This window comes from Lytechinus variegatus, chromosome 19 (genome assembly GCF_018143015.1).
Source record: "Lytechinus variegatus isolate NC3 chromosome 19, Lvar_3.0, whole genome shotgun sequence".
Taxonomy (NCBI): domain Eukaryota; kingdom Metazoa; phylum Echinodermata; class Echinoidea; order Temnopleuroida; family Toxopneustidae; genus Lytechinus; species Lytechinus variegatus.
The window spans coordinates 21,819,833-22,072,500 of NC_054758.1; the positions used below are offsets into that span (position 1 = coordinate 21,819,833).

Consider the following 252,668-nt stretch of genomic DNA (forward strand, 5'->3'; position numbering starts at 1 on the left):
GTTGCTGACGACGGTGTCGGGAAGGTTCATCTTGGCCAAGCCTCGAATAAAATGTTCACTGCCACTCGGTGTGTAACCACGACGTTCTCTGAACAAGTCATAGACCAGGTCGCATATGTTTGTACCCGCCACGCGTTGATCGTTTAGAGTGAGTTCACCGTGTTCTGTCCATCCTATTTCGTTATGCTGTTTCATTTTTTCTAAGAGTTGTTTCGCTCTTTTCACGTAAAGTTTCGGCACATGGTGTAATATGTCACGCTCTATGGCATTCTCCTCTTTCAACGCAGGTAACGTATTCTGTGTTGGACTGGACGGTGACTGATGAATGTCTTTTAGTTCTATGGAGAGGGGTTGTTTGAGAGAGTCTGTGGCGTGAAGATATTGACGTAGGTATTGGGAATAAAGTTGAGCTTTACCGTAAATATCAAGATCGTCTCGGTCAAGAACCGTTCTTATTTGTTCATCTAAGGCGTTGACTTGACTCTCTTTCGCGGTTGGTTGTGGAGTTTGCAAATTTCGTAAAGTTTCTTGGGGCACCAACACCATTTTTCGAGTGTTTTCCATGCGTATTTGATGTTATTTTCCACGTGGGGTAACAATGTTCGCAAGAGCTCCCAAAACAGGACCAACTAATCGAGAAAGAAGAGGTATAAAGAAACCTCCCCGTTGTGTGATGATTTTTTTTCTTTCCTTCAGAGATGTTTTTCGATCTGCTAACTTTCGTAGATGATGTTTATGTTTGGACAGTGTTCGTTTATGGTTGGCGGAGAGTTTTAAGTTCCCACGAAGCACGTTAAATACACATTCACAGATGGCGTCGATGAGCCCGTTGTCCGCAGTTTTCAAAAGTTGACGTCGCTGTTTCGCTGAACAATGTGCCAATGTCTTTAGGAGAACCGCGTGGGTCCGAACACGTCGAGACATCGTTATCGAACTAAATCATGCAGACAGTTTGTAGCTTTTTTATACTTTTGGAACGTAGGCAAATTGGGTCTCTCCTGGAAAAATGTTCGTGCGAAGGCGAAATTCCTCGGGTGTGTCTGGTTTGAGGTCTACAAACAAATAGCCCCATTTTCCTTTTGTCGCATCGTTATATGCTTCTTGAAAAAATTTAGTACGTCTTGGATACATTTGTTTTCCTAGACACGTTATTTGTAATTTGTCCCTACAATTTTTAAAAAGACAATAGTATTGCGTATTCAGTGATATTGTCCTCGACTCTTTACCACGGTGAAATAAATTCTGGGTTACTGTAAAAGCTGTTATTTTCGCGTACAGAATTTTTCGCGAATCCCGGGGTCCCGACATTTTCGCGGGTTGTTAAATTCGCGATCGGAAGATAGTCAGGTCCAGATTTTAAAAAATGTGCTCAGAAAAAGTGCTTTAGGCATTTTGTGTTAATGCTGATTTATCAATTGTTTTAAGGTAATTCAGGGGTGCTGAACCCAAAAATGCTGTTTGCCAAACTTGATTCCGACGTTTTCACCCTCAAATCGGCAAAAAACAAAATGGCGGCATTTTTAATGCAGTTTCCCATATTAAACGATTTTTATGGGTGATTGTATTTAAAAATTTGGGATCTATGCGTTATTTTTGATACCCAGGGTTGCAAACACAATGTGTCCGATTGATTCGTCAGCCATCTTTAATTCCAAGATGGCTGCCATGATTCACTGCTGCTGACTTGATAAATAATATGGCAAAATGTTTGATAATTTGGGGGCAATGCTGGCATATTCACATTGGATATCTTTAACGTGCCCGCCATTTTTTCCTCGCCTGCATAGCAGAAGCAAGACATGGACGTCGCTTTTCCGACGGCGGCGGCGAAGTCAACAACAAATCTTAACCGCGGTTAAGTTTTTGAAATTTCATAATTTTTAGGGTTTAGATGTCTATTTCATGAAACTTAGGCATGTTAGGATTAAACAAAGTCTATTGACACAGGTTATAGTTACAAAACTTTGTCAAGGTTACCGGGAAATTCAACATAGCGTCCACAACGGCAGTCGTTGTACTATCAACTCCAAAAATAAAGTAAATCCTCAAAATCAAAATCATCAAAAAGCTTTCAAGGCAAATAATGAATCAGGGCATGTTTACAAGATAGTGAGTGTGTCAGAGAATTCAAGATTACCTTCCAAAATGGCGTCTATAATGGACGTTGTAACTTTGAAATGGTCCAAATTCATATAATATCCACCTGATAGAAATAACTTTGGGGTCTACCGAGAATAAAACAAAAATCATGATTCCAAAGGGAAAAATTACATTGGAAAAATTTCAAGGTTTATCAGTGGTGCAGTTTTGCCCCCCCCCAAAAAAAAAAAAATAACAAAAAAAATAATAATGATGGCTTAAAAATAGTTGCTATTTCTTAAAAATCTGGCTGCAAAGTTCATATAATATCTACCTACAATGTAAGAACATTTTTGTGCCTTTCTCATGATTTCAAGGGTCATATGATATAGGTGAAGACAGATTACAGGGAAACACTATTGTCCATTTTGTCAAAAAATTAGAACGCTCCCAACATTACGTTCAAATTGGCCACCATTGTTACAAAAATGACAATGCTTTATATCTCATCTAGTGCCACTATTTTGGTGTCTCGGTTTCTAAGATTCATGAAATTATGTTTGACAAGAATTAGTGACATAATTAGGTGGTGGTGCAACAATAAGTAAACATCCGAAAACAAACTTTAAGAAATAAGGTACACTTTCACCAAAAAATTTCCATAATTCACTGATAAGTATTTCAAGAACACGTCATTTTTGTGCTCAGGACTATCCTATGGTTTTATGATTAGGGGATTGCAGTCATTTTCACGCAATTTTAGAAGTCGCTTTGGACTTTTTACGACGAAAAGGAAACTGACCATCTTTTTTATTTGTTCCGATTTATTATTTCAGCCTTCAAACCACAATACATGTAGTGAAGATTTTGTTCACCTAATTATGACTATGTTTAGCTGATGGAGTTTTTCGGTGAGAACGGCCTATATAGACTCCATTTTTGGAAGCCATTATGGATTTTTGGAAATAATGGAACCACTAACTGTCCTTGTAACTTGTCCCAATCTAATACTTGACCCTTTAAACCATGTGTTATACTAAAAAATCATATTCTCCAGGCGGTTATTAAACAAACTGTGTCGGTTTGTAATTAACGACAGACATTTTATACTCCATTTTTGCAAACCATCCTGGATTTTGGACATGGAGGACCATAGACTGTTTTTTTTTTACTTGTCCCAACGTATTACTTGACCATTTAAACCAAGGGTTAGACAAGATAATCATATACCCCAGGCGGATATTAAACAAACTATGACAGTTTTTAGTTAACAATAGCCATTTTAGACTCCAATTTTGGAAGCCTTTTTGGATTCTTGGACATGCTGGACCTCTGACTGTCCTTGTAACTTGTCCTTATTTATTACTTGACCCTTTAAACCATGGGTTAAACACCAAAATCATATACCCCGGGCTGATACTAAACAAACTATGTGAGTTTTTCGGTGAGAACGGCCTATATAGACTCCATTTTTGGAAGCCATTATGGATTTTTGGACATAATGGAACCACTACCTGTCCTTGTAACTTGTCCCAATCTAATACTTGACCCTTTAAACCATGTGTTATACTAAAAAATCATATTCTCCAGGCGGTTATTAAACAAACTGTGTCGGTTTGTAATTAACGACAGACATTTTATACTCCATTTTTGCAAACCATCCTGGATTTTGGACAGGGAGGACCATGTTTTTTTTTACTTGTCCCAACGTATTTCTTGACCCATTAAACCATGGGTTAGACACCAACATCATTTGCCCAAGGCAGGTATTAAACAAACTATGTCGGGTTTGGTGGTATTTAGATAACAACAGCTATTTTAGACTCCAATTTTGAAAGCCATCTTGGATTTTTGGACATAGTGGACTGTTGACTGTCCTTGTAACTTGTCCCGGTTTACTTCTTGACCCTTGAAATCACCAATGAATACAACCCAAATAAAAGACACTAAAATACGTAAAAGATGAATATTTTTTATTATGAATTTTTAGGCCATGGCAGCCATTTTTACGCAATCTTGGATTTTCAGGTACCCTGGAGTGCTTATGTTCACTCTTTCCTTTTTCGCCCTCCACCATTGAATACATATATGCACCGAAAAGGGTGTCTAGGGTAGATAAAGTGCCGGTTATTTTAATTTTCAGTTAATGGCGGCCATCTTAGATGCCATCTTGAAAATAACCACTTTCCCGGATAAGAATTTTGGTGGATTTTAAGTATGTTATTTTTTAGATCAAATAGTACCAAAAACCGTTGACAAACATTTTCGTTACAAGTTTTGGGGGTCAGAATAGAGTAAAAATGGGTGTAGAGTGGCGGCCATTTTGTTTTTGCCAATTTGAGGATTTTAACATCAAAATCAAGGTTGGCAAACAGCAAATTTGGACTCAGCGCCCTCAAATTATGTTAAAGCACTTCTCAATTCAGCATTAACACGATTTGCCTAAGGCAGTCTACTTTTCTCAAATCTGGACCTGACTAAGATGTACCATACATTTCCACAGAATTTCAAAGAAGCAAAACTAGTGCAATTCATGTGCAAATCTACACTCCTCAAAGTTACCATGCTGATATGTCTTTTATACATAAATATGTTCCTGTAAAAACAGTTACAAATTGTGGAAAAAGTGGCTTAAATTTCATTTTTTAACCTTTAGATCTAAAAATTCATCATGCCACAGGATCTATAGGGTTAAGCAATCTTTGGAATTTGTGTTTGGTTCGATTCTTTTTTCAAAAAGTTGGTAAAAAGTGCAAAATTGTGGAATTTTGTGAACAGAATGTTCACCTTCAAAATTCTGGTCATGTGACTTATGAATATTAATGAGGATGCAAATAGCTACCATACGTGTGTATAGAGTCAATCAGATGACAATAAAATCAAATTGTTTCATGGAAAATACATTTTAATATTACAGTGAGTGTAAAAATATTGATAAAATAATGTTAGAAAATAGTTTAGGCCCTGATTTTGTTTGAGAAATAAAAAAAAGTGAAATTCTAGCTAACTTTTTGAATCACTAACTGTACTTTCTAAGCCTATTTTCTGTACATATAGAGGTGCATATCTCCATTTTCTGACTATGCAGGATGCTTTCAATAGCAAAGCTTTGCTGCTGGGGGCATTGGCACTGACTTAGAAATGTGTCAATATTTTCGCGTGTTGTTAAATTCGCGGCCGATCGGCAATTCGCGAAATCCGCGAAAATAAAACCCCCGCGAAAATAACAGCTCCTACAGTATGTAAATGACACTAACGTTTCTATGGTGACAACCCTTTGTAAACAATGCAGCTACTCTCTTGTCGTCGGCGGCAGTATCCATCAAGTCATCTATGACAAATAAGGTCGACCTTTCGGTCGAAGTAAAATCATTGAAATCATTCGGTAAATTTTCATAAAACTCTATGTTTGGAATGGACGCACGCATTTGCGAATAACAGGCTTGGTATTCGCCATAAAACCACATTATTTTTTTCGGTGGTGGATAGATCATTTTGGAGGCATTTTCAAGAAGTTTTTTCACAAATTGTGTTTTGCCAGAAAAGCTTGGTCCCACCACCATACAAGAAAAACTGTGTTTTAGACGTGCGTCCATTATATATATTATATGAGTTAAAACAATATAAAAATGTAAATCTTAACTTCCGTAAGTGAGCGTGAATTGAGAGATGTGGGTAACATATACTCTACACAAAATGAAATAACATCATACCGTGTATAAGGAGATACTGGTATCGCTAAAAAAACATTTCATAACGTAAATAAAATTACATAGATTGATATATATGACGATCATACGTCTTCAAAATTCTGTGACAGAACTGAGATACTCAGTAGGATTCGTTCTATTTAAATAGTTTGAAGACCCTGCCATGTCACCGGTTTCCTCGAACACCATCGATTCGAGGAAGCATGATACAATAATAGTACATATAAATAGAATAAAGACCAATACTTGCGATGTAGAATTAATTCGCATTCTTTTAAACATTTTTTGTATGTTTGAAGAAATGTTATCGTCCCCCATAATGATAAAAATCGTTATCTCAGGTAATGTTATCGAGACGAAGGTTGACAACTATACTGGCTTTCCATGTGAAAATACACAGTATTTATAAGGGATGTTCCGCTGATGGAATATCTTTGTGACCATAGGGTAATGTGTTTTCATCTTGCAGACGGACCCTTTTCGTGAACACAACTCTGTAATCCTTTTTTGAGTCAACAGTGTGAATCGTTTTGGATTTCCCATCCCTTATAATTCTTTTTTCTTTGATAGTGATTGATTCACCAGGCTCACCTTGAATCAATTCTTTTAGGCTATCATGGTTGATTACCATGGAGTTTGCGGCATTTAAGGTAAAACCCCGCACTTTGCACACGGTTTTACCTTTATTGGTCCTATAACTATAGTTTTTCGGACCACCGCAAAGCCATGTTTGAATGTATTCAAGATGAGTGGGATCAATTTCATCGGTGAGATCGCCAAGATAGTCCCCGGTTTTGGGATCATTGTGTTCATGAGAAGGATCCGTCCTGAAGACGGCACTATCGGTATCCATGTATAATACCCTATCACCTAATTGTTCTAATACAGAATACAGTTTAAGTCGCGCTAGTGCAGTCGTGAAACTGGCTATCACGATGTTGGTATTTAAGTTCTGCGTAACGAATCCCGTTGCTTGTGTGTAATGCAGCTCGATGGAGTCTTCGTTATGAACGATCAAATCTTTAACTTCTACACCATCATCTCTAAAGTATTTCAACAATTCATCCGTAGTTTTCACAAACACCGTTTTCTTCATGTTCTCCCTTTCTGCAAATTTACCCCAAAGGACATTCAGATTGTTTTTCGCTATAGCCCTCAAACCAGGATTTTTGGTTATCTTAGCGGGATCGAGTAGAATACCTTCGTGAGTGAAATAATCTTTGACATAGTTTTCACGATCTTCAGGGGTTTTCACGTGGGCGGGATAACCCGAAGACTCTTGTTTGATACGCATGAATGCATCGATGTATGAAGAAAAAAGTCCTCCAGTCCGTGTGGTCTTATCATAGACAGTAAACCGATCGTAATGCCAAACTTCAATCATCTTTAAATTGGTATAACCCATCTCTACAGCCTTTTTTAGCTCTTCACTAACCCAGACGCCTTCCAACTCTCTTTCCCTATCTGAATGGTTACACTTTTGTTGATTCAATGAATCGGCGCACGATCGACAGAGGGGAAATGTAAGCTTACCACCAGACCTGTATGGTAGCACGGGGTGGTAGAGATCGTTCGGGGGTGTTATTTTGCATTTTACCAAACCGTAAATACGGTCGAGGGATGGAAAGTTAGACAAAATAATCCTTGGATGACCTAGAGGGTATTTTGAGAATTTATTTATGTATGGATATAAACTAGTGAAGTCATAATAGAGAATTCTTTCTCCAGGTTTGGCTTCGTAAAACAACGAACAGCCATCAGTGCGCCCCCCATAAAATGACTCTCGGGGATTGAGGGGGTGTTGGAACTTGTCTTTAAGATGTTTGACTATTTCTATTACTTCGGGGTTTTCCCTTTCTAGTTTCCATTCATGACCCCACGTATGATGGACGATGTATCCAGCACTTCGCAGGAGGTCCATTCTACGCATGGTTTCCTTGTACAAATCCCTCATTGTCTTTCCTACCATCAAATTCATTTGTTCATCGTTTACGAAACATTTTGGACACCCATGATAAAAGCATCCTAAAAATTCCCACACGTGTTTTTCTCCCCCCATTTCACAGTATCCGTCCACATATCTCCCGTGCACCATACGTTCTCCCCCATTGAAAGCATGTTGTATGTCTATGCCTTTGGTTATGGTTTCGTGGTGGAGCCATTCCCCCGCACTGATCGATTGTTTTTTCGCACTGGTGTAACCATCCTGTGGAATTAAACCAATTTTACCTGGTTGTAGGTAATTGGTTCTATAGAGTAGGTTGCAAGCGCTGGGTAGTGTAAGAGATTTCAGAAAAGGGTCAATGCCTTTGGGATTAGTCGGAGTAGTCGTGAGTGCTTTAAAGTGACCGCGGAACACTTTGCAACTTTGATGTAATATCTGCACGTCACTAATGCAATACTCGCGTAATTCCTTCTTCATATCAAATACATAGCCCTCTTCGTTCAGTTCACGGTACCATGCGGAGAAGACTTCCTGATCCCTTTTCATCATACTGTCAAACCCATAGTACATTTTGTCGGGCAGGGGACCAATGTAGTTGGCATTATCACGCTTGTTAAAAAAATGGGGGAAGTACCCCTTCTTCAACTCTTTCAGTCCAAAAGTTTTCGGCAATTTACCAAGCGCCATCTGAAAAAAATTCAATGAATCTTTGATCACGATAGTAGGGTCTGATGTTTTGAGTTGAATGATTTTACCACCGTTCAAAATGACCTGAGGTGTAATGCCTTTGGAAACCAAATGGTTGAGCAAGAAATATGTATCGTAAGCTTTGGCATTGTGAGCGATGGCGATTGAATGATTGTTATCTTCGCTAAATAACCATGAAGAAAAGTCACTTAATGTATCATTGCCTTCGAATGTAATTTGTCTGTTTTCAGGTGGACCACAACGCGGACAGTTGGGGTTGGGACTGTCGTCATCCATACATCGAGTACACTCCCATGACGCATGCACAAAATTTGGTACGTGTAACCCTGTTTCCTGGGTACACTCGAAGTCAAAAAAGATGTATTTCTTTACAGGAGGCTCTTTCTCTTTCTTATCTGTTTTTGGTGATTGGGAATTGTCCTCTTCGGATGTTTGATTCTTTTTTGATTTTTTGTTCACGTAATAGGGACTCTCTTTGGTCACCTTCATGTAACACTTATGAACCCTACCATCTACATACTCTTTACAAGTTTTACAGTAAATATCTGAACAGTTATGATTTTTGGGGTCCCCATCGAGAGCATCCAAATCAAAGACTCTTTCACAGTCGCGGCATTTGAATTTACGTTGACAAGCCGTTTGACCTTCAAATAGAGTAACACTATGAAGTTCGAAACAACGTTCTGTAATGAATGTGATTCCACATTTTTTACACACTATGGGAGATGGCAGGCCGTCATGACACTTATTACCGCGATCGCAAGTTGTCGATTGACAATCGATACACATACGACAACACTCGTGAAAGCGTGGATCGCGGTAAGTTTCATGACACTCGTTACAGAAGTGGAAAGCACACAAAAACGCCTCGGGATTCGTTACGACATTGTAGTGTTTATTTGTAAGATAGAGGTAAATGGGTGTTCCCTTTGTTGGACCCGCATATACCAACGCCTCACTTCGTCTACCCCTATAGATCATCAATCGGTATTTTGGAGACAACACTTTCTGGAAAGCGTCAAATTGTGTTGAATCCACAATACCTGGTTCTATGCCAGCTTTCATATGCAGTTCTTTTGCCATTTTGAGCAATTGTTTGCTGGGAGGTCGTTGCTTGTTTCTAGTCCATGTACGGTATCTCTCATCTCTTTCCGCATGCAATTGAGCGATAACCACTGCTTTCGCAAAACACATGTTATCAGTGGCAGGCGGTATCGTTATAATTGAACGCTTTTTCAATGCAGCCATTTTGCATTCGATACCGTCGAACTTTCTAGCACGACCTCCCGCAGGGTTTACTACATGGTGTACACGGATCGTAAATCCACACTCTAAGAAGAAGTGCTGATTACTATTCAACACCTCTTCGATACGTGCAAGGATAAGTTCAATATCGAAATCCCTCACCAAGGCCCAGGGAAATGCTATAGGTATAGTCAATTGTTCAGAGACAAGAACGAGACGAATGTAATCCCTTGGTTCGGTATCTTTCAGTATGGTACGTTTGAGTTTTTCGAGAGAAGACCTGATATTATCCAAGACTTTTTCAATTGAGACGTTCTTTTCTATTTTGCTTTTATAATCGTACCATACCTCCCGAACACCAAATCGTTTGGAGATCCTTTGATCTACATATTCCCATTCGGGGGTGGAAGATAGTTCAGGTGGAGTAGAAAAGGGTTCGCCAAAAGATTCATCCTCAAGCTCGTTTTCCGAGTCTGACATGACTTGACTTTCATTGTGACGATTGGTTTTGGTTTTTCTTTTACCTCCCTGTTTTTCAACACTAGTTTTACTGTTGGTAACCTCTTCTTGTTTCTTGTTTTTTCTAGCGATACTTTCCATCTCGTTCTCATCTCTATGTTTTCTCTTCTGCCCACCCACCTGATATATCGAGCACGTGTCCATGTCCTCCTCGTCTGAGGATGCATAGTAATTAACATGCGGTGGGGGTGGAGAATTTGATTCGTAGCTAGTCCCTTGACCCTGGTGATGGGATGGCCCTGAAACATCTTGTACGTTTACATTACCCACATCTCTCGATTTATCCCTAACAGTACAATCAGAATTGACTTCACGCTCACTTACCTCGTTTCGATTGACGTTGCTATTCGGAGATGATGATGGTACTGCTCGACGAAAAAGTTCTTGCACATTGTTCACCGTCTTCTCTACCGTAGCTTGCAGTTGAGAAGAAGTCATTGGATAAAGGGTTGTCAGTAAATTTTGGAGACTATGACGAAAGTTCCTAGAGCGTTGGGATTCAGAATTAGAGTCTTGCGAAGACATGTTAGGAAATATAGTTATAAAAATAGGACAGCGTGGATATCGGGTTACAAGCAACACAGACACGAAACCTCGGTAAATGACCAGTGGTGTGATATGTCTTGCCTTTATAACACCAAACGAAGCCTTTGCAAACAAGTCCGCACCCGAGTCAGAGAATAAACTCCCTATTGTTTCATATTTTACCGTTTTAACCGTAATGGCTTACCAATATTTGCATCCCATTGACTCAGTTGCATAGATTTCTCGTCTCGGCCCTCCCTTCTCAAACACAAGCACACAATCTTGCGTGGATCCACTTCTCTTTCTGTTTTGTTTGAAAGTTAAAATCCCTGATGAAAAGAAAAATTCTGTATGGAAGTTTGCCCATCCATTGAAACGCTTAGTCCTCTCGTCTCGGTCCCTCCCTTCTTAAACACAAGCATATGTAATTACGGTTATGCAATGGCAGTTGTTTTAGACTTACTGGTTGAAAGAAACAAAGCTATCCATTCAGAAAAAAAGTAAACACGCGATGAATATTATTCCCCTCACTGGCGCTTTTTAATACGCTGATGGGCTTGGTAGATACCTGCGTTTACCTTCTTTGTTACGCTAAGAAGTGATTTGAAATTGTTAACCGTTAACGTTATCCCTTTCTTTGTTGGAAACTGAAGACCATCTGAACCATAAAACTCACGAATGTCGACATATACTTTTCCCTGAAAATGCCTGACTGTCACGTATTTTGGCTTCTTGTCATCTCCTATATTGAATTTACATATATTCCCGCCATCCATATTTTTGGTTTCGCCGAGCTTGCCTGTGGGATTGTCTCCTGATGTCAACTTTTCCTCGGTTTTCTCTTGAACAACAGCATCACTGCCTTTATCTGTTTCAAATGAGGTTGTGTCTTTTACAGGTTCCGAATATGAAAATAAATCCATGTTTAAATCGTTTCCACAATCGTTGTCGCTAGTTGATGCTGTATGGTACGATCTTGCAGGGTTGAAGTAGCTGTACATGGTTGAGGGCTCGTCACCATTCCGATGAAAAACAGGTATCCGTTACCCCCTTTTATACGTTTTCTGACCCCACTATAAAGCTGTAAGTTACTATATTTAGTTCTATCTTGACATGGTCCAGACTTGTTTGGATGTGTCTTTTACTTTCTTCTTGTTTTAATGGTTATTTATAGATATGATTTCATCGGTGTTGTGCAATTCTCTATGACGTCATTGGTATTGCACGTTCATTTCGCCATTCTATGGCGTCACACTTGTCAGGACTTGTTGAATTCTATTTCTTTACTTATTTCTTGTTCTGCCTGATGATATGACGTCATTTGTTTTTCATGCTTCGTCACTCTATGACGTCATTTGTCTTACGTCACAAGTGTGACGTCATTTGTTTTTCATGTTTCGTCACTCTATGACGTCATTTGTCTTACATCACACTGGTGACGTCATTTGTTTTCGAGGCGTCTCAAATCTATGACGTCACTCAATAATTATTCCATATTCTTATTGTTTTAACTTTTTAATCCATATTCTTATTGTTTTAACGTTTTAAACCATACCGCTATTGTTTTAATTCATATCGCTATTGTTTTTAGGTTTTAATTCATATCGCTATTGTTTTTAGGTTTTAATCCATATCGCTATTGTTTTAAGGTATAATCCATATTGATCCATATTTCCATAATTATCGATCCATATTTCCATACTTTATAATCCATAATTTATAATCCTATTGTTTTAATTTTAATCCATATTTCCATAATTCATAATCATATTTCATATTTTCATAATTCATAATCATATTTCATATTTCCATAACTTTATTAATATTTCATATTCTATTGTTTACAACAATAGAATATTCATAATTCATATTTCTATTGTTTAGAACAATAGGGATTAGTTATGTGACTATACGTACACCTTTACTACTCACATGCATGCATGTAGGATTACACAGTGCAGTAGCTAATTACCAAGAGGGTGCTGCTTATGGTGTACAAAATACCCAACAGCACTTCCGCGTTATGACCATCAAGCCGTCTATATCATATTGGATGCAATAGTAAAGAAGGTTCAGGGTCTTCTTTTATGCAAAGAATCTGAACCAGACGGTACCCCTCGATCGACCCCAAATTGGTTTACCAGTCAAGATTATTATTGATTTTCATAAACCTGGGAATGCATGCTTATTGTCATTCAAATATTTAACAAGAATAGTACAGATGACATTACAAACTAGGTCATAATATTCAACCACAGGGGCGTAGATAGCAGGGGGGGATGGGGGGATGCATCCCCCCAGAATTTTAGGTGGGGGGATGGTGTGTACAATCATCCCCCCAGGTTTCTGTGGGGGAAGAAGCAAAACTATACAGTAATAAAGCAATGAATGCTAGTTAAAATCAATCAATAATAATAGCAGTAATAATCATAACGTACAGCAATGACAAACATGATCAAAATTTGACTTTTATTCAGAGTCAATCATCTTATATGCATTTACAACTTGCAAGTTTTAAGTAATAACAACTGTCTTGCGTCGTCATATACATTTAAGGATCGTTATTCAGAGTTTCACCAAGTACATTTCCTTATAATAATTATGCATTTGCAAAGGAGATAAGTTAAAAATATTTCATTACAGATTTAAGAAAGTGTCGCTTAATCACTCCCTTTCAGAGCAATTGCTTTCACAACACATTAACACTGTTCAAACGAATTAATAAGAAATTACCTATACACATACACTGACCCTTTTCCCTGCTGGCCATGTCCTCAACCCCTACTTTGCAAAGGAAAGGTGAAAATTTTCAGTCTCTAAGGAGCGAATTAGTAAATGAATGATTTTGGAATGAAAGTGCAAATTTTGGATGGCCTCAGTGATATCCGAGGTTTTTTTACTCAATATTCACTCTTTCATATATTCACTCCTTAAAGAGTGAACTATTTCACTAATTTTTTCAGAGTACTTTGCGCTTTTCAAAGAAGGTAGAATCATCCAATATATAGACATGCCTTAATTCACGAAGGCAGATTGAATCAATCCATGGATAAGATTAATTTATGGTCTAAGATCACAGAACAAGCCTAACTCGACCCTCAGCGTGTTCATTGTCGGACCTTTGACAAAAAACATAATCATCTCGCGCATTTACGCGATAAAAATTATCTATACAGTTTACTTCCGAAAACCCGGAGAGGTTTATTTCATTTCCATACTTAATTCAATCAAGCCTTTGTAATCATGGTAATTTTAAACAGAGTGTGCTTATTTTAGTGTCCGCATATCTGCACGTGGATAAAAAATATAATGTTGAGCTTTTTTTATTTTACCCCTATTACTATAATTGTAATTTATATTTTTTTAGTTATTTGGCTGTTTATTTGTTTATTTCTTTAGTTGTTGATTCATTCGTTTGATCATTAACAATATCGCTACTTTTAAAAGAGTATACTACTATACTAGTAAAATAAGGAATACTGGTTATTCTAGATCATGTTTAGCAGGACTGTCATGACCAAGATGATAACTAGACATCCGACAAATGACATTTCTCTTATGATCATCTTTACTCATTGTCATTAATCAAACAAAAGATTATTGCCATGAAAAATGTGCAAGGAAGTTTGTTTATTACTGGATGCCCTGTTTATTGCTGAAAGCAAAGTGATTAAAAGACACACGAGATAATCCATGAGGCAGATCGTGTTATTTTGTTATCTTTAACTCGTCTGCTTTGGCCCATGATATTTTGTTTTTATCGAGTACGTTATCTCCTTCATTATTTATATTTATATATTAATTATATATATATATATATATGACCCAGCTAGGGATCATCCCCCCCCCCCCCAGGTCTAAGGACCTGTCTACGCCACTGTTCAACCTCAATCATTCGTGACAATTTCAAGGTCTAAGCTTTTCCTGCTATGTTATTTTCCACCCCTAACCCTTTCTGTCTCTCCACCTCTCTTATGTCTACTCTTCCTCCTTTTTGTAACGGTAAACCTGGCAAAACTTTAGACATAAAAAAAACAGCTAGACAAAAAGTAATTTTATAAAATGATGAATGAGAATAGTGCAGTTTCATTTTGCTCCTGAAGAATTGAATGAAAAAATATTTGTCGTTTGATTTCTTTTTAAAAAGCCTTCACGATACACCTCCAACGAATTCGTAAATAGCATTGTTAGGCCGATAAAGACATGATGATATGATGAAATGCCTAACCGTGACATGCACTTCTAATTTAATCTATGTACATGCGGGGGCTTTTTGACAATTCATTGCATCAGGGTTTGAGGCTGGCCATATTTTACCTACAGCTGTCATTTTTACCTCTCCCATTATGACCTCTGCCATTTTACCTCTGCCATTATTACCTCTGCCATTTTTACCTCTGCCATTATTACCTCTGCCATTTTTATCTCTGCCATTTTTACCTCTGCCATTATTACCTCTGCCATTTTTACCTCTGACATTATTACCTCTGCCATTTTTACACCGGGCCGGCCAGATGGTGATGTATGAGTAATATATCGTCTGAAAACATGATTTATAACAAAATATATATTATCTTATGTAATTTAGGTGATAAATACTGTATTTCAACATTCAAAATGGCGACCAGTGGCATAAAGAGTATTATGTACAAGGGCAATGGCCGGGGAAAAAGTGACAAGAGTGAGCACCAAAATGCATATAGTTAAGATAAACTAGTGGAATACTGACTAAAAACATCATTGTTAATATGCCATTTATGTGATAAATGCTGTATTTTGACATTCAAAATGGCCGCCATAATCCCTATATTTATTATGTACAATGCGAATGGCGAAACTAATTTTCACAAGAGTGAGAATCATAAAATGCATATGACTGTGAAATACGAGTAGAAATATTGTCTTAAACATGATTTCTAACTAAATTCATCACATATTGGTTGTGGAGGTAATAAATGCTGTACTTTGAAATCCAAAATGGCTGCCACAGGTCCTAAAAGTATTATGTACATTGTAACATTGGACATTTGACTCTAAATATTGCCTATAATTGTGAATTCTGATGCAAGGGTGAAATGTTGTCTAAAACCATGGTTTCTAACAATATATATCATAATGTCGTGTATTTAAGGTGATAAACACTGCATTTTTAAATTGAAAATGGCCACCATAAGCCCTTATCGTATAATATACAATTTGAGTGTAGACAAATAATGTTCACAAAAAGGGCATATGGCAGCCATTTTGAATGTTGAAATACAGTATTTACCACCTAAATTACATAAGAGATGATATATTTTGTTATAAATCGTGTTTTCAGACGATATTTCACTCATACATCACCATTTGGCCAAGCAAAACCAAATTCTGTTGAAATAATTTGTTCCCATTCACATTGTGCATAATATCATAAGGACCTGTATCGGCCATTTTGACTTTCCAATAACAGTATTCATCACCTAACTGGCAGAATGAATGATATCTCTTAATATAAATTATGCTTTCGGACAATATTCTACTCATAGATCACTAATACTTGCATTTATGGTGCTCATATTGGTTTCCCCACTTTGCATTGTGCATGATACTCTTAATGTCTATGGCGGCCATTTTGAAAGTAAAACTACAGCTTTTAACACAAACTTTAAACCTTGATGATATATTTCGTTAGAAAATATGTTTTTAAACAGTATCCCATTAATTTATCACATATATATGCATTTTAGTGATCACTCTTGTGATTTCTTTGCCCCTCTTTCTCATTGTGCATAGTACTTTTAGGGCCTTTGGCAGCCATTTTAATAATCAAAATACAACATTCATCACATACATGGCATATTAATGATATATTTCGTTAACAGTTATGTTTTATAATAGTCAGTATTCCACTCGTGTAATCCTAATAATATGCATGTTAGTGATCACTCTTGTGAATTTTTTGGCCCCCATTGCCATTGTACGCAATACTGTTTGGGCCAGTGGCGGCCATTTTAGATATCAAAATACAGAAATCTTCCCATTTATGATATAATGAATGATATATCTCGTTAGTAATATTGATTTGCATATATCACTTCGTTCATACATCGCGATTTTTTTGCAGTTTAGTGCTCAATTTTGCGAAAGCTAGTTTTCCCTCTTTATATTGCACATAATAGAGTATACAATGGACTTTGGCGGCCATTTTGAATATGAGGAAAATAAATATTTTGTCAAAAATTAATTTTTCAGAGAGTATATCTCACTCCTGCCACACAATTTCATGCATTTCGTTGCAAATGTGCGGACAATTTTAGGATTTTTATGGGTAATTTGCATATTTTGGCGGCCATATTGGATTTTGCCGATTTGCGGAAAATGCTCAAGGTTACACCAGTGGCATCATTCAGATTCGTAATCAGCACCCTCGAATTGACAAGAAACCATTAAAAAATATTGTATATGTAAAAAAACAAGGTTACGCCTCTTCTATCCTGGACTACTTGTTTAGGGGTCACATTCTGGCGACAACTTGTTTATGGGCCAAAATGTGTAAATAAAGCCCGCAAAATACGTGTTAAGGGGGTTATTTTACACACAGCGAAAAACTCGTTTAGAGGTGTTTGGAAATAATTTGGTCACGCAAGTGTACAGCAATACACTATACCCAAGAGGCGATGAAGAATAGCAAGACAGAGTAGCTACAGGTGAAAAAAAATAATTAACAGACACACAAAGAAAGCTAAAAGAATGGCAACATTTTTGCAGTGCAAGTTTACTATTTTATTAAAGCTCGCTCAGAATATTTCTGACTATTATACAAAATATATTAACACATAGAGGGCAGCAACAACTGAGAGGTCAAGTCCAACCCTGAAAAATGTGGATTTGAATCAATTACAGAAAAATCAAACTAGCCTAACGCTAAAAAAAATCAACAAAATCGGATGTAAAATAAGAAAGTTATGCTATTTTAAAACTCACTTATTTTCACAAAACAGGCACAAGTAGTTGATAATTATGCAAATGAGAGATTCGAAGATGATGTCCCTCACTATTTCTTTTGCCTTTTATTGTGTGAATATAACAAAATTTCCTTCTTTACAAATTTGACCATGACGACCAACTTGACTGAACCATACAATGTTAAAATAAATGCAATTCCAAATGTGGAGGGAGGAATAACACTCTCTTTCATATGATAATGAGAAGAAAATACGAATATTTCATACAATAAAATCCAAAAGAAATATTGAGAGTGACGTCATCACTCCCCTCATTTGTATACCAACCAGGACGTGCACACAACTGTTTTGTGTCATTAATCAAAATAACTTTATTTTACATTTGATTTTGATGAATTTTCAGTGTTTTGCTTGTTGGATTTTCTCTTTTTATTCAAATAAACTCTATGTTGGGGGTGGACTTGTCCTTTAACACTGCAAAGTGTTGCTGCCCTCTATGTTCGTTGGTAAATATCTCAATCGTTGTAGTAAATAGAATGTTCTGTAATTAGTAGAATGATGGGAGGACGGTGGCATGTTACATAAAGTTTGCATTCAACATCAGATCAATAAAAAAAGAAGAAAAAAATTATCACACTACCGGTATATAAAATAACTTGCAATGATAATTATCTTCCTTCATTAAAATGCACTGATTAGAATGTTGTTTTCTTAATTTACAACCATTGGCAAGATTTTGATATTGTGAAAAATCAAACAGAACAAAAAAAAATAGATGAGAGAGACTATCAATTCACGCATTATAAAAATACAAAACATCAAATAATACATATATAAATTTTTCCTACATCTAATCACTGTATTTTTTTCGTTGGGCTTACACCTTGACACGTATATTTCAGAATTTGCATGATTATATCAATATAAGAATGCTGGATAATAAAAAAATATTAGTTGCAAGCAAACAGCGATTATCAACATAAAAAAACTGATGGTTACATGTACACATGTAGATGTATGATACAGAATATATGATTATAATTATGATCACTGCAAACATTATGATCGTCATGATCATCACTACCATCATCATATTAACCATTATTATAATTTCTGATCATTATTTCAAACATCATACCTAGAAAATACAAGTTCAAACCTTCATGGCTTCATCCCTGAATCAAACATGTTAATAAAATTTTAAGTTTTTACAATACGCATACATTCGTAATTCCGAAGCTTCGTGATTCCGAAGGTTCGTCAGTCCGAAAAAGTAATGATTAACAAACCTCATTTCATTTTCAGACTAACGAACCTTCGAACAACGGACCTTATTTCATTTTCGGACTAATGAACCTTCGGAACATCGAACCTTATTTCGTTTTCAGATTATAGAACCTTCGGAATAACGCCACAAATGTTCGGATTAACAAACCCTTTTACGTTTTCGGATTAACGAACATCGAGGTATAGGCAATTTACGTGTTTCGGAATTACGAACCTTCGGAATATAGAATCTTCGGAATTACGAAGTGTAACCAAAAATTTAAAGTAAAAGAAAGTAATTGCAGCAAACAATTATTTCACTTTGAGAAAGTCTTCAAAACCATATTATCGTAGATCTAGATCTGGTACATTTCAATAAACTTATCTTTATGAAATCGTGAAATTTTTAGCTTAAGGCCGATAATTCTGATGATCTCTAATACAAAAATGCATGAGGGACAGCATATCAATACTGTTTTGAAAAATACCAGAAATATTATGAAGTTCAGTGCTTATTTAAATTCTCAGTAATTACACATTTTTTCCCAGGGCCATTTGCCAAATATTGTTTATTTATACTATACAAACAGTTGGGTGGTCATTCAATTGGATTCTGATCGAACTCATTTGAGTCCATGTCCCAAAATGGTATTTATCTTTAAGGTTTGAATTTGATGGTTACAGCGCCGACACCACCACATTTCAAAAATGAAAATAACAAAAATATAAAACATAAATAAAAAAAACTAATACATTATATAGCAACAAAATATTTGAATTTCTCAAAGTGGAAAAAAACATGAAATTATACAAATATAATAGAACAAACAGGTTGGCATAAGTTATAGTACTTTCAACCAAGCTAAGAGTTACAATGTTTACTAGCTTAAAAATGGAAAAAATGTAATCTTTGGCAGTATTTTGCAGAAAAGTTTGAATATAGAATGTTATATTACAATGACAATCTCAGCTAAATATGTTTTGTAAAAATAAATTTTGGCATTGCTCCGATGTGTTTAGGATGGCATGCTTGATCTGTAATGATTCAAATTTTTTCTGAATTATGATTTTCATTACAGATCGAGCATGCGATCTTAAACACATAGGAGTAATGCCAGAATTTTGTTTGCAAATTATAATTTCTCCCATTAAAGCCTCTTTATTTACTATCTATTGTCCACAGAGGACTGCATTTGCATATCAATGAGTCAGAAAGAAGAGGATTGAGGGTATTTGAATTCCAGTTCATCGTGATTTAGTCGTGAACCAGAATAGCCTGGTGGTTAAGTCGCTGCCCGGAAAGCAGTAGATGACAGGTTCAAATCCCAATGGTTCTAATTTTTTTCTGACTTACAATTTTCATTTCAGATCGAGCATGCCATGTTAAACACATAGGAGTAATACAAAATAAAATTGTGTACAAATCATAATTTCTCCTATCAAAGCCTCTTAATCTACTCGGCTAAATGACAAAAATATATCAAAAATGTTGGTTATTAATCAGGAGAATAATTTCAGGAATTGTATTTACAAGCACAATATTGTATTCAATGATTGGTGGGTAAATGATGTGGCGGGTATAGATGAGTATGTAATGGGAAATAGAAACACATGTATAAGTATATAGATAAATAGTACACAAAGAGGTATTACAGATGGAGTATTTTGACCAGTGATCCGTGACACACAAGCTGGCCTCAGACCTTTCCCAGGCAGATAACATAGCCTTTTTTAGATTTAAATTCAAGAATGACAATAATAACACAAATAATATCTCATCAAGTAATAACTTTTTAAAAATCTATAAGTATAAGTGTACAAGTATATCACCTCGATAACAGGCAGACACCCAAAAAAATGAATCTGAAATTTATAAATTCAAATTTTGGATATATGAATTCAATATTGGAATTAGAAATACATGTTGACTCTGTGCTATGTACTTTGGTTGGAATCTCTTCAGACTTCTTTTACAGCAGCTATCCAGCATTCCTCATGATTTTTTTTTCAATGGTGAAATTTGGAAAGGCGCTTGTAGATTCATGCTTACGGTGCAGTCACATTTCCCCTACGGCGGCTGTACAGTGAGGCGAAAACAGCCGTTTTAACATATAATAGCTACACATTGGTGGTTTGAATAGAAATGTTCTCAGCTCACTGTAAGGCAACCGGAGGGGAAATGAGATGGCAGATGATGTGGCAATGTCTTCTGTACAGGTGTCTATTGTTTCAATAAATAAGTCACTTTTCGTTACATGATTAGTAGAGACATAAGGCTCCCCTTTTTCATATAATTATTAATTTATCATACTTTTGTTTACTTATCTTGTTCGCTATTTCACCTTTAAAGTATTATGTGCAGTTGAGAATATACATATAATATAGCAATATAAATGTACAATATATGATTTTATTACTGGCAGGCAATTTATCTAAAATAATGCTATATACATGAACAATGTATGTCCATATATCTACACATTTAAATGATCTTTAGAATCTTATTGTATTTCAAGAAATATGACAAATCATAATGCTGTAATGAAGAATGCTGAATTAATAAAAGGCTTATTATAATTCAAGTATAAATGCAATGATGTTCTAAAAATATAAAATCAACTCTGGTTTGTCCAAGTATATTTTGAGCAGAAAAAACATACACGCAGAGATAAAAACATACAGAATTTCATTATTAGCATAATTAATCAATCAAAAAATATAAAAAGTTAGTTTTTTGAAAACTTAATTCTAGAGTATCGAAGTAATGACATCACAAAACACTTTTTCGGCATCTCAGCATTTTTGATACCATATTCTGGTAGAGCATGATGAAAAACCCCCACTTCCAAAATTTGGTGAAATTTGGTTAACTTGTGTCCACTAAACTATTTTTATGATGGCAGTGAGAACAGTGCCTATGTACTTGATTTTGAATCGATTAAACCCCGACACAGTATACACTTGTTATTCTTTCAGTAAGCAGCGAGTTTAGTAACACCCGAATAGGTGGCAGCAAACCTCATATCAAGGTACTTCAAGCCTGTGGTCGGTGGGTACTTGTTGGAATTGTCGATGCACTCGATGACGGCATCGTTGTCAGGGTGGCCGAAGAACGCCATCGACTGACGAACCTGCCGTCTCTTGATCTGATCAAGAGGAATCATGACTCGATGTTTCTGATGTTTCAATGGAAAGAAGGAATGCATATCATATTATATGTCACATAAATTGGAAACATGTTGGAATTTGGGAGATATGTTTGAATAATACATCAATTCATATTTGGAGGGGGGGGCGGAAATTCCGCATTCAACTGGCAATATGAAGCAGCTCCATGGAATGAGTTTCTTACAATTTAAGTGAGGGAAATGGGCCATTGTTTGATGTGGAAATGTATAGTTACATGTTTTTGAAATGTCTATATTTCATAAATTAGAAGATATATGTGACTCTAGTTCCTTTATTAACATCATGAAGAACATACAGAAAATATCCCATATCAAGAAGCAAGTCAATTGCGAACTTAGAATACAATCAGTAAGTTGTGTTGCTTCATAAAGTGGACGGCAGAATACCAGGTTTGATTTGAGCCATCTCTCAATCAGAGAGTTGGGGTTCCAATCCCATCCCAGTCCCAAAATGTCAAGAACAGCAAATTTTTAGATTAATATTTGCAACTATTGTCTATACTGACTGTTTTAGTGATGAAGCAAAAACACAGAGTTTCTTTCAATGCCCCATTATGCTTACCGGTAATTTAAAATTGAACATAAATTTCAATCAATGCCCCATAAAAATCAAACTCTTCATCAGTTTCAATGTATATTCCCTTGAATTAATGTTGTATACATGTAGGTGCATCACATTGTTATCCTATTCAAATTCTCTTTATATAAGCTCTGCTTTGTTGAGGTCACCAACTATCCTTGCGTTTTATTGTTGTTCAAATATTATAAACATTGTATGTTGCACGTCTGTAAATCATGTGTACTTACATGGTTGTACATTGATTGTTGACTTTATTTTATTTCAACTGGGTAGCCTCTTCAGACAATAATCTGATATCAATGAGGACCTTCATCATGTGCTCCTGTGACAGTTGCTCCACTCTAAATTTCACACACTATTCAAACGACCAACTTCAACCCTGGGTTTAAAGGTATTGTTTAACTTTGTGAGCAGCCGATTTAAAAAATTCTCAAACCAAGATGAAACATGTGTACAAGTCCATGTCATAGAACTAGTAAACCCTGAAAACAACCATTATTGAGAATGAAAAGCTAAAACTACAAGGCAAACCCTGATTTTGTAAATAGGTGTCTTATAGACGCCTTAATAGTACACATAAGTGTAAGGGATGAAATTAAGATGGTGTTTCCGGTCACTTTATATTTCAATTTTTGAAGCACTAAATAATTATTTTTGAACACAATTTTTTTCTGGGCTTCATTTTTGTAACATATCACAGACACAGGTGACAAGTGTGACCTTCTAGCTCAAATTTTATAAAAGTCAAACCAATGTTAACCAATCACTTTAACACTATACCCTACTCTGAACCTAACATAAAACCCAATTGCAAGCCTAACCCTAACTCTACATCTCAGACGAAATTAAGCCCGGAGCAATTGTCGCAGGAGATAATGTCGTGTCACCCATTTTATGTACCCCTATAAGTAAAAGTGGTTTATATTCAAATTGAACTTACCGAAGCAATTAGTTTGTCAGAAGTCCATCTTTGCATGAGATCACCGATGTTAACAACGACCGTACCTTCAATGGGTTTGGCAGGGATCCATTTATCCTCAAGGTTTCTTACCTTAAAAAAAGAAGAAAATGTAGATAATGGCATACTATAGATTTTAAAGTTTGTTTTGAAAATATGGGGTTTTCCCCAACAAATAATACAAGAATTGTACTACATATGAAAACAAGATCAGCCATGTTTAATACAGGGATGCCAATATAGAACTGATAAAAAGTATGAAAATAATCTTGAATGAGTTATGTCATAAAAAACTGATTTCTATTGCTGAAAATGGAAGATAATTTTCACAGTAGTTCGTCGCAATTTGCTCTAAATTTTTCAAACGAAGCTACACAAAATTCTTTTATATTATTTCCATAGGAATGCACACAGCTTTAATAGTTGAAATTTTTTCTAATAACCAAAATGCTAATCAAATTTGGTATGCAAAATTATTCTATGGCTGAAATAAATTCTATAAGTCCGAGTTCAGGAATTACCCTGAAAAGTGGAATCCCTGTTACAGCAAAAAAAATTATTTCTTACATTAGTTGTCGTTATTTTTTCAATAGCAAGAAAATAATTCTATTCCTATTTGTCCACATTCTCCGTCTTCATCACCCCCCCCCCCCTCCCTCTTTATAAATTAATCATAATATGGCATCCAAGTATCTCCTAGACCTAGCCTCCTTTTGTTCCTCCTCGTGAGTTAGAACCCTCCTCTCTTCTTTTTCATCTAATTTAAAGACAGCCCTCGCACAAAGACGAGATACTGTGATCGTGCATTTTCTGTTATTCCCCCTGCTCTGTGGAACAAGCTCCCAACCCATATTCAAAATGCTCCCTCTGTTGAGATTTTCAAATCCTCAATCAAAGTAAAAACTCACCTTTTTTCAATACTAGCATAGATGTTTTTATGGATTCATTGTATACTTTAGTCAACCCACCTGTGCACTTTGAAGCACCCGAAAAGCACCCCGTAAATGTTATCATTATTATCATATGCATTATCATTTATCTTTGGTCCTTGTCTTGCTATACCTCATTTGTTTAGTGCTGCTGTTCATCCCATCCCTTACTTAACCAAAAATTGTAGCTCTACTTTATGCTACTAGCCCAACAAACAATTGCTCTGTGACATAAAGCAGAATATTGCAACTTATGTCGCAAAAGATTATATTTGGGGAAATTCCACTCCCAGAAAATATTTAGATGAACCAATGTCAGGAAAGAAATTTATACAATTGTAATGTTTCAATTGAGTTCAAACATGTGCTTAGCATTTATTGTTTATGTTTCAATTGATGTTTAAATGTACATATGTTTTGGATGTTTCAAAGGCAAGCGTTGGAAACGTTTGATACCCCCCCCTATAGTACAAAATCAGGTGGATGCCATATTTTGTTCAAGTGTTAAAAATATTTTGTACTAGCTAAGCATCTTCATACAGGTGTCTTAAATAGTTAATACTGTGCTTTAGCATGGATGAATATAGGTATACAAATGCACAGGAAGTCCCTTGTTATTAAAAATGTGTTGCTTTATGTACTCATCTGTCATTGGAATTCTTTGAATTACTTAATAGAAATTTCACAGTTAGTCCTAGTAACGGTAGGGTATATTAGGAGGTTAATTTTAGTAATTCGAAGAGAACCACCTAAGCCAGAATAGACTACATATGTTCGTGTAGGCAGTTTTAAGTTATAACTGAGGGACTACGTCGGTGACGAGATAACGACCCCAGCTGCCGCCGGTTCTCCACCGACATGATTGGTCAAAATTCATGTCATCATTGGGGGCTCGATCTCGTCCACTAATTCGTTGAAGCCACATCTCTCTTATCTGGGGGCTACTCATCGAGGGGTAACACAGTCTGCGGAGGCCGAGGCCGAGTGGAAGAGACATCGCAACCTGCGGAGGCCAGGAACTGGACCGACCACCAGGGCCGAGTGGGGCATGTCAGACCAGATGTGATGATGGGGGCTCACATTAACGATTACCGTTAAAGTTAAGTTATATTTTGTTATCCATAATCCATATCCATGTATATTTTCATGTAAATCATTGTAAAAGAAATCAAAGGAAACCACAGAATGATTTATGAGCTTTGATTAAATCTTTCATAACTGTAATCCTCGTTTTTTTACGTATTCCTTATTTGGTGTCAAGCAGCAGTAGTTAAATAATTTTAAAAAAAGTCACTTCCCACGTGACAATTTGGAGGTCCCACCGAGATACTGCTGCTTGAAATAATTCAAAATTATTTAGGAAAGAAATTAATCTGTGGTCATCTTTCTAAATGGATACTTTATTGATGGTCTATTGGTAATAGCTCTTAAAGTATTTCTCCCCAAGGTGTGCATTGAAGCCTTGGTACTAATCATACTTGCTATGCTTAAGTTTACATTTGGATAGTACGGTGAATTATTGTGGGAAAATTTTCAGTAGGAAAATATATTTCATACCTTTTTTCGGCCGGGTAAATAGCATTTAGGGAAAGCAGACCCTGTTTTGATGCTATGGTATATAGTGGGCTGTTGGTCGTTAGGATAAAGGATATGTCGGGAAGAACTGTTTGTTCTTAATTCACATAATTACTGGCTATTCTTACGGGTAACTCGTTTGGCATGGTAGCAAGTATTGAATATCACAGACTGTGTGAATTTGTATGTGTGAAGTGGGCCGTGTTGTTCGCATGGTTGAATAATTGTATGCTCGTGGAGATACGATTTCTAGTGCGGTGCTTGTACTAGGGTTCGGCATTTGGTTGCCAGGTTAAAGCTATTGTTGCTTTGTTTTGCGGACGCCTTTCACAATTCAAGTCTGGTTGCTAGCATAGAGAAAATGAAGGAGTTTTCTACTTTAGGTAGAGAGATGGGACTTAGTGGTGGCGAATTGAGTAGTTTTGTCACAGATTCGATGGAACGTGAACGAGAACGTGAAAAGGAAGTTCATGAGTTACGCTTAGCCCAAATCAAAATAGAACAGGCAAAATTAGAGGACCGCCCTCTTGAGTTCAGTGGGATTAAGTTGAAGGTAGGAAAGTTTGATGAATCAACTGACAGTTTTGATTCTTACATAACAAATTTGAATTGTTAATGGATAGTCAGAACATACCAAAACAAGTTAGGTGCTTGCATTTAATTTCAAATCTGACTGGAAAATCACTGGATGTAGTGAATAGAATGAATAGCACTGATCGCACTGATTATGATAGGGTAAAGCGTGAGCTAATGGAATACTTCCATCTTACTGAAGATGGTTATAGGAAGAAATTCAGGTCTGTGAGACCAAATAGGGATGAGCGCCCAAAACAGTTCGCTGTTAGGATGAAAGGATACTTTGATAAGTGGTTGGATTTGTCTGGTGTTAGTGATTACGATTCCCTGGTCGATTTGGTTGTTAGGGAGCAATTTTTGGATTGTTGTCCCAGAGAGATACTTTCAAAAGAGTTTTACTTTCAAATACAAATGTCATATTAGGTTTTTTTTATTTGTTAAATCATGTTCCTTAAGTCTAAGATTATGTTATATATATCTATTATGTTTTGCAGTATTTTCGACCTTATCATGTTATATTTATCATTCTTATGTTGTGAAACGGAAATCAATAAAATCAAATCAAATCAAATCAGAGATAGTTGGATTCTTGAAGGAGAGGAATTGTGGGAAGTTGCATGAGATGGTTGAATGTGCCGAGATATATGTGCATGCACATGGATTGCATACTTTCATTGGTCATAGGAATGATAGGTTCAATCCTAAGAATCAGAACCAAAGACACAATCAAAATCCGAAACAGAAATTAAGTCAGATCCATAACACTAAATCAGTATTAGGTCCACAGGCAGATAGGAAGCCTAAGTATGCTAGTTCAACAAAAAATAGCATAAAACCTAGCTATGGTAATAGCGGTACAAAGAATGGGTGTTATACGTGTGGTAGTCCGAGTCATTTGAAATGGAATTGTCCAATGAAGCCTAAAGTTCATTCAACTCAGGCTATGACTGTGGAGGACACTCCCCTGGATAGTGTTAGGTCAAAAAATTCGAGTTTACATTCGAATAAAAATGAGGATTTTATGTCAATAGGAACTTTGCGTTCGGACGATAGGGCAGGTAGTCAGTCGAAATCCACTGGATTTGTTGAAAGTTCAGCTGGGTGTGTTCTAAGAGGCAATCCAATGATTACAGTTCTGTCAGAAAGTGCGAGTGTTGAAACGCTTGGTATGGCATACGATGAGGTTGGTGCAATGATTGATGATATGCCAGTTGTATCGGGTAGGTTGTTACCCATGAACAAGCCTATTTCCATGCTGAAGGATTCTGGGAGTAGTACGAGTGTTGTGAGGACGAGTCTGGGGTCAGACGATCAGTTCACGGGAGTGATTCAGTTAGTTAGGCTGATAGATGGTACTCTGAGGCGTTTTCCTAGGGCAAATATCATGCTGGATAGTCCATATTTTATTGGAGAAATCAATGCCTTGTGTATGCCCAATTGTTTGTGTGACGTCATTATTGGTAATGATGTGAAGGGGGCACGTGAGCCCAAGGATCCTGACCTGCAATGGGTGCCTAGTATAGTTCAAAAGGCGAATAGTTCCGATGTTGATCATCGGGTATCGAAGTTGATATGCAAAGTTCGGAAGTTGTGTCGAGTTCGGAAGATAATGTTCGGGTTTCCGAAGTGAGTGAGTCCGTTCCGAAAGTTGAGGCTTTGGATGATGCGTCTTCATGTGTGGATGAAGCGATGGCTGTTGAAACTAGAGCACAAAAGAAAAGTCAATCTAAACCTAAACAAGATTTGAGAGTGAAAGACTCGGGAGTAAAAGTGAAGTCGGAGGACTTTTTGCGAGAGCAAAAGGATGATTTGTCACTTAAGCCGTTGTGGAATAAGGTGAATGATAACGAGTCTAGATCGAGATTCTTGTTCATGTCAGAGAATAATTGTCTTTATCGACAAGAAAGGGATATGAGAAATCCAAGTGTTGGTGTTGGTCCCAAGTTAGTGGTTGTTCCAAAGTCACACAGGTCTGAGATAATGCGAATTGCCCATGATTCGTTGTTTGGTGGACATCTCGGCATTAACAATACTTTGTCGAAAGTCAAAGCCCAGTTTTATTGGCCAAGCATGTATGAGGATGTTGCCAACTTCTGCCGATCATGTGACGTGTGTCAGAAGACTATTAGTAAGGGGAGAGTCCCCAAAACGACTCTCGGTAAGTTGCCGATAGTTGGCGTCCCATTTCAGCGTATTGCGATAGATTTAATGGGTCCATTCATTCCATCTGCAAGAGGACATACTCACATCCTAACGATAGTTGACTATGCCACTAGATATGTAGAAGCTATACCATTGAAATCAATATCGACTGTAGATGTAGCTGAGGCTTTAGTCACTGTGTATAGTAGGGTAGGTGTTCCTTGTGAAGTGATGTCAGACTTAGGTACACAATTTGTATCTGATTTGATGAGGAAGGTGTCACAGTTGTTGTCAGTCAAACAAATAACAAGCTCTAGATATCATCCGATGTGTAATGGCCTTGTAGAAAGATACAATGGAGTAATTAAGACAGCTTTGAGGCGTCTTTGTTCTGAGGAGCCACGTCAGTGGGACAGGTACTTACCTGCTTTGTTGTTTGCTCTGCGAGAATCGCCCAGTTCGAGCCTGGGGTTTTCTCCATTTGAATTACTCTATGGTAGACATGTGAGAGGTCCAATGGATATTTTGAGAGAATTATGGACGAATAAGAATATTGACGCAGAGTTAGGTAACGAGTATGAATACGTAATTGACTTGAGGAAGCGGTTAGTCGAGTCTTGGCAATTGGCGCAAGACACTTTGAAATCCTCCGCAAAGAGATACAAAGGTTATTATGATCGAAATGCGAAGAAAAGGAAGTTGAATGTTGGTGATGAGGTCTTGATACTTTTACCCACTGTTCATAACAAGTTACTAGTGGAATGGCAAGGATCATTTAAGGTTGTTGGTACCAAGTTTGACTATGATTATGTTGTCGACGTCAATGGTGTGAAGAAGACATATCATATCAATCTTCTCAGGCGATATGTTCGGAGGGAAGAAGAGGTGGCTGCTAGCTGTTTTGATGTTGGTACTTTCAATGATAAGGATGAAGAGGAGGGAGAGATGATAGATGAGTGTATTGGAGATGCGCCTGATATGCCATGCTCATTACAAAAGGAGTTTGTGAGTCATGTTCATGTTAATGAAAGACTAGATAAGGATTGTAGGGATTAGGTTCGAGGTTTGTTGTGTGAATACAAGGATGTATTCACGGATGTTCCTAAGAAAACTTCAGTGCCTGAATGTAAAATTCATTTGACAAGTAATGAACCTGTTCGTTCTCCCCCTTATAGGGTACCCCAGGCTGTGGAGGGTGAAATAAGGAATGAGGTTGAGTCGATGTTGAAGTTAGGGGTTATTGAGCCGTCGGATTCGCCTTATGCGCATCCGATTGTGATGGTGAGGAAACCGGATGGTTCAAATCGGTTTTGCATAGATTTCCGGCGTCTTAATAAGATAACCGTGTTCGATCCCGAACCGATGCCTAATCAGCAAGGTCTATTCGCTTCTCTTGCGAAGAGCAAATATTTCAGTAAAATTGATCTTACTAAGGGGTATTGGCAGATTCCCATGAAAGAGTCGGATAAGGCTAAAACTGCATTTCTCACCCCCATAGGTCAATATCAGTTTAAATACATGCCTTTCGGGTTAGTCACTGCTGGAGCTCAGTTCACTAGAATGATGAGGATAGTTCTGAAAGACATTCCCAATGTAGTTAACTACATAGATGACATATTAGTGTACACAGAGACCTGGGAAGAGCATGTCCAGATAGTAGAGAAAGTCTTGTGTAGGCTAAGAGAAGCCAATCTGGCTGCACGTCCCTCTAAGTGTTTTATAGGGTTTAGTTCGATAGACTTCCTAGGACACGAGTTAGGAGATGGGGCGATTCATACTAGTAGTAGGCTTACACAGAAAGTGATTGAAACCCCAAGACCAGAAACTAAGAAACAAGTCCGTTCGTTTCTTGGTCTGACCGGATACTATAGGGATTATATTCCCGGGTATGCCGATTTAGCATTGCCTCTTACTAACCTAACACGTAAGGGTAGCCCAGGGAAGGTTAAGTGGGGTATGGAAGAGGAAGGAGCTTTCCATAAGCTTAAGGATTGTCTAACAAAACCTCCTGTATTGAAAATCCCGGACTTTGACAAGATGTTTATCTTAAAGGTAGACGCGTCAGACACAGGGTTAGGGGCGGTGCTCATGCAGGAAAGTGACGGAGAAGAATTCCCCATTGCTTATGGTAGTAAGAAATTATTGCCAAGGGAAACAAGGTACTCCACGATAGAAAAAGAGTGCTTGGCCATTGTGTGGGCCATTCGTAAATTCGAATATTTCTTGTATGGTAGGGAATTCGAAGTTCATACAGATCACAAACCTTTGCTTTACATCCAAAGTAACAAAATGGCAAATAAACGCATAATGAGATGGAGCTTATTACTCCAAGAGCACAGGTTTCGGCTGGTCTCTGTTAAGGGAAAGGAAAACCAAGCAGCTGATCTTATGAGCAGACTTGTGTAAACAAAGTCATTGATTATGGCTTATGTTTGATATTAATTCTAGAAATATGGTTCAGAATTTACTTAATTGTATATACTCACATAAATATTATATTTACATACACTGTATGTTTATATACACTAAATAATATTTAAGAAAATGAGAAATTCATTAATCATTATGCATGAATGTTTATATATATTTCTGTCATGTAAAAGAAGCCATAAGGCCAATTTTTTATATATACAATGCTATGTTTGATGCATAAGTATTTTGCAGATATTCATGATCTTTTTATCATTTATTCCAGGTATCCTTGGATCTTCGAAGCTAATCACAATCGCAACTCGATTACACTTCGCGATTAGAAATTAGAATAGGGATTTACGTTAGTAGGGCTTACCTGTAAATTTAGTTAGAATAGGGAAAACTTATAGGTCATTTAGTTTAGGAAATAAGATTGTAAAATTATATTTTTTTTTTGTACTTTATATGAAATCTGTATGCAATGAAGACAAAACGGAAAGAATCGTCTTGTTCGTGAGAAGTCTCAGATTTATCGGTATTTTATAACAGGCACTGTCATTATACAAAATATGTGTTAGAAAATGCTATATTTGTACAAGCGCTATTTAAGGCGTTTGATGAATATTACAATTTAGTAACTGTTTAGGATGTAAAACATTACTATTAAAAAAGAAATTTCAATCAAGAACATAACGTTGAATTTAAATATAATATACATGAAACGGTTAAAGCTTCGTTATTATTAAAGTTTCTCAAACATTTTTTTTGGTGGAATTTATGTATACAAAAAAAATACGATCTTTAAAAAAAAAAGAAAATGAATGGCATGGCATGTAATTTTAATTTACTTGAATGTAAAGGCTGATTTTGAGAAGAATACTGATTTTACATACATGAAGCGATGTTCAAGGATTATACTTTCATTTATTGAAATATAGAATACTATTAAAACTATGAAAGTGGTAACAAACACTGCACTTTGTTTTAAAAGAAAATGTATTCAGAAAGATTACTGAACTTAAAACAGTTATTTGACAAAACAAGGAAGGATTGTAAATTTTAATGTGCTTTGCAGAAACTTAAATTGAAAAAAAAGGGATATTTTGAAACTGAAAAGTGAACTTGATCTTTTACAAAACCAAAGAAAAGCTTAGATGATTTGATATGAAATGGTTTTGTATAATGCATTTGGCATATATGTTATATAGGTATAGAAATCGATATTACTTTTGTTTCTGGAAAGGGCGTTATAATAGTTTGGTCAATACTTTGATAAATAAATTTCTTTAATAGATATAATTAAGGTTCCCTTAATTTCATCTTAAGATGGGGGATATTGTCAGGAAAGAAATTTATACAATTGTAATGTTTCAATTGAGTTCAAACATGTGCTTAGCATTTATTGTTTATGTTTCAATTGATGTTTAAATGTACATATGTTTTGGATGTTTCAAAGGCAAGCGTTGGAAACGTTTGATACCCCCCCCTATAGTACAAAATCAGGTGGATGCCATATTTTGTTCAAGTGTTAAAAATATTTCGTACTGCTAAGCATCTTCATACAGGTGTCTTAAATAGTTAATACTGTGCTTTAGCATCGATGAATATAGGTATACAAATGCACAGGAAGTCCCTTGTTATTAAAAATGTGTTGCTTTATGTACTCATCTGTCATTGGAATTCTTTGAATTACTTAATAGAAATTTCACAGTTAGTCCTAGTAACGGTAGGGTATATTAGGAGGTTAATTTTAGTAATTCGAAGAGAACCACCTAAGCCAGAATAGACTACATATGTTCGTGTAGGCAGTTTTAAGTTATAACTGAGGGACTACGTCGGTGACGAGATAACGACCCCAGCTGCCGCCGGTTCTCCACCGACATGATTGGTCAAAATTCATGTCATCATTGGGGGCTCGATCTCGTCCACTAATTCGTTGAAGCCACATCTCTCTTATCTGGGGGCTACTCATCGAGGGGTAACACAGTCTGCGGAGGCAGAGGCCGAGTGGAAGAGACATCGCAACCTGCGGAGGCCAGGAACTGGACCGACCACCAGGGCCAAGTGGGGCATGTCAGACCAGATGTGATGATGGGGGCTCACATTAACGATTACCGTTTAAGTTAAGTTATATTTTGTTATCCATAATCCATATCCATGTATATTTTCATGTAAATCATTGTAAAAGAAATCAAAGGAAACCACAGAATGATTTATGAGCTTTGATTAAATCTTTCATAACTGTAATCCTCGTTTTTTTACGTATTCCTTATTTGGTGTCAAGCAGCAGTAGTTAAATAATTAAAAAAAAGTCACTTCCCACGTGACAACCAACTATAATAATAATAATAGTGTATATTTGTAGAGCGCACACACCGTAAGTAGACGCTCATGGCGCTAGCCGAGCAACAGTTCTCTTTTACAATGTAAAAATGAGATTTTATAGAAATTTATATAAATACTACACAAGAACCATGAACAAGTGCAATGTAAGAATGATAATTTCACATCTGCTTCATTCACCCCAACCCATCCATCAGCCCATCATCATGCGGAACCCAGTGCCCTCTAGCTGCCCCGTTCACTGACAAATCAAGGGGTAAACCCAGTCAGTACATAACTCACAATGAGAGTTCATTGTCATATAAGAAACTGGAAGGCAGTTGCATGTGGTATATTTGAAGTCTATATGAAAATCAAAGATTCAAATGGCATAATTGTGATCCTTTAAACAAGTCAGACAGAAATGGCAGGATATTTTACAATCCAGTGACCTTGGGTTTGATAATCAACAGGATAAAGAGCCGATAAGAGATTCATGTCTTCAATCCTTGACAAAGATTTTTCTCTACACTAGATTGCTGTGCACACCCTACACTTGAGGAAAGTGGCCTCAATAAGAAGCCAAACGGCCCTATCATTGACTTGTGTACAGAAGGTCCCCTGAAATTAAATCAGCAAGTCATATTAATTAGTCTTGTGTGAAGACTCACTTGTTGATAAACCTTTCAATCGGGGTCTGTTCCTGCAATCTCCTGTAAGACCAAGCCGAAATCCTGGAAAAACAAGGTTATTTTTTTGTCTCCATAACCTGACTGGCCCCCACACAAAACTTGGTCCTCTTCAATAATAGCAAGCACTTATACATGTATTTAATATTAGACCAAGACCTAACTCTAGACCAGACTGGGGGTCTTGGTAGGCCTAAATCCTGGAAGAGCAGGGTTATCCCATAATATCTAATAATCTAATAATCTGTATGTTCCCCACACTGGACCTGGTCCTCTTTCCCCACAACATAATCAAGCATTTATCTTTAATCCTAGACCATATAATTCACCTGAAAAAAAAAATTGTAATCCTAGACCAAAGACCTGCCTCTAGGCCAGGCCGGGGGTCCTGGAACAGCATGGTTATCCCACCATAATCTGAATGTTCCCCACATCGGACCTGGTCCTCTTTCCCTACTACATTATATATATAATGTAATAATATACTACTACTATATAATTCACCTAAATATTAAAGAATTTGTAATCCTAGACCAAGACCTACCTCTAGGCCAGGCTGGGGGTCCTGGAACAGCAGGGTTATCCCACCATAATCTGAATGTTCCCCACATCGGACCTGGTCCTCTTTCACATCTACATTATCCAGCGATGGGTAGTACAGCGTACGGAGTGTAGAATTGCTCTTCAAGGTTCCAATGAACTTGTGTCTTTCAACAAAGTACTGAGGATCCTGCATTAGAAATAAATCCATGTAACACCAAGAAATACAAAAATTTGATTGCACAATGAAGTACATCATGGGCGGAAATCTCAGGAGGGACAGGGATGACGCATCCCCCCTACACAAAATAGTAGGGGAACACAATATGAAATGTCCCCCCTACTATTTTTGGTCTTTTATGATGGAAAGAAATACATCATTCAAAATCAAAATAAACATGTATTTTGGACGAGATGACCTCACTTTTTGGGGTGATAACCTTTCTTTTTTCATTTTGTTTTTGCTTGTCAAATTTTCCAGCCCTTGGTCCCCTTACCTTTGGGGAGATATTTCCTATTTCTGCCCCTGAAATACATTGCAAAGTAATTTTGATATTGCAGCATTCTAATATTATATTTTTTTAGAAGGCACCAATACATGTGCATGTGTCTATTTAATATAACTCTTTCTCTCTCTCTTATTTTTCAAGCAGATATTCTGATTCCATGTTATTTACCGGTAAACACAAATTTAGCAGTTTAATTCTCTATTTTTACCTCCAATTGGAGTCCTCTAGCCATGACTTCTAAGATCCTGTTATGGAGAGGGACCAAAACTTCAAACAGACCAGACAGTGATGTTCGGAATTCAGGCAACTCCTCATCTGGGTAAGGCTTGAAAAAAAATAAAGAAAAAAGGATTGATTGATTGCATTTATTCTTTTTTTTTCATTCCAAAATTTAACAAAAGTTACAATGTAAAGCATAACAAAAAAAATCATATACAGAAATGAAAAAAGGGAACCCACTGGAAAGCAAAGCTTGTTAGTATGGGTTCCCTGCAATAAATAGTTAAAGTATATCTTTGATCAATGAAATTCAATTTGTAAATTAAAAAGGTTTGTACAATGAAAAAGAATACCAGTGGGGTCAAGCTTTTTATGTTTACTCACTAAGTTACAATTAACAGAAAAAATTTTATATCATGCCCCTGCTGTATATAAAAACCCCCTGAATTCCAGAGTGTGTGAACAGACAATCACTTGGTCAAGAGAGGACGGATATAATTTAATTTTTTCGTATTTCACATTGGTATGCATACACATACTGTATTTGGGGATATTTCATAAAGATGTGACAAACAACTTTAGATGCCACTGAAACACAGGTGGTGAGACAATAATATATCCGGATCATTTACCACAAGAAATAATCACCAGTCATTCGTCAGGGTATAATTTTGCTTTACAAATTTGAATAGCATTTTTGGTCATAAGAGAAAAACTCTCAGCTATAAAGTAATGTACAGTCCTATGTAAAAATACGCTACAGAAAAGACTTATGCATAGCAGTCTTTCAAAAATGTGGAGCAAATTGCGATGAGATACCAGGAAAATTATTCTCTGTTCGTACATGTGAAGTGTCTCGCAACTTAAAAACAGCTTTATGAAACACCCACCAGGAGATTGTTTTATCAATATTTTTTTGTTGTCTAAAAAAACAAAGGAGAGTGTTTCATCAATATTCTTTTGTTGTCTGACAAAACTAACTTGTCACCTCAGTCAACGATCCTCAAACACTGAACAAAAGAATGTCAGTGAGATTTTCTCGACGTTTTTCTTATCTCTTGCCATTTTCTATCTTGTAACTTTGTGCTCCCCCCTGTTTTTCTATCTATCTTTTTGTCTATCTATCTATCTATATTTTTTATATGAACCTACTTTTTTTTCAACATATCCATATTTTTCTGTAAATAGTTTTTAACCACATATGTATCCCTGTATAACCTTAGTACAACCTATTTTTTCAGTATTATCAACCAGTTTAGTTAGAATCAAGTTTTGCTTTAAACAAACAAATAATGTATTGTTTCAATACTGAGGGACCGTATAACAAGCCTGGCTTCCAAAGGTCTCCTCGTCTTCCTCGTCTTTATATTACTTTCCTTTAATTATCAATGTTTGTTGTTTTTTAACGTTTTCGACATATGCATTAGCATAATTGTACATGTACATGTATCTTGTTAAACATGTATGTTACTTTTTCGAGGAGGATCAATAAAGTTCATTCACATTCACATGTAAAAGCGGTGCTAGAAAGTTAGTGAATGCCATCAGAAAATGAGCTTATTTCAAGTGTTCAAGATCTGTCATGTTTTAGATCTATATAAATGTGAAGTCAAGTAATAAAATATATTCACTTCAGTCTCATTTTCTGGTCTCACCAAACATTGTAGTATTGTTGTCTACATTCAACACTCAGCATGAAGGAGTGAATTTTATGGTGGGGTTCACTAATACCCCTTTCATAAACCCAATTATGCGGCTAATAGCAGCATAATATGGTCGTAAAATCGGAGGAGGACCAGAGTTATCCGCATTATTTTGATGCTGCTATTATCGGCATAATAGCAGCATCGGGAACAGATTTTGACTTTACGAACGCATTTCCAAATAATGCGGATAATTGCCATGGTGCGGTCACAAGGTCACCCTTTTCCAACACCACCGCATCGGAGGGGGCGTGTCCAGTTGTCATGACGATTATCCACCTTTTTCAGTAAAAATAATGCGGATTATTTTCAGAGTTTATGAACGCAATTTCTATTGAATTATCCGCATTGCTCTTAAGTGGCCAATTGGAGGATGGGTTTATGAAAAGGGTATTACTTTTTAGCACTTCTACCAGTACTTACATGTAAGCCTTGACTGAAAATTGGCATTTATAATAGTTGATTTTTTTTTAAATCTACACTTCCAATTTTGCTATTAAAACAAACTACAACATACATCAGAGGTGGTTCCATAATGTACACCACATTGCATGATATGACTGTAGTTATTGATTTCCCAGGTGAAGTAGGGTTGCTAAAACCTGTATAATAAGGAAGGGGGGAATAAACTGATAAAATTGAAATTGGTTTTATTGTTGGTACAAGCATGTACTTTGGGAGATCATGCTTTTGCCTGCCGGCTCTAAAGTTATGTAATGGTTTGCCATATGTACATGTGTTAATTAAATCTTCTTCATCAGTAGCAATGTTCAAACTTCGACTACAAACCCATCTTTTCAATTCATTCCCATACATTCTTTTTCCCCTTTTCTAATTCTTTTTAAAGCATTTCATAAGCTCTTAACAGTGCAGTAGAATATGCACATAAACTCCTCAAAAAAGTTTGGATAAGCCCTCCTTGGTTTTAGAGAATGTGATTGATACCTATGACAGGGCTCGACACTAGCGGCGGTCCGACGGTCCCAGACCGGTAAAAATCGCTGTTGGGCCAGTAGATTTTCAGAAATTGGAAGATTTACTGGTCCGACATGACCAGTAAAAAATATCATTGTCGGGCCAGTAATTTTTCCCAAAATAGCAAGATTTAAGGGTCCGACATGACCAGTAATAAAAACCATTGTTGGGCCAATAACTTTTCCAGAAATGGTCAAATTCACAGCAAACCATTTCCCCCCGTTAAATTCTGCAATTCACACACAGAATACACACAGAATGAATCGCACGTGTTACTATACTATACAGCATGCATACAGTGTACATGTAGTCAGCCACACAATCCACATGGTGAATTCTCCACTGGCCGCACGAACGAAGCCTGGCTAAACTCTGGCAGAAATCTCTCACAGAACTGTCAAAATTCACGGTTCATACTCATGAAAGGCTCTTATAATGTCCATATTTCCTAAAAATTGGAGTAACTCTGTCATCTGTAAGCAGTAAAAGGGTAAATTTTCACTTCTGTTTGGTTCAAACAGATCGGGTCTCGGGTGGTATCGTCTGAATACATATTAGCCCCACATATGCATTTATGTGTGTGTTGATACACTTGGTTTCTGACTTTCTTTCGTAGCTATTTTAATTGAGCCAAAAAAGAAACAAATTATTTATGATAATAGTTTGAGCTTTCTTCCTCTGTTTTCTTCCTGTTTTCTTTCCTTCTTTCTTTTCAATCTTTCTTTTAATTTTTTTTTCTCTATTTCTTTCCTTCCTTCCTTCTTTCCTTCCTTCCTTCTTTCCTTCCTTCCTTCTTTCCTTCCTTCCTTCTTTCCTTCCTTCCTTCCTCCTTTCCTCCCTTCTTTCCTTCCTTCTTTCATTCCTTCTTTCCTTACATCCTTTCTTTCTTTCTTACTTTCCTTCCTTCTTTCCTTCCTTCTTTCCTCCCTTTTTTTTCCCTTCCTTCCATCCTTTCTTTCTTTCTCACTTTCCTTCCTTCCTTCTTTCCTTCCTTCCTTCCTTCTTTCCTTCCTTCTTTCCTTCCTTCTTTCCTTCCTTCTTTCCTTCCTTCTTTCCTTCCTTCCTTCCTTCCTTCTTTCCTTCCTTCTTTCCTTCCTTCTTTCCTTCCTTCCTTCCTTCCTCCTTTCCTCCCTTCTTTCCTTCCTTCTTTCCTTCCTTCCATCCTTTCTTTCTTACTTTCCTTCCTTCTTTCCTCCCTCCTTCCTTCCTTCCTCCTTTCCTCCCTTCTTTCCTTCCTTCTTTCCTTCCTTCCATCCTTTCTTTCTTTCTTACTTTCCTTCCTTCTTTCCTTCCTCCCTCCCTTCCTTCCATCCTTTCTTTCTTTCTTACTTTCCTTCCTTCCTTCTTTCCTTACTTCTTTCCTTCCTTCCATCCTTTCTTCCTTCTTTTCTTCCTTCCTTCCATCCTTTCTTTCTGACTTTCCTTCCTTCTTTCTTTCCTTCCTTCTTTCTTTCCTTCCTTCCTTCCTTCCTTCCTTCTTTCCTTCTTTCCTTCCTCCTTTCCTTCCTCCTTTCCTTCCTTCTTTCCTTCCATCCTTTCTTACTTTCCTTCCTTCCTTCTTTCCTTCCTTCTTTCCTCCCTTCTTTCCTCCCTTCCTTCCTCCCTCCTTCCTTCCTTCCATCCTTTCTTTCTTACTTTCCTTCCTTCCATCCTTTCTTTCTTTCTTACTTTCCTTCCTTCCTTCTTTCCTTCCTCCTTTCCTTCCTTCCATCCTTTCTTACTTTCCTTCCTTCTTTCCTTCCTTCTTTCCTCCCTTCTTTCCTCCCTTCCTTCCTCCTTCCTTCCTCCCTCCTTCCTTCCTTCCATCCTTTCTTTCTTACTTTCCTTCCTTCCATCCTTTCTTTCTTTCTTACTTTCCTTCCTTCCTTCTTTTCTTACTTCTTTCCTTCCTTCCTGCTTTCCTTCCATCCTTTCTTTCTTTCTGACTTTCCTTCCTTCCTTCTTTCTTTCTGTCTTACTCTCTTCGTTTCTGTCTTGCTTTCTTTTTGTCCTTCATTCCTTCGTTTTACGGGGGGGTCACGAAAGGCTAGAAAAATAAACTTGCGCCTTTTTTTTAATGTTTTCTTTACTTTTTGGGACCAGTAGATTTTAGGTTCGGACCAGTAAAAATTTGAAAAACTGGGTATCTACTGGTCCGACATGAATAGGTTGGACCAGTAGAAAAAATGGGTTAGTGTGGAGCCCTGCCAATGAATAGATGATTTAATTTCCTTTAAAATGATTAATCCTACATTATAGGATTATGGTTTACATGGATGTGCAGTGCCTTGAAATGTGGGGCAAGGTCAAATGCAAAAGTTGCATATTAACACAATTATTGTAAGTCACTGTTCTATTTTTTTCTGTGGTGCATTAGTGAGTTTCTCGGCAGTTTCTTTTGGTTTCATGCACCTTAACTTAAACATGGAATCAAACACACCTCTCCACAAGCAAAAATAATAACTAGACAATCAAACTTGCATGGGTATTTCAAACCACTACTCAAACCATGTTATCTCACAGAACAATCACTACATAAACCACAACAAAACATCAAAAATTAAGAAGCAGGGGCTTGATTTGAATGAATTTTCATCGCTTTTGACACAGACAAAAGACTCATGTTCTATGTTGACCTTCATGACTATTTCTGCTCGTTTCGCAGCTTTTCAATTCTGACCTCATCCAACACTTTTTATAAACCCTGCTCTTTCTGTGATTTGCATGATCAAAACAAGCATTGTATCATTTTAAAGAGAATTAAATGATCTTTTAAATGATATCAAATATGCATTGTGTAAAATTGGGAGTTGGGAGAAATTAATGGCAATACTCAGATTTCCAAACTTTTTTTTTTGAGGGGTTTACTTTTCGTGCTGTACAAATCAGTGTACATGCAACTTGAGTCTATCTGTTCAGGCCTCTCTCCTGAATCTGCTATTTCTAAAATTCAACGTACAATTTCTACTGCAAAGGGCACACATGTACCTGAATGGTATTTGAGGCCATCTAGGGAATAATATTCCTAAACATAATCCAAGTTCAGATCCAACCAGGTCAAAAGGCTCTAACCTGTCACAATATTTTCAGGAAACTCTGTCAAAATCTGACAAGTTAAGCACATTCTAAAAACAGGAAAACATGTCGGGTGTCATAGTATAAATCATGTAACATGAGCTAACACTGGGTTGATTGTATTCAAATGTGATGTCAGAAAAAGTTAGATGTATTGCACTTGCCTTGAAGTATGTACTTTACAAGTAGCTTGTAATTGCACTTGCCTTTGTATTAATACATGACTCTGCATAGTGTATCAGGGATAAAAATTGCACATCTGGGGGGTGTTTCATCAATATTTTTGTCCGACAAGTTGTCAGATCTGACAACTTTCCTGGATTCTGATTGGTTGAGGAGCAGTGTTACTATAGCATCTGTCGAATAAAATAGGACTTGTCGGATAAAACATCCGACAAGTCCTTTCATGAAACGCTCCCCAGGGCCCTGTCATTCAAAGAGTTACGATTGATCCAACAATTGCTGCATACTATTTTTCTTTCTGAAATTTGTTTTCTTGTCCTTTGGAAACAAAAAGGAAGCATACTGAATTGTCAAGAAAACAGAAAATGTTTGGATATACATCATTTCTAGTAATTATTTTGAACAAAAATGTATTTTAGATGTTGGAGTTACTTGCTTTCCATAGTTGCGATCGATCAGATCAATTGCAACTCCTTGTAAGACTTGTTCTATGTCCCTCTAGTTGATGAAAGTTTCAATATTAAAGGGTCTGTATCTTCAGACAAGTTCAAGTGTGGGAGGATTGGAATATCATGCCTGATTGAAATACCAATCAACATGGATCTAAAAATGATCAAAATCTTCAAATTCAAGTGACCTTGAACTATATTGTGGGAAAATACATATTTCTCCAAGAAAATTGACCACAATAATATTTGTGTCCTAGAAGTAGACTCTTTCTGCTTACATCACCTTTTAAAGTTTGGGTGTATGTACCCCCATATTAGTCTGCAGGCACAGACCCTGATTGAAACTTTGATCAACAAGTGGGTCTCCAAGCAAAGACTAGCACAATACAAAACTTGCTGTTTAAATTCGGTGGATTCACAATACGTTGCGCAATCTGCCTGTGGCAGCGGACGGGCCAATTTTTTATTTCGGGGTCAACATAGCGCACAGGAGCTGGTAGGGCACAGTGCTTGTTTTCTGTTATATGTGACTGTGATGTTTATGGCCAAAGCAGAGAAAGAAATCACAAATAAATGAATAATGGTCTAAATTTCCAAAATATATGTGCAACAAATTCCTCTCCCACCTCCTGGACCCTAGTAAACAGCATAATTTCATGCAAGCCTGCCAAACGTCGTCAACCAGTAAAGCCGAATCGCATGCACGTGTGCCACAGATGTCCACATTTTCCCATATGGCATTGCAGATTTCGGCTTGTCCGATGCAAATAATACCGGGTAGGTGGTGCATTGTAGTGTAAATGCACCAAATTCTTGAGCGAGGGCCTTCAGACAAGGCTGCACGTCTTCAGACCCTTTATCTTAACTCTAGAGAAGGGTTTGTACAGCAGACTACTTCTATATTACCATGTCACTAGTATATATGTACATGTATGAGCATGAAAGAGGAGGAAGGGGGGTACACATACTCCTCGGAGTGTAAACAGAGAAATAATGCGTTCAACCGGGCCATTCCCCCCCCCCCCACCCTGAAATAGCTTCCAGGGAAGGCCACATGTACATGTACATGTACATGTACATGTACTGTGGTAATAAAGTCAACAGAAAGTATGATAAATATTTCAGAAAAACAAGGAATGCCTTTTACTTTTTTTTATAGAAATATAGACCTGTACATGTTAAGGGCATTCATTAGATTTCTGAGAAAACCAGGTGAATATCATTTCATAAATATGTCAGACCTAATAGTGCATGTCAATCTGAAAAGTAGGGGAAATTTCTGGGGTTTTTTTAATGTCAGGCATGAAAGGGTTTTCATTGTTAAAAGTACGTGTTTATCAGAAAACCAGGGGAATTTATGGTTATAGAAATACATTTTGGTGTTTTTATGATAGTAGATGATTGAGAAAAGAGTTTTCTTTTTTGTGTTTGAAAAACGGCAGAGCTCTTTTAGGGCTTTCAATGTAATCAATGACCTCTATTATAACCTCACGTAGATCCCATTCATTAGCTTTGAAAATCCCGGAATGTAAAGAGAATCATACTGTGTCAACATCCATCCACTCAATGCTAATATGCCATCCACAAATAACTGTTCGGCATTTTCAATATTTTTTCTTTGAACATGCAATAATAGTAATAGGTTCTGCACCATTGCCCCTCTCTTGCACAAAAGCACAGCTGCAATCCTGAACAAGAACAAGGACAACACACAAAACTAAGAAATCGTTATATTGCATGTCCAGAACGTTATTATGTATTTTTCTCATTTGTTCAGTACCACATACTGAAAATCAGTATTGAAAAAGTGAGGGAAGGAGAAGAACAGGCACAGATTATATTTAAAAAAAAATGAATATAAAGTTGTTTATATATATCTATCTTGAAAAAATAAGTGCCTGGATAAAAACCTTGAAAGTTTTGTTATACAGGGATATTTAAATATTTTTAAATTGAAGCACAGTGATTTAGCACACCCCAATTTTTAAGCCAAAATTTTGATTAATCCTCTTGATAGTACAGATTATCACTACTCAAATTCTTTACTTCAAGATTTTCTCAATGTAAACATTATGCACTGGGGCAGATCGAGGATTTTCCAAAGGGGGGGGGCACACATTTTCCTGAAGAAAATTTGACAAGCCCCCCTCGCCCCCCCCCCCTTCCCCCCAAAAAAAGGTTTTCACCCTCATATTAAGGTCATTTTTTCCACACACACAAAATGACAAGAAAAAAAAGTCCTTGAATTAACAAAGGGGGGAACACTTTTGTTATAACGGCATATTTGCATTACAAATGTTAATTGTGCCTCTAGTGGGGGGGGGGCATGGGCTGGCTGCCCCATCCCCCTGGATCGGCCAGTGTGTATGCCCATTAAGTGTTGTGATGTGGAGAATAAAGTACGTGTAATATGTGTCCTATTGGATGAATTAAATAGCGACAGATCTGACATGAATATTTAAATATTGGGTTCAAAATCAATGTCAAAATATCTTGAAATTTTTCTTAAATATGTAGATTTCCTAAAGAATTTCAAGACATAGTATGTAATCTTTGGCTATCACTATATGCAGTAAAACTTGCTCTAAAAAAAGTGTCCTGTTTAAATGCAAAATAATAACATCAGAAGCTATAGACAAATGTATTTAAATTATACAAAACCTACAAATAAAATGTTCACATTGAATCAACAGATGAAAACAAAATTCAACTAGGTCATGACTCTTGTTCAGAGACGATACTCAAATAGATTAAATTCATACTATTGACCCTGTACAAGAGATTGAGAATTTCTTCAATTGGCATATACAGTGTACTTACCCTATGTTCTGATGCTGTAGTGCAGTTGAATGCTTCCTTTAAATCATTGAATGGTCTGTCTGGATTCAACCTAATGGTAGACACAGAAAATAGGCTGGTAGTTAGGTATTCATGTATTGTGAATTTAATACATCACATACACTGAAATGTTCTTATCCCCCTGTTTCATTCATTTATTTTTTTTACCCTAATAAATTTGGTCATTAAATAGAAAATGCAGTGTTAACCTGGGGGTAGGCTTTGGTTTAAAGTGTGAGGATTTATATCTTTAATCATACAATGTCAAAAGTATCATATATTCTCTGTCTCATAAATCTGGTTTTTGACATTGGATGTAGGCCTACTTCTCAGCTACAACTAAAATGGAATGTTAAAAAAGTGGTTTTCATACCATTATAAAACAGAAAGGCAATAAAAAAGAATAAAAAATCAGTACGATATGCCAGCATTCCCAGCAAATTCAATTACTTTACAGTCCCAAATTGCAAAAGCTATTATGATCATTTGAATACCGTATCAATAAAATATTCTCAGTTTTTTTCTGTATAAAACAAAAATGATCGAGTACAAAGTATTATCCTTTAATGGACATAATAAACGAATGGAAATGTGTCTTGTCCAAAAATGACATTGAACCTTGACCTAGTGATTGCAACTCGACTCTTATGATAGCTGCATGAGGAGTAAAATACTCAAAATACCCTTTTTAGACAGGCTAAAATTTCCTTAACCCCGTACTATTGGTGGGGCTAAATGGCAATTTAGCCCCACCTATAGTACGGGGTTAAGCTTAGCCCACTTTCGCTTTACACAGCGTTTTTGCAAAGTGGGCTAACCCCACCTATAGTACGGGATTATTTGGCCCTGCAAAAAAGCAGGGTTATCCCACCAATTGCGGTGCTAAGAGCAATAGTACGGGGTTAAGATCGCATGTGTAAAACGAAAGTGGGCTAAGCTTAACCCCGTACTATAGGTGGGGCTAAATGGCAATTTGGCCCCACCTATAGTACGGGGTTAAGGAAATTGTAGCGTGTGTAAAAAGTGTAAGAGTGAAGCACTTGTACTACGAATGATCGACAAAAACCACTAGTCCGGGGTTAGCAAGTTTCGTGTGTAAAAAGCAAGCATTCCTTATCCGGGGTTAGCAATAACAATTTGGCATGTGTGAAAAGGAAAAAAAATAGTACGGGGTTAAGGATAGTATGGGGTTAGCGATAGTCCGGGGTTAAGAAAATCCTGTGTAAAAAGGGCAAATATTAAAAAATGATGGACAATAAAGTGTGGAATTTGGGTATTTTCAAAATGTATGCTCACGATGTTCTGATAGTACAGGGCCCCCGTCTTACAAAGAGTTGCGATTGATCCGATCAATCGCAACTATGGATGGCAGGCACGTCAACATGTTTGTTCAAAATATTTTCTAGCTATGATGTATATTTATGTATTGTTTTCTTACAAATTCACTGTGCTTCTCTGTTTACAAAGGACATTTTGTATATTTCTTGTAGAAAAATTTAAGAAACTGATGGATTTCCATAGAGTTACGATTGATTGGATCAATCTTAACTCTTTTTAAGATGGGCCCCAGGTCTGCATGACTGCATGTATTCTTTAATTTATTATGACTTACCCTTCTCGTTCCAATTGAATGTATCCATGGTTTGTATTCTGTGGCCGAACATATTTCATTTTTGTCTCCGTAGGCAGTAAAAAGAACTTCTTTGAGTAGTAAAATGCATCTTCGATCTATATGACAAAAATAAAATTAAGTTCACCTTGCAGTCTTTCATCTTACATATTATAATCATCATTTTCTTCATCATCTTGATCCTTAATACCAGTTTATACACTAGTATATTATAACCGTCAACAACATACAATCAAGACTATTATTAATATCTTCATCATCAACACCATCATCCTCATAGACACCATTACCATCGTCATCATCGTCTTCCCGTTTATGAGCATCATAATATATCGATGGTTACATGTTTCTTTATTACATTTCAATTGTTAAAACTGTATTTATGATGGATTTTGTCTACTGTTTTGTTGGAAATGAGAAAAAATAAAACTGAAACTGAATGGTTCTCACAATAGAAATTGGGCTGATTTGAATATCACTCCACAAATGTCTTAAAGTATTTTCAAAGAATAACTTGATTGCCACCATTGTACAGACTTGTACAGTCATACATTGTACATGTTCATGTATTATTCCCTAAAATTAGAATAAATAATACAAAGAAACACGTACAGGCCTTGAACAATTTATCTTCCTGATACAACTTTGATTCTATATTGCTGAGATGTAGGCGGTAGATTTCCCAGTACTTTTTCAGTTCTCATTCAATACTTGTTCATACAAAATTCAATGGACATGGAGAGTTGAAAAGAATTCTTAAAATATTGATTCAATTATAAATTTAACTCTATTTCATCATTCTCTGAATGTTTTGGGTAAGAAAAAAAGGAATATGTGTCATCTGAAAGAATGCATACTGCTTTATCTCATGTAGGGCTTATCCTAGTCTGCTGTGCAAACCTTCACTCGAGTTAAGGGTCTGAATTGCAGCCTACTCATGCCTTGTGTACTGAAGGCCTGAATTGGAACAGCAAGTTTTTTAGGTGCTTGTCTTTGCATGGAGACACACTTGTTGATCCAAGTTTCAATTAGGGTCTGTGCCTGCAGACTAGGTTATCCAGGGCCATTCAAGGGATCGAGGCTCTTCATATTGATTGGCCTTTGAAATGCCCTTGTAAACTTCCTTCCATTTGCACTGGTTTTGTGGAAAGCAGTGCAGACCTAAAAGTGGCCTTGCCCTTGTCAAGCAAGCTAGGATTTACCGTTTGAGCTGGAATCCCACAGTTCTTCAGATACATGAAACCGATGGTCGTAAGGGCATCGTGAACATCGTCTATAAGCTTCTGAAATTCTTCTGGGACAGGATTCTCGCGATCCAAGCTGTATGCCGAAAAATCAATGACTGGCACACGGTCCACCATTGTTGGTTTGTTGATTGGCTGCGATTAAAAAAAAAGCAAAGTGAAATAAAAAAGGAAGTCATTTTTATTCAACTCATTTAGGGAACAGGAATAATCAATCTAATTTGTAAAACCTTGGTTGGTGTTGATTTCTTCAAATATTCTGAAATGTTGTCAGTCATGGGCCAAACAATGTGAGATACATCAAAAAGCCAAGTCCCCAAATGGGAAGTTTAGAAATCTTATATTTTTCTGTAATAATACAATATTTTTTTAAATTCTCATGGATTAATTAGGCCTACATTGTAGGTCTAGAGATATTTATTTACAAGTTCAGACTTTTCTTAATTGCAATGAACGTTCACAAGCACCTTTGCGAGCAAAGTTTTTCTCACATGAACTGTTTAGAACCTAGGTTCTGAAAAAAAAACATCAGGGAAACAATTTAGTGCAGGCCTGCTATAAAGTTTGTTTGAATCAAAGTATTATTATTGATCTCTTGTGTAGACTGTAAAAATCTAGGCCCAGATCTACTTTTTTACTCGGGGGAGGGGGGGGGGGCAGGGTGACCAGACGTCCCGTATTTCCCGGGATTGTCCCGTATTTTGCTCCTGTGTCCCGGCGTCCCGACAAACCCTTCCCGGGACGCCTATTTGTCCCGTGTTTCAGAATATTGAACAAAATGTAGTATGTAATACATTTACAAGTGACGAATTTTCATTAGATAACCAACAGCTGACGAAGCAGGGACAATTAAATCGATAACTGTAAACTTTTGCAAGTTCTGCGGTTATTTCTTGCTAACCAATTGCAAACGAACTGGCCTCCTGCCTGTGTGTGGCAGGCTACTAGCTAGGCATGTAGGATCGAAGCAAATTCTCAAAGGTGAAAACAATCTCACATGATAAACAGTTTTTCCACCAAAATAATCACAAAATCGGCGGAAATTTTTATAATTATACTATGGATTCTCAGATTAATGATTCGGAGATGTAATCGGAGGAACAAGTTATTGACTTTTTATAGATCTAGTTGTTTCAGCTTTCGTTTTGAGTCTTGGTGTGCACGATGCCGCGATGTTTCATCTAATTTTTAAGTTTGACAATATGTTTCACTTCGAAATTTTATTCATTTCTAAAACATTTTATTTTTTAATTTTAAAAATACATTTAAAAAAACACCAAATAAAATTAGGATTTTTTGTTTACTTGAAGTTTGAACTTTTCCCTTGTCTTTCTTTTATATATACCCTATCCTTTCTGCATGCCCTTTTTTGTTCCATCTATCTTTATTTATATCAAATATCCTTTTTTATTTCCTTCATTCTTTCTTTCCATATAATTACCTTGGCATCCTTCTTTCTTCGTCTCCTTTTTCTTTTGGTTCTTTCTCTCCTTCCATTATTTTCTCTTTTTTGTTTTTTCCTCCCTTCATTCTTCCCTTCCACTCTTTCTTCCTTTCTTTATATTTTCCCTTCTTATTCTTTCTTTCGTTCCCTTCCTTCCATTTTTCTTCTTTCTTTCAAAGAATGAAGGAAACATGTTTAATTCCTTCATTATTTCTTTCCTCCTTCTTTTTCTTACCTTCCCTCTTTAATTCTCTCATTTATTTTGTCTTTCAGACATTTATTCATCTTCCCTTCCTTTCTTTTTTTTCTTTCTTTATTTCTTTCTATATTCATTTCAATGAATGACAGAAACCCTTTTTTTATCTCTTTTATTATTTCTTTCATCCTTCTTTTATTCTAACTTTCTGTTATTTTTTCTGCTTTCCTTTATTTTCTTTCCTTCTCAATCATCACTTTTCTTTCTCTCCTTCATTCTTTCGTTCACCTTCCCTTCCAATTCTTTTTATTTTTTTCACAAGTCTAACACTTTTTTTTAACACTTTATGTGGGCTTCTTTGTTGATCTTCGTTTGTCAATTGTCCCGTATTTCATTTTGTGAAATCTGGTCACCCTGGGGGGGGGGTCTGCAGTATGTGGCCAAAATAGATCTAGATTTGAATACAAAAAGAAGTAGGCGACCTAGCCTAGGCTATATAGGCTTTCATAATGAATATAAATGAGCTTCTATGACTATGAATAAACATTACTTTTACTAAAGGTTAAACCATTCAGAGTAAATCAACTGAATCATACTAGAATGAACATGAAGAAAAGAACATTGCAAAGGTATTGTACAGTATACGGTATGCAAAGCAGGAGATGAAAGGATGGCATTGGCAATGTCAACTGTTACTGTTAAAACTGTGTTAGGCCATGTAGGCCCCTAGATGCTAGACATGCTAGATCTATTTATAATTTAAGATGAAGGAGTCTTTGTAGAAGTGGGGAGATCAAAGGAAAGTTAACATCAAAGGAAATATAATCATTTAATACATTGTGTTTAAAATAAACTCCTACACTAGGCTTGGACAGTTGGAGTTTGGCCTAGATTTGAAATTCTAGAGTCTAGAGAGAGGAGCGCGAATCCTAGCGGACCTCTGTGTTGGAGCACCCGGGGAGAGACGGCAGAGCTCCATGCAAGAGTCGCGGTCGAAAGTTGATCTAATTACGATAGTTTACCTTAATAATAGCTTGTGCCGTTTCTTGTTTATAAAAGTCTATACGGTAAATAAATGTTGGATTCCTTAGACCCAGGAGTGAGAAGTCAGGACCGTCCAGGACGTCAATTTGGCAACCCGGGCAGAGTCTTTCTCTTTACTGGCTCCGTCGTCGCACTGACTGGGTATCCAATCATGCCAATGTTTACCCGTTTGCGAATTGCAGCAAAAATTCCGCCAGCTGCCTTGCGCTAGCGCTAGCTAGCATAAATACCGTATGCACGGAGCGGCCGCCGGGCTCAGTCTGTCTTGCGCCCTAGCCGGCCTCGAGCATGGCCTCGACGCGACCTCGGACGCCGCTGATAAAATTTTATCACTGCCATGGCACTACATATATGCACTCAGCTCCTAGGGGATCGAGGGGTGACAATTAGCCTACGCTGTGAAAACTGTGGTGTTAAAACTGACACCAATTGGTGTTAATAGAGGACCACACCCTGAGGTGTTAGAATTAAACCCAAAGATTGAACATAACACCAAAGAGTGTAAATGTCACAACCAAAGGTGTAAAACTAACACCACCAATTTAACACCGGTGTGAAATAACTGGTTTGGTCCTCTATGTACACCGGTTAACACCACAGTTTTTGCTGTGTGGCTAGAAAGAAAGGGGGGGGGGCAACCCCGGGGGGCAACATGAATGTATTTGAAATGTATATACCGGTATACGGTATAGGCCCACATTACTGCCAATTAACTAATAGACGCTAATAAAATGCCTCATCATTGTTAGTTTCATATTATTGATACAATTCTTAAAATTGAGGCGCAGCATTCTTGTTTCATGCCCGGATTTCATGTCGATGCGGTTAACCTCATTCATTTTCCTTCACTTCTTTACCTTACTATGAGATAAGTCTTGCTATTTTTTTTCTGATGTTTCACTTTTAGCATTATTAGTAGTTTTGCTGTATAATATTACATGTATTCCTAATTATTTGTAATCTTTCCTTTTAATATGTCTATTTCTTATATGCAGGACCATTATGTGAAACAACCTGTGAGCTTATTAATGTTTTATCTTGGTGAAAGATGTTTTGATAAATGAAATAAAAATCATGCAAAAATTGATTTCGGATAAAATCTTTCAGCTTATAATTCCTTGTCACCATGAACCCCCCCAAAAAAATAATAATAATAATAATAAAATAAAATAATAAAAATAATAATAAAAATTAACGAACTAATGATCACTTGTTCTCTGCGATCATAAAATAATATATTTTAAAAATCGCTGGTGACCACAGCGAGCGAGCGAAATACATGCTAACAATGAAAAATTTTGTGAAAAAAATGCCTTAACATCATTCAACCCTTTCCGTCTTTTTCTTTTCCATTTCCTTTCCTTTTGATGTGAAGCTTCAAGATCATGGGGCTGCGGGGGTTGGTGCGCCCTTATACACCAGTGTCTTCTTCTAATGATGGACAATGATCAATGGTCAAGTCCAACCCAGGAAATGCTGTCTTGAATATCGAGAAAAATCAAACTAGCATTTAGTGCTGAAAATTTCATCAAAATCGGACGTAAAATAAGAAAGATATGACATTTCGCTTATAAATTGGTCACAAAACAGTGATATATGCACAACTAGGTGAGTCGATAGATGATGCCCATCACTCAATATTTCTTTTGTTTTTTATTGTTGGAATTATACAGTATATTTTTTTATAGATTTTACAATAAGGACCAACTTAATTGAACCATATATTAAACAATGCCAATTCCACTTGTTCATGGAGGAATTAATCGTTGTATCACTTGACAATGAGGAGAAAATTAGAATATTTCATATTTCATATAATAAAATACGAAGTTAATAGTTGACGTCATAGTCTCCTCATTTGCATACCATGTGCATATAACTGTTTTGAGAAATTAAGCGAAAAATGCCATATCTTTATAATTTGACCGATATCCAAGTTTGATGAAATTTTCCGCAATGTTATGCTTGTTAGATTTTCTCTTTTTATTCAAATCAACATTTTGTTGGCAGTGGTGAGGGTGGGCTTATCTTTTAATGTCGGTTTTGCACCTTTTATTAATTATGGTGCAGAATTACACCCGAAGGTTTGCAAAGTGTTTCATTTACGGTCAAAAAAAAAATCTTAGTGCATGTGTATGCAATTATGCTCAAGTTTCAATAGCGTATACGTACGGGGCAGGGGCAGACTGCACCACCCCCCCCCTGACGAGTCACAACCCATGCAAAGGACGTATCCCTGCCCCCTCCACTGAAGAGCTTGAAAACCTTTTTCTGCCCCCCCCCCTCCCTGACGAGCTTGAATACCTATTTTGCCCCCCCCCCCCATGACGAGCTTGAAGAACTTTTTTTCTTTTTTTTTTGCTTGTCAAATTTTTAGGCGGACGGTTTTACCCCCCCCCCCCTGTGGAAAATCCTAGGTACGCTACTGCTAAGTTTATTGTCACCCCCGTCGTGCCCGTCGTTACCCTGAACTAAAAAATAAAGATAAGGACAATTTGGGCTAAAGACAAGCGTCGAACTTTGGTAAACGGTCATCGTCCAATCCAGCGATCATAAATTACTCAATGAAACTCCACCAACTGGTCGATTGTAATGACTATTTAGGTGAGGAAAATACGTGTTCTCTTTGACAGTTATTGAATTAAATGGAAGTGCAAAAAAATAATAAATAAAATTGTTTTATCTTTCATTCATTATTATGCAATCTTAATTGTTTAACCACACAAAAAACAGATTTATTGCAAGATTTCCGGGCGAGGGGTCTTTGTTCTTTTTTAAAAGGAAAATCATCAACAGAACTAGATGCCCAAAGACTTTACATGCAAATGTCAGATGTATAAGTATTACAATATTATTGTAACGTATCTACACAAGTGCTCATGTCATACAATTTTTTATCATCATATTCCAGATTCCATATTTGACGGGTTATAATATTTACCGCCCTCTCTTTTTTATTGCATTTATTATCATTATTGTATATGCGCCCAAAAAACAACAGAAAAACATTAAGTTATGGCTTTGTCTTTCAGGATGCGCAATTAAACTTTTTGAATAAAAAAGGGGAAAAGTGCAACCTGTAATACTGCATTGCTTTGTTGTAAATCATTCAGTGGACCATTCAACCGTGTAATGTCAAAGAGGAAGAGAAGAGACGACGCATCGAATGCCAGCCTGCAGGAGGTTTTACCGATGTGTAATGTATTCGGGGGTAATCATGTTGCATTCACATAAACGAAAGAGAACAAAAGTGAGTAAGTGATTGAACTGACGCGAAATATACCAAATATCTCCCTGCAAATGACCGGCGGTGACAATTTGGGGGGGGGGGTGGAGCGGATCCAGGATTTTCCGAAGGGGGGGGGCAAATTTTTCGGAGGAAATTAAGGATACCAATAGCCAAAAGAAAAAAAAAAGGTCTTCAACCACAATAAAGGATCTTTCGTACCCGAAAAAATATTAAATATTAAAGAAGGGGCACTCCTATGTTTTCATGGCATTTTTACATTACAATTTTTTATTTTGCTTATCAAAGGAGGGGGACATGCCCCCTGAGCCCCCCCCCCCCTGGATTCGCGCCTGGTGGTGGGGTAAGCTGACCATCATATATCCTTTTTTCCCCAAATGAAATAACAGAGAAAATATATTTGCAAGTTTCAAGTTTATTTCATAGATTTCAAATGAAAAAAATAAAAGAATTAAAATCAATTAAAATAAACGATTTTTTTACAAAATTAATTATCAAACAAAAAAAAATTGATAAACTAACATTTCTAACAATGAACAGGGTCACATATTAAAGCAAACGAAAAGCGTAACAAAGCAAAACAAAAATAGAAAAAAAGCAATATGCTGTCAGAAACTGTTTGACTCGACTATCATTCTGCCGGACAACTAGCCCTCGGACAATTATCCCTGAGGACAACTACCCCCGAGGACAATTACCCCCGGACAACTAACCCCGGACAATTACCCCGAGGTCATTTGCCCCCACACTCTTAAAAATGATTGGTCAAAATGACCAATCTGTTGGTTAATATGTGTCCAACCAATAAAATTGGTCAATATCAACCAAAATTTTGGTCGATTTGAACCAGTAATTTGGTTGCTTTTGACCAATTTTATCGGTCTGACACATATTAACCAATAGATTGGTCATTTTGACCAATCCTTTTTTAGAGTGCAAGGAAAATTACCCCCGATAAAAATCACACCCGGACAATAACCCTCCGAAAAAAATAATTCCGTACAACTAGCCCCAACCATCCCCAAGGATTATAATTATTATTTTGAACAAAACAAAACACGATTGCAGTAATAGGTGAGGTGAATAGGTACCCGGCAGGTTTAATTCCTTGCATGCACTGAGCGCTGACGATGGTAGCTCGAGCTAAAGCCGGGGTTATAATAGCAGTGCTTTGTATCCTCAGGCAAAAGGCGCTTTATAAATAGGGCCTACAACTATTATTATCATTATTAATAATAATAACAAATTATTAAAAGTAATTGTCATTCTCAAGAGAGAGCATGCAGACAAACAAGTCAGCTTTATGTTCTTTATTGGAGCCTACATCGATTATCATGTATTTTATGGGAGCAGGGGTGGGGTGTGCGGTACAACATCACTGTTTTTTTTCTCTCTCTCTCTTTATGTTTCTAGAAAAGCTTAATTGTCAGTATTATTTTCCATTATCTTTGAAGTTTGATGTATATTATATTGGATATGGATTTATTGTATAATTTCTCATTATTTTTCAAATAATTTTTCCACTTGTTGATGAAATGTGTATTTTGATTTGAGAGAATACAATAAAAAAAATCCTAAGGGGAAAAAAATGCATGAAGAGCAACGTTTGCCATTGACGTTTGCGAAAGACTGCCCTCTAGTGACGCAGTCCCAACAGCGTAACTAACTTCAAACCCCGCTTATACATGTATATGGCAATGAAAAATACGTTTATAGTTTGATCGGTCTATAACGTGGTGTAACGGGACATAACCAAACTCCCACGCATCCCCTCATAGAGTTAATGATTATTTACGCACATACCTTGATCAAAATATGTCCAACAATACGCACACAGTGTGTGGTATACACAGTTTTAAATCATCCCCACGTACACTATGAAATTTGAACGTTACGAGTACATCTTATGTGAACACACTATGAACACTCATCCTGTCGAGTTGTCCACAGTCTGTATTTAACAGCGTGAATCATAATCTTCACATATAGACTACTATACACTGTATACACTCACACAGTAAAGGTGTCCACAGTATGTATTTGGACAGTGTGAATCATATCTTCACATAGACTACCATGTGTACACACTGTAGACACTCGCACATTAAAAGTGTCCACAATATAGAATATATCCACAGTGTTCAATTGGAACATTTTGACAGTGCGAACCACACGTCCACACAGTCTACTCGGTGAGCACACTGTGAAAATTCACACTGCACGGGTGTTAACATTTGAATTTGAGCATTATGTTAAAAGTGTGAACCATATCTACACAATCACAAATTCCACTGTGTTGACAAATTTTGAACACACTATTGCATCCAAAACGCACTATCCTGCACTCTGACATCATACCAAAAGTACTATCCTGCACTGACGTCAGAGTGCAGGATAGTGCAAGGTCTGAAATCATCTAGAATTATCTAGAATTTAGATGAAATATAGCATTTGGGGCAACTCAGTAACATAGGGGGTTGTATAAAACAAATAATGCACGCATTCTTGTGCATAGAGGACCTAAATAATGAACTCTGTGCTCGACTCGCCAAATGGATATACCGCACTCGGTCCTGCGGACCTCGGTGCGGTAAATCCATATTGGCTCTTCTCGCACATCGTTCATTATTTGGCCCTGCATGCACGCGCTTACGTGCATTATTTTGTATACGATACCACATCGATAGTACTTACCGTACCACATGCTCTGGAAATGGAGGTACAAATCGCCATTTTGTCATATGTCTTCCAAAGATTTCCCCTGTTGAATAGTTTAGCACTAACCATTTTTGTCGACGGTGGAATATGATTTGGAAGAATTTTATAGGCTATCAGGACAGATACGTCATAAAAGAAATATCGTCATGCAGGGAAGCTATGGAAGCTTAAAAGTGCCACCGAGATGTTGAGATAATTATCTCGGGAAGTCGACATCTTGATAGCAAAAGATAAGATGACGAGATCCCAGATCTCATCATGTCGACATCTTTTAGAAGAGATGATGAGATGACAAGATCCCGGATCTCATCATGTTGACATCTTGTAGAAGAGATGATGAGATGACAAGATCCCGGATCTCATCATGTCAACATCTTTAAGAAGAGATGATAAGATGACAAGATCCTGGATCTCATCATGTTGACATCTTGTAGAAGAGATGATGAGATGACAAGATCCCGGATCTCATCATGTTGACATCTTGTAGAAGAGATGATGAGATGACAAGATCTTGGATCTCGTCATGTCTACATCTTTAAGAAGAGATGATTAGATGACATGATCATGGATCGAAGATCTTGTCATCTGATCATCTCTTCTACAAGATGTTGACATGATGAGATCCTGGATCTTGTCATGTCATCATCTCTTCTACACGATGTTGACATGATGAGATCCTGGATCTTGTCATCTCATCATCTCTTCTAAAAGATGACGACATGACGAGATCCGGGATCTTGTCATCTCATCATCTCTTCTAAAAGATGTTGACATGATGAGATCCGGGATCTTGTCATCTCAACATCTCTTCTAAAAGATGTTGACATGATGAGATCCGGGATCTTGTCATCTCAACATCTCTTCTAAAAGATGTCGACATGATGAGATCTGGGATCTCGTCATCTTATCTTTTGCTATCAAGATGTCGACTTCCCGAGATAATTATCTCAACATCTCGGTGGCACTTTTAAGCTTCCATAGGAAGCTGTCTCGAATAGTTTAGATTGAATTATCACAATATCAGTTTGTTTTACTCTCCATTTAGCACGTTCAATTAATGCAAATCAGAAGTACTGACTACACCTTTACATTGACACAACTTTTATTGTGCTCTTCAAAATGTGAATCTATAGACATGATAGAGATAACGAGCTTTCAAGCACATCTTAGTACCTTTGACATCCTTTATTAAAATAAATTGTAACTGAAAAGCAAAACTACTATCAAACATTAAAAGAGTAAAACCTGCAAGTTGTCACATTTAAATTCGCTGTCCGGAAAATTGAAAGATTTAAAACGATTTTACTGACGGATCGTGGGGAGGGGGGATACACTCCAACACACACACACGCACACACAATTTTAGTACAAGTAGATAACATTGAAATACATCAAAATGTAATTTGACAGCTGAATAGGCGGCAATAAGAAAGTAAAAACTATATAGAATTTGAAAATATTGATTAATTCTCATGGCCCGGAAAATGTCAAAGGTCCGCTTCATCCCAACAAAAAGTTGATTTAGATTTAAAACATAGAAAAATCAAATGATTATAATACTGGAATTATTGTCAAAATCGGATGTATGAAAGAAATGTCATTTCAAAATTGCACTTATTCTTCGCTGAAAAAGTTATATGCATAGAAATGCATTGAGATAGTCGGTGATGTCACTCACTACAACTTTTTGTTTGTTTCATTATTTCATTTAAAAAAATGAATGACGTCATGTTCTTCATTTACATTTCGAGCAGAAAGTCAGTGATGTCACTCACGATAACTTTTTTTTGGTATTTCATTTTGTGCCGAATTGACAACAATACTCTTCGCCAAGACAAATCAAAATATGCCTGAAAAATTGCAATTCATGATATTCAGGGAGGAATCAAACGTTATTCAAAATAATAATGAAGAGAAGACAAAATGATTCATTTTTTTTTTGATAATGAACCCCCCCCCCCAAAAAAAAAGAAGAGTGATGTCATGTTCTTCATTTGCATTTCGAGCAGAATATGCATATATTGTTATGTGAGAATAAGCGAAGGTACTTGATATCCGATTTTTATGAATTTTGTAGCGTTATGTATGTTTGTTTTCCTCCTTATTCGAACCTACTTTGAGTTTAGGACTCGAGCCTTAGAATGAAACGATACTGAACGGCTTTTTGTATATCATGAATAGATTTGGGACTCGTAGGGAACCGAGCTCAACCATTTTGTTCCCTTTGTGTTGGATTTTAAGCCAAATTTAGCATAACATATTCTATAGTGATATATGAAATAATACATGTTGTTGTTGTTGTTATTTTGAATAGGCAAACTAGTCAGTTTTGACTATTGTTGCCTTATAAATATGCTTTTCTTTTTTTCCAAAATATGATAATTTCTTTGTTCAAATTATGTCAGTTTGAAAAGTAAATGGAAGAAAGGAAAGAAAAGTTCCCAGGAAATTGTGCAAGACCACCTCTCCTGCCCTGTATTAGTACGTTATCCTGACAAGCCCGCTCGAGGTGCATTTCGAGGGCGTCTCAGGAGTACAAAAAAAAATTGTATTCCCTATGTCTCTCAAACGTAAGCAGGGGGCGCTCTATCCAATACCTCGTAGAACTTGATTTAAATTCCGCAGGTGCAAATTTATGTCAAATCGATCGGAACCATATCAACATTATCATTTTTTTTAAAGCGAAAACATTTATAGTAGAATAAATACTGACATTCAAGGGCCATGTGATAAAGTGAAAGTGACAATAAAGGTGCACACATAGATTAATTCGGTGAAAACATCATAAAGAATTACCCCCGAAAATATGAATAATTATATACACTTTGCTCAGCAAGGTATTATGGTCACGAAAGTAATAATTTGCTAAAGTTTAGTTCTCTTTACTCTTGACTACACCCTGTTAAGATGGTTGCCATCCGGGCAGCCAATTTGAAATCTATGAGTCCTTTTGAAATATCTGATTAGAGCACTTTGTGTCTTAAGTGTGAGATTCTCCACTTTACGTTCCGCATCAGGGATATTGTTAACATTTAATTCCGCAAGTAATAGGGCTCGTTGAATAATAAATTTAGGGCAAACATATAAGAAATGGTATATCGTTTCTCTTTCATTACAAAATTCACACAATCCAGTCGTGTGTCTTCCCTTCTTAAAAAGGAAGTCATTTAAACCCAAACCTCCCAAACGTAATCTGTGGATCATTTTTTCACCTCTTTTATCTATACAGAGATAATCAAAGGGAGTTTTTTCGGAGACAGCTTTCTGGTATTTTTTTAATTCTGGAGTTGACTTGTCCCATCTCTTCTGCCATTCCTTTCTTGCAAGAACTCTTACAATCTTTTTTTTTCTTGGATATGAATCCGCAACAATAGTTATCAACTGGAAAAACATATCAATAGAAATTGTTATAGATTTAAACGCAACCCCCTAAATCGTAGCAACTTAGTTTGCAATCCAATAAAAATTACGCACTTGAGACTTGCAATTTACTCTCTCTGCGACGACCACTAGAATAAAAAAAAACTGCGAAATCTGTTGCATTAGGTTAAAATGTTTTTGTTTTTATTAAAACATATCAAAAATATGAATAGATTTGAATGATAAAATAGAAATAGTAATGAAGAAAATATTGCAATATGGTAAACTTTTCTTTCTAAAATAAAAACATATAGATATATATCTGCAATATAACTATCACATCACAATGTAATAAGTAAACTTTAGAGGTAATATTTCAATCAAGTTGGCAATAAGAGTTAATATTAGATAGCCAAGACAGATAGCCGAGCGCGATTGGTCCATTACGCGTCACGTGATATGATCAAAATCAATGTATTTTCCCAGCCGGTCCACCTTCGATGAATATATTGACCAACCGGTCCATGAATATATTTTTCTACGTGTATGGCGCCCTCTTGTGGATTAGATGTTACCATGCATTATCGGCCTGCCTTGGGTCCTGGGCTCGAACTTGGATTTAAATCTAGGGCTAGGCCTAAAACAAAGTTGATTTGAATAGAAAAGGGTTAGACTAACGTTATTTATAGATATCTATAGATCAAGATCTAACGTTAGATCTATACCAGTTCAATCAATCACTGTGAATATCATATACATGCTGCATGCATCGTTAGGCCTAACTTTAATTAGAGGCTATCTAATATAACAGATATTGACTGATGGGATGTGTAAAAAAAACATTCTTTGGACCACCTAAAGGATTAATATTTTCCCTCGTGATCATATTTTCCCTCAGCGCTGCGCGCTTCGGGAAAATATAACCCCTCTGGAAAATACAAATCCGGCGGTCCAAAGAATGTTTATATTACACACCCAATTAGTCAATATCTGTATAATATCTGCAATATAACTATCCCATCACAATGTAATAAGTAAACTTTGGAGGTAATATTTCAATCAAGTTGGCAATAATTATATAATATTGGATGGCCTTGAGGTTAATACAAGGAAATATTGGACGAGCTTTGCATCAATATTTTGCAAAGCGAGTCCTATATTTCCTTGTATTGACCGAAAAATTGGACATCCAGTATTATGATTATTATTCATACAGAGAATTTTAGCAAATGATTTTTAACTTACCCTCCCGCCCCGAGACTCTGACTCTGCTTCGGGGATTCCCCTTCTAGTCGTCCAATATTTTCAATATTGTGTCACCTCGGAAAAAAATATTAGGCGAGTTCAACAAACGTTTTAAGTGGGTCGAGTGCATCAACAAAATAACACTTGTATTTGGGCTCTAAAATTGTCTGTATGAATAATAATAACATATAATCCTATGCAGGGCCCGCTGGAAGAGCAGCTGACTAAATAAGTTATTATTATTCATCTCAGTCGCCGAGTCTCTGTTGGGATCCGCGATGCCTTTAATCTGTTTACTATCAAACACTCGTTACTCGATCACAAACAATCGTTTGACTTAACGGTAGGTTACCATTTTTACAATCAAATGACTGCTTTTGAGACACCGAGCATTTTTTCCTTGCCTCCTTCTTTTTCCGATAGAGTTCGTAAGTCACAAATCGGTCTGGGGCGAAGAAACGTTGGTACACAGGAGACATTAAAACACAAAGACCAGATACAAGGTGCATTCCAATGAAAGACCAAATTGCACTCGTGTAAGATCCGGTTTTGTCGATACTCTCACCTGAAAAAGCAAAGTAGAAAAAAAAATCTTTCACCATCATTATCTTAATCGTCATGATTAAAATTAAGGATCCCATCTACATCATCATCATTGATGATGATGATGATGATGACGATCCCATCACTTGTATCACTTATACCACCACCGCCTTCCTCGTCCTGCTTATGAAAATATGGATATTCATATGTACCATCGTCATTGTCACCATCACCTCCTCGTCCTCATAATCTTCATTATTCTAATCATCTTCCCCAGCACCATAACCATCAATATCATCATCATCTTCATCAAAACATCATCATGATCATCGACCCCATCGCTATTATCACCACCAATCCCACGTCCTCCTCATCATCATCACCATCGTCAAAAACACCAACCTCAACAACATGATCATCGATCCAATCACTTCGTATCACTTCTACCATCATCATCATCATCATTGACATCTTCAGCATCACCATCACCTGATCATCCTTATCAGCACCACCACCACTAGCATTATGGAACGGTCATTTACCGACAAGAGATCCGAGAACAAATCCAGATCCATAGGTGCATAAAATAATACCCGAGGTCTCTAGCGCCCTCCGCGGCCCAAAGAATTCGTTTGAAAGGCTATAACTGATTGTGTTGGTCGTCGACATCGTTACTCCGCCGACAACTAGAGGGGAAAAAAGCAAATAAAAATCATCTAATGACCATTATTCGGTATTCACATTTTCTTTGAAATGCCACAAGTTAAGTTGTGAAGTCTTCCATGAAAACTTGAGGAGAGGCAAAAATCAACAAATCAAGTGTGTATTGTCAATGCATTGGATGATAAATCCACTCATCAGGATTTCACCATGCCAATGCGATTTTGGATTAAAGGTAGTCATTCCCAGGATCAAGAGAGTGCTGTTGGATATACGTCCTTGCTGCGGACGGTGCCAGCGGCCTGTAACCGACACCAACGTTATACAACGCTTATTCAAACGAGTGCTGAATGCCTGAAATGTGATGATTCTCAGTTTTCGTATGCTTCGGCTGCTGTTAGAAGATCCTGACCGGTTTGCTCCGCCTCCTTCTGCTGAGTGAAGTGACATCAGCAGCTTTGGGCCAGCGCCGATGTGTGTGAACATTTGCTATGCGACTGGCTGATTGATTGGCAGCTGCATTCAAATTACCTTGATGATCTTTGAAATGCCGGCGTGTACAGCAGTAATATAATTAAAACCGCCTAACAGCATCCACTTGAATCACGGTAACGACATCCTTTAAAAACTGTAGTGAATTCTGAAAGCCCAAGTCCCCCCCCCCCCCCATCACATGCCCCCTGATAGAAACCAATTCCATACCCGAAGTAATTATAAACTAGGTATATCACATTAACCTCGATAGTTGTAGGCCTGAATAATGCCACAATCTAGTTAGTACGACCATGGACCTAGGTCCTTCTGGTACGACCGTACATTTTCTGAACCTACCCACAGCAATGCCATACATGACGACCTCACTCCTAGTGAACAAGACGAGGAGCATGATCACGATGCTGATTCCACTGGCAATGACGAGAAGGAAAATCCGTGGAAATGGAATATAGTCTCCTATTGCACTGATGACGATCTTTCCCACGAGGTTTGCGAACCCGATCACGGACACGACCCGCACTCCTGTCATTTCTGTGAACCCCACTGACATCATGTACTTTATCTGTAAGAGAAAGAGATGACAGTCACACCAACGAAATTGATTCTAAACCGACTACTGGTCCGTCATTGGGATTAACGTTACAAATAGATTTGATCGGTCTGGAGTCGGTCTTACCGGTGTAACAATGTCTGGAAAAGGCCCGGGAAAAGGGTATGCTCGTGACGTCAGAACCTGTTGCATAAATTGATAAATAATGTATAATATATATACCTCCTTCCACCTGTCGTGTGATCCGTTACGAACCTCACGATTGGTCTTTCGTAACTGATCGCAAAAATTGTTGAACCATTCAAGTTTTTTTCTACGATCAATACGATTGCCTCGACTGATCTCGCTAATAAATATACCATTTTCCACAAGAAAGGATCACCAATCGTTCTTAAAGTCGCTCTTAACTTACGAACAGCTTTATGAAACGGCCCCCGGGTAAGATATTATACGTTCTTATCATTACGATCACTCCACGATTAAGACCGCGTTTTAATCGTGGCTCGAATGATAAACAGTGGGAATTGGGCAGATAGCATTTATGAGGCGCCCATTATGTAGTTGAATATTCAATGGCGCACTATTACCCAGGCCGTAGCTCCAGCTTCCGAAGGCGCTGGGTGCATTCAAGGAATTAATCATGCCGTGTACCCATTCACCTCACCTGGGTGGAGTGTAAAACAATGTGGATAAATTTCTGTTACTTCAGATTGGATTGGCAAGCCATTTTGACATACAGAACATTTAGCATCTAATAGTGGAAAGTGCTTGGTGTAATGAATAATAATTTCCAGCGATCAACATTCCTTGGAGAGTTACGGAAAGGTACAAAATATGCTCTCCGGATCAATTGACACTTGCATTTGATTTGTAAGCCTCTGATTATCGTGATTTTTCTTCAGCGTTATACTTATTCTCTAAGTAATCAAATCAACTTTTTATTGGGGTGGACTTGGCGCTTAATAATGAAACTGTTTTATCCATGCATAGGACATGTACACTGTAAAAAATATTGGGCAAAATTTTAACCAGCACGAGGGTAATTATGTATCCAACCAATTTGGGGCAGTATTTTACCCAATGCGGGAAGCATATTGTCCAGTAAGGTTAAAATATAAGTAGAAATTACTTTTGAATGAGCAAAATTTCCATCACACTGGATAAATAAAAATGCCTAAAAGAAATGCCCAATGTTGGTTGGATACATAATTACCCTCATGGAAAATTTTTACCCAATATTTTTAAGAGTGTAGGATGCATCATAATATTTTGCAGGTCATTTAGTCAATATAGAAACGTGCAATATTTGGAGAGAGTCTCCCCCAAAAAAATGAAAGCAGTGACGTCACGGAGGAGGGTTCGTCTCTTATTATCGTTAATTATTATTATTTTTTGTTTGGCGTCACCTGTGCCTGGGGGCGAAAAGCGAACTGAATCACTATGACCCACAGGTCTCTCCCCCGATATATCTTATCATGAGATGATCATGATCCATTTTGTAAACAATTAATGTAAGAACCCGGTGATCTCCCCTCCACCTCCACTCCTTTTGTAAAAAGCGCTTAGAGACATGCAACTTTGCTTTTGTATTTTGCGCTATACAAAAACGTTTCATTATTATTATTAATAAACATATCTAATACGTTTTCAGTAACTCATGATTTTGGGGTCTGCACCAGGTGTTTCGTAAAGCTGTTCGTAAAGTTACGCACGACCGGAACATGTTCTTTGGTTACAACTCAATTACATATAGATATCACATGGCATAAGAAAGGATCACCAGTCGTGTGTAAAGTCATACGTATCTTACGAACAGCTTTATGAAACACTCACCAGGCTCGCTCTGAAATACTTCGCACCACAAGCGTTCAGTAACTACAGTAACAGATACAAGCGTTCAGTAACTACAGTAACAGATACTCGGGCACATAGTGGATGGTGCTTATCTGGTGCTGTCAATAACAGCACCAGATCAGCACCGGTCTGGCACGGGCTATTCGTGCACGCGGCATTCATGAACTCAAAATTTTACGACTTAGCCCAGAGCTGGTCTGGACCAGCGAGTTACTGAAAGTGGTATAAAAGTGCTTGTTCGGTCCCTATAATCACACAGACTAGTGATTTTTGGGAGGAAAGTATCTTTGCAGCACGGAGAGAACGCTACATCTCCTTTTGAAGCAATATGTACCGTGCATATTTTGGACATTCACTCCATAAGCAGCTAAAATTCACTCTCAAAATATGCAAATCTTATTTCAAAAGGACTAATCTACAAGCATGACAAGAGGAGCGTGACTGGGGACCAAAATAATCATTTTTCAATTAGAGACTCACTGACGTAAGTCCAGACCGACGGGTTCCATACTCACCCAATTGACTAAGTAAAAGCAGTCTCCGATGCCATTAAGTATCATTGATATTGATATCAACCAAAGTTCTGGAAGAGTCAGTGCAACTAGGATTCTCCTCGTCATGTTTGGATTCGATAAAGTTCCTACAACATCAGCGTTACCCGTCTCTCCATTCGCACACGGTACAGTCCATTCATCGGGTTCATACAAAGCGCGCCCTCTAGAAGCCATCGTGTCCATATCTTTTATTCTTTGGTATCTCGCCTCAGTCACCTTTACAGGTAAGCTTTCAACATGAGTTTCCTTTCCTGGCGGGAAGTAATCAGATTGTTCTGTTGAAGATACTGTTTGTTTGGATGTATCTTGGATTCTATAGTCCCCCTTCAACGGTTCGAATTCGTTGGTATCCTGCTGCTGGGGATTGCTTTCCGGTTTGTCAACGCTGGCACTGTTATCTGAAGGGTGGGGTGGGGGTACACAAAATGAGCAGACACATGGGAATCCAACCATGAAGAGAAATGGACCAAGTATCCGAAGAAGGATTCTCCAACCATACAATGAAATGATGAAAGACATTAGGGGTGTAAATGAAAGCAGACCTGTATAGGGAACAAAAATTTGATAAAATTTAAAGATATAATGTATGAGAAAGAGTATCGTAAATTCTAATTGGCTTAAAAAGTGTAAAGGACCGTTTTATTTCAATGTATAAATTCCAAAAAAAACCTTAGCCGAATACCCACTTGGACAATGTGGTCCCTGTAGAAAGGTTATGGGAAATGCAGAGTTCAGCAGTAGACGGGTTAACTCCTAAAAAAAATAAACACGAATTTGATGACAAGCATGCAATACCATTTCAAGGTGGTATGTTACCCTATGGATGAACTCTAGATATCTTTTGTGTACACGTTGATGTCAAAGTACGGCATGGCTGCAAATGTCGATTGAGGCGCTTTAACTGTGGACAGACGACATGATTACATTTTAGGGACGAAACCGCTGTTTTGATAACCAATTTTCGACACAAACTCATTCCTTTATCATGAAGGGCATCTGACAATACAATTTCTATGTTCTTGAATCTGTCGTGCGTCGTGGAGTGAAAACTTCTTAGTACCTCCGTACACAGCAAAAACTGTGGTGTTAACCGGTGTACATAGAGGACCACACCAGTTATTTTACACCGGTGTTAAATTGGTGGTGTTACTTTTACACCTATAGGTGTCATTACAACACCTATGGTTGTTATATTTACAATCTTTGGTGTTATGTTCAATTTCTATATTTTAACACCTCAGGATGTGGTCCTCTATTAACACCAATTGGTGTCAGTTTTAACACCACAGTTTTTACAGTGTGTTCAGAAATCCTTTGGTCTACCCTTTTCCCTTATGCCACCCACTTCCAGTTGCAGTAAGAGTTGCGTTTAAACGCAAGTCAAAATATCAAGCGCAAGTCCCGAGTACGGGTGCTTCATTGGTTGGAAATCAAGTTGAGCAAGATATTTTGAGTTGCGTTTGATCGCAATACTTTGTGTAACGAGCCCAAGATCACACTATTTTTATATAAATTAATCGTATAATTATCACTGTGAATTATTTTAATACTAACCAAAGCTTGTTCCACTGAGAAGCAAACCCATAGCCCTCAAGTTATTTTCTTCGGGGAAGTACAAAAGAACTGCGTCATAACAGCTAACACACAGTATACCGCCACCTCCGCCGAACACTAGTCCATACACGAAAAACACCGCCAAAATGTCCGTAAGAAATGACGTCACAATGAGAGCACCAACCATAACTAAGAGGCCTAATATAGCGACACGTCGGCAACCGAATCGCGCGGTGAGAATGTTGACCAGTGGGGCGACCATCAGAGTTAGGCCTATTGACACCGATCCGATCCAACCTGCAATAATAAAAAACAGTGGGGCAAATAAGTTGTTTTTCACTCTTGCTTTGTGGTGTGTTCAATGTCGAGTTTCAAATTTACACACCTGATGGGTGTTTCATAAAGCTGTTCGTAAGTTAAGGTTAAGAGCGACTTTAAGAACGACTGGTGGTCCTTTCTTACGCACTTAACTATCGCCAATGAACGATGAATATGCAATTTGGCACAAGAAAGGATCACCAGTCGTTCTTAAAGTCGCTCTTAACTTACGAACAGCTTTATGTAACACACATCAGTAGTTATTACGAAATTACAAAACGTAGATATGAGGCACTAAGAGATGATCAATGTCCTCCATTTCCGGTCATAAAAGCAAGCGAGATTTAGATCTCGATTCAGAAGAAAATTCAAACGCCGGAGGGTGTTTTGAAAATCATTCAGCATTTTGAATGCAACGAAATATGAATGTTGTCTCGTCATTGGACAATACTTTTTATGTGGGGGTCTTTATGTTATTCGCAATGCTATCACCATAATCTTAAAAAGTCTTGGGTTGTGTTTAAAAAAAAAGTGTTTGTAAGTTAGGCACGATCGACCGGAACATTTTCTTGAAGCTTATTCAGCTATGTGGAAAGATATACTTAAGTAAAACAAAGGGTAACCTGTCGCTTGTAAAGTCATGGTAAGTTACACACAGCTTTATAACAGTTCATCTGGGCCCGGTTACACAAAGACTGGCGATGAAAAGCAAATATGAAAGAACATTTGTAATTGGTTCCTGGTCAGTATTTTATACTAGATGCACTTATAGACAACACTGATCTCGATTGGTTAATCCATTTAGCAATTTACGTTAATGGTAATCTATGTGTCAAAAGAGCCCTGGGCCCCGTCTTACAAAGAATTACGATTGATCCAATCAATCGTAACTCTATGGAAATCCGTCAGTGCCATAATCGATTTCTACAGGAAAATTGCAAAATGTCCTTTGTAAACAAAGGAGAACACACCAAATTGTCAAGAAATCAATGGATTCATGGATATACATTCATATCTAGAAAATCTTTTGAACAAAGTAACATGCATTTTATTAGTTGACTTTGCTGGCTTTCCATAGTTGCGATTGATCGGATCAATTGCAACTCTTTGTAACACGGGCTCCTGACGTCATCTCGAGTAAAGTTTTAAAGTGCCGTCGACTTATAGAGGTGGTGACATACGTTATAACGCCAAGACGACATACAAAACGTTTTGTGTCAACAGGGCGAGATATCTTAATTGTCTCTCCAACATGTCCAAGTCGATATTTGAAAAGTTGTATGTCAACATCGCGAGATACGTTATCTCGCGAAGTCGCCTTATGAAATGTATTTGTTTCGCTAAGTCGACTTACCAAAAGTTGTTTGTCAAAATGTCTTTTCGCCATCTTTAAAGGGATGGTCCAGGCAGGAAATATTCGTATCTCAATAAAAATTGAGTAAAATTCACAAAACAAAATGCTGAAAAATTGATCAAAATAACAAATAACAAAAAGTTATCGAATTTTTAAGATTTGTATTATTCTGGTGAAACAATTTGAGGCATGTCTTTTTGAATATTCATTAGGTGGGCTAATGATGTCATATCTTACTTGTTCTTTTGTATTTTATTGTATGAAATTAGGTTCACTCAAAACTTTCACCCAAGAACTAAAACAATTGGACTGAAAACTGATTAAGTGCATTAGTTATTTATGCCGCAACTTATTCCATTATAATGGAGACACATCATTTACACATGTATGAAAGAATGAAACATTTATGATTTCATGTAATAACCTAAGAAAAGGGTAAGTGGGAATGTGACATCATCGGCCAACCTAATGAATATTCATGACGATGTGCATATAACTGTTTTCACAAAAAGAAGAGAGAGTTTAGATAAAAGTATTTGGTCATTGACTAAGTCAAACGCTTTTTGTAAATCTAAAAAAAAAAAAAACGGCTCCCGTATAATCCCCATTATCCATGGCAAAAAGCCATTCATCTGTAGGTCTCACAGGCCTAATTCATTCCCCATAGACTCATGTGTTAAATGGGCACTTTAAAAAACTCATAAAAAATAAGGATGAAATTCGGGGGTCGAATGTTTACTACCAGTGGATAGGATTTATATCTGGCAATCCATATCTGACCAGAAAAGGGTCCCTCGACCGGCTCATTTTAAAAATAAATTGGCGTGTTTGAAGACACCGTCGGGGGGAGCAGATTCATCAACTCAAACAGCAAAATAGCCGTAATCCTTCCGCCAGTCAAAATATAGTCCAAAATTGGTGATATTTCTTCCCAATTAGGGAAAAGGAAGTTCAGTAATTACCAAAAATAGAATCAGTGTTAGATGGACAATCATATGCATACACTTTGTCAATCAGCCATATCAAAATAAAAAAAATAGCAATGGGTTGGCTCGAATGAATATCTAGGGCCTGCCACTAGTGATTAGGCCCGTGAGACCTGTAACCTGTGATAGGGCTGTCGTCGTTGAGTGTTTAGGTCTAAACACATGGGAGTAATGAAACTGGTCTGAAATTATCAGGCTTCGATTTATCCCCCTCTTTGTGTAAAGGGTGGCAAAGTTGAAACTAAATATTTAAATGTACCTGTTCTATTTCAATACGCTAAAAATATGAAAGAAATGCATGAGTGATGTACCAAATGGTCAGCTGTTTTAAGCCTTTTTTCATGGACACAGAGTGAAAATGAGCATTTCTGCGCAAACAGATTTCTGCGAGCTTTACAAAAATGGGCAGTGTTCAGAAAAAGAAAAGAAAAGAGGTAGAAAAAAAATCAACAGAAAATAAAACAAAAGGAGAAACAAATGGAATGCCTCTGTCCGTCTTACCTGCATCACGCGATTCAACATAGCAGCATTGCTGACTTTGAAAACTACTATAACTCGCACAAGATGTTCAGTGATACTTGGTTAAACTCATTTCCACGTTTTATGAACTAGACCAATACACTTGCACAGATAGGATGATAATTCAACAAATTCCTCCAATGTGGCCAAAACTCATTGACGTAACATGATCTTTGACCTTGATCATGTGACCTGAAACTTGCACAGGATCTTCAGTGATTGATTACTCTTACGTCCAAGTTTCAAAAGTCATATCAATAAACTTGCAAAGTTATGATGGTAATTCAACAGACCCATTTAGCCAAAGTTCATTGACCTTTGACCTTGGTCATGTGACCTAAAATGTGCACAGGATGTTCAGTGATACTTGATTACTCTTATGTCCAAGATTTATGAACTAGACCAACATACTTTCAAAGTTATGATGGTAATTCAACAAATACCCCCAATTCGGCCAAAGTTCATTGACCCTAAATGACCTTTGACCTTGATCATGTGACCTGAAACTTGCACAGGATGGTCAGTGATACTTAATTATTATTATGTCTAAGTTTCATGAATCAGATCAAAAAACTTTTAAAGTTTTGATTGTAATTCAACAGATGCCCACAAATCGGCCAAAGTTCATTGACCCAAAATGACCTTTGACCTTGGTCATGTGACATGAAACTCATGCAGGATGTTTGGTGATACATGATTGACCTTATGTCCAAGTTTAATGAACTAGGTTCATATATTTTCTAAGTTATGATGACATTTCAAAAACTTAACCTCAGGTTAAGATTTCGATGTTGATTCCCCCAACATGGTCTAAGTTCATTGACCCTAAATGACCTTTGACCTTGGTCATGTGACATGAAACTCTAATAGGATGTTTAGTAATACTTGATTAACCTTATGGCAAAGTTTTATTAACTAGGTCTATATACTTTCTAAGTTATAACGTCATTTCAAAAACTTAACCTCAGGTTAAGATTTGATGTTGACGCCGCCGCCGCCGCCGTCGGAAAAGCGGCGCCTATAGTCTCACTCTGCTTCGCAGGTGAGACAAAAAATGGGAAAAATGAGAAGGAAAAAAAGAAAGTAAAAAAAAAGGATGAAGGGAAAGAAGCTTTTCATCCCCTCGAAGAAAGGCTACAAATCAAAGCAGTGCCAAAAATAGTAATAGTAGAAGAAGGTTTCGATGAGGGTCGATGAGGGTCTGTCACTGCCAGGCGCGGATTCGGGGGGGGCACGTGCCCCCCCCCCCCCCCCCCCGAGAAGCAAAATAAAAAATTTGTCTTCAGCAGCTTCCTTTGCCATTAAAAATTGTAATGTAATGTAAAAATGCCATCAAAACAGAGATGTGTCCCCTCTTTTGAACTTGAAGACCTTTCTTTTCTTTTTTTTTTCTTTTTCCCCCTTTTTTTCTGGTACGAAAAACCCATAAGTTTCATAATTTTTTTAATGAAAACCTTTTTTGGGCTTTTTTTTTGCGGTACGACATATCCTTTATTTGAGGTTGAAGACCATTGTTTGTTTGTTTTTTGCTTGTCAATTTTTTTCGAGGACGAAATATCCTCCGAAAAATTTGCCCCCCGCCCCTTGTACAATCCTGGACCAGCCCTATAGTCACTGCAGACCCGATTTGACCTACCTACTTTCATGTTCTTATAATAATAATAATCCACATTTATATAGCGCTTAATACATCGGAACGACGTCTCTAAGCGCTTTACAGTCATCGGATCCTTGCATGCCCGCATACAGTGTATGCACCTTCTCCACTCCCTGGGGAGCATTCCAACAAGAGTTCCAAGACTCAATTGCTAAGCATACTACATAGAGGCTTTCACATCCTACCGGGTACCCATTTAACACCTGGGTTGAAAGAGGCAAAGTGTGGATTTACGCCTTGCCAAAGCCTTGCCCTTGTGCATTTTCAATTACCTGTTACATGTACAGGTACTTACATTGATATTTATTCGCGATCGTTTCATTCTTACAAATAAAACAGTGAGAAAAATATAATCATTTTCCGAAAACCTAAAAAGACATCTGAAATTTTCTGCCGAATGACTATTTAATGTTGCTTCTTCTTTGATTCAACAAAAGAATAAAATAGTTAGCACACCCTTATCCGAAAAAATACAAACTCAAATAGATATGACAGTTGTTTAAAAAACCAAAACATTTACTTGCTCTAACATGTCTACCAGCTTGGCGTTTACCAGCAAAAAATGCTGTCCTGCCGAGTTCCTACAGGAGTTATCACAAACACAAACAGAATATTCGTGCATTATTTAAATAAGGCGTTAATTGAAAAATATAAGTACATTCAACAATAATTTATAAGTAATATTCATCTTTGCCTAATTGAGTTAGATTTACTAAATCAAAGCAAGCCAGCAACATGCATTTTCTTAAATAAATAAATTAAAGACAAGTTAGAACTACTTAAAAAAATAAAAATAATTACAAATTATATATTCTACTTATATTCATCAAGCATTAACTACTGATTCATATTTCTTTTTACTTTGTAGCGTCGTCTGCTACGTAAACTAAATGAGCGAATATGACCAGAACTAACCATTATGTTTATGCAAATTAGAACACTTTCCTTTATTCGGATTTTCTGGGACTTTTCGTGTGGTCTTCTATGGACCTCAAAGAAATGTTCTGAATTGGAATAGATTCTGTTGCAATTTGTTCCAAGTGAAAAGTTAAAATGACTGGACTATTACAGGCGCTCTCCCTATAACGCCCATGCAAGCATACACAAAAGAAAAAAAAATCAATTCTTGTCTCATACATGAGAAAGGAGTCTGCAGGATTTTTATCTTTAAAATCAATAATAGTATATTACGATGTTTGTGTCTCGAAATAACAAACTCTCTGAACTGAGACTGTTCTATGATAGGCATCCGAAAATCAGTTGAAATCCTACCTCTGACTTTAACAAAATCTACATTGTAAGATCGTATTAAAATCACCACCGAAAAGTCCCCACAAAATCTTTAAAAAGGACAAATGAGATCATTTTCAACGAATTCAAAACGAGACTTGCTTGGAAGAATTAATTCCTTCTTGTTGTCAAAAAGAGAGGTTCCTTGATGCGGCCCATAGACTGAGGAATCTTATTCGTTCGAAACGTCTCCGCCACTATAATCAATACAATAGTATCTGACAGTGCCGTCTCCTGCATTGTTTTCTATTATTAGGTTTGGTATACTTTGATGTTGTTTCTATTCGTATTTTTGCACTATATTATTGTCGTGTTGACAAAACTTTTTTTATATAGGGAAGGCGGGGTAAGTTGAGCATCTAGGGGCAAATGACCAGCCCCAGGCCAATAATGAATGAGTCAGGCATTGTAGTGGTGCCATATACTGCTGACCCATTGCATAACCCATAACCCTGCATGCCACATTGTTTTCAACTTTGAAACAAAAGGTACTTCTTAGAGGGAAAAATACAAATTTCAGCAAAAAAAGTATTAAAAAAAGGTGTGAAATAGATAGGTGCTTCATCTTTACACATCATAAAGACATAAGAACAACATTGTTAGTCCAGTTATGGATCTTCAGTCTTGTCAGTCTTTTACATGATGGATCCATAAGAAATGTGTGGATGCGAATTTATCGGACTGGGACTGAGGTAAGTTGAGCCAGCCAACATGGGGCAAGTTGAGCCATGGTAATTCTTATGGTAATGTATATAAAAAAACATGTTTCAAAAAACCCTTAATAAGCCATCGATATGCTGGCAGAAAGGAGCAAATTTACATGACTGTATTTATTGAGAATTAGCAAATGAAAAGACTTAAGATAAAAAAATCGATATGCTGGTTCTTCCCGCATATACATTTTGTACATTGTTTTGTGGCTCAACTTACCCCAGACGGTGGCTCAACTTACTCCCACAGATGGGGCAAGTTGAGCAATTTGACATCTCTTTTTTCAAAGGTGACACTGACATTCAGTGTGGGGTAGGAATTTATACATAGATAAAAAAAAGTATTTCATCAGAATTAAATTTTAAGGCAAGGTATATTATTTCTACAAGATTATTAGTCATATAAATTCTAACATGCAAAAAGCAAAAAGTGTTACAACTTACCTCGATCGCCTTCCCCTACGGAATAGTATCCCGTGTAGAGTAGCATTTATTTTCCGCATATAAAAACACAACAGAAATACTGCACGGATATGCTATGTATATATATATTGTTTGAAATAGAAATCTGAGAATAGAAATATTCCGAAAATTCATTTTGCCTAATTGATCGTGGGCCCGGCAGCTACTGTGCAGCGCCACTGAGATCGACGAGGCTGTATCCCCAAAACGCCACACAGGTTAGCAACAACTCCCATATAAAATACATAAAAATGTATAAATATAAAACAATATAATGATATAATGATTGCACAAACATAGCTGACGTAGATCACAATAAAACAAAAGTGCACGATAACCAAAACATAGCTGTTGCATTAATGCAAAAGGGCATGTTTTATGCCAAACACCAATGCTGCCTATAAGTATAAGCAAAGTTTGGTAGAAGTCACGACACATAGGATGGGCCGGGGTTTGGGTGTCCGGACACGTAACAAAAATGAAGCCTTCTTTTTTGTTAAACAAAAACTGTGCATTGAATCATCATCATTATTTGTTCTCTATAATATTAATAATAATAATAATAAAGGTATATTTACCCAGGGTAGCCACTTCAGTTCCGAAAACTGTTCTCCCAGCGGGCCCTGCTATTATTACCCGGCTAAGCTAGGCTACCTTCTCGGTGCACACAGCTTTTTGAGGAATTACTTCCTGCCGGTACCCATTTACCTCACCTGGGTCGAGTGCAGCACAATGTGGATAAATTTCTTGCTGAAGGAAATTACGCCATGGCTGGGATTCGAACCCACGACCCTCTGTTTCAAAGTCCGAAGACTAATCCACTGGGCCACAACGCTCCACATATTGTCAAACATTTTCTGCTAAAACGTTTAAGAGATTTGAATTGTGAACGTTTTCATTTGGCTGTTTAAAATCGACTGTCCGGATACACAACCTGTCCGGAAACCCAACAACTGAGTATACATGTTTTTATGTGTTTACCTGTAACTGTAACACTACTGTTGAATTCTTCTTTAAAAGCAATAAACATAACATTGTAGCTGTATGTTATACCGAACTGCACGGTATAGACAAGGAACGATGCTGCGACTACTACCCATCTCCTAGGGGGGATCAGCCGATGGCATGCTGGAGGAACAGCGGGAGAAGTCATCTTCATCAAATTATTCCACCTTGTGGCCTCCGATCGGCGATCAACGATAAGCAATAATGGTTTCTAAATTAGCGAGACTGGGGATACAGTACAGCCATACAGATAAAAACGGTTGCGAAAATTCACCACCATATTTATGTGGAATGACAATTCTAAGAGTGATGTCTAACAGTATATAATACATCGCTTGTAGATATCATATAGCAGAATCACAATTGTGATATAATTAGACCAGTTGTTGATTTAACACAAGATGTACGTGTGTCGGTACGAGCCTCCTCTTGAACTTTGATCTTTATTGAATAAATACCTTTTGGCCCCGATTGGGGCAAATAAAGGCTCAAACATTTGAACAAAAGTAACAATATTTACAAATTGGTAATATACATACTACATGGTGAGCGACGGAATTTAACGTACATACATTGTGAGACAACTTATACTAGGACTATTGTGTTTATAAGTCCACGCGTGGGGAACATATTGCGCGCATCCGAGCGTATCATCAGTGTCGGCAAAGGCCAGTATACAATTAATATAATGCACATTTATGAGTGTGGTTATGACGATGCAGCACACTGCACTCGAGGGTATTTACAATTATGCGAAAGCAAGAGGCGCTTGCGAATATTGTGAATGCCCGAGAGTTGCTCGCATCGTCACTAACATCACGAATCTTAAAATGTGCATTAATTGTTTTATAAAACGGGTCGGCAAAATGATTTTTTGATGGAAATCTTGTTCAAATCCCTGATCCAACTTGTGTACGATCGCACAGACGAAGAGATCACAAGACTGTCAATTATGACATCACAGGCGTATCTACTATGCGCGCCTAAGCTAGTAAGCGCATCAAAATCCTAGCCAGCGAACGCGTATCAGTTTTTACGTGCTATTATTGGAACCAACGAACGTAGAGGGCAGCAACACACAAGCGTGTTGCTCTAAGGAAGGTCAACTCCGCTCGAATTTTGTGACCACTCTAAAAAATAAGGGGGACTTTTCGGAAATTTGTCGAGTTGATTTTTTTTCATTTGTTAATTTTTAATATTTTTAATGAACAATTATTAGGTCGGTTATTCTAGGTAGAAATATTACAAATATTACTTTTATTTTTAAAGAAATTATTTAGCTTAAATAATCATGATTTTGACATTTTTTCTCATTTTGGAATATTAAGTCTATGACGAGGATACCTCTTATCTCTTATTTTCCTCTGCTGAATTTCGCTGCACCACTAATAAATGCATAGACAACTACCGTAATAATCGAGGTCAATTTTCTGGCCTGGGTGCGCCGAGTCTGGGCCGGTCGCGTAGCTACTAGTAACGTTGATGATGCGCTGGGGCTTCAGTCGACTCGTCTTAGATCTTCTAGCAACATACACAATGACGTCTAATTTGCCTGGTCTGATTTGAAGTGCAATTGCTTCAGGGCTGATGTTTATCAACGATGATTGTTCAAGGTCAGATTTCAAATTTTAAAATGCATTTTACTTTTAAGTCTATAAATCTTCATACAAGGCGCCGAATCCCGAAATCCGGGTCTAAATTTCAACTTCGAGTCCGAGACTATGGACGGCGAAAAAAAACTCATGCATCGGATGCATTGCATTGGCTGCGCGCTGCGCTGCAGCTGAGCTGCACAGCCAGGCGCTGGCGTCGCGTCGAAGGTCGATAATCATTGAGCAACCAAACTTCCAAAGCCAACTTAAAGCTTGAATAAACGGCCACCTATTCACATTTTCCCTGGTTTTCTTCAATAATTTCTAAGAAAAATCAGCCAATTCTGGGAAATTGATTGCAATGTTACATCGTTTGCAGAGTGCCATCATCGTTTTGCGTTAGACCTTAGTTATACTTAGATCTAGGCCTAGACTAGAAGAAATGGGAGCTAGATAGATTATACCGGTACACCATCTTAATTTATGATTAGGGCAGAAAGTAGATTTGATTGACAGCATCCATATCTTAATTTGACCATTGATTCTGTGCAATCAAAGACTTTTACATAATTTGTTTGCCATATTGCAAGAATTGGTAAATTTTCCTGGGCCTGCATGGCCTGGGCTTGGCTGGCAGAACACGTACTTTTTTGGAGAAATTTCGAAAGTGAAAGAGCAAAGTGACTGAGCTCGTCGTGATTTTATTTTTATGCATTTTCTAACTGAATTTTAAAGATTTCATGCCTAACGGTAAGGCCTAACGGTAACTTTTCAACCATTAAATCTTCTAGTTCTAGATCTAGACTTTACCCTGTAGGCATTTAACGGACTAAAAAAAATCATAACTAGCGGCTAGCCCATGCAGGCTGGCCTTAATTGAACCAAACTTAGCTTGCATGGACCAACCCTCAAATGGTCTAGATTTAGGCGTCCTATACTATAAAGACAATGTGGAATTCATCTGTTTTGAGTTTATTATTATTTTAGTATTTTTTATTGTTGCATAGACTATCTCATACCAACAAGTCGTGCTAGATCTATATATATTCTAGATCTACTTAGATATCCAGTGTGGAACAACATCTTCAACAAACAGATCGAGACTGGTCAGAGCATTTGTCTAGTTAGACAAATAAAGTTAGATCTTTAGACTTGGGTCTATCGATCAACTAGACAGGAATAACCGTCGTTTCTGGGGATTTATTCAACAATTTCTGACATTTTACTATAATCTCCATCGGTGAGTGAGCCAGCGCAGTTCAGCAGAGCAACCAAAATACAGAGACTGAAGCTTTTGGTTTATCGATCAACATGATCAAGATCTAGGTTAGATGTAGACTTCACTTATTACTGATTGGAATGTATTTCTAAATTTATAAGTTTTGGGGAAAATGGTGAAAAGAAATGATAACATACTACTGATAGATACGTGAATTATTTTTTTAATACCCATTGGCATTGCTGCCCGGCTGCTCTAATAAATAAATAAATGAGTCACGGCCTATATGGACTGCAGATAAATGCTGATCGACGCCTAGCAGACGACGGAGCATAATGTAGCTTATGCATAGAATGATGATGGGTTCAGCGAAGAGCCCAGAGAAAATAAGGGGGACATATTCAATCCCGAAATGCTTTGCGAGTGGTCACAAAATCGTCTCGGCGCAAATCACCTAATTCAGCCGTCTGGTGAAATCGCTGATAACAACAATCACCGATTTGGTAATGATTTTAGTTTCCTGAAACTTGCATTTGTAAAGTTTTAAATATCAGAGTATGTTTTCATATTTATGTATATCCCTCAACATATTTTTTAATGTTATCTTTGATATCGTTGTAGTCATATTCTTTCATATTCGTTTCTTGATCACTACTAATTTGTTGTTGTATTTGATCGGCATTTGATTTCGTTGTCATGAACAATAAAATATGCGCGCAGCTCAGTTGCATGCGCGTATCGAGTTGACCTTCCTTAGAGCAACACGCTTGTGTGTTGCTGCCCTCTACGTTCGTTGATTGGAACTAATGCTGCACAAAAATTGCACAGTGCTGCACAAAAAATGCAGAGTGCTGCACGAAAAATGCACGACTGGAAAGTTGCGCATAATTATAGCATGAACACGTGACTTGAATACGCACTCACCATTGGCTACATCCTTGAACCCGTTTTATAACATGTTTTAATACACCCTGTGCCCCGTTGCAGAAAGAGTTGCAATCAAATGCAACTCTAAAAATCATGCGTAACTTGATTTTCAACCAATCAACGGCGCGTATTTTGGACTTGCGATTGATTTTTGACTTGCGTTTAAACGCAACTCTTTCTGCAACGGACCCGACTTGCATACTGCAAGTTCATGAACGTTATGTTTGTACGCACAGCACATTCGTTGGTGCCAACGAACGTAGAGGGCAGCAACACACAAGCGTCAAGGCCTAAGGAAGGTCAACTCCGCTCGAATTTTGTGACCACTCTAAAAAATAAGGGGGACTTTTCGGAATTTTGTCGAGTTGATTTTTTTTCATTTGTTAATTTTAGATATTTTTAATGAACAATTATTAGGTCGGTTATTCTAAGTAGAAATATTAAAAATATTAGTTTTATTTTTAAAGAAATTGTTTAGCTTAAATAATCATGATTTTGACATTTTTTCTCATTTTGGAATATTAAGTCTATGACGAGGATACCTCTTATCTCTTATTTTCCTCTGCTGAATTTCGCTGCACCACTAATAAATGCATAGACAACCACCGTAATAATCGAGGTCATTTTTCTGGCCTGGGTGCGCCGAGTCTGGACCGGTCGCGTAGCTACTAGTATGATGATGCGCTGGGGCTTCAGTCGACTCGTCATAGATCTTCTAGCAACATACACAATGACGTCTAATTTGCCTGGTCTGATTTGAAGTGCAATTGCTTCAGGGCTGATGTTTATCAACGATGATTGTTCAAGGTCAGATTTCAAATTTTAAATTGCATTTGACTTTTAAGTTTATAAATCTTAATACAAGTCGCCGAATCCCCGAAATCTGGGTCTAAATTTCAACTTCGAGTCCGAGACTATGGACGGCGAAAAAAAACCCATGCATCGGATGCATTGCATTGGCTGCGCGCTGCGCTGCAGCTGAGCTGCACAGCCAGGCGCTGCGTCGCGTCGAAGGTCGATAATCATTTAGCAACCAAACTTCCAAAGCCAAATTAAAGCTTGAATAAACGGCCACCTATTCACATTTTCCCTGGTTTTCTTCAATAATTTCTAAGAAAAATCAGCCAATTCTGGGAAATTGATTGCAATGTTACATCGTTTGCAGAGTGCCATCATCGTTTTGCGTTAGACTTAACCTTACTTAGATCTAGGCCTAGACTAGAAGAAATGGGAGCTAGATAGATTTTACACCATCTTAATTTATGATTTTGGGCAGAAAGTAGATTTGATAGACAGCATCCATATCTTAATTTGACCATTGATTCTGTGCAATCAAAGACTTTTACATAATTTGTTTGCCATATTGCAAGAATTGGTAAATTTTCCTGGGCCTGCATGGCCTTGGCTTGGCTGGCAGAACGCGTATTTTTTTGGAGAAATTTCGAAAGTGAAAGAGCAAAGTGACTGAGCTCGTCGTGATTTTATTTTTATGCATTTTCTAACTGAATTTTAAAGATTTCATGCCTAACGGTAAGGCCTAACGGTAACTTGTCAACCATTAAATCTTCTAGTTCTAGATCTAGACTTTACCCTGTAGGCATTTAACGGACTAAAAAAAAAAACATAACCTCCTAGCGGCTAGCCCATGCCGGCTGGCCTTAATTGAACCAAACTTAGCTTGCATGGACCAACCCTCAAATGGTCTGGATTTAGGCGTCCTATACTATAAAGACAATGTGGAATTCATCTGTTTTGAGTTTATTATTATTTTAGTATTTTTTATTGTTGCATAGACTATCTTATACCAACAAGTAGTGCTAGATCTATAAATATTCTAGATCTACTTAGATATCCAGTGTGGAACAACATCTTCAACAAACAGATCGAGACTGGTCAGAGCATTTGTCTAGTTAGACAAATAAAGTTAGATCTTTAGACTTGGGTCTATCGATCAACTAAACAGGAATAACCGTCGTTTCTGGGGATTTATTCAACAATTTCTGACATTTTACTATAATCTCCATCGGTGAGTGAGCCAGCGCAGTTCAGCAGAGCAACCAAAATACAGAGACTGAAGCTTTTGGTCTATCGATCAACATGATCAAGATCTAGGTTAGATGTAGACTTCACTTATTACTGATTGGAAAGTATTTCTAAATTTATAAGTTTTGGGGAAAATGGTGAAAAGAAATGAAAACATACTACTGATAGATACGTGAATTATTTTTTTAATACCCATTGGCATTGCTGCCTGCTCTAATAAATAAATAAATGAGTCACGGCCTATATGGACTGCAGATAAAAGCTGATCGACGCCTAGCTAGCAGAACAAGTACCAGTGCTAGACTAGGGGGTTGAAATCTAAGCAGACGACGGAGCATAATGTAGCTTAAGCATAGAATGATGATGGGTTCAGCGAAGAGCCCAGAGAAAATAAGGGGGACATATTCAATCCCGAAATGCTTTGCGAGTGGTCACAAAATCGTCTCGGCGCAAATCACCTAATTCAACCGTCTGGTGAAATCGCTGATAACAACAATCACCGATTTGGTAATGATTTTAGTTTCCTATAACTTGCATTTGTAAAGTTTTAAATATCAAAGTATGTTTTCATATTTATGTATATCCCTCAACATATTTTTTAATGTTATCTTTGATATCGTTGTAGTCATATTCTTTCATATTCGTTTCTTGATCACTACTAATTTGTTGTTGTATTTGATCGGCATTTGATTTCGTTGTCATGAACAATAAAATATGCGCGCAGCTCAGTTGCATGCGAGTATCGAGTTGACCTTCCTTAGAGCAACACGCTTGTGTGTTGCTGCCCTCTACGTTCGTTGGTTGGTGCCATTAATGTTATACCGTGTGTACATATCATTATGCGTGTATATATAGGTCTACGGTCACGACGCGTCGCGACGCCGGTTCTTGATGCAACATGATCCGGCCAGTTCGAGTAGATTTTAACTAGTCGGAATTACGGAAAATTTAAACCTCTATACTCCCTAAACATGCAACTATATGCAACCATATCAATTTGTTTGCGCTCCTTTTTTGCAGTGCGTAGCGTGTTAAATTATTTACCTATGGAGAATAATAGAAAATACGCCGTTTTTGAGGGATTTGCTAAGATATCTCCCAAACGCGTCAACAAGGTGATCTATCAAAACAGAATAGAATAGAGCAGATTCTCACCTTGAACATGATATGATTTTTATTTAATTTTAGTCAAATTAAGTTCTGTCACTTTTGAGGTTTTTGGAACCTTTCTTGATGATTTTGGAAATCCATTTGTACATGAGCCAATGGGCAAGTGCGGGAAACGAAACGTTTGGTGCGACTTCACATTGTTGTAAAAAAAATATATACGTCACAATAGACCCTATCAAAAAAAGACATTTTGCAGAAAATGCTGTAGATTGCGAATACCTAAGAATGATTTTGATTGGATAAAAAAACTCTGTCACTTTTCACATTTGCAAAAGCTTTTGCAATAATTGGTCACTATAGTTTGGCGGGTTCAGCCGATGGCATTGTGTGTACACAGTATAGGACACAGTACACACGCATAGCTAGGCAACGCAGCGCGTGAAGAATTTTGCACGTTTTCATTATTCGTACAGCGACGACTTGAGTGTATGTTGGATAGGACCGTACCATTTTTGACAGGGGGGTGTGGCAATGAATGCAAGTGATCAAGAAAAGTTACAAAACTGAAGGGATTGAGAAAACAAGGAGAGTGAGAGGGAAATTTATGAAAACAAGTAATGCGAGGAAAAATGACAAGAAATGGAGAGAAAGAAGAAGTGAAAACACGCAGCTGAGTGCGCTCACGATATGTAAGTTGAACACCCCTGCACCTCAATGTAGCAGCCCGCCACTATACATGAAGACTGAGCTGCCTGCACGATGCGAAGACAGCTGCGCGTATTAGTGACTGTGCGTTAAACGTCCCATTTCTATGCCTTATAAGAGGAGCGTTTTTTGTACACAACAAATTGATATGATGATCATACCGGCTCATGGAGGTGCATTCTGTCCTAAATATTTGACAAGCCCCCCGGCCCCTCCCCATAAGAGGGCCGTCAAACCCTGCAAGGCATTTTTTGCACACCCCCCCCCCCCCCGTCCATCGGCGCCTGCCATCATTATGTGCCATATAGCTATTACGGCCCGCCGTATTGGCTAAATTGCATGTAATTATTAAGGTCGGCTAATTGCCAGAGCCTCATGCTTAACTGGCTATATATGGGAGCAAATTTGTAAACACATTGTCGTTTCGTCTCTTATGGCACTCTGGAAAGCCTTAAAGGGACGGCTCCGAGCTGAAAATTCGAGTCCTCAAGAGCGCCGGAAGCGGGGGGGGGGGGGCAGGGGGGGGCACTTGCCCCCCCAAAGAAAATTTTTGGGGGGCAAAACGAGATTTTGCCCCCCCCCCCCCCAATGTGCCCCCCTAAAAGTAGAAAAATGATATTATTTAAGGACAAAAGGAACGATGAAGGCACTTTTCTGCCTAAGAATTGTCATTTCTTTTGTCAAAAATGAAAAAATTTCGCCCCTGACGGGGCAATTACACAAGCCTTGCGTCTTTTGACGAACATATCCCTCTGTGAAACATACCTTTGATAAGCCCCTTTCTATCTTATTACAGTGTGATAACGTTTCACCTTTTAAACCCCCATTCCACAGAGAACAAGACCGCTGGAAGACCTTTGAAAGACCATGAATTTTGGTTGATCTTTCAGAGGTCTCTCAAAGAACCTTCAATGGTCTTTGAGGTCTATTTCCTCCTTTCAATTTCACTTCCTCTATCCACTTTTTTTTCGAAAACTCCACATGGTGTACCGTCAACCACATCCGCTCTTGGAATGTAATTGTTTTCTTCTAAATAATGTTACATAATGTACATTATGAACTGCCGTAGTTTGTTAGTTCATGATTATTTACAAATGAATATTTCCTGGAATTTGATATTCATCATTTCCTAGTTATGGTCACATTTTCCCCAGAAAATATGTAAAGGAAAAAGAAGATTTTGAAGGGGTCATACAAAACATGCCAAAGGAAACAAATAAATCGAGAAAAGTTTAAATTTTCAGAAAAGTTTTAAATTGTTAGACAATAATTAAGCAGTTCATATTTCTTTTTCCTCCAGTTACAAATTATGAAACGTTTTGCCTATGCATGGATAATCAGGGACTCTCTCCAATGCTGAGGTCAGAAATGATTTAAATAGAATGGGGATTTAAGCGCTTATCGTCGTCTGCCACGTCAGAACAGTATGACATTTTGAATTTTAAAAGACATTCATTAGAATGTATTTTGTTTCTGTTGTTACGCTTCTTCTGCTTAATACACTCCTTGAAACTTGTGATAATTGTTCTCTCTCGTGTCGTCCGTGTATGTGAATGTACATAAATAAATATTTCTGAGAGGATATTGTATGAAAAATGTAATTTCTGTTATTTTGAGTCAATATCAGCGTATAACGTAATTTACGTAATCAGACACGAAAACCACATTCCGAATTAAGCGATCGTTTTGCGCGTAGATTTCATAGGTTCTCATAAACACTGAGTATAGTCTTTAGTAGTGAATTCTATGTTTAATTTTCAAGAAATTTATTTTTGAATTCTCTTAGAAACGTAACTTTTCAACTCCATTTTTACACAAAGTCCTTACCGTGTGGGTGGTTCCCACGCCCTCTCCCGCTCGATCGCTTCGGTATCTCACGCTGTCAAAAATATTGTGCCTCCTTCGGGATTTTGCCCCCCCCCCCAAAAAAAACTGAAAGTGTTCCGGCGCGCCTGCGAGTCCTATAGGCTCAACGTGACATGTAGGTCTTAGAAGTCTTTTTTTTAATTTTCCAAGGGAGTGGAGAAAGCTCATACTTTGTGTTCGGGCATTTCAGGATCTGGTGACCGGGCAAATTATATACATCTAATGCGCTTAGAGACAATGATTATAATAACGCTATTTAATCATTATTTTTATTATTAGGTCGCCTTACAGGCTGACACATAAGAATTTTTGCTCTCCAGGTTACATTGTTTAATTCATACTGTTTGTGGTGTTTCACTTTAAAGATATTGGCCCGTATTCTGAAGTCGGGTTTAACTTAAACTCAAGTTTAAAGTTGTGGTTTAAGTATGGACAGCCAAGAGTATCAATTTTTTTATTAAGTTGTATGTTTCTTATGTTTACTGTGCTCTTTCCTGATTATCGATGGTGAAGACAATCATCTATTTATAATTCCTACACAATTATGAATGATTTGAGAGCCAAATGAGTTCAAAAATGATATCTCTACTGTTAGTGATTTATGTAGCAATTGGCTGTCCATACTTAAACCACAACTTTAAACCTGAGTCTAAGTTAAACCCGACTTCAGAATATGGGCCATTGTATTAGGTTTATTTCCTTTGTCTGTAGATCCTAGCCGTTAGACAACTTTTGTGGAATTTGATGCAAAGGATTGTGAAATAGTGCTTCTAATTTATGTAAGTTTTGGATTCAATGTTACTTAGCCATTTCACACTGTACAAGACTCTGTATGTATAAACCCTATTGCTATCGATGATCAGTCAGCAATGTAACTGATCCTATTGTATTTAGAAAGTGAATAGCATTTGGGTGATCTAGTACAATGTACTTACTTAGGTTGTGTTTTGGGTAGGGGAAGGCGGGGTAAGTTGTGACACTTTTTGCATTTTGCATATTAGAACTGATATGACTATTAATATTTAAGTATTAAGTACATTCTCTTTAGATTTGATTCTTGGGACACATTTTTCACCTATATATAACTTTCTACCCCCACACTGAAAGTCATTGTCACCTTTGAAAAAACGATGTCAAATGGCTGAACTTTCCCCAGGCTGTGGGGTAAGTTGTGCCACCTTCTGGGGCCAGTTGAGCCACAAAAACTATGTACAAAACGTATGCGGGAAGAACCAGCATGCCATTTCTTTATACAAAGTCTTTTCACTTGCAAATTTTCTATAAATACTAACATCCTCTAAAAGTAAATGAAATGTCATGTGAATTTGCTTCTCTCTGCCTGCATATCAATCGCTTTTTAAGGTTTGTTTGTTTTTTTATTATAAATTACTATAAGAATTACCATGGCTCAACTTGCCCTATGCTGGCAGGCTCAAATTACCCCAGTCCGAACTTAATGCGATAATTTCACATCCACACATTTCTTATGCATCCATCATGTAAAAGACTATGACAAGATTGAGAATCCATACCTGGACTAACAATATTGTTCTTATTTCTTTATTATATGAAAAGCACTGATCTATTTCACACCTTTTTTTTTACTTTTTTGGCTGATTTGGCTGAAATTTGTATTTTTCCTCTAAAAAAGTACTTTTTGTTTCAAAATTGGAAACAATGTAGCGGGGTTAATGGTTATGTAATGAGTCATCAATGCATGACACCACATCAATGTCGACTCATTCATTATTGACCCGGGGGTGGTGGCTCAACTTGCCCCTATGCTCAACTTACCCCGCCTTCCCCTATTGTTTTTATCTTTTGTAAGCAACAACCCTTTGAATCAAAGTAATTCTGGTATTCAACCAGAACTAGTCTTTGGCCCACAAATTGGCCTTCTAGTAATTTCACCTTATGTATCATGTACAAAATCTTATAGAGCATATGCAAAATCTAGGGTAGCAAATCATTGTAATTCTAGTGCCACTTTTCAATGTAGATTGTTATTCTCGAGTGACACTAATCCTAACCCTGGACCATCGGTTCATCATAAAGATGACAGTGGAGATGGACGCTTAGTGTACGATCGTTCTTCTTTGCTACTCTGTAATCCTGTTTGGAGTCATTTATCTCTTGAAGCCATTGAATCTGGCTTGGACACCCTTCGAGACAAGTTAGGAAAAAGTAATAGAGGAATAATTCTAGAGACAGAATGGAGAACTCTTTTCGATCTCGACATCATTCAGGGCACATGCACCAACGGGGAAAGAGATGCGGTCAGAGGAAGCAGAGGAATATCAGAGTCGTTACCACCAACCGCCTTAACGGAGGTAGGATTTATTCAGTGCAGACCAGAACCAATCTGATGAATCTTCGTTGCTTGACTTTGGCAGATCCCACTACTTCAACCTCCCGCACGTCACTTCATTTCTGGAATGCTAGGTCAGAGCGCAACAAGACAGTTGAAATTTATGATTATTATATTGAAAATGATGTTGATTTATATGCCATAACAGAGACTTGGTTGTTGAAGGATGATCCTATACTTTCATCTAAGAACTTAAACCTCCAGGTTATATCTTCTTCAACCTCGCTCGTCATGGGGATCCACATGGCGGAATTGGGATTCTCTATAAAGAAACAATGGACCTCAAACTTCAAAGGAACTCAAATGTTTCCTCAACAACATTTAAATTTGCGTGTTTAGTGCAAGTAAATGTCTTCATATTATAGCTGTCTACAGGCCACCGCCATCTACACCTAATGCTTTCACGATGAATGCATTCCTGACTGAGATTGATGAGGTTTTGGACAGCTCTCCTTACTGAATGGACATGTGATTGTTCTCGGTGATTTCAACATGCACATCGATCAGCCTACCCTACCTGCATGTCGACAGTTCCTGAGTTCTATGGAGGCTTCAGGATTTCAGCAGCATGTCACTTCGGCGACACACAACCGAGGACATACATTGAACTAAGTAAACTTAAAAACATCTGATGATGTTTTTAAACAATTGACCGTTGTTGACAAAGGCATGTCGGATCACTATGTTGTTAAGTGTAATCTCAGCTTTGCAAAGAATAAATCACAAAAGATACTCATCAAGTCCAGGAACTATAGTCAAATAGAAGAAGATACATTTACCTCAGAGCTTGAAATGGCATTACAAGGTCCATGTATCCCTGGGGACGATAGTGTAGACGATCAGGTGAAACATTACAATCAGCATGACCATTCTGTTAATAATGTCTTGGATCAGCATTGCCCTGTTTTAGTATTAGGAAAATGAGACCATGTGGTCCTTGGTATAATGATCACATCCTTTCACTAAGGAGGGAACGAAGGAGATTAGAAACAAAATGGATGAAGTCCAAATCTGAAAGTGATCATGAAGATTATCTAAAACAGAAGAACATATGTAACGTAACATTGTTACGAGCAAAGAATAGGCATTTCAATGATCAGTTGTCAGAGGCTGACTCAAAATCTATGTATGCTACTATTCATTCTTTACTTGGAAACTCACAGAAGAATCTTCCAACCATAAACAGCTTGCAAATTTAGTTTTGTACAGTTTTTCAGTGAAAATGTATCCAAAATTCGTTGTGCTCTTGATGAGCAAGCTATGAACATGATGGATCGCTCGCATGTTACATTACTAAACCACAATACTCAAAATGGTCATTTTTCAGAATTTACTGATGTGAGTGAAGCAGAAAAAGATGGTTTCCAATTTAGCTAATAAGTCATGTTCACTTGACCCGATGCCAACCTGGCTTGTCAAACTTAATCTTGATGTTCTTCTGCCTTCTGTCACGAAAATGATTAATTGCTGATTGCAGTCTGGCCAGTTTCCTTCAGAATTTAAGGAAGCTATAATTGCCCCTCTTTTGAAAAAAAAACGTACCCAAGATGCCGCTGAATTTAGTAATTACAGACCTGTCTCTAACCTTGCATATGTCTCTAAACTTATTGAGACAGTTGTTTCAAACCAATTAGTCTCGTATATGTATGATTTCCAAGAGACGTACGTTTCAGTCTGCATATAGGTGTAATCATAGTACTAAAACTGCTTTTTTGCGCATTAAGTATGACTTCCATAGGGCATTTTAAAGTTAACATGGTGTTGTACTTGTCCTGTTGGATCTAAAGTCCGCGTTTGATACAGTTGATCACAACATTCTGTTGGATAGATTGTGCTCCGATTTTTCTGACACTGGGACGGCGCTGCAATGGTTTCGGTCGTACCTAACCGATCGACAGTTCAGTGTTTGTGTTGGGAATGAAAAGTCGGATAAGTATCCATTGGAATTCGGCGTACCACAAGGGTCCGTTCTCGCACCCCTGCTTTTCACTCTATATGTGAAACCACTTGGAAATATCATCAGGAATCGCGATATTCAATTTCATGTTTATGCTGATTATATTCAGATGTATCATAGTTTTGATCCTAGGAATATATAGAGATAGTTTGCTCTATGCAATATCAAAAATTGAAAACTGCATTCATGATGTGAATCAGTGGATGGTGATGAACAAGTTGCAGTTAAATGAATAAAAAACAAAGTCACTTTTACTTGTTGCTCCTAAACTTCTAATCTTCCACACTCGTTTACCAATTCACCTTCGATCGTGTACTTCTGTCGAATCGTTTAAAAGACAATTGAAAACATACTTATTTTTTGTTGTAATGTAATAGTAATATTGGAGAGCAATTTGTATATTAAGCGCATAGAGCAATTTTAATTGATTATGCGTTATATAAGTACCAATTTATTATTTTTTATTATTATTATCATCATTATTATTATTATCATCATTATTATTATCATTATTATCATCATCATCATCATCATTAGTAGTAGTAGTAAGAGTAGTAGTATAGTAGTAGTAGTAGTAGTAGTAGTAGTAGTAGTAGTAGTAGTAGTAGTAGGAGTAGTAGGAGGAGTAGTAGGAGTAGTAGGAGTAGTAGTAGTAGTAGTAGTAGTAGTAGTAGTAGTAGTAGTAGTAGTAGTAGGAGTAGTAGTAGTAGTAGTAGGAGTAGTAGTAGTAGTAGTAGTAGGAGTAGTAGTAGTAGTAGTAGTAGTAGTAGTATTAGTAGTAGGAGTAGTAGTAGTAGTAGTAGTAGTAGTAGTAGTAGTAGTAGTAGTAGTAGTAGTAGTAGTAGTAGTCAAGGGCGCCGGAAGCGGGGGGCAGGGGGGGGCACTTGCCCCCCCCCCCCAAATAAAATTTTGGGGGGCAAAACGAGATTTTGCCCCCCAACGTGCCCCCTGAAAGATGAAAAATGATAAATTTTTTAAGGACAAAAGTAAATGAAGGCACTTTTCTGCCTGAAAATTGTAATTTCTATTGTCAAAAATGAAAAAATTTTGCCCCTGACGGGGCAAATAAATTATCATAGTAAGCCTCCCCCCCGGGTATGGTCCACCAATGATTAGGTTTATAATTCTATGATGCTGGCTGTGTCGTCTAACAAACGCGCGGTCGCCCAGAAACGCTCAGACCGGACCTGGGGAGCGTTTCATCAACATTTTTGTCCGACAAGTTGTCAGACCTGACAACTTTTCTTAATTTTGATTGGTTGAGTAGCATCGTCACTATGGTAACTGTCGGATGAAACAGGACTTGTCGGAAAAAACGTCCGACAAGTCCTTTCATGAAACGCTCCCCCGATATCACTAACGCGCGTGAACACTAGTTACTCGAGCAAGATATGGAATCTATGTCATAGCTGTCAAGCCCATGCAGAAACCATAACATCTCGAGAAACTTGTTTCAGTTATTTAATTTTCAACTAAATATAAATTGAGTTAATACAGTGATAACAAGAGAGCGGTGTTGGCTCAGTCGGTAACGCGTCTGCCCGTCGAAGTCGAACCAAAGATCGTAGGTTCGAGTCCACCCTGGGCGGATGACTGAAGTCAGTGCGTTGTGTGTAAACGTCTCTCCCATGTTTCATAGATGCAGGCTATGTTACAATGGAAAACACTCCGTCCCTCGGATAGGACGTTAAATGGAGGCCCCTTGTAGAGGAGAGTCACCACCTTTGCACGTTAAGAACCCACTGCACTATTCGTATAAGAGTAGGGGGAAACCCCGGTGTCGAGGTCCACCTGCATCCCCCCCCAACAGTTATATCGGGAGGAGAGACCTGTGGATCATAGTGATTCAGTTCTCTTTTCGCCTCCCAGGCACAGGTGACGCCAAACAAATAATAATAACAATTCAGTGCCCTAAAGAAAATACCAAGGTCATTTCAACTCAATATAGACATGTTATCAGAAAATTACACTCAGAATAATCATGTATAGAGGATTATAATTTATAATTTGTAAAAATGGTGAATCCCACTCGAAAGCAACTTAGAGATAATGTTTAGACATGAAAAAAATAAAATCATCTGTGAAAGTGTCTTCCTGACCGGACTCAAATTATCCGAGATATGAATAAAAATGTAAAGAATATAAAAGAAAAAAATAAGCGTTACAGTACTGCTCTACTATAAAAAAAAAATCTTAAGATATTTTCACAGCCCCGTATTTTCCTCTATTCCTTTTCATTGGCATGATTGGAAGGCGTTTTGTCTGATACTATTTCAGCTCATATGTATTTTAGATTCCAAAGCTTCTTCCCATTACCTGATACTAATCAGATCGAGATGGCAGCTATGTTCTCTGGTTCATCCCAGCTTTTGTTATTCATGGACGTTTGCAAAAAAAAAACAACAACCCGGGAGTGGGTGGGGCTGCAAGACCTAAATTTTCTAAGAAACGTAAGAGCGAGGGGATTTGTGATGGGGGAGCTTTTGCATTTTCTAGAATGAAATTGAAGGATTTCGTGCACACTTTTGGTGAATTTTGTGAATTTTGCCCTCTCGATCGGCGGCCTCCGGCTGCGTACGGTCATGTTTGTCATCTTAAAGTCTTTAAAAGGCCTATATTACATTGGTTTTAAACAATTTCGTTTGCAATAAGGCTCGTAATTTGCTGGAACTGCGACCCTGGTCATGAAGAAACACCAGGCTGGGTCAGAAGGGAGGAAACAGAAGGAGCAAAAAGAACTCCAAGACTGTTTAATTCTCAAGAAATTTCATTTTTGAATGCACTTAGAAACGCAACTTTTATACTCCGTTTTTACAAAAAACCTTACCGTGGGGGGGTGGGGGTCCCATAGCCTCTCCCGCTCGATCGCTTCGGTATCTCACGCTGTCAAAAATATTGTGCCCCCTTCGGGATTTTGCCCCCCAAAACTGAAAGTGTTCCGCGCTCCTGGTAGTAGTAGTAGTAGTAGTAGTAATAGTAGTAGTAGTAGTAGTAGTAGTAGTAGTAGTAGTAGTAGTAGTAGTAGTAGTAGTAGTAGTAGTAGTAGTAGTAGTAGTAGTAGTAGTAGTAGTAAGAGTAGTAGTATGATCAGCTACTCTATCTGATCTTTCTTGCATCGGACTAAATCAGTTCCCATTGAGTGTTGGATTACGACATGAACACAAGGTACGTGAACAAAATTAAGGAACCTGCTTAAAAAGCAAGGCTTGTAATGTTGATCGAAATGCACCGAATTAAATGGGATGAGATAAGATCAACGATCTATTTGTACGACAGATTATATTGTTGAATTATCTGTTACGGCCTTCGACATTGGAACCATTGTTTGGTAGATTATTTTATTTTGATGATCGTAGAAACCGTCGAATGAATTGAATAAATCTTTAAAGGGGAAGTTCACCCTGAAGAAAACTTTGTTTTAAAAATAGCAGAAAAAATAGAAAAAAATATTGGTGAAGGTTTGAGGAAAATCCGGTAAAGAGTAAGAAAGTTATTAGAGTTCAAAGTTTTGGATTTGTGACGTCATAAACGAGCAGCTGCCTCATGTGTTATGTAATATAAAATGCATAAATTTCAAATTTTGTATGGTTCCTGATGACTTAATTTTGTTTTCTATTCATGATCGGGTGTGAAATGATTTGTCTATTGATATACAAAAGGTACAGTGAAAACTATTTTCAATTTTCTGAGAAAATGACATTTCTTTGATTTTTTACCATTCGCTATGTAGGAATGCTGCTCGCATATGACGTCACAAATCAAATAATTGAAATTCTAACAACTTTTTGATTATTTGATGAATTTTTCTCAAACCTTCGGCAAACTTTTTTATTATTTTTTTGCTATTTTTACAATAAACTTTTTGTCAGGGTGAACTTCCCCTTTAAAGGTGGAGTCGTTCGTGTAGTCTGTCCTATTCCCCTATAGGGCAGTCCATCCTAACCAAACGATGACGTATAAAAAAATAATAATTAAAGAGAGAAATCGATAAAGTTAGCAATGAAAATTTCACAGATATCAGAAGTAAAATAAATTCGGACACTAATGACATTTTAAGTTTTCGCTTATTTCAAAAAACATATATACACAGGCACGAGAAGGGCGGCTTCAGCATCATTTTGACAGAGAGGGTGCAGGAGCGACAAACCCCATAATAATGATAATAATAATATAGGGTATATTGCGCACATATCCACCTTGTTAGGTGCTCAAGGCGCTCCTATGTTACCCGGCTAAGCTAGGCGTTCATAGCGCACACAGTTTCTTGCTGAATGAAATTACGCCATAAAATGGTGCGGTGTCATTTCTAAATTTAGATATACGGTTACTAAGGTGCTAAACGGTCGAGACCTTGCTTTCCATTTTATCCCTCTCCTTTTTTTTTGTTAATTTCATGTGAAAAATCATATAGGCAAGCTGGCGCCCATACATGCCCCTGCACTCGGGCTGCACATTATTACAAATTAATTTCATAAGTCATGACCCCCTTATTCTAAGGAAGATATTTATCAAACTCCCATTGATATGTTCCTTTATTATACACTGTTAGAAAATTTATCCTTAAAATAAAAGAAGTTCCTGGAGCAGAGTCTCGAGAACATCTGTAATCTTACCAGATTGCGTAGTCTTACAGAAAAATTGGTATTCGGTGTATGGAACCTTACAAATTTCCTTTAATAAAACGTTTTTTCCCCTTTTTAAACAGACCTGTTCTGTTAAATTGCAGAAAAAAATTTGTTTTATAAATTTACAGAATGATCCTGTTATTTCTTTCTGGGTTCCAAGCGACGGAGATTGTTCTGGGGACACATTCGATTTTTTAACAAAGTGAAATTGAAGAATTTTTGTGCACACGTTTGGTGAATTTTGTGAAAATTTTCGGTAAAAAAGGTAAATTTTCAAAGTTTGTAGGGCAACTACCCCTGCCCCCTACCCCAATAAAGACAGCTGAAGCCGCCCCTGCAAAGATTAAGGGTTTACTTTCAATTCGTCTAATGCCAATGCGTCCAATCGCCAACTCGTATACTATCATTAGGTCTACCATCAGTTCTTCCAATTTTTACACGTTCTAATTTGCCATTTCGTCCACTCACCATTTTGTCTAATAACCAGTTGGTCCAATAGCCATGTAGTCCATATACCATTTGGTCTAATTGGACTAAGTGTTAATTGTGCAAAATGAATGAAAATGAAATGGATATCATACCAACTGGTTTTGAGACGAAATGGTCAGACGAAATGGTGATTAGACAAAGTGATGATTGGACCAATGGTTATTGGACGAAATGGTTGTTAAACGAAATTTTGATGGACGTAATGGCATTATATTAAATGAAAGCAAACAATTCGGTGAGTGGACGAGTTGAAAGTAGACGGTTTGGCAGTTCCCCGATTTAAAGGTCAAGTCCACCTCCGAAAAATATTGATTTGAATCAATAGAGAAAAATCAGACATACACAATGCTGAAAATTTCATCAAAATCGGATGTAAAATAAGAAAGTTATGACATTTCCAAATTTCGCTTATTTTCCATGAAATATAATATATGAACGAGCCAGTTACATTCAAATGAGAGAGTCGATGATGTCACTCACTCACTATTTCTTTTGTTTTTTATTGTTTGAATTATACAATATTTCAACTTTTACGAATTTGACAATTAGGACCTCCTTGCCTGAACCATAAAATGTTAAAATAGTGGAATTCCACATGTTCAGGGAGAAATGAAACTTCATTTCACATGACAATGACGAGGAAATAAAAATATTTCATATAATAAAATACAAAAGAAATAGTGAGTGAGTGATGTTATCAGTTCCCTCATTTACATACTGGCCGAGATGTGCATATAACTATTTTGTGAAATGAAGTGAAACTTTAAAAGTCATAACTTTCTTATTTTACATCCGATTTTGGTGAATTTTTCAATGTTATGCTTGTTGAATTTTCTCTTTTTATTCAAATCAAGTTTTTTTGGGGTGGACTTGCTCTTTAAGGACGGTATACAATTGAGAATTAAGGGTTTAATACACGAGAAAGAACTCATATCTGTCTATGCACAATGTAGACTCTCTTTACAAGCGTGTCGACTCTCACATTGCATGTCGGAAGTCACAAAATCATGCTTATCCTAGTTCAAAACGTCTAGTACCGAGACAGATAAAACAATGTCATCACCTAGTCTGCAGGCACAGACCCTGATAGAAACTTTGACCAGTAAGTGTGTCTCCACCCAAAGACTAGCACATACAAAACTTCCTGTTCAATTCAGGCGAGACTGGAGGGCCTTCAGTATATAAGGCATGAGTAGGCTGCACATTCAGACCCTTAACTCGAGTGAAGGGTTTGCATAGCAGACTAGGCTTCGCGGGGGGGGGGCTAATTTTAGGAGGGAAGTAATGGAAAATCACAGCTCTAGTATGGAATATGGGATGTCCTAAACATGTCCTTCGGTGAAGTCTCGATCTTTCCGGCCCGGAGACAAGCACTTGGAGAGACAATTAGCCCTTGCAGTGCTGAGTTTGAGATTTGATTTAAAAAACAAATTTATGAAAATAGAAATTTATGACATTAGTAGGCTATATATTTCATCATTTATTGGAATTCAAGGTTTAAAAGGCAAATTAATCTGAAGGCTATACATGTACATGTAATCATTTGGGGGTGAGGGGGGGGGGGTTGGGTCCCGCTTAGTATTTGCATATTACGTGTAAATACACATAGTCACGTACAACCACATACATGTGTGTATTATTTAATCATGATCATTCCCTTTTCTTTCACTTTTATTTTCATCACTAGAAAAATCATAAGGCCTACGGTTGGGGGTGCCCTGCTTAAAGAACGCAGTGAACACGTAGCGCGGTGACAACTGGATTGTTACCAACACATTGAGTATAGTAACTGGTCACGCCGCTAGACCTGTGCTGGAGCGGTCCTTGAACGGTAAGGAGAGGGGGTTGAATTTTGACAACGCTCGTCAGCGCGCGCAAAATGGAAAAAAAAACACGGGCGTTGCCTTAGCGGTGCACCGCTGAAGCCGGTGCGCCGCGGCGTCGCTCTAGCGTTGGATTTGCTGTGACACCTCCATACTAACGCCAAACCAAAGGTCATTACCGCAATGGATCGCTGCTTCAACGTCCGACACCGTTCCAGCAATCCCCTGTACGCTCGAGAAACGCATACAACCGCTCTACCAAAGTTTGTGCAACGTTCAATCACCGCAGCGGTGGTCCAGGTTTCGAGATTTCTGGGTTGGCCGAGCGGACCCAAGCGTCCGCGAACTTGCATCTAGCGGTGCCAAACTTTGACTGGGCGTTGGTGGAGCGGGGGTGAACTTTGCGGGAGCGGAAAATTTCCCGCTCCTTACCGCTCGCAATAATTTGTGCAGCTCAAAACTGTCGCAGCGGTAGGAGTGTGGCAGAGCGTATACGGCGTTGCCTTAACGATAAACGTTAAACGGTGGTGAACAGTAACGAGCGGTGATGATTTTTTTTTCACCGCTCCAGCAAAGTTCTGGCGGTGTGACCACTACTTTATTCACTTAACCTTTTGAATAGTGGCTAGTGCGCCGTGTTCTATCGGTGGAAGACGAAAAATTGGGTTTAATTTGTTAGTCCCACACGAACACATGGTTTAAGGCCTGGTCACACCGCCCGATCGTTGTTTGAGCGGTCGTGGAGCGGAGAGAAAAAAAAATCATCACCGCTCGCTACCGTTCACCATTTTCGGTTTCGATTTTTTTTTCCAAATTTTGTGAGCGAAATTCGACCCTCTCTCCCTACCGGTCAACGACCGCTCTAACAACGCTTGGGCGGTGTGACCAGGCCTTTACACTCTAGTTCAATATATCAAACTGTGATGTGTGCCATTCTGTGTTCGGAATGCCAACTGTGTGGGTAAATCGTGTGGTTATACTGTGACAACAGTGTTACCACATACACTGTTTAAAAAACGTGATTTTACAGAAAACAATCACAGAATCATAAAACAGGAATTTTCTGCAATTTAACAGAACAGATCTGTTTAAAAGGGGGAAAGGGTGTTTTATTTAAGGAAATTTGTAAGATTCCATCCGGGGATTCCATACACCAAATACCAATTTCCTGTAAGATTACGAAAATCTGGTTAGATTACAGGTGTTCTCGAGACTCTGCTGCAGGAACTTCTTTTATTTTAAGGATAAATGTTCTTGTGCATGTAACACACAGCTTACACACAGTCAACTATGTGAACACACTGTGGCAGCATTGTGTTTGTTCTATAAGGGCATGCGCTAACTGTTCGAATATATAGGCCTACCTTATTTGGTTTGTAAGAAAAGATCGAGGTAAGATTCAAGGTTTCATAATCCAGCAGAGTATTTAGAAGCCGATCGGAGATTTGAATGAGAATCAGTTCACTCGACCCGCCCCATTAAGTTGGATCCACCCTCATGACCCTAGCTGTTATAACAATATATAGCCTAGGTGTTGTAGTGGTTCTGACTCTCGCCTTGTGTTCGAATCCCACCGCGGTCTAGCGTCCTTTGGCAAGGAGTTAATCCACACTTTGCCACTCTCGACCCAGGTGCTAAATGGGTACCCGGTACGATGCGAAAGATATATGTTTGATTTTGCCAGCGCCATAATAAGGCTGCGACGAATGCAAGGAATGCTCCCCAGGGAGTGGAAATTGTGCACTTTTCGTGCTTGATTTAAATGAATCCAATGACCGGCCTGCTGTAACGCGCTTTGGGCCATTCTGGGAAAGCGCTTTATAAAAATTGGCTATTATTTCAATTCAATTCAATTTGTTGTTTAACCATCAAATGCAAAAAAAATACAAACTAATTGACAACAATGAAGGGAAATTACAATGATGGTAGGGTGACCCCGGAGAAGCAAGGCTTATAAAAGGGGCCACCAGATGACCTATATATCATCAATTATCAAAAACACAAACATAATAACACACTCATGCAGCCCCCCCCCCAAAAAAAAAAAGAACATTGAAAGTACATTGGGAATTTCAGAAGGTTAACAGGATAACATTGTTGTTTAACCATCAAATACAAAAACAATACAAACTAATTGACAACAATGAAGGGAAATTACAATGATGGTAGGGTGACCCCGGAGAAGCAAGGCTTATAAAAGGGGCCACCAGATGACCTATATATCATCAATTATCAAAAACACAAACATAATAACACACTCATGCAGCCCCCCCCCCCCAAAAAAAAAAGAACATTGAAAGTACATTGGTAATTTCAAAAGGTTAAGAGGATAACATTGCCCTTCATAACTTTTTGAATCTAGTAATAGTGGAAGTGGGAAGTTTATTCCATAATTTATAAAAAAAAATATGTATATAATATTATTATAGGTGAAATATCAAGCACCCGTAAACTGGGGTGGCTTTTTAACTATTTATATCAATATATTCATTATGTACAGAAGAATTCTAAGGATAATGTGCGGTTAGCATGCAAGTACCAATAAAGAGGTCATGATATAGACTTCCCTGCAGTTTATTTTATTTCACGAATGTGTTTTTTTTGGGGGGGGGTCAAAGTTTGTCCCAAGTGACCCTGAAGTTTAGGGTGACTTTGGACAACCATTAAATCATGTCCCATTGCATAATCGCCTGTATAGCTAATATTGTCTATAGTAAACCTCCTATGGGGAACGTCGGACTACGATACATTTCTTCTTAAGTTGAACAACTCCAACCCATTCACCTTTTGTCAACAACCACCAAATAATGACTTACAAGTACAAATTTTACATATGTTTTTGTATTGGCATTTCATCTACAAAATTTTGCTAACACTAAACATGTACACAAATTTATTTAAAGGGACATTAACAGACACTTGGATGAAGATTTTGATTTTTTTATTAGCCTACATATTCAAAATAGTAAATTAACAAATTTGAAAAAGTGTAAAAACCATGTAAGGCAGTGCACTATACAAGAACACAATTTTCACTTCCTGGTTTATAAACTACTGTCTTATAATTTATGGTCTTTATGGTAATGAATGATTGGGTGTTGCTTCCTTGATTATGTAGTGTCACATTTCTATATCCGTTTATGATCAAACCAGGTCAAACATATATGTTTCATCATACACTCTAGTATACAAGGGATTGTATCAGTTTCCTCGTTCAATATTATACAAATAATGAATGTTTATGCGTACAATAAACAGAATAATACTCCATGAGATGATAGATGATTGGATCATTCATTTCTCATTTTACCGAATCCATTGCACGAATGGAAAGAACATTTATTATTTGCTTTATATGACACATAAATAGATTTAAAATTGCACGGTTGATGACGCCATTCTAAATGGACTTAACGATCGATATCAAATAACCAATCAAATGACAAGGATCTATCTAGTCATATTTACACATTGCCCTATAAGACAACATACAGAAAAAAAAATCTGGCAAAATCCAATATGACCGCCAAAATATGCAAATTACCCATGTAAATGAAACGATACTTTTTTCTATTTTGTTCAAAGTCAGCCCAGTTTAAGGGTAGCTGGAAAGCTAACGAGGTGTTGTGTCCCCCCCCCCCCCCCCAGCTCATGGTATATGTGTATAGTCAATGTATGTGCAATTTTGTGATTTCCATAGGTAATTTGCATATCTTGGCGGTCACATTGGATTTTGCCGATTAACGGTAAATGTTCAAGGTTTATGCGCGAGTGATCGATTTGGAATCCATGTTTGGATTGAATCAGCGTCTTCGAATCTAACCCAGATAAGAACTTGTTTTTGCCCCCCCCCCCCTCCTGAAAAAGAAAATTTCGGTGGAAAAAAGGGTCCTATTTCAAAATTAGATACCAATTTCTAAATAAAACATAATAGGCCTACTTTTTGGGTATAAAATCACAAAATTGTTGGCTCACGCTTTGCACTCGCATCAGTTTTAATTAGTAAGGTATTCATTCTGTTCTTAGTTACGAAAATGCTTAGAATAGTATTTAGTTAGATCCACATCAATTTCATGGTAACAAAAACTGCTCGGAATGTTGAATTTTTCATATAATCATGAAATGTCAAAAAGTTTGAGCTCGCGCTTCACGCTCGCAACATCTCACAAGGATGCCCTTTTAACAGTAATTAGCGCATACATTCGTAATTCCGAAGCTTCGTTATTCCGAAGGTTCGGATATTTTCATTTCATTTCATTTATTTTCACAAAATTAAAATATGTACAAAGCAATATACAAATACATTTTAAAATAGTGGTGGACCAAATGAAAGCTCATCAGGCTTGTTTGGATGACCCAATATAACATCATAAGTACACATAGTACGTAATACATAAGACATAAAACATAATACATACATAATCATAAAAATACATCCATATAGCATAAGACAGGACAGGAAAGAAGGAGGAAAGAAACAGAGAGGGAGAGGCTATGATTATATGTCAAGAGAAAGGGGTTGCTCAGTGTAAAGTAAGTGTCGTTTGTAATTAAAGTTGAAAAGTTTACATGTCTTTGCTGTCTGAAGTTTAACAGGTAGATTGTTCCACAGTATAGGGCCCTGATAAAAAATGGTTGATTTGGCTAGCTCAGTTCGACACAGAGGAGGATGAAATTTGCATCTATTTCGTGTATTATGAGAATGAATGGATCGATTCAATATAAAATAATTTAAAAGGGATGGTGGCATACTGCCATGATAACAGTTATTCATGAAAGAACCAGTTTGTAAAGAAATAATACTATGGATTGAAAGAATATTCATTTTGGAAAATAGAGGGGAAGAAGGATGTAAATGATGAGAATGAGTTATAACTCTTAGTGCCCTTTTCTGTAGACGAAATATACGATTGAGATTATATTTTGATGAGAAGCCCCACACTGTGGAACAATAACTTAAATGAGAAGATATTAAAGAATGATACAATAATTTGAGAATATTTCTGGGCAAAAATGACAATTTCCTAAGAATTCCGATATTTCTAGATATGGTACCACATAGATGACTTATATGATTATTCCAAGACAACTTATCATCAATAATAACACCTAAGAACTTAGTACTTGACACTCTATCAATAATACGATGATTATAATGTATATTTGGGATATTATTACTAATTTTACGTGTACCAAATATTACATAGTTAGTTTTATCTACATTTAAAATCAGTTTATTGGCACACATCCATTGATGTAATTTTATTAATTGGGTGTTCATGGTATTGATAAGTTGAGTTGGATCAGGATTAGAAAGAAAAATACTGGTGTCGTCTGCAAATAATATGTAATTTAATAAGGTTGAACATTTTGGCAAGTCGTTTATATAAATAAAAAACAGAAGGGACCAAGTATAGAGCCCTGGGGCACTCCACATCTTACTGTATTATATTTTGATTCCATACCATCTATAACTGTATATTGTTGTCGTTCATTCAAATAACTTCGAAACCAGTTTAAAACAATACCTCTGATCCCATAGTAATGCAATTTATGAAATAAAATTGAGTGATCTATAATGTCAAAAGCTTTCGACAAATCAATAAAAACTGTTAATGTATATTCTTTCCTTTCTATTGCTTGCGTAATTTTATGAATCAATTCCAATATTGCAGAAGATGTGGAGTGCCCACATCTAAAACCAAACTGAGTACAGAAAAGAACTTGGAGTTTATCAAAAAAAGAAACAACTCTATTATACATACATCTTTCTAGTATTTTAGCAAATATTGAGAGTACAGAGATTGGTCTATAATTATTAAGTTCACTCGTATCACCTTTTTTGTAAATTGGTGTTACTCTGGCTATTTTCATTAAGTCAGGATATTTGCCAGTAGATATACTACAGTTAAAAATATGACTAAGATTTTCACAAATGACTGGTAAACGAATTATTTTCTTGACAACTTTGATACCTATAGAATCATGACCAGAACTTGTATTGCTTTTCATTTTTAAAACTATATCAATTATTTCACTTGGTTTTATTGGTTTGAGATATAACGATTCCAAATTGGGGTCATCTAGATAAGAAGCAAAATTAGTATTAGAATTGTTAATGTGTTGATAAGACAATTTAGTACCAATTGTAGCAAAAAAGTCATTAAAGGCATTTGCAATTGTTTTTTATTAGTTACAATTTCACCATTCAGTTTTACAGAATTAATACTTGAAGATGAGCTTTTGTTTTTTCCCAAAATTGTATCAATACATTGCCAAGTCTTTCTTGTGTTGTCTTTGAAATAATTGAATTTCTTGACATAAAAATTACTCTTAGCTTGTCTAAGCTTTAAGGTTACATATATTCTGAATCTTTTATATGCTTTCTCACAATACTGTGTGGGATATTGTAAAAACTTTTTATAAAGTTCTGATTTTTTCTGGCAGAGCTTTTTTAAATCGTGCGTCATCCATACTTTTTTATTACATATCTTTTTCTGTTGATGTTCTTTTTTCATAAAGCATTTATTATATAAATTGGTAAAATTTGTGAGAAATGAATTGTACGAACTATTTACATCATCAGTTAAACTAAATGACAGATTTTGAACTTCACTATAAAACATATTAATTGTGTCATCATTGATACAGCGTACAGTATAAATAGAATCATGTGGCACACTTAATAGCGAACCAGTAATTGCAAAAACAGGTAAATGGTCGCTTATGTCAGATATGAGAATACCAGCATTGATAAATAAATCTGAGTTAACAAAAATATTATCCAACAAAGTGGCAGATGAAGTTGTAACACGAGTTGGTGCACCAATAAGCGGCTGAAAAGAATAACTAAGCATCAAATCGAAAAAAGCATCGATTTTAATATTTTGTGAAAACTTTTAACATATCTAAGTTGAAATCACCCATAATGTAGCATTCATAATTATTCATCATATTGTTTTGAAAAACATTTGTGAAATCTTCTAAAAAACCATCAACAGATTTGTCAGGGGGACGATAAATGACACCAATCAATTTGTTTTTACCCTTTGTGGAATTTCAATGAATAACGATAGAAAGTACTGTATTGTGTAGCTAAGTCATTAATTTTGTAATGCACCGACTTATTGATATACATTCCAATTCCACCACCTTTTTTGCTAACTCGGTGTTTATGTTCAAATAAATAATCTTCTAATTGAAACATTGATAAAGGAGATGAATCATTTAACCAAGTCTCTGATATTCCTATAATATCAAAGTGATGTTCAATTTCATTTAAAAATATGTCTAAATTTTCAAAATTTTTATTAAGACTTCTGCAATTGAGATGTATGATAGAAAATGTTTTACCCAATGATCTGTTATTTTCATTAAATTTTTTACAGTAAAATACTGGTCTGACAAATTAATGGGATCAAAAGGCTCATCATTATTCAAGGATAACTTTGGTGTGCCATTATTAATCATGTCATGTAGGAATGAATCTGAAAACGTATTTCCACGGTCATTAAAAGACATATGACAAGTATCATAGAATTGTTCATCATTAATATTATTAAAAGGAAAAATTTTACTTAAGCACATATTACATAAAAAGTTATTGTTTGTTACATCATGTATGAAGCTAAGCAAATCCTGTTTCAAATTATAAATGTTTTCTATAATGCTACAAATTGAACATTTTACCCAATGATTATCAAGATTCACTGGAGAGGAATCACAGTTAATTACTGACAGAGACATGTACGAGTAAAGTTTTTAAACAAGCCAAGTATTAGGAGAGAGGAAAGACAGAAAAGAACTTGAGAAAAGAGAGGAAATGAAGAAAGATACAACATTATAAAAATCATATCACAACAAATAAAATCCATCTTTGTTAAAAATACATGGAAGTGTGAAAAAAGTTCAGAGTCTGTTCAATAGCAGTCGACATATAGGAGTTCACCAGGGTACAAACAAATAATGCATTTCCCATGTGTATGATTCAGTTGGAAGTATATGATTCATGCATGTATTTCCTTTTCATTTGTTTACATTCAGTTTGATATGTTTATAGTTTATTCAAGTCTTCTTCGCAGGTAATCAGCTTCGTCATGGTCTTCCCTCCTTGGGCTGGTAGCAGGGCGATGATACGGCCATCTGATGACCAACACTGTACAACTTTTCTGTGTTCACGCGTTTTCTTCAACAATTTTTGATTTCTTGCAGTAAGATCTTCTACGATGATGACTCCCGATCCCTTCAAGAGTTTTCTTTTTTGCAGAATTTCTTTCCTTTTCCTATAGGAAGTCAATTTGACGATAATTGGGCGTGGTGGCAATGGATTGTCTGAGGACTGGGACCGAAGGTTCGCATCTCCTATTTGGACTCAATCTAGTGAAGGTTCGTATTTCCGAAGGTTCGTAATTCCGAAGGTTCGTTAGTCCGAAAACGAAATGAGGTTCGTAATTCCGAAGGTTCATTAGTCCGAAAACGAAGTGAGGTTCGTAATTCCGAAGGTTCGTTAATCCGAAAACGAAGTGAGGTTCGTAATTCCGGTTAGTTCGAAAACTAAATGATTAACGAACCTTATTTCGTTTTCGGATTAACGAACCTTCAGAACATCAAACCTTATTTCGTTCTTCGGATTATCGAACCTTCGGAAAAACGAATCTTCGGAATAACGCCACAAATGTTCGGATTAACGAACCCTTTTACGTTTTCGGATTAACGAACATCGAGGTATAGGCAATTTACGTGTTTCGTAATTACGAACCTTCGGAATTACGAAGTGTAACCGTAATTAGCCCCACAATTGATCAAAAAGTGAGTTTCACAACTTCAGGTTTAAAAAAAAATTTCAAACCATAAAAGATAATTAAGCCTATATCTTATCAATCAAACATCACTTCCAAAAGGCTTTGCTAAACTTAATTGCTACAAAACACTTAGCGCAGATGCTAATCTCATGGTGAAAATATCCGTTTGCAACAATATGTGCATTGACATATAGGCAGGCGCGGATGTTAAGGCCCTAAACCGCAAATTGCACCTAAACCGCAAATTGCCGCCTAAGCATGTAGAATATTAACAAGGACCGTGCGCGCGTAAGAGGCGTGAACACAGAGGGCGGCAAACATAAATCGCAGAAGGATAGAGGTTGAAGAGTGAGGAATTAGAACTAGGGCGCTGATCTCATTTTTATGAGAAATGTTGTTGTTGATACACGTATTTATTTATTTATTTATTTTAATATTTTACCAGGGTGCTCATTCAACATAAAGTTGGTCTCCCATGGGGCCCTAAAAGGCTATCATTATTGTTCTTCTTGTTTGTTGGTTTTCGACTTTTGGTTATGGCGGCAATTGGGCAACTTGGGCTGTACATAGTGCCGTTTTTTGTGTTTTTTTTTGTGTATCCCTAATTCTCCCCTAGTATAATCTAACGCCTGTAGGTTTGAGCAAAGGAAAAGAAAAAGGGAAGAAATGAAAGGGGGAAAATATAGAAAGAATCGCTATAAATAATCTTTTAAATATTTATCATAATCTTTTTAAAACTTTAATACAAAATGATACGAGGGTAATGAAGCCATGTACTCATATTATTATAGTCATAATCAGTACGAAATAGTAGTAGTAGTAGTCAGGCGCGTACGCAGGATTTTTGAAAGGGGGGGTGTTTTCGAGCTGATTTTTTTTTTAAATCTCCCGCCCAGTCTCTAAAAAGTGATGAGCGGGGGGGGAGGTGATGATTTTTTTTCTTTTTTTTCAGCGCTGCAAATAAGACAAGAACATTTAAGTGGGGATGGGGTATGTAACAGTGCGGTCATGACCCGCGAGCGAGCAGAAATGTTCTCGTTTTTGCGTTGAAAACATAACCTTTTTGTTTGTTGGTATCATAATCGATGCTACATGTCCTTCTATTCGTAACACTCATAATACGGCCTTGAACAGGAGACTATAAAAGATACTTATGGAATTTCATAAATTATTACGAGCGAGCGGAGCGAGCTAACCGACATTTTAGCGTTTTCCGTCATTTTGGTTTTCATATTGGTGAAACATATTTTGTAAGAAAACGTATGTCTTTGTCTTGGTTCACTTGTATTCATAAGTATACATCATGATAATCATGTATGGCCTTGTTAATGGCGATACCGTGATCATGTCGGCGACATGCGGAAATAAAAGATATAATAAAATGGAGCGAGCGAAGCGAGTGGAAATTTTTTTTTTTCTGTGTTTTTCGTCGGAAACATGAGATTCTGTTCATTATTGCTGTCATATACATTATTGGGTAGGGGAACTGTCCGTAACCAGACCAAGGAGTTATCAGGCGCTTGCCCGATAACTCCATGACCAGACCGACCTCCGGTGAGACAAGCAAAAAAAAAAAAAAACGAAAGGGGGGGTTGAACCCCCTAAACCCCCCTTGCGTACGCGCCTGGTAGTAGTAGTAGTAGTAGGAGTAGCAGTAGTAGCAGTAGTAGTAGCAGTAAGAGTAGTAGTAGTAGTAGTAGTAGTAGTTTTAGTAGTAGTAGTAGTAGTAGTAGTATAGGAGTAGTAGTAGGAGTAGTAGTAGTAGTAGTAGTAGTAGTAGGAGTAGTAGTAGGAGTAGGAGTAGTAGTAGGAGTAGTAGTAGTAGTGGTAGTAGTAGTGGTAGTAGTAGTAGTAATAGTAGCTTATTTTATGAAAACCCCGATTCTGCCCCACCAGTCCGTGTCCTTCCTGCTTCTCTCCATCCCCGCTTGGCCCTGGGCCTGGAGAAGTTGGATGACTCTCGGCCGGCCGAATCAACACCAAACACCAAAATAACAAAGTTATGATTTTCCAATTCATTATGAAAATTTGATGAAGGTTCTCGCGAAATTTTAGGCCAGCAGACTTAGCAGAATCAAACAACTTTCGCGAATTGCATGAAGTGTTTACGTACATGTATACATGTATGCACAGCTAGCTGGCTCAATTTCTCGCTCGAACATGTGCACGCACAAAGAGTGCATTGCTATTGAGTAAACAAGACTAAACTTTTTTCAACAAGCTTAGGCGGCGATTTGCGGTTTAGGTGCAATTTGCGGTTTAGGGCCTTAACACGCGGATCCATGGGGGCTGAAGGCATTGGCGGCGGAAGCCCAAAATTTTAGGAGGGGACAACCAAAAAAAATTTGACAAGCAAAAAAAAAAAAAAAGGCTCTCAACCCAAACATTTTAGGGGGGACGTAGGAAAATAAATTGACAAGCAAAAAAAAAAAAAAAAAAGAAAAAAAAGGGTCATCAACAACAAATTTAGGGGGGGGACCGTCCCCCCCTCCTCAAATTTAGGGGGACACGTCCCCCCCGCTTCCGCCGCCTATGGCTGAAGGGCCTTGCTCCTCCCCCCCCCCCCGCTCAAAAAAAGGAAGAAAAGGGGAAGGAAGAGGGGGGAAAGAGAGAGGGGAAGAGAGGAAAGAAAAGGAGTGGGGGAAATAACTAAAAAGCGCCCATTTTTTCGAACTACATAGGGGGATGTCAAATTGATGTTCGAACTAGGGGACACCGGATTGATGTTCGAGCTAGGAGGGTGCCGAATTGAAGTTCGATTTATGGGGGCGTCAATTGATGTTCCAACTAGGGGACGCCAACTTGATGTTAACGCCGAATCAATGTTCAAACTAGGGGGGCGCCGAATTGATGTTCGGAAAGGGGGCGCCGAATTGATGTTTGAACTATAGGGGGCGCCAAATTGATTTCAAACTAGGGGCGCCAAATTGATGTTTTAGCTATAGGGGTGGCCGCCGAATTGATGTTCGAACTAGGTGGGCACATAATTGATGTTTGAACTAAGGGGAGGGGTGCCGACTTGATTTTCGAACTTTGGGCGCCAAAGTGATGTTTGAACTAGGGGGGGGGGCGCCAAATTGATGTTCGAATAAGGGGGCGCCAAATGGATCGATATAGGGAAGCATCAATTTGATGTTTGATCAGAGGCGACAATTCATTGTTTTTTAAGAGGGGGAGGGCAAAGCCATATTTCACAAGGGGGCTCCAAATTCATGTTCAACCATTCATGAAATCGCTGCTGCTATCATGGCTATATACTTATTTTAGTTAGCATGTTTTTGCTCAGCTGTTTCTTAAATGCAGCTAGATCACCTGCATTTTAGTAGTGGGAGAAAGTGAATTCCACTCTACAATTGTACGAGGGTAGAGGGAATATTTGTAGCAATCCTTATTTGCTCTGATTATATTGAAGTTTAAAGGAGAATGTAACTTTTGGAACAAGGTAGCTTGTGTGAAAACAGAAAAATCAAAGAAACAGATCAACAAATGTTTGAGAAAAATCGGACAAACAATGAGAAAGTTATGAACATTTGAATATGATTGCAATCACTAACGCTATGGAAATCCTCCCATTGGCAATGCGACAAAGATGTGTGATGTCACTTGTGAGCAACCCTCTCCATATATTTCACTTAAACTGCCTCTTTTATCACATCTATCAGTAGATCATGTGTTCTTTCTATATGTAATGCAGATTTTAAAAATACATTATGGATAAAGAGTTTGTATCACCTTAAGAAAAAGCAAAAAGAGACATTTTTGGGGTATTTTAGAGTCCATCAAAGGGAAAGTTGTTCACATGTGACATCACACATCCTTGTCACATTGCCAATGGGAGGATCTCCATAGCATTAGTGATTGCAATATCCAAATGCTCATAACTTTCTCATATATTTGTCCGGTTTTTCTCAAACTTTCTTTGTTCTTATTCTTTGATTTTTCTGTTTCGACACAAGCCTATTTGTTCCAAAGGTTTCATCCCCCTTTAAGTCATGAGACTGTCTGGTTATTCTGGTTGTTGGCCTGGAGGATGCTTTGGAAGTGATTTAATTAATATTACGTTACATGGAGTTATATTGTGTATTTCTTTGAACAAAAATATAAGCCGGCTACTTGTTCTCCTGTCTTGGAGAGGGCCCGGCTCCCCCCCCCCCCCCTATTGGCGGAGCAAAGAAAAAAGGGGAAAAGAAAGGAAAAGAGAGGAGAAAAGAAGGAAGGCAAGCATAAGAGGAGGAAGATGAGTGAATAAAATAAGATAAGGGGAAGACTTGGAAAATGAAGTTCTCAAAATATCCCTATTAAGGTCAGATTGTCAAAACGTATCAGCTAGCGCTGCACACTTGCATTTTGATTAGTGAGTTATGTATATCTCAATATTAATTCTAAAACAAACTACTTAAATTACCATTTGATGACAATAACTAATCATAAATTTCTGCTCGCGATTTGCGCTCGCATTGATAGATATTTAACTCATGCATCTTATGCATAATTACAAAAGTGCTTTAAATGTCCAGTTTTCAGGCCATAATATTAATAGATTTCGCGCTCTCATGCTTAGAAAGATAAATAGGAAGATAGTCATCATTTTGTTATGATGACATAATGTCCTTATAGAATATCCCGGTCCTATGTCAAAGCTCAAAGTAACAATAATGAAAAATATCAGCTCTGTTTTAACTGTGAACCTTTTTCACCTCACAATTTTTCCACAAAGTGCGTGCAATACAGAGCTTAAAGTGACCCCTTTTCAGATCGGAATATCATATATTTTTAGCTCGCTTTGCGCTCGCTTTATTGATTTTCATGGTAAAAAAAAAAGATATTTAGAATACCCAAATTCTAGGTTGCTATCTGAAACACACGTCTATTCAGATACGCGGCTTGTTTTCCATTAATTAGCCAGTTTCAGATCACAATATAAAAAAATTTTCTGCTCGCGCTTTGCGCTCGCATTATTAATGTATGAAAATTTCCAATAGCTTAACCTTTCCATGATTAACAAAACATGAATAGAGTGTCCAGAATTTTTCCGCTCGCTCTTCGTGCTCGCATCAATAATGTTAAGTTTTTGTCTTATCCTTTCCACGATTACAAAAAGTACTTAAAATTTCCATTATTCAGGTAGAAATGTCAAAAATTTTCAGCTCGCGCTTCACGCTCGCAATACTTGAATGTTGAAATATGTAACGTCTTCATGGCTAAGTTCAAGCAGTCCATAACAGATACGTTTTCGATCAGCTCAAAACGTATATAAAAAATTTCCGCTCGCGCTCTGCGCTCGCCATGTAAGGAAGATCCCCACTTCCTCATCCTTTTCATGATTTACAAAACTTGAATAGAGTGTCTCGTTCAATAGGTCTACTAAATCTCGAAAAATGTTGCTCATGCTTCGCGCTCGCACCAATCGTTTAGTTATATACCTATTCTGTTAAGTTACAAAAAGTGCTTAGAATTTCCATTCCGTAAAAATGTCAAAAAATTTCAGCTCGCGCTTCGCGCTCGCATTGTTTGATTTTTAAAAATATGTAACGTCTTCATCGCTAACTGCAAGCAAGTCCTTAACAGTACCTTTTCCATCATTTCATTTCTGCTCGCGCTTCACGTTCGTAATAATTATTCACTTGCATACACATCTTTTTTCAGGATTGCCCAGAATGTTCAAAACTTTTAGAAAAAAGTACATAAAATTGCCCCCCAAAAATAGCTCGTGCTTCGCGCTCGCATTATATAAATAAGGATTATGGTATTATATATTTATGTTTATTCATAAGAATAAAGCTAAGAATTGACTAATAGGACTACCCCTTTAGAAGAAACCAAAAATCCCAGCTAATATCATATTCAAGTGGCCGATCGGGGAAAATATGGCTGAAAAAAAAAATTCGGCCCCCCCCCCCCTATTGGCGAAGGCTGGATCCGCCCCTGGGATAGGTTTGGTTGTAAGATAGAGTTGTAAAGAACAACTTGACCTAGAAACCAAATGATGTTTTAAAAAACATTTTGAAAATATTCACTTTAAACATCAGTAAGAAACCATATTGGGGACATTTTGTTAACATTATTAAAATAACATTTTTAGAACAGTTAAACGTATACAACACTATAATGTTTTTTTTTTAAATTGTTTAAATAATTATAAATAAATAATAATTATATAAATGCATGGTTTCAGGAATGATTAAAAAAGTTTTCAGTACATTATAACTTAACATCAGAAAGATATCGATCATTGCAACATTTACATTGGGAAAATGTGTTTAAATGTATTTTTGATGTTGCAGCTAAATGTTAGAAAAATGTTTCATAGCAATGAGAAAAGCATACATTTTCATATAATTTTAATTAACATGTCCCTAAAACATTTTCATGATGTTTGACCAAACATTTTTATATTTGGCAATGTTTTTGTGTTAGCTGGGTTGCTAACGGCATAAAACGGATCCTTCTCAGGTGACAGGGGCGCAAATGATGTGTTCGTGAATTGAGGGCACTTTTCTTGGGTAAAAAGGGGCACTGATACGAGAAAGTGCACCTATAAAATGTCCAAATGGTATTGCTCAGACATAATTAAAACGGGTCCTTCAGGTCAAAGGGCCCCCTCACAGAACAAGATCGTGAGGGCCGGGGAATTTTTCATTGGGTAATATTTATTGTTGAGATTGCTAACACATAAAATGGGCCGGAAAACGGGTCCTTCTCAGGTTAAAAGGGCACAGAACACGTCCATGATTGAGGGGGCATTTTTTAGCCTTTTGGGGGGGGAACTTGGCAATTATACGAGACGGGGCACAATTCACCTAAAATAGGTCCTACGTTTAAAACCGGACACAGCACTGACACACTCGTGAAGGGGCATTTTTCTTGTGTAAAAAGGGACACCTTTTCAGTAACAAAGCTACCAACCGTACATTTCGGTAATTATACCTAAATGTGGCGTATTACGTATGGCACATATAGGCCTATAATAGGGGCCGCGTAACGGTTTTCAATGTGGGGGGGGGCTGAGCTTGCACAAAAATCACAATCATATGGCCATTTCTACGTTTTTGAACACGATTTTGGTAAAAAAGCGGGGGCTAAAAAGGAATGAAAACGAAGAAAAAATACTATGCAAATCATCTTCCCTGGGGAGGGTGCACTTTGACCCCCCCCCCCTCCCCCCGTTCCGCCGCAATAATTGTCCACACACACGTCCACTGATCTCTCCCTCCCCTAGGGGAGAAATCATTGTCCACACGTACGTCCAATTACTTTGTCGACCCTACTGTACTATGAAGCGCCAAATAAGAGGTAGAAATACAAGTACTGTACTCTGCCTACAAATTTAACAAGTAGAATATATATCTATATAGATGTTTTCAGTAATCAAAGATAAATAATAGAAAAACTATTTAATTGACATATCTTATTATGAAATAAAATTTTCGCATCTCAAGCTACGGGTCAGGCTGATGAAATTATATTTATAAATTTTATATAGTAAGTTTGCCATAATCCTCCCCTACTATCTATCCTCGATTTTCTGCACGGAACCAAGAAGAAAAACTTCATATAGGGCAGCGAGATAATGACTTCTCCAGATCAAAATGAATTAGGTGCAATGGAAACATATCTAGAAGCTATACAACACAATAAAGGTATGTTTTTTTGTTATCCAAATTCGGTATTTTATCGCATGGGTTCTCGTGTTATTTCATCACGCGGTCGACGTGACGATGCGACCATCCAATGCACCTGCAGCTGCACCACTCGGCGCGGCGCGGCCGGCAGAACGGGCATAGCCATAGCCAGGACTCGCCGCTGGCCCTGGGAGCCACTCACACATTGTACGAGGTTAGTATGTACTAACCTCGTACAATAGACCGTGTTTGACCCTGGATTTCGAAGTAGTCGGCAAACATCGCTTCATTGCTGAAGTAATATTTGCCGAAGCTCCTCGCTACGCACTGGGGCTCTTGCCGGTAAGCACTCTAGGCGACACCGCAATACTTACCCGTGTTAAGAAACTGGGACTCCAGTCACGCGCATTTGGGCAGCCCTAGCTTAGAACTAAGCTTTCTTTCCGTAAAAAATCTTTATTCTTATGATTCAATAAACGTTAATGAATATATAATTACTCTTAAATCGGTACTCACCGGTTCTTTTCTTGAATTTTCTGCCAAATTCCCACGCTTCTGGCAACAATTCTGCCTACGATTCTGTCGCCATAGACAGCTGTTCATGCAACTCTATTTATAAATGGAGCGCCCCTTACGAGAGTTGTTAATGCCGCGGAGAAATCGTTAGGCATTTTGGCCTGTGATCAAGGCTTAGCTGTTCTATTTTTTTTCATATGTGTGAGATCAAAATCACAGAGAGTAAACACTCTTCCATATGGAAGAGTGTATACTCGCTGTGATATGATCCCGATAGGGAGGCGCAACACCCCCACCCACATGGGCGCAAATCCCAGGGCCGGGGGACATGTACCCCTCACCCAAAATAGTAGGGGGCACATTATGAAATATCCCCCTACTATTTTTGGTCATTTCATTCAAAATCGAAATAAAACATTTGGAAGAGACGATCTTACTTTTGGGATGCCCCCCTTTTTTTGCTTGTTTGCTTGTCAAATTTCTTTTGGTTAAGATGACCTTCTTTAGGGGGTGATAAACCTTCTTTTGTTTGTTTGTTTGTTTGTTTGTCAAATTTCCAGCCCCTGGTCCCCCTACCTTTGGGGAGAGATTTCCGCCCTTGCAAGTAGACATACTCTTGATATTGTTTGCGAATCTGCACGGGCGTCGGAGGCTGGGGGATGAGGAAAAGCGGTGAGACGAGAACAAAAATAGAAGCGGAAAAGAGGACAGAAAAAAGTGAAAGAAAGAAAAATTAATGGAAAATAAAAGGGAAGAGAAAATAGGGAGAAATGTGATGGGTAAAAAAAATTGGGGAAAGAAGACAGAAAAAAGTGAACGAAAGAAAAATTAATGGAAAATAAAAGGGAGGAGAAAATAGGGAGAAATGTGATGGGTTACGTCGAGATTTATGTGCCCGTGCAAAAAGAAATGAGCAGAGGTTGAGATGTTGTCCGTTTGGGCAAATGCCTGTCTGTTTCTCGGACTGGCGCCCGTGTTGCAAAAATTATTACCGTAAGCTGATGGAATCACTGCTTCATACCGACAGTGACAGGATTTAGCGGTTGTAGGTATAAATCGCGCTCTAACACTCTAAAACTGTGTTCTTTATCAAAAAGCTGTCCTTCATATTCATTTTCGCAAAAGAATATAAAGTTAATTTAAATCATTGTCTATAGTTATCCTGTTTATGTTTAAAATACTTAGAAATTGGGTTAGGTTATAAGGTTACCAAATTATCAGGGCAGAAAATATATATTTTTTCTGATTTTGCGCGTCGAGCTGGCATTATTTGATCTGTGAGATTATGTTTTTGATGACATTCATTGTGTTCACAGCAATAATTATTAAACATTGCGCACGCGCCGTGCGCCGCATGAATTATGTAGATCAGTGAATAACTTACCGCTACACACGAGCAGTTGCATAATATATACAGAGCAACTGCCCATGTTTAATGGTCCATAATATACTGACTTTTTTCTTTTTTGGAAAGAGTATGAAGTTATCTACTGATATACTGAATGTACAATAAAAGTCATTATCATGTATTTCTTGACATTTCATTTACTTTTTTTCCCATCCCATAGCTGCTCGCATAGACCTACGCCGTCACAAATAACAAAACAAAATCTCACTTTTTTCTTTTTTGGTGGGGGATGGATTTTCCACTGGATACGCAACGGTACAATTTTTCAAATTATTTTTTTCTGCTATTTTCATAATAAACTTTAAATGATTTCGCCTGTGCACTATTATTTTTTTTAAGACAACTTAACAAAATTACATCTCGTCATCATCATCATAGCATCGTCACCAACTTCATTCTCATCTTCATCACCACTACCACCATGACCTGCCACCATCATTACCATTATCATCATCATCACCGCCACCATCACCACCACTATCATCTTCACCAAGATAATTTTCATCATCATCATCATTGCCATCATCGTCTTTCTTTTTTTCTTATTTTTTCCCCTTCCCTTCTTTTTTTCCTTTCTATTTTCCTCCTTTTTTAGAGGGGCATACCACCACGCCCCCTCACTGGATATCGGCCTCTAAATATGTTTGTTGTTGTATATAAGTTGGCGGATGCCTCATGAAATGAAATAAGAGAAAATAAGGAAAAGGAAACTAAGAAGAAAAAAAAACAAGAAATGAGGAGAAGAAAAAAGAAAGCCAAACAAACAAGAAAAAACAATATCAAAATTTTGTTGTAAAGTCTTCTACGTCAGTTTAATAATTATGTTTTCAGTGAAATGAGAACATAAAAGAATTGAAACAAGTAAGAAGGGTTATACATTGTAGCAAAGAAATAGAGGGAAGCTCCGAGACAATAAAAAGGGTGAGAAAAAGAAGACTTAATTTGAAAACCTCACAACATGTACGAGCATAATAAAAAAAAAACTGGAATAAGCGAGGACAAGTAGCTGAGGGACCCTCCCCCTCTCTCTCTATTTATTTATCTATCAAACTCGCATATACAAGAACTTCTTACTAATCAAAATATTGCGAGCAAAAAGCACGAGCTGACATTTTTTTTTAAATATTCAAAACTTATAGAGAGACGCATTTTAAACATTCATGAAACTTATTAATCATTCATTTCCAATCATTCGATTGCGACAAATGATCTGAGAATTTAGTGTTTTTAGGAATTCATTAAAAGCATAAAGTTGTATCTCAACATTAAAATATTGCAGGCGCAACGCATGAGCTAAAGCTTTATACAAAGATTTTAAAAAATGACATTTTAAGTATTTTTGGTAATCACGAAAAAGATTGATATTTCATGAAAGAAAGCTCAAATCCCGAGGAGGAATATTTTTATGAATTGACTTTAAAAGCCGGGGCCACTTCCATTCACGAGTGGATACCATGCGCGATCATGGGGTCTCAAAAAGCACCCTAAACACGTAATTTCCTGATTCTGAAAATGCACCCCTTAACAAGTATTGACGTGTACCGTACCCTTGACAAGAATTGGAAACAAAACGATACTCTTTAAATATTCCCTGAAATGCACAAGTACAGGAATGTTTATTGTTACGGGTCCTTCGGTCGTCGGCTTTACCTTTATTTGGTTTAGTACGACCCCACCTTCTACACCTCGCGCAAATCGGACTCTAAACACGAAGTTTTGGGGCAAAAAGGACATCCTTTATAAAACATTTTAATTTTGTTTTATCATCCCCGCAAATTCGACCCTAAACACGTAATTTTCCTCGCGAAATAGATACCCTTTTCCCATTATTTTTGTGTTTTTGACACCCTTATCACGTTACGTACGTAACGTGCCCTATCATGAAAAAGACATCCTTTTTACGTGTTTTTTTGGTCGCGCATGGTATCCACTCGTCAATGTAAGTGGCCCCCCCGGGAGTCGTTGAAGTGGTAGGGACACCCCCCCCCCCCCCGTTGTTATGCATTACGCCAATATGGGACCAAATGATCCTTCATGTCCGGCGCGAAACTTATGCAATAAATTAAACTTTATTTTTTTGAAAAATTTAAAGCTTGCGCTGTTAACTCCAATCGCTTTCACCTGAATTTGCGATGAATGCTAGCGTTATGAAATATATCATTATCAACGTCTGGCGAAAAGAATAACCAACCGATCACCTGACGAGAAAGCGTATCACGTGATCTGCATAACAGCTTCGATCGCGAGTCAGAAGTGAAGAGCAACTGCCAAGAAAATCAGGAAAAAGTCGTCAAAATGTAAGTTTCCCTTAATATCTTTCATTTTATTTTTGTTGCTTACAATGAATTTACGATCCTTAATTATAATATTGGCCAAAAAAAGAAATAGAGAGCGTACTTGTGAAATAATTTCGAAATATCCTGTACTGAAAGATTTCTAACCCCGCAATTCCACTGATGTCGCCTATGAGGTCCATACATGTAATGTTTGGACCTCATTGGTACTAGGAGTGCCGGTAAGTAGCAAGAGTTTGTGGAATATAAAAATAATAAAATAATAATCCGATAAAAAAAGCACATTTTGCTTACCTCGGCCTCGAAAGTGACTTCGCTTGTCTCTTCCACGGAAATACAAGGAAGCCCGTTGGTGGCGCTAATAATTTCACAACCTTGATTCAGCTCCTCGGTAATTTTATAACTGTATCTAAATTCTTTGAATGCGCAATCCTCATGATTAATTTACTAATTATGGGCACCAATTCATGAAATGCCTTCAAAAAACATAATTAATGATTATTATTGGTGATGATAATACTCATTTGCATTAATTTAAAAAGATGACTGATAAAAAAAAAATGAAAATAATATACGTGCCTGGAAAGAAACCAGCAGTACAAGCTTTGACGAACGTCAATAATACGTATACGGTATACCAAAGTCTATACAATGAAAAGATTGGACACTTCACGGACTTTGCGTAATGCCTTGCGTCGATATGCGTGTAAAATAGTGTAGGTGCCTATTCTTTCCCTTGTGTCTTTGATATGAATATAAATCGCGCGCCCTCTTCAGGAGAAAATTGATATCAACGCTGACTGATTTCTATCTCCGTAAAATCTTCACTAAAGATCAAGAAAATATACATATTTTTAGAAAGAAACTTCAAGAAGTCACGGAAGGATCTAAATGATTCGGTAAGTGTCATAGCAGGATGTGGAATATTTATTTATACATAATATTTTATGTGGGCAAAAGCCCACTGTATTTTTCGAAGTGTAGTGGTGTGTCGCGTGCGTATGACTGATAATCCTTCACTCGCGAGACGATATGAACCCATGGCTCCCTGGGAGCAAGCTACCCGTTCCGCTGAACTCTTGTTGGTTCCACTCACCAATTACAGAGTCAGAGACCAGGGTGACCGGATTGAAATATGAAACAATCGAAAAAGCATGGTGCATGAGCGGATTGACCCGCGAGTATAAACCAGGCCAGGTCTAAATTAGTCTAGGCTACTACTCTCTAGGCCTAACTTGTAATGTTAATTTTAATTTAAAAAATCAACAAAGTCAAAAAACTCAATATGTGAATGACAGAATGAAGGAGAGAAAGAAAAGAGGAAAGAAAATAGATGGATTGACTGAGAGGAAAGAAAGAAAAAATAAAGGGAAAAATGTAGGAAAAAGAAAGAAAAATCTAAAAGTAAGAAACTATGTTAGAAAATTAAAAGAAGGAATTGAAGAAAGCATAAAAAAGGTTTCTGTCATTCTTTAAAAAGAAAGGAAGGGAAGATGAATGAATGTGTAACGTTAAAAGAAAAAATAAAGGAGAGAAAGGAAAAAGAAAGTAAGAAAAAAGTAGAAAGAAAGAATGAAGGAAAAAATGTTTACTTCATTCTTGGAAAGAAACAAAGAAAGAAGAAAAACAGGAAGGGAAAGAAAGGATAAGGGAAAAGAAAATGAAGGGAGGATAGAAAAAAATAGTGGAAGGAGAGAAAGAACAAAAAGGGAGAAGGAAGCTTAGAAACATTTAGGGAAAGAAAGATAATTTAAAAGGGAATTAAATAAAAAAATAAGAGAAAGAAGGAAAGAAAGAAAAATGAACAGAGATAGAAAGGATCAGGAAAGAAAGCTAGGAAAGATTGGAAATAAAGATAGATGAAACAAAAAAGGCAAGCAGGAAGGATAGAAGGATGAAGAAAGGAGGACAGACAAGAAAAAGTTCACACTTCAAGCAAACAAAAAAATCCAATCTAACAAAAATCTTGAATTTAAAAAATTTTTTAGAAAAGTGAAATGTTTTATGAATAAATTTCAAAGTGAAACATTATCAAAAGGTTGGATTTCAAAGCTAAATTTGGTATAAGTATCCAGCCCGTTACGATGCCGCCGTACATGTATACATTGTACAATCACAGATGGGAAAATGGAGTATTCTTCTGCACTGACAGAAACTTTAACGTCAGCAATATGCCACGATATCGGCATCAACGCATTGACAAGCGAACCGACTTTCATACATACAAAGTTTGTGCCCATCCGCGAGTGTGCGTTTACTGCCTGTGGCCGTGCCTAGTAAAGAGTAACCCAGACGCCCAGAACCTAACCCTTCTCCACCAGGATTTTCTCAAGGAAGAGGTAACAAAAACACCCCCAAATTAATGAGAAAAAAAAAAATTCATGCACCCACCTCAATTCTATTGATGCCTGTCTATTAGGTTCTAGGCTCCCATGGTGGATGCAGTAGCTCGCCCCTGAACAAAAAAAATCACCTTTTATTATTTGAATAGAATAGTAAAGAAATTCTATGTCGATTTTGGTACGAGCCTCGTACCGTACTACGAGGTGATTGAGAATTGCACACTTGTTTTGATGCCATGTTGTGCTGGGCACTGGGAGGCTTGCAATGCGCATGCTTCCTATATTTTCATTCATGAATTTGTGGAAAGTGGAATTTTTTACCCCACTCTCCCCTACATCTCTAACTTTTTATCCCTACATTTTTAGATTTTCATAGTCAGTGCCAGCCCACTCCAAAATGCCCACTTTTGAAAACTATTTAGCTAATTTTTCATCCATTTTATCATAATTTGTTGTTTTTTAATTTTACCATACTGTACATTATGCACGTGTATTTCCAATTTATGATTCATCCATGGGTTTGCTGAAAAAAGAATCCATGTTGTGTCAAGTTGAGCTTTGCTTCATGTTATATTCCAGATTCAAATTTGGCTGTACGAAAAGTTGACAATTGTACCCCATGGACAGAAATGGAGGAGGAAAAGTTGGTTGTTAAAAAAATGAAATAATAGCTGACAAGTATCATACTTGCATCTGAATTTTCATGTTTTTTAAATGCTACAATGTAACATGATTCATGACTTGAGTGGAAGATTGAATCTCACTGTAATGCAGTCAAAGCTTTTCATCAGATTAATGAGAAACATTGAAGCAAACCAACTTTTTCTCTGATATTTCTGTCCTGTTTCAGTGTCAGATGAATTAGACGTTGAATTTCCTCCACCATTTGGCTATGTACGTGATATTGAGAGTGCAGAGACTCTTCGCAGACGATTCGAGCAAAAGTTTGGTGTGCGATTTTCAACATACAGACAAAGCAAAGACTACGGAAAAGAAGGTAAGAAAGGATTCTAAAACATGTAGTTTACTATCACTTGAATTGACATTCATGTACATGTATTCAGAGGTTTTGAGGTTGTGTTTTACAAAGCGTGAATTTAGGTATTGAATAAAATCCTTGAATTCTAAGTTGCATGAACAGATTATATTCACTTTGTGTAAATGAGAAGTTAGTCTACCTGCCCTTTCACACGGTAGAAAATCGTAGTTTGAATGATGTTTCCAGTGAAAAAGTACATGTAAGCTAATGACAAATTTTTAGCATGTAAGAAACCAAACTAGAATCACGAACGCTAATTACAATCACAAATTTAAATACTACTGCGGAGGTGTTCGCTCAAATTACGTTACAAATTTTCCATGTGAAAGGTCTGATGATTCTAAAGGCGAATTGCAATTGTAGGGATTGATTTTGTACTTTTATTTCTTTCCAATCTTATTCATGAATCATCCCCTTTTTCTAATAGAACACCCCTCATTTATATTCACCCTTTTCATCCTAACTTTCTATTCTTTATGTACAGCTCTCTATACACTATCTGCTGTACACTCCTCACACAAGGTTCTTTTGTATTTATTCACTCCACCATCCTTCATACAGCTTTCTTCACTCCTCTCTCTCTCACTCTCCCTCTCCTTTCACCTCTCCCTTTCTCTGATTGGTTGTAATGTTAAGTTGATGCACTCAAGCTTAGATAATAATTTGCATATAGTTTGAATATCTTTTGTTTGTATATTTGAATATTCAGTTATACTTTGTTCCATTGATTTACATTTATATAGGAATATTGATTTGCCTTAAATAATTTGCATGGAATGTTTCCAAGAATGCGACAAGGTTTTAACTCTTTAAAAACTGGGAGTTGGCCAGGAAGTTCTCAACATGATAGCATGTCTGTTGGGCTGTCTCTGTAAAGAGTACTTGGAATGAGATTTTGTAAGAATCCCGTACTACACAATCATCATTACAATGGTGATGGTTCAAGATTCACGTGTGAAAAGGCCCTACATTTCATGAAGTCTAAACATGGGGTAAACCCATTTGGTCTACTTTCAGTCTTGGTCTATATTTGCCATGTGCATTTTGTCTAGTATGCACACCACTTAGTCTAATTCTCATTGCACAGTTGGTCTAATTTCACTTCGTCTATTTATTCAATTGAAAATTTGATGACAGTAAATGTATTTTATGTGTAGGTAAATACTGAATACAAGAAAGCACTTTAGGATTTATAGTCAGCCTGATTTTCCTTTTATACCTCAGGCACTGCCTTGTTTAAAGAAGTCCATTGTATAGCATGTTCCATGCATTTCTCCTTTACACTGTAGATATCATAGATATCTATTAAAAGATACATAGATATATATCTTTAGATGATGGATACTATTTCATATTTGTTCTTCTAAAAATAATAAATAAGTATATAATACCTGCACATACATGTATTGCTTTTTCAGATATCAAAATTGATCATCACAAGGTATGCTGGGAAGATGGCTCCAGACTTCGTCAAGGTCACCTTGTATTTGATCACATACCATACATTGTGATTGGTATAAAGACATTAGATTGTCAGTATGGGAGGGACAGGCATGTTGCTAGAAAGAAAAGATCTCTTGCACAGGTTAGTTTTTTTTTATATTCAAACCAGTGAGGGGGACATGAAGTTCTGAATGTGATTAACATTAATTGAATAAAATTTATCAAAATTTATATTGATAATGAATGGGCTGATGACATGAGGCCCCACTTCCCTTTTTTATGTTATTACTTAAAATCATATTTCATATTTTGATACTATGTGTGTATAGTCAACAGCTGTGTGATGAAAAAAAATGGTGTCTCCCTTGTACCACTCAAAATAGGTTGCAGCAATGATTATCTTACAGGTACACCTGACATCAGGAGTCAATTCAGATTTATTGTTTTATTCCTTTATTATAAATTTGAATTTATTATTTATTAGAATGTAAAAGAAAAAGTGGGGATAAAACATTAGTTGCTCATTTGCATGTTTATGAAGTCATGGGTAAAGAATAATGCTAAGCTTTAAAATGTAATTTGTTATTCCTTGTCTGATATGAAATTTTCTGTGTTTTGTCTTTTTCTGACATCTCTTTCAATCATTTACATGTGCACGTAGATTGGATTAGAATTGTTGACCTGTATAAGTGCTGTAATGAGAGGTTCCACTGTATATTTGCTCAGACTGTGACAATTGGTCCTGCTGACAATGCACACATTAAGCCAAATATAAACCTAAACTTCAAACCTTGCCTTATACCCGTCTCACACCATGCGATCCAGTGCGATGCGATTTTTCAAGAAATCACATTTTGCATTAAATATAAAAGTTCCAAGAAGTAAAATGATCTCATTTAAAGTTCGGCATGTTGGTAGGAAAACTGAAATCATATTTTTACTTGGCGCAAGCCCTACGGTCTGAGTAAAAACCAAACCAGCTTCAAGTCGCAGCCGATGATGACGTCATTACAATTCGGAATATAATTTGTTTTTGTTCATTCAGGGACACTCTATTAACTGGACTGAATTTCGATTTCACTAGCCCTACCACTTTTCAGAACTCCATATTATTTTATTAGTTGGAGTATCCATATAAAATTTTATCACAATAAATTTGAAATTCAGATCGCAACGAATTGCATAGTTACAACTCAATGGGGCAACGGACTGAATAGTAGCGTGAGCCTGACTCACTGCAGTCATTCTGTTTTATAAGAGCACACTTGTGTTCCCTCATTCTAAGTTGCATGCTTTTATGGGTGCATTGTGGTACAGTCGTTCGGACTATCTTCTTATCAGAAGATCATGGGTTCAAACTCCGCCAGGGCTTCACATCCTTTGGATAGACATCAATCTACACTTTACCACTTTCCACATACCTGGTATGATGTGAAATACATGTACATGCCTAGCGCTTAAGAAAATTTTTATTATAATAATATATTCAATATAAATTCTACAAGTGGTGTATTGATTTTAAATGGGGTTTTTTTTCTTCAATTTTCTAGGAAGATGATCAAAAAAGGAGAAAACGGTTATCTGGCAAGAAGGTGGACTGTCCAGCACAAATATCTTTTAGAGATATCTTGAAGTTCCCAGATTATAAAGTGAGTTCTGTTTGGGTCTTCACACAAGCCAGAAGAATATGTTTTGTCATCATCAAAGTTATTTTCTGCTTTTATAACCTAATCTTTTTTAATTTAAACCTTGAATTTGGTTTTAAAAATGCGCTGAAGGTGCATACATGTAATTGAGGTCAAATTGGTACCAAGAAATTTTGAGAAAAAAACATGGTTTCACTACAAAATGAAGGTCATTTTCATTACATTTTTCAAATTTTTACACATTTTCCAGAATAGCTGGGGGTGCTACTTAAGGAGAACAATACACGCAGCACCCCAAGGAACGTTTCGGGGGCGCTTCAGTCTGTATATCCTTTATATCATAACCATTTTAGGGACACAAATTTGATATCATTCAAATTAATTCGAACACTGAATTGCATATATTGCTTCATTTCTTTCTTTGTTGTGTTTAGATCGAGAGCAATACAGTATGGAGAAGAAAAGCTATGTCAGAAAAGCTCAGGAAATCCCTCTCTACAGGATCAGATGTTAAAATAGAGAGACGAATATATGTCAAATTTCCAGAAGCAAGTGATCACAAATGTGTGAGTGTAATAATAATAATAATGATTAACGTCATATTTTACCCAGGGAAGCCACCTCCGTTCTGAAAACAGTTCTACAAGCTGGCCTTGCTTAACATGGTATTACCCTGCTTTAGCACGGCTACCTTGATCTGGCGCTCAAGCATTTGAGGAATTTCTTTCTACTGGATACTCGTTCACCTCACCTGGGTCGAGTGCAGCACAATGTGGATAAATTTCTTGCTGAAGAAAATCACGCCATAGCTAGGATTTGAAACCGTGACCCTCTTTTTGAAAGGAAAGAGTCAGAGCCACTAGACCATGATGCGTCCAGAGTGTACAAGAATTAATTTGTTTGAAACCAGCTACACAAAGGAGCTAGGCCTATTGCATGTTCAGTTGCGGACTGGATGCAGCTTATTTCTGTTCATGAAAGTTTGAAGACTAGAAGAATACAGGGGAGCATTTCATGAAAGTTGTCAGCACTGACAAGTTGACTTTCTCTGACAGTTACCATAGTAACAGTCAGAGGCAAGTGCCTCACAGCCAATCAAAACCAAGGATTTCACTGAAGTTGTCAACACCGACAATTTAGTCAGTGTGGACAACTTTCATGAACCCCCCCCCCCCCCCAGATTGACAAAAAGTTAAACTTTTGATCACAACACACAAAGAAATCTTGAATAGTTCCCTTGAAATGTTTGGCTATTGCCTTCTTCAGCAATGTGACTCGATTTGACTTAAGTGATTTAGTGATTGATGATCGCATCAGATTACCTTGGCTCCTTGTCCAAACCTTGTTGATATCCATGCGATGTTCAGATTGTCTATGATCCTATCATTGATCACTATATCATTAAGGTCAAATTACATGACATTGCTGAGGAAGGCTGCAGTCAATAGCCAACAGTTTTGAGGTAACTACTTCAAAATTTCTTTTTCTGTTGTGGTCAAAACTTAAGCTTTTTATTTTCAATTTAGACAGATAGACTTTCATGATCGTAAGAATACAAATTATTTGAGTTAACTTGTATTAGGAGGACTCCGGCTGCACTTAATGAACCATGAGTTATGAACGGGATAATTGAATAATGTAGATTTTTTAATGAATTCATGAATGTAATTATTGCGGGGTATGCGCTATTCTGATTTGAATTTATGAAAGGGTTATAAAATTCTAAAAAAGAATTTAAGAAGAAGATAGATATTCAGTTCTTATTTAATTTTCATACATCATCAATCTACAGCCTCTGAGCCAGAAGATTTCCAATTTATTTTTAAAGAGCCTGCAAACTACCTGATTGGTGATTTGTTATATGCAAGGGATTCTTTTTGACTGGTTTCCTTTTGTTCCTGCTAGATTTGGAGCATGTTTATTTGGATTCTCAATTCATAGTTTTACAACTAGTACTAGTAGGAATAATTATCAGATCTGCTTTATAAACCCCCTCCGCCACACTATGTTCTCTTTAGGTGTATGTGGTAGTTGGAGTGAAAGGGCTATTTCTTGTAAAAGGACTTATTTGTGTATATGTACAGGCAGTTACAAAATACTATGTACCTGAGAGACATATCCTTAAGCCCTAGGTTAGAAATTAGCCTAACAGGGTCCTGTTACACAAAGGTTAACGATTTTTCGTACACTTGATTTTTACAATTGATTGTACATTGTAGTCTATGCAATCAATCGTAGAAAAATGTGTTACAGGCCCCAGATCTTATTTGTGAACTCTTCCTCCCCCCCACACACACGCACAAGCTGTTCTTAAACTGTGTGTTTGGGAGGTGGTAGCAGGTTATTTCTTATACAAGGAGTCAAGGACGTAATTAACTTATCCAATTCTTTTTGTACATGTTCTTGCAGGCTGTTGCAGAAGACTATGTGCCTGATAGATCTGTCCTTGGACACCAGGTCTTACAAAGCAGTTCTTGTGTGAGTGGAGGAGGTTCTGATGGATCAGGGATTCAAAGTGAAGTACAGACACAGGTTCTGACTATGGAGCTTGCTGTGGAAGATGTAATGCATCAGATGAGCTCTGAGACTACAGGAGTACACTATAGGTATGGACACCTTATATTAAAAGCCAGGGGCTTGATTCTTTAAATCTTTACATAGGGATGACATTGAGTCGAATGCACCAGGTGCATTAGTGAAATGAGCCCATGGCCTTGAATTATTATATTTCTTCTTTTTTTGCTTTAATTTTATGTTTTTTTTAAAAGAATCTAACGTAAGGGCGAACTTCCTCTTGAATTTCATATGGTGCTTTTCAAGTTACCAAACTTTTTTCATTACATTTCAGGGAACCAGACAGAACATCTATTCATATTCAGCAGTCCCCTCCGTCTACCGAGGCCAGCAATACCTCGACCACAGCTGCTGAGTGCAGCCAAGAGGTGATAGTTTCTGACCCATCAAATACAGCTGTTGATGGTACAAATGCAGCTAGTCACCAGAGGAAAAAGATGGAAACCTTGCAGCAACTGACTCATTCTACTGATCCTATGATCCAAGTCGACCAGTGCAGAAGACAGCTGGACGATTCCCTTCTTTTGATGCATCCTAGTGTGATAAATCAACAAGAGAGTCAGGTAGATTCACTTCAGTTGGCCGAGGATATCAATACTACAAACTTAGCCATTCAATCTAGGAGTAAGGAAATAGAACCATTTCATTTATCTGAGGATGGTGCAGATCAAGGAAGCGATTGTAGAAGACAGATGGTACATGTAGATGTACTTAGATTGAGTGACAGTAGCAATGATGCAAACCAATGTGGTCGTCAGCTAGATGCTGTTCAATCGTCTAGGCAAAGTGATGGCTCAAACCAAGCTAGTCAGATGGGTTCATGTCAATCGACCAAGGATAGCGATGGTTCAAACCGAGCAAGCCAATGCAGAAGACTTCTTGAGGAACTAACTGAAGAGACTTATACCATACAAGATATATCTATCCTAGATGCTCTACAGGAACAACTCAGAAACACCCTTAGGGACCTACAGAAAGCAAAACAAGAACGGGTTTTGATTCCATCAGGACAGACAAGTACAGATATACTTGATTCACATACACAATTAGGAAAATCCTCCAATAGATATAATAGCAACAAGCCTAGTGGTAAAATTCATCCGAACACTACTGGGAAGAGTTGTACGTGCAAGAATAGAAGTTGCAGAATTTGTTCTGCAGACGAGAGGGTTGAGTTTGGTGAGGTCATGCGTGAAGAACTGTGTTCAAACCAGTCGGTGAGTAGCAGGATCATTAGGGAAGCACAGGCACTGATCCTAGAAATGTTCCCTCTTATGCATGGGTTTGAGGAAACCACTCTAGGTAACCATCTTCTCTTCTCGGCAGCCCAAGGAGAGTTCGGCCAGCTGATGAACGACGGGAAGGACCACTGGATTTTTGTCACGTCCATTTCTTGCGCTCCAGGAACGGTCAAGTACTATGACAGTATGGGTGCTCGGACGATTCCAGACATCATACGCAAGCAGATAGCATGTATCGTGTGTTCTCAGGACACCCAGATCTCTGTGGAAATCCAACCGGTTCAGTTGTCCAAGGACTTCACCGATTGTGGTCTTTTCGCGATAGCTTTTGCTGTGAGTGTCCTGTATTCTGAAGATCCGGCATTGGTTTGTTATGACATCACCTCCATGAGAGACCATCTCTACCATTGCTTCCAGAAACGTAGTCTCATACCATTCCCAAAGATTGATAAGTCCATGGAGCGAACCGTAAAGAGGACAATAAGTGTAGACGTGTTTTGCCTCTGCAGGATGCCCTGGTATGCTATCGCAAAGGAATCAAAGATGAAGATGGCCCACTGCAGCATGTGTGGCGAGTGGTGGCACTCGAACTGCTGTGGCATTCCTGATCCGGGTCAAAGAAGCAGCTGGAAGTGTCCTAGATGTGAAGATGTCCAGTCGGCAGTATCTGCTCTCAATTCTCTTCAGTCAGTAGTCTATCCAAATGAAAGCCCAGGACACAGCTGACAAGTGCACTGCCCCCCCCCCCCCTCCATCACCTATGGAAAGTAGAAGTTAACTTTATTTCCTCTATTAGCAGATATGATGGAAATTAAGTTGTGGGGCTAAGATCTTTGCTATTCTATGTTCTATCAAACTTACTGAATATGCTTCCAACTGCTGTGGGTAGCTGCAAGAGGCTTTTGCCTGAATTCACAAAGAAGGTTTTGAATCTGTTGGCTAGACCATAGTGTTTGTCAATACATGTACATGTATGATGAAATCATTATGCATAATTCAGTGCATACCCATTTAAAGAGAGTCCATTGATTTTCATTCTCTAAGAGATTGTGAATTCAGATATGCAGCTCCTAAACTGTGGAACCAATGTCCAATAGCATTAAGAAAGTAAAGTATTCGATGTGTGCATATCGAACTGGGTAGATTCAAAGGTCACATTGGTCATTACTGAAATAAGTAAAGTAACGTCTTGCAATGGTGGAGGCATTAATTATCAAAGCAATATTTGTCTCCCCTGCTTAGCAGACCGTGACTATAGGCTCTGCTTTTCAGATGGCGGCAGCGACGGCTTCAACATGGAAATCTTAACCAATGTTAAGTTTTTAAAATGTCATCATAACTTAAAAGAGTAATGGGCCTACTTAATGAAACTAAGACATAATGGTTATTACGTATTACTGAACATCCTTGAGTTTCAGGTCAAAGGTCATATAGGGTCAATTAACTTTCGCCCTGTTGGGGGTATTTGTTGATTTCCATCATAACTTTTAAAGTTTATTGATCTGGTTCATGAAACTTGGACATCAGAGTAATCAAGTATCACTGAACATCCTGCATGAGTTTCAAGTCACATGACCAAGGTAAATGAATTTTGGCTGTGATTGGGAGTATTTGTTGAATTGCCATCATAACTTTGGGAGTTTATGGATCAAATAATCAAGTATTACTGATCGTCTTGCAGAAGTCTTCAGTCACACAATCAAGGTCAAATATTTAGGGTCAATGAACTAGTATTAAATCATATCGTGAATGGTGTTTTTTTGTGAATGATTATTCGAGATAGCCGTTTTCAAAGTCAGCACTGCCGGCATATTGAATTGTGTAATGCGGGCGAGACTGCCCGAGGTGCTCCACTTGTTTATCCATGTTATACATGTACCTCCCGTACGTAAAACTTCTTCCGAGTCAAACAGATTTATATGGTTCCAAAGTTTTGACTGTAATAGATTGGATGAATTTGTGCAGAATTTTCCAAATAAACACAGGTATTCCAATAAATAGTGCCAATCAGTCCAACTCTTCTTTAATTTCTGTATTCATTAGCGTCAGTCTGTGTAATTTGTGTCTGATGATAGCGTATGATTCATTTTGAGAAATTAATGCAAGTGGAACACCCATTCCATGACAATTGTCTGATGTTTGGAAATAAGTTATCTTCTTTATTAGCAGATAAAGGTCAACAGGATGTAGTTGAACATAGTTTTGCATGTTTGCCCCAAAAATATTCAAACCCTTAAAAAATTATGTCTTGCAGTCATGCATAGAGCCTACATTGATTTAATTCATACATTCAATGTGGTATCATGGAAATCTTTTTATGAGTGTTAGCAATGTTTTACTCATGAGAGTGTATGTCACTTATGATGATGATCTTTGGTAGTTTGAAACCCAATGATGAATTCACTTGTTTAATGAATACCCTCCCCCATTAAGTGCACGTTGAGTTAAAGGGAAGAGTAAAGAGAGAGAGAGAGGGTCATGATTTATGACCAAATGCCAAAACAGACCACAAAATTGTACTTACATCTCTTTTATGTTTTTTTTTCTTGGTCAAAGTTGTGAGACTTGCCTAGATATGTTACAAGATAGAGTGAAAGAGAGGTGGTTTTCACTGGATGCTTGATACAAAGCTACTGAAAGCCTTTCATCTGATTGGTTGAAAGCAAAATACACAATCGACTCTTGTTTCATGAAATGCCGACTTGGCCGTGTAACATGAAGCTTAGCAATTGATCTTTGGGCCTGATTTTTACAAACGATCCTACTCAACAATCAATGCAATTGATTGTAGACATCAGCCCAGCAATCAATCACTAAGTGTGATGTTACAGGGCTTACATGTATGGTGTGAAAGTGAGACTTCCCTTGGTATGTGTTTAGTGTTGGTTCCTGTCACACAAAGAGATGTGATTGATTGCAAAATTTGGAACAATTATTCAAATTTAGTAACATCCCATACATGTGAGTGCATTTCTCATTGATACTGATTGGCCTTTGTCAATTGATTTTAAGTTGTCAATTTATTTTAAGAAAGGTTAGGGTTAGGAAATTTGAAATTTAAAAAGAAAAACCAAACAAAACAGAAAGAGAATACAATTTATTACAAATCTTGAGTTAAAACCAAAGGAGTCTGATTTGTGATAGTTAGATTATTTTGTCTGGAAAGTGTTGAAGTTATCATACTATCACAGGGCCAAAACCGACTCCTGATTGACCATTGACAGACCTTTGGTCAATATGGAGACTGATGGATCTGTGAGATCATGGCTACATCTGGACTTACTGGAAGACTTGACTGAATCTTGTTATCTCTTGTTCATTATTTAGCATCACTTGTCCACCCCTCATCTGGGATTGTATTCTGAAAACGTTCTTATCTCAAATTTGTTCTTAGCAACATCATGATCTCAAATACATTGTAGATATTCTAAAAACGTTCTTATCTTTCCCTTTTTTTTTCTCTCTCTGTACTACATGTACATGTTTTCCATGCATGTTAATTTATAACTTGCCCATAATACCTACGCGCCCTAGAAAGACGAGAACATAACATGCGTTATTGTGAACTATGTAATTACACCAGTATACACGTAGTGTGCGTAATATTCTCTTGATATAAGGAATGGTTCTATTGGTTAAACTGCCAATATATAAGTGTATCTAAACAAAATGGGCATGTTGAAGATGAGAAGGGGGCAGTCCTTACAGAGACAAGAATGCTTTAAGATTGTCAGAATACCGATTTGCAATGATTTTAGCGTCTTCCCTATCTTGGTGAGATATTAAGATAAGAAAAGAAATACAAATTAACGTTTTCAGAATACCTGTACCACCCCTTGGGAGTTGGTATGGTGGTGACTCCTGATTTTTACCTGATTGCTACGATAGCAAGCAGGCCGAGGACCTAACGCTTTTTACATAAGATCCTCTTTAAGGGTAAATTGCCAATTCGTCTTCTGCCAATCCGTCCACTCACCACATGGTCTACTTTTATTTAGTCTAATGCCATTCCGTCCATCAACATTTCATCTAACAACCATTTGGTCCATTAACCATTTGGTCCAACAATCACTTTGTCTAATCACTATTTCATCAATGACTATTTCGTCTCAAAACCAGTTGGTCTAATATCCATTTTATTTTCATTCATTTTGCCCAATTAACACTCAGTCCAATTAGACCAAATGGTATATGGAATAAATGGCTTTTGGACCAACTGGTTATTAGACAAAATGGTGAGTGGACGAATTGGCAATTAGACCATGTGGATAGTGGACGAACTGATGGTAAACCAAATGATAGTAGACAAGTTTGAAATTAGAGGAACTGGCATTAGACAAATTGGAAATAAACCGTCTGGTAGTGAAGATGAATGCCTTACTATTAGGGCACTGAGTGAGAATCAAACCCGGGTCACCGTACTGTGAAAGCTGTACCAACCAAACTATCACGCCTCCTCCAATGCTGCCTTGAAATTTTCATTAATGAAGGGAATTAACTTTCTCTTTTTCTCAGATGGGTCTGTGATCTTGGCTGCCTCTGGATTGACTGGAAGACTTTGGACCGGATCCCTGTGGTACTTTGAGGACCCATCCAGTGCTCCGGATGTCAACAGAAGCAGTGCAGGAGTACGGACTGAGGCAGGAATAACAGACTTAGAATGGATTGATGAAAACAGACTAGCTGTTGCATCAGATACAGGTAGGGTTCTTCTCTGCATAACTCAACCTTTATAAGTATATAAACTAATATATGAACTTAAAAAGCATTATTTCAGACCAGATTTAAAATGTTTTTTTACATCAAAGTCAAATTTTGCCACTTTGAAATCAAACAAATTGTTTTGGTGAGAAGTATTCTGCCTGTATCTGACACCTCCTTCCCTCAATATTTTGTTTTGAGACAAAATAAACCATTGTTCAAGTTCGGGACATGTTTTACAATATTGAAGGTTGAAGATAAATGCCAGTTGTGGTAAAGATTTCAAAATGAGTTCATAAAGAATCCAATGAAATGACCACGATCAATTGGGCAAAACAAATTTTCAGAGTATTTCATTTCTGGTGTCTATTTGGAACAATAAAATATGGATAATATAATATCTAATCATCTGTCCTCATTACAGGTGCAATCGAGATTTGGCAACTTGAGAGCAACGCATTCCGTAATTTATTTTATTTATATGAGCATGATAGTACAGTGAACTCCGTCAGCGTCAACTCAAATAAGACCCGTGTCATCAGCGGCTCGTCAGACAGACTGTAAGTATATAAACACCAGATATATAAATGGTGACAAGCTGTGGTTGGCTATCAAGATAAACAAATTAGGCTTTTTTTAATACTAAATAGCCTTCAATTAATTTTTTTTTCTGTTCTGTTTCTGTTTATGGTAACTCCCGTAGGAACTCGGCAGGACAGCATTTTGCTGGTAAACGCCAAGCTGGTATATAACACCGGGAAACATTTTACATCTACAGTGTAGGTTTAATCAGTCAATAGTGGCTGATGTTATAGATGACAGGTATCACTCTTGGGTCCTTTTATCAAAGTGAAGACAGTGGCAGAGTTGGGATTTGAACTCACAACCTTGCGATTATTAGTCCAATGCTCTAACCACTGGACCACATGACCTTGACAGCCAATCACAGCTTGTCGTTTAGCGTCTATTACCTTGTTTGGTTCTGTTATATATTGTTTCATTCTGTTCATTTACTCCGATGAGTGCATATCAAAAAGCTTAAGTAGTTAGGATTATTATTGTTTACATGTATTTTGTTTTTGTTTACAGGATTAAGATCTGGGATCTTGCTACACAGCGTTCTATTCGTACACTCAACGTCCACACAGGAAAGATTGAACAGCTAGCATGCAGTCCAAATGAATTAGATGTCTTTGTATCGTGTTCACAGGTATATCATTTATATTCCTTTTCTTTATTGTGCACAGTGTCCCCGTTTACAATAACTATAACCCTAGAACAATGAGTTTAAGGCGTTTTGATATGTTTGCAAAAATTATACTTCTTTCAATGTCCAAGTTAAAGGTATTGTTTAACTTTGTGAGCAGCCGATTTAAAAAATTCTCAAACCAAGATGAAACATGTGTACAAGTGCATGTATTAGAACTAATAAACCCTGAAAACAACCATTATTGAAAATGAAAAGCTAAAACTACAAGGCAAACCCCGATTTTGTAAATAGGCGTCTTATAGACACCTAAATAGTACACATAAGTGTATGGGATGAAATTAAGATGGTGTTTCCGGTCACTTTATATTTTAATTTTTGAAGCACTAAATAATTATTTTTGAAGGCAATTTTTTCTGGGCTTCATTTTTGTAACACATCACAGACACAGGTGACAAGTGTGACCTTCTAGCTCAGATTTTTTAAAAGTCAAACCAATGTTAACCAATCACTTTAAGCTTTGAAGAAAACTCCCGCGAAAATTTGAATCTGTTTAATAAAGTTCTACCTCTATGATGATCGGAGAATCATAGAAATGATCCAGAATAATCTCAAATATCATAAACCTAGATCTGGTCATGGGCTATCTTGTGCTAATCTTGATTTTATTATTATTATTATTGTTATTATTATTATTATTATTTGTTTGGCGTCACCTGTGCCTGGGAGGCAAAAAGCGAACTGAATCACTATGACCCGCAGGTCTCTCCTCCCGATATAACTGATTGGGGGGAATGCAGGATTTGGGCTCTTAATCGGTCACTCTATGCATTTTCTGTTATCACACCTGCCCTGTAAAAAATTTTCAAATCTTCTCTTAAAACTCGTCTTGTTCCAACACTAGCATACATGTAGTTAATGATTCATTAATAGTCAGCCCATCTTTGCGCTTTGAAACACCCGTATAAAGACCCCCACATGTATAAAGGTTATTATTATTTATCATTTATAATGAATTTAATGAAATACCCTTTTCCCTGAGAAAATTAACTTTAATGAAGGCAGCATCACCAAGAAAGCAATTATGATATAAAACCACAAGGTCTGGGGTTCAAATCCCACCACAGCACTAGCATCCTTTGGCAAGGCGTTTATCTACATTTGCCACTCTCGACCCAGGTGTAGTAAATGGGTACCAGGTAGGAAGGAATTCCTTGAATGCTCGATGCGCCCGATCAGGGTAGCCTTGCTAAAGCCGGGGTAATAGTATACAGCGCTTAGAAACATTTCTATTATGCGCTATATGTTGCATATTATTATTATTTTTTGCAGGATGGATTTGTACTATTATGGGATATGCGGAAAGCTAAGCCAGCTCAACGACTACCATGTCCGGCTGGTGTACCTACAAGTGTCGTGTGGAAGCCAGGAGAGTCCTATGTTATAGCAGTTGGTAAGCTCTCATAACATGTCTTCTTCTAACTACTGGTCCAACAAAACATTGTAAACTGTATCGTGCAACAGGAGAATTAGAAAGAAAAAAAATGTTATGTAAATAATGAATGTTTATGAGTGCAATGGACAGAATATTTCATCTTTCACCGAATGAAGTAGTCTGTACATTTGATGAATGGAAAAATAAAATCATTATTTGTTATATATGACACCTAATAAAAATGCAAAAGTGCATGTAGTTCAGTGGTTTCACATGTAGTGATGGTGGTCTCAGCGAGCGTGCAATGCAATGGTAAAATTTGTATGAAATGAAAATTGCATGATGAGTTGATGAAATGTGCTGTAGGATGGTGTCCTTGTAAAATGGGCTGAATGATTGATATCATACAACCAATCAAGTGACAAGATGAAAAGGATATATTATTGTAACTTTGCTATCCAGTGGTAACTACCATGGTAACATTGATCATCAGCCAATCAAAATCAAGGATCCAATGCAAGTTACTATTAGATGGCAAAGTTACCATAATTGTAACTTGTATGCAGCGGCCCCTTGTGTCATTTAATTGGTTATTATCACCCAGTATCCAATTGGAGAGTTTTCCCTCTGGCATGGTCCAAGATAAACCAGCAATAACCATTTTTATCAGAGTAATATTACAAGTCTAACTGAGATGATAAAATCCCACTTAATATACTTGTCAATGAAATACCTGATTATTTGGTTTCATATTCCTTCTTTAAGTTTGAACTATGTATTTCGGTAATATCATTGTGATCGATGCATGCCCTATTCTTGACCAAACCACTACATGGCAGAATCCGATTAATGTCTGTGCTTTTACTCTACTCGATTTAATACCAAGTAGAGCCAAGTGGTTTATCATATGTGTCCGAGACCTTCATGAAGCTTTCACAGTTCTTCCCAGCGAAAAATAAGTAAAAAATTATATTTTCACATGAGCACTATTTAAGCAATCAGTTGTTTGGAATACTTGAGAATATTTATATAAAGAATATTATTTAACAAATTGTTCTCCACAGGTGATGAGAGTGGTAGTATCTCCCTCCTTGATGCTCGCAATCTTCAAAATGCAGCTATTGTTACATCAGCTCACAGCAGAGCTGTACATAGGCTGGCTTTTTCAACCAAATCGTAAGTTTATTTTCTTCTTTCTATATGATTTGTTTCTCCCCCATTACATATTTCAGGGGGCTGTTTCATGAAGCTGTTCTTAATTTCAGAGTGAAGAATGACGGGTGATCCTTTCTTGTGGTAAGTGATATTCACCATTAAATGTTCATTGGTGATTAGTTCGTGTGTAAGAAAGGATCACTAGTTGTTTTTAAAGTTGCTCTGAACTTATGAACAGCTTTATGAAACACCAACTGGGGTTTGAATTAAATCAAGGCCATGTTATCTTCTGTGCCTGTTGGAATTCTTCTCATTAATGCTATGATAGATGTAGCCTTTAAACAAGGCCTTGTGTCTGTTATGATATTTATATAAAATGCCTACCGATGGGAAAAAAAGACTATTCGCAAAAGGCTGATTGAATGTGAGGTAATAGTAATTGCAGAAATGCATGTACTCACCCCGGATAATCCCATGTGTTTTTGTGTTGTGCAGATTTCAGCATACCATTTATTCAGCTTGGTTTCACCGCTAATCAGCTTGTTTTTAACACTTTGATATATTTGTTTTCGTTTTAGTCCCCTATTACTTGCATCTGTATCAGATGATTGCACAGCAGCCGTTACAGAGCTACAACCAGAGCTTAAACAAATGTAAGTCTCTTTGACCTCCCACAATTTCCCTTACTCAGCCTCTTCCTTCCTCTTTTTAAAGCTTGTGTATAGTTTTGGTAAATCCACCAAAATGCACCTATCACTGTTCCAATTCATTGCTAGCTAAAAATATGAATGGATATGCCCTATAACAGTTATGATGTGGAGGATATGAAATGAAAATGTGTTTTACAGGATAAATTTTGCGATTTGACATGGAAATTTAACTTGATCGGGTCACCCGATCAAATTAAAATATCTGTGTGTTTTTGTCTTTTAATCAAATCCTATTCCAAATCATGGAATGGGCTGAAACTTTCAAGATATGTTCTTTGTCTGTAACTTTTGGATATCTAATCACTAAATTTATAAGATAAGTGCTTGAATGCCCATTTTTAAAATTTAAATCAAGCATCGCCGAGAGAGGGCGCTATATATCCAAGATTTGAATATTTGAAATTTTCTCAGAGAAGTGCAGTTGGAAAAATATCTAACGGTCTCTACACTTCAGTAAGACTGTCATATTAGATGATATTCGATTATCAATCATATTATTGACCCTTTACCAAAGCTATACACAGGCTTTAAAGTCCAACGCACATTATACAAGCCGATACCACACGATTTTTTAATCTATTGCATTTTGCATTTAATGTTAAATTTCCAAGATGTAGAATTATTTTATTTGAAGTTCGGCAAATGTTAGGAATAATAACAATCATAATTTTGCCTTGCAGCAAGCCCTGTGGTTGGAGTAAAGTCTGGATTGGCTTCAAGTCGCAGCCAATGATGACGTCATTGCGATGTGAAATTGAAATTGCTTTCATTTAATTCCTACGGAGAGGCTCGAACGAATTGTATAGTGTGCACTTAACTTCCCCCCCCTCCCCATCTATTTTCATTGCCCCTTCCTCTGATTTGAAGTCAAATATCAGTAAAGCAAGTTCTGACTTTTGAATATTGTGCTTAATTTCTCAAAAAAGTCATTTTTCACATCATGAGGTCAATGTGAATGAGGGTTGCAGTGATATCACATACTCTTTCTCTTGTAGTTCATTATGTGAAATTAATGTTTATTCCTTCTGTAGTATAAAATCTTGTTTGACTCCATACACTTCAAATTTTTCATGTTTTTTATTATGCTTTTAGGGGAAAAAAGCCTACAGTATGTTCTTTATTAGTTTTTCTTTGCTTGGCCATAGACTGGAAAAGTATGTAATCATAATAATTTTCTTCTTTTTCTCTTTTCTTTTTTATTCTTTTATTTTGCAGATACCGTAGCTATGCTCACAATGACTTTGTGCATGGTTTATCATGGGACAGTCAGAGTAATAAGCTACTAACATGTGGATGGGATCGCCAGGTTATTTCTCATGATATTAACATTGCAACATCTATGGCCCTATGAGATAGATCCTAGATGACAGTCCTCCCATTGCAACCACTGAAGTTATGCACGCTTCCTACTATCTGTGGCATACTAATGATACCCAACATGACTTTACATTTGCCAAATGATCAACTTAGCTTATTTTTCTTTTCTGGGTTAGCAAGCCATGGCCAGAATTCACTTAAGAGGTTTGGAATCCATAGTTTCAAAATATTTGTTTGTGCAGATTTCATTAAGCATTGATTATGATTTATTCAGTGCGTATGTTAAAAGGCATCCAATAGTGAATGCACACTTTCGCCGCAGGGCGCTAACTTCATGCCTGTCAGTAAAGCGTGGTTTCACAAACAGCTTTGCCCACAAACTCTTTGTTAAGTTTTTCTAAAGGATGTTAAATGTAAAAAAAAAAATTGGCAAAGTCCGACATTCACATGTTATGCAGTAAAAATGTGCCATATTTTCACTGAAAGTGATTGTTTCATTTTGTTGTGATGCTAAAAATTCTCATTTTGGTTTTTGGAAAGGGGCTAAACTTAAGTCTTTAGTGTGAAAATACGAGTCCAAAGTTTCCAAGTATCATATCTACAGAAAAGATGAAGCTACATGAAATCAGGGCAAATTTGTGAACCAGAGATTTTACACAGAGCTTAATCTCCAGTAACCATGCATAAGGCTATCAAGATTTGTCATTATGCCATATGATTCATGAATATGCTGAAGTGGGGGAAAAAAAGATGCATCTCACTTTAATATTCTATGTATGGCATTATTAATGCTGGTAATGTGCTCGTCATGGTAATACTTGATCCATAACAGTTACTATTTGTGTATTTTCTGCATAATTTATTGGAAGTACAGTGTTGATAATTGTGAAAGGGTTGATGTACATGTAAGTCCTACAAAGTGCTTCAAAATGTTTCAATATTTTATTTGACCAATGCTTTAATGATGTCCAAATATGTTGTAAAATACATGTTTTAGTTTTTTGTAACCTTTTTTTTATACCAATACTTACAGTAGACTCTGCTTAAGCCTAAATTGCCAGATGGGAGATTTGCCTCTCCCTCTGTTTTTTTTTTATATATAAATCTGTCATACAAGAAGTGACTGCCATGATGTTCCATTACTCTTTTTTCCTTTAAAGTCTTAAGCCATTAATGAGACCAAATTTGCGACCCCTGAGTATGCGGTTCTGAAAATATACAACTTTCCGTAAGTGTATGTCAGACGCCAAATTGATAAGAATTGTGAATTCATGTAGGCCTACAAATCCAATGCATATTGTGCGTGTACATGAGCCAAAATTCATATATGTATCATTCTTTATAATTTTACTGATTAAAGTCCATTAATTTTGTCTTCTTTATGATCAGAATAAAGTAGGCAATGATTTCCACCGAAAAAAATTTAACATATAATGTTGAAAAACAAAAATGCACAAGAAATTTTAAAACTAGAATACATATGAAAAAATTGCAATACCGAATTTCTTTAATTGCAATTTGATCAGAATCCAACAAAGAATCTGTGAACAGAAATTAATTAGAGCACATTTTTACTCAACACAAATCTTACTATTTGAGAAAAGTGAACCATTGAGTCTGGTAGATTGCATTGCACACCATGAATCTACTGGGTTTTTTGCAGCTTTTTTTTTGGCTGCAGGGATGGAATCCCCCCCCCCCTGTGAGATGGGTTCATATCTCCTGGCTATATTAGGGCTAATTAACCTCCGTGAGTTGATAATCGCCAAATTAGAAGCAATTTTTCAGACCAGAATAAGTAAATATGTGTTATTTTGATATCTTCTAAGTCAATTCCCAAAAGATTTGACTTGGATACTAGATTTACATAACTATATTTTATTATTTTTTATTCTTTTTACTTCATGAAGGAAGAGCCATGCATATTGTAAACCCTTGTAATGCTTTCTTGGTCAAATTTAGCAACATGTGACACATTGTATATGAAAATGTTCATGTATCTTTGCGCATTGACTGTTGGACAAAAATTGATAAAAATAATGTTCATATAGTCTAAGAAGTGTGTGTATGTGTTATTAATTTCAAGCTTTATTCAATGTGTATGAAGCACAGCTGGATTAGATTTTTAGCATTTAGTACTAAAAGTGATGATAATAATGGCTTCCTACGTAATACTGATTTCCAAAGTTCCAATTTAAAGAGGAAGTTCACCCTGACACAAAGTTTGTTGTTAAAATAGCAGAGAAAATATTGCCGAAGGTTTGAGAAAAATTCATCAAAGAATTAAAAAGTTATTAGAATTTCAATTACTTGATTTGTGACGTCATATGCGAGCAGCATTCCTACATAGCGAATGGTAAAATATCAATGAAATGTCATTTTCTCAGAAAATTGAAAATGGTTCTTACTGTAACTTTTGTATATCAATAGACAAATCATTTCACACCCGATCGTGAATAGAAAACAAAATTAAGTCATCGGGAACCATACAAAATTTGAAATTCATGCATTTTATATTACATAACATATGGGGCAGCTGCTCGTTTAAGACATCACAAATCCAAAACTTTGAATTCTAATAACTCTCTTTATCTTGAATGGATTTTCCTCAAACCTTTGGCAAAATTTTTTATTATTTTTTCTGCTATTTTTACAACAAACTTTTTCAGGGTGAACTTCCCCTTTGACGAGTTCATGATGAAAACCTGAAACCCCTATTTGCTTTCCATCGCTACTGGACAACTGAGGTTGTAAAGCAAAGGCTTCCCTCCTCAAGATCAGACTTTGACAGGGAGAGAGAGAGAGATACACATGATAGAAGAGGAATGGACTGCATGTACCCAGTGCATTGTGAGGCTCACCAGGTCAATTTTTTAAATTATTTATATTGCCAATTCTAGATCATTTTGCTTTGTTCAAACCTTCATTGGTTTCAGGGATGGAATCCACCCCCCCCCCCCCTCCCGGGCTGTGAGAGGGGTCCAAATTACCTGGCTTTATTAATAGGGAGACCACCAGATTTTTCTATCTCATCACCCACTTCATTAAACTCTGATTTTTTTTCATATCTTGATGAAAATAGTGCAAAATAAAAATCTACCAAAATCCATGAATTGGTTTTTGAGTAATAATCAAATGGATTTTGAATGAAATTCATCTAAATAATGAGTGACTTTTGGACATGAAATTATCTTGGAAGTAAAATATATGTGTCCTACTACTCCTTTCCTATCAGGCAGAGCCCCAGTAAGAGTTTGCACAGAGACTATTATGTATAAAGATAATGAAAAGTACAATTGCAATCCAATACCATTATCTCTTATGGGCCGCTGTCGGGTGCAGACCACTCTTTTTAAGAGGAATGGGAAAATGAGGTACCAATGCCCCACCTGAAATACATAGATTCCTGTGTCATAACGATGGTGTATTTAACGATGGATAAATGTAAGGTGTCCTCCGATATTCCTTTTGAAAATAATGATTTCCTCATCAAAATACTGAAATGTTCTTCAAGTTGTTCAGGGCTCCGTATCACAAAGGGTTTTGATGAATGCAAATATGAAAGAACTGCACTGATTGGCTCCCAGTCAGTATTATAAACAGAGTGCGGGTGCAACGGTGATCTTGATTGGTCATTGGTATTCAGTGATTGATTGCAAACTTTTGTGTTACGGAGCCCTGTTAGCAGCTCTCATCAAAGTGTGACATGAATTTTCTTGTGTAAGGGTGTGCATTTCTGCTTTTTCATGACCCTCCCTCCCCCCCCCCCAAATTTGACAAGAATTCAATTGGTCCATGGTTGACAAATGAAGACTAAATAGACCCTGTATTCACCTGAAGGGTGCTTCATACAGCTGTTAGCAAGTTATGAGCAACAGTACGAATGACTGGTGATCCTTTCTTAGGAACTAAATCAACACCAATGATAATCTGTTGTGCATCGTACCACAATAAAGGATCACCTGTCATTATAAACAGCTTTATGAAACACCTTCCTGGTGGGTGTTTCATAAAGCTGTTCGTAAGTTAAGAGCGACTTTAAGAACGACTGGTGATCCTTTCTTGTGGTAAATATGCACCATTCAATGTTCATTTGTGGTAGCTTAGCGCGTAAGAAAGGTTCACCAGTCGTTCTTAAAGTCGCTCTTAACTTACGAACAGCTTTATGAAACACCTTCCTGGTTTATTACTGTTTGGACTTGAGCCAATTTACACCAATCTCAATGGGAAGGTATTCATACAGCAAACTCTTGGGCTCAATACTGGCCATTATTACCCGTATCAGACATTTACATTGGTCATTATTTGGTCAATTGCCCTAGATTTTCTGAATATCAGGAAGGGATAGGTCCATTGTTTGTATTTTCGTCTTAAAATTAATAGGCCTATCACCATTATCATGATCTTTGCTCCAGATATCTGATTTGGATGATTAAATTGATTGGCTCTTCTTTCCGGAACATCATATATATTGCCCTTAAAAGAGCCACATTGCCCTCGTCTAAAGACTCTGCCAATATGATTCTTTTGCTGGCATTATATTCGATGTTCCCCTCAAGGCCAGTCAATATTACATAAATATTTTTCATTGTGCCCTTCCGAGGTAGGGTATCTGAAAACACTGAAATGCAAAAAAAAGTGATATCATTGCTTTGGTACTGGAATGCACCAAAGCAATGTACTTGGAAAGATTATTCAAACTGTTTCCTGCATCATGCAAATTTTCATTTATCAAAGAATGCAAATTTAGAGGGGCAAGGCGACATTGTTGAGGGACACTTTGTCAAACAAGCAAATTATATAATTAAAGGGGAAGTTCACCCTGAAGAAAAGTTTGTTGTAAAAATAGCAGAAAAAATAATTAAAAATATTGCAGGTTTGAGGAAAATCTGTTAAAGATTAAGAAAGTTAATATAATTCAAAGTTTTGGATTTGTGACGTCATCGATGAGTAGATGCCCCATTTGTTATGTAATATAACATGCATGAACTTCAAATTTTGTATGGTTCCTGACGACTTAATTTTGTATCTATTCATGATCGGGTGTGAAATGATTTGTATATTGATATATGAAAGGTACAGTAAAAACCATTTTCAATTTTCTGAGAAAATGAGATTTCATGCATTTTTTACCATCGGCTATGTGGGAATGCTGCTCGCATATAACGTCACAAATCAAACAATTAAAATTCTAATAACTTTTTAATTCTTTGATGAATTTTTCTCAAACCTTCAGAAATATATTTTTTTTCTGCTATTTTAACGACAAACTTGTTGTCAGGGTGAACTTACCCTTTAATGACTGGTAGAACCTGTCATAAATGTTATATCTTCTGTGATGGGATTGTGTGTTTGTGAATCCACAATTTTTCTTGTGCGCACTCTAGAGAAAAGACAACATTGATGACAAAATTATGACATCCACCAGAATATGAAAAAAGATAAAACATTGAGAAAACGCAATGTACGGAACACTGCCCCTGGCCCTGAATTCTATAGACAATAGATTAAGAACTCAACTGAACACATGAATTTGTTCTCTGAAAAGTTTAATCCTACTCAATTGCTGGACTAAAAATAAATGTAATAGAATCTCATAAAAGATAATGACATTTTAGAATGGAACCTCAATGATGGTCACCAATCAAACAATTGATTGGTTATAAGTGCATAGCACATTCGATAGAAATTTATAGCCGTGAAGAATAACCCTTGAGTTGTGTTACATATACTGAGAGTTTCTTTGCAAGAAAGAGATAGCTGCCAGACATAAAACATGAAGGGCTTCAATGCATGCATCATAATAATGTAAAATATTGTTAATTTATAAACCAACCAGCATGATTTTGCACAAGGCAGTAGTTATTTTACTATTGGCATGCTCTGAGTTTTCAATATTTAAAACAAATATTGACTTCTCCTTCATTGACGAGCAGTCAATAGCTAGAATTGATTGCATTTGCAGTTGTTCGTATCTCACATTTGTTTTAAAGGTCCTCAGATTAAGATGACCATAGCATTGAACTAACAACACATTTCTTTGAATGTCAAAGCATAAACGAAACCAACTACAAACATGTCCTTTGTGTTCCTATTCAAGTTCAAAATCAAATACACATATTTGTATTGCAAAAAGGAAAATCTGAATATCTCTATTCAAAATGTCAATTTGAAATTAAAATCATGATTGGTTTCTTCTCGACATAGTAGTAATATGATTTATTCAATGCAAGAAAATAAGAATATGAAAGAAATTTCATGAAACAAATGGTGATATTCAATGTTATACTTGTTATAAGCTACTGAAGTCCATGCTTCTGATAGGCTAATTTGTCAGTGAAAATCACGGATGCTGCTTCATGAAACTCCCACAGACAGTAATGAAATTGAGTTTTAAAAAGAAGAGAGAAAAATAGTAAATGATACATAATTTCTACTCAGAATTAAAAAATTATACCCTTTCCACTTACAGTGCAAAAAGGGAAGGAAAATTAATTTTTAAAATTTGTCTTTATATCACCTCAAATGACCGTGGTACACTAAAATAAAACGGGGGAAGGGGGAACGAAAGAGAAATAAGAATACTGAAAAGTGTTTCCCAAAATACCACTTTAAAGAAATTTACGTAATATATTTATACCTAACACATAACAATTTCCTGACACCTTGAATCTACTCTACGACTAAACACATTCATTTTATTCCTTCTCCTGAAAGATACATGTCTACATACTACAAATACACATGAAATCAATACATTTCTTTCTCAATTCAAAATTAGATTTACGAAATACATTTACATTTCAAATTTGTTAATACATCTTCTTGGAAGCATCATAACAATAAAAGTATTTCTTGGTTAAATGTGTCTAAGGTTTTCGTTCAATTGGTTAGAGTGATACTATCATTATCTTGAGCATGCTAGTTTATTTCAGTCTTCAAATAGAGATAAAACATACACGGACATGATTGTGGCAACATAAACATTCTATCTCAATGAATTACGATGGTTGCCTTGAGTTTGAAGTCACCCTGGTAAGGTGATAGTTTTCCCCCTGAGGATCAACACATTGAATACACTGGAAACAAACCTCTGGTATCTGGCACTCTTGTACCTCAAATGAATAACTTATAATTTACGTAATTTCCCACATGAAAATACAATCAGAATAATCATTAAAAAATGAATTACAATAATAAAGATGTTTAATCACCATTCTTTTACATTGTAGACCTTTTTATAAAGCACTTGTTGCAGTATTGATTTGTAATATTTCATTTGAATTGTTAATCATGTCAGGGACATTTTATGTTCGACTTGAAGACTGAAGACGAGATCAGAGCCTGACCTTTCACCCAGAAAAGCCAAATTCCTTTGCGTCGTCTTCGGTGATGTCACCATATCGCCACAGATTTTTCTGGAGACAAAGAGAGAGAAAGAGAATATTAATTCAAATCCGATTTGTTTACCCTAATGCAGATTAATATTCCTAAAGCAGCATAATCAAGACATGGGCCTGGCAGCAGCTAATCCTCCATCCCTTGGATCGTTGAACACAGGGTAGCTGCTACTCGCATCTTTTAACGTCTGTTTGGTCAAACGCTGCCAGGACTTGAACTTCCTGACCACCGGGTTGTGAGATAGATGCTCTACCAACAACACACCCTTTATTGGCAGGAATATTTCAATGGATCAAAATGGACGCTGGGAGGGGGTGGGGATGGGCTCAGGATCTCATCGTTTCTGATCAGGGAAAGGATTCATTTTATCAAGTATCAAGACTGCAACTCAGACTAACGAGATATATTTATAATCACAATGTTATCATTCTTAAGTTGAATGGAATGATTAATTGTCATCACTGTTGCATAGTCATTACCATCCCCAGGGGCCAGTAACACAAAGCTTAGCAATGATCGTAGAACATTTTTCTACGATTGATTCCATTGACTACAATTTACAATTGTAAAAATCAAGCGTACGATCAATCGTTAACCTTTGTGTTACAGGACCCTGGGCTCCGTAACACAAAGGTTTGCGATGGATTGCAAATGTGTAAGAACCACATTGATTAGTCCCTGGTCAGTATTTTAAACCACATGCGCGTGTCACATTGATATTGATTGGTCAGTTCATTTAGCGATTAATCGCTTATCTTTGTGTTACGGAACCCTGGTCTCTACTAGAGAAGGAATCTCTACACATGAATAACAAGAAACCTATAATCAACATCCTACTGACCCTATAATTACCCCATCCATCCAGATAAGTACCGCCTTGGTGTTCACTTTCAAATCATCACAGTTACATTCAAATTGAATAGGTGAATTTAGCAAATTTCGCCCAAATTTGGATTAGAGATTCGATCCATAAGCCTTCTCTTTCTTCCCCAATTTTTAACTGTAATCTTCTAATTATATATATCATCTTTATTCGCACATTAAAAATGGCATGTTCACGTACATCTAAATAGAGGGGAAAAAATACACAACATATCATACAAGTGCAAATAGGTTGTGGTCCCACTACCTGATGAAAGCTGTGAGGTAGTAAAAGAAAAGTCATGATAAGTACCATTCACAATTCCTCAAAAAACACTTACATGGGCTTTCTTGGCTACTTCTTGAGCTTTGGCGTATTCTGAGACAAGCTTGGCTAATCGTTTCTCTCGTCTCATCTCAGCTAGGATGAGGCCTTCTTTGAGTAAGCCTTCCGCCACATCTTCCTTCTTCTCTGGTGTGAGTAGAGTGACATACTCTAATGTTCCGTTCTTGTACTCCACATTGGCCAGGTAGGTGTTGTTCAATATGGTGGACTGTACTGCGTCTATAGCATCTAGACAATTCTCTTCCTACAAAGCAAAAACATCAAATATAAAAAAAATACTTATATATATATAGTGCATGCGAAAGTATGATTTTGCATGCTAATTACGCATTAATTAGCATAATTAATCAATAGTAATTTTCGTAAAATAAATAACTGCAATTTCAAAGGCTATGTCCCAAGCAACATGCATGCCTATTTTTGGCACAATCGTGCGGTCAATGGCCATATGATCTATCTGGCCTACTAGGGATTAAATCTAAATTTAAAATATGCTTCTTCAGTATACAGAAAGCTTTAATGATCTAATTGAAAGAACTCCTAGCACAGTTGAATATAACCATATAAAAGACGAGCTATATATTTACATAATTCTAATATTATTTTAAAAGCAGAATATTATCATATTGTCATAATGTGAGGGCGTAGTGGTCTAGTGGTTACAAATCTTGTCTTTCAATCAGAGGGACGTGGGTTCGAATCCCAGCCATGGTGTGTTTTCCTTCAGCAAGAAATTTATCCACACTGTGCTGCACTCGACCCAGGTAAGGTGAATGGGTACCCAGAAGGATTTATTCCTTGAATGTTTTAGCACCAATACGGCAGTTAAACTACAGCCAAGATAATATGATACCAAGTATCAAGCGCAGTAGGGCATATGCAATTACAGAAGCTGCGCTATACCAATGGAACATAATATTATTTAATACTTACATCTTTTGGTAATTGTACACATGCTAGATGGTATTTCTGTGCCTGAGGAGCTTGCGTATGATAACCAGGGGGTAGACTCGCTAGACTCGAGGATGAAACCAATTCTCGCTGTAAAAAGAATAATGTAAGACAATCAGTTATATGTCAACCTTCTATGACTCTAATTGACTATATAAAATCAATTACACAATCAGATATATCTCAACCTTTTAAGACTACATCAAAGCAATTTTGCAGATTAGACCATGCAAAGTATGTGATATCTGCATCTTCGAAGTTGAATTATGCCAAGGTCTGAAATATGTCTGCGATCCCATGATATTTGATTCAATCAGAAATAATTTGTCATTACAATTCAGAATCGGAGTAGATCGTCACCCTATAATTCTGCATGTTTTTTAATACATCAATAGACAGTGGAGTATTCATTGATATTGGAGGTTCAGGGCTGACACACTTTGATGTCTCCCTGTTTTTACAGCTTGATTTCTGTTCTCTAAAATTTAGATAACCAAAGTGAGTTCAGTGCTTCTCAACTGGTGGGCCGAGAAGCTCTCTCATGTGGGCTGTGAGAAGTTCCGGATGGAGAAAAAAAATAGAAGAAAAACTATAGTATATTTCACCAACCTGTCCAAACATGTTATGTCCGATTGTTCTATGAGGGTTAACTATTAGGCCCCCCCCCCTAAGATCTCGGCCGTTTATCGACCGATCCCGACCAAATTTGGTGTGTGGGTGTCTCATTATGTAATTTTACAAGAATGTGTTGTCAAATTTGTGATATTTATTATCATTTTTTATTCATATAATTAATTATGCAAATATTCAAATTTTTTCAAGGAATTTTCATTTTTTTGTAGTTTTCCCCCCATTTTTTGAAAAAATGCAATGGAATCAAGCGTGTTAGTAGCTAGTCATGTAATCTAAAAGACAGCTCACTCAACTGTATTGAAATTGTATAATTATTAGATTATAAAAGTAATTAGTTATGCGCATATGCTAATTTTTCTCGATAATATTCTTGTTTCCTTCTGTGTTTCCAAATTCTTATGTATTTCTTTGTGTTTAATTTATTATGTATTTCTTTGTTTTGAAATCTCTATTTTTTATTGTTTTTTAAATCTAGAATAGTTGGTGATAGCCCAAAAGAAATTAATGTGAGGAAAAACAGAAAAAAAACATTCATCTGACAACACTTCTTGTAAAACCCATACATTGTACACACAAAAGTCGATGGAAATTGCCATTTTCGGTGACATTGGTCACGAATATGTGCTATATCTCCGCAAGTGTACCCCCGATTTTCGCAAACAGGGTCTCAAAATGTGCGGGAGATGTGAAAGAAAAAAGTCTTGAAATTTCAGCGTATTATTTTTTTGCATTTAGAAATTATCGCGAAAAATGTCGAGGGGGGCCCCAGGCTATATAGGGTTAAGTATCATGTATATATTGCAAGCATGCACACTATGATGGTTTTGATCTTATTTTGATGAAAACCTCATGAGCATGCATAATTGTGTATGCAGTTAATTGTCGCCCACTTAACAGACCTTTGCGAATGCAGATTAGTTCTCAAACTGTTTGTTTTGAATGTGCTTCACAGCTTTGTGTTCAAATGTCACAAAATATTTTTAATCAACTACAGGCTTAAATGCCTACTTTAAAGCTACTCACATTTCCGAAGTCAATGAAGAGTACAGTGACCTTGTCCCTTGATGATACTCTCTCAACCTTAGCTCTGTACCATTGACCATCTAGAGCAAACTTGGCAGCACAGAGCTGACCAACCTGAGGTGTATAGGCTCCTTGGAGAGGAGGAGAAGCTTCTAACTCGGCCCGTAGCTGAGTCATCAACTGTTCAAACTTGGGACCTGAACAAAGATTTAGGGGTTTTGGGAAAATGTAATAAAATTATTCTATGCTTCTAACTCGGCCCGTAGCTGAGTCATCAACTGCTCAAACTTGAGACCTGATTAAGCGGCAGTTTGAAAAAATGCACTGAAATTATTCTAACTGAACACATAGGTCATAGCCGATTTATCAAATGTTCAAACTTGGAAACCGAATAAAGATTAAGAAAGGATTTAGTAAGAAAATGATAAAGATATGATTCTCTTAAAAGCCATGAAGATTATCACTCTGATAGCATGATCAAGGCACTCTTAGATTTCTGGCTGGAGGGACGAAAGACGGGGAGGAAAGAGGAGGCGGCCCTCATGATCTTTGCATTTTTAAGGCTTAAAGTATCACAATTGCAACTCAGACTAACGAGATATATTTATAATCACAATGTTATAATTCTAAAGTTGAATGGAATGATTTATTGTCATCACTGTTGCATACATGTAGGTGATCCACAAGGAAACTCCGGGCAGATTCCTATAATCCTTATACAACAGCCTTTGGGTATATGAAATGCCAGTAGCTTGTTGGTAACTCATGATAGATGATTTATGAATTTCCCCTTTTCTTGATCTACTACCAAGGCATATCTGATCATTGAAAAAGGAACATTTTGCCTAGGTTTGAGTTTTGTTGGCTAATGTCCTGTAGCAGAATGTGCCTTTCAATCAACATGCTTCTGCTTCAGATTTGGAGCAGCAAAATTGAGAAACAGACAATGATTGTGATATAGAACATGTTCTTCTATTTGATCAAATAACTTCCGCAAAAAACTGTACATTGATTTTCCACGATATAAGTTATTTATCATCTTGCGTGCATACAGTTTGTGCAATATCAATGTAAAATCATGACCTGCTTCTTTCAACCCATAACCTAATCCATAATGACCATCATAGGGTCAAATATGAAGAGAATATTACAATGACAGTCACATGTAAGGGAATCTATTAGCTAATCAATTAAAGGTCAAGTCCACCTCAGAAAATGTTGATTTGAATCAATAGAGAAAAATCAGACAAGCACAATGCTGAAGATTTCATCAAAATCGGATGTAAAATAAGAAAGTTATGACATTTCAAAGTTTCGCTTATTTTTAACAAAATAGTTATATGAACGAGCCAGTTACATCCAAATGAGAGGTCGATGATGTCACTCACTCACTATTTCTTTTGTTTTTTATTGTTTGAATTATACAATATTTCAATTTTTATGAATTTGATGATTAGGACCTCCTTGCCTGAAGCACAAAATGTTAAAATAATGGAATTCCACGTGTTCAGGGAGAAATGAAACTTCATTTCACATGACAATGACGAGAAAATCAAAATATTTCATATTTCAAACAATAAAAAACAAAAGAAATAGTGAGTGAGTGACATCATCGACATTCTCATTTGGATGTAACTGGCTCGTTCATATAATTGTTTTGTGAAATGAAGCGAAACTTTAAAATGTCATAACTTTCTTATTTTACATCCGATTTTGATGAAATTTTCAGTGTTATGCTTGTTGAATTTTTCTCTTTTTATTCAAATCAAGTTTTTGTTGGGGTGGACTTGTCCTTAATATCTCTCTCTGTTGGTCCATGATCAAACCCATCTACTCACCTGACTCAACATACTGCGCAAAGAAGTCCAGCTCCTTCCCAACCTCCGTTACCAAGATCTTGACATATTTAGGTTTCCGTTCCGTCTCTTCAACCTGCACTGTTTCAACCTGCTCCACGTAGCCTTCCCAAACCTAGGATTTCAAGAACAATGCCATCATTATTGTAAATTTCATTCTGGATTGAAGGAATCCAAAAAGACTAATTGGGCATTGCAAGGTATGTAATGGGCCACAGCAAGAAGTTGAGTTGTAATCAAATGCAAATCAATAACTAATTTCCATTTAATCAAAGAACTCATGCATGCATTTGGCGCTTACAACAGATTTGGAAATGAATCTTTCCTATGGTAACTGCCACATAAAAAATCCTAGAGATTTTTTTTTATTGTAGTACTTACTATACAAGAACCGGGAAGCGTTTCATGAAAGTTGTCAGCACTGACAAGCTGGCTTTCTCCGACAGTTACCATAGTAACAGTCAGAGGCCAGTGCCTTACAGCCAATCAAAACCAAGGATTTCACTGATATTGTCAGCACCGCCAGGTTAGTCAGAGCTGACAACTTTCATGAAACACCCCCCTTGCATTTGGGGCTTACAATAGATTTGGAGTTGAATCCTTCTTATGGTACATGTAACTGCCACATAAAAAATCTGAGAGTTTTTTTGTATTGTAATATATACTATACAAGAACTGTCTATCATTACTATGATTATCATTACCTTTAATTTGCTGGACTTTGCTTTATTTTCTGCATCTGAGATCTGTCTGGAATAGTTGCTTCTCTCTGCAGTGAAGTGCATCTTAGAGAGTCCTTGTTCCACCAGTGACACAGAGAGATTAACACCATCAACAAACAACCAACCAATCAAATTACCACCCTTATCCATGTTCTCAACTTCTACCTCCACCTACAAAAAAAAAGTAAAGAAAAAAATATGAAAATTAATCAATGTTGTTTGTCTTGAAGCATGTGTGTCTTCTATCTCATCTCAGTTTCATGAAATGTTTTTTATCTTAGTGGGTGACACATTAGCATGACACTGATAAATACATGTATATTAATTTTGACAGGTTATTCTCACTGCTTTATTTCAACCTTTCAATGTTGGTGTCGGTGACAATATGTCATATGTCACACCTTGCTAATTCTGGTTCATAGCTTTGAATAGAGACACAGAGAGATTATAAATGCCATCAACAAACCAATCAAGTTACCACCTTCATCAATGTTCTCTAGTTAGACCTTCACCAAAAAAGATAAATTAAAGAACAATGAAAAAGCATTTTTGTGATAAATATGTGATAACGACAGTTAACTGTTAAAAGTCAACTTCTCAATTTTGAGTATGTTCCTTGTTTTAATTACGTATTTGAGACACCTCTTTCCTCTTTTCAACTTGAGAATTCTGAGATGATAGACAACGACTGTTATCAAAGATTTGGTACCTTTGCTTGAAAGGCATTCATGAGAAAACCTGCTTGTAAGAATATTCTAATACTTTTGTTTATTAATTACTATCACTGGCAAGAGCTATTGGTGTGTTAGTTAAGTTGGTAGCAAGTCCGTCTCACAACTCTGGAGGTCAAGAGTTCAAACCCCGGCCCCGTCAGACCAAAAGACGTTAAAAGATAGGAGTTACTGCTACAATGATGCAAGAGATAGATCTACATCAATCTGGTACTGCACAATGGTTGCTAGACCCACGATCAATTGGGCAAAAAGAACTTAAGGGTTTTTTTTAGATTTAATTTCAAACAAGATATGGATTTTTTTCTGAATTTTTTCATCTATCTTACCTCTCTTTGTAGACATGTTTCTTTGGTGAATTGAAGAGCTTCTTCACCGAATGGTTCTCCCTGAGTAGGACCTCCTGGACCAGTCCTTGCCATACGTGGGCAGCTTATCCCTGTAATGACAAAATATAACACGAGTAATGAATCAAGTAAAGACTTCAAATGGAAGGAAGGAAGGAAGGAAGGAAGGATGGAAGGATGGATGGAAGGATTGATGGATAGATGGAAGGGATGGAGGGAGGGGTGGGTGGATGGATGAAAGTATGGATGGATGGATGGACTGATGGATTGATAGACGGACTACAGGAAGGATGGACGATTTGATTGCTTGATTGATTGATGAATGAACAAACGAACGAATGAGTGAGTGAATGAATGAATGAATGAACAAATGAATGAACGAACAAACGAACAAATGGAATTATATGAACAAAGGAATGGAAATATCCATGATAGTTGTCAACAAGGAGTGCCAACCTCTTCAAACGAATTACAGTATTTTGAGAGATGAAAAAAAAAAGTTTTGGGTATATAAAGAGTATTTAAATTTTTAGCATCTCTGAGTTAAGATAATAGCAAGCCCTTCATGAAATGAGGTCCAGGGCTCCGTAACACAAAGATTAGCGATCAATCGCTAAATTAAACTGACCAATCAACATCAATGTTTCACGCGCATTTGGTTTAAAATACTGACCAGGGACCAATCAGTGTGGTTCTTACACATTTGCAATCCATCGCAAATCTTTGTGTTACGGAGCCCTGGTCATGAAATATTTCTGAGTATTGTACCAACCTGCAAGTAGGAATGTCATAAGGCATGTCTCTTTGGGTAAGAAGAGTCTTAGTCGAGATCCACTAGCGACAAACTCTACTACAGCTTCAGTTCGACCAGCTCGTTGAAGGAACGGTAAAAACTGCTTCGCCTTGGCAGAATCCTGTCAAAACAAAACATTGTTCATTCTGCATTTGGATTTGTAACAGTGATGGGAGGGGGGGGGGGTTAAATAATCTTAGGCAGGCAGATTTTAAGTTCAAGCAACTAGAGACAAACTTTTCAATAAGGCTGCTCTTGACAACGAATGCTCTATGTTTTGAAAACATTTTTGCAAAATTCAATTGTTTTCATGGCAAGCTAATTTTCAGACCTTACACAATCACAATTAATTATCAGCTTAGAAAATCAATACTTGCCACTCTTTACCCAGGTGTAGGTACCAGGTAGGAAGAGATTACTTAAATTTTTAAACCTGATCCGAGTAGTTGTACTAAAGCCAAGGATAGTATTTATTTGCCAAGCTTAGGAACATTGTACTAAGGACCACCTGTCTATTAATGTTGCATATTATTATCATTATTGGAATGTATTAATGAAATAGCCTTTATACCAGGTAAAACAAAAATTGCTTTTATCTTCAGGGGCTATTTATCACAACTTACTCCCTAAATCTGCAATATCAGATAGGCTTTAATATTGCAATGGATGGGGATTTACTAGGGATCCTTTTTTCAGTTTCCAGAGCTCTTTTTAGCATTTCTGGGGCAAAATTGCACAAAACCCCAATGTATTTTTTTCCTCATACATACCCCTGATAGATCAGCGACTCTGTGAAGGGGTTGTTCCTTTTTACTATGTAAGCCTTTGACATTCTTGATGGCTCGTGTCTCTGCGGCTAATAGTTCATCATAGTGAGCCGACCGTTGATCATCGTCTTGTCTGTGACGTAGCGCTGTACATAGTCCCTTGCTCACCAATGCTTCAGCCACATTGCTGTATGACCAAAGGAAATAAACCTTGAGAATTACTGGTGTTTGCAAAGACACAGCTTATAACACAGTCCATTAAATGTCACAAGTTTTCTGCGATACCTTCTTGTAAATGCTGGTAAGTACTTAAAGCACAAGTCCACCCCAACAAAAACTTGATTTGAATAAAAAGAGAAAAATTCAACAAGCATAACACTGAAAATTTCATCAAAATCGGATGTAAAATAAGAAAGTTATGACATTTTAAAGTTTCACAAAACAGTTATATGCACATCTCGGTCGGTATGCAAATGAGGGAACTGATGACATCACTCACTCACTATTTCTTTTGTATTTTATTATATGAAATATGAAATATTTTGATTTTCTCGCCATTGTCATGTGAAATGAAGTTTCATTCCTCCCTGAACATGTGGAATTCCATTATTTTAACATTTTGTGCTTCAGGCAAGGAGGTCCTAATCGTCAAATTCGTAAAAATTGAAATATTGTATAATTCAAACAATAAAAAACAAAAGAAATAGTGAGTGACATCATCGACTCTCTCATTTGGATGTAACTGGCTCGTTCATATAACTATTTTGTTAAAAATAAGCAAAACTTTGAAATGTCATAACTTTCTTATTTTACATCCGATTTTGATGAAATTTTCAGCATTGTGCTTGTCTGATTTTTCTCTATTGATTCAAATTAACATTTTTCTGAGGTGGACTTGACCTTTAATATGCACAGGAAGGTATAGGAAAATGATCAAGAAGTATATCTTATATTATTTACTTGCATTTCCAGCTATTTCCCATTTCCTCAAACATTATCCAGGCAGTATTTCTCACCTTGACCAACCCTGGTATCAGGGCTTTGTGATTTTCTAATAAGAGGTTATTCGCCAGGGCATTTGTCAAAATATAACAGATAGCAGATTGTTTATGTCCCAATTAAAGAAAAATACAATTTTGAAACTTGAAAATACAGTATGACATTTCCGCCATTTTGTATATTGGAGCAAATGGAAGAGTAATCCTTGCCCTATATCACAATGACAATCACCAATGAGGTCAATTTAGAGCAGTCATAGGTGTAGTGATAAAAAAAAATTATAACTTAATTATCATTAGTACTATATTGTTAAACTTTCACCTTTCTGTTTATTTGACTTTTCTTTTTCTTCAAGTACAACTTTCCTTTTTGGGTTGGATTCCCCTTTTATTGATGGAAATGTCAAGTTACAATTACCAGCATTTGGCAAGGTGCAATGTGACTGGTTGTAAGCATATGTTCAAAAGAATTGTAATTGATAGCAAAGCATAGCCCTTGGTCAGCTATATGAACATGTCACAGCTGATGCAAATTTATTGCCCCAGAGACAGAGAAGACAGATGGGGGTCTGCAACTCAGACTAACGAGATCATATATATAATCACAATGTGATATCATTCTTATAGTGAATGGAATGATTTGTGTGTCATCATTGTTGCTAAAATAAAATTGAAATTAATCCTTAAATTCTTCATTGTAATAAGTAAGGATATTTCCATAAAATATGAATGCCCGAGCCGGTCTATGTGAAGATGGGCTGGGACAGATTACTCTCTTATCTTTATTCGAAGGAAAGTGCTCTCAATATTTCATGGGTTGAGCTGTTTATGGGGGGGGGGGGGGTCCCTAACCCAATTATCTGAAATGGTTGCTTGTGCTTGTTTGTTGTGAAAGAAAAGGACAACATTCTTTTGTGATCATCAACATCATCATTACTATTAATCTTTCAGTTTAATCTTCACTAATTCTTTTATCTTAAATGCTGGTTTGTTCTGTTGTTGTTTTATGTTTCTTTTATCCAATAATTCTCAATACCCTGTCAATACTCTGATTGTGTGAGATTGGAATGTCAATTAATATGTCTAATTGAAAAAAAAACAAAGGGATTTCTAAGAAAATCTATAAAATAGAATCTATATACAGAGGGGCTCCAAAGTTTGTGAACCCTACAAGAAAATGAACATATTTAAAGTGTCCAAGTTCTGCCATCTTTTAGATATTTTATTGTGAAGTCGGGTGATGGAATATTACATTCAATAAAGTTTGTTTCTCTGGGTTCGTTGAACATTGTAGTGTTGTTGTCTACAATCAACACTCAGTGTGAAGGAGTGCATCTTGTGGTGGAATTCACTAACTTTTGAGCACATATCTGTAGAATGTCATTTCAGAAGGCCGTTTCATAAGGCTGTTAAGAGCGACTTTAAGAACGACTGGTCGTCCTTTCTTACGCACTAAACCGTCACCAATGTATATACCATTTACCACAAGGATCACCAGTCATTCTTAAAGTGCTCCTAACTTACAAACAGCTTTATGCAACACCCACCAGGTGGCTTTTTCATAAAGCTGTTCGTAAGAATGACTTTATGCACGAATGGTGATTCTTTCTTGTGCTATGTGATATCCGTATGTAATTGAGTTATGACCTAAGAAGATGTTCCAGTCGTACGTAAAGTCGTTCGGAACTTTACGAACAGCTTTATGAAACACCTACCAGGTGATTGAAAAGTCAATAAATGAAATTGGAGAAAAAGATTCATGATATTGATGGAGTAGCTTACACTTGTCCAATGGTGACAAGGGAGAGTTGACGGACTGACACCGAGCGCGATTCCATAATACGTCCCATCTAGGACGGGCATATAAGAAGTCGGTAAGAGGATAATTGAGAAAATATATTTTTCTAAAACTAATGCAACTGATGGAGTAGCTTACGCTTGTCCAATGTTGACAACAGAGAGTTAACGGACGGACACCGAGCATGATACCATAATACGTCCTATCTAGGACGGGCATATAAGAGGTCAGTGAGAGGATAATTGAGAAAAAGATATATTTCTAAAACTAATGCAATTGATGGAGTAGCTTACACTTGTCCAATGGTGACAGTTGCACATGTTTTCTCAGGATAGCCATCAGAAGCAGGTTTGATGTAATCAACAGACACATTGATCCTCTTACCAATTAACTTCTTCCTCAGATATTCTCTTGCTTCAAACATGTATGGAATGTCATACAACGGTCGTACCCGTCGATCCTGTATAGATAAAGATTTTAAAATCAGAATGTAAATTTCAGAGGCCTTTCATAAACAATAAGGTTGTGTTACATGAATATCATACAATGATATTGACAGATACATCAACGGCGTTCATCCGAAAAATTAAATTTGAGATTTTTGCAGAAAATGAAGGTATGGGTCCTATTCTATTCATAACTGAACTAGGCAGCAATTTATACATATTATTAATAAAATGCGCATATCCCATTGGAAACGTGTACTGAAGCAGAGCGATACGATGTTTTGACTGACAGTGATTTCAATTTTCAATTTGCAACATCGTATGTGGATACGACGGTTCGGATGACCGCTGACAACATGTGAGACCATGAGGTCTATATGTTACCTTAGGAGCTTCTTCTGTGGTAGCAGGAAGTCTTGGAGGTCGTATACTGGATAAAGTGATCTTCTTAAAGGTTCCGTTATCAAGCTTGACAACCAACGCATCCGCATTGACAACTTCCATAACCTATTTCAAATAAAACCAAACAAAGTTATCTATTATGAGAAGTGAATGTTCAACCAATATCTGCAATGGAAAAAATAACATACAAATATTGCATTTATGAGTGCGTTGTGGTGATGGACTACATTCAAGGATATTACAATTTGCATCAAGTACAAGGCGCTGTGTGCATTTGTATAATACCGTGAATACTTGAGATGGTTGCATTGTCAATAACATCACAAATTTTAAAATGTGCATTAATAAAACAGGCCGGCCAAATAAAATTTGTACAGGAAAGTTTGTTCAAATGCCTCCATATTTTTCTTTAATTTTAGGCAATCGAATGCCATGTCCTTGAATGCCCCTTTCATTGTCATAAATGCCGCTTTCATTGGGCTTGGATAGTTATGTAACCTTCTTAACGTTTCCATTTTGTGCTACTATAAGAAAAAGTGGCATTGCCACTGGAATATTGAAATATAAGGCCTGCCATTAGATGAAAAGAATTGGGTATAAATAAGTAATGATGCTAGAGGTTAGTATATACATGTACATATATAGTGATTGTGCATGGACTTCAATAATAACTAGAGGATTCTCACATAGTTTGAAATAATGACCACTGTGACATTTAACCTTGTGACCCCAAAATTTCATCTGAAAAAGTTACAAGTTGATCTGTGAAGCAGTTCCTTAGTTATCGCATGAATGAAAACGGGATGGATGGACGACCCCAAAACAAAATAAAAGATGCAACTTTTAAAGTACTGGTATCCAAATGAATTCAATGAATTGAATGCAAACCTTTCCACTGAAGTACTTCTCTCCAATATCGACAGTCTTAGTGGGTGGGGTGTAATCTTTCCAGAGCCTAAGACGCTTTTCCTTGGCTACCCTATGGATGAACACAAAGTGATACAAAGTGATTGAAAAAAAATATACTCCAAATAATACAAATCTTGTACCCCAATCTTATTTTTTTTTTATTTTTTTTTTTTATTTCCAGGCAAAAGACATCAAGAATAAGTACAAGAAGGAGAAATTACCACCGACTAGTGCCTGAGGATGACTAAAAGAAAAACTAGTTTCTGTTATGAAGCTCTCCTCACTAATCGGGGTTTACAAAATTAAATATACAAATTATAATATACCTATTGAGATAACTATTACCAAAAATATAGTGAATAAATTAGCTTCCAATTTTATTTGTGTAGAGAAACTGAACTGTTTTTGAGAGTAAAAGTATGTTTTGCTACTTGGTAGCATAATTTTTGTGGAATGAATATACCAGGTACTATCATTTAAGTGTTGTCACTCCATTGGGCTTACTTTAATACAAGACTTCTCTGCTCAGTATGTTGCATTATGGGTAAGAAACTTGGCCAGATTTGAGAAGTTGAGGATTTTAGGCTGCTGGTTTGTATTGCCTTTATTGATAAAAGATAGTATTGTTTATTAACCTTCCGGGATAGGTTTTTTTTCAACTGATCTTTCAATTAACTGCTTTTGTTCAAAACAGTCAGTGTATCTTATCAGATAAAAACCTACAAAATATAAAAGTATGTTACACTATGTACCAACCCAAGGAAATGTGCATTGCACCACATATTACCTTCAAATTTTGATGACCTGTTTACTATAAGGACATGAGCACATATCAATTTTCGTTTTCATGAATTTTGCTATTCAGACCTTGGCTTTTATTAAGAAAAATCTCCTTCACTTCCTCAATTGAAAAAAATATCATATGTGGAATACACACCAAAGTATCACCTTGTTGAAGTAAATAAGAAATACTTTCCATTCCTCTGCACCATCACCACCCTTACTACTACAACTACTAACTACCAAATAATACTTCAAAAAATCATTTTCCTTCCATTTATTAGTGTAAAAATAACTCACTTTTCTGCCGCCCTGAGTTTGTCCGCTCCAGACGAGACTAATCCCATGCTCCAATCTACGCAGCGAGCAAAACCATCACGAAGCAAGCACTCTGCAATGTTCATATTCTAGGGGGGGAACAAGAAATTAGCTTAGTACATTCCATTTGCAATAGGAGGTTTCCAGGCAGGTGTTTTTATACAATGTATCTCAGATCACTTGAATTTCTTAGTTTGCATAAAATAAAGATTGAAGAAGTAAGATGAAACCTTGCATTCCGGAGAAGTGTGGACTGAATATCTTGTTCAGCCTTGGGTTAAACCTAAGTTTGGACTTAAGTTTTAATTATCAGAATACAATCCTGTGAGTTAAGCTTTACATAGGTGACCTAGGTCCATGATACTTACGTTAACAGGATGCAAGACGGTTCCAAGGAAATTCTGATTCGATACCCCCTCCAAAATTATCTTGACTTCTCTTTGGAGTAACCTGCTTTCGGTGAAGAATTTAGCCTGATCTGCAAACGGTTCTCCAACTTCTTTTTCCCCTTCTCTTTTGAACATGGGACACTAAAGTTTAGTAAACAAGGAATAATAGTAAATATGCAAGGAATACTATCAAAATGAAATATATCTAAATTTCTATACAGTAAACCTCTGACACACATGCTAAGTCGGAGTTGGGTAGAGGAAATTTTTTGTGATTTGAGCCATACCTCAAAGCTACAAATTTCAATACAATAATAGTTCAAACTTCACATTTTGTAGAATTCTTTCTCAAGTACATTTTCATATTACATGGATGCTCAAAGAAATGAAAGGTACTGTAGTGACAATAAAAGCAATAACTCAGTCATCAAAATCTTTATATGAAAAGACCAAAATCCAATATGCACAGTGGCACAATTTCTTTGCACCTCCCCTACATACGTATATATTCTGATATGCGTTCCTCATTCGGTGGAGAAAGCAATATATACCTAGCAGTCAGAATGGAAACACACAAGTCACTCTCAGATGGCCCCTGTGCACTTGATGTATCAATCACATGATACAGCCACATGACATGATCACATGACAAACATCTGAGGGAATTCATGCTGCCGTAAACCTTGACGGTATGCAATGAAATCCCCAAGGCGCAACTCATCATAGAGCCTTAGTCATTTGCTGTGTGTCTGACTCATTGCCTGTTACATTAAATTATATCATGACAATATTGATCTTTATATGAATGCTCAGCATTTTTATAGCAGTAATGGAATACATCATATTAAAATGTACCACTTACAAATGGAAGCACATGCATGCTGGGTGAATGATCATGATCTTTAATGATAGTCAATTCAGGCAAGCAAAGACTTGATCCAATGAAGGAAATTGACCTGGGCTTCGTAACACAAAGGTTTGCGATGAATTGCAAATATGAAAGAACTGCATTGATTGGCTCCCAGTCAGTATTTTAAGCAGAGTGCCTATGCAACAATGATCTTGATTGGTCATTGGTATTCAACGATTGATGGCAAACCTTTGTGTTACTGAGCCCTGGTAAGACTTACTATACAACCATACATGTAACTAGTAAAAAGCACCAATGATGGGATGTCTTTATGAAATATTTTATTTTGAGACTATACAATTATATGTATTCAACAAGGCTATTCCAGAGCGGAAATAGGTTTGTAATAGATCTACTACATTACAACAAAGGGAAAGAGAGCGCAAGAGAAATAAGGGGTGCACATGTGTGTGAGAGAGAAAGAAAGTGTGAGAATGAGAGAGAGAAGAAAAAAAGGAGACAGGGAGAGAGGAGAAAGAGGGATAACTGGGAGTTTACCTTGATTCCAGAGAGCATAACAGTGACATACTGGAAGGAAGGTTTCAAGAAGGCACGTAAAGTACACCCATCCCGGACATGCTCCACAACGGCTATTGAAGGCAAGGTAGAAAATGAAAGGAAAAGGTAAATGACATCAATGATAATAATGATAACGCAGTTCTTGTTTAGCGCATATCACATTCTGTCATATGCGCTTCCAAAGGACTTGGATATTATTACCCTGGCTTTAGCCCCTCAGCCTTTTACAGTGCAGTGGCGTTTCAAGGAATAAATTCCTGCCAGGTAACCATTCACCTCACCTCAATGATACATCAATGTACATCAATGATAATGTACGTTACATCCTTCAATGTTCTAAAGTTCAAATAACTACACTATATCTATACTTGAAATTTAAGGGGATGTTTTAAATGTGGGGGGGGGTCCACGTTAAAAGCACAAAACGTTGTGTTGACTTTGAAGTTATAAGGCAAAATGATTCATTTGAATTCATTAATTCGCAGATAACCCATTCATTTACTGTAATGCCCAACTTCTCAGTTATATCGCATGCAAAATCAAACGGCGATTGTCAAGTTGTGGCATGCTTCAATAAGTGGCAGTTGTAATTAATTGAAAGTTTTAAGTACTACAATGCATGATGTCCAAAGAATAACCCATCTTCATTTTTCAAACATTAACAAGTATTAACCCTAGTACTCCCATGTGTATTATCCCTCAATATCTTATGTGAACTTACACACATCTCTACTTCTATACATCTATACCCCAATTAAAGCTTAAGTTGCAGTTTCAAGCATTGTGCATTCAAGGAATTAATCTTGACTTTTCACCTCTTCTGTGTGGAGTGCAGCACAATTTCTTACAGAAGGAAAACAAGCCATTGCTTGGATGCAAACCCACAACTCTCTCACTGAAAGACAAATGTCAGAACCACTAGACCAAGTACCCCCATGAATGAATTGGGATCTTATCTTCTAAACTCACCATCAACTGGTTTCTGATGGAGCGAGTCCACCAAATGACGAGGGTTTTCAATGGTCCAACTTATATCACGAATAGCATCGGGAGACTGCTCCTTTGCCCACTTCCCCTTCCCAGCAGCCTTTGCTGCATCCTCTAAGTCACACAACCGAGTCTGATCACTGCAAATATTAACAAGGATGGAAGATAAATGCTAACAGAGCTGCCAACCTGAACACGAACATTTCCGTATTTTGGTGAGGAAATCAGTATTTTCAAAGAAATACCCTTGCACAATATAAGACTGAAACTTCAGAAATCATTATTTTGCACGAATCCATCAGTATTCTTCTCATTTTCAGTACTAAATACTGAAAATCAGTACTGGTTGGCAGCTCTGTAAAATGCTTTCAAACAATACGCTACAATAAAAAATAAAGAGGAAAACTTAAGACAAAGTGTAATGAAATTGTACATTTCAATTAGTAAGGATTTTCCAATTCAGTGAAACTGCATAAAGAAATATTGAATTTGAAATCCCTGCAAAACTGTGAAAAAAATTGAGATAATCAAGACATCAAGGGTATTGATGAACATAAATTCAATTCAATTAGAGCAAACTTCAGATTTCATGCATTGATTAATATAATTTATTCATAATCAGATTTTTTAAGCTTACAGTTTGTATAATATAAATGCCATCGGTAACACAATTAACAATTTTCGTCAGACGCGCATGGTCGATAGACCCAGTTCGTAAGGAGGGGGGGGGGGGGGGGCTGAATCAGAATCCCTCCCAGTCTTCTTAGACATCAAAAAGCGCCAGTCCATTTAGGGTTAAGGGTATGCACAGCCACTTTATTTGATAGTTTTGGATTAATGAAAGCTCTGATTTAGGATTTAATAAAAATACTTCTTACTCGCTTGGTTTGATTCCTCCTCTTCTAACCTCCACCAAACCTTCTGAGACGAGGGCTTCAGTCACATTTTCTCCACTTGTATCTAATAAAAAACAATTAATAAATTAATACATAAGACCTGGGTTCCGTAACACAAAGGTTAGCGATTAATCATACGTTTGATTTTTACAATTGATTGTAGTCAATGGAATCAATCGTAGACAAATGTTCTACAATCATTGCTAAGTTATGTGTAATGGGCCCCAGGGGGCCGTTTCATAAAGCTGTTTGTAAGTTAAGAGCGACTTTAAGAACGACTGGTGAACCGTTCTTGCATGCTAAATAATCATCAATGAACATGAAATGGTGAATATCATTTACCACAAGGATCACCAGTTGTTCTTAAAGTCGCTCTTAACTTACAACCAGCTTTATGAAACCCCCACCAGGATAGTGTTTCATGAAAGGTCAGCTATTTTTACTGAGTTAATGTGCTCTAAGCCAATCACATGCAAGGATTTATTGTAGCACATTAAAAATTTGTCTGTGAAAACCACCCAACTTTTCATGAAATGCTCACTAGAATAGTGTTTCATGGAAATTTGTTGTTCTCATCACTTTTATTAGGTATTCAAAATGATACAATTTTCTATAAAAAGTATTTTTTTTTATTTTAATGAAAGAACAATGCTGTATTACAAAATAATAATAATTGTCATTTATATAGCGCTTTATCAATCTAAGACTGCTCAAAGAGCTTCACAATTATTATTACCCGTTCACAGGATTCATATCATTTCAAGCAGCGTGTTAGGCGCACACTTGCTCAACCAACCACAATGACGGTTGTTCCTACCAGTACCCAATTAGCACCTGGGTGAGAGTAGCAAAGTGTGGATTGACGCCTTGCCAAAGGACGCTAAGCCATGGTGGGATTCGAACACACGACCCTCTGATTACAAGGCGAGAGTCAGAACCAATACATCATGGCACTTCCACAAAACAGTAATAATTATGGCAAAATCGTAATGACCTGCAGCTGTGTAAAACACTAGCAAATAGTTAGTCTGAATACACACCTTTGCCAATGTAGATACAAGCATAAGCCCTTCCTGACCCTGGAACTGTATATTCTACCACATAACAGACTTGCTTGCCAACCAGTTTGTTTCGTAGCATCTCCCGAGCTTGCCATGCGTACGGCTATACAATAAAAGGATGAAAAATAAAATGAAATGAACAAATTCCTCTTGATAGAATATTGTCATCAGAATTCATTATCACAATGTTATTGTCATAAATTTCAACAGCCATTCAGATAATCACAAATCACACCATTACTACAGGTACTTTCTACCGAAATTCCAGGCACGTTATTTTTCACTTTCTTTAAGCACTAAATAATGATTTCCAGGTGCAATTTTGTTCAGGGCTTCCTTTTCACTTATTCTATAAAGGGATTATTGCTGATATGTAGACACCGAGAGGCAGCAAAGTTTTGAAATAACCTACTTTCAAGGTATGATTTCCAAGGTATGAACAGACACAGATATTTTTTGGTCAAGTCAATGCCACTTAGAAGCAGTACAATTTGGGGTATGAACTTGCCTCATCTTTTGTTGGTAGTGAATTCTCCGTATTTGGAAGTGCTCTACGCGCTAGTTTGGGGGCAGTAATATTAGACAGACTGATCTGTTTTTCTGGTGGAGGTCCATTTCTTGGCTGTTCCCGGATAACCACAGAATCACCTGAAAGAACCTGCAAAGATAAAATATTGAATTTGTTATTCATTTAGTTATGTTATTATATATCAATTATCAACTTTCCCATTTACACAAATTTACAAAAAAAATAAAAATAAACAGAGGATGTAACAAAAAATAATTGATGAGCATAACAATTATTTTCAAATGATTTATCAATTAAAAAAGTTGAAGGGGTTGCTTATGCTGGACATTTACAAATTCTATTTTACTTATACATGTAGCTTAAGCCTAGGTAACAGACTTATTGTCTAATAATTGGCTAGCATGTTCGTACGCTCAGCTGCGCTGACAACAATCAAAGAAGAACATGGCTGATCCTGATCATCTGTTTGTCATCAAATTTCGCTATTTTCAAGCATATTTTTTTTGGAAAGGTGGTAGGCTGATTTTATTTGATATAAATTTATCTTTATTATTTCTACCTTTTCCCCCATCAAAGAGCAAAATTTAGAAGTAGGCCCAATCGAGGAGGATGCAAAAACGCACCCTTTCTTCATAGACGCTGTAGTAAAGAGGCGGTTGTTTGCTCCAACATTACGAGCTTAATGGCCATCATCGGTCAATAACATTGGCTACATTATCGAGATCGAAGCCAAAAAAGATCCCTAATATCGTAAGGCCTAGTCAAGAATAGCTACATGGTGGTGTGACCCTCAATTCACACGTTAGCCATTATCTAATTTTGCGCATGGTCAAATATCTCAATTTCTAATTACAGAAAAAGCGACTTAAAATTACTCAGTTGCTAATTTTCTTGGTCTCAATTTGTGAAAATGTTGGCAAAAATTCGGCAAATTTTGTTACCATTTGCGTATGCTCCGAGAAAATTCGAACTTTTCGACAAGCATCAAGAAATCGCCAGTTTGCAGCCGAGCACGCACTAGTTGATTGTCATGGAATTTTTGGATTGCAATACTAGCGAAACCCTTGATTTGAGTTTTGACAGGGTCTAGTTTTATAATTCGGTCAAGCGAAATTTGACTTTGGGATCTTGCCTTTCGTCTGGCAAGTCATGCAAGTGGTAAGGACAAGGTATTTATGATTTTGATTTATTTTGTATGAACTGTGAGAAATGTTTGACTGAAAATCAACTTCATAATCATGATAATTTTTTAAATGTGCTCAACTTTTATGGTCACCTCATCTAACAGCCAGGCGTTCCGATAAAGAGGTGGGTATTATTGACATGATTGACCACAATTTTGATCAACGTTGTTCATTGAGTGATTGTGATTGAGCTTTGACTCTTAGAGGGACTTGTTCATCATGTTCATATCATTGTATATGATTTATGAACAGTTACTGGTCAGGAAATTCTCTCAAAGTCGACCGGTGCGAAACTGCATTAGCGGCCAAGTCCAGATACACGGCAGTCGCGTGCTTGTGTTACACCGGTACCGCCGGCCGGTACGTAGGCGGAGCCATAGGTCACACAGTTCCGGCTACCGTACGTTGAACATGCAACAACTCACACATGAACTAGTACACAGATGGTACGACTCTTTGGGACGACACAGAATGACAAACACGAAGATTTCGACACGAAATAGAACAACTGATTAATTTTTCAATGATTCGAGGTTCATTTCATAAATCACAATATCAAATGTATCATAATACCTGCTTTACAATCCCAAATTGGGGAGCTTGACGAGTGGATGGGTTGGCCATGTCTGCTACTTGCACACGTTGTACACATATGATGCCAATTTGATATTGATTTAAAAAATTGCTTCAAGACCAAGTTCACACGATTTTCAAAATTTTGTTTTATCTTATAGGTTAGTAAAGTATTCTGAAATAAATATGAATTATCTATTATTATTTATTTATATTTATACAATATTTTTAATGGGAATGTATTCAAGAAAAATATCATTTTGTAGGAATTTTCTAAACCGACAATCTCTCAAGATTATCGTATTCCATTCTGACGTCACAAAATACGAATATGCATGCATCGAACGGACCTTTAATTTTTTCGATTTGTATGTTTTATAGTTCTGTATATTAGTACACGTATCGACTTCGATAAGAATCGAGACATATGAGAACGAAGGGGGAAGAGGGTGAAAGGAAAGAAGAAGAAAAGAGAGAACAAATAGGGGGAATAAGAAAAGGGGAAAAGGAGAGAGGAAGTAGGAATCAAAGGAAGAGAATTTAAGCACCGGGGATCGAGGAAGAGGGGGAATTATAGGAATTAAAAGAAAGGAACAGGGGAAAGAAGAAAAAAGAGAGAGGAAAAAGGGGGAATAAGAAACGGGGAAAAAAGAGAGAGGAAGGTGGAATTAAAGGAAGAGAAGCAGAGGAAGAGGGGGCAGCTAGGAAAAGAAGGGCAAAACAGAGGTGCATCAATTAAGAAACGATATACCGGGGGACCGCGTACGTGGAGGAAGGATCGAAGCTAGGGAAAAGTGGGATCAATTCAAGGAGATCGAGGAGAAATTAAGAAAAAAGGGGAAAAGGTGGTGGGAAAAGATCGAGAGCTAGCCATAGGCGGCGGAAGCCATAGGCGGCGGACGGAAGCGGGGGGGGGTGGGGGACAGATCCCCCCGGCCCCCCTAAATTTGAGGTGGGGGCCGGGACGGTCCCCCTCTAAAATGTTAGCTGGTAACTTTTTTTTTCTTTTTTGCTTGTCAATTTTGTTTCCTGCGTCCCCCCTAAATTCATATGGACCCCCCTAAAATGTGTTTGGTCCCCCCTAAAATGTAGGTTGATGACTTTTTTTTTTTTTGCTCGTCAAATTATTTACCTGTGTCCATCACAAATTTCAGGTGGACCCCTCCTAATTTTGTTGGCTTCCGCCGCCAATGGAGCTAGCGCGAGGAAGGATACAGAGAGGGAGATGGAAAGCGCCCATTTCGGATGTTGACCTGGGGCCCACTGCATAAAACTTTTTACCTGACTGAAAACTCAAGGTTGTTTTTACCAGAGTTTTCTCAGGTAAAAAGTTTATGCAACAGGCCTCTGGACGTTGATTTGAGTTCTACCTCAGTGGTGCCAAAATGATCTTCAGCCTATTCGGGGCGCAAATTGATAGGGGATACCGAATCGGAGTTTGATAGGGTCATCGAATCGATCTTCGACCGACTCGGAGCTAGGGGGGGACTGAACTGTTCTACCTAGGGGCACCGAATTGGGGCGCCGTTCGAATTGATCTTCAACCGGTAGAGGGGGTGCTGAATTGGTACCTATAGGGGCACCGAAGTGGATCGAGTTTGATATAGGGGGCGCCGAACTTACATGTTCGACATAGCGGCTCCGAATAGGGGAGAGATCAGTGCTCCGAACTGATGGTTCGATCGGATTGGCGCACCCGCTTCCCGGGGGCCACTTCCATTGATGAGTGGATACCATGCGTTACTATGGAGTCTCGATCCCTAAACACATAATTTTCCATATTCTGAAAATGCACCCTTAACAAGTATTGGCTTGTGAAACCCTACTCTTAACAAGTATTGGAAACAAAATGATACTGGCAAGTACTTGTAGTCCCTCAATGAACCGCCCTGAACAAGTAGAGCGATACTATTATGTTACGGGTCCGTCGGTTTTACCTTTACACATGCATCATTTTAATTTAACGGCCCCAAACCTTGCGCAAATCGGACTCTAAACACGTAATGTTTGGGGCAAAAAGCCGGACATCCTTTATAAAAACATTTTAATTTTGTTTTATCATACCCGCAAATTTGACCCTAAACACGTAGCTTTCCCAATAGCTAAATAGATACCCCCTTTTCATTATTTTTTTGTGTTTTTGACACCCTTATCACGTTACGTACGTAACGTGCCCTATCTTAAAAAAGAGATGCATCATTTTTACGTGTTTTTTGGTTGCGCATGGTATCCACTCGTCAATGTAAGTGGCCCTCCGGGTCCCGCTTGAATCGATATAGATGCCCATCCTGTAAGTTCTTGATTACCGAAAGTGTATGATATATAGCCTTTCCAAATTTAAGGTCAGAATATCAATAATTTTCAGCTTGCGCTTCGCGCTCACATCAGTTATTTGGATAGATACCCATATTGCTTATGTTTCAAAAAATTTCTTAGAATGTCCAGTTTTGGGTCTGAAATTCAAAAAGATAACCACCCTGTTCATGACTACCAATAGTGCTTAGAAAATCAAAAACTTTAGGTCAGAATATAAAAAAGAATCATCTTACCCTTCGCGCTCCCATCAATTATGGGTAACGATAATGTTCATGGTTAGAAAAGTGCTTAGAATGTCCAACTTTGGGTCGAAATATGTAAAAAAAAAATAATAAAAAAACAAATTGAGCTCGCACTTCGCGCTCGCATAAATTGTTTTGTTAGATACTCATCCTGTTTATAATTACTAAATATGCTTTTTTAGAATGTCCAAATTCTAGGTCAGAATATCAAAAAATTTTAGCTCTAGCTTCTTGCTCGCATATTTTAGAAAGATACTTATTCGGTTCATAGTTACAAATGCGCTTAAAATTGCCAGGTAAAAAGTCGGAAAATCAAAGATTTTCAGCTCGCGCTTAACACTCACATCAACCTATTTTGCGCATGGTTATAAAAAGTGCTAAAAATTGCAGTTCAAAGTTCGCGTTAGTAAATTGTTTAGTGCATGATATACATATGGTTACAAAATGTCTTAAAATCGGAAAATCAAATGGCACTTTTTGGGGTTTTTTTTTCATGTTAGAACTTATTCATAATCTAATTGTAGAATTAAGTACATTGCCTTAAAATTTAATTCTTTAATTCTTTTTGTTTTACCTAAATGTAACATTCTACCCCAACACTGAAAGTCACTGTCACCTTTGAAAAAAAGTTTCAAATCGCTCAACTTGCCCCACTCCATGGGGTAAGTTGAGCCACCTTCTGGGGTAAGGTGAGTCACAAAAACTATGTACAAAATGTATGGGACAAGAACCAGCATAACTAGGTTTTGTATTTATTTTAAGTCTTTTAAGTTGCTAATTCTCTTTAAATACTAACATCCTCTAAAGTACAACAATTTGTTTTTCCTTCTCTTTCTTTCCCCCCTTTTTGCTCTTTTTGTGCTTCTTTCCTTCTTTTTTCTCTTCTCTTTTTCTCCTTTCTTCTTCTCTTTTGGCGTCCTCTTTTCTTCTACCAGGCCCTCCCCAGAATACGCGCATGTCAAGAAACAAGAAAACGACACTCTCATTTTTATAATTATGTTCCTACTTATGAATGAAAAAAATTGTAAGAATAATCCTAGTCATTTTCTTTGTTTTATCATATAGTGCCTCTTTTTTTTAAAAAGTGCCATTTTCCCTGCCCCCCCCCACTCTCAACTTCTCTCCGTCGCCCAGGCCTGACATTACGCACTTTGATTAGCCCTGCATGACCCGACAGTATCATTTTTTTAAAAGAAATGCGTCAGTCCAACCATGGACAGGCTTGCGCAACATAAAATTTATATCACTTTTCCCTACGGACTCCGCATCTTTATTTGCACAACAGGGGGCATTTCATCATTATTTTTGTCCGACAAGTTGTCAGATCTGACAACTTTTCTGGATTTTGATTGGCCGGGAAGCACTGTTACTATGGTAACTGTCGGATAAAATGGGACTTGTCGGATAAAACGTCTGACAAGTCCTTTCATGAAACGCTCCCCAGGTTTACCTCACATCATCGCCTACCCCGTCCGCTTTTCACTCTTCCTTCTGTTTTCCTCTTTTCTATTCTTCTTCCTTTTCTTCTCGTTTTCCCTCTTTTTCTCCCTCTCCCCTTCATTTTCCCGACGAGAGCGCATATCTATCAACATCATCCAGAGCATGGGAGGGGGGGGGGGTAAGTCCCCCTTTAGCGACGACCCTGGGGAGTGTTTAATCTACATTTTCATCCGACAAGTTGTAAGATCTAACAACTTTCCTTGATTATGATTGGCTGAGAGGCACCTTTACCTTGGTAACTGTCGGATAAAACGTCTGACAAGTCCTTTATGAAATGCTCCCCTATTCTGAAGGGGTTTCTTTTGTAAAGCACTTAGAAATACATGTGTTGAGCGCTATATAAATTTAATTCTTCTTTATTATCATTATAAACTAAGAGCAAAATTATGTTAATCAGGCATCCATTCTTTTGGAACTCCTTTTTCTCTTCCCTTTTATAAATCGCATTTTTCTCTATTTCTCCCTTTTCTTTTTTTTATTCACTTCTTGATTAATGTGGGCACATTGATGAGGTAATTTATGTGGAATCTCTTTCAAAGATCTCACATTTTCACTCTTTCTTTAGAGAAAGATTAGGTTGTTGTGTGTGTCTGTCAATATATTGCATTTCATCGTTAATGGCCAATTACTACAGAAAATATAGTTAAATCAGTATATGTCCCAAGGGAGATAGAAATATGACCACTGGAGACAGGTGTCCTCTATAGACAGGTTCTATAGCATGTCCCACAAAAGTGCTAATGCCAATCTAGATAGTAACGATATTAAAATTTCAACATCATATCGTTAATATCTTTACACCTGTACACTGCTATTCATTTTTCATGACTGGATGAAATATTATGTGATATGGATCAATAATCACAAAGATACAAGTATTTTGTTCATTACACATCAGGAAACCTCGTCATCCAAGTTTTGTACTAAGTATGTGTAGTCAGGTTCAGCTAACAATTTTGTTATCCATTCGAGTGGTACACATTATATCTATTCACTTCGTCAGCCACAGATGTAAATCTGCAAGGATATTCTTATGTTCAGATATTCTTGCAACGTATTTAGACAAAACTTGAGTTAAGAGGTTCGCTGATGATGTGCTGAAAGAATTTAAGCCAGTACTATAAAATAAGGCTCGTTTACGATTATAAAATTATAAACAATACAAATTGGTAATTTTCAAATTATACTAAGAGTGGCATTAGCATTTTTGTGGGACATGCTGTATGGCATATATTTTTAAATGATAGACAGGTTTAGTGGCCACTGATTCAAGATGAGTTTTTGTAATAGACAGGTTTGCCTGCAAACGAATTCAGTTTGAGAATCACACCCTCGCCTATTTATTGATTAATGAGTAAAGGAAACAATTGACATGTGTTATATGATACAATTTAACAATTCATTTTTATTTCAAAAACATATGGGAGCATATCTTCATCTCATATTATCAACAATACAACAAGATTTCCATTAAAAATATTGCTTGCGATACATTTACCTAAATATGATAATAGCAGAGAATAATTGAAAACACACAGATTAAATAAATATAAGTATACAATAGGTAATGTCCATTTGGAATGTCAATTATACATACAACTAAAAAATCAGCTCTACAATTATGACTAGGTGATTCAAATTATTATTATCTTATTGATAATGGCAAAACAAGAAAAAAATTATGAAAGAAAAGCGGTTGTTTCTCAATCCTTATCCCTAAGTTATGCCCTTATTAATATCATGATAAGAGTTGTCTTTAATACTAAAAAAATTTCCCTATTTGCATTTTAAACAGTGATATTGTTGTTTTCATGGTGTTGCCAATTTAGAATGCGTAATGATTAGCTCTGATTAAAGAGTGTTTAATCAGGAGAACACACAGAAAAAAAGGATACTAAAATAAAGCCAATATTTTGATATTTTTAGATTATTTTAGATAATTCTGATTGGTGCATGTATTATTTTTTGAATGAGAGTGCTGTTAAAAAAATATCAACAATAACTACAGCACCCCACATGGCACCGGGCAACACAACACAAGTGTGATCCAAAGGTAAATTATGCATTTCATCTACTGCCAACTCGTCCTCATGGTCTACTCTCATTTAGTCTAATGCCATTCTGTCCATCAACATTTTGTCTTACAACCATTTGGTCCAATAACCATTCAGTCCAATCATCATTTTGTCTAATCACTATTTTGTCTATGACCATTTCGTCTCATAACAATGTGATCTGATGTCCACTTCATTTTGAATAACCCTTAATCCAATTATAAAAAACGGTGAGTGGACGAATTGGTAATAATACCATGTGAACACAGTGGACCAAATGAAAGTAGACAAGTTGGCAATTGGACGAATTGGAAATAAACCGATCCAAGCATTCAGTATACTGTACAGTCCTCTATTGAAGCTGTCGCAGAAGATGAGTTGCATATCTTAAGATGCCTACTTATGAAATTCTGCAACAAGACATTGAAAAGTTGCAATTACAGCTTTGGCTCAAGGAAAAATTCTTCAAACAAATAATACTGAAACGAATTTGACTTAAACCTTTTAAATGAAAAAAGATAATCATGAACTATTTTATCCTGTGTCACATCATTTTTATCGTTGGAATTAAAAGTTTGCTAAAATCAATCAGACTCTGTATGAATCATGCCCATTTCATTGGATAGTTAAATCATAATTTTGATGATAGCCTTCAGTACATACATATCAAAGTAAATTTAAAGGGCAAGTCCAGTCAAAACAAAAAGTTGATTTGAATAAATAGAGAAAAATCAAGCATACTTAATGCTGAAATTTTCATCAATATCCGATGTAAAATAAAAATAAAAAGTTATGACATTTTCTAAATAGGCTGAATTTCATAAAACAGTCATATTCACATCATGGGCCCGTCTTACATGTACAAAGAATTACGATCAATCTGATCAACCACAACTATGGAAAGCCAGCAACATCAACATCTAAAATGAATGTTTGTTCATAACATTTCTAGATATAATGTACATTCATACATTATTTGTTTTCTTTAAAAGTAAGTGCGTTCACTTTGTTAACAAAGGACCCTGCAAATCTAATGAAGAAAAAAAAATGACATTGATGGATTTGAATATAGTTGAGTTTGATTGGATTAATAGTACCTTGGCCCAATGTGCAAATGAGGGAACTGATGACATCATCCACTCACTATTTTGTTATATGAAATATCTAGATTTTCTCTTAAGTTGTAAACAAAGTTTGATTTCTCCCTGAATATGTGGAATTGTCATTGCTGTAACCTATTATAATTTGATGAAGGGTCTCATTTTTGGCAAATATGCAAAAAATTTAATATTGTATAATTCAAACAATAAAAAAAAGAATAGTGAGTGAGTAAAATCATTCAATCTCTTATTTTCATGCTACCGCGTTGTGTGTAAAACTGTTTTGGGTTAAAAGCTGGTAAGCAAATTTTCAGGAAGTCATTACTTTCTTATTTTACATCAGATTTTGATGAAATTTAAGTGTTATGCTGGTTTGATTTTGCTCTTTTCATTCAAATCAATTCTTTGGATGGGTGGACTTCACATTTAAAGTTTCTATGAGACAAGGAAAGTGATATAGATAAAAACAAAAATATGACAGGTTCACGAGAACTTAATGATTTCAATAACTTCACAAGAAATAAAATTGTTCAATTCAAAACAAAGAAAAATACATTGAAATAGTTTTCTGTAAATTGACTTTAATCCATCTACTGAATTTGTATCATTATGATTAGAATTATTCTACTTTGACATTGTTTTTCAAAATGATCTTCTGAATCAACCTGGGGGGGGGGGGGGTTCACAAAGAGAAAGGTGCGACTTAGTGTCATGTTGAAGTCATATCATTCTTATTGATTAATACCAAAGATGCTACAAGCGGACAGTACATAGAGCGCACAATGAAATGCTCATGAAGAGCACCCTGTGATTTGAGTAAGTAAACCTTCGCCAGCCTTCGCATATCACCATTTTTGGTTGCGTACAAAACATATGAGGTAAATGGTGGAGGGGTGAAGGAATAGACGATTTATACATTAAAAGATTTTTTTCTTCAATTATTTTTTTCTTTCTAAAATTAGAAATGAATATATTTTACAGGTTTCTGGGTAATAAAATATGGAATTATTCCCATGCGCCACCCTTGTGCCCTCTGCCATAACCCCTCTCTCATTTTCCCCATACGTTTTCAACACAGCAGCGTGCCAATGTGCGACGGTTTACTTAATCAACGCTAGTTAATTAAGGGCGCCCTTCCCCATGAGCATTAATAAAAAGTGTTTCAAAAAATTGCTGAAGTGTCCGATTTTCCCCTTGTAGTCTTTTTGTTAATACACAGTAGCATTCTCTTAGCATTTGTCCAATGAAGTGTTGTCTATTATACCACATGCAACTGGGTAGTTATGTGCAACTCTAACTCTAAGTCACATTCTATCTTTGTGAAACATCCCCTGTTGTTTATTGTATCTACATTTAACTCTATTCTAAAATATATGCAATTAAAATACTTCACCATCAGTGGAATGTACCAAAGTGCATATTTTTGCTAAACATCTACATTCAGATCTAATATACATATTGTCACATATACAATGTAAATTATTGCTTTTGTAATTTTTTTCTTAATAAAATTATGCTACTGCAGCTCATTTAACCATAAGAAGGTTATCGCTACCCAGGTTTTTTTTTCTAAAGAAGGTTACAGAGGATTCTTGATATACCTAGATAGCAAGTGGCAAATGGGATACATCAATAAATAAATGAAATAGTTATGATCTGTTTACATAGAGTAGTTATTTCAGGTATGAAAGTGGCTTAATCTGAAAATTTCAAATTTAAAGCCCATTTGAATCTTTGGTAAAGGGGCCATCAATAATGTGAATAACACTCAATCATCATCTGTTATTCTGGCCTAAGGCTTGTCCTTAGCTTGGGCAATTCGGCCTTGGCCTTGTCTTTGGGTGATCCGGCCTTGGCCTAGGACAAGCCAGCCTTGGACACAACACTGTTTGACACAATCATTCAAATTTTGAATTCACCAGCCCAATTTTCCAACATTGTATTCCTGTTTAAATTGGACCATATGGGAACTTGCCCTAAACCCTGGTACATTTTTCTCTATACAACACCAAAGTAGATCCCATGCCATTTGGATTGGTTGCTTGATGTTGATCATTCAGTCCCTTTTACAATTATGTCATTATCCATCCAATTTTGGATCCATAAAATTTTGTCTATTGCACACGGCAGTAAGCGTAAAACAAACTTGTGTTTACAGTGCGCATGTTTTATTTTTTTTAATGCACATAGCATTTCCATTTATTTGAAAGCAGGATAAAAGAGCAATTTAGATTGTATGCCTTGCTCATGGGCATAGGTGCCGCCACCAGGGATCGAACCACGAACTTTACATGTATAGCCAGGCGCCTTAGACCACTCGGCCACGGCACCTCCACATGTTTTACTATGTGAAAATCAACAGACAATGTTCGCGCTGATCCTGAATGCACTTTTGCATTCAAATTAATAAATGCCAATTCCTACAAGAATCTATTTCTAGGTGTCCGATAAAACGAATAATGAATGTTCATTTCATTCGTGCAATTGACAAAATACTTCTATTCGGTGAAAGATGAAATAATGATCCATTCAACTCGGCTATGCCTGTTTGAATGGATCATTTCATCTTTCAACTCATGAAGTATTCTTTCCATTGCACTCATAAACATTCATTATTTGCATCCTGAACTATAAGACATGGGATATGACAAGCTTTCAGAAATAAACAACTAAAAGTACTATTTTGAAAACGCATTTAATGTCTGAAATGCAAGTATTTGCTTGAAATGGGATCAACATACAAGGAAGCATTTCAAGGATACTTTTGTCAGTAATTTCACCGACAGATGTTATAAGCTACTATAAGCCTTGAATACCCTTCTAGCAGAGGAATTTTCACTGTAAAAGCATGGGTCCTGGCAAATAGCTCGGAAAACTTTACTCTCTGATTGGTCGTGAGCAAATTAGTCAGGAAATGTCCAAATATGAGGCAATTTCTAATAAATTTCATGCATATGCTTTAGCTACTGGTCACTAATAATACAAACATTTCAGAATCTTTTCCCAAGATCCAAATGCAACAAAGAGGATAACCATAATCCAACTAAGATGAGAACATCCTATTTGATTCCTGTGACTTATCTGCTGTAGATCTGTAGGCAATCATTCTGAAAAGTCATTTTTCTGGGAAACGAGTCATTCAATGTTGAAGAAACCGAGCTGAGCTTGTTGCTAGGTGGGTAGGTGACTGGGCATGTCCCTGTTGCTATGGATGTAGAGCGTTAGCGGTGAGTTCCTCCAATGAGAAGGTCTGAAAGGCGATTCTCTCGTACGGATGAAGACTACCACACTCATAGAGGCAAGCAAACTTGATGATATTCTTCCCTGGCGCTTTCTCCCCTGTCGCTTTCTCCTTCACCCGGTAACAGGTGAGATCGGAGTACGCGCTTGGACCGGGATTCAACGAGAGTGGTGGACTCCATGTCTGGCAAGCATCGCGACTAAACCGCACTGACATGTTGACACGTGTGTTGCGACTGGCGGGGTTGGAGAAGATGATCCAACGTTCGGCATCTCTTTCCAGTTTGGGAATGTGATCCGGGGGTTCAAAGCTCATCACACTTGCCTAAAACAAGAGAGAGAGACCGAAACACGAAGGTTGGCGATTAATCATACGCTTAAATTTAATGATAAATTAAACAATGTAGTCAATGCTATGCTTTGTGTTACAGGCTACAGGATGAATGACGTACCTGGTGGCCGTTTCATAAAGCTTTTCGTAAGTTAAAAGTTTTCTTGTGGTAAATGATATTCACCAATAAACGTTCATTGGTGATTATTTAGTGCATAAGAAAGGTGAACCAGTCATTCTTAAAGTCGCTCTTAACTAACAAACAGCTTTATGAAACACCCACCAGGACTAATGACATACCTGGGGGTCATTTCATAAAGCTGTTTGTAAGTTAACCCTATCTAGGCCGGGGGGGGGGTCTCGGAGGCCCCCCCTCAACGAATCACGCAATATTTTCGCCGTGCGAAATTTTTTGACCGCGCCGCTCGCTGACTTTTTACATTCAAGTCTTGCGCAACTTTTGAGACCAAATTTGCGTCACCCGGGTACGTGGTTCCGAAATTATGCAACATTATGTAAGTGCATGTCAGACCGAAAATTGCTCAAAAACGTGATTTCGTGTACAAAGTCAATGCAATTGCTGATGTGGTTTACGGTACACCATGTGGAGTGTTATAGAAGCAGTGGATAGAAGAAGAGAAGGAAGTGGATAGGCGAGAAAGTGGAGATTTGAGAATAGAGTATTCTTTCTTGAGAATAGTCCTGAAAAGGACTGTAAACCAGAAGGAATGTTGAGTGAGAACAGCTTGAGTAGTAGAGCTGATGAGGAGATGCTGGCTTGCGTCGGCGAGTAGAGATGATGAGTAGTAGAGAGACTCTCCTGAAGACGGACAGTCAACCTGTCCGAAACGTCGAGTCTCTCTACACTCCTCAAGACGGACAGTCAACCTGTCCGAAACGTCGAGTCTCTCTACACTCCTGAAGACGGACAGTCAACCTGTCCGAAACGTCGAGTCTCTCTACTACTCATCATCTCTACTCGCCGACGCAAGCCAGCATCTCCTCATCAGCTCTACTACTCAAGCTGTTCTCACTCAACATTCCTTCTGGTTTACAGTCCTTTTCAGGACTATTCTCAAGAAAGAATACTCTATTCTCAAATCTCCACTTTCTCGCCTATCCACTTCCTTCTCTTCTTCTATCCACTGCTTCTACAACACTCCACATGGTGTACCGTAAACCACATCAGCAATTGTACATACCACCATGCAAACCTTCAAACAACAAAGTCAATGCAAATTGTGTTTTCAACCAAAATTCATAAATGTATGATTATTTCTAGTTTTGCCGGTCAAAATGTATTCATTTTATGCTTATTATGATCACAGAAGAGTCCCCAACAACTTTCATTGAAAAAAATAATGAAAAACAAAAGGTCAAAAAACAAAGAAATACATAAGGTCATTTTCAAACGTGACACGACAATCGGAGAGGTTTAAGGGCTCATATCTTCAAACTTAAAGGTTATGAATCAATCATGACTACTATATTATATACAATGTAGGACTGGCATGGGCCACTACAAGTTTGATTTGAATTCAACAATTCGTTTAGTAGATATGATTAAAAAACGGTGCGTGAGTGACACGACAAATTTCGGACATGGGTTTCTGACCATTAACACACATGGTTGGATTCGTGCCCAAGTAGTTGTCATGGAGTATTGTGAGTACCAGTAAATGGACATAAATAGTGTACCTATCTAACACATATAGTCAAAATCAATCAAACCTTCTCTATGGAAAATGGTACCCTCCTATATACCGTGAGTGACACGACATCCAAAACGTGAGTGACACGACAAGTGCAAAAATACAACATTTATCTCAACATTGAAAGTATTTTTTGCATGATGTAGAAGAGTAAAATACCATTAACCAAAAAACAAGCTTAATTACATAATAACTGCTTTCTTTGAAGTTCATAATATGTCATCCTGATGTTTTATTCTTGGTTTATGGTCATGTTTGCCCATCAACTCACATTCCCTCTACCATACCACATTGTCACACTAGGGCTTCTACCACTCTCCTCTTTAGAGGAGGAGGGGGCACTTGAAGGAGGTGTTATGAGGTCTTGGCATTGACATCAACTCAAACATTCTTTTTGTGGCCAGATATCATTCAAAACTTTAACTCTTTCTCCCTATCTGTATATGAAAGTTCATCATCCACAACGGATGGAATAATTTTTCCTTGTAAGAAAGGTATTCTAAATAGTCACTCACATCATCTGGCATGGTCTGGTAGCCAATGATGTCATGTATGACTCCTTTTTCTTGAAATATTGGATTAGAATATTATCCTCCTTTAATATTTTAGGCATTGTCCAAATAGGACATGGCAGTTTCAATGTCTTTTTTGGTACCAAACCACAATCACGTTGCTGCACACTTCAGATGGACTATCAGCAAATCCTTGAGAAACTTGGGAATTCAACTCAACAAGCATAGGTTTTCTCCTGAACACTGTTGTATGTAGACCCTCCCAAGGCAGTATATGTAGGCACTGTACCAAAATTCAGAGCTATGCTTTTAGCTGGAATCTTGTAAGCGCCTTTTCATTGCTAACTATTTGATCATATACCATACCACGGGAATCCAGGGAAAGCAACAAGGTGAAAGGCGCAGTCAGTACCTGATTCTTGCAGTCTGCTACTATTACATAACAACAAGACAGTTACAAGTCATTAGCCTTTCCTTTTCTAAGCCCTTGGATGTCACACTAAAATCCAATTCAGCATCCCAATCAGGCTCCCTTTATACCTCAGTAGCTTTTTCCTTCGAGGTCCAGCTCTGTTCTTATCAGGGTACCCCCCCCAAAAAAAAAAAAAATTGATCTACTGGTACATGGCAACCCATCCAAAGTTGCTCAAATCAAAATGTGGTCTCGGTTGAGACTTGTTGGGACCTACATGAACATGCATTATTTTGTTGTAATGAATATGTGTAAATGCAAATCTGCTCTGAACACACATCGGCCCGCTACGGTAGTTAGCTGTTCAGACCCTACATGTAGTGAATCACTAGCTGTATGAATGGTGGCCGAACAAATAGTGATTTTGAACTTGGCATGTAGCTGCTTCAAGCAATATCCAAAATGTTCTGTCAAATCTCAGTACATTCTCACCTGAAATGTTTATGTTTTCTTGCAAATTTGTTTATGTCATGTCCTGGAATACAAGCTTTATGGCAAATGAAAAGGTTGATTTAATCAATCAGAAGGAAAAGAAAAACATTTTCTTTTCCGAATTTGAAAAAATGTTTGGTGTTCATGGTGATCTCTTATACACACTACTTTACTACTAAAATTTCTGCAAATTTCAAAAAAGGATCCCTGACTTTTCTCGCTATGAGTATAACAAAGAAATAACATTGCTCAAAAGAAAAGTGAACTTTCTGCTCATTTCTGTAAATGCAGACACAGAATGTTCGAGTAATACCTAGACCTATGACTTGACCCATCACCAACACCAACCATTTATGCATTGGAAATATCTTTATATACAATAAGGTACAAATAAACTGTATTTGCTCCAGTACTGGGATAAATTAATTTTCAGAATACACAGCTCTAGAAAACTTTTTGCATTTAAAACGTGAGTGACACGACAACCAGTTTTGAAAACTTCGAAACCCAATTTTTTTCAGAAAAACACTTCACAGAATTTTTTTTTTGCTATTTAGTAGTTAGATACAATACACAGCTTGTATCTTGCCAACAAATGTGCTTCTAATACAAATTTTATATTGTGATAGGCAATATGTGAATTTTAATGCAAAAATCAACATTTTGTAACATTTAATTTCCCTTGCATAAAATTCACTGTATCTCAAGACATAATTAATAATTTTATGTAAATGAAATGGAAAAATATACTTCAAGATGTCTAGTTTCAAAAAACATTGAAGCCTAATGATTTCTAGCAAGTTTTAATTTTCACCCCCATGTCCACTTTTGTTTGAAAATGACCATAAGAAATTGCAAAAAACAATAAAATACATAAGAAAATTATTTGATATCGCATTTTTTTTCATGTACATTTTCTGAGAACACCACAAAGAGTTTCTATACCAAAGATTAGTACATTTGGAGCTTTATTTAGGGAGTTAGAAGAAAAAGTATGATTTCGCATACTAATTACGCATAAATTAGCATAATCACTTAATAGTGATTCGCATGAAATAAATTACTATACAATCTTGTAGATTATGTCCCAGGCAACCCGCGTGCCAATTTTCGTAGCGATCGTGCGGTCGACGGCCGAGATCTTAGGGGGGGCCTGGGAGGCCCCCCCCCCCCGGCCATATGAACTTCCAAAATACCCCGGCCGAGATAGGGTTAAGAGTGATTTCAAGAATGACGGCTGATCCTTTCTTGTGGTAAATAATATTCGCCATTAAATGTTCTTTGATTATTTAGCACGTAAGAAAGGTGCACCAGTCATTCTTGAGGTTGCTTTTAACTTAATACAAACAGCTTTATGAAATAATGTACCCAACAGAGGGCTGTTTTATAAAGCTGTTTGTAAGTTAAGAGCAACTTTAAGAACAAATGGTGATCCTTTCTTGTGGTAAATGACATTCATCATTGAGAAATGTTCATTGGTGATTATTTAGCGTGTAAGAAAGGTTCACCAGTCATTCTTAAAGTCGCTCTTAACTTACGACCAGCTTCACTAAACACCCACCAGGACTAATGACTTACCTGACACCCTCCAAAGTTCTTAATGGAAGGTATCCATCTTGAAAGGAAATATCCAGGTTCTTCTAGGTCATCTGAGAGTTCACCCATGGTGAATGAGATCCCTCCATCGATGCTATAGGATTCTTGACGCGTTGCCTGAGGATCACAGGTTCTGCTGTTGATATAAACATGGCCTTCTTCTAACTCGGCAGCCTGGAGAAAACAAAATATAAAACAAACTTTTATTATTGTGGAGCGTTGTGGCCCTGTGGCCCAGTGGATTAGTCTTCTGACTTTGAAACAGAGGGTTGTGGGTTTCGAATCCCAGCCATGGCGTAATTTCCTTCAGCAAGAAAGTTATCCACATTGTGCTGCACTCAACCAAGGTGAGGTGAATGAAATGTCACCGCGCTGTAAAAGGCTGCGGACTAAAGCCAGGGTAATTATATCCAAGTCATTTTGAAGCGCATAGGGACGTTATGATATAATGTGATAGGCACTATACAAGAACTGCATTATCATATTATTATTATCATGTCCAATTTATTTACTCATAAATATCCATGAAATAAACAATATATACAAAGAGTCAAATTCACCCCCTCCGAAAACCCCCAATAAAGTATACACTTGATTACAGGGATAGCAAGAAAGGAACAAGCCTTGTCATTATATTTAGCTAACCAGTTAACTTCAAACATATATTGCATGATAACAACAAAAAGGAAAAAAAAACATCACAATAACTACAACTTAAAGGGGTAGGGTATGCCTATATACATCTAAATAAATACACTTGAATAATAACTGCTTTAAATAAACTACTTGAATCAACAATTTGGGGAAAAATTATTGAAAGTAGAGAACATTGCTTTGAATCAAAGAGAGGCAATTTTTTTTAAATTTCTATTACCAATAAAACATAACAGTTATAGACGAAACTGAAGTTATTAATTTACTTAGATATACACTTAACAGTTTTCATTGTCTGGGTGGGAGGGGGCATTTTCATGTGGACATCATGCATTGTATACAAAAGGTTGTTTTTTTACTGCCAGGTGATGTATGTGCATTTAGTGAAGAGGAAATTAAAACTGCAAAAAAAATCAAGAAAGAAAAGTATACTTTCAACTGCCTGGATAAGTAAATATAATTTCACTATATAACGATAGTAAATATTGAAGCAGGGTGCAAAAACCTGACAAAGTACTTGTTTTGCTTATTCTGTGATCAAACAATTACATCTTGTAACGACCATGTACTGTCATTGCTACTCCTTATCAAATAAAAACAATGCATGGTGTGGGCAATCCTACCCTACTATCTCAGAAAAGTAACTCCCCCAACATAGCAACATAGGCGACGGAAGCGGGGGGGGGGGGCGTGTCCCCCCTAAATTTTAGGTGGGGGGGACAGTCCCCCCCCCTAAATTTTTTTTCAATAATCTTTATTTTTTTTTTTTTGCTTCTCCTAAAATTTAGGTTGATAATTTTTTTTATTTTTTTTATTTTTTTTTTTTTGGGGGGGGGCTTGTCCCAATTTTTTACCTGTGTCCATCTGAAAATTTCAGGTGGACTCCCCTTATTTTTTTGGGCTTCCAACGCCAATGCCCCCCAAAGTGCAAAAGTGTCTATTGTTTTTGTCTTGAAAGCCATTTACTTTTAGGGTGCTTGTCACATTCATGTGAAGGCAAAATGTACATCTTTTCTACCTCCATGGTTGAATGATTTTATTCTCACAAGATTAGTCTGTAACACGTCTGCCCGTCGAACCAAAGATCGTGGGTTCGAGCCCACCCCGGGCGGATGACTGAAGCCAGTGTGTTATAGTGTGTTAACGTCTCTCCCATGTTTCATAGATGCAGGCTATGTTACAATGGAAAACACTCCGTCCCTTGGATAGGACGTTAAATGGAAGACCCGCGCAGAGGAGAGTCACCACCTTTGCAAATTAAGAACCCATTGCACTATTCGTATCAGAGTAGGGGGAATCCCGGTGTAGTGGTCCACCTGCATTCCCCCCAATCAGTTATATCGGGAGGGGAGACCTGCGGGTCACAGTGATTCAGTTCGCTTTTCGCCTCCCAGGCACAGGTGACGCCAAACAATAATAATTGAAAAATAATTAATTGACCCCCTAGCCTCCCCCATACAAATTGCGTACAGACTTCAGTATCATCCACACAAAAAGTAAGTCATCAATACCCTAATAAATATGTATGTAGTTTAATGAATGATGGATGTACGTCATCCTGATAATAAGGTTAATGTATTGCTATGTAAGGACACATCTTATTAGAAATCACACCTTGGTAAATAAGATGAAATCAGGGCATCAATCAATATAATAATTAGATCTTAAAGGGAACAGATACAACGCTGTACAAGGTCTCTCACTGACAAAGTTGTATAGAGTTGTACTTTGAATGAATGAGAGCTAGTTCGAATCCCACCACGGTCTAGCATCCTTTGGCGAGGCTTTAATCCACACTTTGCCACTCTCGACCCAGGTGCTAAATGGGTACCTGGTAGGATGCGAAAGATATTGTATGTTTGATTTTGCCAGCGCCATAATGAGGCTGCGATGAATGCAAGAAATACTCCCCAGAGAGTGGAAATTGTGCACTTTTCGTGCGGGATTGAAATGAATCCAATGACCGGGGTAGTAATATGCTGTAACGCACTTTGAGCCATTCTGGGAAAAGCACTTTATAAAAATTGGCTATTATTATTATCATTAGTTGTGTATTGTACACAACTAGCTCTCATTCATTCAAAGTTGTATAAATAGCTAGTCTTAAAATACATGTATTCCCCGGATGTATCCACATTAAGATAATTATCAATAATATAGAGAATAGAATTAGCCAAAAGCTTTATTTGTACCGGTATAGTAAAACTAGAACATTTATTACATAAAAAGTACAGGTTTTACTGCTTGGGGACAAAATTACAAAACTACACGACTTAGAATGTTGCATTATGGGATATGAATCTAGCAAGATTTGAGTATTTTTAGGATTTAATGAGCTAAGCAATGTTCCTAAACTTACATTAGTTTACCATAAATCATGCACCTCATATATATGCAACAAAACAAACATCATACATCGATTATAAATCAATTTATTACCTATGTAAGACTTTTTATAGAGCAATTGACATAACTCCTAACCTCAAACATGCATCTTAACATGCCTCACCAACCTCAATACTTTGTTTCATTAACCCCCAAATTCACCCATTATCCTTCATCGTTTGCTCTACATTAGATACCAAGTACTTGATTGATGATATCTCTTGCTACTATCATATTCAGACTACCAGTAGTAGCAGGTGCATCATAATTATATCCCCAATAAATATGAATAATAGATATTGACATGTGATATTGTCCTGTGAGAAATCCACAGTTATTTCTATTTTATTCACTTTAGCATACTAATTATAATAGAATGCATTTAATATGAAGAGCGTTCTTGTATCGAGACCCAATCTATAGTGACAGACATTCAACTTTTTCCACAGGGGGGCAGTCAAATATATTGCTGTGCACACGCGTGACCAAAAAACGCGTTTAAAGGGGCATTTTGTTTTTTTCAGTTTTGGACGCGGTCCGCGCGTGGACTCGTTAGGGGTATCAAAAACACTAATTTTCAAGAACAAAAGGGTGGTTTTAAAAGACTGGTCAATCATGGGGTCAAACGTATTTAAGGTATGTTTTCCCCAAAGCTTTTTTATAGCAAAAGGTGTTTAGGGTATGTTCCCCCCCCCCTCCTGAGGTCATATTTTGGCGACAACTTGATAAGGGGCCAAAATGTGTAAAAGCACATGAAAAACTGGATTAGGGGGTTATTTTTGCACACAGAGAAAAACTGGTTTAGGGGGTGTCTGGAAATTCCTTGGTCACGTGTGTGTACAGCAATATATTTGACTGCCCCCGGGACCTTTTCACACAAGACTTTTAGAGCTACATGTCCAAATAATTTTTTCAATCCACTGACTCCAATAGAATTAATGACTATACTAGTATATGTATTGGATGAAATATGAAATTCATTCACTTGTCTGAAGAAGGGTGAATTGAATTTTAGAAACCATGTGAATAACAAGACCCCGATAATTTGCTCTTATTTTTTATTAAAACTCATAAAAGGATCACAAGCATGATATGAGGCAAGATTTTAGGATAAAATAATGCCTGTCAGTATATTGGAGTATTAAACATAATATTCAGTGGGTGCTAATACGGTAGAAATGTCTAAAATGGTGAAAATGTCTGTATCTAAAACCCTGCTTTGTGCAGCATCTATCAATGCTAACTTGAGGATTCTTTATTTATCTCTGAATTGTTAAAATAACAAATAAGCATAGAAAATATGTAAATATAACTTAATACTATATTTTTATTTAAGAGAACCGGTATTGGAAAGAATTACAAAATGAATTATTTCCAATCATAAAGACTGATAGCTTGTAACAGTCAATATCTATCAAATAATAAATAATCCAGATATACAAGTATTGTAGATGATATATTGCTAGTTGTATGTCAGTTAGGATATTACATTCTGATTGATGGTAGCTCTCCTAGTAAGGTCTAGGTTTATGGGTATTGAATTTAGCATGCACATGTGCAGTTATTTATGGATGTCCCAATGGATTAGAATGTCATCAATATCAACTCTGATGGAGTAATGGAGTAATTCCACAGATCTTGGCATTAAGCATTACTTTGTGCAGAGTCTGCAAACCTCATAGAAATGATAAGGGAGATGATGAAGGTGGTGATGATGATGGTGGTGATGAATGTAATGATGATGATGGTGATGATGGTGATGATGATGATGGTGATGATGATGATGATGGTGGTGGTGATGATGGTGATGATGATGGTGGTGGTGATGATGATGATGGTGGTGGTGATGATGATAATGGCTGTGATGATGATGATGATGTGATGGTGATGATGATGGTGATGATGATGGTGATGATGATGATAGTGATAATGATGGTGATGATGATGATGATGATGATGGTGATGATAATAATGATGATGGTGATGATGATGATGGTGGTGATGGTGATGATGATGATGATGTGATGGTGATGATGATGGTGATGATGATGGCGATGATGATGGTGATGATGATGATAGTGATAATGATGGTGGTGATGATGGTGATGATGATAATAATGATGATGGTGATGATGATGATGATGGTGATGATGATGATGGTGATGATGATGGTGATGATGATGGTGATGATGGTGATGATGATGATAATAATGATGATGGTGATGATGATGATGATGGTGATGATGATGGTGATGATGATGGTGATGATGACAATGATGGTGATGATGATGGTGATGATGGTGATGATGATTGTGATGATGATCGTGATGATTGTGATGATGATGATGATTGTGATGGGTTTTATTGCACCTTTAGTATAACAACAGACAAATTATTTCACACCCGCTCCTGAATATTTTTAGTCATTATGAAGTTAAAAACTGCATTTAACATACACCCGACCTAGATGCAGCATGTATGCAGCGCTTATGTGCTTTGCGCAGGGTTTGTGCCTCTAAAAATCATGCGCGTGGCATGAACGATTTTTCAAACTGGCTCAAACCGTGGTTTATGCCGCTAAAAATCAGTGTGCATGGTGTGCATGCTATTACTAACTGGCTCAAGCCCCCTGTTTGGGGGAAAATTAGTAGCTTGTAATATGCATACATGCACCCCTTTTCAAACATTGAGAATAAATATGAATTGCTAACAAAATTTTGCATATCAATAAAAAATAGAATGAATGCGTTAAATTGGTATAAATAAGTTATCAGGTTTCTTTCAAAGAGCAAAGTTAGGAGGGTCTGAAAAACATTGAAACTTTGAATGTGATTATTTCGAAATCATGTTTTGGAGACCAGCCGAGGTTTGAGCCTGTTTGTAAAATAACTGACAATACGGTGCAGCTGCTAGTTTATGATGTCACAAATCGAAATACAGGTCATGATGAATTGGCAATTACGTACATGAGTATGGTACATCTCATACCCAAAGTTCAAAACTGAAAAATGTCCAATTAAATACAAGGAAAGAAGAGGTCTGCATCCCCCCCCCCCCTGATATTAATAGATCATAAATTATCAATAAAACTAGTTTTATTTCATTCTCAAATTGGCAATAGTGAATATTCTGTCAGCTTCTGGAGTACTTTCACTGATAGTAAACACACTATTGCTTTTCAAAGCTCTTAATAGGATACAGTGAACAAATCAATAACATCAGGCAATGAGTATCAGTGAGGTGAAAAATTGACTGTGGAACTACATGTAATAAATCATCTCATAAAGACTATTTGGATCCTGAAAGGGCACAACTGGAATATTGACTTGGCCGGACAGGACAGTGACAAATTGAATTAATAACCACACAATAGAAATGAAATGGCTATTGAGAGGTGACATGAAGATAGCAAAATGATGTTCATTCATCTTCTTCTTGGTCGTGGGTAGTTTTATTATAATGTCGTATAGGTCAGATCGTATTCACGTGATATACTAGTAGAAGGTCTAAGGTTGTGTTCAAATGTCAGTTTCCAAATTTAAACAGCAACATGGATCATGATTGAAAATATGATTACAAAACGAAGATATGAGGAACAACTCAATTTTCATTGTTAATGTTTTTATTATGCGTCGTTGCTTCTCCCTTTTTTTCGTATGACGGTCTGCGGGTTTGAGAATGAACTCGGCCCGGCCCGCAACCCGCGATCGGGGGCATACCAGCAGGTTGACCCGTAATGCAACGGGAGCGGGTTACAACATTAGGTCAAAAGATCATATTGCATATTTTATGAGAGAGGTCATGGGCTACCTCAAGGCTTGTCTATTTAGTTGATGCTTGTCACTAAGAGCTCCACTCAATTCTAAAACATTATTGTGTGGAGCGTTGTGGCCCAGTGGATAAGTATTCTGACTTTGAAACAGAGGGTCGTGGGTTCGAATCCCAGCCATGGCGTAAATTTCCTTCAGCAAGAAATTTATCCACATTGTGCTGCTCTAGACCCAGGTGGGGTGAATGGGTACCCGGCAGGATTACTTACTTGAATGCATGAGTGCTGAGAGGCAGCTCGAACTAAAGCCGGGGTAATAATAACAACGCACCTTGGAATAGAATATTTCTAGATAGATGGCGCTATATAAATGCCTATTATTATTATTATCATTGTATTTAAATCACACTCAAAGCTATTAAAAAGACAATAATTATATAATTATATACTGATTTATATAGCGCAGAAACTATGTGCATATATTCTACTGCGCTGCAATTAAGAGCTAGTGAAATGCTTGAGAACAGATTTAGAAAAGGGGAAAAAGAAATGTATGGGAATTATTTGAACAGATAGACTGTTTTTAGTTTCAGTTTGAACGTTTCTACTGATGGACAGGACCTTATTACATATGGCAAACCATTCCATAATTCTGGGGCTGCACAGGCAAAAGCACGATCTCCCAAAGTTATCTTTGTATTATGAGAGGGGACGATCATGAAAACTACGCTGGTTGTGAGGAGAGTGTCTGTGAAATTTTCTTTGTAAAATCTCAGAAATATAGCTGGGGGCTTGGCCACTTTTATATTGCCTTGTATACGATTAACAAAATCTTGAAAGATATACATGTACAATGTACATCGGCGAACTGGAAGCCAGTGCAGATCATTTAAGACGGGTGATCCTTGAAAATCTACATTGACAATCTATGATTCAAGATAACCCAATTTACAATTCACATTCATTTGGGCTACCCTTCTATTCACATTGCACCTCCAACTCAAATTACACTGTATGTCAGGAGTTGAATTAAGCCAAGGTCGCCACAATCGCTAATCAATTTGAAACAGATGGCTTCTACAGAAGAGAAATCAATAGCATTTATAGCTTAACTGCAAACAGAGAGGGAAAAAGCTTTTATTACAATGTGTCATGGAATACTGTTTATGGCTATGTGTCAAAGAGACCAAGGTAGGTGGATATTGCAGTTACCTATGGCAAGCCATTCATGTCACATTTGCATTCACCATCTATCTATGATGGTATATAAAAATACTACATAAGATTTCTATGGAGTTCTTTCTATAATGCTCAAGGTACCTCGGATCAAATTAACGTAAATACAAAAAAAATGTATAAAAGGATGAATAACATTTTTAAGAATGAATGAATAAATGTCTGTCAAAAAGCATTCTTACGTAGGTATGTCTAACAGTTAAAAACTGCACTGAATCCTAAAGCATTCTTGCATTTTATTTCATGTGATTTTCACAGAAGTTTAGTTTTTTTTTTTTAGCTGGGTTCAGTTAACCTCTTGAATACAACCATGGGGTATCCTCAATGCAAGTAAACCCAATGATCATTATGTGGAAGAGCCGTGGTATAGTGGTTCTGACTCTCGCCTTGTAAACAGAGGGTCGTGTGTTCGAATCCCACCGCGGTCTAGCGTCCTTTGGCAAGGCGTTAATCCACACTTTGCCACTCTCGACCCAGGTGCTAAATGGGTACCTGGTAGGATGCGAAAGATATTGTATGTTTGATTTTGCCAGCACCATAATGTGGCTGCGAAGAATGCAAGGAATGCTCCTCAGGGAGTGGAAATTGTGCACTTTTCGTGCTAGATTGAAATTAATCCAATGACCGGGGTAATAATATGCTTTAACGCGCTTTGGGCCATTCTGGGAAAAGCGCTTTATAAAAATTGGCTATTATTATTATTTTTTGAAGAATCACATTTTGACTTTTTAAATAAGACATTTTATAATCTTTTTTTAATCTGCTTGTATTTTTTTTTCTTGTGTTAATATGCCCATTCAATTTTTTCCCCAAGTTAAATTCAGAACACAGTGCGCTTAGAAATGCCCGTATCAAGCGCCCTATAAATGTTTTGTATTATTATTATTATAACAGTCTGTAACTCTGTTCATATATGATCAAACAGTTTAACAACTAGTATACAGTGTGTAGAATTGTGGTCTGGTAATTCTGACTCAGGTCTTTGAAGTAAAAGGTTATGGGTTCAAATCCCTGCCATGGCATAATTTACTTCAGCAAGAAAATGATAAACACTGCCACATTTAACCCAGGTGAGGTGGATGGGTACCCAGCAGGATTAATTCTTTAAATGCACTGAGCCCCATTAAGCAGCTGGAGCTAAGCTTCAGGCTAGAATGATATATATCATGTGCCACTGAATAGGCTACAGTATAATGCAGCAATAAAAGAGCAAAGTCTGTCATTGATGGCTTGCGATAGTTGAAATCCCTATTGAGCTTGGTCTCGAAGTTTGGTAATGTGGCAATCTAACAGACAAAGGCAGAAAGTATCTCACATTAATGAGTGAAGTATACCACTGTGAAGTTGCCAATTAATGATACCTACAATGAAGAATACTTTGAGGGATTTGTAAAAGAGAAAATGAACTATTCGATTTAATATTAATGCCTTTTACTAACATACTTTTATAAAGAATGTTGAGAGATTGAAAAGAGGAAGCCAGGGTCAACAAAATGTAGGTCATGGGAAAAAATGATGCAGCTGTAAATATAAAGCTAATACTCCAAGCTCAATGGTAATACATGTTTTGAGCTTGGATTAAATTTGATATCAACAGTCTAATGACATACCAAATCAAGTGTCAAACATTAACTTTCTCACAAGCAAATTAGATTGACATGTATATGTTCGCAATTATGATGTTTATGATTATGATTGTGTCCCATATTTATGTTTATTGTATATGTAATGCATTGAGTGATGATTCATCATAATTACACATTAGCAAAACTTTATTTTCTTTATTACTATTATTAACAGTAAACAAAATGTTCTGAATACAGTGTATTTAAGATTGTATTAATTAGCCTGATTATTGACATAGTGATACTGCCTCAATCAACCTAAAAAGACATGAAAGGCAATAAATATACAGATATTGACTGCCAATGAAGGCAATAATAGGTTGCAGTCTCAGGACCACTGAGAGGTAATAGATTTTACTATGTATAGCCCAGAGAAACAAGCAGTCAATATATATTATATATATGCCACTCATTTATTTATTTTTTAAATACAGCCCTGCTTAAACTGATTAATTGATTTAATTATTTCATATCTATGCAACAAATGAACATACAATATGAATTAAAAATGATATTTTATGGTAAAATAATCACATTCATTGCATGGAAGGGGGAGGTCATACATGTAAGCACAAATCATGCTAATCCATATATTACATGAAACAAACAACTCTAAGGTAAACATACCTGGCATTCATTAGCTGGTATATCCACCCCATACTCATCTTTAGCTGGTGGTATCTTTCCTCCTACCTGCCACGTATCACCACCGTCATCACTGAAGAGGACAATAGAACAATTCCTACTACCATGAAAACTATCAAAGAACTCCAATATTGACCACTTCAACTCTGACAACCAACCTGCAGAAAACGAAAACATAAATGATCAGTAAATAATGCATACTGGACAATATTATCATACTATCCTTCAAAGACGAAGGTGGGGTGGGGCCTCCATCACCCACCCATAGATCAATGTTCATTTCATAGTGTTCCTAACAGACTCATAAAAGTACATTATGAATAGTCAGTGTTTTATGCATAAAATACCAAGACATGGAATATTTTCATATCTAATAAGATAACAACATTTCAAGTGAAAATTACATTTAACACATATTATTGGGTCGAATCAAATATATCAATAGTGCTTTGGGAAAAGCACTTTTTACCAAGGTTCCTGAAAGACTATGAATACTATAAACATTTGTTTTAACATTGGTATCTTTTGGTCAAAAGTGAAAAATGTTTATTAAGAGGAATATCACTAAATCATTGAAATACCAAAGCAAAGTTGCCAGCTACAGCTATGGTAATAATAAGAATGCCTCAAGCAGTCTGCAGAATGAATATTAACACTTTATAATTTGCACAACTATTTTGTCATAATAATCAAAATCTGGGGTGTTTTCACAGGAAAATAAATATCTATAACATCTAAAAACATTGATTATTATATTAGTCTGTATTCATCTATAACAGATGCATTCACTAACATAGGTTAATTATAAGTAAACCTTCCATCAGTCAAATATTTGGGCAAGTTGAAGCATTTTGTTTTTAGACAAAATGATACAAACTAGAAATTTCTCCAGAGTCAAACAGATTTTTATTGTCTCAAAAGATCTTATCTGGATTATATACTGGACTATCATAACTGTGAAATATAATCAACACTGCAGGATATGTAAGACCGTTATCATTTATTTATATTTGTTAATGTATGATTATTTCCTGTAATAAAAAAAAAGGGAAATCACATTTTCAATTAATTTCAATTTAATTGTTATTTTTGCAGTATCGTAACACATGAAAGAAAACAAATATTGCCAATTTGCAGAATAATAGTGATTTTAAAAGAACAAACCTGTGGCACCTGGCTGTGGTTTCTCTTTCCAATGAATGTTACCTGGAACTATGAGTCTTCCAGATTTCAGCTGTAAACCATGTCCTGGACCTACAAATAATTACAAAATACACCATTAAGTTGATCAACTCTCATCTACAGTGTATGCACCAACCCCACTGAAGATGGTTGGTCCAGCCTTAACATTGTACCAAATTATACTACATGGCCCGTATTCTGAAGTCCAATTTAACTAACAGACCATGGTCTAATTCTGTGATAAAATTATGGAAAGCCAAACATGTCAAAATTTCTGTTACATTGTATGTTCCTCATGTTAACTGTGTTCTTTTAGAACTTGTGAATTTAGCGAAGAAAGCTATCTAATTCATCTTTCCGAGACAGTTAAGAATGATTTGAGAGAAAAATGAGCTCATAAATTGAAATTCTACTGCTAGAAATTTATGCTATTATTGGCTATTCAAACATGTAGTTAAACCACAACCAGAGTTTAAATTAAAAATGATTTCAGAATACGGGCCTATATCGTTAGGGTAGAGACTAGAATTCAGACTCCTTTTCTCTGTCAGATACAAGCAGCCACACTACAAACAATTATCTAGACTCACCATTTCAGACTCGGCATTATGCACTTTGCAAAAACTAAATAAAAGGTTTGTGCCTGCAGACTAGTGCAGCCATACCTTGCAATGATGCAGGTTCCAAGCTTGTCATAATCATTATCATCATCATCATCACCATCATCATCACCATCATCATCATCATTATCATCATCATCATCATCATAATCATTATCTTCATCATCATCAATATTATCATCATCATCCACATCACTGCCATCATTATCACCATCATTATCATCACCATCATCGTCATCATTGTCAACATCTTCATCATCATCACCATCATAATCATCATCATCATCATTACCACCACCAAGGCCACCATCATCATCATTATCATCACCATCATCACCAGCACCATCATCATCATCACCATCATCATCATCATCATCATCACCATATCAACCAACCTGATGCATATATGAGTGGTTCTGGATCCATTCTACCAAGTGTTTGACTTGTAATATCCAAAGGTTCTGACCATGTCCGTCCATCATCTACACTCTTTGTTACATAGAGATTCTGTTGGTATTTGTCACCTCTGATAAGATCTGCCTCTGATAGTTCTATTGGGAATGTAATGAAGACCAGGATAATGGTGTCTGTGTCCTCATCCACGATTGGTACGGGGTTCATCGCCCTGGTAACAATAATTAACAGTTCTACATTTATATCGTGCAATTTCTATATGTATGTACTGAATTGTGCACTACATTAATGTTATACATGAAAGCTATAGCGGTGCTGCCTATAGGAGCTCAAGATTTCGAGGAATATCTTGCTTCAGGAGACCGATTCAAATAACCTGGGTTGAATGCAGCACAATGTGTGTAAATTTCTTAAAGGAAAACACGCCATTGCTTTGAATTGGACCCAAGTCCCTTAGAATATTAAAAAGACTAGAGTCATAACTACTAGACCACAACCAGAAATAATGTCTTTAATAAGAGCCTCTTTCAGGTTTTCGTAAACGATTCTGCTTATGATTCATTCCTGAACACAAACAAGTATACAGGTACATCACACAAGAATATTTCTTAGTCTGCTATGCAGACTCTGAATGGCTCGTGAGGTGGGATCTCAGCGCGCAGAGCGCGCTGCTGCTGGTTTGTGAAAGGGCAAGCGAAGCGAGCCAGTCGAGCAGCCACAGTAGACCTAGTCTGCTCTGCAGACTCCTTGAATCAGCTGAGGTACACACACTCCAGACATGTGGGTCTACCTTTGTAGACTAAATATTTCTGGGGCATGGTCTGATACATTTTTGGCATGTTCCTGTTTCAATAGACAGATTGGTTGATATTTCATCACACTGTACATGTAGTTCTTATTCAAATCTACTTTGTACAGTGAATGTTCATGAAATCAAATGTACACAAAAATTACTAGATGTATTCCACTGTAAAAAACTGACATCTAGCTGGGAAAGGTTTTATCAACATTTTGGTTTGACATGTCAGATCTGACAACTTTTCGTAATTTTGATTGGCAGATAAGTACTCTTGCTATGGTAACTGTAGAATACAATAACACTTCCCTGATACAATGATACTTTTATCTGACAAGTCCATTCATGAAACGCTCCCAAATTCCATCGACCACCTTGATAGCAAAATACAGTTTCATACAATAATTACAATTTGATATAGCAATGTACATGTACAAGTAGATGATCCATCAAAAGTTGACAGCCTAGGTCATTATCAATTGAATTTGTTCATTTTATGTTTATTTCTTTTCTTTCATCAACAATCATTTTAATTTTATATACATTTTTTATTTCTAACATCACCATCATCATTGCCATTTCCTCCCCCTCCTTTTAATCCTTTTTTCAGTAGACTCCCATTTACACAAGTACATGTGTTTCCTTTTTTTCTCTCTCATTTGTTCTTTTCAATATTTTAAACTCATCCTGGGCCCGTATTCTGAACTCGGGTTTAAGGTTGTGGTTAAGTATAGGAAGCCAACAGTATCAAAATTTTTATTAAGTTGTATGTTTCTTATGTTTACTGTGCTCTTTCCTGATTCATGGATGGTGAAGACAATCATCTATTTATACTTTCTACACAATTATGAATGATTTAAGAGTCGAATGAGCTGAAGTATGATATCTCTACTGTTAGTGATTTATGTAACAATTGGCTGTCCATACTTAAACCACAATTTTAAACCTGAGTTTAAGTTAAACCCGACTTTAGAATACGGGACATGCAAAAGATTTCTCCCCTGAGTCCCCTCTACATGTATCTTTGTTTTTCCCTTCTCTCACTTCCTCAATCTTCCTTCCTCTATTTCTTAATCTCCTTTTATCTCTCTCTCTCTCTCTCATTTTATCCTGTTCTGATCTTGACTCTCCACTTCCCCCTCCTCTATCCCTCTCTCTCCACATCTTTCCCTGTCTCCCATATATGCATAACCCAATACACTCTAATTCCCACTACGCTGAGTTATTGACTTTTAATGCTCAAAAGTCAATACCACCAATGTGAGAATTAGCCCAGAAATTAGGGCTAAGTACTCAGGGGTATCTAAGTGACTATATACCTGGATAATTTTTAAGGGGGAGCCCTTGTCGAACTGAATTAATTTTCTTGTTTGCTCGATGATGCTTAGGGGTCGATCAATGGTGTAATGATATTACGTTAGTTAGCCGAGTCACGCGGTTCGGGGGCTAATTCAATTCATGAAGATGTGATGAGTAAAGATGGATAGAACGGTGCTCCAGTGATGTATGGTCCACCGTCCACATTAAAACAGTGAAGCACAAATTAGTCAAAGTTGATGTACTGAAGATTATCATTATGGAAAGCAGAAAAGTTGAGTTTATAATAAATATAATAAATAAAATGAATGTATAAATGGATATTACAAATCAATATGAATGAATAAACAAATAAATGACAAACAGATTAATTGATTCATTTAATTTATCTATTAATGAAGGAAAGAAAAGAAGATGCATGTGACAGCAATAAATTCTATTTAAGGCAATATCGTTATTTCAAAGATGGCAAGTCCATGTACAGTGTATTTCTAAAACTTTTACACTTCTGTTGTAGTTCTATGTTGTTTTGTAAGGCATGATGAAACATTTTTGGGGTATTTCTTTAATTCTACTTAGTCAAATATTGATTTAAAAGTTGAAATACTAATGTTTTATTCTAAAAGCATCTGAGCCTCCCGAGGTTAAAAAACAGTGGCTTCAAATAAAAAAAAAATAACATTCAGAATAATACCAAAGGAATATTATATAATTTTCTTTGATAAAAATGAATAACATCAATGACAATATATTCTGAACTTAGCTTTTCCAATCTTCAAGAAGTTTACAAGTCAAAAACATTTATAAAAGAAGTTAAGGAGTTACTTTGGTTTAAATTATATTTCTAAATATGATTAATGGATTGAAAGTTTATTTGACTGAAGTACACCAATGTTGCTCTCTGATCGATGAGTGTATTTGCTTTGCTCTCGTTCAAAGAGAAGAGAAGATCGCTACATGAAGCAGACAGGGTATTAACTCTCTCAAAATGTCGCCATGATAACAGAATGGTAATCAGCTTCAAGTAGTGCCCTGAAAGTGAGGAGTGATGACATGATTCCCTATGGGTGGGACAACAATGATGAGGGCATGAATCTTGCAGGATGACATACATAAAGGTTTATGTTTATTTCAGTAGAGTTTGCCAGTCTCTATAGACCACTGCAAGATGAGAGGCTGGGGAGAGTTCAAAGATGCATGGTTATCTTTGTTGCAAGGAATTTAAAGAAACACACCTTTGACCTTTCTGTCAAACCCACAGCAATTTTTTAGCAGAGGATGATGATAATAATAATAATATAGGTTATTTATATTGCGCACATATACATCTTGTTAGTGCTCAAGGCGCTCCTATATTACCCGGCTAAGCTAGGCGTTCATAGCGCACACAGCTTTTTAAGAAATTATTTCCTACCGGTACCCATTTACTTCACCTGGGTTGAGTGCGGCACACTGTGGATCAGTTTCTTGCTGAAGGAAATTACGCCATGGCTGGGATTCTAACCCACTACCCTCTGTTTCAAAGTCCGAAGACTAATCCACTGGGCCACAACGCTCCACCCTATAATGACATAGGGTATTTATATTGTGCGCAACTGCACATATCAACCTTGCTAGATGCTCAAGGTGCTCCTATAACCCCAGCGAAGCTATACGCAGCCTACCAATTTCAGTGGCCAAACACTCTCACATATTCTTTACCCAAGTTTTGGTTCAAATATTATACTGACTGCATGCAAGCTGGCTCAGGATGTTTTAAACCAACACTTGGTTGGTTCAGATTTTAACAAACTTTGGGCTTGTTTGAACAAAAATTCTGAAAACGCAGCTTTTTGAGGAAGTTTCCTGCCGATACCCATCTACCTCACCTGGGTCAAGGGCAGTATGGTGTGAATGAATTTCTTGTTGAAAGAAATGAATCAAATTGGAGTATAAACAGTATAGGTGGCACAAAGCAAATCTAGATTTTTCATTGATATGAAAATGGCTTCAGAAATAAGATGAAAGTGAAACACCTGCTTGAACAACAAGGGTGTGGATATTAGCTCCCTGCGTTCAGCCTGTCTCACACCTTTGCGTTTTGTACAATTTGCGTCCAGCTGTGGATTGACTAAACGCAGATTACTTATGCCGTCAAAGGCATTACACTGAAACAAAATGAGCTAATACGAGGTCAATACGCAGACTAACAAAGAGGCATTACATTCTACCTTGAGCAGAAATTTGAATTTTTTTCCCACAACTTAACACAACCAAATGCAACCTAAATTCATGAAAAATCTGAAAAGTCCATGATTAAAAAAAATATTATTTGAGACTTTTAACAAGTAGAAAAATTGAAAATTCTTTCCCATTATTTGACAAAAGAAAAAAAAATTGGGGTTTCATTTAGCACCAGTCATTCACAAATTTGTGCATAATTCATGAACAGCCTTATAAAACACCCACTTGATCAGTATTGCCCCATTCCTCCTTGTCCTTTGCTCATGTGTATGGCATGATATATCATTCTTATGATACCTCTCTTTGTGAACGAGCTTTGTCATATCAAATAAGTATCCCATGCAATATTCCTTCATATCTACCAATCAATAACTCTCACTTCTCAATATTATTTCATCTTGCCTAGTCTGTTCCCCAGAGTCCACTCAATTCTACTAAAAATAAATACTATCATACGGACTAGGGAAGTTATATATAAATACAATATTTAAAGAAGTTGTTTTTATTTTTTGGGGTAAAGCAGAAAAATTAGAGTAAATACTGGTGAAGATTTGATGAAATCTGGCAAAGAATAATGAAGATATAAAGTCTTATATTTTGCAATGTCATAGATTCTTCATGGTACATGTAGTATGTAAATTCTCCAAAATGCCACTTTCTCAAAAATTTGGAAGGGATTTTATAGTGACATGGATACATCATTAGACAAAAAAAATATTTGGAACACTTATATTCCATTAAATATTTTTTAATTGTATTTTTATGATTATGTATGTATTATGTATTACGTACTATGTGCACTTATGAATGTTATTTTGGGCCATCCAAACAAGCCTGATGAACTTTCATTTGGTCCACCACTATTTTAAAATGTATTTGTATATATTGCTTTGTATATATTTTAATTTTGTGGAAATAAATGAAATGAAAAATGAAATGAAATAAATTGAATTTATTGTATTAACACTATGAAATCAGTGATTTCAGGAATTGGCATTAACCTAACTTTTAGTCAAAATTTCAAAATCAAGTTTTGTGTATATTCTGAAAGCCTATCATTATCTCACAAAATAAAATAAAAATTCTTGTTACCGGTATCTAAAGAATAGGAGAATATCGAAATTTTGCATGGACCAGCATATCCGCTCCTTTGGTTGTACATAGCTTAATAAACTATTTTTTCTGTAGTCACTAGTTAGAACTCATTATATATACATGGGGCATAAAATATTGATCACCAATGTATTGTTTTGTTAAAAATGGGGACATAGTTTAGGGATCTTTTTTCTTAGGAAGTTATTATTGGGAATTTATTGTGAAAATAAAAAACAACCCATATGCAAAGCATGTACACAGCAAAAACTGTGGTGTTAACCGGTGTACATAGAGGACCACACCAGTTATTTTACACCGGTGTTAAATTGGTGGTGTTAGTTTTACACCTCTAGGTGTTATTACAACACCTTTGGTTGTTACATTTATGCTCTTCGGTGTTATGTTCAATCTCTAGGGTGTAATTTTAACACCTCAGGGTGTGGTCCTCTATTTAACACCAATTGGTGTCAGTTTTAACACCACAGTTTTTACAGTGTAGGCCTATATACATGTACTCTATATTCAAGAATGGACCATCATGCCTACTGCAATAAAATGATTCCCAAAGACGTCATGTCAAGCGACAATATAAAAGATATCATTCAAATCAATTGGGCTGTTCTCAAAAGAAATTGCCCACTTTTCTCCCACACAATAAAAACTAGGTCAAGTCAATTCAAATGACTATGAGATAGGATATGAATTAATCATTGCTGTCGATTGTTTTTCAAGGAATTTCTCTAATCATTCGTTCCCGAACTCCAATCGAACCATGTCAATTCATTTCATTGGATGGTGATAATAAAAACATACAGGAATAATTATAAAACATGCCAGTCTAAAATAAGATGCTTGATAGATCTAAAGCCTCTTGTTATGTTCCCCTACTAGTTTGTCTGCTTCTGATGTCATTTTGATCCATTATAAATGAAATTCACCAGGATAAAGTGACATGTACTGGATCATGTTAGCATCATTACCATAATTTCTCCCTACTGTACAATAAATAGAATGTAGGGGTTGAAATATGGGTCATTCACACTGCATTTTTTTAACTGGTGGATGAGGAGTTGGCGGAATGAAACCCTTTTTAAGGTCCACACTCAACACTATCCCATACTGTAGGCAAACTTTTCAATGTACCCGTGGGAAAGAACTGGCAGCAGAGAATATGAAATTTTATTTCTCAGTGTAAATGGCACTCAACTATCAAAACGATGCATAGACTGATGTACATGGGATAACTTTGAGGAAGATAGTGTAAATGACAGTTATGGGGATTTTATCTTCCAGTGTAAATGGAACTCAACAGTCAACACCATACATGTATGTACATGTAGGACATTTTTTCAACATACAGTCTTGTGGGAAATATCTGGCAGAACAATCCAAGTGAATTTATCTCAGTCTGAATGACACTTGGGATGGTATTCATGTATGTAGAAGAAATTCTCTTGTGGGAAATAATAGACTACACAAAATAACAGGTTTCCTGTCACAGTGTAAATGAGAACAAATGACACTGACCACTGACGTAGTCTACATGTACATGTAGGAGAATGACACCACCAAACACACAAGATAACTTTTCAGTGTAATTGTGGGAAATATCGGCACAAAACGGTTTTAATCTCACAGTGTGAATGACCATATTACAGTATGCAGACGGTGTTGTGAGAGACATTTTCAATTCTATTTCACACTGATGCATTTCACACCCTATAATCCCTGAACCAAGTCTGAAAGGATATCAACCTTTAAATTCAATCTACTGCATCCAATGTTGGCTTATGTTTACATAAACTGATGCATAGCAATCAACATTTGATCTACATTCATGTTAATATAAAAAGGTCCCTCACATTTGGGAATGATTAAAAGTTAATTGACAAATGACAAGCATATTGTAAGGTACACATAGTATTGAGAATCTGTTCACATGATTACGTAGGAGCATGTTACCACTGAATCTGGTATTATTTGGATCTGCTTCCAGATAATATGTGAAGTGAGAATGGGGCATTAAACAAAAAAATATCACAAATGGACATTGAAATGAATTCAATTAGATTCAGTGAAAGAACCACTTTTCATGAAATCCAGAATACATTGAAACATGTTTTTATTAAATGGGAAATGAATAATTCTCTCTGAAATCTCGAAACCTGCTTTCTACGTTAGATATGAACTAAGTAGTCTCAATGAATAAAACAGGATATTAGAAGTGATAGCTCAGCATCTCATTTCTTCTCTTATTTTTTTTCTTCTTCTTCTCCTCCTCCTTCTTCTTCTACTTCTCCTTCTTCTCCTCCTCATACTTCTTGTTCTTCTTCTCCTCCTCCTTCTCCTCCTCCTTCTTCTTCTTCTCCTTCTCCTCCTCTACTCTTTCTTCTCCTCCTCCTTCTCCTCATCCTTCTTCTTCTCCCCTCCTCCTTCTTCTCCTCCTCCTTCTCCTCCTTCTTCTTCTTGTTCTCCTTCTTGTTCTCCTTCTTTCTCTTCTTCTTCTTCCTTCTTCATCTTCTCCCTTCTTCATCTTCTCCTTTCTACCAATACATAAATCTATCACAGCTTTGTACATATATATTAATCTATCTATCTACCAATCAATTATTAGCTATCAATCCATATCTGTCTATCTATCCATACAGGTTACGTATCCCTCTTTTACCAAGATCCCACCTCTCTTACCTGTCAACTTCAAAACTCCAGTGAGCTTGAAATAATGAGCCTGAGTCTGATCATCTGACTATAATCCTATGTTGATTAGCATACTGGTTTATATGCCTAACTGAACCGACTCCTCCAGACAGCCAGCCAACCACACTCAATCTGACCCAACAGAGGTTGTGCTTAAATGGCGCATTCATAATATGTAACCACATAATCAAATAACAAGATTTATCCCTATATAATCTGTTCTTTGCAGACGGGTGAATGGTGAATGTTTAAACGGAAACATGTTTGATAATTCGAAGTAGATAGCTTATGATGCTGCTGGCAAGAAACAAGAAGGGAATGAGAAGTCCTTTGAAGAAAAACCCTAGGGCCTACGCCAGAGCTGCCAACCTGAACAAGAACATTTCAGTATTTTTAAAGCTAAATTCTGTTTTTTGGCAAAGAAATCAGTATTTTCAAAGAAATACCATAGGACACGACCTAAAACTGAAACTTGAGAAATCAGTATTTTGCATGAAACCATCAGTATTCTTCTCATTTTTCAGTACTAAATACTGAAAATCCGTACTACTTGGCAGCTCTGCTACACCTCAGTCTGTTAATTTAATTTTAACAAATTTATCTTTTTTTTGCTTGAAAAATTCAAATGGCCCTTGGATTTTTTCTTGGCAAACAGACTTCAATTCTTCTCCCTTTGAAATCATAAAAAAGTGTTCTCTCCTGTCAACACCAGTCACACACTCATCCATTTCCCCCTCTCTCTCTTATTTGCTCATACAGAAACACCCACCTCTCACTTGATACAAAGTACAAATTCATCACTCCCCTTCCCACTTTAGTGTCATGATTCTTTGTTCAAAATCCAAAAGCTTGCTCTAATGAGTATTATTTCATCGTCTCGTTAATCTAAATGACTTTCAAATTAACTCTCACTCCTTGAGATGCCCTGTTCCAGTCCACATCCTTGATACGCCCCACCCCTTCTCACCAAAGTCATTGGGTGATTTCAGGTCCGGTGTTGGCCTTGGTGTTGAAATTTGGATTGCTTCCCCTTGCTCCAAGATTTAATCTGAGCTTGCAAAACTGATCCAGATCACATTATTGACTTCTCAACAACTAGTGAGTGACTTTTCAAGACCATCTTCATCTTATGCTTGGTGTTATAATCGTGTAGAAATGGACCTAACACTAACACCAAAAGGTCAACACTGAACTTGAAATCACCCATTCTCTATTCAACCCCTACTCACCAAAGTCATCCCATATTCAAGCATTCCTTGATGTGCCCTAACCCCTTCTCACTGCCCAACCCCTTCTCACCAAAGTCATCCCATATTCAAGCATTCCTTGATGTGCCCTAACCCCTTCTCACTGCCCAACCCCTTCTCACCAAAGTCATCCCATATTCAAGCATTCCTTGATGTGCCCTAACCCCTTCTCACTGCCCAACCCCTTCTATCCAAAGTTATCCCTTATTCATTCCCTCTTGACACACCGGACCCTTCCTGCCACATACCCACATCTCACCTCGTTCAGGAGGATGGGGATGTTTAGTCTGGTACTTCATATCAAGTGTGAATTCAAGTGTCCTTTGAGCCAAACACATTTGATCTCATCACATTCACACTACAATTAATCTACAATTCTTCTCAAAATATATCTGTGTACAGTATATACTCCCTTTTTTACCAACTTTTTCATTTTCACATGTGTTTTTGCAATCCGCCCACAAATATTATGTACATTTAAACATAAAAGCAAAGTTACAAGTTGGACTGGAAATTTCAAAAATATCTGTACTAAATCACAAGGGGGGGGGGGGAGTTACTAAATAAATTCAAGTTCATGATATTCTCCTTTATAGTGTGCAGTACAATGATTCAGCTCCTATAAAAGTTTGGATTATTTTGGATGTTAATAAGGCATGCCTTTTCGAATTGATTAAAAAGGTCTGAAAATCATTTGAAATGACCCCTTACTTACATAAGGGAGTTGTCTATATAGATGGCAGAAAATATGTTTGAAGAAGTCTGAATTCAAATATTAGACTCAAAAGTAGCATCCCAATTAAATTTACAAAGAGGAATAATCAAACAAATGTATTGAACAATTCAGTGTTACATTAACTCCGTAAATTAAAATGTAGAAATTATGTTCTTAGAATGATTTGAAGAAAACTATATTTGATGGTGTAAATGGGACCTGAACCACACCTTGAGTGTAGAAGCCGAATAGGAGTCACATGCACACCGTGTCTCACACCTCATACTTCAATAACGTTTCAACATACCCAATGGGCACGTCACAAAAATTGATTTAGCACCAGTCTATATATGTGCCAGAGGAGCATTACATCTCTCTCATGAACTCTTTCTCTCTCGCTCTGTCCCTCCCCCTCTTTCTCTCTCTCTCCCTATTCCTCCCCCTCTCTCTTTCTACCTCTCTCTATATTATATTTATTTTCTCCCTGTTTGAGTCTCCATCTCATGGTGGAGCTTTATTTCTCTAACATACTCTCTCTCTCACTCTGTCCCTCCCTATCTTTCTCTCTCTCCACATTCCTTGCCCTCTCTCTCCTCCTATATACCCCTCTCTATATCATATATATTTTCTCCCTGTTTGAGTCTCCATCTCGTCATCCAGATATATTCCCCTCATCTTTTTATATCTGAAAGTACAAGAATTTTATAACAGGTGTAATCAATACTGCCATGCTTTGTTTTAAATGATAACCAGATCATTTCTCTTAATTCTTCACAAACCCCCTCTCCCCTCCGCCTTTACATTTTTCCCTCTATCCAATCAACTCATTTCCAGTTTGCCTTGTGTTTCCTCTTGCAATACCTCCTACTCCTCCTCTTCATCCTCTCTCTCTCTCTTCCTCTCACTACCTGTCCTAACCTTCTTCTCGCTCCCTCTCCTCCGCATCTCAACCTGTTTGTAGTTCTAATTAGTTGACCTGTACTATCAGATTTGACACAGAAGTGTAGCTGTATTGAGCTCATCCTAGAGATTCATTTCCATCAACTGAGATAAAAAGCTTCCATTCTCATTACAATGGAAACGACCTTGTATCCTTTACCCCCCCTCTCCTATTCCTTTAACTATGAGATAATGGAGCAGGTTTCCTCCACGAAACCTGTCCTGTTTACAGTGCAGTCCTAAGAGAAAACTCAGTAACATGCAAATGAGTCAGTCGATGATGTTCATCACTCACTATTTCTTTTGTTTTTTATTGTTTGAATTGTACGATATTTCATTTTTCATACATGTAGATTTGACAATAAGGACCAACTTGACTGAATCATATAGTATTATTAAACAATTAATCATTTATTCACTTGACAATGAGAAGAAAAATAGAATATTCCCTATTTCACATAATAAAATACAAAAGACATAGTGAGTGGATGATGTCATCAGTCTCCTCATTTGCATTCCCTCAAGGATGTGCATTTCACTGTTTTGTAAAATTAGGCAAAACTTTCATGCGATTTTGATGAAATTTTCAGTGTTATGCTTGTTGGGTTTTGTCTTTTTATTCAAATCACCTTTTTCTAGGGGTGGATTTGTCCTTTAAATCCCGCAAAGGTTGAATACAAGGGACGCACCTGTTCGAAGAATTGAGGCACCTTCCCACCTCCCCCGTCATCCCCGCCCACCTACCTCAGGGGGTTTAATGATAGATTGCCAAGCTTCATCCAGTATTGTAGGAAGGTAGACAAATAGTACGCTAATAATGTACCTCACATCCCTTCACACGCAGCAAGGTTAAGGGAGGTAATCTATCCTCCGTGATTAAATGAAAATCGGATGATGCGCAGAGGCACAATGGGATATCCGTTTATTTCATGGGAGTCCCTGAAAAATCTGTGTATTTCATGGGAGACCATGGGATATCCACTATTATTTCATGGGAGACCATAGGATATCCACTATTATTTCATGGGAGACCATGGGATATCCACTATTATTTCATGGGAGACCATGGGATATCCACTATTATTTCATGGGAGACCATGGGATATCCACTATTATTTCATGGGAGACCATGGGATATCCACTATTATTTCATGGGAGACCATGGGATATCTACTATTTCATGGGAGACCATGGGATATCCACTATTATTTCATGGGAGATCATAGGATATCCACTATTATTTCATGAGATACCATGGGATATCCACTATTATTTCATGGGAGTCCCTGAAAAATCTGTGTATTTCATGGGAGACCATGGGATATCCACTATTATTTCATGGGAGACCATAGGATATCCACTATTATTTCATGGGAGACCATGGGATATCCACTATTATTTCATGGGAGACCATGGGATATCCACTATTATTTCATGGGAGACCATGGGATATCCACTATTATTTCATGGGAGACCATGGGATATCCACTATTATTTCATGGGAGACCATGGGATATCTACTATTTCATGGGAGACCATGGGATATCCACTATTATTTCATGGGAGATCATAGGATATCCACTATTATTTCATGAGATACCATGGGATATCCACTATTATTTCATGGGATATCCACTATTATTTCATGGGAGACCATGGGATATCCACTATCATTTCATGAGAGACCATGAGATATCCACTATTATTTCATGAGAGACCATGGGATATCCACTATTATTTCATGGGAGACTGTAGGATATCCACTATTATTTCATGGGAGACCATAGGATATCTACTATTATTTCATGGGAGACCATAGGATATCCACTATTATTTCATGGGAGACCATGGGATATCCACTATTATTTCATGGGAGACCATGGGATATCCACTATTATTTCATGGGAGACCATAGGATATCCACTATTATTTCATGGGAGACCATGGGATATCCACTATTATTTCATGGTAGACCATAGGATATCCACTATTATTTCATGGGAGACCATAGGATATCCACTATTATTTCATGGGAGACCATGATATATATATACTCTATTATTTCATGGGAGACCATAGGATATCCACTATTATTTCATGGGAGACCATTGGATATCCACTATTATTTCATGGGAGACCATGGGATATCCACTATTATTTCATTGGAGACCATGGGATATCCAATATAGTTCATATGATCGCTTCCCCAATGTGCAAATATTCATGGGCAATCTTAAGTGTATTTGGTCCCATACAATTAACCATTTCACAATGTTTGGCTTCTGATGTCAGATCTAAATATATGGTAAGTGACTGTCAGTCTTTTATTCACAGTGGCTACTCACATTGAGCTTTACAATGGTAAGCATAAATCTTTCTAAAAAAGGTGTTGCTTAAAATTCAATATCTTTGTGCGCTATTTTATAGAGGCAACCAAACTTAAAGGGGAATCCAACCCAAATATAAACATGTTTTTATATGAAAAAGAAAAATTAGACAAGTTGATAGGTGAAAGTTTGAACAATATTGGACAAACAACAAGAAAGTTATGAATTTTTAAAAGTTGTAAATATTGGTAATCACTATACTCATGGAGACTTCAAATTGGCTGCATATGGGATGTCATTGTGATGTAAGGCAAGGACTACTCTTTCATGTACTCCACTGCATATTATGACTAAAATGTCATTTTTCCCAAAAGTTTTATTTCAAATTATATTTTTCTTTTATGAGGACATTAAACAATATACCACCTGGGTTATATTTAGATTACTGCCCCAGGCAAGTGGGTATTTAGGAGAAAACCACAAATCCCTGATAATAAAGTACATGGCCTATGGGAAAGTTGTCCTTGCCCCTTGTCATAATTTACTTACCCAGTTGCCAATTTGGAATTTACATACTATTAGTGATCTCAATTTTTAAGCAGCTATAACTTTCTTATTGCTTGTCCGATTTCTTTCAAATTTTCACCATTCTGTTTAATTTATTTTTCTCCTTCCCAACACAACATTTTGTGACCAAGGCTGGATTCCCCTTTAATTCTGACAAGCGAAAAGATGCTTTAAAATTCTGAAAGTGTATCCCCCCCCCTCCCTTGGGTACACTAGCGTTCATCACCAATATTACTCTAATTCTTTGTCCAATCGTTGGCAAAGCATGAGCCCAGACTATCGATGAAATACTGATCAATGTTTTAGGGCCTATCAATCAGACAAATATAGGTTTTCCCGTCCAGTTTTGTCAAAATTTCAACCGATTTAATGATGTAATAATTCAATTTGCAACTAATTTGAATGACCTATGAGATCAGCATTTAAATAGCCAAATACTTAATTTAATTTAATTCTACTGGCACGCGATTTCATACTTATTTCATTTAAACATTTATAAAGAACGATCAAATTAAAATAGCTGAGTAGTGTTTTCAAATTCTCAATGGTACCTTCCTTGCGAACATTTAGGAATTCAAAATCATTAATATGCAATCACTTACAAGATATGGACAGTGTTTTTCGTTGTTTTTTTTTTTACTTCTTTTGAATAATTATGGAAATGGGTTTTACCCCTAAATTGGATGTTAAAAATTTTACTGAATTTTACATCTGACAGACCATCATCGGAACAACAACTCGTTTTTGTTCCACTTTCATAACTATGTATAGACTGTGGTCAATTCCATGATACCCATCCCTTCCCCAAAACAATTTAAATTATATACAATTATGTAAAATAAAAAAGAACAAGATGATGAAGAAAAAATACCTACCATTGGCATACTAGGTCATCGACACACTCAATGGCGGATCCAGGGGGAGGGCACAGACGACTTGTTCCCCCCCCCCTTTTAGAGGCACAATTTTTTTTTTTGTGGTCAAAATACCCTTATTCTTTGGTTAACAACCTTCTTTTTTTTACTCGTCAAATTCCTCCGGAAAATGTGCCCCCCTTTGGGGAAATCCTGGATCCGCCCCTTCACCAACTCATCAATCACTAAAAGAATAAGCGTTTACAACCATATCCTATAAGTGTTACATGAATTACGTCTTTATCAAACATAATGGAATAAAATGATTCTAACTGAAAAGATCCGCAAAAAATAGAAATATAGTGTAAAGTTTGAAGAAAAAAAATAAATACAGAAACATTATCAGAATTTGGAAGTTTAAAGTGCAAATATGTGTTCTGATAAATGAAATTGAAAATGGTGTTTCAGGCGAAATTAAACGATCAGCTCGTCGCCGCGAAATTAAATGACACCTTAGGGCCATTAATTTGAACGAGTTTCTCTCTGAATTGAATTTCTACAAAATTCAAAGGAATGATATAGAACAGAATTAAATGCTAAATGAATGAAAATGAACTATGTGTGCAGAGGGTGGACGAAATATTTCGAATGTGAACGTCCTTTCATTAATTTAATTGCAACTCTGATGAAATTGGACGGGAAAACCTATATTATCATTATGTACGGAGATACAACTAATGACACTCAGCACATGGACTGTATGTGTACTGAATATATCCTTTCAATGAACATCCTAATGCTAAAACAATTATGATAATGAAAACCATGTTCAAAGCATGTACCTATTAAAGATTAATGAATATACAGTGCGTCCCACAAAAAAGAAAACAGAGGTTTAGCAATGATTTCTCATAACTTAATCACAAATATAATAGACAAATGACCTATCATTGTAAAGCTTTAGAATCTCTTCTTACAAGATTTCTCATCCACGCACAAGTGAGTAAAAACAATTTGAAGAAAGGATAGCAAAAAGTCAATTGTTGGGGGTATCAAAATTTCAAAAAGAAAAACAAATGTCTATTAAAAGTTCAATATCCACTCTTTAAGCCCCAGTCACATATAGACACGGATCCTCACGGATCAACACGGCAATGCCGGCATGATCCGGGGAGGTCCGGGATAGTTTTGCCCCGGATGACTGTGAACACGGTATCAACACGGCAGCTTCACACGGATCTACACGGACCATGCCGGCAGAGCATGTCGTCAACACGGACCGACACGTCAGCAACACGGACCTACACGTCAGCAACACGGACCAACACGTCAGCTACACGGACCAACACGTCAGCAACACGGACCAACACGTCAGCCACAAGGACCAACACGGACCAACACGTCAGCAACACGGACCTACACGTCAGCAACACGGACCAACACGTCAGCTACACGGACCAACACGTCAGCTCAAGGATGAACACGTCAGCTCAAGGATCAACAAGGCAAATTAAAATCTGCTCATAATAATGAGCTGATATCCATTTATTTATTTATTTATTCATTTATTCATTTCTTTCATTTTTTCTCATCCTTGTCGCAACATTATATTATGATGTTTTTTAAAAAGATATCAAAACTCAAAACTTCCAATTTGTGATTGAAAACCCTTTTTTTTTGCTTGTCAATTTTTTTCGGGTACGAAATCTTTTATTTGGGATTGAAAACCGTTTTTTATTTTTATTTTTTGGCTTGTCAAATTTTTTTGGCGAACGATTTTGCCCCCCCCCCCCTGTGGAAAATCCTAGGTACGCCACTGATTTGATATCACTTTATTGAAATCACAATAAAGGAAATAAATTTTCCAATTCAATAGAAAACATAATAAAAATTAAGATAGGCCCAGGTCATGACACATAACTGTCGATGAAGGGCAGTAGTATAAAACTTGATGTACAATTTCGATGTAACAGGTACATAACATATACATATAACATATAAAAAAATGAAATGTGAAATAATAATAACAGACAAAGTTGGGGTAAATATTAGAAAAAAAAGAGAAAACGAATTATTCATATATGCACTAAGTTTACAAATATTAGGTTGGGGCCGATCTCCAAAGCGTAAGAAAATATCCTGAATCATTTAATCATCCATTTAATCATAAATAAATTAAGCACTGTTTAACAACTACTGAAAAGTTCATAAAGTAAATAGCGTTGTAAAGATTTGATGGGAAAGAAGAACACGGACTGCCAAGGATACTCCAGGCAGCCACAAGGACCTACACGGCAGCTACACGGACCTACACGGCAGCCACACGGACCTACACGGTAGCCACACGGACCTACACGGACCATCCCGGATGGCTTTGCCAACCCGGCAGTCCACGGATGACGCCGGATGTTTTTGACAGTCAAAAACTGCCGTGTTGGCCTCCCGGACGTTCAAGGACCAACACGGACCACCCCGGACCTCCAAGGATGCCCAAGGCGCCAACACGGATCTCTCCCCGGACCACCCCGGATTAGATCCGGGATGGTCCGGGGTGGTCCGGGCTCTATATGTGACTGGGGCTTTAATTTGATAGCTGAATCGTAATCAAAGGTCAAGAAATAACAAAGTTATGTTTCTTCGAAACAATGCTTGGATTTTCATAATTTCATGAAACAAACCTGTTTTCACCAGTTTCCCACTTAAGCTATTGCACGAGTAACAAAATTCTTTATGCATGGGTGATCGTCAACAAAACTGAGTGTCGAGTAAGTCTGAAAGCTATCCTGTAAAACCTCTTTATTTTATGAAAATATTGGAATTCAAGGCTTATTTCAAATAAACAGAACTTTGTTATTTCTTGACCGTTTTCTGTATTTTAAAATGAGGTACCAAATTAAAGAGTAGATATTGAACTTTTTAAAGATGTGATTTTCTTCTTGAAACTCAGATACTGCCTGCCAAGTGACTTTTTGGTTAACTTTCTTCAAAATGTTTTTGCTCTCTCATGCATGAATGAGGAATAATTTGTATGTTATACAAGCTGAAAGTAGAGATTCTAAGCTTTACAATGATAGGTCATTTGTCTATTGTATTTGTGATTAAGGTATGATAAATCATCTATAAATCTCAGTTGCGTTTTTTGTGGGACGCATTGTATGTACCTGTTCTTCATTAGTGACTCCCAATGCAAATACGGGGAGCTTTTCATGACAATATTTGTATGTGCTTTTTTACTAAAGGACGTTGGCTAAGCAAATTACAAATGCAAGTCAGTTAAAATCACTGACAAAAACTCTTCATTAAATGCTCCAAGATACTCGGGGGGCTTGCACCAAAAGAAAAATAACCATGTCTAATGCTATTAAACGGTGCGATGCTTGCCCTTATCATAAAGCTTATGTGATATTCTAATAATAAAGATAAATGCCAATTGTGACAACGATCTCAAATGAGTTCGATCAGAATCAAATAAAATTACCACCCAAGTGTCTGTATGTATAAACAAAAAATATGAGCCAAATGGCTCTTGTGTTTATTTATTCAACTTTGCAACTTGAAATTTGACAAAAGAATTACTCTTTCAGATAAGCTAAAATTTGAGTTTGGGATTTTGAATACAAAATTCAATTATTTTGGTTATTAAGTTCCCTGTTTACTTTTTCTTGGCTTTAGGGTGGCTGGTCACACTGGTTCATTTTGTTCATGGTTATGGTAAAAGCCCAAATGCAACTTTCACACAGGTGAACCCGACTTAAGACCGACTAAAGGGAATTAAATTATTTCTAATGGCATACCATAGGACGGTTTGGAGTCTGTTTTGCTGGTGTGAATTGGATGTGACAGCAGCATTAAGTCCACCCTTAATTCAAGCTCATACATACAAGTAAGACGGCTGAGCTTGCCTTGAGCCTGTCAGTCGAAACAGTGAAATACATGAAGTCCATACATTACACAAAGCACTAGAACTTGACTAAAAAGCTGTGTAAAAATGTTTGTTGGACTTCCTTTTTATAGGCCTATTACAAATCATTGGACATAGAACAAAATAGCAAGAAAGTTCTGGTGGCAGATTAAGGCAATATTAAAGAAAACTTTTGCCCCAAAGAATAATGTTGTGAGGATGTGTAGGAGCAATGTAGGCTTCTTTTGTCATTTCCTATGCTGCACCAGACTTACCTTTTGCCCGGTATAGAAGCAACGACTTGTATATCTCCCCATTCTATCTCTTTATCAGCCTCCCTGATGTCACATAGTCTGCCTCTGCGTAAGACCAGGTCCATACTAGCTCCCCAGTCCCTGAAGGATGTCCTACGGGCCTCACAGAAGGCCAGGAACACCCCACGATGCTGGACCAGGGCTGGGATCCGGAATGTGTTGTATCCATTATCTCCCTGTCCGAAAACCTCTGTAAGGAAACAAACAAAATACATGGAGGCTTGTAACTTCTGAAGATTTCCATGGCAAAGAAAAATAGTGTAGTACGTTTCACGGTACACCATGTATCTTTCTTGGGCAAGCTTTAAGTGTTGGTCCTGCCTAGGACCACCCAAACTCGGTGTTTCGACAACAACAAGTGTGTTCTTATCGTCTTTAGGAGAATGAGCAAAACTTGTAAAAGCAGGCCTTATATAATCTGCATATGGCACTTTGACAGAGTATATAAGGCCTGCTTTTACAGGACGAAAACTTTCCCAAGAAAGATACATGGTGTACCGTGAAACCTACTACATGTACACTATTCATGTAGGCTTAAAATGAAGAACTACCTGAAAGAACAGCATTAAAGGATACTATTAACTTGCCATGATGGCCCTGTAATATTACAATAACTGGTGAAAATAATGACCTACAATTTCAAGATGAGAAACCAACATAAAAGCAAGGATATGAGAATGAATCACTCTGGATTAAATTAGTGACAAATGACTTTAATGAAGAATTTATGAGTACACGTATGGGAACAAGGCACTGACTTTTCCCATTGAATTAATATTGAATAAAAAGAATCCCTCTCCCAAAACATAAACATTAACAAACAAACAAATAAACAAAACATGCTGAAATACAGAAAGTTTTTACTATGCATGAACATGTAAACGTTTCACATAGAAAAGATTAAAAAAAAACTGACAAGGGAGAGAACTGTATCCTGGCCCCAAAGAATGTAAGAAAGTCTCCTAGGCAAAATGATGTATTTTACCGTGAAAAAATATGAATTTATTACGGCATGATTTAATGGAAAAAACATAACCCAACAATATTATTTCTGAAAGTTTACTTATCATTTCTCCCATGTAAAAAGATCCATTATTACATACATACAAAATTATGACATGAACTTGTAGAAAAAGTCCACTAGTTTTTATCACAATTCACTTTACTTCAATGGAACCAAAATTTCATGGGTTTGTCATTAAAGCTTCAACAGTACTTCAAATTGATGCTGAATATTCTGGCAACAGTTGATTTAGGGCTCAAGTGGCCACCCTTTGCAAATAAGACATTAATTACAAATCATTGTTATCAAGATTTGGAAAATGCTGGCTCTGATACTGACCACTATTGGTTCTCCGTCCAAAAATCTCTGTAACAGACAAAAGGAAAACAATCAAATTCTTTCTAAAAGGAAATGAAATGTCCAATCTGATGGAAATAACTTATCGAATTCCAAATAGGAACTTTTAATGAATTTTTAGTGAAAGCATCTATTTAAACCTATTTGAAAAAGCCCAATAGATCATCATTATGGAATCTTTCAGATCATTTAAAAATGAATAAAGACACAATACACTTTTTGTGAAGTGAAATTCACTCCAGATTCACTTGTCTATTGTCCTTTATAAAGAATTATAGAGAAAAGCGAAATATTAATCTTGACAAAAATAATACCAATTTGGGAAAACAATCCATTCCATTTTCTGGTCCTACTTTATGAAATCATATGCCGAGTAATATTAGTAACACCCCAGTCGTAAGATATTTAGCAAATCGTTAAGATTAATGCAACTGGAAGATTATGATTAATTTGCTGTGGTAAAATACTGACTGAAAACAAATAATTCTATAGGGCCTATACAGATTTTGTGAATAATTAAGATATTTTTTCTTGTAAATAGTGTAAATATGTTCACTGACAATTATTGACATTTTCTGCAACAGTAATAAGTAGAATTAGTACTGCATTTGATGTACAATATTGACATTTAGTTATTTGTTTAAACTATGATATTGACATTATTTGGGGCTAACCTCAATTAGCATCTTGCTATCATGTTAGCTCCAATTACCATTTTTTTTTAATGTGATGTACTATTCCTTGTAATTGTACCTGACAGTGAAATGTGGTAATAAATTCAATTCAATTCAATGATGATGATGATGATGGTGATGATGATGATGATAATGATTGATGATGATGATGGTGATGATAATGATTGATGATGATGATGGTGATGATAATGATTGATGATGATGATGGTGATGATGATGATGATAATGATGATGATGATGATGATGGTGATGATGATGATAATGATTGATGATGATGGTGATGATGATGATAATGATTGATGATGATGATGGTGATGATGATGATGATAATGATTGATGATGATGATGGTGATGATGATGATAATGATTGATGATGGTGATGAAGATAATGATTGATGATGGTGATGATGATGATGATAATGATTGATGATGATGATGGTGATGATGATGATGATTGATGATGATGATGATGATGGTGATGATGATGATGATAATGATTGATGATGGTGATGATGATGATGATGATAATGATTGATGATGATGATGATGATGATGATAATGATTGATGATGATGATGGTGATGATGATGATGATAATGATTGATGATGGTGATGATGATGATGATTCACTTCAATTCATTTATTTGATGATGATATGATGATGATGACTGATGATGGTGATACTGATGGTGACGGTGGTGATGATGATAATGATTGATGATGATGATGATAATGATTGATGATGGTGATACTGATGGTGATGATGGTGATGGTGTTGATGATGATAATGATGGTAATAGTGATGATGATTATAATGATGGTGGTGATGAATAATCATGATTGTAATTCACACTTTTTTCTAGAGGAGACAAAACAGAAATAGGGCCTGTATGTCTCTGTTCTATACACACAAGAAACAAAATTGATTGTAGCTTGATTTAAATACAGCACTGTTATGGCGACCTCACACCTTACGACTGGTCTGCGACCCGATTTCAGAATAAAATGTAATAGAATTTGATGCTAATATTGAGACTTGGAATATCTTACTGTGTAATGTTCTTAATTATCGTACGGATACCTAAGATTAAATTTGTGACCATGCTATCATCCTTCTCAGAATAAAAGCAAATTTAATATCTAGTCATAATGAGGTCCTAGCAGTCGTAAGATTGGCTACGATTGGAGACTAATTTGGACTTTACTCCAAAATAAGGGCTTGCAATCTTTCAAAATTGTTATGATATTATTATTTCAATCAATTTCAACCTCAAATGAAATGAAATGTTCCACTCAAATCTTAAGAAAATGAGTAAAATGCGATTTGTTCCAAAATCGGGTCGCAGACCAGTCGTAAGGTGTGCTGTCGCCTTAAGACTCGTCACTCTACTTTCATCTCTCTCACTTGAACATTTTTCAATATTTATAAACCTTGGTTGAGCCAGGTAACATCCACTGGATAGCAAGTCTTGAGACTGGCCTGGCCAGCATTATCAGCCACAACTCCACAGAGAATTAGCCTATATTCTCCATTTTAGACTGATGCATCTTATGAATGCATCTTGAGTTCTTTGGTCTTAGCAAAGGACATCATAAAGTTCAGTGTGTGGAGTGACAACCTAATGCTACACTGCAAAAACCCCGGTGTTGATTTTACACCAGCTCACAATCTATATATGTCCACACCAGAGAAGTGTTAAACAACACCAGTTTGGTATTGGTCTAACACCAGTTAAGTGTTTATCTAACACCAGTTAAGTGTTTGTACAACACCAATTAGTATAAAAACAGCATTGGTTTGATTCCAAGCTGGTTTTGTTTCAATACTTCTCTGGTGTGGACATATATAGATTCCAGGCTGGTGTTAAATCAACACCATTGTTTTTGCAGTGTATAGGCCTGTACTCTGAACTCGGTTTTGATATAAACTTTTGTTTGACAGTTTTGGTTTAACTGGATAATATTTATTAAATTTTCTCTAAAACCCCCTGATGAGGTATAACACTCACACCTAATCTAAACCCTTCTGCACATTTTGCAATCCAACTATTCCCAGATTATTAAATTTTGCTTTAATTATTCTTAAGTTTGCACACATATAATTACCTCACAGAAGTTCTGGATAATGCAAAAATATTGGATCACTGCAAGCCTTGTAGTCAGAATAAAATCTTAATTTTCTTGAAATCACAGCTGATAGATCACTAAAATATTGCCATTACATCACTAACAATTGGTAATGAATATGTTCTTCCAATGGAGAGGATCCCGATAAATTGGTATTCTGATTTTGATTCCGATACCACTTAAGAAATTTTGATCGTATAGATTTTACGGGTTGGAATGTACATATCGATTGATTACAATTTTTACAAAAATATGATAAGAAACGAACCATGTAGATTTAACTGGGCTTAGAGAGAAAAGAAAGGAGTTACAGTAAAAATGAATGTCCTGTGAAAGTCTGTAAGACCAAGATTAACGCATTATGTAGAACTAGATCTGGTATAATACTGAACATTGTGAAATCATAAGATCTTAAGCTAAAAAAATGACACTGAAGATCACCAACACAGATAAGCACATGTGAACCAGTGTATTGTCATTGCTTAGAAAAAGATGCGAAAATTTCATACTGGTTTTGCTAACTTCTCAACAATTACACAATCCTTTGACACAGGTGCTTTTTTTTAATATACAGACAGACACTTGGGCAGTCATTTTTAATTGGATTCTGTACAAACTCGTATTGAAATCGTTACAACAACTGGTATTTGACTTTAAAGAACTGATGGTTGCCTTTAAAGAGAGCGTGCTGGTCTGCGCTTGAGGAATAAGCAAACAGTGTTGAGCTAACACTCTGTGACTGGCTATGAGCTTAGTAAAGAATGATACCCAAAATGCCATTACATGAACGTGAGCTTAACACTTTCCATCCTCCTGATATACTACTTGTACACTATTTTACAATGACAGTCAACCAAGAGTCTTGGTAACTGTATTAAGTCTCGTGTCGCAGACTCTTATCTGAAACAGTATAAGACAACTCCCCTAACATACAGCTTTGAGAGTTATGTCTGTGACTGAGTTTGAGCTTTTGAAATTTCTTGTACTGTTGTAGTTACTGAAGTACTGAAATTCTTGGAACTACTACTGAAAGCATCTGAAAGTTACGGACATTAACATACATATTTTTGTTTCGTAAAATCATTCTTGAAACAATATCGGGGCTTTGAACTTGTGCTCCATATATATTGTTTCAATTTTGTTTTTTTTTAAAATCATTGAAGCTTTTCTTGTTTAAGGTATTCATTGAAATATAGCATGCTAATCAATATTTGCTTTCTATTGATTTAGATTTTTCTATCTCCTCTGCTCTTTCATTGTTTGATTTCGTATTTTGCACCTAAGATGGTAAAATGGAGAAAAGGAATTTGGAGATTTAATTGCAATGAAAAGCCAAAAGCTGTGCTTTCATGAGCCGCCTGGGGATTCATGCATGATTTATCAAACATATACATCCATTTCACACTCACATGAATTCCAATAAAGTGAGATTACATTTCACTCTCTCAAGGTCGAATCCAATCATAATTCTCTCTGTTAGAAATCATAATATTTGAAATCTCTCTAATGAAACCCTAATTTTGAATAGGTTGTTCAGTGTGGGGGAATTTCATGTTTGTACTTGTGTGTGGTGATGCTGTGTATGTGTTCTTTTTTTAAGTTTTTATTTGTCTGTTTGGGTGGATGTATATATGTTTCTGTGTGTGTGGGGTATTTTAGGTTGGTTATGTGTGATGGGTGTACTTGAGTGGTCTGTGTGTGTGAGTTTGTTTGTATTGGTGTGGGTTTAATTTGGTTGGTCTGCGTGTGTGTGTGTGTGTGTGTGTGTGTAGGGGGGGGGGTATTTTAGGTTGGTTATGTGTGATGGGTGTATTTTGAGTGGTCTCTGTGTGTGTGTGTGTTTGTTTTTTGTCAGTCTTTGTATACCTTAATTACCTTCTGTGATTATAATAAAGAGTTACAATTCTGAAAATTTGTCAATCCTAAAATGATGAAAGCATGTGAAAGTTTAAAATCTGACCCCCTCCCCCCCCCCCCCGGAAAAAAAATCAGTTGCTTCCTGCAAGTCTAAACATATATAAAGAAAATTACCAAAATAGAACATCTCATTCAAGTTATTTTCATGTTCCCTTTATCACTGCCCCAAGTAATGAATACTGATATCGATGCCACGGCTTCAAATTACAAATTTTTAATTACTATGACATCAGCCTACGAACTACTAGTATTGAATGGGGGCCTTGACAAAGCTGTATGCTGGCCCTATGAGACTTTCCTTGAGTTTAGCCCCAATGTAAATGACACATGTGAGAGAGAGTAAATGAGTAGATTCACAGACAATATACTGCTGAAGGAGTGATATAGTGCATCGACCCCGGCTCATATATGATGTGATTTTAATGAAAGATGCTTCTATCTCACATCTCATTATAATAAAATGGCTGTTTTAAGTCTACAGTAAGTACTCTTTAAAAAATATTGGGTAAAAGTGCTCCATAAGGGTAATTACATGTCCAACCGACATTGGGCATTTCTTTTTATCCAGTGTGATGAAAACTTTGCCCATTCTATTAAAGGTAATTGCTGCTTATTTTTTCAACATTACTAGGCAATATGCTTCCCGCATTGGGTAAAATACTGCCCCAAATAGGTTGGACACAAAATTACCCTCGTGGTAGTAAAAATTTTACCTGATATTTTTTTACAGTTGTAAGATCAATATCATCATAAAAAGTCAAAGGGAAATCTGCTCCTCTCTCAGATCTCATTATGAAAATAATAGCTGATTTAAGTTGATGTATTAAAAAGACAAATAGCTTGAAAAAACTCTGCACGGGAAAAATGATTCTCTCTTGTTCCTCATTATCAAGCTTGCTTCTAATGTAAGAACACAATAATGATTCCATGGGAAAACACGGTGATCATGAAAAATGGGGTAACTCACAAACCCATTACAGTATTAACCCGTTCGCGACGGCATAGTAGAATAGGTTCTAACACCCCAAACGAGATTAATCAGCCGGCCATGTCAAGTTCGAACAGCTCCATTGTTCCGTGCGTGCGAGCTGGATCGTTGATTACAAAAGCGTGTGTGCGATCCACGATGAGTGAATTGATCGATCGATAGTTTTCGCGCATGCGTAGTTCATTTCCTGTTTTGGCTGCACGGAGTTCAGAGCTCACCTGTCGCTCCAGTGCTATAATTATGTCCGTACAGAGTGACTTCTTTGAGAATGTATTGTTGGTGATGTGGGTTTTGAAGTTCTTCTTGGACTTCTTCTTTTTCGATATTACTATTATCATAATATTCTCATAATGTTACTATTATCATAATATTCTCCCTTCCTTTCTTCTTCCTTTTCTTTTTTTTCGATCTTATTATTATCAAAATTATTCTCATTTCTTTTCTTCTCATATTCTTCTTTTTCGATATTCTTCTTATCTTATCATCCTCATTTCCTTTCTTCTTTTGTTCGATCTCTGTCTCATCTTTTTGTTCTTATACTTCCTATTTATAGACCCCCCCCCCCCTTCTCCCTTGATATAGTCTTGCTTTGTTTCCTCTTGCAAATGAAATCCTCCTTGTTTTTTTCTTCCTTTTTTATAATGCTCCCTTTTCATTTTCTCCTCCTTCTTCTTCACTGATAATTGTGTAATCCTACACCTCCTCCATCTCCTAAGTTTTCTCTTTCTATTTCCCTTCTATTTATTCTTGTTATGAATTTGCTTGTGCTTTTTTTTCGCCTTTTTTCTTCGTCGTCTTATCTTCTCTTTATACCTATTCTCATTCTTTTACTCCCGTCGTCCTATTTTGCTTAATTTTGTTCTCTCTGTTTTTCTCTTCATGCAAAATGAAAAAAAATGAAGAATATGATATTTCCTTTTAAAAGTATGCCCCCCAAAACATGAATCTTCAAAATATCGTTATATGCATACAAGTAATAATTTCTGAACAAGAAATCATAATCTTCTCGATTATAGGTGGTATACGACAATTATTATGAAGATTATTTATCATTTATCATCCAATTACTTAAGTTAGCCCACCCCATCCCCCATGATCACCATTATCTTCTCCCTTCATCTTTTTTTCTGTTTCGTCTGCTTTTTTATTTTATCTTTTTCTTTGTCTTATCATTATTATATTCATAATCTTAACCATTGTTATTATTATCAATATTATTATTTTTTTATTATCCGATTGTTATATTTTCTTTTATTATTTGTTATTATCATTGTTAGTGTTGATAGTAATGTTTATAATTGTTATCATTGATATTATGTAAACATTTGAATATTTTACATGTAAAGAATAAAAAAAAATAGTTTAATTCGATTGAAAAATATTATTGTTATTGTCATGAATGCCATCCCCTCTACTTTCTCTAATCCCCTTACCTCTAGTCAACCTCTACTTGTATTCTCTCTCTCCTCTATTTTCCCTTTACTTTTTTCCCTTCTATTCAATCAGTAGCTTACGCAGGGGGGGGGGAGAGGGTTCAATTTCATACGAGGCGCTTTTAATCGAAAAAAATGTACTACAACACTGCGCAGACAAGTGGGTTATGCTCTCTCTCTCTCTTCTTCATCTCCCGTTCCGTGCCCCCCGGCCCTCTCTCTATTTTTTCCCTTCTGAGTATATTCTCGTCATCACAGAAATATGTCCAAACCCGGCCCTCCAAGCCCAACCCATACTAAAAAATAGAACCTACATTAGGATAGGTGCCCGGCATATTTGGCCCATAATTAATTTCAAATGATTTCTAGATTTTATACGTCGTCGAGAAATGTTCAACAAAAACCTACAAATTATTTCCTTAATTCAAAATCCAACGGAGACGTTGCCATGTATTTGTGTAAAAAATGAATATTATGTATCAAATGATTCTAGTAATTAAAATTGTATTAAAAACAAGACATTCTGCCTTTCTTTCATTATCCAAGAATATACAATAAGTCCCTGCAAACCGTTTTATTTATTGTGAACTTACTCAATTCTCAGTTTATTTCACTAGTTTAGAACGTGTGTGGTTATTTTCTTGACATTTATGTGCAAAGGATTTAATGATCAACAAATGATTAGTAATTCATGGAAAATGCAAGAAAAATAACTTAAGTATATGTTGGACAATTTAAAATGGAAAAAATGAGTGTGACCAGAAAGACATTTTCGGTTTTGCTGGTAATCTAGTTGTCAGAGATCGGCGGTGAACCAAGGAATTCTTGGTGGAGGGGACTATAAATGCGCTACTTTTTCTTTACTTTTTTCTGACAAGCAAAGGGGGGGGGAATAGAGGTCAGCAATGAAATCGCAACCCAAGTTACACCATTACTATATTTTATACCCTTTTTTTTATTCTAGTGCATATAAATTATATTCCATCATTTAACCCCCACCCCCATTTGTTTCGCCACACTCACTGTCAAATTTTCGACAATATATGATTTGATTAACATTTTAGGAACTTTCCGTTCGGAAATTATTATTTCCTGCGTTCAGTTTGTTTTAATATCCAATTTCGTCAAGATGAAAAAGGACTCTGAAAATAATAACCTGCATTGCCAAAGTATAATTCTAAAATGTCGTAAGTGTATATAATTTCTCACCCGGTACATTCACCTTTACAGAATTTCGATGTATTAAAATAATTCTTATGTTTTATTTCTCCACTTCCTTTTTCCTTGTAGCCAACAATCCATAAGAGCTCCAATGAAAATACAAATATAACGAGTTAATTAGAGAACTGTAAGACGAAGAGCGTGCTTCAAAAGAGATACATAGAAAGGCCATTCTCGCCTGCCTAAATATCATATTCCAGCTCATATTAAGTGATATATATTCTCTCTAATTAATTAATTAATTGTCTTTATTAATCAATTCATGTACAAATTGCTTTTTCTCATATTTATCTTTATCAAAGTTGAACGTCTGTTATATTCTATGGAGTACGGCCAAAAATGAAACAAATAACTGAATGGACGTATATGGAATCACAATATGCTTTATGCCGTTTTTCTCGCACCCTTCTAACAAGCAATTAAAAAAAAATTAAACGAGCCGCATGATGATGATTAATAATTCATATAATATCCACTAAACATTGTGATCAAGGCGCTCTACTTATTCATTACCCGGCTTACATCATTTGTTCCGTGAAAAGCATTATAGGCCTGTTTGCAGACATAAACATAAATATTTTATTTTAATATATTCTGCTTTTCATTCCCTCTATCTTCTCGAATGATATATCCATGGAATGCATATTTACTCCATGCTCTGGATTCCTATCGCATCACATTTTTTTATATGCAGGTCAAACCAAACCACGATGACATACTCAATCAGAATAAAATCAATTGGGGAAACCTTAGATTTTTTTTCGAAAATTCATATGAGATTACTGATATGGATAAAACATGCTTCATATACTTTGTACATCGTAAATAACACATATTAGTCTTCATTAGCATGATTATGCCTATGTCACGGCGTTTATCACTCTTTGGTGTTAAACCAAACTGACAAAGTGTGAATTCATCCGTACATCCTTCCCTTTCAAGTCACTCTTTTACATTGTTAGTAAGTGGCAACTTTATTGACCTTCGCTGGATGCCCTTTTGTGATTTTCAAAGGAAAGGGGGCCATGCCTCCATCAATAACCACATCCGTATCGTTAGAACAAAGTAGAGTGTACGTACGATCCGAGGTATTCTCAATAGCCAGCTGTATACACTTTTTGTTTAGGATTATAGAAATCGATATCAACTTAAAGTCGTGTACTCTCTTCTAGTTTGATCTAGCTTGATCAGTTCATGAAGTTGAATATTATGACAGCCATTTTCAAGAGGCAAAATAATGCACCTAAATGAAAGAAGAAAACAAAAATCGATGTGTTATAAACTGAAACCATGATTTTTCTTCTTCCTATATTTTATCAACGGCGCCATTTTTTTTTAAAAAGAAGTGCACACCTAGTTAGCAGTAATGCATATAGCATTTTCATTTATTTGAAAGCAGGATAAAAGAGCATTGTAGATTACATGCCTTGCTCACGGGCATAGGTGCCGCCGCCGGGATCGAACCCCGGACTTTTTGAAACCTCACAAGCAATCTTATAAAGTATCGATCGTTTTCAATCTATCGTTGATCATATCAGCGCACGCACGCAGCTCTGCGTGCGTTTTGGGTTGCATTTCGCTGCTCCCATTGTTTTCCCTCACTTTTATTGATTACGGTATATACGTGGTTCTGCGAAACTGAAAATCGTTGAAATCATGCTTCCATCGCGGCAATGCCCACTGTACGCCAATATTGGACTCTCTTCGAAGCATAACTCGTTTTATAATGCTTTATAAACTATAGAAACAAAAGGTAAAAACGTATGACTTTCTGGAATGTGTAGTTTAATTAATGGACATTGTAATTATAACACAGAAAAGGCAGAAACATAGTATGAAATTGTATTTTTAAAGCCTGCAAATGGATGCGAGTAATAGCCTTTGGGGAACCGACTATATACGGCTCCCGTACATGAATAAGTTTTAGGGAACCGTATATATCCGGCTCCCGTTGGCAACGGGTTAATATAATCTATCATCAAAGAGGAGGTACATTTTTCATGATACCATCTTTGCTTGAATGATGTTATATTCACTAATCTATTATTATTATTATTATCTTATTTGGCATTTCAAATCATAGAGAACACACAGTTGAAACAAATTTAAGAGAAGATTAATTACAATTTTGCATGATAAAGAAAATAAGACCAGGGGGCCGTTTCATAAAGCTGTTCGTAAGTTAAGAGTGACTTTAAGAACGACTGGTGAACCTTTCTTACATGCTAAAAAATCACTAACAAACATTAATGGTGAATAAAATTTACCACAAGGAAGGATCACCAGTCGTTCTTAAAGTCGCTCTTAACTTACGAACAGCTTTATGAAACACCCACCTGGATGAGAGTTGGAGAGGCTGCCTGGTAATGGAAAAGGTTAACTCAATACCCATAAACCATAAGGTGATTACATGATTACATGTTATCACCTACAACACAATTACTACTATTTTTGTCTTGTTCGATATTGTCTACACAGGGGCAGATCCAGAATTTTCCTGAGGAAAAATTTAGCAACCCCTATAAAAAAGAAAAGGTTTTTAACCAAAAATAAGCACATTTCGTCCACAAAAACATTTGAAAAGCAAAAGACAATAAATAAATAATTGTACCTCTCAAGGGGGGGGGGGCAAGAGCTGGCTTTGCCCCCCTGGATCCGCCAGTATGTCTACATATAATTTACTCCTATATGACAATGTGTTAGCATATAATGCATAATTATCATGTACATTATATTTACTATTTGAACTTAAATTGTTATCCTCTATATCTATATAATATTGTATATTGTTCAACGCCTACTTAGCTTGTTGTACGCAAGCAAATGGGAGTCTGAATGTCAAACATTTGTACCGTTGCACGGCTTTAGGAGGTGACGTCACAATACGATTTAATTCATTGCGCTCAGTAAAATGAAGGTGCAATACGCGTAACATGTAAGCCTGCTGGCTAAATGCGCAATGCTGCCCATGGTCATGTGCGCTTGTGGGATTTTGCTTTTCGCTTTAAATTTTTTGCTCACTTTTCATAGATTACTGCAGGGAAAAACTCTTATGTTTTTTTTTCCACATTTTCGATAAATTCCGAGGCGTTGTACAACACAAATAGCAATATTCTCATTTGTGCGATGGTACGAGATTTTGCATTCGGTGAAAGAAAGAGACGCTCTATTCAACTCGGCTAACGCCTCATTGAATAGAGCATCTTTATTTCACCTCATGCGAAATCTCGCACCATCGCACTCATGCCTATTTGCTATTTGTATACTGTATGATAGTATGTTATCTGATACATCAGATTTCCTAATTGTATTGTATAATAATGTGGTATCATCTTCGGTAAATAGTCTACTATTTGTGATATGTTAATATCTTCAGTAGATTTACTAATTAACTTGCATGATAAATGGATAGCATCTGTAGTATGTTTGGATAAACATTTGTATGATGCATGTATATTTCAATGATATTAGACTTCCCAGTATCATCTCAAGTCAATGTACTTCTTGTATAATATGTTACCATCTACAGTAGATTTACAACAGATTACTTGTATATTATATGTTATCATTTTCAGCATATTTACTACTTTGCATGATATGTTTACATGTATCATCTTAAGACTACTTGTAATATGTTCTCATCTTCAGTATGTTTACTACTTGTATGATAATATGTCCTTATCTTCACTACGTAATAATATATTCTCATCTTCAGTATATAGATTTATAACATGCATGATATGTTCTCATCATCAGTAGATTTACTACTTGTATGAAAACATGTTATCTTCAGTAAATTTACTACTTGTATGGTAATATGTTCTTATCTTCAGTAAGTTTACTACTTGTATGAAAAGATGTTTTCATCATCAGTAGATTTATTACTTGAAATATGTTTCAATCTTCAGTAGATTTACTACTTGAAAAATGTTTTCACCTTTATAGATTTACTACTTGTTAATATGTTCTAATGTTCAGTAGATTTACTATTTGTATGATATGTTCTCATCTTCAGTATGTTTACTACTTGTATGAAAACATGTTATCTTCAGTAGATTTACTACTTGTATGGTAATATGTTATCATCAGTAAGTTTACTACTTGTAAGAAAACATGTTATCTTCAGTAGATTTACTACTTGATGTTCTTATCTTCAGTAAGTTTACTACTTGTATGAAAACATGTTTTCATCATCAGTAGATTTATTACTTGAAACATGTTTCAATCTTCAGTAGATTTACTACTTGAAATATATTTTCATCTTTATAGATTTACTACTTGTTAATATGTTCTAATGTTCAGTAGATTTACTATTTGTATGATATGTTCTCATCTTCAGTAAGTTTACTACTTGTATGAAAACATGTTATCTTCAGTAAATTTACTACTTGTATGGTAATATGTTCTAATCTTCAGTAAGTTTACTACTTGTATGAAAACATGTTCTTATCTTCAGTAAGTTTACTACTTGTATGATATGTCCTCATCTTCAGTAGATTTACTACTTAGTTATATGATAACATGTTCTTATCTTCAGTAGATTTACTACTTGTATGATAATATGTTCTCATTTTCAGTAGATGTATACTTGTAATATATTCTTATCTTCAGTAGATTTATGACTTGTATGATAACATATTTTCATCTTCAGTAGATTTGCTATCAAAATGTGATATATTATCTTCAGTAAACTTTATTTCTTCTACGGTGTGATCTAGATCAGGTTTCCTGCTTTTATATACCAGGATTACTACTTGTATAACATGTTCTTACATTAAGTATTTAGTACTTTTAATGTAACTACATTTTCATCAGTTTTTGGGGGGATTCTATGATGTTATTTTCAGTGGATTACTTGCATGATAATAAACTTCTATACCTGTACAAACATCTGAAAGATAAAGTGCACAATAATGCTTCTTGAAGGTAAATTTATCGAGACCGTCTCTATCTGTCTCTGAATCAGATCAATACACGGGTGTGTGTGGGTCTCTCTGTCTCTTCTCTCTTGTTCATTCAGTAATCTCTTCCTATCCATCTATCAAACACTTATTGTCACATATCTCTCTTCTTCTTTCTCTCTCATTCTCTCTTGTACTGCCCTTCCTCGCTTCATCTCTCCCCCTCTCTCATGCACTCTGTCTTACTTTGCCCCCTCTCTCCTATATATCTCATCCTATCTCCCGTACCTTGTCTCCTTCCTTTTCTCCCTCATCTAAACCAATGCACTTGGGTGTGACAAAACACTTTGAGTTGATTACTAAATCCGAAAGGCAATTGATCAAGTCAAATTGCCCAGCTCAATCAGCTGGCCCTTCAAAGGAATTGTCTGTCATTTCCAAGGTGCGTTCTCACTCTTTATCGTATATAATACATACTCATTCACTTGTCATCATCATGTAAACACTCCCATGGGTGTTTACATTAATCATCAAAGATATGACTGTACTATTATCAAGCATGTCCACACTGCCAACTACAGTGTGTGTACTGGGAAGATTTAGCCATATAAACCCTTCCAATTATTCTCACTAGTGAACTGTAAAATCTGAGACTTTTCAATTAGCCAAGGGGTAAAAAAAATGTGTTCAAGGACTATTTTTGTCTAACATATGAATCTTTTTTCAATTTCCTATCTTTTTTAATATCAATGTATTGGGATTTAATAACACTCACAAAAACTGTTCCTGACACAACAGGGTGAGTATAAAGTTACCCCCCCCCCCCCTATTCCCCTGCCACACCCGGTCCAGGAATAATCTTACTTTTTGAACGCAAAAATGACTTCAATACAATGCATAGAGAGCTCTATCTAGTTGAAGGTTCAATTCGCATTCTGGCAAATTGTTGTTTTCATGCCTGATGTCTTTTGTTCCTGTATAATGTTTAATAGCAATCATTGTGTTCAACATAAATCACTAAGACACAAATGTGAATATCTATTCCTAAATTTCTTATCATTAAAAAAAAATGAAGATAAAAACCACTGGTAAGCATCTCATCTAATATAACTAAAATCACTGAACAGCAACAACACATAGGTTTGTAAACAATTCTACTTAATCCTCAATGCAAACTCTGATATCAATAGTATAATTCCTTGTTAAAGTAGAAAGCATGGCTTTTGGGGTAACTGTAATACAATTCTAAGCTGACTTGATCTAATAGCAATTTATGTCAATAAGGATATTTGTTGGCAAGCTGTACTTCATGTCCTTTTAGCCTCTCTAATATGTTGTAGCTTTGCACGGACAAGACAGAACCCAATCCTGATCTTTCGAAGGCAAAATTGATTTTAGAACTCCGATAGGAATTGATATAGTATATTGGAAAAAGGTCGGATTTTTCCTTTAAGATTTATTGAAAAGAATTGGACGAAGAGGGGAGTAATATGTTTGTCTTATCACAACATTGAAATGTACATCTCAGAACAAATAGTTCCATTTTGGTAAAGTTATTACATTGAATATGGACTGTTATAAGAAATGAAAATTATATGTAATTATGTAAAATGAATGGAATAAAGTGTACGTCTTTTTTTAATGAAATTATATTACAAAATGGTGATAATTCAGTAAAGAGGAAGGATCTTGTGAAAGTGATATGTTACGCGGGAAGGAAACCCGTTTAGTCAGTAGAGATCGATTGTTTTGAAGTCATTGGTCAAGCTACTCAGTGAGGAGAGCGATCATTCAGAGAGTTCTGTAGGATCCAGATAATTTTTGTCACAATCCTGTCGAGGTATGTTGATTGATATGTGCTATTTTATAAGAGAAGAATATCTATGTTTGGGAATATATTATATCTAAATCATGAACTAAAATTAGAGCATTGAATCGTATTTTGCTGTATTTTTCTGTCATGCATACTACGTGGCATGTTACGTAACAATCGATGTGTGTATATGTGTAACGGGTACCTATCGATTCAAGATGGTAGCACTCTTTCCTTTTTGTCTTGGAATTGCTAAATTAGAAGAATATATTTATGTAGATGTTTTTCTTTAACACTCGATGAATTATTTACCTGGTGTATATAAATAGACGAAAAGTAGAATTTATCAATGTGAGTAATCCGTAAACCGGTAAATTGGTAAATGGTAGCCTCAAGGTCAGCCAAGGTCAAATCGTTTTGTACAAATGGTTTCGATTAATTATCGATTTAACTTAGTACTTTTGCCAGTTCGGTTATATATTTTAAATTTTAAATTGATACGTGATCAATCTATATTATACAATCATATATATTTAGGATTGGTGTATCGTTTATTTATTTAGGAGTTCGAATGGAACTATGTTCATTTGTTGGTGGAACTAGCTGGATTGTGATGAAAGATTTCTGGGTTTTCTACGAAGGTACGAAAAGTTATGAATTTTCCTTCAAATTTAATGAATGTGTTGTTCGAAGCGATATCTTATAATATTTGTATAAAAGTGATTGGTGATCGATTTGCATTTTTCCTTCGAGCATTGAAGTGTTTAATGATATTTTCTTTCTTAGATCAAGATGTTTGAATTAATAAGTCTATTTTTTTTGTCAATATGATGTACAGGACACTTAGAGTTAATTGAATGTAAAAATGTCTGTCAATACCCTGAATTTCCCTGTAAGATGTATAGAAATCTAAAGGATATTATGATATAGTTGAGTACCTACTCATGCAAATGTATGTTATTATTTATTCTAGATTGCAGTGTTGGGTACAGGAATCTGACCCTAGAGAGCGATTGTTTTGGTCCCTGGTATGGTTTTTAACCTGTATCTGCCCTAGTCGGGTGAGTCAAGATGGCCGTACTTAAAAGAAATGCATTATTTTTGGCCATGCCTCTTAAAAGATTAAGACGTGCAGTATTTTCTTACAAAAATTAACGTTTATATGATCGATTACGAAAGATTGAATTCGTGTGCGATATATAAAGATTGATATATTTGGATTAATGTTTCTAATATTTACTATATAAATTGTGATTTCATATATTTTACATTGAAAGAATATAAATTGAATTCAAAGGAGTTCAATTCAAGCTTGAAACATATAATATATGTGATACTTGTGACTATTTAATTGTCGATAGCTGAGTTAATAACTTGTTATAAACATTGTTACTTTTCGATTATAACATACACATAGTGCAGTGACCTGCTCAATGATCAAAACGTGTACTCGTAATTGAGAGGACATACAGTCTTGAATTACATGCTGTAATGATATTATGAACATTATACTCATGTTCTTTATTGTTTCTCTCTTTTCTGCTTGCAGAGGTTTTTTCCTTTTTCTTGTTATATGCTTCAACAACCGTTGTGCTCAAGTGGGAAATTAAATTCCGCTCACAACCTACAACTCTCGTATCGTGTCCTTTGTGTTTCTGGAGTGTCCTGACAACTTCCCCTACCAAAATCCAGAATACTACATTGGCAAAATAGGTCAAATTAAAAGTAGGTAATTTGTTTTTTGTTCATATTTAAACAATTAACTGAGGGTCATTTTCATACTCGGGGCATAGGCTCAACTCCTTTAAAATCTTGACTTGGAAAGCCTTGATTTGACTTTTAAAAAACTCTCAGCTATATACATGTACATGTAGTTCGCTTTGTTAAACATGTTTCTGGTACATTGCAAAAATCAAGCCATGAACTTGTAGCTGATTTTGATGAAATTTTCAGTGTTATGCTTGTTTGATGCTTCTCTATTGATTCAAATCAACATTTTCCTGGGGTGGACTTGACCTACAATGAATGTCTCTAAAATGAAGTTAGAAGCCTAATAATTCAATCCAGCTAGTCACATACATGTACTCATCCCTGAGGAAGTGAGACAATACAAATAGAATGAGATGTATAAGGGTGTGGGATGGGCTGCTAGCATTGCATGCAAGTCACATATGGTAAAACACAAGTCATTACCAACCAAAGCTGTTATTTGTAATGTCATGATGTTATCGGTTGGTCTGGAGTTTGCCTTCTTGGTGTGACTGTAATGTGTATCTGTCTTGATATGATCTTACAAAAGCAGGCAACAAAATTTCTTTAAACTTTAAAGGTACCGTAAAAACTGCGTTATTAAAACTGACACCAATTGGTGTTAATAGAGGACCACACCCTGAGGTGTTAAAATTACACCCTAAAGATTGAACATAACACCAAAGAGTGTAAATGTAACAACCAAAAGTGTTGTAATAACACCTATAGACCTTGTAAAACTAACACCACCAATTTAACACCGGTGTAAAATAACTGGTGTGGTCCTCTATGTTCACCGGTTTACACCACAGTTTTTGCTGTGTATTTTTACAAGTACAAATCGGATGCATCTGAGAACGAATCAACAATGGTACGCCACGCTTCGCGATCTGACACGAGAGTTGGTAAATCAATTTATTTGTATCCCTACATATCAAGTAATCAACATAATCTAAAGGTCTCTATCCTCTCATTTGATGAGGGAGGCGCAACAAAAGTACATCAGAAATAACTTCCTTCTCACCACGGAAACAGTGACCAGCCATAAATTTCATCTTGTTTTGTGATCTCTCCAACTAATATTTTGTATCCTTATTAAAAGTCAAGCATATGAGTCATCTAGTCTATCTTTTAAGGATTTCTTGATAACCAATGTTTCTGAACCATGCTTTGATAATATTCAGTTCTTCAGATATGAGCACAACACCATATACAAAGCAAAAAACTGTGGTGTTAACCGGTGTTCATAGAGGACCACACCAGTTATTTTACACTGGTGTTAAATTGGTGGTGTTAGTTTTACACAGGTATTACAACACCTTTTGTCGTTACATTTACACTCTTTGGTGTCATGTTTAATCTCTAGAGTGTAATTTTAATACCTCAGGGTGTGGTCCTCTAGAAACACCAATTGGTGTCAGTTTTGACACTACAGTTTTTAAAGTGTACACTGTATAGTCTCTATTTATGTGCCATGATAAAGTTTTTTAAAAGATATTTTGAAGCAAGACTAAATAAAAGTGTGTCATACAAGGGTACCGAGGAGGGGGGGATAAATTAAGAATTGAATCTGTCAAAGTCTGTGATACATGTAGGTCTGATAGTCATGAGGGAGTTTATTACATGTAGCTGCAAAATTTTGATTCCATTTTCCCAAAAGAGCTTTCACCAAAATTCTTGGATTTTAATATTTCAGGGAGCAGATTCTTAGATTATGAAAGAAGATTTGACCTGACTTAAAATATTCTAATATAAAAAAGATGACGTACATGTATACAAAATATGAAAATGTTGACATAGTCATGTGAAGAAATTCATTGCGGTAATGCGGCAATACCGATTAGTGTCCATTTGTAGTAGGGGCCATGGTTCAATGAATATACACTGGTATGCGTTACATAAATTGGTCTAAATCGATCCAACAGTCAGGCTTCACTTTATTAAATTCCACTCTTCAAAGAGGAAAGAGAGAGAACCAACACAATCTCAGTAACGATGAGAGAGGTAGGAAACCTTATTTACAACACTCTCAAATTGGCAACATTAGGTTTTAAAGGTATAGTATAAGGTGTTTCACAAGGTGTTAAGTGTGACTTTATTCATGTTAATAAAGATAAATTTACACTAGCTGTGGTCACAATTACAAAGTGGGTTTTTTACACAATCCAATAAAATGACTACCAAAGGCTCTGTTTGCATTCAATAAAAAGAATATGTGCCAAAGCTTAATTTTCAGGATTTCATATACATGTATCAGATCTAGATCCATGATGATTGATATAATGAAAATCTTACAGACTTTCTTTTGAAATTGGTCTTTACTGCAACTTCTTTCAATTATCTTCAAATGCCAATGGATGATGGATTACTATTTAAAAAGCACAAAATGTGGGCATCATGGTCTAGTGGTTAAGACTCCTGTCTTTTAATCTGAGGGACGTGGGTTCTCAGCCATGGTGTGTTTTCCTTCAGCAAGAAATTTACCCACATTGTACTGCACTCAACCCAGGTGAGGTATATGGGTACCAGCAGGAAGTAGACTAGCTTAGGAGTGGCTTGAGCACCTAACAAGGTGGATATGAGGGCTATACAAAACGTATGTTATTACTAAACATATAACAGTCACACATTCCTCTTAGTATGATTTTGACCAATGTGGCGATGTGTTATACACTACACACAACTGGAAATTTGAATGTAACACTAAAGTCACTCTTAAATCTTTGTGAAACGCCCCCTGGTTGACATCTCAAGTCTCACAGTGCAATGAGATTTCATGAGCGCTAAACAGTCAATCATTGCCAGGGACATTGCCTTTTCCTTTTTCTCTTTCAAAGTCTTTTGACTAACATTATATACACAATATCATTGTATGTTGTATGTTTTCGATGAGAATTTGAAATAAATGAAATGTATTTTCTTACATAATTTCAATTTTTGAAATGTCAAATTACAATAAATATTATAAATAATCTTCCACTGGTAAATAAGTAAGTCCAGTAAATTGGAGAAAAAAAATCAAGAATAAAGCATGATAAATCTATGTTGCTTGATGGCAAATTCTTCCTTGTTCGCCAACATGTTTGCTTACATTTTGCACGCCTGTTGTTGTATATGAGCTCATCCTGTGTGTCATTTACAAGTTTATCCCAGAATCCCACAAAAAGTGCCTTTATGAAAACAAAAACAACTAAAAATCCTCATCAGATATACATGTACAATTTTTTATTTTCATTAATTTGAAACAAACCATCTCGGACCTGGGTAGTTTTGTAATTTGGGTATCTATCGGAATCCAGGGAGGCAGAGCCAATTGATGGAGAAACATCCAATTGTTACACATCTCAATGTAGAGTAATCAATACCGTGCGTCACTGATTTGTACCCAGAGCTCTGAAATTAAACCCACACTGCATGTTTATTAGCCCACTAATATCCAATAGATTGAAGTTTAATCAAATAGCTTTCATGCTTCCAATTCTACTTCTTTCTTTCCTGCTTGACTGTCATCTATCCTTCCTCCCCCTCTCTCTATCTCACTGAAGACTCTCTCTTCCGCCCTCTCTCCTTTTCTCTCTCCCCATCTGTGGCTAATATCCACCTTCAACTACACATGTGTACATGTTTCACTATGTATTCATCTACATGTACATGTCTATTCTTCAGCAAACTCATCCTTTTTCTCTTATACTTGCGCAGCTCTTGCAAAAAAAAAGAAAAAAAAAGACATGCATGTTTTATAGTATCATCACAGTAACCACTTGTAACAAAGGAAAATGATTATCTGAAGATCGAATACCCCCCCCCAAAAAAAAAAAGAAATAATATAGATTAAATGAACAAACAAAAATAAGTGTAAAAAACAAAAAAAATATTTAAAATCTATAGAAAAATGGGAAATTAAAAAGCAGATCTTCAAAAAAAAAGATGAAAAATAAAATCAGCAAGATGCTTAATATTTCATCAAAATGGGTTGTAACACAAATAGTTTTACATAATCAATTTTCATCTAATTTCACAAATTACAGTGTATGCTACAAGAGGGAACCAATGGCATGACGTTGCCCAAGCTCTCCTTTCTTTTATTATGTGGAATATAAAATATTCTGTGCTTCTTTCTAATATTAAAAGTGAAACAACATTGATTCCTCTGTGATCATGTCGAAATGCAATTGTTGCAGTGGAATGTGTATATCTCTCTACCAAATCTGCAGATTTTGAAATATTCTATGAATAATAAGTGGTGAAATTATTGGCTTAACTCTCAATACAATAGCATGTCAATCTTGTGCATAGAAGTAATTGCAAAACAAGCATAAGTAAAAAATAACATACATGTACTGTACTGAACTTTCTCATTAAAGGCTAATGACATTTTCAGCATTTATGTACCTGTCATACATGTATGCATGTTTTCCTTTTCTCCATAATTTACTCAAATTAACTTTACTTTGGGGGTAGACTTGACATTTAACAAATTATGACGACTATTGTAGATGATACAGATCAAGCCTAATGAATGATGATACTTTCTAAAACTGTAATATTAACATGGCAATGACAGTGCAACCTAACAGAACAAACTGTATTCATAATGAGTGTACTCATGATTACTATCACATACATGCTGTGAAGGTGAAAAAGCAATCAAGAAAGATGTGTTAACAACATCATTTCATAAATAATCTCAAATCAGAATGGAATAAACATTACAGGTAGGTGACTGCTCCAGTACTGACATTCATGATGCTATCACATGTCAAGCTTCATTAAAACTAAAATAAAATGCTCTCTGTTTCTCTCTAACTTTCTCCAGTATTCTTTTCTTTGTGTGTCTCTCCTCAAAACAAGCTGACACATTTGATACAAGATGGCTTTCATCAAATTTTACACCCACACACATGTACAATGTACTAAACAACACAGCTGTTGGAAGAAGGAATAAGTGGACACAAATATGGAAGTTGCATGGAATGTACACTGTGCAAGTCATGCAAGATGGGTGAAAAATGAATAGTAAAGGGGAAAGCACTGCACCTTGGGGGTCATCCTCACACCAATAGTCATGATCTTCACTCCTCACTGGGGGTTCCTCTCTTCTGTAGCGCAGGATCAATGGATGAAGAAGCCATAGCACTATCCTCCTAATCTCCTCGTAGAACCCCATGACCTGGCTCAGCAATACTAAGGTCAAAGGTCAACGTTTGGACAGGGTCAGACAGGACAGGACACAAGGAACACTTGACACACACACCAACAGAAGAAGTTTGGTTCTACAGAAATAGAAACAAAAACAATTGGAAAGACTACAAGGATTCTAAAAATGATTATAAGTCTCAGAATAGGATCCAAACTTTCATGAAATAATATTTTGCTATTAAAATTGCTGATAACATAAACTGAATTGAACACCCACTGAATACTGTTTGGGTGCAAAATTTCTCTGCTTACCCTGAAGGCAATATCAGTTTCCATTCATTTTGCCCAAGTGAAGTAAATATTAACATCTATCTGACAAAAGGCAGATCGACAAAAATACAATGCACAGGGAACAATAAAAGCCACACCCCAACAACAGACTCCGAACATAAACCATCTACTGCTTATCAACATTTAATTTTCTTTTTCTCCCCTTTTAAAAATAAACTGAACCAATTACTATCTTCAAAAGTCACAACAAAATTATCAGTATTCATCATCTTTTCACAAATTAAACTTTTCATAAAGTGTCACTGCATTAGAGTGATGTCTGATGGGACACTTTTCATCAAGCTTTAGACTCTGTATAATCGGTCTTGTCTCTAAAATAATGATAAAAATAGGCATGAACATATAAGCACATTGAAAGGCAGGTATGAGAATCCCTGAGCTCTTCCATAAATCAACTAAGTCTATAAAATTACTGAGCACAACAAAAACAAACAAACACACACAACAAAGAACAAGCTTGATGAGTGAACATAACCACTCATTTATCATTCTATAAAATTATGTTAATTTTTCAGCCATTGGTCATAAATCCAGAAATCGCAAATAAAAAACATTCTGCATGTACCACAAGAAAAAAGCTCTCAACTAGGTTATGTAGTCGTATAATTTATGTGTCAAGTACACAATAGTCTTTTGTAAAGCAGTCTTCACAAAATGTGGAGCGAATTGCGATGCAACACTAGGAAAACTATTCCTTTTTAAATAAATAGCATTGCTTATAATATTGACATAAAGTTCCTTGATCTACAATGTAATTTTAATTTGACCACTGATACTCACTCCTATCTTGATACACAAAGTTTTATAATCCATATGGAAGAACCAGGGTCCTGTTTTCACAAAGAGTTAACTGACTGGTATTTTTACCAGGGCTCAGCAGACAGCCAATCACAATCAAGTTTTCCATTGAAGTTTCACTAATGGCAGAGTTACAGTAGTTTTAAAGTCTTTATGAAACAGGGCCAAGATCAAAATGGATTATTACCGGGTAATAATTTTGCTTTATGAATTTGAAAAGCAGCTGCGACTCGTTTTTTGAAGAGAAAAGCTCTCAACTATTAAAGTATGTAAAATAAAAAAGAAAGACTTGATGCATAGCAGTCTTTCAAAAATGTGGAGCAAATTGTGATGCGATACCAGGAAAATTATTCCCTGATTAAAATCAGGGTCTGTTTTGATGGTCTGTTGTTTTGGGGGGGGGGGGTTTTCTAGGAAGGGGAAAGAGAGGTAACATCTCCTGTGATAACAGCGTAGAGCTAAAATGGTAACAGGGTGCAATTTTGAAACTGCAACGTAGGCAATCTAAACAGAGCAAATACTGACCAGTGCGCCAGTGAAAATCTTTTCCCAAAGAATGGATGCATCTGATTCCTCATCTACACTTAAACCAGTTTACGAGGCAAAGTGGTCTTGAAAACCACATCGCAAGGTAGTTTTTCAAACTGCTTTGGGAGACCGCTTCAAGCGTCCCCATTACACATTAGACTGGTTTCCAGAAAACGTAGTTTATGAATGTACATGTAGATGAGAACGAGCTATTTAATTACAAGAGATTGAGCTGCAACTAGGTATTGAATCAATCAACAATTTTAATCATGGTTGGTGTACACAAGCTGTTGTCTGTCAAATCCTCCTATTCAAGAGCAAACTATTAATCAATTTTAGCGAAGCAGTGCTAACTGAACAATTCACAAATTTGTACTAGCACCAGGTTTGTGTTCATCTATTCACAGGGCTCGAATTATTAAAGGGGCAAGGCAGGCGCATACATTTGCAATTCCGAAGGTTCGTAATTCCGAAGGTTTGTTAGTTCGATAACGAACTCGTTTTCGGACTAACAAACCTTCAGAACAACAAACCTTATTTCGTTTTTGGATTAACGAACATTCGGAACAACGAACCTTATTTTATAATTTGTTTAACTAGAACCTTATTTTGTTTTCGAATTAATAAACCTTCGGAACATCGAACCTTTTTTTATTTTTGCATTATCGAACATCGAGGTATAAGCAATTTACGTGTTTCGGAATTACGAACCATCGGAATATAGAACCTTCGGAGTTACGAAGTGTAACCAAAGGCAGGACACAATAAAGGAAATGAAAGGCAGTGCTCACCTACAGGGGGGGGAGGGGCAAAAAGGGCATCAGTAGTAAAATATACTTTTCATGGGGACATGTACGCATTGGATCCCAATAGGGAACCAAGGCCTCAGGCAAAAAAGGGCAAATATTTTGGCCTTCAGCCTACATGGTCTTACATGTAGGTGGCATTTGGGTTGATTTGAGACCTGAATTCATAAGGAGAAATCAATATACAACAATTATTGAGCTAGATGTTTTTGTTTTCTTTTTCTTTTTTAAGGTCTATAGATTAGCTGCTTACAAAATATTAAGAGGATAAAAAAAGGTTTTACTCTCAATTTTTTTTTTCTAGAATCTAAAAAGATTAATAAGTTATAAATAATATGCCCATTAATCCTGAAATTGCTAGAGGATCTTAACTCTTCACACGCTATGTTCGCACTATTGCACATCCATAGACACGTTTCGTTCGTATTTCTGCACAACCACGCATTTTCCATTGATGCCGCTTTGTTCCCGTAGTTTGCAGTTTTCTGAGTTTTGTTTTGGACACATGAATTCACTTTCAAAACCATTTAGTGGGACATTATCTACCTTCTTTACAATTACATGGATAAAAAAATCAATACATCCTCCAACAGACCCAGGAAGTTCATCGAAAAAAGGGAGAGAAAAAATCAATTCTTCCTTACAAACAATATCACAGTCAGGTTCATTGTTAGGAGTAATAGGACTCATGACACCTATATGAAAGAGGTGCTTTTCTCATTGACTACTTGAAGATCTACTCTCTTTTCTTTATTCATTGTAGTATGGTCTGTTTGTCAGATTACTGATGATGTTCATTTGTGTGATGAACTGCCCAGGTAAATACAAAAAAAAAAGAATCATGCCACTGACCCAAGAACCAAAAGAAAGGGCAACTGTATTGTTAGAAAAATAATAAGAATAATAAAAAAAAAAACGTTTAGCAAAACAATGATTTCCAATGCCTTTTTCAATACATGAAACATCACAAGTTTACTTCACAACATTTCCTTTCTAAATGTTTAGATTTTTTATAGCTGTTACAGTAAAAGCGAATGTTATACCACGTCAAAGGGTTCACTGCTAAAATAATGCGACATACAGAAGGTTCATGGGTCAACGCACGAAGAGTAAATAGACCTACCAGATATTGATATAACAGGCTACATATGGGAATGAGGTAAAGAAACTAGTCTAGTGTTTTTTTTTAACCAAATGCATTTGAAAAATAACCCTTTTCTGTTTATTTTTTTTTTACTTTTTTATTTTGTGGTTGACGTAATTTAACAATAAAAACCCATGTTATTAACGTACCAGGTAATTAGATTTACACTATGTCCACTTGGTAAAAATACATGATCCTCAGAATGCATACACAAATGCACAACTTGTGATCATGACCAAACAAGTAAAACAACCATGCAGAATTTTTTCAGATTTTTTTTCTGCATGTGAAGTCAAGAAAAAACAACACCAAACATCTCATTTCCTGTTGTTTCATCTTTTCCTTATATTCTCTTTTTTTTAATTGTATTTTTCTTCATTTCTTTTTTGTTGCATGTTGGTCATGCTTGCTGTGTTAAAATAGTACTAACCATAGGGTGTCTGAGCCCAAAGTGTCAGCATAAAACAGGCTGATTTAGGGAGAAAAGTTGCACAATTTTGGGGGCACATTCAGCCTGCAAGAAAAATGTGATCTGAATTAATTTTCAACTCATAATTGGGTTGTATTGAAAGAGAAAATTCAGGGGCTTCTTTTGATGCTAAGGACATGTTTATAGATTATGAGCATTTTTAAGATATTGCAAACCCTAATTTTTGTGTGTGTTGAGATTGCCATTTCCCTAGATGGGAAAAACTAATTTCTGTTTGGCACAATTTTTAATTTTATTTTTTCTTTGAAGTTCAATGTTGCAATTTACACAGTGGTCTGATTCTCAAATTAAACAAAAAATCACATCTTCAGAGAGTGTCAAATTTACTAACCATAGACAAGTTTTTGGCATCAAGAATAAACTTAAAATAGTTCTCTACAGCTGAAAATTTGGAATTGTGTTTCTCCCATTTCTTAAGTAAACCACATAAGAGTATGATTCTATGTCACAGAAAAATGCTGAAAATCTCTCCAATTTAATTCTTCTCTTTTACGGCCATTTTGATTTTTTCATTGAATATCACAAATCAGTTATTCTGAAGGTTATTTCTCTTGAAATCCATATAGCATATTCAATATTTTTTTGAAATAGTCTTGAGCAAAAAAAAAATCCCAGGGGCAGGGGGTTGGGGTGTCTGGACACTTTGAAGTTTGAAGCCTTCATATTTTGTCTTTGGATTAGACCTACACAAAAAATATGAATTCAGTAGTTGTAGGCCTAATCTTATTCAATTTTGTTTTGTTATATTGCAGAACAGTTTGTACTAAAAATTGCACTTTGCTTGATAATTTTTCCAAATGGCTGTTTCGATTGTCCGGGCACAATTATTAACAAAACCATAATAATGAAGCAATAAAATAGAAATTAAAAAAGAGAATGGAAAAGATTAAAAAAAACTAAATGGAGTAACTTCATAAGAATCCAAAGTCTAAAATAATAAATTACATGAGAACAATCACCCATTAAAGTCCTGAGCTAGTGCCAGTATTTAATAGAACGAAGCATCACACACGACGTAGCATCTATCTGTCTATAAATATATTTGAACTTTGGTTTATTTAGACCCTACATTAAAATTCAGAAGATCTATCTCGAGAACAAATCAGTTCAGACTCTGCAATCATTATCGCCATTGGTTTTTCAGCAATTTCGTTGATTGAAATTTGAATTACGATTTATGACTTGCAAAAAAGTTGCAAATGCAGTAATGTTTAAAAAAAACCTCATTTAATCCCCCCCCCCCCCCATGACGGTTTTATTCATCCTAGGTCCTATCTAATTCTAACTCTATTTGGTGCTTACCTGTCAAGGGTGCTATTTTTCCATCCATGCATGAAAACATTTAGGGGTAGAACAAAGTTAAGAGGTTCCACTGTGCTCAGCTCAGCCGTCAACAAGAGTGAGTTGCTTCCAATGACCGCCGAGCTTGACCCGATCGCCGCCAAAACGCAGATACCGACCGCTGAGTTCCCCGGTTCTTTCTCCGTTCCTACTCGCTGACTTGAAAACACTGTTGTGGCAAGCGAGCTTGTGTCATCACCCATCAGGTGATCGCTGCATTTCACATGTGATTGATAGTCTTTGACCAAGCATCGGGAATCATTTTATGAATTACAAATGCGTAAATCAGTCGATACTAACAATTTTAACAATATTTTTCTTTTATTTTGAAATGAAGATTGGCATTAATTTGGTATCATATTATTCTATGAAACAAAAATCTACACCAATAATACTCAAACATGTTCCATACTGAAATACGACTCAATAGCGTTAAATCAAGACTATGTGCTAAGCGCTATTTTGTTTGCTGCCATCTAAGTGAATAAGCAAGACAGGTAACAGGTAATGAAATATACAATACTTGTATCATAATCTCCACACCTCACCCCCCCCAAAAAAAAAAAGAGATTGAAAGCAAAGGAAAGGAAAAGATAACAGCATATATTCACAAGTTCCTAAGTTAATTCATAGGCATGCAAGAGAGAGAGAGAGTAAAACAAATCTGGACATCCACACACCCATGAACTATAACCAAAAGAAAATAAAATCACAATTTTTAATCTGATGATAATTATTTTGATTTCCAATTTGAATTATTATAGAATTTAATGTCAGTCATTCGTTTTATTGGTTGATCATTTAAAGGAGGATACATCCCAAATGAAATATTGTTTTTAGAGGAAAGAGAAATATCAAACAAGTAGATATTAAAAAAATTCTAATAATATTAAACAAAGTATTGAGTTTTTAAAAGTTGTAAAAATTTGTAATTAGGCACAGTCTATGTGGACTTCAAATTGGCTGCATATGTGATGTCATAGTGATGTATGGCAAGGACTACTCTTCCATGTACTCCGATATAGGCCTAACAAGAGAATGGCTAAAATGTCATTTTTTATATCAAATTATATGTTTCTAAATAGAGCTGTTTCAAGTGAAGAACGACTGGTGATCTTTGTGGTAAATGATATTCACCATTAAATGTTCATTGGTAATTGTTTTGTGCCTAAGAACGTTCACCAGTCGTTAAGTTCTTCTTCACTATGAACAGCTTCAATGAAACACCCACCGGGTTGTATTTTATTTATTGCCACTTTGGAATGGGTACTGAGGAAACCAGAAATCCTTGATAATTAAGTACATTAAAAAATGAAAATGAAAATCCATAACTTATCGTTCAAAATAAACATGAAATGAAATACTCGAAAATGTGCTTGCCCAATCGATCGTGGGACCGGCAGCCACTGTGCAGCGCCAGATCGACGAGGCTCTATCCCTTATAATCATTGAACGCCAAACAGGGTAGCAGCAATTCCCATAGAGCTATTAACGTCTTTTGGTCCGATGCGGCCGGGGTTTGAACCCCTGACCTCCCAGTTGTGAGACGGACGATCTACCAACTGAGCCAACACACCATGGCCTATATGGGAAAGTTATCCTTGCCCCTGTCATGATTTACTTACCCCATAGGCGGATCCAGAGGGCGAGGGGCCCGCTCCCTATTGGCGGAGCCAAAAAATAAAGAAAATAAATAAAAATGAAAAAGAAGGGGAAGAGGAGAAAAAAAGAGAAACATAAGAGGAGGAAGGCGAGTGAATATAATAAGATGAGAGGAAGACTTGGAAAATAATAATAAAAAATCTATCTCACTCACGCTCGCATTGCCTTTTAGGTGTTACATATCTTGCTTATGGAGCTTAAAATATCAAATTTGTCTAAATTTTATTTTTGGGGGGTAAAAATTTGTTTTATTGTCTGAATATTAAAATTTGATTTGTCAAATATCTATTTTCTTTTATTCCATATTGTTCTCAAAATATCCCTATTCAGGTCAGATTGTCAATGTGATTGGTGAGTTATGTGTATCTCAATACTAATTCTATATAAACTACTTAAGCCCCATTTCATGATAGTTTATCAAAAATTTCGGCTTGCGATTTGCGCTCCCATTGATTTATGAAAATACATAAATTATACTTTAAAGGGATGGTCCGGGCTGAAAATATTCGTATCTTAATACATTTAGTAGAATTCAATGAGCAAAATGCCGAAAATTTCATCAAAATCGGATAACAAATAATAAAGTTATTGAAGTTTAGAATTTAGCAATTATTGTGAAAACGGTGAAACCAGTCGTCATAAAAATATTCATTAGGTGGGCTGATGATGTCATATCCCCTCTTTTCGTTTTCTTATATTATTACGTAAAATTATGATTTTTTTATTATTTCATACTTGTGTGAATAATATGTCTCCCGCATAATGAAATAAGTTGAAGCAATAAATATCTAATGCAATCAGTTGTCAAACCAATTTTTCTAGTTCTTGGAGGAGAAAAAATGAATAAACCTAATTTCATATAATAAAATACAAAAGTACAAGTGGGGATGTGATATCTTCAGCCCATAATGAATATTCATGACGACTGTTTTCACAAAATGTTGCTAAACTTTAAATTTCAATAACTTTGTTATTTGTTATCCGATTTTGATGAAATTTTCGGCATTTTGCTTAATGAATTCTACTCCATTTATGGCCCGGACCAACCCTTTAAATATCCATTTATAGGACATAAAATACTTACAGATTTCGTTCTCTCATATTAGGCTTATAATGAATAAGATATGAATTCAATAATCAAATTGTCCCTTTTCCAGAATGGAATATCGACAAGTTTCATCTCGCGCTTAGGAAGAGAAATAGGAATATATATATCATGTATAATTATGATGACATGTTTTTAGAATGTCCCGGTCCTATGTCAAAACTCAAAGTAATAATAATGAAATATATCAGCTCTTTTTTGTGATCCACACTCACCTCGCAATTATTAAAGTATAAGATTTCCAATTACTCATCATTTTCATGATTTACAAAACATGAATAGAGTGTCCCATTTTTAGGTGTAAAAACTCGAAATTTTCAGCTCGCGCTTCACGCTCGCACCACTTGTTTAGTTATTTACGAGTACAATAGTGCTAAGAATTTCAATTCTTCAGGTAGAAATGCCAAAATTTCCAGCTCACGCTTTGGGCTCGCTTTATTTGATGGTTGAAATATGTAACGTCTTCATGGCTAACTGCAAGCATGCAGCCCGCGTTAAAATATCCCTTTTTTATCAGATCATAAATTTCTGCTCGCGCTCGCAGCAATTATACACATCTCATTTAGGATCACAAACATTGCCCAGAATTTATAGGACAAAATTAAAGAAAAATAATAACTTGAAAAATAGCTCGCACTTTTCAAATAAGGCTTAGGAGATTATTAATTTATAAGAATAAAGCTTAAACAGTTAGTTAAAAGTGAGGACTACCTCGAGCGGCCGATCGGGGAAAATGTGGCTCAAAAAAGTCCGCCCCCGGCCGGTTGGCGAAGGCTGGATCCGCCCCTGTAACCCAGTTGCCAAATTGAAATTTGCATAGTCTTTGGGAACTCAATTTTAAGGCAGCCATCGCTTTTTATTATTAAGTTGCTTGTCCGATTTCTTTCAAACTTTCACCATTCTTTTTACGTATTGTTTTCCCTTTCAAACACAACATTTTACGACCAATGTGTCATATTAGTCCTATATGGTGTCCAGCAATGCTCCATATAGGCCTACTATTATTTCTACAAAATAATGGCGTTATTAATACATCCTTCCAGGTAATAATTTTACTTTTCAAATATGCATTATAAAATGACAAGCAAAAAAAATGTATGGGGGAGTAACATTATTTTTGAAGTATTAATACGCATCCAATTGATTTTAGGGGGACCTAATATCACTGATTGGTCTGTATCCTCACATACAAAACTCAATAAAAAATATACTCTGACAACAAATATTTGTGTTTAAAACTTTATTTTTTGTAAGCATATAGATTTTTTTATAATTCAAGTACTTTTGCACTGAAGGACAGCATATTTACACTGAAAGAAAACCTTAAAATATTGCAAAAAAAAGATGAATACAGCAATGAATTTTTGAATTTAAGAATTTTTCCTTCTACAAAATAAGAATTTTTCTTTTTAATTGATATGAAAATGAGTTCACTGATGTCAAGCAATTAAACATACATGTCTACATCATGCAAAATAATAGTTTCTACCAATGACATCTGGTTCTTTTAAAAATCCTGACTGGACCCAAAAGTGAAAATTCATATACCAGTCACAAGCTTATAAATTACATGTACAAAACACAGCAATGCAAGATTTATGCCATTCCCGCTTTAATACCAGCCAAGTATTCTGATTAAGAACAACTCCCATTATCAAGCTTCAAAAATAGGCTTTATTGTGCGTTTCCCCAACTACAAGTCTGTGATGTAATTTTGTGTTGAAGCATTGTGATTCCATAGGTTTGTAGTTGACTGGAAACTGGGGTTATTTTCCTTGTCAAATAAAAAAAAATGAATACATTATCTGCAATTCAAGAAAATATTGTATCTTTTTGGCGTAATTTTTCCTTCAGCAAAAAATTTAACCAACATTGTGCTGCACTAAACCCAGGTGAGGTGAATGGGTACCCAGCAGGAAAATTCCTGGATTACACAGAGTGCTGGAAGGCAGCTCGTGCTTAAGCCGTGGTAATACCAATTATAATGCGCCTTGGAATATATTATTTTGAGATAGATGGCACTATATAAATGCCTATTATTACTAGTTTTCATTATCTTTTCTACGTCTAAACCTATGTAATTCTCCTGACAAAATGTGATGTAAAGTAATTAATGTTGTTAAGAAGCTCACTAAAGCCTATTGTCGAAACCTGTTAATTTGATTTTTCCTTTAAAAAAAATATTCTGCTTCCAATTGATGTATATGTACAAAAAACTTGTATTGTGCTTTGTAGCTCATAGAGTTTCCATTTGTCAATTTCACTTTTAGCTTCAGTCTGGGTCTTTGATAATACAAAGCTTTTTGAAAATGGCATCACCCGAAGGTGTGATTTATCGTTCAGTTAAAATTGTTGTTTAAGTAAATCTTACTTATGTCCCATGGTATCTGGCATGTCTCAGGAAAATGTGGTCGGCCTACAAGCCTCTCATTACAATAAACGATGGTGGCATGTATTACAAAACCAACAGATCGTCAATTTTGGGAGAAGGGCAAGTACTTTGCTCCCTGGTGCTTTTGATAGTTCCATTAAAACAAATCAACTATTTACAATTTTAAATGGAAGAACTGTTCTTAACATCTCATGAACTATATTAACTTTACGATCCAAGTGAAAATTGGATTTTGAAAGAACACCTGCAAAATTTAACATTATATGCTTCAATGACATACCTCAACATTAAGTGTTCAGTGGTGGATCCGGGGGTGAAATAAGCAAATTTGAAACAACATGAGGCAATTTTTAAAGATTTACATATATAAACATGTATGCTCAAAGGGTGATTTCCCAAATATAGAGGGGGAGCATGTCCCTTAAGTCTGCCTGGATCCACCAGTGGTTATTGAACAAATTGAACAATTTTATATCATACAACATTTAGTTATTCAATACATTGGTCACTAAGTAGTCATGTTTGACAATGAGGGATCGCCACAATAGAACACAGACAGGATTCATACATCATGGCAATCAATAATAAACACTTTGGAATACATCACCTGCTAAAAAAAAACGGCTCAAAGTTAAAATCCTTGAAAGGATAACCAATGAAAAATATGTAAATTTTAAAATGATGTACAGTACATGGTATTCAACATAGGTGAATCAGAATAGCACATTGCCAATTTGATGTGACACTAGCTTTACTGATTTCATATTTCAAACATTCAGTAATCAAATTTGATTGCCCTCTTGATTTCAAAACTAATTTTTTGGTTTCTCCTATAATTAATTTTCATACATATAATCTTCTATAACAATGGAGGGAATGAATTATATTTTATAGTAAACTGATAATGAATACAAATTGAATGAAAGGATAGTCACTGACTTTTGTGGTGCAGAAAAAAAAAAAAAAAAATATTCATCATAGAAAAATATATTATTTATCTGTGTAAGCAGAGCACAATCAATTATTTACAACTCAAATACTGCACATATTTCTTTTATACACTATGCACAAGTTGAATACTTTCAAAACAAAGACGGATTGTACATGAATGTAGAATAACAATTGCAAAATAACTTTGCATTTCACCATTTCCTTTAAAAGAAAATGATAACAAATAAATACACACATTTATTTAAGTCACAAAATAAATAAAAAAGATGGTTCACGAACCATTGGTTCACGAACCATGAGTCTTGCCTGATATCACGATTGATGAAATATGATCTTTTGACCCACTATAACCTTTAACGTTATCATCCTCATGAACACACATGAAGTATTACTCAATGTTTATTTGTACCGAGTTTGAACACAATTGATGCAAAATAAGAAATTTGAATAAAAACTTGACCTTTTGACCCCTAGATGATCTTTGACCCCATCACCTTAAAAAAACTTGTGGTATTATACCCAAGGATCATTTCTACCAAGTGTAAGTACAACTGATGCAGAAATAAAGAAATGAGAGCAATTTTAACAAAAACTTTACCTTTTGACATCACTATCCTCAACAATAAACATGTGGCATTATCCAATAATCATTTGAAACAAGTGTGATCACAATTTATGCAGATATAAGGAAATGAGAGCAAAATAAACTAAAACTTTAATGACCTCATATCATTGAACTTTTGATCCCCAGATGACCTTTGACCTGATCATTCTCATAGGCTCACATGTGTATTTCCCAAGGATCATGTACCAAGTATGAACTTTGATACAGAAATAGAGAAATAAGATCGAGTTGAACAAAAACTTGAACATTTTTTAACAGACTATAAAACAGGAAAAGTGATCGTACAATCACTCACAAATTTACGATAAGTTACCAATTTTCTTTCTCCATAAGAATTTGATTTACTCAGTTCAATTTATGTATCAATCACCCAGTTGTAAATAATATTTGCAATTACATGTAATTGCGAAATAGCACTACATTCCCTTAAACCCAGAATGGAATGTACATTCTTGACAGAATTATTTCAGATAATCTCACAATGAAAATCAACAGTCCACATTACCTAATTTGAAATACATTGCATATGTACATTTATAGACAGAGAATCATGTGGTCCAAAGTACAGCGTATGAATACTATAAGAGGTTTTTCAACAAAGTTGCTATAAAATGGTGATATGGATCCTAGTCAAACGATTGGCTGATATCTATCACATGACTAGACAAGTTAGCTCAGAAGAAAATTGGCTAATGACTGGTAACTGACGACTAGTTCTGTTGATAAGTCAAGGTGTTGATACAAACTGGTTTAAAGGACAAGTCCACCCCAACAAAAGGTTGATTGGAATAAAAAGAGAAAAATAAATCAAGCATTACACTGAAAATCTCATCAAAATTGGATAAGAAAGTTATATCTTAAAGTTTCGCTTGATTTCACAAGACATTTATATGCACATCCTGGTAGGTATGCAAATTAGGCAACCAATGACTTAGGCCACTCACTATTTTTTTTTTTGTATTTTGTTAAATGAAATAAAGGAATATTTCAATTTTCTCCTCATTGTCTTGAGAAATGAATTTTTATTCCTTCCCGAACACGTGGAATTGCCATTGTTTTAACATTTTGTGGCTCAACCATGATGGTCCTTATCGTATAATCTGTGAAAATTGAAATATTGTATAAATCAAACAATAAAAAACAAAAGAAATAGTGATTGACATCATCAAGTCTCTCATTTGCATATCACTGAGTTGTGCATATAACTGTTTTGTGAAAAATAAGCGAAACTTAAAAATGTCATAACTTTCTTATTTACATCCAATTTTAATGATATTTTCAGTGTTATTCTTGTTTAATTTTCTCTATTGATTCAAATCAAGTTTTTCCTGGGATGGACTTGACCTTTAATAGCAAGGGTCAATATCTCTATCTTATCATAATACACATCACCTTGCAAGGGCATAACACACACACATCGTGCTTGAAACAGTCCATTAGAAATGTTCTATAGGTACATGTACTGTACCTTGCGCGGTTATGCCTTGATGATGCGTATTTGTATACTTTCTAAATCAAAATATCACTTTCATTATCATCAACGGCTTGGTTTGACAAACACTTAATACTTTTTTTGATTCAAGGTTTCAGAGAGAGAACATACCGAGATTTAGAGTTCAACAAGGAAAGATCTAAACGTAAAGAAAAGAAGGAAAATACCTGAAAAAGAGTGTAATGAAAGCTCATTGGATTGAATTGGTCATATAATCTTTGAATTGTCTGAACAAAAGGCAATGTATGAAGGCACACTACAAATTAAAAGAGGTCTTCCTTGGACAGCAGCAATAGCAGAATGAATACAATTATTCTCAAGGACGGGATTCAGTGGACAAGTTTCTATATAGCCAGAACGAAATAACTAACACTCTGTGTGGTTTTTCATGGACTGGAGTAAAAAAAAATAGCTACTCCTTCATATACTAGTATATCTTTAAATAATAGAAAGAATAAGATAGTCTAATAACTTTAGTTCTATTAGGAAAACAATGTTCTGAGTGGCAAACTTCTACAAAATACCGCAAACTTGGTGACCGTGCTTTTTCCTCTATTGCCCCTTCTCTTTGGAACAAGTTACCCTCTTACATGCATAGTGCCAAGTCCGTCAGTCAGTTTAAGGCCCTGCTCAAAACATACCTTTTCAATCGATGAATCCCAGTTGTGGGTCGGTCATTGGAGGTGCACACCAGTTTTAATCTGTTAGCATTTTTTTCTCTCTTAATTAATTTTTGTCACACTTTGCGTTATTATGCCCAATGAACTTTTTTCCCATGTAAAGTTAAATACAGAACACAGCACGCTTAGAAACGCCCGTATTAAGCGCCCTATATTTTGTATTATTATTAGTAAAATACAATTTTTGGAGGTGCAGTACTAAGCACTTTTTTTAACTGAAGTGCACACCTAGTTACCAAAAATGCATATAGCATTTCGATCTTTTTGAATGTAGGACAAAAGAGCACTGTCCATTAAAGGCCTTGCGCACGGGTACAGGTGCCGTGGCCGGAGATCAAATCCCGGACTTTCAAATGTCAGCCAGGTGCCTTAGACCTCTCTGCAACGGCACCCTAAGGATTGTCTGTGCAATCTGATGGAATTTGGAGTAGTTTTTAAAGAATTCTCAACCATATATTCATACCACCGACCCATTTCATAACACAAGTACTGCACAGTTTTAATTTGCGTTGTTAGTGCAGGCATCCTGGGCATCCACAATACTATTCAAAACACTTGACCCAAGCAATTAATGCTTGTATTTGTCGCATATTGTAAATACCCTTCACTGCGCTGCATCGCCACTTTGTATTAATACTGTTTTACAGCATGTAAAAAGTAACATCTTTGGAAAGTTTAGTGAGCGCTATGTTCTTCCATTGTTGTTGACGTTATTATGGCTCTTATATTTGGCATTCATCACAAAGTAATCATCCTGGATAGTTTCACCCGAGTCTAGATCTACAGCTCGACCGACTCGCTTCATTGAAGTGACTATGTGTTTATCAAGGTAAGATTCCAACGTCTCCCATCCGCCTCCAACACGTACCATCACATGACGACCTCTCAGCATCTAATATCAATGAAAAAAAATATAAAATGTAAATCAGACAGGTCAAAATATAAGGGCATACCACAGACATTTACACAAAAATTAATCAACAAAAAGAATATGATACCAAATATTTTCTCACGAGAAAGAGACTTTGAATGAAAATCAGCAATTGGGATTTAGTTAGTTGGAGCAAACTTTCATTTGATACATAACTTTTTTTTCTTTCTATCAATAGCATATCAAAATATATTAAACATAATCAAATAATACATAGCATGCATAACTTAGAATAATCAATAAGTTGTCACATTTTTCAAGAATTTAATTATCTA

General features: G+C 36.5%; 8 protein-coding genes across 11 annotated transcripts in view; 2 read left to right on the forward strand and 6 right to left on the reverse strand.

The window, feature by feature from the left end:
• Window positions 1–11,258: 11,258 nt before the first annotated feature.
• LOC121405771 (putative RNA polymerase II transcriptional coactivator) lies at window positions 11,259–11,732 on the reverse strand. Its single transcript, XM_041596723.1, has one exon. The coding sequence runs from the start codon at window positions 11,730–11,732 to the stop codon at window positions 11,259–11,261; it is 474 nt and encodes a 157-aa protein (XP_041452657.1).
• Window positions 11,733–20,426: 8,694 nt separating this feature from the next.
• LOC121405850 (2-oxoglutarate-dependent dioxygenase htyE-like) lies at window positions 20,427–50,466 on the reverse strand. 2 transcript variants are annotated; one of them, XM_041596821.1, is made up of 8 exons: window positions 50,327–50,466; window positions 47,615–47,793; window positions 46,395–46,510; window positions 44,765–44,834; window positions 35,570–35,686; window positions 34,857–35,042; window positions 23,650–23,760; window positions 20,427–22,117 (listed from the first exon to the last, which is right to left on the reverse strand). In XM_041596821.1, the coding sequence occupies exons 2-8, from the start codon at window positions 47,771–47,773 to the stop codon at window positions 21,914–21,916; spliced, it is 963 nt and encodes a 320-aa protein (XP_041452755.1). In that variant the 5' UTR covers window positions 47,774–47,793; window positions 50,327–50,466; the 3' UTR covers window positions 20,427–21,913. The 2 variants fall into 2 exon arrangements, with proteins under 2 accessions (XP_041452755.1, XP_041452756.1); XM_041596822.1 differs by having other exon boundaries at window positions 50,324–50,466.
• A 10,622-nt stretch (window positions 50,467–61,088) lies between these two features.
• Window positions 61,089–75,927, reverse strand: LOC121406358 (monocarboxylate transporter 14-like). Its single transcript, XM_041597394.1, has 6 exons — window positions 75,398–75,927; window positions 67,121–67,417; window positions 65,528–66,108; window positions 62,945–63,170; window positions 61,996–62,139; window positions 61,089–61,475 (listed from the first exon to the last, which is right to left on the reverse strand). The coding sequence occupies exons 1-6, from the start codon at window positions 75,573–75,575 to the stop codon at window positions 61,210–61,212; spliced, it is 1,692 nt and encodes a 563-aa protein (XP_041453328.1). The 5' UTR covers window positions 75,576–75,927; the 3' UTR covers window positions 61,089–61,209.
• Window positions 75,928–112,406: 36,479 nt separating this feature from the next.
• Window positions 112,407–128,555, forward strand: LOC121405721. Its single transcript, XM_041596661.1, has 7 exons — window positions 112,407–112,586; window positions 119,979–120,125; window positions 121,586–121,752; window positions 123,161–123,259; window positions 123,691–123,822; window positions 125,666–125,862; window positions 126,105–128,555. The coding sequence occupies exons 1-7, from the start codon at window positions 112,517–112,519 to the stop codon at window positions 127,795–127,797; spliced, it is 2,505 nt and encodes an 834-aa protein (XP_041452595.1). The 5' UTR covers window positions 112,407–112,516; the 3' UTR covers window positions 127,798–128,555.
• Window positions 128,556–130,622: 2,067 nt separating this feature from the next.
• LOC121405772 (methylosome protein 50-like) lies at window positions 130,623–137,630 on the forward strand. Its single transcript, XM_041596724.1, has 8 exons — window positions 130,623–130,641; window positions 131,587–131,772; window positions 132,197–132,332; window positions 132,862–132,982; window positions 134,312–134,432; window positions 135,479–135,590; window positions 136,148–136,222; window positions 137,495–137,630. Exons 1-8 carry the CDS (start codon window positions 130,623–130,625, stop codon window positions 137,628–137,630), a joined length of 906 nt encoding a protein of 301 aa, XP_041452658.1.
• Window positions 137,631–143,141: 5,511 nt separating this feature from the next.
• Window positions 143,142–166,808, reverse strand: LOC121405738 (staphylococcal nuclease domain-containing protein 1-like). Its single transcript, XM_041596688.1, has 20 exons — window positions 166,727–166,808; window positions 164,949–165,098; window positions 164,420–164,543; window positions 163,362–163,443; window positions 162,466–162,623; window positions 161,476–161,567; window positions 160,047–160,208; window positions 159,661–159,767; window positions 158,560–158,650; window positions 157,654–157,776; window positions 157,117–157,283; window positions 154,031–154,214; window positions 153,240–153,381; window positions 152,450–152,559; window positions 151,372–151,560; window positions 150,650–150,782; window positions 148,812–149,008; window positions 147,138–147,245; window positions 146,200–146,448; window positions 143,142–145,014 (listed from the first exon to the last, which is right to left on the reverse strand). The coding sequence occupies exons 1-20, from the start codon at window positions 166,775–166,777 to the stop codon at window positions 144,949–144,951; spliced, it is 2,685 nt and encodes an 894-aa protein (XP_041452622.1). The 5' UTR covers window positions 166,778–166,808; the 3' UTR covers window positions 143,142–144,948.
• An 8,241-nt stretch (window positions 166,809–175,049) lies between these two features.
• LOC121405718 (sialidase-3-like) lies at window positions 175,050–242,938 on the reverse strand. 3 transcript variants are annotated; one of them, XM_041596641.1, is made up of 9 exons: window positions 242,517–242,938; window positions 236,996–237,231; window positions 215,098–215,124; window positions 213,717–213,945; window positions 194,745–194,974; window positions 193,712–193,801; window positions 192,530–192,705; window positions 182,216–182,407; window positions 175,050–177,503 (listed from the first exon to the last, which is right to left on the reverse strand). In XM_041596641.1, exons 2-9 carry the CDS (start codon window positions 237,123–237,125, stop codon window positions 177,144–177,146), a joined length of 1,434 nt encoding a protein of 477 aa, XP_041452575.1. In that variant the 5' UTR covers window positions 237,126–237,231; window positions 242,517–242,938; the 3' UTR covers window positions 175,050–177,143. The 3 variants fall into 3 exon arrangements, with proteins under 3 accessions (XP_041452575.1, XP_041452576.1, XP_041452577.1); XM_041596642.1 differs by lacking the exon at window positions 215,098–215,124; XM_041596643.1 differs by lacking the exons at window positions 215,098–215,124; window positions 236,996–237,231.
• A 6,478-nt stretch (window positions 242,939–249,416) lies between these two features.
• Window positions 249,417–252,668, reverse strand: part of LOC121405790 (growth arrest-specific protein 2-like) — a 16,904-nt gene continuing 13,652 nt past the window's right edge. Inside the window, exon 7 of the mRNA XM_041596741.1 lies at window positions 249,417–252,354. Coding sequence (XP_041452675.1) covers window positions 252,148–252,354 — 207 coding nt within the window. The 3' untranslated portion in view covers window positions 249,417–252,147. The remainder of the gene's footprint in view (window positions 252,355–252,668) is intronic.

Excerpts from the sequence above, each read along its gene's own strand:
- LOC121405772 (XM_041596724.1), top strand. Across the intron at positions 132,333-132,861 it reads AGCGGCTCGTCAGACAGACT|GATTAAGATCTGGGATCTTG; the intron begins GTAAGTATATAA and ends TTTTGTTTACAG. Across the intron at positions 135,591-136,147 it reads CTGGCTTTTTCAACCAAATC|TCCCCTATTACTTGCATCTG; the intron begins GTAAGTTTATTT and ends TTTTCGTTTTAG.
- LOC121405738 (XM_041596688.1), bottom strand. The coding sequence starts at position 166,777 with ATGGCCAACCCATCCACTCGTCAAGCTCCCCAATTTGGGATTGTAAAG. Across the intron at positions 161,568-162,465 it reads CCATCAGAAACCAGTTGATG|CCGTTGTGGAGCATGTCCGG; the intron begins GTGAGTTTAGAA and ends TGCCTTCAATAG. Across the intron at positions 154,215-157,116 it reads ACTGTCACCATTGGACAAGT|CAATGTGGCTGAAGCATTGG; the intron begins GTAAGCTACTCC and ends TTGGTCATACAG.
- LOC121405771 (XM_041596723.1), bottom strand. The coding sequence starts at position 11,732 with ATGTACAGCTACTTCAACCCTGCAAGATCGTACCATACAGCATCAACT.
- LOC121405850 (XM_041596821.1), bottom strand. The coding sequence starts at position 47,773 with ATGGTGGACCGTGTGCCAGTCATTGATTTTTCGGCATACAGCTTGGAT. Across the intron at positions 44,835-46,394 it reads ATTCAATTGGAACGAGAAGG|GTTGAATCCAGACAGACCAT; the intron begins GTAAGTCATAAT and ends GTCTACCATTAG. Across the intron at positions 23,761-34,856 it reads ACCCCCAGCCTGGCCTAGAG|GTAAGAAACCTTGAGGATAA; the intron begins GTAGGTCTTGGT and ends TCTTTTTTTAAG.
- LOC121405718 (XM_041596641.1), bottom strand. The coding sequence starts at position 237,125 with ATGGGGTTCTACGAGGAGATTAGGAGGATAGTGCTATGGCTTCTTCAT. Across the intron at positions 215,125-236,995 it reads GTGTGAGGATGACCCCCAAG|AGATTTTTGGACGGAGAACC; the intron begins GTGCAGTGCTTT and ends TGTCTGTTACAG. Across the intron at positions 193,802-194,744 it reads ACCACTCATATATGCATCAG|GTCCAGGACATGGTTTACAG; the intron begins GTTGGTTGATAT and ends AATTATTTGTAG.
- LOC121405721 (XM_041596661.1), top strand. The coding sequence starts at position 112,517 with ATGACTTCTCCAGATCAAAATGAATTAGGTGCAATGGAAACATATCTA. Across the intron at positions 121,753-123,160 it reads AGAAAAGATCTCTTGCACAG|GAAGATGATCAAAAAAGGAG; the intron begins GTTAGTTTTTTT and ends TCAATTTTCTAG. Across the intron at positions 125,863-126,104 it reads ACTACAGGAGTACACTATAG|GGAACCAGACAGAACATCTA; the intron begins GTATGGACACCT and ends ATTACATTTCAG.
- LOC121406358 (XM_041597394.1), bottom strand. The coding sequence starts at position 75,575 with ATGAAGATGACTTCTCCCGCTGTTCCTCCAGCATGCCATCGGCTGATC. Across the intron at positions 67,418-75,397 it reads CAGTAGTGTTACAGTTACAG|GTTGGATCGGATCGGTGTCA; the intron begins GTAAACACATAA and ends TTATTATTGCAG. Across the intron at positions 66,109-67,120 it reads TCTCAGTGGAACAAGCTTTG|GTCTGCTTTCATTTACACCC; the intron begins GTTAGTATTAAA and ends TTCCCTATACAG.